This window comes from Myotis daubentonii, chromosome 11, assembly GCF_963259705.1.
Source record: "Myotis daubentonii chromosome 11, mMyoDau2.1, whole genome shotgun sequence".
NCBI lineage: Eukaryota > Metazoa > Chordata > Mammalia > Chiroptera > Vespertilionidae > Myotis > Myotis daubentonii.
Genome location: NC_081850.1, coordinates 57,515,827 through 57,767,464, shown reverse-complemented (window position 1 = coordinate 57,767,464; position 251,638 = coordinate 57,515,827). Strand labels below are relative to the sequence as shown.

Genomic DNA, 251,638 nt, shown 5'->3' with positions numbered 1-251,638 from the left:
AGAAGGAGAGGAGAAAACAGGCCCATGAAAGGATTGCTCCTCACCACAGCCCGGCACCCACCCCTATCCTCCGTTATCCACAGAAAACGCACAGCTGACGTTCTGTCTCCGAGCAGAAAACCCTCCACTCCTGGATGGTCAGTGCAAACTCATTTGCATTCTTCTCTGACAATCTCAGAGAAAGGGACTACCTTTCTCTGAACTCACTTACAAGGGGGCTTGCTTCTCTTGTGGCCCTCACCACACAACCTTGGAAGATACTTAAAAGAGGAACCACAATTGTGATGTCATACCAAAGTGTCTTTTAAGGAAGGTGGGGTATGTTAGCGGAGGTCTCTAGGGGAGTAGATGGCCCTGCCCATTAGCCCAGCACGTTGATTTGTCTGGGGTCACAAAGATTTAGCAGTGTGTTGGGCATACTGCCTCACCTTGTAGAGTAAAAACAGTTCTGACTTTAAGGGCAATCTGTGGGGAAGGAAATGAGGGCATGGTTGAGGAGAGAGAGAAGCAGAGCCCGCCGCCGTGAGTGGGACACCCCATCTGGCACCTGGTGGACTTTTAAGAATAGGGATGACTATGCTCAATTTCAAATTGTTCTGTGGCCACCATGTAATTCCTCCCTCTCTCTGCAAACCGCTAGCTATGTCTGCTGTTAAATCAATTAAACAGGGAGGCTACTCTAACGCCCCGGTGGCCTACATAAGCAAACCCAAAACCTAAGCCTGTAAGTGCTTCATGGCTACGAAATCAAAACCTAAGGACAACCAATCACACACAGCCAGCAAGGTCTTCTTAAGCTATTGCCAACCAATAATTTCTTCACTTTACTTCCACCTTTTCACTATAAAAGTTTTCTGCCCAGCTCCCTTGGACGGAATGATTTTGACCATTTGGAATTGCTCAAATAAGTTCTTAAAAGTTTAATATGCCTCAGTTTATCTTTTTCTAAAAAATATTTTTTTATTTATTTCAGAGAGGGAGGAAGAGGAAGAAAGAGAGACACATCAATGATGAGAGAGAATCATTGATCGGCTTCCTCCTGCATGCCCCACACAGGGGATCGAGCCTGCAACTTGGGCATGTGCCCTACCCGGGAATCAAACCAAGACCTCCTGGTTCATAAGTTGACACTCAGCTACACCTGCAGGCTGGGCCGTAGTTTATCTTTTAACACGACAAAAAGTCTTTGTGTAAGTGAAACTGTTTGCTTTTGGTCTTTTGTGGAAATCTAATGAAGGAGTCGTTTCCCATCTAGGTCACCATGGCATGGACAGGACTGGTGCACTGAGGCTGGGGCGTGATCCATGTGCTGGACTGAACTGATTCAGCGTGGCCTTGATAAGAAAAACCCCTGGAGATTTCGCCCAAATGGGGGAAGGCATTGGGCTCTCTGGAGGCTATAGAATGGAAGTTCAAGCCAATCTTATCTGGATCTAAAAAGGCAAGGAGACCCTAGCTGGTTTGGCTCAGTGGAGAGAGCATCGGCCTCTGGACTGAAGGGTCCCAGGTTCAATTCTGGTCAAGGGCACATGCCTGGGTTGCAGGCTCTGTCCCCAGTAGGGGGCATGCAGGAGGCAGCCAATCAATGATTCACTCTCATCATTGATGTTTCTATCTCTCTCTCCCTCTCCCTTCCTCTCTGAAATCAGTACAAATATATTTTTTAAAAATTAATAAACAGGCAAGGAGAACTGAGCTGAGATTGGCATTATTTATATCTATTTGTGATCTTGCCTTCTCTTCCCTATTAGATTCAAAAGAGACCTTCACTTTTGCAGAACAACAATAAATGGCTAACCTCATGGGTTCAGGATGGATGAGAGAGAAGGAGTGAAGGAAAAGATCCCAGAGACCGTGCCTTGAGAGTTTGGGGGAGAGGGGAGGGCACTGGAAAAGGGCTGGTGAAATTACCTGCCCACGTGTGGGCAAGAGCTCTAGCAAGAAGTAACTGTTTCTATTTTCTGATCAAAACATTCCAGAATAGAATTATTTTTATTAAGTGACTGAATTCTTTCTTCCTATTTTTGGGATCAAAGATCTGTGTTCTCACTTGACAAATGACCCAAAGGAGAATGGCCAAAATGAGCAGGAGAAGAGGGCAGGCCTTGTCCAGGAAACATTTTAAAAAAGGACAAATGCAGCCCCTTCCCTGCTCCAGAGAAGCCAGGGCACCCGCTGCCTGACCTGATCAGTCTGCGTGCAGCCGCCTCCGCTGGGCGCCATGATGGGATGAGGACCTCCCTGGGCTCCCTGCCACCGGGATAACTGTTCCAGCCGCTCACTTACACCTCCATCTGGCACCCAGCAGGGCCTCGCAGCCCGGGAGTCAGCTGTGGCACAGAGGGCGGGTGTGCAGTGGTGCAGGCCAGCCAGCCGTCTCCCAAGGTCGGTTGGCACAGGGGTGCTAATGAAGCCAGCCTGTCTGCCTTCCCCACAGGTGGCCCTTCCTGCCACTCAGTCTGTTCTGACTCTGGCAGCATGTGCATGGCCTTATCTCTTTGTTTAACTCTCCTCTTTCATCCCCTTTTAGGCTTTCCACAAATAATATTGCCAATTTCTCCAGGCTCCTCAAACCTGCTTTTTCCTCTCTTCAGCTCTTTCAGTGAGTGAGTCATACTCTACTTGGATTCACATAAGGGGGGGGGGGGATCGTTCCTCATCTACAGTCCCTGACTGCCCTCTAAGGGGGAGGGTACCTCTTCTTGGGTGTGAGCATGCAACTTCTGAGATGGACTCGGGGCCCAGATTAATTTATCTGCATAGAAAATGGGGGAAGCTTTGGTGGCTGGGAGTGAGATGGAGCATGCAGAGTAAAGAACCTAGCTGATGAGGTTGGGTGCTGTGGGAGCACAACTTTTGGAACCACTCCTCTTTGGTGGCAGAATTTGGAGAATATGGAGAGGAGAAAGGGATGATGGTGCTGATAGCAATACTATTCATATAATACTTAATTTTTGCCAGGCATTTTGCTTTCTTGTTCATTCAATACAATCCCCCAACACTGTTATAGGTCAAGTTTTAGGAAAGTTTGCTGAGAAAACTGAGGCTCGAAAAGGTTAGCGAACTTGCCCAGAGTAACACAAGTAGGAAGCTCAGTGCTGGAACTTGGAGGGCAAGTTCTATCTGACTTCAAAATCCACATTCTTTTGTTTGTTCGTTTATATTGTTGTTAATCCTCACTCGAGGATATTTTTCCATTGATTTTTAGAGAGAGTGGAAGGGAAGGGGAGAGACACATCGATTGGTTGCCTCCTGCATGTACCCTGACTGGGGCCAGGGATTAAGCCTGCAACCGAGATACGTGATCTTGACCAGAATCAAACCCATGAGACTTCAGTCTGGAGGCCAACGCTCTATCCACTGAGCCAAATTGTCTAGGGCAAAGTCCACATTCTTAATAAGTGAATTATCTTGACTCGCCAAGAAGTTTTATGGCTAGACCTTCAGAAGGGCAGACAGTTGAGTTTGTAGGTGACTGGATTCATTCACCTTGGAGGCTGAGTGACACCATTCTTCATTTTGTTGGAGTGTAGGTGGCAACGAGGTGGTCACTAAACAATCGACTGGTCCACCATGTGCAGATTTGCTGGCTTGCTACCTGCCCCTCAGTGTCCGGGTGGGTTTTTTCCCAGCCTTCCAGGACAGTGATCTGGTCAGCCTGGCGCCTTCATTCCCGAAGTGCTGAGATGAGATGAAGCAAACCCAAAGAATCATAGGGGAGGAAGAGGCGAGGGGTTGGAACCACCTAGTTTCTCTTAGACATGCCAGTATTTTAAGTGCTCCCCTCAATCACTAATCCATTTCCACAACACTTCCCTTAAAAAACATTTCATAGTCTAATCTAAGTTCTTCCATTATTGTTTAAAATAATTTCCTTTATTCTACGATAATCAGGAATGCCAAAAACATGCAGTTTTTTGGGGGAAGGGGCCATAAAATATTACAACTAGAAGAGATCCTGTGCTTCACTGTATACACGATGAGTTCAAAGTCCCAGGATGACCTTAGAGTCTGTACGTCAGTCCTTGCCCTGGTGCTTACAATAGTGTGACCTTGAGGCAGAGATGGGATCAATTCCATCCTCTCCAAAACAACACCTACCCTGCTGACTTCGTGGGGAGTAAGTGAAACATTCTACGTGAAGTGCCCAGAAAAGGCTGTAAGGAAGAGGTGCTCAACACATGGCCATGACCTCCCTTGAGCAATGCCATCCAGTGATTCAGGGTAGAGCCAGGGCCAGAACTTTGTTTTCTGATTTTCAAGTGTGTGTGTGTGTGTGTGTGTGTGTGTGTGTGAGCAATGTGCGTGGCCTTATCTCTTTGTTTACCTCTTTGCCACAGGAGCAGTGTAATAATGTCTGCTTCTGTGAAGTGACATGGTTTATAATAGTTTGTAATTATCACTTTCATAGCGCTTAGAGCAGTGATTTTCAACCTTTTTCATCTCAGGGCACAGATCAACTAATTACTAAAATTCTGTGGCACACCAAAAAATATATTATTTTTTGCCGATCTGACAAAAAAAAAAAGAGTATAATTTTGATTCATTCACACCAGACGGCTATTGTTGTGTCAGCTGTTGTCATATTTTATTTGACAATCTCCGGGAAAAGAGGTCAGTGCCCCTGACTAATTAGTCAGGCATTGCATGGTTTACAAATCCTTGCGGCACAGCAGTTGCAAGTCGCTGATTTAGGGGATACCCTCAGTCAGTGCAGCAACATGGGGAGTTAGACAGGAGTGGCATTGCTAGACCGACTTCACACATCAGGGAAGGGAGGCTGAGAGTGATTTCCTGCAGTTCCACAGCCAACCAGCGGCAGGGCTGGACCCCCGCCCAGACCTGGTGCCTCCCCACCTATGGCTCTTTCCACAGCACACAACGCCTTCCAACCTACAGGCCAAACCGTTCACCCAAGAGATAAGGAAAAGTGAGAAATATGCTGGGATCCTTAATGACATAAACAACCAACAATTCTGATTAGATAGTGAGGGGGAAATTGAACTTTGAGATGATTGAGCAAGAGGCCGGGAGAAAACACTGACGAGGCAGTACAGCCCCACGCTGAAGGAATGTGGGGACTGGGCGGTCACTGCGGACCAGAGTAACTCCCTCCTGTCGGAAAAGTACTGGCCACTCAGTAATTCTGAAATTCTGCAGCCCATTCTTCCCAGTTGCCTCTGCCTCACCAGCATCCTCACGGCACAGAGTTGCTTCCTCAGACAAGGAAAGCCTCAAGTTGTTGGCCACATTTCAAGCTTCAATTGTACTCTTTTGTCTCTAATATTGGTACCGCTAAGGCCTAGAATTTGGATACTCTTAAATTCACTGGCTGGAGGCTTGGATATAGGCAGGCACTCTAGTCTCCCTAGAACACACAGAGTTTACATTTCCTAGGGAGGAGGAGCTTCTAAGAAAGTCACCCCGAGGAAATGAAAGGCTCCCCAAAGGCTTCTGCTCCAGGCTTCATTCTGGTGCTTTAAAGACCATCTGTACCCTCAGATTCTGGCATTTTAACACATTTCGTACCGCTCAGGAGTTTTCTCATGTTTCATGCGCCATCTGTTAAGGACCACTCACGAGTGTTCTCGTGTTTCACGCCCATGGAAAAAGGAGCGAATCTGATACTTATGTAAATTTTGTTTGGTCCCTCTTCATAGAGGAAAATGTTTTACGCAGTACCATACGTTAAAAAAGTACTAGGAACTTTCATTGTTTAATTGTTTTTGTAAATAAAAATGTTATAATTATTGAAAAACAACACCTAAAGTGCATTATGATGATTTAAATAATGTGCAGTTGGCCCAAAAACGTGTGGTCCCTGGCATATGTCTTAGAGATTTCTATGCTGTACGCAATGTGTTAAAAAGCCTACCACATCACTCTCCCAAACTGACATTTACTACTCTAACTCTGTGACTGTACCCAACAACACTGGATTGTAAACTTCAGGTGACTTGTATGGGATGTACATTCTATCTCAATAAAACTGTGGCATTAATAAACGGGACACAAAGGAATTGAAAGCCTGGTCTCAACGAGATATGTGTGCACTCGTGTTTAAAGTAGCTTTATTCGCAACAGCCAAAAGGTGGAAGCAACCCGTGTCCCTTGGCCTATGGAATATTACTCAGCCCTGAAGAGGGAGGAAACTCTGACACATGCGACAACATGGATGACCTTTGGAGACATTACGCTAAGTGAAACAAGCCAGTCAGGGAATGACTAACACTGTGTGACTCTCCTTGTATGCGGTACCTGGGAGAGTGAAATTAACAGAGGCAGAGAGTAGACTGGTGGTTTCCAGGGTAGAGATGGGGGGGATGGGGGGAGGGGAGGGGGAGGCAGGAATGATGAGTTGTTTAATGGATCTAGAGTTTCAGTTTTGCAAGAGAAAAGGAGTTCTGGAGATTGGTTGAGCAACAATGTGAATGTAATGAACACTACTGACTGGAGACTTAAAACGGTTAAGATGGTAAAATTTTACGTTATGTGTATTTTAGCACATTTTTTTAAAGGCAAGGGGGCATGGTGGTTTGAATGCACCATCTCGGGGCAGCTGCAGCCTGGATTCCTATGAAATTTCAAAAGATGATGAAACCGAGGACAGAACAGGTTGGAGGATTTCCCAGTATTTCACAGCCTCCAAGTCCCGTGAGCTCTCAATTTTGAATATTTTATGGAGTTAAGAGACTTAAAACACACACCTGCCAACCGTCTGTGTTGCTTAGGAGCTACTGTTTTCCTAAGGCCTGGTAAGCTGTAGCCTCGCTGTCTTGAACTTTGAGTTTCAGTTACACATCAAACCCTGGAAGCAGGCAAATGCTGATGCCACAGGAGCAGCGGCAGGTGGCACCAGTCGGGGGCGGGCGCACCATGCCCTCTGACGTGCTTGGCCAGTCTGCTGTTCACGTGAAACGATGCCCAGCAGGAGCGGGGCCACCTGGGTCTGCCTACGCAAGTCATTCTTCCCTGATTAATGAAGGTTTAGCGTCCAAGGTTATACAGTGCTGGGAGGAGAGGGAAATTGCTAATCTATGCAGTCTTTGGTGACCCAAATGTAAGCAGCTCTGAGGTAGACCACTGAGTCAGAGCGAGTCAGACTCGCTGTGTGCCCGTCTTGGGACTCTAGGCAAGTTACTCGCCTTCTCTGAACCAGAGTTTCCTTATCCAGAAAACAGGCAATTTCAGAGAGGGGCTCAAATTGAAGATATCTATAAAAAGAACTCAATGCATCATAGGACCTAAGAAAATTAGCTATTATTATTGTTGTCATGATCATAACAAGAATAATTAGTATTAGTAGCATAAGTGAAATTGTTTTTACCATGCAGCTCTCAGAGGGCAGAATGCTTTAGTCACAATTCCAACCACCCAGTCCTGACCCCAACATCTGTTACTCACCCCACGCTCCGTTCTTCCACCGCCGTCCACCTCTACTTCCTCCGTTCTTCTTTGACAAAATAAAACCTGATGAAACCTCCCCGGATTGGGTCATCTTGACCTGATCAATCAAGCACGAGGTGCTTGAATGAGCACCCGGTGGAGATGGGAAACCAGAAAGTATGCCTTTGGGCAGCAAGTGGATTCAGGAGTGCTGATGGGAGCTTTACCTGGCCTCGCCCTCCACTATCCTTAGAACAGGCCGTGGCCAAGACTTCCCCAGACAATTTCCTTTAATAATCACAGTCGATGTTTAACACTACCCACTTTTAGAACCTATCTGACCCTAAACTCTATTTAGACGACCTAGTTCTCCGATACTTTTTCCTTCATTTCATTGACATTTCACTTGTTCACTCATAAATTCTAATGTCACACTCAATACCATTGAGCACTTTGACTCCACCTCCCCCCACTTTATGAATTATCCCAAAGAAATATATTCCTGAGAATTTATACTTTCCCAGGATCAGGGTCATTTCGTTGTTTTTAGATTTCCCCATAAGATTTATTTGCTTCATTCATCATTTCAGGAAGCACATACTATTTTTATTTACCTTCTCTTGATTTGGGTTTTGCTTTAATGCTCAAGAGGAAAGCTGTGGGATGGACCCATACCCGGACAGCCATATCAAGGGGAGATGATGGCCTAGATCAGTCACTTCGAGTTTTATTCTAGTCTTTACCAGCTTTAAGACAAAACTGTAAAATCTGGGAAAGAATGAAAATAAAGACAGTGTGTTCGGCATTAAAAACTCTAGGGAGCCCAGCGTGGTTTTGGGGCACAAGGAAGGGGTGCCCAAAAGGAATGCATCCAGCAGGCGCTTTACAAACCTACAGCATGCTCTGGTAAAGTTGTGATTCCACTTTACAGAGGGGAAAAGTAAGGCTCAGAGAAATAAAGACCACCTTGACCAAGGTCGTGTATTTTTTAAGTGATGGAGCTAAGCTAACATTCCTCCCAACTTCCCTTCGTGAATTCTAGAGCTCAGCCATGCATTAGCTGTTTGACGTAGAGGAAATCCCCTAATCCTCTGTGCCTTGGTGTCTTCACCAGTCAATCGAAGAGTCTGGTGTAAGAACTACACGGTCTGCAGAGAGCCCTTGTAGCTTTAACATCCTATGCATACAATGAGTATGTGAGCATGATTACGAGGACTGGCTGTTTATGAGCCAATCAGAGGTATTCAATAAGAACCTCCCCACCAGGCCAAGGCGGGAAGGGGAGGGCAAAAGGAAAAAAAACCACACACACACACCACACAACTTGGATGAGAAATCTATAAAAGCTGAGTGTTCCCAAAGATTCGTCCTATTTGGCAGCTGCTGCCTCACCCACGGCTTCTGATCTCTAAGAGGACGCTCTGCTCACACATTGTAAGTAAAAGAACTTCTTTTGTCTACTTGGACGGCACCAGGGATTAAGGGGTTAATGAAAGCTTGTGGAGGGGAAAGTTTGTTTGCTTTTGTTTTCAGGAAAAACAGGATGGTGGCTGAAAACACCATGATCTGCTGAAACGTTTGTTTTTCCTCACACCTTTCCTGGCAGCAAACTGCTCAAGATCGCTGCTGTTACCAGTGTTACCTGTTTGAGGGCTCTTCTGAGTCTTGGCCTGGGAAAGACAACTTGAATGCACCCATTGGGTTAGGTTCTACTCAGTTTTTGAGATGCCGGCTCATTTCTACTCTTTCCACAACCACTGCTTATTTTGATGATTTATTTACGTATCTGTCACCTTCTGTCACTTCCTTCATTCTCTTCCCACACGGACCAGTGTTAGCACTGCAGTTTCTATGTCACAGAGATGGACTCTGATGTGTGTTGCCCTTGGCTTTCATCCACTGCTCAGATGAGAAAGTGGAACGGGCTTGGAGACCTCACAGAGCAGCGTTGTCATCTGATTATAAAGTCTCAAACCTTCCACTGGTTTGATGCTGTCTACAATCTTTCCTACTGGCACCAACACCTCGAAGGCACTACAGCTTAAGATATTTGGAACCAATGTTTTTAGGTGTATTTGTTCCACTCTCTGAAAAAAAACAAGCAAAAAAACCCAAAACAAAACAGGCATGTTGTGAAGATATGTTGCCTTTTAAAATAAACGACTCTAAATGGTGGCCTGGGGCGCCATTAGCCAGTGGGGACCCTGCTGCCATCATTGTGTTGGCCAAGGTGTCTCTGGGGAAGACCCAGGCCCAAGCTGGACCTGAGGTGCCAGCCCGGGGAATGGGGCGTAGCTGCTAGGAGTTCCTTGCCAGTTTAGAGGAAAGAGCAACCCTCTCTCTGGGCTGCTGCACGTGTGTTCACAGGCACCAGGGTTCAGGCTGGCAGAGCACCCCACTGTCCTGCCACGGTGGCACTGGGATGGGGGATGAGGCTGTGAGCATCTTGCATCCGTACATAAAAGTGCTGCTCCCAGTGCCTGGCCAGCACAGGCTTCCAAAGAGTAAGCCCCTGGAGTCTGTCTTCCTGCAAATCCAACTGCCTTGCACATGAAGAAGCAAATGGACTCTCCACTGCCTTATATTTCTCCAGAAGTTGAATATTCATATTTCATAAATTATTATCTTTCCATAGAACCTCTCCTAGGGCGGCAGAAAGAGTCGCACTGTAGGGTTCCTTCTGTTATTTTGCTGAGAAGGATTGGAAACTGGGATTCCAAGTCGTACACCAATAGGATGTGATTGATAAGCCTAAACATCACAACTTAGAAGGAGCATCAGACATAGTCTTCCTGGGCCTCTGTCTCCTCGTTTCTCAAGTTGGCAGGGCTGATACAGGGTGCTCCGAGGTCACTTGCAGCTCTGCTTTTCCGTGGTTACCTTCTGTTCATATATGTACAAACTCACAACCTTCTCCCAGATTTAGACATATATCACCTGTTAATTTATTACATATAATAAATTAAGTAATGTGTAACCCTGTTTAGTAAGAAATCCAACATGAAAACATTTAAACAGGGAGATATGAGTCATTCCACCCCATCTCATTCCCTAGGGGTAGCCTCAGGGTGGTTCTTCCCTGTTTATATACACATACAGACAGTATGTGTGTATACCATGTTTTTAATTTTAAAAGAATGATATTATGTATTGCATGCTTCTCTGAAACTGGATTTTTTTCACTTAATAATATAATGTGAACAACTTCCAATCGCACTCTTAAAAATGTTGACTTGAGCCCTGACCGGTTTGGCTCAGTGGATAGAGCGTCAGCCTGAGGACTCAAGGGTCCCAGGTTCGATTCTGGTCAAGGGCATGTACCTTGGTTGCGGGCACATACCCAGTAGGGAGTGTGCAGGAGGCAGCTGATCGGTGTTTCTCTCTCATTGATGTTTCTAACTCTCTATCCCTCTCCCTTCCTCTCTGTAAAAAAATCAATAAAATCTATTTTTTAAAAAATGTTGACTTGAGACCTCAGTGAGCAGAGGCCAGGGGCAGAGAGATCACTCTCTGTCATTCCCACTCCCGCTGGCCTCCTGTCCCCGGTGGTGGACGTTGGCCTGTGACCCTGATTTATGATTAACAGACGGGTAACATTTGCGCTGATGTGGTATAGACCTTTAAACCTTCAGTAGAAGTTTAACTTCCCATAAACAGATTTGGGTTGCTTCGACCTTTCCTCTCTTGGTTTTTCTGGTTGAGTCAGCACACTCGGCCTGAAGAAAATAGCTTGGTGACAAATAGAAACATGGAAGTCCCTTAGGTAGTTCTATTTTAAACAGTCAAAAAAGAAATAATAATAATAGCTTACATTTTCATAATGCTTTATAAAGTATCTTCATGTTTATCACGCAATTCGACAAATTTATTTTGAGCAAACACAACGAGTAGAATGCTTGTGGGTCACAGGTGATCCATTTGGCAATGAGACAACCAGAGCAGATATTACTGCCATTTAATCCATAATAAACTAGACTCAGAAATTACCGTTTTGCCCATGGTCCCAACCAGGGGAGGCAGAGCTTGTCCTTGAACCAGGTCTATTTGCTCTACTAGCAGCAAACGTGTGTGTATGTGTCAGATGCTTATGAATTGGTAATGTCAGTGGTGTGGGGATAATGATCTACAGTCCAAGGATTTGGGGTACCTTGAGGGTATCATTACCAAGTATTCTGAGGGTGTCCTCAAGGGCATTAGAGCCATCTAAGGCTGATTCCTTTCACCAAGCTCACTCTTTCCTTGAAATAAAGGAGTACTGTCCCTTATCCCAACTTTGTGTCTTATTAGCTATTTGTCTTTGGACAAATCAAACACTCTTATATTCTTTCGTTATCTATTATATGGGAAGGAGGGAATTCCAGCTGCCTTCTGGGATTATTGTGAGGCATAAATTATATAGTGCATGCAAAGCAAGTATCAGAGTGCTTGGCAGTCAATGATAATTTGCTACTATTATTGCACTATTTGTGTATGAGTGTATGAGGGGGAGAGGAGGCCATGGGATTGGATAGGAAATGGCTCAAGATAATCTTCACTATGGTTTGTCCTTTTTTGATAGCTCATCCTATGCAAAATCACTTCTTATAACGTATAAGATAAAAAGAGCCCTGTGAGGTTGCATTTTTTAAGACTAGTCAAAGTGGCAGCTGAACAGGTGAAGTGATCCCCTTCAGAGGCCCACTGCCAATCTCCCTTCACTAAAGCAGTGACACTGAGAATTATTGGGACAGGGATTACCCCATGACTTCAGCACCCTTGGACCCTGGGAATTTCCAGCCCAGAGGCACTTAGGAAGAACTCTACCCATTGGCCTCAAGTGGTCTCATAGGTGTTTGAATACAGGAAAAAAGGAAGCTTGCACTCCACCTTGTAGATCCCAACGCTGAAGAAATGTTAGCTTCAAGTCCAAGTGGTGGTCTCTCCTCTCAAGAGTATTGACTGGAGAATAGTCTGGTGGGCTATAGACTAACAGAACAAAGTAGAGAATGGCCACACAGGCCAAAAGCCTCACTGTCCTGGCCTCAAGCCATCTAGGGTCCCTGATGGCACCAGAAATCCATGAAGTAGAGAATCAATTACTGCAGTGCCATCTACCTGTCAGATGCAATGTGTCACTAACGAGCTGGTTCAGTCTCAGGAACAGTCATCCCAAAGGTGCCCTGGAAGGCATTCTATTTAGCATCACCATGAACATGTACCCTCCCACCTTCCTCCATTATGGCTAACCGCAACTACTTAGGCTAAGGGGGACAACACCCTCCCTCCCATTCCTCATTTGTTTGTGCACTTGTAGAAACGGGCCAGAAATGGCAGAGGGCCTGTAGGGCTAGACCGCACACCCAGCTGCCTTAGTCATGAGTCCATCCGATCCACCCTCAGTTTTGTTCAGGACTCTCCTGCACTCTTTTCCAGACCTGTCACCATGGCCCACAAATTCCCAGCCCTCACCGCAGACCAGAAGAAGGAGCTCTCAGAAATCGCCCAGCGCATCGTTGCTAATGGGAAGGGGATCCTGGCTGCCGATGAGTCTGTAGGTGAGTGCGAGAAGCATCATACAACAAGCATACTCTTGTTTCTACACTTCGCAAAGGCAACTTGATATCCATGTTTTCTTTCCTCTCAGACGAGTAAAGGCTTATGCACACAGGAGTGGGAGCAGAAGGCTTAGGAAGCAGAGACCTTTGGGGTCCTGTCATTCCAGTTGGCAGATTTCTGAAAACCTAAGACAGAGACTCAGCCTTCCATTTTGAGGCCCCTTGCCAGAGGACATTGGAATTCAGGCTATAGCAAGACCAGGAATTCAGTAACCAGAATGAGGTCAGATACACAGCCCGCTGCTGCTAATAAGAAGTCAGCCAGGGAAGGGCAGAGAGGCAAGGAAGTGTCCACATCTAGCACAGGGAAGCACTTGTGTCTAAGTAAGCCTGAAAAGGTAAAAAGGAGAGCTGTGGCAGGCCCGCACGCCACCAGGAAACGATAGAAGCCAGAGAAGTCAACAGTCAGATTGAGGGCTGAACCAGAGAGGCTGGGGAGAGGCTGGAGGGCCTTAGCTACCACCTGGACCCACTGGTGGCTTCCCTGACTCAGACGTGCCCAGCCCGTCCTCTTCCTGCCCAGCAGCCAAAGGAGACAAAAAAGAGGCAGGAGTTCTGATCGTGGGGAGGAAAGCCCGGCTGGCTCCTTACACTGCCTTTGCCCGCCCACCCATAGGCACCATGGGAAACCGCCTGCAGAGGATCAACGTGGAGAACACAGAAGAGAACCGACGGCAGTTCCGTGAAATCCTCTTCACCGTGGACAACTCTGTTAGCCAGAGCATCGGGGGTGTGATCCTGTTCCATGAGACCCTCTACCAGAAGGACAGCCAGGGCAAGCTGTTCAGAAACATCCTTAAGGAAAAGGGCATCGTGGTGGGGATCAAGGTGAGTCCTGGCACTCCCCTCGCCTCTGAGTGCCCAGCCCAGGGGCTGTGGCAGGGCCAGCACTCGGAACATGTCTCATCATCTGCTTTCCATCGCACCTTCCCCTGAGAACCGATCCTCTTCTAGACTTTTCCTCCCATGCCCTCTGCTTTCAACCATGTTCTACAAGGTACTAAATCTCTTAGTGTCTCAATTTCCTCATTTCTAACATGGGAATAGTACCTACCTCATAAGATTCTTATAAGGAGGAAATGTGTTTTAAAAACAGTCCCAGTCACAAAATTATTATTCAGAGCATGATAGCTGTGATTATGAAAGCACTCACTATTCTATCTTTAACTAGGTCTTCCAATACTGCACAAGAGTCAAGTATTCAATAACTGCTTAGACCTCCAGGGACTCAGTTAATCCTCCTGACAACCTCTGGAGGCTGACTCAGTTATTCTCCTTATTTTAGAGGTGAGGCGAGAAAGTGGAATTACAAGGGTGACATAACTTGCCCGCAGCAAGGCAAAATTGGAGGCCGTTTGAGCCCAGACTGTCCACCTCTCGGGCTCATGAACTTAGCCTTTGCTCTGCGGAGAGTAGAGGCTGCATCCTATTCTCTTCATCTCCTGTAATAACACAGTACCTGCGATGTGCAGGTGCTCCACCATGCCTCTTGAATAAATGAATGAATAATTTAAGGGATGCTGCTCTTATACAGAACCTCTATACTAGTATTCCTAGTGCTATCAGATTACTTCTTCCTTCCCAAGCTCCAGGCCTGTGCTTTCCATCCTCTCAGGGTTGACCTTGACCCTCTTACATTGTTCCTTCCAGGTAACGTCCCTTCTGCTATGGACTGTTGTGTCTTTCTGTTGTGTCCCTCCAGATGGCTAATCCATTTTCCTAACTGAACTCCTTGATTTGTGAAAGATGGGAGCTACTTAGTCAGCACCAGGGGCTCTGCTGGTGTTTTATTTACTGGGATACCTGACACCTGCTAATTACTTGTTAATTATTTAATTCACAGTTGGACCAAGGAACTGCTCCACTTGCAGGAACAAACAAGGAAACCACCATTCAAGGTAAGGATACTGCCCACTGATGTGAATCATGCCAATATATGCTAGAAATGAGTAAGTGAAAATAAATTACCAATATCACATGGGGGATTAAAGCCACATGCACCTGATTTTCAATCCGAGCTCCTCTAGTTGAGAACTGTGTGACCTCTGGTTAGTCACTTAAGTGTTCTGTGGCCATTCTAGGGGATAACAATATCTGTGTTGCAGAATAGTTTCGAAGATTAAATTAAACAATATATATAAAGGACTTACCACAGTGTGTTGCACAGAGAAGATACTCTGTCCCTGGGAATATTATTTTTAGAAAAAAAATCCAGCACCAGTAGAGAGTAATGGTCCCAGGCTTTGGGATTGGACATACCTGGGTTTGAATCCTGGTTCCATCACTTATGACTTAGATCATTTTGCTAGGTACTTCACTGCCCAAGTAGACAAGTATAAACCACAACACTGGGTTAGCTACACAGAATTTGAATCCCAGTTCCATCACTCTCACTATGCAAACTTAGTCAAGTTACTCAACCTCTCGGAGCCTGGTTATCCACATCTGTAAAATGAGTATAATATTAACTATTAGGGTTGTTATGATGACTAAATGAGAAATGGTGTGCAAAATGCATAGAATCATTCCTGGAACATAGCAAGTATACCAATCAAATATTCATTCCCTCTATTCTTATGTGCGTCAAAACATTTATTAAATCCAGGTCTCTTGGCTCAGTGTTGGGACCCATGTTTACTTGTCTGGTTGTTTTTGGCTCTCAAGCTCTGCTGACTTGAAGCTAAGCCAAGGGAGCACTCCTTCCCTTTATCGGCCCCAGGGATCAGGGACAGGGCCACAAAGAAGCCATTCTCTCTTTTGTGACTTACAGGGCTCGATGGCCTTTCTCAGCGCTGTGCTCAGTATAAGAAAGACGGTGTTGACTTTGGGAAGTGGCGTGCTGTGCTGAGGATTGACAACCAGTGTCCATCCGCCCTTGCTATCCAGGAAAATGCCAACGCCCTGGCTCGCTACGCCAGCATCTGCCAGCAGGTGCTCAGGCTTCCCCTTGGGCTAAAAAACAGTAGGCGAGTGCTATCTTTAGAGCCTATCTTTCTAATTTTACTATATCCACACATGAACCCCCTTCTCCCCCCGCCAGTGTATCCTGGCGGCATTTTCACTGCTTCTGCTGTAGCCGCGTGCGGTAGGGAAAGATGTGGCTGCACAAGCCAGCTAGGAGCCCAAACGGCAGATGCCCTCAACTGCTGCTCTTCTTCAAAGTGGTCAGGCTTTTGAGGCCAGGGCACTTGCTTGCCTGTGTTCCACCATGTCCAAGACAAGATCCTCTGAGGTCCCCAGGTCAAGGGTGATAGCTCTGATCCAGTCCACTTAATTTCATGGAGGATGGAGACTTCATGCTAAAGTTTCCAACATGTGTTGACGTGTCTCTGGGATCCAATTTAGTCTGATTTTATTGTATGGGTGCTGAGTTGTGGGCACCTGGAGATTCCCAATCAGAATTGTAAACACTTCTTGAATTCCTTACTTAACCCACACAAGAGGCATCTTTCCTAGTGATTTAAGCTTGACTGCTCTAAAAGGGTGACAGCTAGTTTCTGAAGTAGCTGGAGTAGTTTCTAGAATAAGACCTAGAAATTAGGAGTTTGCTTTTATATTTCCCCATTCCCAGAAAAATTTTTCTTCCTTTCTTTTCTCCTTCCTTCCTTCCTTTTTTTATTTTTATTTTTTTTAAAAATCCTCACTCAAGGATATTTTTCCATTGATTTTTAGAGAGAGTGGAAGAGAGAGGGAAAAATAGAGAGAAATATCAATGTGCAAGATACATGCCCTTGACCTTGACCTTGACCAGAATTGAACCTGAGACCCTTAGGTCCGCAGGCCAACGCTCTATCCACTGAGCCAAACTGACTATGCCCCTTTCTTTCTTTTTAATCTCACTGTTCTTTTTTGGCTAAGCCATGCTCACTAGATATCTCATTAAATTTCTTTGCATTGCCTTTGAGTCACTTACATGATATTTCTCCAAAAGGGCTTCATTTTATTCCAACCTCAACTGTTGAATAATCTCTTAAGGAAAGGATCCCCGTGAGCAGAGCTTCACTCTTTCTCTCCTTTTTCCTTTTTAGAACGGGCTGGTACCTATTGTTGAACCAGAGGTAATTCCTGATGGAGACCATGACATGGAACACTGCCAATATGTTACTGAGAAGGTAAGTTCAAATCCTAGTTGAAAAACCTTGCTTTTAAGTAACAGCTATTACTTAACATATATCAGCTGCTATATGAGAAATATTCTCAGTCGGCATCATTATGCAGCATTGAGAAGGTAAGGAGGTATTAGCAAACCTACCACTTTTGGGTACATGGTGTGCTCCTTATGAAAAAAGCACAGGACTTGCAGTACCGAGACGAGGCCTTGAGAATCCATGTATCTACTTGTGGGGCCTCAGTTCCATTAGGTGTAAATTAAGAAATTTTAAAATAAAATGAGGCTTACATAAAACACATGCAATTAGAAAGTAATTTGTCTACTTGTGACTTTCTAAATTAGTCACAGTATATCTGCAAGAGAGTGAGAGACATAATGTACCCTGACCTCAGTTTTTTCCTTGACAAAATTAGCTGGACTAAAATGAGATCTGAAAGCACTTCTGTGTCTGAAGTGTATGTGTTTATGATCACTTAGCATCTAAGGGGAAGGAGAATGGAGGCCAATTTAGATGTTCCCAACTAACTAAATCCAGGCAGCCTCCACTGACCAAAGGGAGTGATGGGAAGGAAGGAGTGAGGGGAAGCAGCCATGCCAGCAGACATGCAGTAGGCAGCTAGAGTAGGGATGGCAGGTACAGGCCAGCTGGCCTGTGCTCAGTGGCTGTGTTTGCAATACCTTGCCCTGATGAGGCCTGGGGGCTGGTTGGGAAGCTTTGGCCAAGCCACATACGAGAATTCCTTCATCCTGCATCCGTGCAGCATAAAAGTGCCAAGGGCAGGTGACTCTAAGGCTGGCTCTGGGTTTCATCTGTTTGGATCTCTTATCCTTCAGGTCCTGGCTGCTGTGTACAAGGCCCTGAACGACCATCATGTGTACCTAGAGGGCACCCTGCTGAAGCCCAACATGGTGACCGCTGGACATGCCTGCACCAAGAAGTATACTCCAGAGCAAGTGGCCATGGCCACTGTCACCGCTCTCCACCGTACCGTTCCTGCTGCTGTGCCTGGTAAGGCTTTCCTTCATCTCTAACTCCAGGTCTTGGCCCTTGGCCTTTGAAGTTCCACAAGCATTTTGTTTGTCCAGGGTCTTCTACCCATGAAACAGACCCCTGCCATCTCACAGGCAGCAGCTCTTCCCCTCACACTCTGTGATATCACATATCCTGAGTCTGCCCACATGCACATGATCCATTGCTTTCCTCAACATTTCACCTCCCTCCTTACTTATGAAAGCCCTTGTATCCCTAGCCCAACTAGCCTCAACAAGGGAAAATTAATATCCCCGACCCAGCCCCATGCAAATCAAGCAGAGAAAAGATTGAAACATTACATTCCGTTTAGGCCCATTGCTTGCTTTCTCAAGCTGGGTCCACAAGCTGGGACTAATTGAGTGGAGTGGTTTCTCCCCTTCTAGGCATCTGCTTTTTGTCTGGTGGCATGAGTGAAGAGGATGCTACCCTCAACCTCAACGCTATCAACCTTTGCCCTCTCCCCAAGCCCTGGAAACTAAGTTTCTCTTATGGACGGGCCCTGCAGGCCAGTGCACTGGCTGCTTGGGGTGGCAAGGCTGCCAACAAGAAGGCGACACAGGAGGCTTTTATGAAGCGGGCTGTGGTAAGATGCTACTACCTCTTATGTACTTGATCAAGTGGACACTTGGGGCCTGGTTCTGTCATATGGGAAAACTTTGCTTTCTCAGCCCATGAAGGTATCTCCAGATAATGTCCACTGGGGATTTGAAAATGTGGCATTGGAGCTCAATAGGAAGGTGAGGGCTAGAGAGAGTTTTGAGTTATCCACACTGTGTGCATAGCTGATGACAGATGGAAGGACAATTTCCACAGAGACACTTCAGAGGAAAGATAAGAGGGATAAGGACTGAACCAGGACACCTTTCGTTTTGGGAAGATGAAGAAGAGAAGCCACTTTAACAAGCAGCAATAATATGATAGGATGAACCAAGGATTCTGAGAACAAAGAGAAAAAAATTTCAAGGGGTCAGTAACAACACACTTCAGAGAGATTCAGAATAAAGGCTCAGAGAAGGCAGAGATGGGCATAGGTGATTATCAGTGACCCTCAATAAAATAGTTTCAATAGAGAGAGAAGAAAAAAAGTGAACATTCTAGAAGTTTGTCAGGAGAAAACCTAAAAAGGTTACCAGGAGAAATGAGGACAAAAATGATTTTATTCAACTAGTAACCATTCCTGTTGAACACCTATTATGAGCCAAGGACTAGGGTGAATAAAGCAGATCAGCCACTGCCTTTAGGGAGCTTAGAGCTTAGCCAAGTAGGAGAGAGCTTGGCATACTTAGGTGTAAAGAACACTATCAAGAGTGTGAAAAGACACCTCATAGAACGAATGAACATATTTGTAAGTCTGTTAGGTGATAAGATTTTATTATCCATCTCAGTAACAAAAATGGAAACAACCCAGTTAAAAAAATGGGCAAAGGACTCAAATAGACTCTTCTCCTTTGATGAAGTACAAATGGCAATAAATACATGAGAAGATTCTCAGCATCTCTAATCACCAGGGAAATGCAAATCAAACCCACAAAGTGATATCATTTCTACCCATTAGAAAAAGAAAGCCAGAGGACAGAGTGAAGATGAGGAGAGTGGAGGTCATGGAGAGGACAAGGGCTTAGAGGAAATAGGATGACATGAAACTAAATGTTAATGCAGTTGTCAGAGTTGGTCTTAGAAAGAAGGGGAGAGACATCAAAGAAGAGAGAATGGGTTGAAATCGGATCTGTTGAGATAAAGAGAGGTAATGGTTGATTGCTTACTGCAGTGGAGGGCATCTGTTGAGAGTGAGACAGGAACAGATATAGTAGGGCCTTGACTTAACGAGTGTCCCGACTAAGGAGTTTTTTGAGATACCAGCTGTCTCTCAGCCTATTTTTTGCATTGACTTGACAGAGTAATTTGAGTTAACGAGCTCGGTCTCGGAACGAATTAAACTGGTAAGTCAAGGCCCCACTGTATTTCAATCTTAACAGTGGAGGAGCTTGGAATAGCTGTTGAAATCATCAGCTGGGAAATTGACCAGATGTGATGGCCAAGCTTATTAGGCAAAGTGCAGCTGAAACGAGAGTGAGTCTGTGGTACATTAACTTAGATCCTAAAATTTCCTGACAGCTCTCTTAAGCATGCAGGAAGATTCAGGTCAACCGAAATGGGAATAGCAGGAGAAAAGAGTAAAAGTTTAATAAGGAGACGGAAGAGTGCTGAATTTGAGGGATGGCCTTATGTAGCTTGCTGATCACAGAGAAGGCTGGGCAAGAAATGAAGAGTTCACCAGAGGTTTGGCCATGAAGCACTAAAGGAAGGGAAGTCCCCAGGGAAATTGGGGCATAAGAGGGGTGTGAGATTGTAGAGGTAGTGCTTTACCTTATGATGATGGAGAGCTGGGTATGGCGGTGCTGGCGTGTGGCTGTTGAGTTGAGATGTAGCTGATATGATGGAGGGACTATGAAAGTAAGGGCCAGGGGCCAATCCACACCAAAGAAGGAAAGCCGAGTTTATCGTCTGAGACGTGGTTCTCAAACGAGTGCGTACATCTGAATCACCTGGTGGGCTTGTTAAAACCCAGATTGCTGGGCCCCGGCCACTGAGTTTCTGATCCCGAGGGTCTGGGGTCAAGCTACAGGATTTCCAGTTATTACACTTGCTTAGGTTCATGAAACACATGTTGAAAATCACTGTAGATGAAGAAATAAGTCCTGGAGAGAGTAAACAATAGCAACAGTGACTTGAAGAGTGGCATTTGAATATTATTATAGTTTTATAATCCCGAACTCAACTTTAATTGGAATTTACACAGGGGATCAAATGATACTGTGATAACAACTATATAAAATTACATGTTCTTGTGGTCAAATATAAGTAAAAAATGGGAAATTTTAAAAAATGATTTTATTTTCATTTATGAGTTTTTATTATAACAAATAGTACTTTGTCTGATGCTTGGCCATATATCTAGTCAATTTCTTAGCAGACAACTTTCACAGGTATTCCAAGCTTCCCCATTGTTAAGCCTGAAATCCCCACTCCAATACTAGTGAGAAGTTTCTCAAGTTTAATTTCTAGTACTGCTGTTGCACTATTGTTGGTACTAAAAAGAGACTTTCCCACCCTGACCGGTTTGGCCTGCAGACTCAAGGGTCCCAGGTTCGATTCTGGTCAAGGGCATGTACCTTGGTTGCGGGCACATCCCTAGTGGGGGGTGTGCAGGAGGCGGCTGGTCGATGTTTCTCTCTCATCGATGTTTCTGACTCTCTATCCCTCTCCCTTCCTCTCTGTAAAAAATCAATAAAATATATAAAAAAAGAGACTTTCCCAGTAACTGACACAAACCTCAGTCTTGCCAAAGAAATACTCAGAAAACTGGGATAAAGGAGATAACATGTTACAAAAGAAGGGAATGATATCAGCCGCAATACTCCATATTCTGCCAAATCAATGTAAGGGGGGAAATGTCGAAATGAAGGTGTCGCTGGTTTCAAATGAGAGGCTGAAGCACATGGTTGTGTTTGTTCTAACTCGGCCTCCTCTGTCACCCTTGTTTTTTAGGCTAACTGCCAGGCAGCCAAAGGCAAGTATACTTCCATGGGCTCTTCTGGTGCTGCGTCCACCCAGTCGCTCTTCACAGCCAACTATACCTACTAGAAGCAGAAAGGTCGGCTGGCTCCAGCTCTTTGAGGTGTCTTGGGAAGAGGGCTGAAAGGGAACCACCACCTTGTGACTGACCCTGGAATTCAGACCAAATTAGATTGAAGTACTGGAAACACAATACATGTTAAATTCTTAGACACAAGGGGAAAAAATCAGTTATTGAAACTTAAGTCCAAATATCAAGGATTTGATGAAATTTCACACTGCGGTTTCCTTGCCACACTTCCTGCTGCCCATGACCCAGAGTCTCCACCTAAGAAAAGAATAGACTTTAAAACGAAATCTGCTCTCCATCCAAATAATGACGACTGAGTGAAACGTCTCAGAAGCTGAGGGCAGAGAAGTGCATCTTATGAAATGATCTTAGGCGTGGTAGGTGATGAAAGAGACAGCTGTGACAAAAAGGAAATAAAATAAGCTATAAACCTTCAGTTGGTGTTGGGTTTTACTTTTTGCTCTTGTTTTCGAAGGACTCAGTATATTTCATTACCTTTGACTCTACTAGACGTGATTGATGTATGGTTTAGGGTCCTCAACTTTGGCTACTCATTGGAATTACCTGAGCCCAATTAAATCAAACACTTGATGTAGGATCCTCTAAATACCAGGGTTTCTTAAAGCTCCTTTGATGATTCCATGTGGAGCCAAGTTTGAGAATGACCACTCTAGATTTCAAGTTTGAGGCTCCCCCAAAATGAAAGCCATTTAGTATAATTTGAAGCTAAAATGTGAACTGATTTTGAGAAACACGTGGAGGCTATTGAGAGAATCAATGTGACTTTGCTGCTTTGAGCATTCCTCTTCAAGTGGCCCAGGTTTGATGAGACAGGACTACATGTTCCTCTGCACAGCCAAGCACACAGCCTACTTTTGCAGTAAATAATATTCACATAATTATACTTGATTGGCTTCCCATTTTCAGAAAACCATAGTTACAAAAGAGAATTTAAATGTTGAAACTTTGGATGACATAATGATTTAACTGACAGAAGGGAAATTCAAAGGGGAGGAGAAATAGAAGAAAGCAAAGGGAGCACTAATCCACTTAGTGGGGAGTCAGGAATTCTGCTTAAAATTGATGGATTAAAAAATAGTGTTTTAAGTCTACTAAAGTAATAAAGGAAATAGATATAAATCATTACAAGAGTACTACCTATAATTAAAATATAGGAGAAGGAAGTAAACTAAATTCTTTGCCTTGAAGAGTACTAAGGTAAATTTATTGCTTAGAGTTGATAAATTAAGAAATAGAGGCATAAGCACATTATTTAGAGGAATAAACTGGAATTAATCCAAAGGGCCTTCTTCCGATGAGAAAGACCTGGTAGTGGGTGTAAGGAAGGAATTATTTATAAATTTAATATATATGTTATATACTTATAAATTATATACATAAGAAATTACTTATTATGTGTCTCTAGGACATTTGGCTATTTCCACGTACCTGCATTACTTTCTAAAGACAAGGAACTATATCCATATGAGCAATTCAAATCTACCTTAGAGGTCACTTAGCCCAAGTCTTTCATTTTACAGAAGATAAAAACCAAGGCTAGAACAGTGAAATTACTGGATGATGGTCACACATTCTGGGGGAGTAGAGCTGAGAGATTAACATTCAGGTCTCTTTCTACTAAAAGGTACACATAACCAGGGAGCAGGTAAAGGTGGGCAACAGGCAGTGTTCAATACCTCTGCCACCAGAGTTGGTCTTCTACATTTCTTATTGCATCCATTCAATCCATCAGCCACTACTTGAGCTCTTACCATGTGCTGAGCTGTCCTAAAAGCTTTTGTCACAACACCTGGTGTGACAAAGCTTTTCTGCCAGAAAACTTTCATCTAGAGCTTACTCAGCAGCACTGGCCCTCTGTGGTAGAGAAACCTCTTAGACACTCATTTATGGGTTGAACATGAATTTATAATCAAGGCTGAGTTATTTATATCTTTTGGTTAAGGCTGAATTACATTTCACTGAGGGTGAGGATTTATATAATGCATTTTCCCTGGCTACTATCTGACATATTTTCCCTACTAAAGAACAGCAAATGTCTTTGAAACCTCAAGCCAAGAAATTTCCTCCACTCAGGGTAATATGAAGACAAGAGTTATGAAGCTACAGGCTTCAATTTCTATTAACTGTGTGGTCACTGAGTGGATATATTAATGGCTTCCTAGATTTCGGTATTCTGTCAGATTCATTCTAGAAGTTGTTGAACACCCACTAAAAATAAAACCTGGTACTAGGCACTGAAAGTAATTAAAAAAACTTTCAGCTTTAGGGTAGCCAAGGCATTTGTAAATAGACAAACTTAGGTAGCTAAGCAAGTAACACAAATGCTATTGATTGGAGGTTGAGGAGTGGGGAAGACAGTCTATCAGTATAGCTGGGCACAGAAAGGGAAGTAAGGACATCTAGGTTGGAGATCACAAGATGTTAACAAGGAAAGGAACTCAGAAAAGCAACTGCCATTGTGTAAGAAAGTTCTTTGATAATTCAATGGGAGAAGATAATACCTTGAAGGCATAAGTATCAAAAGACAAGCCAAAACAATTACTAAATACTGGAAGGAATAAAAAGAAGAGTTTGTTTTTTGCTCTGAAGAGGGAGGGTGAGAGAAGGGAAGAAAGGGGTAAGGAAAAGGAGAGGAGCCCAGCTGGTGTGGCTCAGTGGTTGAGCATCAACCCATGTACCAAGAGGTCACTGGTTCAATTCCTGGTCAAGGCACATGCCTAGGTTGTGGGCTCAATCCCCAGTAGGGGCGTGCAGGATGCAGCTGATAGATGTTTCTCTCTCATTAATGTTTTTTTCTCTCTCTCCCTCTCCCTTCTTCTCTCTTGAAAATCAATAAAAACATATTTTTTTAAAAAAGGAAAGAGGGAGGAGAAAGGAAAAATGAGAAAGGAGGAGGAAGAGAGAAGGCATGGAGATACTAGGGCAATATGGAATTGTGGGGAGATGACTAAAGGACTTTTACGGAGAGATATTAAGTAATCTAAAGACGTGTCTTCTTGATAGGAAAAGCCTAGTTTCACATATGAGTCTACATCATGCTTTACAAAAACAAGATGAGACGATTCATAATGTGAATTTAACAGAAGCAGAAGCTGATTGTAACGATGAGAATATCAGCCTCTGGGGTCCAGTATGCTAAGGAAGTTGCTCAAGGTCACAAAACCAGTAGGTGAGACCAGTGTGATTTGCCAAGTCCTCAAGACTTTCAGATAAAGAATTGTGGACCTGCCCTTAGAACAGTATCTGCCACACTTTTAGGGTACCAGGTGAATTATCCATGCTCAATAGAGCCTGAGGACTCATGCAATGCTACCAATTCCCTACCTAAACCCATTTTCTAGAGGGTGAATTAAGAGACAGGAATAACAGCAAAGCTCAACACAGCCAGACACAGGTCTCTTTCCATTACTCAAATAAACATATTTTTCGGGCGTAACACAATCTGTCCCAAGCCTTCTATAATAGCCTAACAGTACTGGGCATCAATATACATAAACATATAAAATCGGTCAAGTATTCATTCAGCACTTACTGTACGCTTTGCCCTGTAAAGATACTACAGGGTCCTTCTATGCTTATCATTGAGATGAGGAAAACAAGGACACAATTAGGAAACAAAATGGCACACAATAATGTGCTAAACCGCAGAGGCATAGGCCAGTGCTGAGGTCAAAAGGGAAGGAATGCTTTACAAAGATGAGTTGCAGGTAGCTTTTTGTATGATCTTGGGAAATACACTTCCTCTCTCTGAGCCCTGTCCCTCATCTGTAAAACAGGGCTGTTGTGAGGTTAGCAATATTCTATGTACAGTGCCAGATACGTAAGTTGTGAATAAATATCCATTTTCCCCTGTCAGTTGGCTCTTGAAGAATGATAAAGGCACTTGAGAATGGAGATGAATTAGCTGTGTCCTGACAAGAGTACAGATTATACATGTTGAGGATATTGTGGGGAATTTGACTAGAATGGTGAGACCAAGCGGAGTGGCACAGTAGGAGAAAGGGAGCTTGGGCAGAGATATTATGGAAAATCTTGCCTCGATGAAATGAGAAATAGGGAAATGTGAATAATTTTTGCACAGGGAATAACATGATAAAAGAGTATTGCTGAAAATTATTTTTTAGAATATAGAAGATTGGAAGGAAACTGGAAGCCAGCTAAGTGTGTATAATAGCATAGGGCTTAGCCCCTTGTTGGTAAAAGTTGGTGAGTGGACATGACATCATCAGAGGAAAACAACTAATTTCTCCTTGTGCAACATAGCCATTTGCCATCCTAATAATGTCTCTCTTTTATTTCAACGTGGGAGGCAAGTACTGTTGCAAATGAAAATTCAAAATAATTCTAGATCTAGTTCTTAAAAAGATGCTTACATACATACACAGACTCAGTTCTTGGAGCACAGTGGTACAATGAAACGGAGCATATTTTAAACATAGCACCAATTCTCCCAGCAGGCAGAACAACCAGTGCTAGGCTGCAACCTGAGAGCTCAGGTGTCAGAGAAATCTACCCTGCCCTCCTAAGATAGCCAAGGGCAAGTCATCTCTCTGCAGCCACTTGAAACTTTTCCTTGGCCTGCCCTGGTTTTACTTTGGGGGAATTTACAGGCCAAAGAAATCAGAATGCACTTCTTGTTTGCAGGAATGCAGTGACTGCCCTGATGTGGAAGTTTATCACAACCATTGGACAGACATGAGAAAAGTTCTTGAGAACACCACTTCTGAACAGGAGATAGCAAAGGCAGAGATACGCACTCTGTCTTATTTGTGCGAGATGTGTTAGAACTGTTTTGGAAAGTTAGGTGATTTTCTCCCAGTCTGTACTCTACGGAATACATTTATTTGGCTTACTAGTTACTCCTTCGTCTCCTAGAGGATAAAGGACTGTTTGATGCAACTAAAACTTATTGCATTAATATAGCACCTAGAGGGTATTTTAAAAATACATGTTAATTGAACTTATAGTATTTGGACATTAAATATTTGCCCTATTTGTCCATGCATCATGGTAATAGAGATGATTTTAATTAAAAAGAAGCCATTCTACCCGCCGCCATCAACCACCCAAGGCCACCACTTTTGAAGGAGACAGAGAAGGTGAAAGGTATCAAATACTGATTAGGAACAAAGTGACTGTAATAGATGGACTACAGAAAAAGTTGAAATTTATGGTGCATGTATCATGCTCAACTGGGTATGCCTAGATTTGCTAACATCCTCCTAGGAAGACAGATGAAAGTGAAATGCCTCACTCATCAAAATTACAGAGAAATGGAATATTTACAGTGATTTCCATTTTTTTCTTTCACCACCAAGGACTCCTTTTTCCTGGTTGTTTTATGTTACCTACTGTGATGGTTAATTTTTTCAACTTGACTGGGCTAAGGAATGCTGGTAAACATTTTTTCCGGGTGTGCCTGTGATGGTGCTTCTGAAAGAAATTTGCATTTGAATCTGTAAACTGAATAAAGATTGCCTTTACCAATGTTGGTGGGCATCATCTAATTCATTGAGGGCCTGAAACCAACAAAAAGGTGGAGGAAGAACAAATTTGCTCTGCCTAAACTAGAGCATTTCCTCCAGTCTTTATAAAAAGCTCCTGGTTTTAGGGTCTCTGAACTCAGTCTGAATTATACCTTTGGCTTTCATGGTTCTCTAGCTTACAGATGGCAGGCACATTGTGGGAGTTCTTAGCCTCCATATTCACAGGAGCCAATTTCTATTCTATCTGTCATCTATCTACCTATCTATCATCTATCTAATCTATCTACCTACTCACCCACCCACCCATCATCTGCTTACCTATATATCCTTTTGGTTTATTGGCTGATTCTCTAAAGAACCTGAATAAATCTACTAGTATTTTGCTTCATCTATTTTAACTCTAAATTTTCTTTCAAAATTGTCCCATGTGTTATTTCAACAAGGAATTTGAGCAATTGCATTAAAAGTTCATAGTCCTTTATTTCAACTGGGCCCTATACAAAAACCCACAAGCCATCACCCCCAAGTCTTCCATTCTCCCCACTGTACTTCAAACCTTTATTATCAATGAGGCTCTCGACTCTACCCCTAACAGTGCCTACCCCTCTTCTTTCCCTGACTCTCAAAAGATGAATATGACTATTTTTTGAAAACAGGTCATGTCATGCACACTCTATTTCTAAATCTGTTCTCTTTTTCTATCAAATTGGAGGAAGAAAAATCTCCAAATAAAATTCTTCCATTAGTGCTAGAATTAATTTTAGATTATAACAATCAATGTCCACATGCTTTCCTTTATCTTCAACCTCCCTCAAGTGGCTCTCTGTTCAGAATGGAAAAATACTCAAATTTTTCTTTAATCTTGACCCACATGCCTCTTTCTCAATCTACCTTTTACTCCTTACTATAGACCCCTGGTCGGCAAACTGCGACTCGCGAGCCACATGTGGCTCTTTGGCCCCTTGAGTGTGGCCCTTCCACAAAATACCAACTTCTGTGCATGGGCCACGAAGTTTCAATCGCACTGTACGTGCGCGCCGCACATGGAATTTTGTGGAAGAGCCACACTCAAGGGGCCAAAGAGCCGCATGTGGCTCGCGAGCCGCAGTTTGCTGACCACTGCTATAGACCAATAAAATTAGGTGGGTGAGAAGAATAATTGAAAAAAGGTTGCCAATTTTTTTAAACCTACAGAGACATACATTCAACAGACCATCACCTAAAATTACTAATATTTTGCAAAAGAACTTTTTAAATTAAAAAAGCAGGGGGCATAATTTCAGAATTAAGTAAGGTCTTTAATCAATTTAACTTGTTTACAAAGACACTATATTATCCTTTTTACCATCTGAATGTAGAAGTCATGAATTGATAGTATTTGGGAACTGATTTAGACTCTCCAGACATTACTTAACCCCCTTAAAACTGGTTCTTTCCAAATTTGAAAGCTGCTCTTATAGAACTCATTGACATTCTAATTACCTAAAGGATACTCTTCATCCCCTCACTGATATCTCCTCAGTATCCTTCTAGGCCATTATCCTATAGCAACTATCACTACATATTGGGTTTTCCATACTTCTGGAAACTTCCTCAGTTTCTTTCACATCTTGCCCACCCAATAAACAAGAGTGGGTCTTGGGATTCCATTTTTTGATTCATTCATTCATTTTATTTTATTTACTTTATCCTCTTGTTAAATCTTAATTCATTTCTGTGTCTAAACACTTGGGAATCCTAAGTAAATTTATAGCCCAGATATCTTCCCTGTGTATCATGTCCACAACTCCAATGACCTCTGGATATCTCTACTATCTCACAGGTATAGAAATTTCCTTTAAATCTTGATTCTAATTTTTAAACAGTAATATATTTGACAGGTTAGGTGTTACACTATAGTAACAAAGAACTCTTACACAAAGCAAAAAACAAAACAAAACAGGTTTAATGATTAGAACAGATGAATTAATAGGTTTATAGTAACCTTTAACTAAGGGAAGCCCTAGAACCAGAAATAAGAATTTTAAAACTGCATGCAAAGTCTAGTTACTATAAAAACCAAAGCAATACCAAAATATCTCAGCTTCCTAACATAGACTCCAGGTCTCTTTATTTTCAATTCTTGGCAATCAAAATATGTACACTTTCACATGCTACTGGTAGTGAAGGAATACGATTATTTGTATAGGATTACAAATATCTTTCACAGATGGGAGGACACAAAAAGAATAGTGTCTTCCTCCACCTTTTTGGGCCCATTTTTTTGGGAAAAAAAGGCACTGCCAAAGATTCCTTGGTAACACCTTTGCTAGGTTTGTCACATAATCTTAACATGTAAAATTAATGGTCCACTCATTTCACATTTCTGAGAACCATGAGGCATTGGAACTGCTTTCTTGTGACTCACATGCCAAATAACTGGCTTAAACAACGACAAAAAATTGTTTCAAAACAAAATTGTTTTCAAAAAACAAATCAGTTTCAAAAAATCTGGGCTGTTTCCTTGAAAACTTCATCATATGCTCAATTACTGGACTTTGGCATGCATAGCCAAACATATCATAGAACCGAAAGAACTACCATCTAAGATGGTGGCAGAGGTCTCTGAAGAATTATTCTAGTTTTCTAACATGAGTGGTTCTAGCTCCCTTGTATCAATGCAACTTTGTCATTCTCCCTTCATTATTATAATCAAATGCTCTGAGCCCAGGTTTAACCTGAAAGATTTGTTTAAAAAAGATGCATAAATTACTGAGTCATCAAAACAAAGAGTAATGAAAAATGCCTGTGGGCAGCTGGTTGTCCACTATTCACAGAATCTCTAGAAACCATTTGCCTAAGGCCAAAGATACTTTCCTTTCTTACTAAATCTGACTCATATTGAGCAATGTTGAAACTGCACTTGGGTAAGCTAGTCTCAAGTCCAACTAAGCTTAAATATTTCTCTATATTTACTGCATCCATGTAGTGTGCAATTTTTGATGCTGAATAAGAGATATGCGGCAATTGAAGGCTTCGCCACAAGCATCACATTCATGGGTTTCTTGGGTTTTCATTTCTGCATGGATCTTCTGATGGTTGACAAGGCTGCGCTGTTGACTAAAACTTTTGTCGCACTTCTCACACTTATAAGGTTTCTCTCCTGTGTGTATTCTCTGATGCTGAATAAGGCCTGAGTTCCGGCTAAAGGCTTTTCCACATTCATCACATTTATGGGGTTTATTACCTGTGTGAACACCCTGATGTCGAATAAGATTACAAAGTTGACTAAAGCTTTTGCCACACTGTCTACATCGATAGGGTCTCTCACCAGTGTGGATTCTCTGATGTTCAATAAGAAATGAGCTCCGACTGAAGCTTTTCCCACACACAGTACATAAGTAGGGCTTTTCACCAGTGTGGATTCTTTGATGTTGTACAAGATGAGCACTGACACTAAAAGTTTTCCCACATTCATCACATTTATAAGATTTTTCCTTAGGGAAGACTTCCTGCTGTAAAACAAGACTGCAATTTGGATCAAAACTTTCCTTTGTTTCATTGTATGAATATGTCTTCTCTCTAGTGTGAATTCTCTGATGCTGAATGAGACCTGAGCTTCTACTAAAGGCTTTTCCACATTCCTTACACTTATGGGGTTTATCTCCTGTGTGGATTCTCTGATGACGAGTAAGGTTGCAAAGTTGACTGAAGCTTTTCCCGCACTCTTTGCACTGATAAGGTCTTTCACCTGTATGGATCCTCTGATGTTCAATAAGAAATGAGCTCCGACTGAAGCTTTTTCCACATTCAATACAAAGAAAAGGCTTCTCACCAGTGTGGATTTTTTGGTGTTGTATAAGGTATGTACTTAATCTAAAGGCTTTCCCACATTCACCACATTTATGGGGTCTTTCTCCAGTGTGAATTCTCTGATGTTCAACCAGTAATGAATTTCGGCTAAAGCTTTTTTTACATTTGGTACAGTGATAAGGTTTTTCACCAGTGTGAGTTCTTTGATGCTCAATAAGGTGTGACTTCCAACTAAAGGCTTTACCACAGTCACTACACTTATGGGGTTTCTCACCTGTGTGAATCCTCTGATGTTTAACAAGGCTCCTTCTCTGGCTGAAGCTCTGTTTACACTGATTACACTGATAGGGTCTCTCTCCAGTGTGGATTCTCTGATGTCTAATAAGGGTTGAGCTCACACTAAAGGTTTTTCCACAGTAGTTACACTCATAGGGCCTTTCTCCGGTGTGAATTCTCTGATGTTCAATAACAAATGAACTGCGACTAAAACTTTTCCCACATTCATTGCATTGAAACGGTTTCTCACCAGTATGGACCCGTTGATGTTGAATGAAATGGGCCTTGCGGACAAAACCCTTTCCACATTCTTCACATTTATGGCATTTCTCTTCTGAGTTAGGTCTCTTACGAATAATGTTAGTGTTTCCTCTGAACATTCTTTGTTCCTGGGTCAAAGATTCCCTTGGTATTTCCCATAAGAAGATTCCTCTCTGTTTATCTAACCTACCAACAAGTTCAAAGGTTTCTCTACACATGGGATCCTGGTCAGTTTCACTTTTGATTCTTGTAACTATTATACCCTTTGATTCCATTTCTTCCTCAATTTCCTCAATTTCTTGTTTCACAGTTGGTTCCTCATCCTTATCTCTGTTTAAAACATCTAGAATAATAAATAGAAAACAGAAACATCAGCCAAGTTCTTTTCTATTAAGGAGAAACTGTCAGAAAAATTAGATAATTCAGATAAATCAAATTAAGATAAATTAATCTACTATATCAAATGTAGTTTACTACCTCACAATATTGTTTGAGGATTACATTAGTTCATATACACAAGCTTTTAGAACAGTACCCATTACTTGGTAAAGAGTATAAACTACATAATTACTATTATTGAGTATTAGTTATCTGATGCAATGAAATGTTTTTCTTGGAGAAGAGGTATGAAAAGAGTGTTTATGAGGCAAAGAATGAGTCTGTAGGAACAAGAAGAGTTAAGAGAAAGGGCTGGTAAATCAATAGTAAATTATGCAAAGTAAGGTGAATAAACAAAGAATTAAAACAAGTAGTGGTGGGATGAACTGGTCTACCAAGGAAGAAAACATAAAATGGGAAAAAATAGTAGGTTCAGGAATATTTAGAATGAGACAGCATTATTATAAAGTGAGTAGACCAAATAACTGACAGAAAGGAACAATAAAATGATACTGAAAAAGATAAAAGACAAAAACAAGGGAAAGCAAAAATTCATTCATTAATAAGAATTTATTTATTACAATAAAGAGTATTCCAGGCATTGTGTAATGAGCCAGGATTCAGAGATAAGACATGAAGCCTCCTACTAAATGGAATGGACAATAAATATAAATGGAGAAAGAAAATAATATGATAAAGAAAATATTAAATAAAAAGCAGTTCCTGAATCAAGACAGAAAATGGCTTTTAACAAAAATAATGATAGATTGAAGTAACATTAAGTCCATAATATAGAAAGACAGAATAAAATAAATATAAAGGGACATGGTCAGAACTAATAGAAGAAACAAAGAAAAAGAGTAGTCTGTGATAGCTTATGACTTCACCAACAACAAATCACACCACATTCTTCAAGTACATATGATTCTCATTCTAAAGATATTAAGACCCAAGTTGGAACCCTTTAGTTCCAAATGATAAGCTGCATGACAACTGAGAGATAAAAATCTCACATGTGTTAGAGCAGTGGTTGGCAAACTGCGGCTCACGAGCCACATGTGGCTCTTTGGCCTCTTGAGTGTGGCTCTTCCACAAAATACCGACTTCTGCGCATGGGCCATGAAGTTTCAATCACACTGTACATGTGCATCCGCATGTGGTATTTTGTGGAAGAGCCACATTCAAGGGGCCAAAGAGCCGCATGTGGCTCATGAGCCGCAGTTTGCTGACCACTGTGTTAGAGGAAAGATAACATAATGGTCTATGATATAACCGAGTATCATACTGATTTCTTTCCTTGATTTCTAACTCTTGGTGCCTGTTGGATAACTTTACTAGAAGTTTCAATCACTACTAAGTATAAATTTGGCTTAAACAATTTCCTTTTTAGAGTTCCCCTTTTCTCTCAACTTTTTAGTCTTCTAACTGTGAATTCATCTTTGAATTTTTTCACTTAATCCAAATCAGTCATTAAGTTATTTTATTCTAAAAAAAACCCACATAACACTTTATTCCCTATACAATTTACTAGAAACTTTACTTTTACTTAGGCTACTTACAGTGTTCTCTCTCAAATTCAATGGACTGTTTTTCCTTCACACAATTAAAAAGGATAGGAGAACTCCTTCAACTTTCTGGCCCCTATCTATAAAATTATCTGCAACTGTACATTAATATATACCCCATTCCTATCCAAGGCTAATCCATCTACCCTCTCTTGATTCCACTTGCCTCTGGGAACTTGTTTAATTAGTAGCATTTTTTCCTCTTTCTTCAATTTGTATTCTCCTTGACACCTTCCTACCAACATACAAATATGACCATTTACCTTGAATCTGAAATCCTTCTCTGATGAAAGCCAATCTTTGGGGGGAAAAATCTTAGGTGTAGCTCTTCATTTCCTAACTATGTTTTCCATGCCCAACCTATTCCCATTCAATCTATTCTACAACCTACTGTTAGATCTGGTTTCTGCTTCCAGCATCTAGAGAAACTTATTCAGTCATCAATAACTTTTGAGTAAAAATACAATGGATGTTTTTCAGTCCTTATTTCCTATAGCAGCATTTGACACTGGTGACCACTCCCATTTCTTGACACTATCTGTTTTAGGTTTCTGTATCATTATGTTCTTTTAGTTGTCTCCCTACTTCTTCTTAGACCTTTTATAATACAAGTCCTTCATGGATTTCTCTTCCTTTGTCAACTGTTTAAGGTTATTGTTACCCATGTTTCCACCATCTCACTCTATACTCACTACATTTACTTCACTGAATCCAGAGAAATCGTCACAAAATGGAATTCTATTCATGTCACCATCTGTAGATTCACCAGCACTCTACTTCTAAGATCAAATCAAAGCTCTTTGCACTATGATACTCACCACTTCTACACTGTAATTCACCCTGCTCCTACTCTACTATAATTTAAGTGGACAAACTGCTTGTGTTATGATCTTTCATGCCATTTCACTGCATATCTTGTTTACTAAATGTCCCCCAACATTATTTACCTGGAAAACTCTTGATTACTATTTTTATTTATTTATTTATGTTAAAATATGTTTTTATTGATTTTTAGAGAGAGGAAGGGAGAGGGACAGATAGAAACATCGATGAGTAAGAGAAACATGATCAACTGGCTGCCTCCTGCACACCGCCTACTGGGGATCCAGCCACATGTGCCCTGACTGGGAATGGAACCCACAACCTCTTGGTTCCTGGGTCAGGGCTCAACCGCTGAGCCACACCAGCTGGGCTACTCTTGATTACTCTTTAAGATTCAATTCAAAGCAATAGTTCTTCAACAAAGCCTTCACTCTTTCTACTAGACATATTTTGGTGTTCTGTTTTTTATCACTAGCCCTTGTCCATAACTCCATTAAAGCTGTTATTACACTGAACTTTTAACAATTTATTTTTGTCTGTTTCACTAGATTATAAATTTCTCGTAAGAAGGAAAAGTCTCTTCATGTTTACCCAATAGATATTATTCCAGAGGATGTTTTAAAAGGAATAAGAAAAAATTATTATTTATTTGCAAATGATATGAATATCTACCTAAAATAATTAATTAGGATATAATAGCGATAACAAGACTAACATATAAAATAGATACTGTTTTTTACTACCAAGAAAAACCATTTTATAGAAATGTAGAAAATTAAAATATGCTCTTCATGGTAATAACAAAAATCACAAATAAACTAGAAATAAATCTAATAAGAAAATGTAAGATCCATAAAAATCATCCAGAAAATTTTTCTGAGGGACATAAAAGACAGTTAAACAGAGAGATTGAGAGATTCAATATTATAAGGATCTTCATTCTTCCCAAACCAATCTCTGAACCTAACTGCATTCCAATCAAAATCCTATAAAACAACAACAAAAAAACCCCAACGAATCTAGATTCCAACCAGAAGAATGCAGAAAATTAGTTATCCTGAAAAGGAATGTAAAAGAAGGAATTATCTGAACAGACATAAAATGTAAAATATTGTTCAAGTAAATAAAATAGAGGCACTGGCATAAAAATATATAGGTCAAGCAGATAGAGAAATTAGTGAGTCTAGGCTTCTACATGGAGCAGCCTAGAAATGACTACCCAAATGATCTGCATTTGGTAGCTACAATCACCTTCTGGGTTATCTGCCATACTTGCAATATATGTTCCCATCTTGTGAGCAGCTAATTCTAGAGTAAGATAGCTCACTCAAAGTGCATCTTTCCCAGGAATTTGGAATTGAAATTGAAATAGCCTAAATGTGACTAGAATTGTAACCTATCAACAGAAACTAAAAACTAAAGGAACAAAAGCATGTGAACATAGGAGGAAAGACTATTCTGCCAAGGAGAAAGAAACAGGACACAAAGACAGTTAATTCTCAACTTCTGACAGTGATCCAATTTCTGGTTTTAGTTCTTTTCTGATGTCCAGTTGCAATCCTGCTCATATATGCCACTAGAGCAGTGGTTCTCAACCTGTGGGTCGCGACCCCTTTGGGGGTTGAAAGACCCTTTCACAGGGGTCGCCTAAGACCATCGGAAAACACATATATAATTACATATTGTTTTTGTGATTAATCACTATGCTTTAATTATGTTCAATTTGTAACAATGAAATTGGGCGTCACCACAACATGAGGAACTGTATTAAAGGTCTCGGCATTAGGAAGGTTGAGAACCACTGCACTAGAGGCTTGATGCACGGGTTTGTACACCAGTAGGGTCCCTCAGTCTGGCCTGCAGGGATCGGGCTGAAACCAGCTCTCCAACATCCCCTGAAGGGTCCTGGATTGTGAGAGGGCACAGGCGAGGCCAAGAGACCCCACTGGTGCACAATTGGGGCCAGGGATGGACTGTGGGAGGGCTCCAGGGCGTGTCCGGCCCATCTCACCCAGTCCATATTAGCTGGACCCCAGGAGTAAGCTAACCTACTGTCAGAGCATCTGCCCCCTGGTGGTCAGTGAGCGTCATAGCGACTGGTCAAACAGTCGGAGGAACAATTAGCATATTAGGCTAGCCGTCTATGTCCCTATGATAACTTCTCTTATTGGCTTAAGCTAGTTTAAGTAGTTGATTTCTATAATCTTTAACCAGTTTTATAATATAGTAGCTGAGGTGAGAGAGGAAAAGCAAGGAAATGGCAAAGTGGAAGTGGCTGAACTTTAGGACAGAACAGGAGTTGATACTCTTTCTGTAAAAGGCCAGATGTAAACATTTTTGGCTTTAAGAGTCATGTGGTGTTTGTTGCAACTACTCAACTCTCCTACTATAGCACAAAAGATAATACATAAAAGATTGGGCAGTCCATGTTCCAATAAAACTGTGTACAAAAACAGGTAGTGGGCCACATTTGTCTTGTGGACAACAGTTGCCAACCCTACTATCCAATGGAGTATAAAGACAACAATTTTCTGGTAAAAGAATGGGAGGATGGAGAAGAACTTGTATTCTTAGAACTAGCATAGTGCTTGATAAATATTTACTAAATGAATGAGCAGTGGAACAAATAAGTACAAAGAGATTATAATCAAAGAAGGAAACAATGAGTTTACAGTCTTTTAAGTACAGCAATTCCCAGTTCTGTCAAAGGCTAATATGGTCAAGTAGACTGGAGAAAAATCATTAAAACTGAAGAAGTCGATTTCATAGAAAGGACTGAAAGACCAAGAACTGAGAAATCAAGCTGTCAGCTGTATTATCAATGTAGCTATTAAAGTTTTTAAAGAAATATCAGCAAGGAAAGAAAGGTATAAATAATAAACCAAAATTACAAATCTATTCGTGTTGCGTTAAGTAAAGCAACAAGATGAAGTGCAGGAAAGCACTACATTGGAACAATCGACTAATAGTGCTATCTCATCAAGGGAGCTCTCAAGGGGATGGAGATAGAGTCTACAGAGGAGAATAAAGAGACTGTGGCATAAATGATGAAAAGCTCTATTTCACCAAAGAAGAGCGCCCGAGAGTAGGATACCACAAATGGGCTCACTGCCATGCCTTTATCCATATGGTACTCACATTTTGCAGCACTAGGGACAGGAAAGGCTGGTCATTTGCCTGGTTCTATCAACCAGGATACCATGTATGTGGATAAAGCTGGCAGTAACTCAGAGACACCACGGAATGTTGAAAAAAACAAACAAACAAACAAATCAGCCCTAGGCAGTTTGGCTCAGTGGATAGAATGTCGGCCTGGTGACTGACGGGTCCCAGGTTCAATTCCGATCAAGGGCACATGCCCGGGTTGCGGGCTGATGCCCCAGTGGCGGGAATGCAGGAGGCAGCTAATTAATGATTCTTTCTCATCATTGATGTTTCTATCTCTCTCTCTCCCTCTCCCTTCTTCTCTGAAATCAATAAGCATGTATTTTTTAAAAAATCAGCAGCTGATATTGCTGTAGATTGAACTGGTGGTCAGAAATAGATGAAGCTAGAAAGCCAGGCAGAAACTATATTAAGGAGATCCTAGTATATATGATAAGAAATCAAGATTTTTATCCTTTAAGCTATCAGGAATCACCAGAAGTTGTAAGCAATTAATTAACAAAAAATCATTTTGGTGGCAAAAAGAGAACATATTAAAACAAAGGGAGACTAGAATAAGAGGGCAAATGTAATAATCTAGCCATGTTATGACTTTTAAGTATACTCACTCAGACACATGAATATTTAAGAAGTATATAATATATGCCTGGTTCTGTCCTAAGTGCTGGAGAAATTAAATGAAAAAAATAGTTACTGGCCTCATGGACATCAATCTAGTTAAAAAAATAACATAAAGAATAATTATAGTAAGGTGTGATAAATTAAACAATGTATGTGTATACAAGGTAGCAGAGGAAGGAGTGCTCAGTTCTGAAGAAGAGGCCCTTGAGATCTTAATGGATTATTTGAGATTTGTCAGGTGTCTTGTGTGGTCTTCAAAAACAGATGACTAGGAATTCAGAGCTCAACAAAGAAGATGACAAGGATAGTAATGATAGCAACCAAGATTTATTTATATTGTACTCACTACATGCTAGTCAGTGTCCTAAGTGCTTCATATATATTAACTCAGGTAATGCTCACAATAACCCTAAGAAGTAAGTGGTGTTATCATTCCCATTTTATAAAATAAGAAACTGAGGCACAGATAAGTTAATTACTTCACCCATGGTTACAAGACTAGTAAGTGGTGGAACTAGGATTTTTATTTAGACAGTTAGGCTCCATATCATCTCTCTTAGGTGGAGAGAAAGATGTGAGACTTACCATCACATGGTGGTAGCCGATGAAATGAATGTAGATAAGGTCCACCAAGGAAAGTATATATACTGAGAGGAAGTCTGAGAGTGCAAGGCAAGTGAACGAAGCAATAATGAATTTCAAATATCCATAGAGAAGTAGAATAAAATAAGGTCCAAAGAGAGTCTTTTGCATTTGACAACTGGGCTACAGACCAATGTTAAACAACTAAAAGGGAGTGGTAGACGCAAAAAAAAAAAAAAAAAAGGGCTTAAAGAAAAAAAGTGCAAAACGTATTAACTACACACAGAAAAACTTGGCTGTGAAGAGAACAAGTAGCAGGTTACAGGGAGCAGCAAGAGGCAGACTGTGGCTCAAAAGATAGTTTTTTTTTCTTTTCCTTCTTCTTTCCCCAATTGAAAGACCCAGGAACATACCTATTATCAGAATAAAGACATCCGAGGAGAAGGAATAGAGACAGAAACTAAAGAGGGGAAAAAGCAAAGGATGCTGATGTCTAAGTACTGGAGAAGGAGGAAGATAAGGGCAGCCCTAAGTGTGCAGATGAGGTGCTAAAAAGTTGAGTTCATGTTTAGTGGCCTCTGTCTTCTTGGTGAAACAGAAGGTGAGGTCCGCTACTGAGTGATGGACTGAATGAAAACGCTCGTTTTTGGAATAGTCACCAAAGAAACAGGGAATGAGCTAATCAAGAGTAAAAACTTGTTGAGATGTAAAAAGCCAGTGGAGACTAGAAGAAAAACCATGCATATATACAAAGCATCAATCCTTTTCATTAAAGAATAGCTACATTGATAATACAGCTGAGTTTAATAACTCAGATAGGAGAGAAAAGGCAGATTTAATAATGAATATAGGATTTTAAGCTTATAGAATGGGTAGAGAATAATGACAAGGTGGATGAAAGTGAGCATGCTGGTGATAACTTCATATACAGATTCTTGGAATAAATGAGGAGGTGAAGGCAAGAAGAGAAAAAAAACAGAGAGGTCAAGGAACAGGAGACATCATTAAGAATGAATAGCTTTATTAGGAAACGAGTAGGAGAGGAAGAAAGGTAAGGAAGAAGTTATAGTAAGCTCCAATTGAGATTATGTTTGTTTTGATAATCCATATTGAGTTACAGTCAATAAATACCTGAGTACTTGGTCAAAGACTAAGATATTTAAGTTTTTGCCTCTTATGATAAAATGAAGGGTCTGATCCTTGATGTGAGTTGCCGAATAAAAAGGGAAAGCAGGGTCCCTGAAGACAATGTGGTCAAGGTGCACTGAGGCTTAAGGAATGACTGTATCATCAACGGTGTGGGTCAGCACAGAGGACTCTGAAACATGTGACCAAGTCTATGTGTGAGGATCCAAAAACAGTTGACACCTGGCAGTGAAAAGGAATTGAGTGGGTAGAGCAAGACTGCTCAGGCCTCGGAGGGGAGATACTGTGCTTGAAGTTGGAAAACGAATGCTTTGGGAAGAGCATGGAAAAGCTGGGAGAAGAGTAATTTCTCCCTTCCAGCCTTGAGACAGAGGATGGGGAAGGAAGAGGATGTGGGAGAATAAGCAGTCCCTCCCAGAGATGTGGTGTCCTTGGGGCAGTGCCAGGTTTCAGTGAAGGCCAGCAGGGGTACGGAACATTGTGTGAAGAGGAACAGCGGCTCCAGAAGGCAGAGTGACAAGGGGTGGGAGGAAAGCGGTGGGAGGATGAGCCAGGAGGGAAAGTACAGAGCAATATGGGGATGAGATTGTGAAGATAGGAAGCCAGAAAGGCTCGTATTGTGGCCACTGCAAGGATGAGAGGGGTTTAGAGTCAGGTAAACAGTGAATGGCGGGAAGGTTAGTGTTCTGAGTCTGATGTCTGACAGCCTCTTAGGTATTTCAATCAGCGAGGAACAGCGGATTCTTACCCAGCGAGACCAGGTTCCCATAATTCTCCATCATGACATCTTTGTACAAGCTTCTCTGAGCCGGATCCAGATAATCCCACTCCTCCTGGGTAAAAAACACAGCCACATCCTCAAATGTCAGCAACCCCTGAAACAGTATGATTTCTGTGGTCAGTCCTTGTTGTCTCAAGGACAGTTCCACCACCGACAGTGGCACGTGTGGGGGCCGGGTAGGCTAGAAGGAACGTGGGGACTGAGAGTTCCAAACGGGGCCCCGTTCTGGGGACCGACTCCAACTCGGAACCCTCACACACTAGCCAGGGCACCCCACGACAGACGGTAACTGAGCGGGGCCCTTGTCCTTGGGAGGCGGGGGCCTACGGGTAAGGCTTTTTGTGGTTGAATAACTATACCCTAACACTGTAATTTTAGCGAGCTTCCCCAAGGAGCCCCTCATCACCCCGCTCCTACTCTCCATCCGCACTGGCCTGGGACCCTGTTCAGGTCCATTCTACTCAGTTCGCTAAGCGTCTGTCCTGGAGCCAAGCATAGCGACAGGCGTGGAAGGCGCAGAGGAGGGTCCAGAGCGATGCCTCACCTGGAACACTGGCCAAGGGAGCCCTGGAAGGGAGCACGTGCCCATTTATCAGGTCGCTCCCGATGAAACGGAGCCTGCGGGCAGCTTCATCGCGAACCGCACCCCCGAGCAGCAGGGAATGAGACTTCCCCGCACTGGGCGGGCCCTGAAGGCCGGGGCGGGGGACCAGGGGGCGGGGGAGCGCGGCCTAGCTGGAGTGGCGCCGAGACAACGCGGAAACCCGGAGGGGCGACTTACCTTTGGGTCCAGCGGGGAGCTCGGGGCGGCCATCTCCTGGCCAGAAATTCGGGCAGGAACCTGGAGCGCGCACGGAAAGGAGTCTCCGAGGAGGCCTATCCGACCACAGGAGATTAGGCCCGACCAGGGAGAGGCCTCCAGGCTGGATCTGGCCAGGTCCCGGCTCGGTCCCGAGCGGTCACGACCCCAGCAGCATTTCAGAAGCGCTCCTTGGCCGCCCCCAGACCCCGAACTCCCTCCCCTGCCGGGTTGCACAGCCTTCAAGGCCTCGCTAGAGCCTCCTCCCCGTTGTCAGTTTCTCCTCCTCTCAGCCCAGGAGCGCTCCGACCGCCCGCCCCCGGACCAGAAGGCGTCACCCGGAACCTTCCCGGGACTCCGCCGAACTACAACTCCCGTCATGCTCCGAGAGAGAGTGTCGCGGTCCAGCCTCTTCAGGACTACACTTCCCAGCAGGCCGCAGGAGACTCTTACTAGGAACGGAGACCATCTGTCACTAAGCTTACACCCGATTGGCTAGTCTTGGAGCGTCACTGCCGGCCGGGGGCGGAGCTCCGTCGCGTAGCTCTCTGCGGAGATGGCAGCGGTCTCAGTGCCCGGTGTTTGGAGAAAAGGCCTCACGTGGATCATCGCAGGCGTCCCACGTCGAGAATTTTGGTCTCGATTCAGGTAAAGCGAAAGTTTAGGTGGTGGGTCAGAGTCATGGAAAGTAAGGGAAGACACGGAGGAAGATGAAGGGACGAATGCCAAAGGGAATGCCGTGCTGTTGAGATGGGACCCTGCTCCTGCGCCTGGCTAGTGTGTGAGGGTTCCGAGTTGGGCTTCAGCGCCGGTCTCCGCGAGCCGGGGGAGGGGGGGGGGGGGGGCATCCACGTGTGGTGTTTGTCAGCTTCACTCACACCCTGAGCCAGAGATTCACGTACTAGGTTTTGATCATTGCAGAGAACAGAAAAAGCCAGTGGTGGCTGAGGCGGTAGAGGAGGTGAAGACAGAACCCGTCCTGGCGTGCCCGCCCTTACGCAGCCGAACGTACGTACCTCCTGAAGATCTCCAGAGCCGTTTGCAATCGAGAGTCCAAGACGTTTTTGGCTCATCTGCTCCTAGCAATTGGCAGGACATCTCCCTGGAAGACGGGCGCCTGAAGTTCAATTTCTTGGCACGTTTAGCTGATGACTTGGGCCACGCAGTGCCTAACTCCAGGCTCCATGAGATGTGCAGGGTCCGGGATGTTCTCGAGTTCTATAAGGTGCCTGTTCAGGATGGATCTAAATTTGATGACCTTGTGGCCAGCAATCTGCCTCCCAATATAAAAATCACGTGGGGCTACTGAGCGATTTAGAAGAGGAACTGAAATTATTGTAATCATCTCCCCGCCCCCCTCCCCCCAACAAGGAGGCCACCTATCAGACCTTTTGATACTTTGAAATACTATCAGAACTGTTCTCCAAAACCACTTGCTCTGTGGAAAAACGATTTTTTTTTCCTTCTCATAACATCATCAATTGACAATTAACAAGATGTCAAGATGTTCTTTTTTTTTTTTTCATATTTGCTGAAACTTTAAAAAATAGAATCAGGTCATGAATAATTTATGAAAACTTTCTTCTCCAGACACTAACTTGGGTTTAAAATATAAGGCTATGGCGTGTTCAGAAGTGGCTGTATTCTTCATAGGCAAGAAAATGTTTTCGTATTGTCACTGCTCTTAAATCTAGGGTAGTATTATATGAGTATATATACACAGTTGAGGAAAGAGATTAGACATGTATGATGGAAATATGAAAGTCTGTGGAGGATGTTATGGAAAGATGTTTCACTGTTTGGTTTCCTGCACAACTGCAAATAGTACAGAATGATTCTGTTCATTCTGAAGTAACCTCTATTGAAATTAAAGTAGATTTCTTGAATTGTGTTGTGTTTTTAAAGGTGAAATTTGTTTTTCTGCCTTGTCATTTCCTTGTGTAAGTATTATAAATGAAAAAAAAAAAAGAATATGTGCCAATTATAAAGTGCTGGGACTTTTTCTGTAACAAATATACCAGATTCTATAAATGGGTGTTCTCTTTAAAAGAGATAGTGTTTATTTCAAACTCTTTTTTTTTTCCTATAACTTTTCAAAAGTGCCCTTGAGTACCTATGAATATCCAGTAGGGCAGTGAGTATTTGTACACTTAGGGTACTTAATTTGTAGAAACTTCTCAAATGGTTCTGAATGACAAAATGGTTAAACGAGGATGTGATTAATCAGGAATTATTTTTTGTTCAGACTTTAGATATGGCTAGAGAATAACATATCTAAGTGGGATATGTTCCAAGACCCCCAGAGGATGCCTGAAACCATGGACAATGCCATAACATACTTTTTCCCCCTATACTGATATACATAGCCCTTTATTATTTATTCTTTTATTCCCCTTTTCCTATTGTGGCAGATTATATTTCCCAAAGACAGCTGAACAAATAGACGTGCATATACAAATGTATTTCATCCCATAAGCTTTTTTTAAACATTTTTTTTAATTTTTTAATCCACCCAAGGATATTTTTCCATTGATTTTTATAGAGAGTGGAAGGCAGAGGGAGAGATTGAGAGAAACACTAATGTGAGAGAGACATATCCATTCATTGTCTTCCACATACACACCCCCTCCCCCCTACCCCATCAGGACTGGGAGCCTGAAAACGAGATAGATGCCCTTCACTGGAATCAAACCAGGATCCTTCACTTCAAAGGCCAATGCTCTATCCACTGAGCCAAACTGGCTAGGGTCCACATGCTTTTTTGAAAACAATGTAACTAATATTTCTCCCAATATGAGGAAGGGTCTATGGGTGTGTGTGTCTGCTTGTGACCATCATCCGCATTCACGTGGCACCACCAGCCTGTCCACTTGACCACCTCCAGCTATTGACCTGGCCAGAGCCCTGCCTTACCTGACCACTTCCAGGATTCCCTGGGCCCAGCCCACCCCAGCTGTCACCTCATCACTTCTGGCAGTGGACCTGCCCCGCCCCCTCGACGACATCACCACTTCCAGCTGGTCCCTGACCCCCTCCGGGCCTTCACCTGGGCCCAGCTCACCCTTTCGGTCAGGGCGATCCACCTGGCCCCTCCCCCTGGATGACTCACCACTTCCAGCCAGCTGGTCATCGGCCCCAACCCCTTGCTGACCTGACCACTTCCGGGTGATCCCAAGGCCCTGGTTCACCCAGCCGTGGGCAAACTACGGCCTACGGGCCGGATCCGGCCTGTTTGAAATGAATAAAACTAAAAAAAAAAAAAGACCGTACCCTTTTATGTAATGATGTTTACTTTGAATTTATATTAGTTCACACAAACACGCCATCCATGCTTTTGTTCCGGCCCTCCGGTCCAGTTTAAGAACCCATTGTGGCCCTCGAGTCAAAAAGTTTGCCCACTCCTGTGACCTAACCACGTCAGGCTGGTCCCACAGGCACTCCCCTACCTTCCCAGACACCGTGCCCCCTGGGTCACCTGACCAGTGAGACACTGGCGGCGCTACCTGGCTCCTTACGCAGAGGGGTGGGGCTTCCCCATTGCTGGAAGTTGGGTTAAAGGCCTAACACCCACAGCCCACGAACACCTGCTGCTCACAGGATGCCCTCCACCCCGTGGGGAGGGTGGCAAGCCGGGGCCGCCTGCCCTCCTCTGAGGCAGCCATGGGGGTCCATGGGCCTCGGCCACCCCATCCTCCCGACCAGAGGGGCATCTCACACTGGAGTGGCCTGCGACCCGGACAGCCCTGCGTTGGAATCAGGGACAGAGCTGTGTTAGGGCCCTGAACACCCTGTCCATTCTGGGAGCCAGCTTTCTGCCTCATTCACGGGGACGCCCTTCCTTGAGGACGGGGACCTCCTTGGTGCCACCCAGAGTCTGGGACCACAGGACAGTTGGTATTTTGTGTCCTCTTGTGACTCTCCTCCGCACTTACCTGGCCCCACCAGCCTGTCCACCTGACCACCTCCGGCTGTTGAGCGGGCTCCAAGCCCTGGCTCACCTGACCACTTCCAGGTGTCCTCCTGGGCCCAGCCCACCCAGGGGGTCAGGTCACCACTTCCGGCTGTCCACCTGGCCCCTCCTCCTTGACGACGTCACCACGTCCAGCTGGTCCCTGCGCCCCACCTCCTTGCTGACCTGACCACCTCCATGCCTTCACCTGGGCACAGCTCACCCCTGCAGTCATATCAGCACTTCCGGTGTCCACCTGGCCCCTCCCCCTCGATGTCCGCAGGTCCCGCTGGTTCCTGTGCCCCACACACTTTCTGACCTGCCCACTCCCGAGGCTTCACCTGGGCCCAGGGCCCAGCCCACCCCTGTGGTCACCTCATCACTTCTGGCTGTGGACGACATCACCACTTCCAGCTGGTCCCTGGGCCCCACCTCCTTGCTGACCTGACCACCTCCGGGCCTTCACCTGGGCCCCGCCCTCCCCTGCGGTCACCACTTCCGGCGATCCACCTGGCCCCTCCCTCTGGATGACGCCACCACTTCCAGCCAGCTGGTCATCGGGCCCCAACGCCTTGCTGACCTGACCACTTCCGGGTGATCCCAAGGCCCTGGTTCACCTAACCACGTCAGGCTGGTCCCACAGGCACTCCCCTACCTTTCCAGACACCGCGCCCCCTGGGTCACCTGACCAGTGAGACACTGGCGGGGCTACCTGGCTCCTCACGCAGAGGGGTGGGGCTTCCCCATCACTGGAAGTTGGGTTAAAGGCCTAACACCCACAGCCCACGAACACCTGCTGCTCACAGGATGCCCTTCAGCCCGTGGGGAGGGCGGCCAGCCCTCCTTTAAGGCAGCCATGGGAGTCCATGGACCACGGGCCTCCCCATCCTCCCGACCAGAGGGGCATCTCACACTGGAGGGGCCTGCGACCCAGACAATCCTGTCTGTGGGCTATGTTCTCTCTATTTGAACTTTGATGGGGACTTGTAACTGCTACAAGCAATATAATGTGCCCGAGATTTATGCAATATGACCTCCAAATCTGTGATAAAAAGGGATATAGTCTCCACTTGGTTTTTTCTCAGGAGGTTTGCCCTTGGAACACAGATCAAGCTGTGAGGAAGCCCAAACTAGTCCAAGCCATAAGTCCACTTTGAGACCCCAATATAGGAGAAATGACGCCCCCAGGTGTGAGCCAGCATCAACTCCCAGACATGAAAAAATAAGCCTTCTGCTGATTTTATCCCCCTGCCTTTGATCTTCCAGTTCAGATACCAGACAGCATGGTACAGGGACAAGCAGATCCCACTGAGTCCAGTCCTAATTCCTGACCCACAGAATATATGAGCAAAATAAATTACTGTTGCACATCTCTACGTTTGTGGTGGTTTGTTACACAGCCAAAATACTCAGATCACCTGTCTCCTTTTGGGTTAATCAAATATTTGTATGTGTTTGTGTGTTTATTCTAGAAATTAAAATATGTATCTGAGGAATCTACACTTTTCAGGTCTGGCCAGAGATAGAGACACTCTGATATGAGAGTGCAACATTGAACTGGCAACCTTTTGGTGCAGTGGATGTCGCCAACCAGCTAAGAACCCCCCCCCCCCCAACCCCCCCCCCCCCAGGGCTATATACATATATTTTAAAAAACTTTAAATTTTATTTTTAAATTACACTTTGCAGTTAATATTTTGTACTAGTTTCAGGTGTACTGCATAGTGGTTATCATATACTTTAATCACATATTTTACAAAGTGTCTCCACCCACCCCACCCCAGTATTGCCAGGGAGTCTAAAACCCACACTGCTCTGAAGATGGGTATTTGGGATTCATCTTTTTAAAAGCCACCAAAAAGGCAGCTGCCTAAGAGGCCACAGGCTTAGAGGAGAAGATCCAGAAGGAACTGAAGCGAAGGAGACTAGAGCTGGGAGTTGAGAGGTGGAGCCAAGGACTGAAAACCAGAGCTGTGTGATCAAATAGGAAACTTCTACACAGCCTCTGCCCAGACCCGCCACCTACTGGGGCCTTAAAGCGAAAGTGCTGCTTGCCGTTTCTGTGGAGACAATTTGACCTTTGAACAGAAGGCTGGTGTGTTTTGAACAATATAAATTAGCGTGTTTTGAGTGAATAATACAAGTTAGAGGGCAACAGGCAAGTGTCCCGTGTGTGCAGTCGGGCTCAACACGCATTCTGCTCCAGACTGCTTCCTGCAGGGGAATTCAGGGTGAGTGTTTGGGGAAGCAGGGCTGTCAGGGTAGGGCAGAAATGGTCCCTGGGAAGGCGGCTTTCATTGTGCTGTGTGTGTTTCTCTCCTCTCAGCAGGTAGCACAGTTCCCAGAGGGCCCATGGATTCACATCCTCAGGGGGGGTTATTGATCAGAAATACTTGGCTGCAAAATTCAGGGTCCAGTTCATGTGAATCTATGGAGAGATTGTTTCTTGACTCAAGACATTGTTTTTAAGATTTTTTTGCTTGGAAGGAGGGGGTGGGGGACGTCCTCCTGATGAAGAAAGAAAGGCATTAGGCTCCTAAAGGAAATGAAATTGGTGTTTCTTGATTAGGCATGTTAACTCCTACGGGTGACCTTTGGCTCTCTCTTATTTTTTGTGTCCTGCCCCCCCCGCAGTCCACCCGTCTGTTGGTGTTTGGCCAGTTTTTAACTGCCCTTCCTCTGAGTTCTCCTGGCGGGCATAGACTTGCTCCATTTCCCCCTGGGAATGTGGGGGTCTGGAACCAGCTCAACAATGTGGCCTTAAGCTCTCAGCCCCTATCAGGTTGCATCCCTATTGCTGAGGGCTCCCTCTCCAACAACAAGGCTAATCCCGCGGGAGGCGGCTCAGTTGTGGTTTCTTGGCCTCTGTGTTGTTGCTTCCTATCCTTGGTTTCATTCAAACTTTGCAGTGTGCAGGGTTCTGCTTTCTGCTGCAAAGAAGTGGGGAAGTCTGGCAATTTTATATTGGACTTTGAGGAGTCTCCCAACTTCAGTAGTAGTGTATCAAAATTCAACTAGGTTTCTATTCTTCTTCATCCTCTCTGAGAAGTTTCACTCAATTTTTTTTTTTTTTTGCTCTCTTACCTATCATTAAAAAAAAATTTAATTCCTCAAACATTTACTGAGCAATTAATATGTGCCAGGCAGTATTTTGGAAATCAAGGAATAGAGTGCTGAACAAGGTATAATTCCTGCCCTTGAGGAATAATTTATCATCTAGAGTAGTGCTATCCAATAGACTATTCTATAATGATGAAAATAGTCTATATCTACATTGTCCAAGGCAGTAGCCACTAGTTAACTGTGCCTAATGAGCAGTTAAAATACGGTGTGGGTGAGTCATTACATTTTAAATTTTATTTTTAATGAACTGAAATTTGATTAGCTGCATGTGGCTAAAATGGAGAGATGTAGCTAATAAGGAAATAATAAACCCTGTTTAGATTCAGACAACCTGATACTTACAAGCATAGCTAAAGGTGCCAGCTCTCAGGGTCCTTGTCTCACACCCCAAAGGGCAGTTCTGAAACAAAAGGAGACCTATGATTTCCACACAGCTGGGACCTAGCCTGTGGTGAGAAGCTGCTCTGGCCTGCAGCAAAATGGTCCTAGAGCCTGCAGCTCTGCCCTGAAGGGCTGGGGGAGTGAGATGCAAAGTGCTGTGCTGTCCTGGAACAGGGGTTTCTCAAGGTAAAAATAATCTCATTTCTGTCTCTGTCCCTCTCTCCTCAGCTCCCACACTCGACCCCAAGACAGGCTTTCTGTGATTACCTGGGTATAGCTTCTGAATGTTGGGAAGTTAGCCACATACAAAGAGTCCAGGACCAGGACTAGGATGAGGCAAGAGGCTCCTGGGATCCAAACTTTCAGAATTTGAGGGGCTTGGCAATGCCAATACATTTTGCTACCTAGGTGCCCTTTTGCCTCACCTTTGTCCTGACCCTGATAGAGTGACCAGTGATCTCTGAGTTTCAATTCTAAATTGGTGGGAGGAGAACACCCCTGGCAAGTCTTGAATCACGGATCTGGACCTGATCCAATCACAATGACCCCAGGGTTGAGGTCATGTGGTATAAACGTAGGTACTGAGAGTTATTTTCTGGGCTTTTGTGGAGCAATTCTCAGATAAAGAGGAATCAGGTCTTGGGGAAGAAATCTCAACATCTTATATTATTACTAAAGCACTATTTAAGTAGAGTACTTTTATTACATTTCTGGTGTTATTATTTTCGTGCACATTATGAATCTCATAGCTCCCAAGCATGTACATGGTATGATACATGAGTATCAATAGGATCCTTAAAGTTTTAGCATGTAGTCCACTTGGGAGGATCAGAACAGAGGCGGGATGCCTGCTGGAGAGTGGGTACGGAAACAATTCAAATTAATTCAACTTGAAAATAGAATCTGTTAGAGTCAATACTTTGTATAGAAGTTTTGAGAAAGAAAAGAACAAGAAGACCTGGGAATGGATTTGTAAAATAGGGGAAATCACTGGTCCCTTCTTTACGATCTCCTTTGGGGGAGACAAAGGAAACAGTAGATATAGAGGCTTGCAGGAAGGATCAGATCAGAAAATACCCACAGAGCATCAAAATGCTACATGGGACATGGGATTTTTAAAATGATTGTCCCATCTCACTAACATGAATAAAAGACCCATGAAGTCTGAAGTGATGCCACCGTCTTCTGTTAAGAACCTTCCGGGTATTGAGGAAAAACATTTACAATTATTCAATTAACTCAAATGGTCCAAGACTTTAGGTTTACACAACATGACAAGTATGCTGGTTATTGATAGGAGATCAGGTTGGGAGGGAGTGAGGGCTTTGAAGAAAATCACTTTAAAAAAAGTGCATGCCCTAACCGGTTTGGCTCAGTGGATAGAGCGTCGGCCTGTGGACTCAAGGGTCCCAGGTTCGATTCCGGTCAAGGGCATGTACCTTGGCTGCGGGCACATCCCCAGTGGGGGGCATGCAGGAGGCAGCTGATCGATGTTTCTTGCTCATCGATGTTTCTAACTCTCTATCCCTCTCCCTTCCTCTCTGTAAAAAAATCAATAAAATATATTTTAAAAGAAAAAGTGCAGAAAGGCACTTTCCTCTTGACCATCGCCTTCCTCCAATGACTCTCTTTCCACAGTGAAGGACTGGACACCAAGAGCCCCTTTTCGGTCTCTGCCAGTTTATTTCCTCAAGGCTTTTCTATTCACAAATCTAGCCCTGAAAGTCTTGAATTCATATTCCCCCATAAAAAATTAAGGATCCCTTGGAGAATCAAACTTTTGAGGGGACACGTACTGCTACAATGTGTGAGAAGATATTATTGGGAAAACCCCCACACTGCAGACCTGTTTCAGAGTCTCATAGAATAATTTTTTTTTCAGAGCCATATTTTGGGAAGACCTCACTCTTTTCTTCTCCCTGAGGAAGTGGTAACTGTTTCTACGAGAATACTTAGAACAACGCTGACCAGGTTGGGTTGCCTTTTTTCCTTTGGTTTTCACGACTTCAGTGCCAAACTCACAGCCCACAAAATACTCTACTTTTCATGCTCCAGGTTTTCTTTTATCAATGCCTCTGATTCTAGTTCATATTTTCCCAGGTCCCTATTTTATTTTTATTTTACTCTGTATTTGTTTGTCTGTAAATAGGTTTAAATCCTTTGAAAAATGTGGATTTGAAAAAAGGAAGGAAGGAGAGGAAGAGAGAAAGAAAGAAAAAAGAAAGAAAGAAAGAAAGGAGGAAAGAAAGAAAGAAAGAAAGGAGGAAAGAAGAAAAGGAAGGTAGGAAGGTAAGAAAGGAACACCCCAAATTTTCCTCATAATTGAGCAGAGTAAGAAATGGCTGATCAAATATACATTATAGTTTCTTTACTACAAACATAGAGACAAGATAATAAAGTTTTATTTTCCCTTAAAAGGAACCAATAATAGGAACTGTGATAGAGCGGGAGGTCAGATTTACAAGGGCAGGGAGAGCTTAGAGACAGAAAGTAAACACACCACAGTATATTTTGTGTTTATGTGCCTGTAGCCCAGGTAGTCAGGAGTAAGAAAATCAGCACTGGTCGTCCTCTAAGCCCTTCCTCATGCACCTTTGGGTTCCAGTAAACACCCTGTGAAATTGGTCCCACGGATATTACCTCCACTGAGGAATTAAAGCTCAAATGTCTTAAAACCACACAACTAAGATTTAACACACTGTTATATAATGGATAAGACAGGAGACAGTGGTGCCAGACCCAGCTTGAATTTCCAGTTCTACTATTAATTATTTATGAGACTTTGACGTGTCACTTAACCTGCTTCCTCCTATTTAAATGAGAATAATGGGCACTCTCTGCAGTTTCCTCACCCTCCTCGAAATGTTCAGCAGACCTTGTACCGCCTCCAGAAATCTAACTTGGCTGGACCTCACACAAGCCTGGTCTGGACTTTTCCCTTGGAATTTTCTCCAATGCAAAGCCTCCTCTTCCACTGCAGGGCAGTCTCCAATGTCCCAGCTGACAGCCACCCCAGCCAGTGCGCTTTCTGATGAGCCCGTGCACATCCGAGCGACAGGCCTGCCTCCGTTGCAGCTGGTGACCCTCGCGGCATCTCTGAAGGATGAGAAGGGACACCTGTACCGGTCCAAAGCCTTCTACAGGGCTGACGAGGCTGGTGAGCTGGACCTGAAGCAGGCTCCTGCAGTTGGAGGCGACTATGTGGGGGTCCATCCCATGGGCCTCTTCTGGTCGATGAAGCCTGACAGGCCTTTTGGGAGGCTGCTTAAGAGGGATGTGAACAGCCCCTTTTTGGTCACTCTGGACTTATACGACTCAGTTTGCTCCCAAGATTCAGCCACGGCTCAGCCCCGGGCCAGCCAGGTGGTGCAGCGCTGGTTCAGCAGCCCCGGGACGCAGCGGGTGCCCATCCGAGAAGGCCGCGTGCGGGGAGCCCTTTTTCTCCCTCCAGGTGAGACTGGTCTTGGTGGTGGAGGAAACAGTGTTGATGGACATAAAGACAAAATCAAAGGGCATCAAAGTATTGGAGGACTAGTATGTCCCATGATCTATTAAAACGAACTTGCCCTTGTGTGTTTGTGTGTGAAGGTGGAATTCATTTTGCTCCGCCTGTGCTCTCTGCTTGACCCTCTTCTCCCTCTTTCTAATCTCATTCTCTCCTCTCTTTGCTGTTCTCAGGGGAAGGCCCTTTCCCAGGAATCTTGGATTTGTTTGGGGGCATAGGGGGTCTAATTGAATTCCGAGCCAGCCTGCTGGCTGCCCATGGCTTTGCAGTCCTGGCATTAGCATACTTTGCCTATGAAGACCTGCCCAAGCTACTGAAGGAGGTGGACCTGGAATATTTTGAGGAAGCTGCCAACTTGCTACTAGCTCATCCCAAGGTATTTAAAAATTTTTTCATTTTACCTTGTTACCTTATAGCAAAAGACAAATTAAAAAAATCTCCGATGTCTGTTCTGATCATGTTAGCAGTCTGTTTAAACCTGGTCATAGTACAACAGTTTACAGTTAAAATGGGAATGCTATTATCTACCTTGTAGGATTGATGCTCATATCTGCCTTAGGGAACTGTGGGATTGATTGGAGATCAGCTTAGTGCTTACTAAGTACCCAGTGAAGAAAAAGACAAGAAAAAAAGGGTGGATATATTATGATTATTTTCAATGGGCAGAAGCCAAGACTTCTTGCCTTTTAAGTGCTTGCTTTGCCCTAACCAGTTTGGCTCAGTGGATAGAGCGTTTGCCTGCGGACTGAAAGGTCTCAGGTTCCATTCCAGTCAAGGGCATGTACCTTGGTTGTGGGCACATCCCCTGTAGGAGGTGTGCAGGAGGCAGCTGATCACTGTTTCTCTCTATCCCTCTCTCTTCCTCTCCGTAAAAATATCATAAAATATATATTTTTTAAAAAGTGCTTGATTTTTATTTACAATGGGCTCTTCAATGTTTTATCAGGTGATTGTCATGACAGAAGGGTGTTGGGAATACAATTGTGAGCAAAATAACTTACCAGGTGGCTATGTCTTTGCTGTAGTCTACCCAGAATGCTGGTCCTTTCCTCCCTTGTCTCTCAGACCCTTTCCTCCCCTCTGCCTCCTCAGCCTACAATAGAAGGAAGAACCCACTCCTCTGACCTACTGCTTTTCCTCTTGGACTGGTGCTGAAATTCACCTGTCGGTAGAATTCAAGTCTTTTCTCATTAGGATTAGCCTTTGGGTTTATGGATGTCAAAACCTCTGTAGCTGTAAAATGCTACTTAAATAGGAACGACACTGACATATTATTTGAAAGAACCCAGGAAACCTCTTTTCCTAGCTGGAGAGAAGAATTTGATTCTTCAGAAAGCTCACCTGCCTCTGCTTTTAGGATGTAGATTGTTGCTGGTGCATTAGATCCTTCGGGCTTTTACAGAACTCTGCCTTTGATAAAGAGTGTTTATTTCTATTGTTTCCCTTGAGCCTTAATAACAATCCTGCAAGGTACGTAATACTATCATCCCCGAAAGACAATAGGCTTAGAGAGGGGAGGTGGGTAGTGTTCACAGTTGCAAAAGCTGGTGACCCAGAGTGCCAGGACTCCCTCCTCACTTGTTCTAATGTCCGTCATACTAGCTAGTGGCCTGTGGCCCGGCTTCTCAGTGGATGGCCTGCCATGGGTTCCCTTCATTTTGTGTTTCAGATCCGAGGGCCAGGCATCGGAGTGCTTTCCGTGAGCAAAGGTGCAGAGATCGGGCTGGCCATGGCCTGCTTCCTGAAGCAGGTGGTCGCCACAGTCTGCATCAATGGGCCTACTGCCCTCTATGACTTTCCGTTCAGGTACAGGGGTCTGGTTATGTCACCCATTCCCTCGTTTCTGGAGCGTATGCAGGTGCACGTCTCAGGGGCTGTGAGCCTCCTCCACTACAGGGGGGACCCCAGGGAGAAGCTGAATCAGCGGAGTGTGTTTCCTATTGAAAATGCCCAGGGTCAGATCCTCTTCATTATAGGAGAGGATGACCAATCGGTCAATAGCAAAGAATATGCTAAGCAGGCCCTGGAGCAGCTGAAGAGCCATGGGAGAAGCAATGGAAGGATGCTGCTGTACCCAGGGGCAGGCCACCTTCTAGAGCCGCCCTATGCACCCCTGTGCTACGCATCCCGTATTTACCCCGTTTCTGCTCCCCTTAATAACCCCATTGCCGGTTCCTATAATTACTCCTTTTCTCAACCCCTGCTCTGGGGAGGAGACCCCGCTGCGCATGCTGCAGCCCAGGAGCATGCCTGGGGAGAGATCCAGAAATTCTTCAGGCAACACCTCACTCAAACCAGAAGCCAACTCTGAGCAAGCGCTGAGGCTGAGATGGAGGAGGATAAGGCAGGGATGTGGTGAGGAGAGGGGCCCTTCTGATTTCTCTATATTCACAATCATCTTGAATGAACTGCAAGAAAACAGGACGAAATCAAAGGACTAGGGCAGGGGTGGGCAAACTTTTTGACTCGAGGGCCACAATGGGTTCTTAAACTGGACCGGAGGGCTGGAACAAAAGCATGGATGGAGTGTTTGTGTGAACTAATATAAATTCAAAGTAAACATCATTACATAAAAGGGTACGGTCTTTTTATTTTTTTATTTTTATTCATTTCAATCAGGCCGGATCCGGCCCGCGGGCCATAGTTTGCCCACGGCTGGACTAGGGCATAGGTGCCTCTGAAGCATTTATGACAAATTTGTATGTACTTTGAATTTTTGTAAATTAAATATTAGTGTATATGCACCAGGAAATGTTGCTATTTCAATGCAAACTGAATCTTTTGTACCCCTGTTAGGGATGTCTTCAGTCCGGGTATTGCCACCACCTGAACTCTCCTATCAAAGTTAGCATCTCTAAAAATGGTCAATTTGATGTTATGTGCTTCATGATGAGATGTAAGTTAGAATGCCCAGAACTACCTCTAACAACACTGTTGAATTTGAACTTAAACAAGCCTTTAGATCAAGTGTCTTATTAATGTGGTGGCTAGAGAACAAATTAAATGGCACTTACAAAAAGACAGTCAAACAAATCCAGATTGTGGGTCATTCCATGACGTGGTCTCATTATTTTTTTAAAATATATTTTATTGATTTTTTACAGAGAGGAAGGGAGGGGGATAGAGAGTTAGAAACATCGATGAGAGAGAAACATCGATCAGCTGCCTTCTGCACACACCCAACTGGGGATGTGCCCACAACCAAGGTACATGCCTTTGACTGGAATTGAACTTGGGACCTTTCAGATCGCAGGCCGACCCTCTATTCACTGAGCCAAACCGGTTAGGGCGACGTGGTCTCTTTACAAGTTGATTACCAACTGACCTGGTTTCTTCACAACTTCGTTGCATGAAAAATTTGCAATGGAGGGATCAGACTGTCATCTGAACTCTTCATATAGAATTTGATGTTAACAATTATTTTCCCTCAGTGCTCTGGTCTTTTTATTTTGGCAAGTGTAATGCTTGCTATAGATTTCCAGTTGATACTTTACTTTTTCTTTTTTTTTAGAATAGGATGCTTCTTTTTATTCCCAAAATATATTTCTTATTACAATTTCAATCAGGAATGGGATTGAATTTAATCAAGTGCCTTTGTTGTTTATTTATATGCTATCTCCTTTTCCTCTTAGTTTGACTCACCAAATACTTGTCTATTCTAATGATCTTTTCTAAGAATAGCTTTTGGTTTGGTTATCAGTCAAATCTGGTTCATCAATTTCTATTTCTTTAAAATAAATGCATCCCCAATGAGAAGTCTGATTATTACGCCTTTGTGGGTTTTTTCCTTCTTTCTTTGAAAGCTTTTTACAATTTTCTGTTTGTTCTTAGTGTTCTTTGAGTCCATCAAAATGTGGCCAGGAGTGAGTCTATTATTTCTGTTTTATTTTGCTTGATAGTCTATGGGCCAAAAATTATCCCATGTTCATGCCTAAAACAATCACAGGCATGGGAAATGAGACCACCATAACATCTTAGACAATCAAGATTTACTACCCATGGGTATGGAGAGAGCCAAGCATCCATTGAAGAACATGTCCATTTGGTGGACAGTGAACAAAAATGAGATCCATTACTAACAAGGGCTATTGAATTGCCCAACAGCATGGTTTGCCCCACCTGCTTTTCCTTAATAATCTTCATAACAAATGAAAGCTGTGGGGAGTGTTCTTCTGGTGAAACCACATTTCAAGTGTTTTCTGTAACCTATGGACAAAGATTACTCCTGAACTGTCTTGTCCAGACATTTTGATTCTCCAAGCTATTCCCTCCTTCCATGTATCCTTTGCCTGCCTGCAGAAGTCCCTTTGGTTTAAATTCATATGTGGAAGACTTGTTATTTTCCTATTTAAGTACATATGTGAGTCCCAGTGATTTTTACCCTATCAGATTCCCTTTCTATGGTGGTTAGACAAAAGACAACAGTTTATGTGCCTCTTAATACACAAGTAATTCTAGACCTGTCAGCCCTAAACAGTCTCTGGATTTTCTTTATCTCTGAGGCTTGCCACTCTATTGTTTCATTGTCATGTTTTAAGCATGACTGGGTATTTTTCTCTCATTCTTCGTATGTGCTCTTCACAGACTTCTGTTGCTTCAGGTAGAAAGTGTTATTGGTTTTGAAATCTGTGCTGCATATATTTCTTGGTAGCCTAACCTTCCTCCTTTCTAGTAGTATCTAATTGGGTTCCTGTGCTTGGAGAATTCTAGACTTAACTCCAGCCCACACAGGTGAGTGTTAATTGGTGTGGACCAATCATATTGGTCTTTTCTCTTCATCCAGTGATTAGTGTAGGCTTGGACATGTGACATCATTCTGGCCAATGAGATGTCAGAGACATCTGAAGATAATGGAGATTGAGAGAGACATTTGGGAATTTGGGGTGAAGTTTTCCTTGTCTTAGAAAACAAAGATATGGGAGGTTTTCCCTTTGGATGTTGTTCTGTCTTAAGACTGAGGATATATTGGGGCCATGAGAGCAGCCAGACCAAGGACAAAACCAATACACAAGCTCTGAGCCAAATGAGTTGCAGGGAATGGAACTAGGGCTCTAATTATGTTGTTTTCATAGCTGTTTAACCTTTGGATTTTTTGTTATTGGATTCAATAAATTTCCTTATTTGTTTAAGCTACGGACTGTGGGCTTGTCTCTTATTTGTACTGAAGACTATCAGGATCGTGGACACTCTCCCTTGACCTGGACTGAGGCAGTATAGTAGGATAAATTGCACAGCTGAAATTTTAAAAAGAAAATTGAGTGAGAGGAATTAAAAATCAGTAACCATTTTGAATTTATTTATTAGACTTTTAAAATTTTGTAAGCTCACATAATATATATAACCTGAGGATTATGTATTGTAGTGAGAGGTGACTGTGTTACATTTTCTTTGTGATGATGGGATAGTGAGAAGTGAAATCTATGGTGAGTAGAGTCACCTTCTGAGTGGAGATGAGCTGACAATAAGCCACCTATTTTACAGAAATGCAGACACAAAAATGCTTATTGAGTGTTTACTGCATACTAAAAACTCTGCTAAGGCTTTTCACGAGTTACCTGATTTAATTCTCACATTAACTTTATGGTGTACCTTCCCCATTCAATGCTCTCACTTCAACAGTGAGCACCTGGTGAGGCTGGGCGTTCAACCTGCACTGTAATCCAGCCAGTCACAAGATAAGATTCTGGGTTTGATTTTTAGCAATCTCAGCCCTGTGGCTAGAGGAGATAAGGATATTCTTCAGAGCACACATAGAGGCTTTCAGATCATTTATGGGCACATAAGCTTGGAATTAAAATGCCCGAGTTCATCCTTTTCTTCTTCACTTTGTCCAGTGACATTAAGATCAACTAGGTGATCTTACATTCGTTAGTTTACTAACCAGTCAGTACCCAAATCTGTATTAGTTGGGGTTCTCCAAAGAAACAACAGCAACAGAATGTATACAGAGAAATACATTTACTACAAGGAATTGGCTCATGAAACTGTAGAAGCTGAAGAGCTGCAATTGGCAAGCTGGAACTGAGGAAAGCTGATAGAAGTCTCGTCTGAAGGCCTAAGAACCACGAGCGCCACTATGTAACACCCTTTCCATTCTGGGAGCCGTGTCCTGTCCCCTCCAGAGTCACTTACTGATGGCCAGGCCCTGAGGGCAAGCTTTCTGCCTCATTCACGGGGACGCCCTTCCTTGAGGACAGGGACCTCCTCGGTGCCATCCAGAGTCTGGGACCACAGGACAGTTGGTATTTCGTGTCCTCTTATGACTCTCCTCCGCACTCACCTGGCCCCACCAGCCTGTCCACCTGACCACCTCCAGCTGTTGAGCGGGCCCCAAGTCCTGGCCCACCTGACCACTTCTTGGTGTCCACCTGAGCCCAGCCCACCCAGGGGGTCAGGTCACCACTTCCGGCTGTCCACCTGGCCCCTCCCTCTCGATGACGTCGCCAGGCCCGCTGGTCCCCGGGACCTGCCCCTTTGCTGACCTGACCACTTCCGGGCCTTCACCTGTGCCCAGGCCAAGCCCACCCCCGCAGTCACGTCATCACTTCTGGTGGTTGACCTGGACCCTTCCCCTCAATGACGTCCCCACTCCAGCTGGTCCCTGGGCCCCACCCCCTTGCTGACCTGACCACCTCTGTGTGTTCACCTGGGCCCAGCCCACCCAGGGGTCACATCAGCACTTCCGTCTGTCCACCTGGCCCCTCCCTTTGGGTGATGTAACCACTTCCAGCTGGTCATCCGGACCCAACAAATCCTGGCTGACCTGACCACTTCCGGGTGATCCCGAGGCCCTGGTTCACCTCCTAACCACTTCAGGCTGGTCCCACAGGCACTCCCCCTACCTTTCCAGACACCGCGCCCCCTGGGTCACCTGACCATTGAGCCATACTGGCTGGGCTACCTGGCTCCTCACGCAGAGTGGTGGGGCTTCCTCATCACTGGAAGTTGGGTTACAGGCCTAACACCCACAGCCCACGAACACCTTCTGCTCACAGGATGCCCTCCACCCCGTGGGGAGGGCGGCCAGCCCTCCTTTAAGGCAGCCATGGGGGTCCATGAGCCTTGGGCCTCCCCATCCTCCCGACCAGAGGGGCATCTCACACTGGAGTGGCCTGCAACCCAGACAGCCTTGTCTGTGGGCTATGTTCTCTCTATTTGAACTTTGATGGGGACTTGTAACTGCTATAAGCAATACAATGTGCCAGAGATTTGTGCAATATGACCTCCAAATCTAATCTAATAAAAGAGAAACATGCAAATTGACTGCACCTCTGCTACACCCCAAGCCATGCCCACCAGCCAATCAGAGTGACCATATGCAAATTAACCCAACCAAGATGGCGGCCGGCAGCCACGGAGCTGGAGCAAGCAGGAGGCTTGGTTGCCCCAGCAATGGAGGAAGCCAAGCTTCCCGCCTGCCCTGGCCGGCTGTGGCCTCTGCTCAAGGCAACAAAGTTTCAATTATAGAAGACAAATAAATCCAAGATACCTGCTTCTAGCCAGCCTCCACTGGGAGCTTGGGTGGTTGGGGGCCTTGGGCAGCCTGCAAACAGCCATCAGTCCCTCACCCAGACTGTCCAAGCACCCCAGCAGGACCCCCCACCCTGAAGGGGGTGTGGACAGCCTGAAAACGGCCCTCAGCCCCTCACCCAGGCTGGCCAGGCACCCCAGTGGGGACCCCCACCCTGAAGGGGCTGTGGCCAACCTGCAAACAGCCATCAGCCCCTCACCCAGGCTGGCCAGGCACCCCAGCGGGGACCCCCACCCTGAATGGGCTGTGGCCAGCCTGAAAAAAGCCATCAGCCCCTCACCCAAGCTGGCCACACCCTCATGGTGTGAGGGTCCCCGCTGGGGGGCTTGGCCAGCCTGCAAACAGCCATCAGCCCCTCACCCAGGCTGGCCAGGCACCACAGTGGGACCCCCACCCTGATCCCAGACACCCTTCAGGGCAAACCAGCTGGCCCCCACACATGCATCAGGCCTCTATCCTATATAATAAAAGGGTAATATGCAAATTAACCCTAACAGCAGAAAGCCTGGGAATGACTGGTCACTATGACACACACTGACCACCAGGGGCAGATGCTCAATGCAGGAGCTGCCCCCTGGTGGTCAGTGCGCTCCTACATGGGGAGCTCTGCTCAGCCACAAACCAGGCTGATGGCTGCCAGTACAGCGGTGGTGGTGGGAGCCTCTCCCGCCTCTTCAGCAGCACTAAGGATGTCCGACTGCAGCTTAGGTCTGCTCCCCGCTGGCAAGTGGACATCCCCCGGGGGCTCCCGAGCTGCCAGAGGGATGTCTGTCTGCCAGCTTAGGCCCAATCCCCCAAGAAGCGGGCCTAAGCCAGCAGGTAGTCATCCCCCAAGGGGTCCCAGACTGCGAGAGGGCACAGGCAGGGCTGAGGGACACCCCCTGCCGCAGTGCACAAATTTTTGTGCACCGGACCTCTAGTCTATTATAAAAAAGGATATAGTCTCCACTTGGTTTTTTCTCAGGAGGTTTGCCCTTGGAACACAGATCAATCTGTGAGGAAGCCCAAACTAGTCCATGCCATAAGTCCACTTTGAGACCCCAATATAGGAGAAATGATGCCCCCAGGTGTGAGCCAGCATCAACTCCCAGACATGAAAAAATAAGCCTTCTGCTGATTTTATCCCCCTGCCTTTGATCTTCCAGTTCAGATACCAGACATCATGGTATAGGGACAAGCAGATCCCACTGAGTCCAGTCCTAATTCCTGACCCACAGAATATATGAGCAAAATAAATTACTGTTGCACATCTCTATGTTTGTGGTGGTTTGTTACACAGCCAAAATACTCAGATCACCTGTCTCCTTTTGGGTTAATCAAACATTTGTGTGTTTGTGTGTTTATTCTAGAAATTAAAATATGTATCTGAGGAATCTACACTTTTTCAGGTCTGGCCAGAGATAGAGAGAGACAGAGACGTAGGAATTTGGCTCATGTGATTACAGGTCTGGACATCTGCAGGGCAGTCCAGCAGGCTGGAGACCCAGGAAAGAGTTGTAGTTTGAAGGCAGGGTGGAGGTTCAATTCTTTCTTCCTCAAAAGACCTCAGAGTCTTTTCTGCATGGTTCCCACCTACTTATTGACAATTGCTAATGTCCCCTTTGTACATGGTTGGCACTTTACTGCCCGTCGCTCCCAGAATTGCCCTCACTCCTCATTTGCTACATCCCTAAGGGTTCATGGAGGGCCAGGTTTCCTGAGATCTTCTGTCCTGGGCAGAAGAGTGGAAAAGGCCTGGCTCAGTGCCAGTTTAACCTGCCCCTCGCTATATCACCTCGGTACCAAAGCATCATGACTTGCCTACCCTTTTCTGTGCTTCTCTTAAAGTTTTAGAAGAACAGCACTATGTCTGCTGCACGCCTCTAGACCCCCCATCCCTCTCTCTCCTCCCATCCTTGGCTATGGTCCTGGGACTTAGTCACTAGCTGGGAGCCTTGCTATCCTGCCCCGGTTCCCCTCATCCAGTGTGGGAGCGCTGTGCCAAGTACCCTGCTTTTCCAGACATTCCAGTCTTCCCATGACTTCCAAAGTTCAGCCCTTTTTCCTCAAGGCTTGTTTTTCACCTTTAATACATTTGATCACATCACTCCCATTTTATCCACTAGAGAGCTGAAAAAGGAAAGTGAAGTAATTTGCCCGAGGTGAGACTCCTTGATAGATGGTCGAGGATCAGAGGGTTTCAATCTTGGACTCTCTGATTCCAGAGACCAGTGGTCTCTCAACTACACCTCACTGGCTGCAAAATAAGCCAAAATTAAAAGACAAGGTCCTCTCCCTCAAGAAATTCAGAACCTGGAAACACAGACTATAATCTGTAGGTTGGGTCATTTGTACATTATGACAATGGATATGGAGTGAGTTCACAATGGGGCAGATTTCAGAGGTCCTAGGAGAGGCAGTTCTGCACCAGGAGGGCTTCTGTTGTTACTTGGAAGAGTGGTTTGCAAATGGATATGGAATAGCATCCGTTCAAAGTACAGATATCAGAACCTTACCTCAGACCTATTAAGTCAGAATGCCTGGGTGCAAGGTTCAGGAATCTTTGGCATACTCGTCTAGAGAGTCTTTTCTTTAAAAAAAAAAATTGTTTTTTAAAGCTTTTATTGATTTTTTTTTTTTAAGAGTGAGAGAGAAAAAGGAAGGGAGAGACGGAGAGAGAAACTCCCATGGGAGAGTGCAAGATTGATATTGCACTGGATGTCACCAACCAGCTAAGACACCCCACCAGGGCTATATATATTTTTTAAAAGGCTTTAAATTTTATTTTTTAATTAAATTTTGCAGTTAATATTTTGTACTAGTTTCAGGTGTACTGCATAGTGGTTATCATATACTTTAATCACATATTTTACAAAGTATCTCTCCCAACCCCCCAACCCCCACTGCAATATTGCCAGGGAGTCTAAAACCCACACTGCTCTGAAGATGGGTATTTGGGATTCATCTTTTTAAAAGCCACCAAAAAGGCAGCTGCCTAAGAGGCCACAGGCTTAGAGGAGAAGATCCAGAAGGAACTGAAGCGAAGGAGACTAGAGCTGGGAGTTGAGAGGCGGAGCCAAGGACTGAAAACCAGAGCTGTGTGATCAAATAGGAAACTTCTACACAGCCTCTGCCCAGACCCGCCACCTACTGGGGCCTTAAAGAGAAAGTGCTGCTTGCCATTTCTGTGGAGACAATTTGGCCTTTGAACAGAAGGCTGGCGTGTTTTGAACAATATAAATTAGCGTGTTTTGAATGAATGGTACAAGTTAGAGGGCAACAGGCAAGTGTCCCGTGCGTGCAGTCGGCTCAACATGCATTTTGCTCCAGACTGCTTCCTGCAGGGGAATTCAGGGTGAGTGTTTGGCCATGCTGGGACTCGCTGAAGACTGAAGAAGCCCAGCCTTGACGGCCCCCACCACCCTTGCCGAGCCCAGGGCTGCACTGAAGGTTGTGGGTTACCTTCCTGATCGACACGGGGGCTACCTTCTCTGTCCTGCCCTCCTTGTCAGGGCCCCTTTTTTCCTTCCACAATCTCAGTCATGGGTATTGACGGCAAATCCACCTGCCCGCTGACCACCGGACCTCTTCCCTGCCTCCTTGATAATAGCCCTATAACCCACTCGTTCTTAGTCATGTTTTCATGCCCCGTGCCCCTTTTAGGACCGGATATTCTCACCAAATTAGCGGCCACTCTGCAGCCCACTGGGAGCCCTTCAGCCTCCCTGCTCATTCCACTCCTGGCCCCCTCCCTTCACAGGGATGCCAATCCTCCACTGCCATGCGCCCTCTTATGGGGCCCTGTTGTCCCAGACCACAGTCGCCTACCTCAGTCTCGCTGTGAACGCCTTATCGCCTTATCTCCTCCACGACTGTCCCCTCCTCTGAACAAGAAATGTTCTCCTTCTTCAGGCTCACTGGGTACTCTTGCCTACGGGTTCACAACTGTAGTCTTCTTGAAAACCTTCTCTATGACATGACATGGCGAAGGGACCCCCTCACTGAGCCCATAGATCCCAAGGCCAACATCCTCACCCCTTTAGTGCTCTGAAAATTGCTCTGACCTCGGCGCCTTCCTGTCCCATCCCCCTCAACCCTTCCCAAAGGAAACTTCCTTAAATGCACAGGTTTATTCAACAGTCCAGCTTTTATCAGAAACTGAGATCATTATCTCTAGGAAAAATGCGGCAGTTTTAAAATCCAAGTGGCTAGAGGCCTGGGAACAGGCTGCTCGACCTGCTCCCTCTCTCCGCCTGCCTTTTCTCCAGCCTCATATCTAGGTCCCTGGCTTCCACTGCTCCTTCCCTTTCTCTTTTCCCTTGGATAACAGCACATTCTAACGTTCCCTCCCACTTTCACTGCAATACCTACCTCTCGCAGGCTCACCAAATGCCTCCCACCATCCCCAAAGAAGATTCGGCGACACCATCCAGGACCGGATGACACATCATTCCTCACAGGCTCTTACCTGGCAAGGGACCCCCCAATTTTTACTCCGGAAGAAGCTCAGGTTTTTAATATTTTCAGGTGAAATGGACATGGAATGATGAGGGAGTCATCAATTCTGCTATCTGGGATGGGAAATCCTCTAGTGTCACTCTCTATCTACGAACCCTGGACCTACTCCTATGCCCACCCTCATCAACACAACTTTCCATCTACTCTCTAACATCAATCCTTCCTCCTCTATATTCTGCTGGATTTGTCTGTCAATGGCTCAAACCCTCATCATAGCCACTCAATTCCAACCTATTGGACCATCTAACTGAACTCTCTCTCTAGAAATTCTAGCTCCTGGCTGAATCCGGGCTACACCAAGGAGCCCCACCTTCTTAAGCCCTTTTTGAACTCCTATATGGGAGACCCTTCTTGCTCAACCACCGTCTCCTTACTGATCCTCCTCCCCTGGGTACTTATCTTCCATATCTTACCTAAGCAATTGCTCCGAGAACATGAGAACAGGTTTCTGCCCAAGCCAGAGCCGACCGACCAGGACTCCCGAGGACCAGCCTTCACCCTGGTGACTCGGTCCTCCTTAAGAACCTACATCCACAAGCCTTGGAGCCTAGGTAGACGGGACCTCACACTGTAATCCTCACAGCCCCCACCGTGGCCAAGCTGCTTGGCAATCCCAGCTTGGCAACCCATTGTGGCACCACCTCTCCAGACTCAAGAGGACACTGGGTCAGCATGACTTCTATAAATGTGAGGTGTTGGGCCCCACTAAGGTCCACCTTGGTCGCCCTCCCCCTCCTCCTTCTCCTCCCAGCCCTGAGCAACCTACACCCACCCCCACCCCACCCGCTCATGTGTGGAGGTTCAAGGTCCGTGATGCCTCCCGCAACTCCAGAGCCCACCCTGCCCCCACGGATATGTTACCAGACCAGTAATCCAGTAACTGGGGGATGAGTCACTTGGAAGTGCACCCAAAACCACACCGCAGCCAGTCTCACCAAGGCCAGCCCGGGTACCTTCAACTGCATGAACTCCTCTGACCTCGGGCCTTGCTTTGTGGTCACAATAGTCCCCAAACGAACCTTATATGGAGAATCGGAGCTCACCTGGCTGCTCCCTCCATCCCACCCTGGACCTGCCGGGCCGCCTTCCTCCCTGTCATGTTAGGGGTGAGTATCGCTGCCTCAGTAGGCCTCACGGCGGGGAGGGGGGCCCTCGGGAACAGCCTGGTCACTGCTTAGGACTTTAATGACAAGCTCCAGTTAGCCCTGGAGACTACTACTGCCTCTTTTAGCCTCCCTACAGTGGCAAGCGACATCAACAGCCCAAGTAGCCCTACAGAACCAGCACGCCTCAGACCTTCTGACTGCAGAAAAAGGAGGAACCTGTGTATTCCTTCAGGAAGAATGCTGCTACTACATCAACGAGTCCAGAGTAGTAGAGCAAAACGTATAGACCCTGACTAAGCTGAGTGAAGAACTACATGCAAGACACTTCCAGGACAACTCTCCTTTTGGCTGGTTCCAAAGCCCCTTAGCTACCTGGGTCCTACCCATGATAGGGCCCCTGATTCTCATCTGTGTCTTTTTTCTCTTAGGCCCCCTGCCTCCTCAAGTTCATCCACTCTTGGATCATGGAGATGTCATGAGTGACTGTGAATCAGCTCCTGCTCCATCCCTACACTCGGCTGCCCTCTGATCTGCCTCTGCCTGACCATGGCCTTTAAACCCCCCCCCCCCCCCCTTCGTTGCCCCTGATCAGCTGGAAGCAGTCAGAACGAGTAGGCATCCCCTGTCACCAAAAGGCCAGGATGTTAGGTCGGAGAGAGCCCAGGATCGGATACATGCAGACGTGTGATGAGATAATGGACCCTCCCTGGAATTTCTAACAGATCGGCGTGCCAGACACAGATACCGGCCCCTTCCTGGAATCCACATGACCCCCACACAGATACTGACTCCTTCCTGAATACCCTGCTGACCCCCTGTGGCGGGGACTTCCTCAGTTCATGCCCCTGCCCCTCACCCAACCACAGTATAAAACAAAGTGCCCCCCTTCCTGTGGGCGCGAATCCACGGGCCCTGTCTTTGGGGTTTGTGGGTCGCTGGGGGACTCAGATTAAAACTTTTTCCTTTTCTCCTCTTTAACCGTTTGGTTCTCTTTGTTCTCTATGCCGCTTCCTGAGCCACCTAACCTAACATCTATCATTTAAAAAAATTGAATTCCTCAAACATTTACTGAGCCATTAATATGTGCCAGGCACTATTTTGGGAATCAAGGAATAGAGTGTTGAACAAGGTATAATTCCTGCCCTTGAGGAATAATTTATCATCTAGAGTAGTGCTATCCAATAGACTATTCTATAATGATGAAAATGGTCTATATCTACATTGTCCAAGGCAGTAGCCACTAGTTAACTGTGCCTACTGAGCAGTTAAAATGCAATGTGAGCGAGGCATTACATTTTAAATTTTATTTTTTATTTTTTGGATTTCTTTTCTTTTTTAAAAAATTGTTTTATTGCTTAAAGTATTACAAAGAGTATTACATAGGTCTCCTTTTTTCCTCCCCTTTGACTTTCCCCCGGCCTCCCCTACCCCTCAGTGTCTTATGTCCATTGGTTATGCTTATATGCATGCATACAAGTCCTTCAGTTGATCTATTACCCTCCCCTCCCACCCCCCCAACCCTCCTCAGCCTTACCGCTGTAGTTTGACAGTCTGTTCAATGCTGGTCTTCCTCTGTATCTATTTTTGTTCATCAGTGTATAATGGTATTTATTATCCATAAATGAGTGAGATCATGTGGTATTTTTCTTTCATTGACTGGCTTATTTCCCTTAGCATAATGCTCTTTAGTTCCATCCATGCTATTGCAAATGGTAAGAATTCCTTCTTTTTTACAGCAGCATAGTATTCCATTGTGTAAATGTACCACAGTTTTCTAATCCATTTATCTGCTGATGGGCACTTAGGCTGTTTCCAGATCTTTGCTATGGTAAATTGTGCTGCTATGAACATAGGGATGCATATATCCTTTCTGATTGGTGTTTCTGGTTTCTTGGGATATATTCCTAGAAGTGGGATCATGGGGTCAAATGGGAGTTCCATTTGTAGTTTTTTGAGGAAACTCCATACTGTTCTCCACAGTGGCTGCACCAGTCTGCATTCCCACCAGCAGTGCACGAGTGTTCCCTTTTCTCCACATCCTCTCCAGCACTTGTCATTTGTTGATTTGTTGATGATAGCCATTCTGACAGGAGTGAGATGATACCGCATTGTTGTTTTGATTTGCATCTCTCGAATGATTAGTGACTTTGAGCATGTTTTCATATGTCTCTTGGCTTTCTGAATGTCCTCTTTTGAAAAGTGTCTATTTAGGTCCTTTGCCCATTTTTTTTTATTGAATTGTTTATCTTTCTTTTGTTAAATTGCATGAGTTCCCTGTAAATGTTGGAGATTAAACCCTCATCGGTGATAACATTGGTGAATATGTTCTCCCATGCAGTGGGCTTTCTTGTTGTTTTGTTGATGGTTTCTTTTGCTGTGCAGAAGCTTTTTATTTTTGTGTAGTCCCATTTGTTTATTTTCTTTTTAGTTTCCAATGCCCTAGGAGCTGTATTGGTGAAGAAATTGCTTCGGCATATGTCTGAGATTTTGTTGCCTTTGGATTCCTCTAGTATTTTTATGGTTTCCCATCTTACATTTAAGTCCTTTATCCATTTTGAGTTTATTTTTGTGTATGGTGTAAGTTGGTGGTCTAATTTCATTTTTTTTGCATGTATCTGTCCAATTTTCCCAACACAATTTATTGAAGAGACTGTCTTGACTCCATTGTATATTCTTGCCTACTTTGTCAAATATTAATTGAGCATATTGGTTCGGGTCGATTTCTGGATTCTCTATTCTATTCCATTGATCTATATGTCTGTTTTTGTGCCCGTACCAGGCAGTTTTGAGAAGAGTGGCTTTGTAATACAGCGTGATATCAGGTATTGAGATCCCACCTCCTTTGTTCTTCTTTCTCAAGATCGCTGCAGCTATTTGAGGTCTTTTTTTATTCCAGATGAATTTTTGGTGAGTTTGTTCTAGGTCTGTGAAATATGCTGCTGGTATTTTAATGGGAAGTGCATTGAATTTATAGATTGCTTTGGGTAGTATGGACATTTTAATTATGTTGATTCTACCAATCCATGAACATGGTATGTTCTTCCATCTGTTTATGTCTTCCTCTATCTCTTTTTTCAACGTCCTGTAGTTTTCTGAGTAGAGGTCTTTTACCTCTTTAGTTAGGTTTATTCCTAGGTATCTTAATTTTTCTGGTGTGATGGTAAATGGGATTGCTTTTTTAGTCTCTCTTTCTGTAAGTTCACTATTGGTGTATAGAAATGCCATAGATTTCTTGGCATTGATTTTGTATCCTGCTAAATTGCCAAATTCATTTATTAAGTCTAATAGTTTTTTGATGGAGTCTTTAGGGTTTTTTATGTACAATTACATGTCATTTGCGAATCAGGACAGTTTTACTTCTTCTTTTCCAATTTGGATGCCTTTTATTTCTTCTTCTTGTCTAATCGCAATGGCTAATACTTCCAGTACTATGTCCAGTATTGAACAGGAGTAGTGAGAGTGGGCATCCTGTCTTGTTCCTGTTCTTAAGGGAAATGGTTTTAGTTTTGCCCATTGAGTATGATGTTGGCTGTGGGCCTGTCATATATGGCTTTTATTATGTTGAGGTATGATCCTTCTATTCCCACCTTGCTGAGAGTTTTTATCAAAAATGGGTGTTGGATTTTGTCAAATGCCTTTTCTGCATCATTGATATGACTATGTGGTTTTTCTCTCTCAATTTGTTTATGTGATGTATCATGTTTATTGATTTATGAATATTGTACCATCCCTGGGATAAATCCTACTTGGTCATGGTGTATGATCTTTCTGATGTACTGCTGGATCCGATTTGCTAAGATATTGTTGAGGATTTTGGCATCTATGTTCATGAGGGATATTGGCCTGTAATTCTCTTTCATTGTGTTGTCTTTATTTGGTTTTGGTATGAGGATGATGCTGGCTTCATAAAATGAGCTTGGAAGTGTTCCTTCCTCTTGATTTTTTTGGAATAGTCTGAGGAGGATAGGTTTTAGTTCTTCTTTGAATGTTTGGTAAAACGCCCCTGTGAAGCCGTCTGGCCCCGGGCTTTTGTTTGCTGGAAGCTTTTTGATGACTGCTTCAATTTCTTCCATAGTTATTGGCCTATTGAGATTTGTAGATTCTTCCCGATTGAGTTTTGGAAGGTTGTATTTTTCTAAGAATATGTCCATTTCCTCCAGGTTGTCTAGTTTGTTGGAGTAGAGTTTTTCATAGTATTTTTAAAAAATGTATTTTATTGATTTTTTACAGAGAGGAAGGGAGAGAGACAGAGAGTCAGAAACATTGATGAGAGAGAAACATCGATCAGCTGGCTCCTGCACATCTCCTACTGGGGATGTGCCCACAGCCCAGGCACATGCCCTTGACCGGAATCGAACCTGGGACCCTTCAGTCCGCAGGCCGACGCTCTATCCACTGAGCAAAAATGGTTTTGGCCGTAGTATTTTTTAACAATCATTTGTATTTCTGTGGGGTCTGTTGTTATTTCGCCTCTATCATTTCTGATTTTGTTTATTTGGGTCCTCTCTCTTTGCTTCTTGGTGAGCCTGGCTAGAGGTTTATCAATCTTGTTTATCCTTTCAAAGAACCAGCTCTTGGTTTCATTGATCTTATGTATTGTTTTTTTGGTCTCTATGTCATTTATTTCTGCTCTGATTTTTATTATCTCCTTCCTTCTGCTCACTCTGGGCTTTTCTTGTTGTTCTCATTCTAATTCTTTGAGTTGTAGTGTTATATGATTTACTACCATTTTTTCTTGCTTTTTGAGGTAGGCCTGTAGAGCTATAAAGTTCCCTCTCAGGACTGCTTTCATTGTGTCCCATATGTTTTGGATTGTTGTGTTTTCATTGTCATTAGTTTCCAGGATGTTTTTAATTGATTTGATCTCTTTGGTAACCCACTCAATATTTAATAACATGCTATTCAGCTTCCAAGTGTTTGAGTGTTTTGGATTGTTTTTACTGTAGTTTATTTCCAATAGTATGCCATTGTGGTCTGAGAAGATGCTTGGTATGATTTCAATCTTCTTGAATTTGGGGAGACTTTGTTTGTGACCCAATATGTCGTCTATTTTTGAAAATGTCCCATGTGCACTTGAGAAGAACATATATTCTGCGGCTTTGGGGTGATATGTTCTGAAGATGTCAATTAAGTCCATCTGATCTAGTGAGTCATTTAGGATTGCTGTTTCTTTGCCGATTTTTTGTCTAGAGGATTTATCCAGTGATGTCAGTGGTGTATTAAAGTCCCCTACTATGATTGTATTGTTGTAGATCTCTCCCTTGATATCTTCCAGGAGTTTTTTTTTTTTATGTATTTGGGTGCTCCTACATTGGGTGCATACATGTTTATGAGGGTTATATCCTCTTGTTATATCGATCCCTTTAGTACTATGAAGTGGCTTTCCTTATCTCTTGTTATGGCCTTCACTTTGAGGTCTATTTTTTCCGATATAAGTATTACCACCCCAGCTTTTTTTTCATTTCCATTTGCCTGAAAGATATTTTTCCATTCTTTTACTTTAAGTCTATGTGAGTCCCTTCTTCTGAGGTGGGTCTCTTGTAGACAGCAAATGTATGGGTCATGTTTTTTTTATCCATTCAGCCACTTGACATCTTTTGATTTAGTCCATTTACATTTAAAGTTATTATTGAAAAGTACTTGTTTGTAGCCATTTTTATTTTTTGTGCCTGTGTTCTTTCTTACCTTTTTATTTCTTCTTTTTACACCAGTCTCTTTAGCATTTCTTGCATTGCTGGTTTGATAGTGATAAACTCCCTTAGCCTTTTTTTTGTCTGTGAAGCGCCTTATTTCCCCTTCAATTTTGACTGATAGCCTTGCTGGATAGAGTATTCTTGGATTCAGTCCCTTGCTTTGCATCACTTTTTAAATTTCCTTCCATTCTTTTATGTCCTGATGTGTTTCTGTTGAGAAATCATTTGATAATCTAATGGGAGATCCCTTGTACGTAATTTTCCATCTCTCTCTTACAACCTTTAAGATTCTCTCTTTGTCCTGAACATTTGCCATTGTAATTATGATGTGTCTTGGTGTGGGTATTTTCGGGTTCATCTTGTTTGGGACTCTCTGTGCTTGTGTGACTTTTTTCTTCCCCACATCAGGGAATTTTTCAGACAATATTTCTTTGAATAGGTTTTCTAAGCCTTGTTCCTCTTCCTGTTGTTCTGGCACCCCTATTATTCGTATGTTGCTTTGTTTCATGTTGTCCCATAGCTCCCTTAGACTCCTCCTGTCTTTTAATTTTTTTCTCCAATTGCAGTTCAGTTTGGGTGTGTTTTGCTTCCCTGTCTTCTAATTCGCTAATTCGGTCCTTTGCTTCTCTTACTCTACTTTTGAAACTTTCCATGGTGTTTTTTATTGCAGCTATATCACTCTTGATTTCTTCTTGATTATTACATAAGTTGTTGTTTTTTTCATCCATTTCTTCTTGATTCTTGCATAAGTTGTTGATTTTTTCCTCCATCCAGTTTATGCACTCTAGTACCCTTTTTTTTTTTTTTTTTTTTTTTTTAAATATATTTTATTGATTTTTTACAGAGAGGAAGGGAGAGAGATAGAGAGCTAGAAACATCGATGAGAGAGAAACATCGATCAGCTGCCTCCTGCACATCTCCTACTGGGGATGTGCCCGCAACTCAGGTACATGCCCTTGACCGGAATCGAACCTGGGACCTTTCAGTCCGCAGGCCGACGCTCTATCCACTGAGCCAAACCGGTTTCGGCCACTCTAGTACCCTTATTCTGAATTTTTTTCTGACATATTGCATGCCTCTGTTTCACTTAGCCACTTTTCTGGCGATTCATACTTTTCTTTCCTTTGGGATTTTTTTTGTCTACCCATTTTTGGTCTCACCAACTGATCTAGATGTTGAGTCGTGCAGGGGCTGCTCCTTGGGTGGCAGTGGTTCCTCGGGCTGCAGTTGCCCCTCAAGTGGTTGCAATAGCGGCTGCTCCTCAGTTGGCAGTGGCTTCTCTGGTGGGTGCTGTTCGCAGAAGTGGTGTCTCCTCTGGCTGGTAGGTGAGGCTGCTTGCCCAGCTGCTGTTCCTTGGACAGGGGTGGGCTGATCACGAGGCTGCTGCTCTTCAGGTGGGGGTGGGCTGAGCGCGGCTGCTGCTCCTTGGACAGGAGCGGGCTGTTCACGTGGCTTCTGCTCGTCAGATGGGCACAGACTGCTCACGTGGCTGCTGCTCCTTGGATCAGGGCTGGCTGCATGCTGCTGCTGTTCCTCAGATGGGGCGGGCTGCTCGTGAGGCTACCGCTATTTGGACAGGGGCAGGTTGCTTACAGGGTTACTGCTCCTCGTACGGATGTGGGCTGCTCGCGCAGCTGCTGCTCCTCAGATGGGAGATGGGCTGCACGTGTGGCTGCTGCTTCTCAAATGAGGGTGGGACGCTCACCCAGCTGCTGCTCGTCGGACAGGTGCAGACTGCGTGTGGCTGCTGCTCCTTGGACCAGTGTGGGCTGCGCAGGGCTGCTGCTCCTCAGATGTGGTCGGTCTATCTGTTTGTGTGGCTGCTACTCCTCGGACATGGGCGACCTGCTCAGGCAGCTGCAGTTCCTTGGGCCAGTGTGAGCTGCACGTGCAGCTGCTGCTCCTCATACGGAGGCTGTCTGCTTGCGTGGCTGCTGCTCCTCAGACAGGAGGTGGGCTGCTTGTGTGGCTGCTTTTCTTTGGGTGGGAGCGAGCTGTACGTGTGTCTGCTGCTCCTCAGATGGGGGCAGGCTGCTCACACAGCTGCTGCTCCTTGGATTGGGCAGGCTGTTCATGCGGCTGCTGCTGCTTGGACGAGGACAAGATGCTTGCGCAGCTGTTGCTCCTCGGATGGGGGCGGGCTGCACAGGGCTGCCACTCCTCAGATGTAGGCAGACTGCTCATGTGGCTGCTGCTCCTCTGATGGGTTGGGCTGCTTGCGTGGTTGCTGCTCCTCGGACGGGGGAGCGGGCTGCTCACACAGCTGGTGCTCCTTTGACAGGGGCAGGCCACATGAGGCTGCTGCTCTTAGGCCTGGGGCAGGCTGCTCGCGGGGCTAATGGTTCTTGGACAGGAGCATGCTGCTCATGTGTCTGCTGCTCACGTGGTTGCAGTGCCCTGGACTAAAGCGTTGGGCTGGTCAGAGGGGAGTGTGCTTCAGAACTCACAGGATCTTGCGCCCGGGGTGGCTGGAGACTCGGTGACCGTGGGACCACAGCCGAGGTAGCAGGTCCTTGGCAGGGGTGGTTGTAAAGTCCCAGGTGTTACCTGAGGGCACCCTGGGTGGAGGTGAGGCTGGTCTCTCAGTTACATCAGATCTCCCTTTCAAAAGGCAAGGCCTCTGAGGAAGAGCTGGCCTCCTGGTCCTGTTTGCAATGGTAGCAGAGGCTGCCTAGCTAGGCGAGCCTGTTTATCCTGACCCCGAACATCCTGCGGGGTCTAACTGTGCCTCATTCACACACACACACCCCACACACAACCACACACTCCTCTTTTGCTTCCTTGCTGCCGCCTTCTTCCTGCCTCTGTAGCTGGGTCTAGGGTGGCCCGTTTGAAATGAATAAAACTAAAAAAAAAAAAAAAAAGACCGTACCCTTTTATGTAATGATGTTTACTTTGAATTTATATTAGTTCACACAAACACTCCATCCATGCTTTTCTTCCGTCCCTCCGGTCCAGTTAAGAACCCATTGTGGCCCTCGAGTCAACAAGTTTGCCCACCACTGGTCTAGGGTGTAATTGACCCGTTCGTTAATGAAATTTCCTCTCCAGGTGTCTGGTTATGTGGCTTGCTCTCTAGCACTTTAGCCAGACAGGATAAAATTCACCTTAACAAGGTATGACCCAAAAGGAACAAGGCATGAATTACTCACGACTCCGATAACCCCAATATAAGTGACCACCGGCACCGCGTGGTCTGGTCAGGGCTTCAGGCTGCTCCCTTTGGGCTCAGTCCTCCGTAATTATGGAACCCAGATCTCAAATCCCTATGCCAACAGTCCTGCGGATTTCCTTTTCCCCGTCAGAAGCTGTGCCTGTCCCAAGGGACACGGCTGTGTGCTGCTGCCAGGTTTCCCTCTGACCCTCTGGGCTCAGAGATATGGCAAATTTTCCTGCCCAGATCCCTGGTTTTTACCTTTCCAGGGGAACTCTGCCCTTCCCGGCTGCAAACTTTTAAATTTTATTTTTAATGAACTGAAATTTGATTAGCTGCATGTGGCTAAAATGGAGAGATGTAGCTGATAAAGAAATAATAAGTCCTGTTTAGATTCAGATAACCTATTTTTTACTAGTGTAGCTAAATGTGCCAGCTCTCCGCTTTTGGGGTCTTTGTCTCACACCCCAAAGGGCAGTTCTGAAACAAAAGGAGACCTATGACTTCCACATAGCTGGGACATAGCCTGTGGTGAGAAGCTGCTCTGGCCTGCAGCAAAATGGTCCTAGAGCCTACAGCTCTGCCCTGAAGGGCTGGGGGAGTGAGGTGCAAAGTGCTGTGCTGTCCTGGAACAGGGGTTTCTCAAGGTAAAAACAATCTCATTTCTGTCTCTGTCCCTCTCTCCTCAGCTCCCACACTCCACCCTAAGACAGGCTTTCTGTGATTATCTGGGTATAGCTTCTGAATGTTGGGAAGTTAGCCACATACAAAGAGTCCAGGACCAGGACTAGGATGAGGCAAGAGGCTCCTGGGATCCAAACTTTCAGAATTTGAGGGGCTTGGCAATGCCAATACATTTTGCTACCTAGGTGCCCTTTTGCCTCACCTTTGTCCTGACCCTGATAGAGTGACCAGTGATCTCTGAGTTTCAATTCTAAATTGGTGGGAGGAGAACACCCCTGGCAAGTCTTGAATCACGGATCTGGACCTGATCCAATCACAATGACCCCAGGGTTGAGGTCATGTGGTATAAACATAGGTACTGAGAGTTATTTTCTGGGCTTTTGTGGAGCAATTCTCAGATAAAGAGGAATCAGGTCTTGGGGAAGAAATCTCAACATCTTATATTATTACTAAAGCACTATTTAAGTAGAGTACTTTTATTACATTTCTGGTGTTATAATTTTCGTGCACATTATGAATCTCATAGCTCCCAAGCATGTACATAGTATGATACATGAGTATCAATAGGATCCTTAAAGTTTTAGCATGTAGTCCACTTGGGAGGATCAGAACAGAGGCAGGATGCCTGCTGGAGAGCGGGTACGGAAACAATTCAAATTAATTCAACTTGAAAATAGAATCTGTTAGAGTCAATACTTTGTATAGAAGTTTTGAGAAAGAAAAGAACAAGAAGACCTGGGAATGGATTTGTAAAATAGGGGAAATCACTGGTCCCTTCTTTATGATCTCTTTTGGGGGAGACAAAGGAAACAGTAGATATAGAGGCTTGCAGGAAGGATCAGATCAGAAAATACCCACAGAGCATCAAAATGCTACATGGGACATGGGATTTTTAAAATGATTGTCCCATCTCACTAACATGAATGAAAGACCCATGAAGTCTGAAGTGATGCCACTGTCTTCTGTTAAGAACCTTCCGGGTATTGAGGAAAAACATTTACAATTATTCAATTAACTCAAATGGTCCAAGACTTTAGGTTTACACAACATGACCGGTATGCTGGTTATTGACAGGAGACCAGGCTGGGAGGGAATGAGGGCTTTGAAGAAATCACTTTAAAAAAAGTGCAGAAAGGCACTTTCCTCTTGACCATCGCCTTCCTCCAATGACTCTCTTTCCACAGTGAAGGACTGGACATCAAGAGCCCCTTTTCGGTCTCTGTCAGTTTATTTCCTCAAGGCTTTTCTACTCACAAATCTAGCCTTGAAAGTCTTGAATTCATATTCCCCCATAAAAAATTAAGGATCCCTTGGAGAATCAATCTTTTTGAGGGGACACGTACTGCTACAATGTGTGAGAAGATATTATTGGGAAAACCCCCACACTGCAGACCTGTTTCAGAGTCTCATAGAATAATTTTTTTTTCAGAGCCATATTTTGGGAAGACCTCACTCTTTTCTTTCCCCTGAGGAAGTGCTAACTGTTTCTACCAGAATGATTAGAACAACGCTGACCAGGTTGGGTTGCCTTTTTTCCTTTGGTTTTCACGACTTCAGTGCCAAACTCACAGCCCACAAAATACTCTACTTTTCATGCTCCAGGTTTTCTTCTATCAATGCCTCTGATTCTAGTTCATATTTTCCCAGGTCCCTATTTTATTTTTATTTTACTCTGTATTTGTTTCTTTGTACACAGGTTCAAATCCTTTGAGAAATGAGGATTTGAAAAGAGGAAGGAAGGAGAGAAAGGGAGACAGGAAGAAAGAAAGAAAGAAAGAAAGAAAGAAAGAAAGAAAGAAAGAAAGAAAGAAAGAAAGAAAGAAAGAAAGGAAGGAAGAAAGAGAGAGAGAAAGAAAGAAAGAAAGAAAGAAAGAAAGAAAGAAAGAAAGAAAGAAAGAAAGAGGAAAGAAGAAATGGAAGGTAGGAAGATTAGAAAGGAACACCCCAAATTTTCCTCATAATTGAGCAGAGTAAGAAATGGCTGATCAAATATACATTATAGTTTCTTTACTACAAACATAGAGACAAGATCATAAAGTTTTGTTTTCCCTTAAAAAGAACCAATAATAGGAACTGTGATAGAGCAGGAGGTCAGATTTACAAGGGCAGGGAGAGCTTAGAGACAGAAAGTAAACACACCACAGTATAGTTTGTGTTTATGTGCCTGTAGCCCAGGTAGTCAGGAGTAAGAAAATCAGCACTGGTCGTCCTCTAAGCCCTTCCTCATGCACCTTTGGGTTCCAGTAAACACCCTGTGAAATTGGTCCCACGGATATTACCTCCACTGAGGAATTAAAGCTCAAATTTCTTAAAACCACACAACTAAGATTTAACACACTGTTATATAATGGATAAGACAGGAGACAGTGGTGCCGGACCCAGCTTGAATTTCCAGTTCTACTATTAATTATTTGTGAGACTTTGACGTGTCACTTAACCTGCTTCCTCCTATTTAAATGAGAATAATGGGCACTCTCTGCAGTTTCCTCACCCTCCTCGAAATGTTCAGCAGACCTTGTGCCGTCTCCAGAAGTCTAACTTGGCTGGACCTCACACAAGCCTGGTCTGGACCTTTCCCTTGGAATTTTCTCCAATGCAAAGCCTCCTCTTCCACTGCAGGGCAGTCTCCAATGTCCCAGCTGACAGCCACCCCAGCCAGTGCGCTTTCTGATGAGCCCGTGCACATCCGAGCCACAGGCCTGCCTCCGTTGCAGCTGGTGACCCTCGCGGCATCTCTGAAGGACGAGAAGGGACACCCGTACCGGTCCAAAGCCTTCTACAGGGCTGACGAGGCTGGTGAGCTGGACCTGAAGGAGGCTCCTGCAGTTGGAGGCGACTATGTGGGGGTCCATCCCATGGGCCTCTTCTGGTCGATGAAGCCTGACAGGCCTTTTGGGAGGCTGCTTAAGAGGGATGTGAACAGCCCCTTTTTGGTCACTCTGGACTTATACGACTCAGTTTGCTCCCACGATTCAGCCACGGCTCAGCCCCGGGCCAGCCAGGTGGTGCAGCGCTGGTTCAGCAGCCCCGGGACGCAGCGGGTGCCCATCCGAGAAGGCCGCGTGCGGGGAGCCCTTTTCCTCCCTCCAGGTGAGACTGGTCTTGGTGGTGGAGAAAACAGTGTTGATGGAAATAAAGACCAAATCAAAGGGCATCAAAGTATTGGAGGACTACTATGTCCCACGATCTATTAAAACGAACTTGCCCTTGTGTGTTTGTGTGTGAAGGTGGAATTCATTTTGCTCTGCCTGTGCTCTCTGCTTGACCCTCTTCTCCCTCTTTCTAATCTCATTCTCTCCTCTCTTTGCTGTTCTCAGGGGAAGGCCCTTTCCCAGGAATCGTGGATTTGTTTGGGGGCATAGGGGGTCTAATTGAATTCCGAGCCAGCCTGCTGGCTGCCCATGGCTTTGCAGTCCTGGCATTAGCATACTTTGCCTATGAAGACCTGCCCAAGCACATGCAGGAGTTGGACCTGGAATATTTTGAGGAAGCTGCCAACTTGCTACTAGCTCATCCCAAGGTATTTAAAATTTTTTTCATTTTACCTTGTAACCTTATAGCAAAAGACAAAAAAAAAAAAAAATCTCTGATGTCTGTTCTGATCATGTTAGCAGTCTGTTTAAACCTGGTCATAGTACAACAGTTTACAGTTAAAATGGGAATGCTATTATCTACCTTGTAGGATTGATGCTCATATCTGCCTTAGGGGACTCTGGGATTGATTGGAGATCAGCTTAGTGCTTACTGGCAGGAAGAAGACAAAAAAAAAAAAAAGGGTGGATATATTATGATTATTTTCAATGGGCACAAAGCCAAGACTTATTGCACTTAAAGTGTTTCCTTTTTATTTACGATGGTGCTTCAATGTTTTATCAGGTGATTCTGATGACAAAAGGGTGTTGGGAATACAATTGTGAGCAAAATCATTTAGCAGAGGCTATGTCTTTGCTGTTGTCTATCCAGAATGCTGGTCCTTTCCTCCCTTGTCTCTCAGACCCTTTCCTCGCCTCTGCCCCCTCAACCTATAAGAGAAGGAAGGACCCACTCCTCTGACCTACTGCTTTTCCTGTTGGACTGGGTCCTGAAATTCACCTGTTGGTAGAATTCAAGTCTTTTCTCATTAGGATTAGCCTTTGGGTTTGTGGATATCAAAACCTCTGTAGCTGTAAAATGCTACTTAAATAGGAACGACACTGACATATTATTTGAAAGAACCCAGGAAACCTCTTTTCCTAGCTGGAGAGAAGAATTTGATTCTTCAGAAAGCTCACCTGCCTCTGCTTTTAGGATGTAGATTGTTGCTGGTGCATTAGATCCTTCGGGCTTTTACAGAACTCTGCCTTTGATAAAGAGTGTTTATTTCTATTGTTTCCCTTGAGCCTTAATAACAATCCTGCAAGGTAGGTAATACTATCATCCCCGAAAGACAATAGGCTTAGAGAGGGGAGGTGGGTAGTGTTCACAGTTGCAAAAGCTGGTGACCCCGAGTGCCAGGACTCCCTCCTCACTTGTTCTAATGCCCGTCATACTAGCTAGTGGCCTGTGGCCCGGCTTCTCAGTGGATGGCCTGCCATGGGTTCCCTTCATTTTGTGTTTCAGATCCGAGGGCCAGGCATCGGAGTGCTTTCCGTGAGCAAAGGTGCAGAGATCGGGCTGGCCATGGCCTGCTTCCTGAAGCAGGTGGTTGCCACAGTCTGCATCAATGGGCCTACTGCCCTCTATGACTTTCCGTTCAGGTACAGGGGTCTGGTTATGTCACCCATTCCCTCGTTTCTGGAGCGTATGCAGGTGCACGTCTCAGGGGCTGTGAGCCTCCTCCACTACAGGGGGGACCCCAGGGAGAAGCTGAATCAGCGGAGTGTGTTTCCTATTGAAAATGCCCAGGGTCAGATCCTCTTCATTATAGGAGAGGATGACCAATCGGTCAATAGCAAAGAATATGCTAAGCAGGCCCTGGAGCAGCTGAAGAGCCATGGGAGAAGCAATGGAAGGATGCTGCTGTACCCAGGGGCAGGCCACCTTCTAGAGCCGCCCTATGCACCCCTGTGCTATGCATCCCGTATTTACTCCGTTTCTGCCCCCCTTAATAACCCTATTTCCCTTTCCTATAATTACTCCTTTTCTCAACCCCTGCTCTGGGGAGGGGACCCCGCTGCGCATGCTGCAGCGCAGGAGCACGCCTGGGGAGAGATCCAGAAATTCTTCAGGCAACACCTCACTCAAACCAGAAGTGAGCTCTGAGAAAGCGCTGAGGCTGAGATGGAGGAGGATAAGGCAGGGATGTGGTGAGGAGAGGGGCCCTTCTGATTTCTCTATATTCACAATCATCTTGAATGAACTGCAAGGAAACTGGATGAAATCAAAGGACCAGGGCATAGGTGCCTCTGAAGTATGTATGACAAATTTGTATGTACTTCGAATTTTTGTAAATTGAATATTAGTTTATATGTACCAGGAAATGTTGCTATTTCAATGCAAACTGAATCTTTTGTACCCCTGTTAGGGATGTCTTGCGTCCAGGTATTGCCACCACCTCAACTTTCCTATCAAAATTGGCATCTCTAAAAATGATCAATTTGATGTTATGTGTTTCATGATGAGATGTAAGGTAGAGTGCCCAGAACTACCTCTAACAACACTGCTGAATTTGAACTTAATCAAGCCTGTAGATCAAATGTCTAATTACTGTGGTGGCTAGAGAACAAATTAAATGGCACTTACAAAAACAGTCAAACAAATCCAGATTGTGGGTCATTCCATGACGTGGTCTCTTTACACGTTGATTACCAACTGACCTGGTTTCTTCACAACTTCGTTGCATGAAAAATTTGCAATGGAGGGATCAGACTGTCATCTGAACTCTTCATATAGAATTTGATGTTAACAATTATTTTCCCTCAGTGCTCTGGTCTTTTTATTTTGGCAAGTGTAATGCTTGCTATAGATTTCCAGTTGATACTTTATTTATTTATTTATTTATTTATTTTTTAGAATAGGATGCTTCTTTTTATTCCCAAAATATATTTCTTATTACAATTTCAATCAGGAATGGGATTGAATTTAATCAAGTGACTTTGCTATTTCTTTACATGCTATCTCCTTTTCCTCTTAGTTTGACTCACCAAATACTTGTCTATTCTAATGATCTTTTCTAAGAATAGCTTTTGGTTTGGTTATCAGTCAAATCTGGTTCATCAATTTCTGTTTCTTTAAAATAAATGCATCCCCAATGAGAAGTCTGATTATTACGCCTTTGTGGGTTTTTTCCTTCTTTCTTTGAAAGCTTTTTACAATTTTCTGTTTGTTCTTAGTGTTCTTTGAGTCCATCAAAATGTGGCCAGGAGTGGGCCTATTATTTCTGTTTTATTTTGCTTGATAGTCTATGGGCCAAAAATTATCCCATGTTCATGCCTAAAACAATCACAGGCACGGGAAATGAGACCGCCATAACATCTTAGACAATCAAGATTTACTACCCATGGGTATGGAGAGAGCCAAGCATCCATTGAAGAACATGTCCATTTGGTGGACAGTGAACAAAAATGAGATCCATTACTAACAAGGGCTATTGAATTGCCCAACAGCATGGTTTGCCCCACCTGCTTTTCCTTAATAATCTTCATAACAAATGAAAGCTGTGGGGAGTGTTCTTCTGGTGAAACCACATTTCAAGTGTTTTCTGTAACCTATGGACAAAGATTACTCCTGAACTGTCTTGTCCAGACATTTTGATTCTCCAAGCTATTCCCTCCTTCCATGTATCCTTTGCCTGCCTGCAGAAGTCCCTTTGGTTTAAATTCATATGTGGAAGACTTGTTATTTTCCTATTTAAGTACATATGTGAGTCCCAGTGATTTTTACCCTATCAGATTCCCTTTCTATGGTGGTTAGACAAAAGACAACAGTTTATGTGCCTCTTAATACACAAGTAATTCTAGACCTGTCAGCCCTAAACAGTCTCTGGATTTTCTTTATCTCTGAGGCTTGCCACTCTATTGTTTCATTGTCATGTTTTAAGCATGACTGGGTATTTTTCTCTCATTCTTCGTATGTGCTCTTCACAGACTTCTGTTGCTTCTGGTAGAAAGTTTTACTGGTTTTGAAATCTGTGCTGCATATATTCTTGGTAGCCTTACCTTCCTCCTTTCTAGTAGTATCTAATTGGGTCCCTGTGCTTGGAGAATTCTAGACTTAACTCCAGCCCACACAGGTGAGTGTTAATTGGTGTGGATCAATCATATTGGTCTTTTCTCTTCATCCAGTGATTAGTGTAGGCTTGGACATGTGACATCATCTGGCCAATGAGATGTCAGAGACATCTGAAGATAATGGAGATTGAAAGAGACATTTGGGAATTTGGGGTGAAGTTTTCCTTGTCTTAGAAAACAAAGATATGGGAGATTTTCCCTTTGGATGTTGTTTTGTCTTAAGACTGACAATATATTGGGGCCATGAGAGCAGCCAGACCGAGGACAAAACCAATACACAAGGTCTGAGCCAAATGAGTTGCAGGGAGTGGAACTAGGGCTCTAATTATGTTGTTTTCATAGCTGTTTAACCTTTGGATTTTTTGTTATTGGATTCAATAAATTTCCTTATTTGTTTAAGCTACGGACTGTGGTCTTGTCTCTTATTTGTACTGAAGACTATCAGGATCGTGGACACTCTCCCTTGACCTGGACTGAGGCAGTATAGTAGGATAAATTGCACAGCCGAAATTTTAAAAAGAAAATTGAGTGAGAGGAATTAAAAATCAGTAACCATTTTGAATTTATTTATTAGACTTTTAAAATTTTGTAAGCTCACATAATATGCATAACCTGAGGATTATGTATTGTAGTGAGAGGTGACTGTGTTACATTTTCTTTGTGATGATGGGATAGTGAGAAGTGAAATCTATGGTGAGAGAGTCACCTTCTGAGTGGAGATGAGCTGACAATAAGCCACCTATTTTACAGAAACGCAGACACAAAAATGCTTATTGAGTGTTTACTGTATACTAAAATCTCTGCTAAGGCTTTTCACGAGTTAGTTACCTGATTTAATTCTCACATTAACTTTATGGTGTACCTTCCCCATTCAATGCTCTCACTTCAACAGTGAGCACCTGGTGAGGCTGGGCGTTCAACCTGCACTGTAATTCAGCCAGTCACAAGATAAGATTCTGGGTTTGATTTTTAGCAATCTCAGCCCTGTGGCTAGAGGAGATAAGGATATTCTTCAGAGCACACATAGAGGCTTTCAGATCATTTATGGGCACATAAGCTTGGAATTAAAATCCCCGAGTTCATCCTTTTCTTCTTCACTTTGTCCAGTGACATTAAGATCAACTAGGTGATCTTACATTCGTTAGTTTACCAACCAGTCAGTACCCAAATGTGTATTAGTTGGGGTTCTCCAAAGAAACAACAGCAACAGAATGTATACAGAGAAATACATTTACTACAAGGAATTGGCTCATGAAACTGTAGAATCTGAGGTATCGGAAGAGCTGCAATTGGCAAGCTGGAACCGAGGAAAGCTGATGTAAGTCTAGCCTGAAGGCCTAAAAACCAGGAGAGCCACTATGAAAATTCCAGTCTGAAAGCTGGCAGGCTCAAGGTCCAAGTGCGCATGCTTCATCTGAGCGTGAAGGCAGGAAAAGACCAATGTCCTAGCTCTAACAGCCAGGCAGGGGGCATTCCTTCTTACTGGAAGGAAGGTCAGCGTTTTCATCCTACTCAGCTTTCACCTCATTGGATGGGCTTTACTCCGTCTACTGATTCAAGACGTTAATCTCATCCAAAACACCCTCACAGACATACCCAGAATAATGTTTGACCAAATGTCTGGGCACCTGGTAGTTCAGTTAGGCTGATATAAAATGAACCATCACAGCATAGGGAGACACTAAAATATTTCCTTTTTAGTGCTGTGTTAATTAAGCTGTGGAGAGCTTACTTTACCTAAACTCACATAAGTAGAGATAAGTTAACAATAGGATTGAACTTACAGTCTTTCCCCAAGACTCACGTAACTATTATTTCACCGAGCTGACAGCAGTATCTACCCAGGTTGCCGTAGCTTTTCTGTTATGGCTTCCAATATAATTGAGGCTGAATGTGGTAAGTGTCCTTATAATTTCTCAGTTTGATTGGCTCCCCCTGTAATAGTAAAAGACAGACTTTGGCAGTTAAAAAAAAAAAGTATTATGTAAAGTCTCTTACATAATAGTGAAAGACAGACTTTCTCCTAGTCCAATGACACGGGACGGGGCCTTTGCAAATACTTTGATATTACCACACGCACAGAAAGATAAAGCAGGCCAAACAGAGGTGTGTTTTGACCTCAGTGAGAAAGGTCCAGTGAGTGTTCAGCGTTGTCCGGAATGAGAAAAACTGGGACAGAGAAGAAGACAACCCATCAGTTGAAGAAAACCAGAGAAAAGTCATGTTGGCCATGGGACCAGGACTGTGCAGTCAGCTTTTCCCAGGGCTTATTGAAATATCCATATACACTATTTTATTTTATTTTTTTTGGCTGGGATTTCATGCTCACCGAACAACATTTTAACTAACAAAATGGCTTTGTAGACATCTCACTTACAAGATGGGGTACCAGAGAGAGAATGTCAAATTCTGGACACCAGAGAGAGATGATTCTACCATCAATTAATAAATGGCTTTTTAGTTTAGGTTATGATGTGTTAGAGATAATATTCTTAAATGTACCTACATGCATTTCTCTCGGCATTCCCTTGCTCCTTCCCCCACCCCGTGCTATTTACTTGCTTTGGGGAGGTTTAAAACTATCACAACAATCATGTGAAGAGAAGAAAAGTGTTAATGTCTGCCAAAGGGATTGATTTTACCATGAAGAGACTGGACTAACCGGAGGAGAGGCAAATACACTTAATAGGCAAATTAAGTTTACTTTTCCCCCTCTACTCAGTGGGATAGAGAGGCTCGTTAGGAGGTTTAGATTAGTGTTAGAAAAGATTTATGCAGAGAAACGGGTTATCCTGCTACATTCAATCGGTAAGAGTCCTTCACAAAACACTGGTCATCTCTGAGGAGCTCAGAGCCTGGTTTCAGCCCAGCAGGCTGAGGTTCAGACCTGGCATGTGGTGACTTTTGTCCTGAGAATCCTGCCTGAGTGATCAGGTAGAATCAGAGACCACACCTTCCTTGCCTTGACACCCTGCCCCAGAAGTTGTGGTAAAGTTACTGTGAAAAGCTATGGAAATATGCATATGGGGGTGGGGGGTGGTGGTAATTGTAACTCCCAAGCAGGGGAGTTAAATTTAGAAAAGTTTCTCTAGAAAGCAAGTGTTACTGAAAGCTGTCATCTCACCACATCCAATCCAGCTTCAAATCCTGTTGAGTCTACCTCCCCGCTGTTTTTCGTATCCTTCCAACCCACTCTCCATTATTACTACCACTACCCTCGTTCAAGTCGTAATCATGGATTGCCCAATACAGCGACCTCTTAATTGATCATCTCCTTTCCATTCTTGATTCTGTTCAATTCAGTCTACACACAGAAGCAGCTCAAAAGGATTTCTGAGAAAGACAAACCTGATTATGTCGTTCTCTTGCTTACTGAGGGCTTTCTGTCTTTTAAGGGTGTCCTGTAACTTTAGAGTAAGTTCTAAAATCCACAACAAGGCCTCCAAAGCCACCAACATGCTCACCAGCATCATCAAACACCTCTCACTGTCCTCCAGTCACTCCGGCTTCCCTTGACTTCTTCACGTGCGTAAAGCTCTTTCCTGCCCCAGGACCTTTCCACATGCTGTTTCCTTGGACTCATATGCATTTCTCTGCTTCTGTCTAGTCACTTCCTACTCATTCTAACATATATGTCAGTTTTTTAAAGAAGCCTTTTCTATTAACTATCTTGCCTTATCTAAATCAGGTCGCCCTTCAAAACACTAATTATGCATCAATTGGCTTGTGGTTGTTTTCCTTTGTTTTTCTATACTTGATTCTAAGTTCCATGAGGGTAAGAAGTAGGTCAATTTATTTTGCTGCACATTCCCAGTTCTTAGCATAATCCCTGACACACCATAGAAGCTCATTAAATACTTATCAAAGGAATAAATGTATCAATCGATCCCGGGACATCTGGATCAAGAACAAAGACACAACTAAGAGGTTTGGTGTTCATTACAAAATTCCCACAGTAGTACAAGGGATGATAGAAAATGACAGGCTAGTTCTAGTACACATTTTGAATTCAGCAGGGCAGAAATAGTGTAATAGCTTTAATGTAAATACTCCTTAAAACAAACTAGGGCAATCTAGTATTTAATGTATCTGCTTCCAAGATATTTAACACACTTGAGAGGTTCTGGTGGTTGCACATAATATGGAAATCAAGTCAACTTTTTGAAACAAAAATGCTACCCCTGGCTCTTCTGCTCTTTAAATCATCCCAGCGATACCCACTCCTTCTCTTTCTGAGTATGGGATTATGCCTGCTTGCATTCTCCAGTTCAGTAGAGCAACATACAGCCCTTCTGTCGATCACAGCCTAACAGGGAGATCTTTAGGCCTTACTGAAAGAGACACCCACATGTTCCTAACTGCTGAGTGCAGTCTCCTCACCCTTACTATTCCTGTATCTAAATAAACTTATCTTTCAGATGCCTTTAGGAGCCATTCAAATTCTCTTTATGTCCAAGTGAGTCAGGTCTCCTTTAGCCAAATTAGGAGGAAGTCTGTAATCCATAGATGTGACACATTTTAACTGTTTACCCTGTCAAACCCTGTTCTGGGTGCTGAACCAAAGAAATCGTTATCCTCAGGGGCTAATCGTCTCATGAGGTTGCTTATATCAACACTCTTTGTTAGCCTTTCTTTAGTTTCTTCCTACTTCCCTCTCACAGTGAGTCAGACTTCTCAGGCTCCTCTGGGCTTTCCTTAAAAAGTGGAAGAAAAGATCATTGCAGAATTCATTCTTTCTGAGGCTAAGTGACCGCTTGTCCTATGTAGACAGAGGGCTTTGTTTTGGGATAAGGCGCACGTGAGGGGTCCCTAGCCCTAGGAAATGAATCTCCATTGGCAGGCTTGAAAGATGATGTGAGGTCCGTGAAGCAACTTGGGGCTAAATAGGGGCAACACCAAGGTTGCCATGGCATAATGGTAGGAATCAGACTGGCTCAGGGGTCCCAGCGATGTGAACCCAGACATGCCCCTTAGTTCCAAGTACCTTAGTATGGTGTCCTGTGGAACATGACTCCGTCATGTACCAATATACCCGAAGCTAAAGGCCAGGAAATAGGGGTTTGTGGCTAGAGAGCTCGGGACGTTTCTATTAGGTCCTTCCAGATTGAAACCAGAGAGAAGAATACAAGGATAATGCTCAAATCATCAACTTAAGTTCTTGAAAATACCATCTGGTAGGTAGATAGTTAAATGGCCTCTCATTGAGGCAAGAAATGGATAATGTAAAATCAGTATAGCCTGACAGCATTTTCCAGAATGTCTTTCCATGAGCATGAAATAGAGTTGAATTTTCACTGTTGTTATAAAAGAAAAATCCTAAAATATGTTTAGAAAACGAATCAGTCTGAAATTCGGCAACATTACATATAGATAGTTTATATAAGAGCCCAAAGCTTGCAAGTTCCTTCTCATAAACAGAATCCATCCTTCTCATGACATGCTTTTTTTTTTTTTTTTTTTTTTTACTACAACATCCCCAGAACCATCTAAGTAGGTATTTCACCTGTACCACCCCCTGAACCATCTAAGCAGGTAACTTTTTTTGTTGTTGTTTTTTGTTTTTGAGAAAAAAAGCCTTTGTATACATTGAAGGCATCGTGATGTAGTGGGAAGAGTGGAATTTGGAGCCAGGCAGACCTGGATTCTAACACTGGTGCTGCATGTGCAGCCTCTTTTAGGATTTAGCTCAGCAGGCTTGGAACTGCAAAGTATAAATGTATACTGAGGACACTTCATTGTGATGATTCCAATACCTCTGCCCAGTGGATGAAGCTGAAAATAAAGGACATGAGCCAGAATACATTTTGTGATAACTTTTTTTTCCCTTCTCTTTAGAAAAAAAAATATGTACAAAAAAAGGTAAGAAGAGCCAACATGGAAGTGTCAAGAAAACATTCGGATAGGTACAGACAAGGGAGCTCCTCTCTTAAAGGAGTGTCACATCGGTTATCACCATGCTAGAAAAATGAGATGCAGTTAAAATTCTAGAACAATTAAAAGCCACAAAATCAAGCTGTTGCTCTGGGCTCTGGGTTGTAGATGCTCTGATAATAACCTTTCTGTAAAATAATACTGTGCAAACTGTAAAATATTCATTTTCATATAAAGTCCATACAATATGATATACAAAACTATTGAGTTGACAGGGGAGGCTGGTGCTGGCTGCTTTTGAAAGAAAGCTAGGGTCACATGCCTACCCAAGGGCATAATTCCAGAATCATCTTGAGTTTCGTAGATGGGAGAGACCATTGTCTAAGAAAGAATCATATAATCTCAATACCCCTCAAATTCAGGATTTTTCTGCCAATTGTTTGTGTAACGAGGTGACTTCATTAATATATTACTTTAACTTAGAATGCAATGACATATGAAGAGATCAGAACACCAAGCTCTTTTTGAAAGTAATATTTCTTTCTGTACAATTTGATTTTGACATTTGCCATTATCCAACACTGTCCACCCTGCAACTCAAAAGTTAACTTTCATTAATATTCAAAAATTCTGGAGGAGGCAGCAACTGTGATGATAACCGGTTAAAGTGAATTGTTAATATTAATTTTATTTCTGTGTCTATAAAACTGAGAAAAGATCTGTGTACAAATATCACAAAACAACATCAATCATTGAATAAATGTGGTTCTTCAATGCACACTTGAACAAGAAGAAAATTTTGTTGGTTTGAAATTCTGGCATAAATATATTAAAGCTGACCAAAAAAAAAAAAAAAAAAAAAATCAGGGCAAGCTACATCACTTCCTCATACAAAAATGTACAAAACATTAGCCTCTAACTAGATAAACATAATACTTGTCTTCACAGTTTGACATTGAGTAACTGTGTGTCTTGAAGTATTGAATTAGAGGGTGATTAAAAAAAACACAAACCAGCTTGTGACACATCAGCCGTCTCAGGTAACTTCGGTCATGGAGGCAGAGTGATTCTGCAAACACAAGCAGATAAAATCTTAGCGATGGGTTGATTGACACCTACATGCACACACTCATCTTTCCCCCCTCAATCTCTCTTGCTTTCTTATCTCCTTGAGTTTGCACAGGCTGTTCCCTCTCTTTGATATGCTTTTCTGAGACCTCTGAGATTATTGCCTCTCCTGGTAAATCTTCCCTCATTTTTCAACCCAAATCAGGTGATTTTTTCATCCAAACTTGTTCTCTCTATATAATTCTGCTTTATGTTATACTTACTATATATAGGATCTCAAATAACCATAGCTATCTCCCACATCTTTTAAAAGGAAACTAGAGGCCCGATGCACGAAATTCATGCAAGAGTAGGCCTTCCTTCCCCCGGCTGCCGGCACCAGCTTCCCTCTGGCACCCGGGACCCGGGCTTCCCTCGCAGCCCAAGCTTTGTGCAGAAGGCTGTCCGGAAGGACGTCAGTCTAATTTGCATATTACACTTTTATTATTATAGATGTTTTTAGTATTGGACAGTTCTAATTTTTGAAAAATTTCCATATTATTTATTCTTTGAGTCATGAGTTATATAGCAGTGAGTTTAATATTTTCAAATGCATAGGTGTTTTTTTTAGATATTTTTGAAATTTTTTTCTAGAGAATATAGTCTGTATGATATAGATTCTTTAAAATTCCTTGAGATTTACTTTATAGTCCTCTATGTGGTTTGTTTTCATGTTTCATGTGTTTTGAGAAGGATTATACGTAATGCACATTAGATCACCCTTTTTAAACATTGATGTCTTTACTATATTTTGTTTGCTTATTAATTACAGAGAGAAATGTGCTAAAATCTCCTACTATGATTGCAGCTTTTTCTAGTCAAGTTTTGTTTCTATGTTTGTTTATATAACCCCAATATCTTGTTTATATAATTTATATATGCAGTTGACCCTTGAACAACATGGGTTTGAACTGTGTGGGTCCACTTATAAGCAGATTTTTTCCAATAAATACTGTAAATGTATTTTCCTTTAGGATTTTCTTTCTTTTTAAAATATGTATTTTAATTGATTTCAGAGAGGAAGAGAGAGGGAGAGAAATAGAAATATCAATGATGAGAATCATTGTTTGGCTGCCTCCTGCATGCCCCCTATTGGGAATCAAGCCCACAACCCAGGCATGTGCCCTGACCGGGAATTGAACTTAGATCTCCTGGTTCATAGGTCGATTGTCAATCACTAAGCCACATTGGCTGGGCAACTTTATGATTTTTAAAATAATATTTTCTCTTCTCCAGCTTACTTTATTGTAAGAATACAGTATATAATACATATAACATAAAATATGTGTTAATTGACTGTTTATGTTCTTGGCTTCTGGTCAATAGTAGACTATTAGCAAAGTTTGGGGGGAGTCAAAATTTATACATGGATTTTCAACTCTGTGTGTGTGTGGGGGGGGGTCAGGTCCCCAACCCCTATGTTGTTCAAGAGTTAATTGCATAACCCCCACATTTTGCTGCCCAAAGCTTCCTCTTTTGTTTGAACTTAATCTCTCCCATCTCATCCTCAGCTCCCAAGTCCATAGAATTGGCAAATAACTTAAGAAACTGTGGCTATAGCTGTAATTAATTATTACAGGTTTCCTGATTCCTGTTTGAGAGCTCAAATAAGAATTTTAGAAATTGCCTATTTTGTATTTTTCAAGGTACTCTTCTTATCTGTCATATTTGTAAAAACTAAGGTTGGATGCATTTTTACCATAATGTGAAAAATAACTGTGTTATAGTATGCTTCCCTTTTGAAAATTGATTTTTGGCTAATACTTCGGTCATTTATAATATTCCATTTAAGAGTAAAAGCTTAAGATAAAGTCATCCAACACTCTCAGATAACTAAATGGGTGACTTTGGGCAGATTTCTTTCTCTCCGAGTTCGTTCTCTCCAAGTCCTCTTTGCTACTTAGAATATGAAATCTTTGATATCACTGGCATGAAGGGGGCCATTAGAATTCCTCTGGGGATTTTTCTTAAATGTAATCTTTTCCCCCTCCAAATTGCTGAATTAGAATCTCCTGGCGTAAGGTCCCAGGCATTTGGATCTCCCATGGATTAGATTCTTGAGTGTGTTAAAGAAAAAACAAGTCTTCTTCCCCTCTCCCCCATCTGGAGACACAAGGAAACGAAATTGTTCAACACTGAGCTTGATTGCTCTGGGGAATGTGGGCATGCAGATGCAGAGAGTGGCTTGAAGCCAGTGTCTTTAGGATCACAATAACTCTATAGGACCACCGAATAATGCTTTGGAAACGTGGCCATTTTTGTTTTCTTTGCCTTCTGCAATTATCTACTTTCTGGTTTCTCTTCAGTACTTGGGAAAGATTTTAGAAAAATGCACCCTGTCTCCATCAACCCAACCAAGGGGAGTCACTGAAGGCAGACATTCAAATGTGAGTTGATATTTGAAAGAGGAAAGCAACACAGTAGCTCTGGGGACTCCATGTGGCAAAGGGGAAAGAAGGTGTCAGGAGGAAGGAAAGAAGGACGACTGGGTACCCTCCCCATCCAGACAATCTACTCTTCTCCTTGAGGTATTTTGAACAGTCGGATGGATTTCATGGGTGTGAATGGTGCTCTGAAGAGAGGTTCAGATCTCCTGTCCGATCCCCCAGATCCGCCTCCTGGGTAGATGGCTCCAATTCAGCAATGGCAAAGGACTAGCTTCTAACCGAAAACATGGGTGTTGGAATTGCACAGGGGAGCTCTTGCCCACAGGGGAAAAGGGAGGAAATATTTATATGGGAAGAGCTATAGCTCAGTTCAAACACACTAACCCCTAGGACATGTTTCCATTTTCAAATGAGAGTTGCAGATTTCAAAATGAAATGTCCCTGGAATGAAATCAGGGCCTTGAGAAATAGATAGGCTTGTGTCTTCATTTTGACTGGGTTACGTAAACACTTTGTGCTTTACTCACTTCATCTATAAAATAGAATAATGATGCCAATTGCAGGATTCTTGTGAGATTGAATGTGATGGTTTGAAATAAACCAGCTTTCTTGACCAACAAATACAGGGAACATTCTCTTCACTCGCCCTGTGGAAATATGTGACATTAATAGCAGTGGGTGGTTACTTGAACCTCCCACGTTGGTATGAAAGACATCACTTGAGAGGTCAGAACTTCCATCCAGCTTCCTGTAGCTTCACTTGGACTAGCCTGCGCAAGTCCTGTTCGCTGTTGCTCATACATTTCTAATTCCCATCGAGGTTCTATGGCCTGATTTTAGGTTCTTTGTTTTGACTCAAGCGTCTAGCTCAGGCGCTGGTTCTGGCTTGCATCTGTCTACTCGCCAAACATTATTTCACACCCAGTGAATGCCAGGAAATATGAAGAGTCAGGAAGATATAGCTCAGATCCTCAAACATCTCTAAGTCCTTGTAGGAGGCAGACGTGAGGGGATATTCTTGGCTTTAATTGTGAGGGGCGGTCCAGAGGGACTCTGAGGGTCCTCTGGCCCAAGACTGGTATTCAGGGAAGGCCTCAAGTTGTACCTAGATGAGGTGATCTACCTGGATACAAATATATGTGAAAGAAGTTCCACTATTGCCTATTGTGAGCAATAAACCAACATATTAATTAAAAGATTTTTAAAAATCTATCTTGTGAATAGCAGTTTTTGAAACCCTGTTTGGCACTTCATTTTTCAATGTAAGTGGAATCTCCCAAAATATGGCCTGGTTGTCTCTTGGCCTGGTCAACTATTCATGGTCTTGAAGAGAAGAGAGAAGGAAGGTGGAGAAGGCTTCAGACAGAGGGTAACGCTTGAGCAATGTCGGGAGGGAAGATGGGTCGGAACGAGGTGTTCTTAGACCGGGATGTTCCAGGTGAAGTAAACATTTACAAGGACACAGAGATTGACGTGTTTGTGGAACTCAGCAAATATTTCTGTTTGCTTTTCAAACCGACCTTTGTCTTTAGTTGCTTCACCTCAAAAAAAAGAGGGAGCCACTCTGACGTCACCAGGTATAGAAACTTAATGAGATAGGGGAAAAAACTAGGGAGGGTCTATTTCACCATTTCATTACAAGGTCTCATTAATTAAGCTAATTTGACATTCCACCTGCACCAACAGGCTATCTACACTAATAAAAGAGAAAAATGGTAATTGGCGTACGACGATACCCTTTTCATTGGCTAATCAGGGCTATATGCAAATTAACTGCCAACTATGATTGGCAGTTAACTGCCAACAAGATGGCGGTTAATTTGCATATGTAGGCACAATGCAGGGAGGCGAAAGGGAAAGCAGGAAGAAGCCCCCTGCCACTGACAGTGATCAGAAACCCAGGGGGGAGCTAAGAGCTGGGGGGCAGGGCAAAGGCGGCCCTGGGGCCGCCTTTGCCCTGCCCCCCAGCCATGATCGGAGAATCAGGCGCCTTTGCCACCCTGGCCAGTGATAGCAGGAAGTAGGGGTGGAGCCAGCGATGGGAGCTGGGCACGGTCGAAGCTGGCAGTCCCGGGAGCTAGGGGTCCCTTGCCTGGGCCTAAAGCGGAGCCCACGATGGTGGGGCCGCTGCAGCTGCGGGTCCCCGCTGACCAGGCCGGACTCCTTAGCCAGAGGCGTTAGGCCTGGGCAGGGGCGGAGCCTGCAACCGCGGGGAGCTGGGGGTCCCCTGCCCAGGCCTGACACCTCTGGCGGAGGCGTCAGGCCTGGGCAAGGGGCCGATCCTGCGATTGGAGGGTGATGGGGGTCAACGCCTGAGGGCTCCCAGTATGTGAGAGGGGGCAGGCTGGGCTGAGGGACACTCCCCCCCACACACACCCAGTGCACGAATTTCGTGCACCGGGCCCCTAGTCTATAAATAAACCAGTAAGATATTTTCAGTACATTCTTTCTAATTAGACAGTCAAAAATTTCATCTTAATACAGGTTAAGAGAAAATAAACAAATAAAATACTTGGCACTGGATTTAAGGGAGAGCCCTAAATATTTTTTCCCAGAATGGAAATGGCTTTATTGGATTTTTCTTCTGGTTTATTGATAACATTTAAGAGTATAGTTATCTTAGAGATATGGCTGATAGTTAATAATCTTTATTTATTCATTTATTTTTAAATGTATTTCTTTATTGATTTCAGATAGGAAGGAAGAGGGAGAGAGAGAAACATCAATGATGAGAGAGAATCATTGATCGCTGCTTCCTGCACACCTTCTACTGGGGATCAAGCCCACAACGTGGGCATGTGCCCTTGGCCAGAATAGAACCTGGGACCCTTCAGTCCACAGGCCGACGCTCTATCCACTGAGCAAAACTGGCTAGGGCGTTAATAATTTTTAAATAAAATAGTGAAAAATATTTTTATACTGTACTGATATGAAGCACACACTAATTCCAGGGGGGAGGTGACTTACTTTCCTTTGCAGGATCTATACAAATGGATTAGAAAGAAAATGCCAAATGGAAACAAGATTTCAAGATAGATTGTAATAGAAACAATCTATGTGGGCAGAAATCACTCCCCTCTCTACTTAAAGAGCTACCCATTTAGCTCTCTGACATGCTGGGTATGTGGTTTTGGGCAAGTGATTTAACACCTTGATATTCAGTATTCCTATATTTAACCCGGAAATGGGGATGATACTATTGATTCAATAGGTTTTTGTTCACATCAGAGGATATTTGTAAAGCCCCTCGCAACTGTCCAAGGTAAAAGTGAGTGAGTGAGGAATGCCATCTTCTCCACGCTTTCCCTGTCTTCCCAGACAGAATGTATCTCTCTTCATTTATATTCACACAGCAAATCTTGGACCTGTGACTCATCATGCCAGCTTATGATGACTCACTGACATCTGCCTTCCCTAATCATCTGAGAGTTCTTTGAGGGCAAGGATGGTGTGGCTAATTATTTTCTGTATCCCTGGTGTACATAAGTGATCAGCAAGTATTGTTGCATCGGATTTTTGATGGTTGTTATCAGAACAGATCCAAAAGGACACTTGCATCTATTCTGTCAATAACCTTGTAAATGTGCTTCTAGTTTACATCTGTCAGTACATATAACAAAACCGTTTTCTTTCCAAATAATGTCCTAGTTACTGAATCAAACGGACCTCCCACGTAAGTGGTCCAGATTTCTTAACTGTGCTATCACCCTGGAGGCCAAGGTGTCCTGAAGCAGCCGAGGTTCACGTGCGGCTAAGAACTTCCTGGGACTCATGATTGCCAAGCCCCAGGATAAAGGCAAGACTGCCTGGGGGGAGCTGTGAACGTCCCAAGGGCCTTTACACCAGACTTTTACTGCTGCAGGGCGGATGCAGTGGTGCCTGCTCTCAATAGAATAGTTGAACGGAACAGGCCTGAGCCTGTGGGCTTGGTTGCTATAGCCACTTTACTATACCTGTGCACTTAAGGTTTCCAGAGGGCTCTCTATCCTTGGGAAAGCCATTAGGGGCACTCCACGGGGATCCTCGGGTTTGGGTTTGGAAGGAGATCCTTGTGTTCCTTTAAAGTTATGGACCACACACATTCCCTGCAGGATGAGGGGTAAAAAGATCGGGTCAGACTACAGCCGTCAGGGCCTGGCCATCTCTGAGAGTGGCAGGCTGTTCCCTTGGAATGTCATTGCCATAGTGACTTCTTCCTTTGAGCCAGCGGGCAGGGACCATGGAAAGACCTGGGGCGCAGCCCAGGGTACCTGCTAAGCACATTCTAAGTCAGTGATGGCGAACCTTTTGAGCTCGGCGTGTCAGTATTTTGAAAAACCCTAACTTAAGTCTGGTGCTGTGTCACATATAGACATTTTTTGATATTTGCAACCATAGTAAAACAAAGATTTATATTTTTGATATTTATTTTATATATTTAAATGCCATTTAACAAAGAAAAATCAACCAAAAAAATGAGTGCGTGTGTCACCTCTGACACGCATGTCATAGGTTCGCCATCACTGTTCTAAGTGCTGAGGAAGCACCCGTTGAATCACCAGATGGCCAATGATGATCCATCCACCCACTGAGCCTGACCTGTGAAATGAGAGTAATATAATACCTACCTCATAAATTCATAAGGATGAAAAGACATGATGATTATAACACACCTGACATTTATTGAGGGCAACTATGTGTTGGGCATTGTCCTGAGACTTTTACTTACTTCATTTAATCTTTTCAACAATCTTACAACTTAGGGAAGGAGGCACAGAGAAGCTAGGTAATTTGCCCAACGTCATAAAGAGATTTAAACTCCATAGCTCACACCACTATTATATTTTGCCTCTTAACAAGTGCCAAACATACAGCAAATACTCATTCACTGTTAGCTAGTCTTTAACTTCTACCTAAAATGGTCATCCTTAAATCATGTGACCACTATAGGCTGGAGATTAAATAACTCATTAGTGACACTTTTATTGCTTCCATTAAGAAACTTTCCCTCTAAATAACTACCTACTCTTCTTTATTTCCTACTGAGGCCCCTTCATACCTCAGTCTGTTTTCACCATCTGGTCTGCTTCTCTTGCCCATGTAGTTTGTCTGTTTCTTTCCACGCTCTTTCTTTCATTGTTCTGCATCTTTGTTTCTATATCCAGTGCCTCTGAGTCTTTCCTGTCATTCTTCCAACCCTGCAGAACATTTTCATAAATATTCCCTCCCTCCCTCCATCTCTGCTTAAACTCCCTCCATTCAGGAAATGGGAGAGGTGGAAGGTGTTGAAGTTGAAGAGACTCTGGAGTTGAAAAGACTCAGGCTAGCACAGCTTATTGATTGTGTAGCCATTGGGCAAGTTACTTATCTTTGAGCCTCAGTTTCCTCCTCTATGAAATGAGGATAAGAACACTGTGGGGGCTCTCCTAGGGGCACATGAAGTGTAGGGTATATAGTAATTGCTCAACTAATAATCTCCCCCTCCACCCATCCTTTTCATCTTCATAGGAAACACAAAACAATAATGAACATATGCCATAAGTGTGCTCCTCTTCTTGGACTCTCCTCTCCTGTTCTGTCTGCTCTCCAAGTCTCTGCTTTGGAATGCTTCCAGTCTTTTCTATAACATCCTCCCCTTCCCATATTCCAGCTTACTGAGTGGGCATGTGAGGTTGTGTGCATGTGCACATGTAGTTACAGTGTGGTCTGTCACCTGCCGAGCAACTCAGCAGCAGGGCTGGGTCTTACAAAAAGATCATGTGTGGAGAACAAGTTTTGACATTTGCTGTCAATTGGGAAGCCAATAACGGGCCACGCAGTAGGAAGCAGGGCTATGAGTCACTGAGAGAAAACAAGTTTAATGTTAAAGCAGAATCTGTATATGGGGCCTTAGCAAACACAAAGCATTTTATAGGTTCGATCCTGGAAAAACCCCATCACATTTTTTTTTGGATAGTCAACACTGCTCTTTCTCTCTAGCTGGGGCGGGCTGGCTCCAGGGCAGAGGGACAGCAGCTTTGGCTGACTTTACTTTTGAGCCCTCTCATGGATGCAGTCTTGATGTCTCTTTGAAAACTCTACCCTCTCTGAAGTCACCTCTAGTCTCTCCCTCTTTAAAAAAAGCAGCCTTAGGAAAATATCCCCTATGAGACATCAACGCCTCAGAACATCCTCAGCACCACGCTTCCTGCGGCTTCACCCAGCGATTTTGCGTGTAAGTACACCTTTCACTGTAGAAGAAAAGCCTGGATCCATTAAAAATAATTTTGAATTGGAATGGAGTTTCCCCATCAGTGTTCTGAATAAGTGTGAGCATTTTCTGTGTGTACCTTCGCCAACAAAAACACTGGGAAACTGTTAGTGGTTGGGAGAGGCATGTGTGTACTTTATATATGTTGGGAGGACAAGGAGGAGTTAGGTCATAGGACTGTGAAATCCTTCTGTGTGGGCTGCCAGTCTTACTGACTGCAGAAAGGGAGGGACATCCAGACTGCGCTGGCTTCAGTCTCAGAGGGGAAGTGGGCTGAACATTGTGAGGGATTCACTTCATGAGCAACATGTGGCTCTCCAGGCCTGGTGAGTGACCGTAAATCCTCTTGGGCCTATTTTAAATCCTTGAGAGGATTATTAAAAACCTGCACCTCTATGGTATACCCATGCAACAGAATACTATACAGCAAGAAAAAGGAATGAATTGTTGATACTAGTACATGCTACAACACGAACGCCTCTAATAATAATTATGCTGGGTGAAAGATGCCAGAGAAAAAATACATACTATATGGTTCAATTTCTATGAAATCCTAGGGAAGGCAAACTAATATAGGGTAAGGAAAAGAAGATCAGTGGTAGCTTGGGAATGAGGGGAAGGAGAGGGTGGGAGACAAGGATGAATCTAGATGTCAAAATTGATCAAATTGTACACTTGTTGTGCCATATGGTATAGGCCTATCAGACCTCAATAAAATTGGAAAAAACACACACCCCAAAACAATAAAAATTAACCCCGTCTCTTCCAATCCAACTTGGATTAAGGGATTTCCTAATTGAAGACGTAGGCAAGTCCCCATGTATTTGAGACACTAAAATATCATCAGAAATATAAAGATATGGAGAAAACTGTGTGACCCACAGCTCTTCTCTAGGAAGAGAATAATAGTTGTTGAGAAGCCACTTGTAGCAGAAACAAGATGTCCGAGGGCATGCTCAGATAATAACAGGCTTTCTGAGAAGTCTGTGGTTAGCTGAGAGTGTTCGTATTTCTGAGTGAGATATGCAAGTCGGCAGGAGCTCAGTGTCCTGGGATGCAGGGGAAGAGGCTGCCTGCTTCCACCAGCGGTCTTTGTTCTCTGTGCTTCCCCCAAGCAACACTTAGCTGCTCCCAACACATCCTGAACAAACATTTTAGAACAATGGCTTGAAGGTATGCAAATCACTATCTGCCCAGCCCCAGTCCCAGCCCCAATCCCAGCCCCAATCCCAATCCCAATCCCAGTGTTGAAGAAAATGGAGCAACCATTCTTCCTGGGCAGTCTTCTCCCCCATCCCCAGGGGGAACATGCAATCACATTTCTGAAGGAAAGGGTGCATCAGAAATCATTCTTGCAGCAATAGGGTGCATAATACTTGGAGAATAATTGCAACTCTCAAGGTTCAGGCCAGAGAAACATGGGTGTAGACTGGGACGTCTGGGAACCTGACTCCCCATGGTCTTGGGCAGCCTCTCAGAGGGGACAAAAGGGAGAAAGAGGGAAGCTGACTGACCAGAAACAGGGCTACCGCAGTGCCCAGAATGAAGCCCGCGATCACATCGGAGCAGTGGTTCCTGTATTCAGAGACCCGGTTGAGGCCCGTCAGGAAGGCCATGCACAGGGTCCCGAGGCACAGCACGGGCTTGGCCAGTCGGCTGCTCTTCGTCTTGATTGTGCTTGTGATGTACATCTGGAACAGGACAGAGATGGGGAGTGACCCGGGGGCTCCTCATACAGTGCGCGCACATGCACGCACCAACGCACGCAAACGGGCTGTGCCAAAGCAACCACATCAACCCGGTGAACAGCTCCCCTCAGCTACGCAGTAGAGTTTGGGTAGAAAGAACAATGAAGCAAGAACAATGGACAGATGTCCATTAATGTGGTGTTTTGTATTCTAGGGGACGTGTGAACAAAAATTATGCTTGACAGGAAGAATGAGCATGTAATAATGATCAGATTCAGAAGACACAGGTGTATTTAAAAAAATATTTTTATTAATTTCAGAGAGGAAGGGAGAAGGAGCTAGAAACATCAATGATGAGAGAGAATCCTCAATTGGCTGCATCTTGCAGGCCTCCTACTGGGGATCGAGCCTGAAACCCAGGCATGTGTCCTGACCAGGAATCGAACTGTGACCGCCTGGTTCATAGGTCGATGCTCAACCACTGAGCCACACCGACAGGCTCAGAAGCTGCAGTTTTCACGTAACAAATTTAAGCACCATTTTGGGTATTAAGAAACCCATGTGAGATTCTCAGATACCAAATAATCCTTCTATGAGAATGAAGTTTATGGAGAAGATCAGGTAGGTGAATGACTCTACATTTTACTTTTTGCGTCCCCCATACTGCTAGCTGATTCTTTACACTTCTAAGCAATGAATACGAAAACATTTATTGATTAGTTGATTGACTAAATTAGAACTTCCCAGTCAGTGTGTCACATGAATAGATTTCAGTTGTGCTGGACATTGATTTCCACATTCCTTGGGACAACTATGATCAGCTCTATCCATTCATTGACTGTAGTAAATTTTAAAGTATTAATTTACAAAACTGTGTCAGGACATACAAAAGACTGGGAAGACCTAAACTAAGTAAAGAATGATTACATTTATGACACTTGAAATTTATGAAGCCTAAGTGTATGTAGACTGTTCTTTAATTTTATTTTTCAATTACAGTTGACATTCAATATCATTTTATATTAGTTTCAAGTGTAATATGTAGGCTATTCTCATTTCACTGTGAGGAGCTGGGCCATGTTTCATAGGCTCAGTTATCAAATGGGTTCCCAGTGGCCTAGTTAGGAAGATGTGTCTCTTTCAAATAAACACTTTGTTAGATCTTCTTTGGTAATAGTTACAAGACACCAGTAGAGGGCACTATTGATCCATCATTTCTTGAACAAAAGTGAGAAATGCATTTGCAACCCTGAAAAATAGTATGCTGATACTTAATTTATAGTCTGTGGTGTGTTTGTGTGGCCTGAGCACATGCAAGTTCCAATAGGTGCATTTTACAATATTAGAATGGAAACTTAATTTCCTAGGATGATTTTCAACATGGTGTGAACATAGGGTGATGGGATTCTTTTCATTACATGTAGCAGATACCCTGAAAAACTGTGGTGAGATCAGAGCTACATAAATACAGCATGTTATTACCATTCTGAGGCTATGTAAGCAATGCTATGTAACACTTATACCAGGTATATTTAAGTTTAGTTTTTCTATATTTTTAAATATAACCTTTATAAATCTTTCCTATTAAATTATAAACTATTAAGAGTATGAGGCCTACAGTTAATTAGCATTCTTCACAGTATGAACTAGTACTTAGGAAATATCTGTTGAGTAATTTCTGAAAGGACTTCACACATAATAGGGGCTCAGAAATGTTTGCACAATTGGAATCTTGTATCAGGGTTTATAGAGAGGCATGACTTGAATTGCCTTATATCTGAATCCTTGAAAATGTGCTATAGCTGCATCTATTCTGAGTGAGCTGGCTCTACTTACTTTTTCTCCCCCAAAATAAATTTATATCTTACTTGATGAGGGCAGTTTATTAATTTTTATAATGGTATTGAAAAATTAATTTCACATAGCAATGAGTTGAGCCTGATAAAAATATAGAAAATGGTGCAAAAGTACATTGCTTCACCCTGGCTGGTGTGGCTCAGTTGTTTCAGTGTCAACCCATACACTGAAAGGATTCCTGGTCAGGACACATGCCTGGGTTGAGCGCTCTCACATCGATGTTTTTTTTTTTTCTCTCTCTCTCTCAAAATCAATAAAAATATTTTAAAAGTACATTGCTTCATATAACTTAGGTTCTAGATAACTTAAGGCAAGTCAATATTTTGAATATGAAAAAATATGGTGAATGCCTGCGGAGAGGACTTTCTTTGCTTAAAAGAAAAGAAACCTGGCATAGTTGTTTGTTTGTTTGTTTAAATAAAGCGAAGAAGCCTCACTGAGCTATAATGGATCTGCTTTGTAAATCGAGGCTTCTGTGTGATTTATGTTTGTGTTTTCTTACTGTGGGGGGAGGGGCAGCTGAAATAACTTTCATCACGCATTCATTAAAGAAAAATCTTAAAGGAATAATGAAGAAGACAGTTTGGATAATTGGTGGTTGGTAAATTGGTGCTATGGATGTGATCCTGTAAATGGGACTCCAAGGAAACTCTGTTTTAGAGAGAATATTTAGCGGTTATTTTAAAGTCTACTAAAGAGACAGACTGGTCGTGAGCCGCTCTTTTCCTCCCGGAATGTATGTAATTCAGAGTAATTGCAGGAACTCTCTTCCCTCAGAGGCGGACTCTCAGGGTGGGGATGGGGACGTGCTCCCCGGGGGGGGGGGGGGGGGGTGGGGGCATGCTCAGATGCTCTGGGCAGAATGGGCAGTTTGAAAGGGGTGTTTTCTCTGTCTTCTCCTTCCCTCACCTTTCATTGAGAATCACTAGACCAGCCATCTCCTGAGTACAAAATGCGTAGAAGGAAGGGAAAGGGATGTTTTCCACCAATAGTTGCACTTCCATGCTAACTGCCTATGATATTCAGCCTTTGATCTGATCCCTAACTGTCAGTTCTATGCAAATGAAGGGAACCAAAGTTTTTCCACCCTGAAGCTGCCTTTTTGGGATATTGATTTTAAGCTGTTTATTAAGAAACAGGACCTCCCCACTTTTCCTGCCCATGGGATTCAGAGAAACCTGTTTCAGGAGGGAGATCTTCGGATGCTGCTATAGCCTAATTTGAATTAAGTGTGGTAAACAGGAGGGCTTGGGGCTGGAGCCTAGCAGCCAGCTGGCCCTGTGTCCCGCCATTTCTGAGTTGCCCAGCAAGGATTTTCCTGCCAGTGTGTCTGCTTTCTCAAAACCTGTGACTCGCCCATCCTCACTTCTGAAATCTAATTTCCTGTTCCCCACCTTTCTCTTTTGTCCAAAATGTCTTATATACCCAAGGCGGCTTCATTGTTTTTGGAATTTTCATGCCTATGAGAACTCCCCATGCACATATATTGAACTTTGGTTTTGCCCTTGTTGATCTATCTCTGTTAATTTGATAATTGGCACAGCCAGAATCACTTAGAAGGTGGGAGGGAAAGTATTATTTATTTCTTCTAGCCCCCACAGAAGCAGAGGCCAGAGGAAGGTGAAATGAGATCATTTCCCACACGGAAGAAATTAAAGATTAGGAAAAAAAAGTGAGACCATCATTTCTCCTTGTATTTTAAGATGAGTTGCACTTTAGGCTTTCTCTGTGATAACAGCAAAAAATGTAGAGAACATTATACCTCAGTGGGGGCACCAAAGCCTGAGTGCTCTGGAGAGCAGGGAGAAGGGAAGTGTTGGGGGTTGTGGGATCAGCCATCAGTGTGGCAACACGATGAAGTGTCAGGAGGAGCGGAGGGAAGCTGTCTTTCCCCGGGTGTATGCACTGCAGGGACAGCCATTCCTTTATGGCCCACACCTGCCAATCTGTAGGCAGGTGTGAGGAGTCTGTGCTGTCCTGGAACCAACCAAAACTTTGGCAAAGAGTGCTGTTGTGGGCTGTGAGAGAATCCTAGACACAAAGCCAGAAGCCTGGGTACCAGCTCTAACTCTGTTCTTAGCTATTCTCAGGACCTCAGTTTCTGCATCAGTAAAATGGGGAGATTTGACTAATTGATTATCAACCTTCTTTCCAGAACTAATATCCTCTGGCAGGGTGGGGGCAACAGCATGATATCACCTAAGGGAAGCACTTTGTAACAAGACTTTGATGAAAGAATGGGGGCGAGGACGGCAGAAAGACACACATCCCAGCCATCGCTCCACTTGGGAGAGACGGCCAGACTCGCAGACTCACCGTGGCATATAAGGCGGAGTAAACGCTCAGGGCAGCGTGTTTGGAAGGAAAGGATCTCCGAGCCTTTTCGATCACTTCCAGGTCCCCGGTACAAATGTTCCCATTGTTTATGAACTGGTGGTGGGCTCGGCAGTCCGTACTGGTGTAGTTCGGCTTGCACACCGTCAAGAAGTATGGCGTTAGGTGCCCAGTGACTACTTGTCCGGCGTTTACAAAAATGTCAGTAGCAAAAAGCCCAAACGCAAATACCCCTAGAAGAAGATTGAAAAGAATTAGAAATGGTGCTGCACACTGTTGACTGGTTTTATCCCTAAGAGGAAACACTGAGTCCAGGATAACCTATTGAAAACAGTTTCTCCCTGGTGCTGTTTGGAAATGCAACTTCTCCTAGCAGGCGTTATCTATCAGAGTGAATGAGGCTGGGGAGTTGTCCTTAAAAGAGAGAGAAAAGATCATTCCGGAAACCTGGATTGAATTGGGTGTTTCTTTTGATGTTGGGAAGAGAAAATGAGAAGAAGTAAAGAGGATTAAAGACAGACGCTGTTGACTGTATTAGTTTGCCTATTGCTGCTGTAACAAATTACCATAAACTGAGTGGCTCAGAACAACACAAATGTATCCTCCCGCAGTTCTGAAGGTCAGAAATATAGAATAGGTTTCACTGGGCTAATAACAAAGTGTAGGCAGGGTTTATTCCTTCTGGAAACTCCAGTAGAATTCATTCCTTGCCTTTTCAAGCTTCCACAAGAGGCCTTCATTCCTATCTTGTGACCCCCACCCCCCTTTTCAGCAATCATATCATTATGACCTCGGCTTCCACTCTCCTTCTCTGACTCTCCCTTGCTTCTCTCTTATAAGGACCCTTTGATTGTATTGGGTCCACCTGGATAATCCAGGACATGATCCTCATCTGAAGACCCTTAATTTAATCACACCTGTAAGTTCCCTCTTGTCATGTAAGGTGCCATGTCCACAGTTTTCAGGGTTTAGATGCGGACATTTTGCGAGAGGAGGGCGTCATTCTTCCTATCACACACACTGCTGTTTGGCTGAGAATCCTGTGGTTGGGCTTTATTTCCTGGATTCTCTCTGTTCTCTGGTAAATTCCACAGGATTCACCCTACTAAGTGTGGAAATGATGGGCAGATTTCCTCACAGGAAGCCCCACTGTGAATTCTTCCGAAGCCTAGAGAGTACATGTAGAGATTATCTGTTAAGTATATCAAGAGAGGCTATTCAGAGCCCAGGTGTATACAAGTTGCTTAAAGGGATAAAGCCGACTTTCAAATGCAGCTCAATTATGGGAGAAGTTGGCACGTGTGAGAGGCAGCGTTACCCTGGTGAATGTCAAGGGTCTGCTATCGTTTCAATTAAAGTTCTACCCAATTTTGACTCCCATATTCAATGTCCTGAATCTGCAAATTGTGCTGATATCAGCACTCGAAAGTTAATCCATTATAGCAGAATGGAGACAGGTGTGGCTGAAAGCTTCATCCGGTTTCACTGTGATCTGTATTGATTGCTACAATTTTCTTTTCTGTGGCTTTGCCAGGATTCACATTCTCACAATGAGAACTGGCTCTTTCAACGGCAGCAGCCAGCTCACCCTCGCAGGGTCTGACCTCCCAGAGCAGGCGCTCATTGATCATTCGTGGCAATTTTCACCCCTACATTCTGCAAGTCTGAATGGTTAGAATTTTTTTTTTTCATCTTCAAGCAGGATTCTCCAAGAGCAGGTCTGGGGCTCTTTCGAGGGGGCAGTAAGCCCGTCTAGACATTCTTTTCCAGGAAACGAGGGTAATTTATGATTCAAAAGAGGAAAGTGACAGCGTTTTCCTCTGGCATTGTATTTGTCAGAAGTGCTTCCAACGAGGGCGGGTTCGTTCTTTCTGCGACAGAGGATTCCGCAGCTCCCTGGCTCGTGTGGGCAGTGCCAGCTCTGTGGCCACGGTGACGGTGACAGCCGGTTCTCTCGGCTGTCGCGCGATAACATTGCTGAAAGTTGCTTTCCCCTCTCCTCGGCCTCCCCTGGACTATGTCTGCCTCTCCTGATGGCTTAAGAAGCATCCGCTGCCCAAACATTTCATTCTGGTGCATTTGATGTAGCCTCAGAAGGGCACTGCAGCAGGCTGGGCAACACCCACCTGGCACAGGCCACGCCAACAAAGGGCGGTGGGACCTGCAGCGCTGGTGATTCACAGATAACGGCAGATCCCACGGCGGGCGCTTTTGTAAGAAAGGCCCGCCGTGCCTGGCGCTCCACTCTGAGCTCCGTGTGTGTATTTCACAAGCCTCAGAAGCTAAAAATAGCTGTGTTTGTCCTCCGAGCCGGCTGGAACACCACTGACGGTCTCCTATATTGCAAGGTGTTATTTGAAGGCATGTTAAACATGGTTAGGTACCCTAAAACTGGTGTCTAAAAGCCTTTACGTGAGATCCTATTTTTGAAAATTTAACAGATGCTTTTTTCATCTCTGTCACTCTTCCTCCTTGTGTGTTCTATTTACTGCAGGGCTCGGCTCCCAGTGGTGCTCCCTGCCCCAGGAGCTGGTTATGTTTCGGAATGGATTTACAGCAGACACAACACAGTCTAAAGCTGTGGGCCCAGCCTTATTGTTGTTGCTTCGTTTCTTTGGAATTCTGAAGAGGCTTGGCTGCGATGACCAAGAGCCATGGTCTGGAGGACCAGACCACTGGGTTTCAAGATCAACTCTAGGCTAGGGGAGGGTTTGGCTGAGGATGTCACCCACCCAAGGAGGAGAGAGAGCCCTCCCCATCTGGCTGCAAGAGTCAAGGGCCACTCCCATGCTCCCTGCCTCATGCTGGTTGTCAAATTCCAGGGGAAGGATAGCAATCTCCAGAACAATTTGGGAAATCCTGTGCCTCTCAAGGTGTAGCCCAGAAGCTCTGCACACCCCATCAGAGAAGTTTCACATGCAGCATGGGATCAGAGCAACAGGGCGCCTGATTAGCATGATGGGAAGATAGGAAAATGCTTTCTCCTTAACACGCCTTATTCACACGAGAAGTTTCCTAATGGAGATTGCTTATCTGTAGTTACCATGTCCATCTCATTTTCTTGCAAGGACATACTGAGCTGGAGAGATGTTTGATTAGGACTGCCATGGATACTAGAAAATAGTAATAATAAAGATAAAATAATGGAAGTTAATACACTGTGCTTAGTATGTACTAGGTATTGTTCTAAATACTTCAAAGTATTACTGCTCTTAATCCCCACCACAATTCTATGAGGTAGACACTATTATTATTTCCACATTTCACCAATGAAGAAATTGAGGGATAGAGAGGTCAAATAACATGACCAAGTTCACACAGCTAATAAGTAGCAGAGCTGAGATTAGAAACTAAATAGTGTGGCTATAAATCCATACATTTAATCATTACCCTCTACGCTTATACTTTAATGTTCTTTAAAAAATATGGGTAGACATTAGGCCATGAAAAAAGTGCTTTAGCTCTGTATGCTTGGTAACACACACACACACACACACACACACACACACACACACACACACTGAGAAAATGGGAGGATTTAGAGCATGCCCCTGATGAATGTATTGCCTTTAACAACAGAACAAAAATTCCTCGAATTTTTAGCCAGCAATTTTCCACCAAGAATATGACAGAATATCTATATGTAATCACTGAATGAGGCACTTTTCTCATCCCTTAGGCAAGGAATCAGCTTTTTTAAAATAGTGTAATATAAACACCATTGGTGTAAATTGATCTATAGATATCAAATATTATCTTATGCTTCTAAAAGAAGTTTCTGACAGAATTAAATGTATCAGTTCCTTGGATAGTTAATTTCATAAGTTCAAGATTCTTTGGTCTCGGTCTCCTCTAGACTTCACAAAAACACCCAAGACTGACAGCAGTCTACTTGTCTTGATGACATGGTTTTAATTCTAAGTATAGGTTTTATTTAAATTAATTAATCTGAACCTCAGTTACTTTATATCACAGGTTTATTATGCAAATCATAGAAATAGTTATAAAAACATTTTGTAAATTGTGAGCTATATATAGATGTTATTATTTTTATATCTGAGGAAAGTAGATGCCCTCAGTATTTTAAATAAGTTGATCATAAAAATAGTTTTGAAACAGAGGGAAGAGACAAGAATCCTATAATTCTAACAACTTCAAACAGCACATTTAGTATCTTACTCATGATATTAAAAAAATATCCTCTATTTGTCATATTATAACTATTCATCATCATGAGTGAAGATGAAGGATAACTACTTAATAAAGATGGTGAGTAATCCACTAGAAACACCCCCAAATATTTTTACTAATGAAATAACAAATATACGTCTACTTCCCTGGAGCATAAAATTAAATAATGTTTTTGTGACTTTAAAAAAAGTCTCCACAAGAATATCTTCTTTACTTCCCACCTCTGAGGACAGCAACTCAGTGCTTTCTCTCTCAAATGTCATTCAAAAGTGAGATTTGTTCTCCCTACTGAGCAGAGTAACCCCAAACAGCCTCATCACACTTCCTGGGCCTTGAGCAGAGGCTAATCCTGGCTATGCCTTTTAGATCAACTAAGGCTCTCAGCTTCAGCGTACCTCCCCTCCTTGCACCCTTGACCTCCACCCACAGGGCCAATCCTGATATGTAGTAGGAAGTACCAAACATCTTTTTAAATAAATATATTTTTATTGATTTCAGAGAGGGAGAGAGAGATAGAAACGTCAGTGATGAGAATCAGTGATTGGCCCTGCAGGCCCCACACTGGTGATTGAGCCCACAATCTGAGCATGTGCCCCACCGGGAACTGAACTGTGACCTCCTGATTCACAGGCTGATGCTCAACCACTGAGCCAGGCCAGGCAGAAGTAACCAACAGCTTAGTCTCAAAGTCTGGTGGCTTGCCTACTCATGGAGTCTGGATGATGAGGTTCCATTTACTTCCCCTAAGATCCATCTTGGCTTTTCCACCTGATTGATGTATCTTTTCTTCAACTCCGGTTCCTGCTGCTGAGTCTAGAAATATCTCCACCTGGGTTGCTCCTGACATTTTTCTTTTAAACTCTTGTCTCAGAACTAAAGTTGGGTGCCTGGGCACTGAAAATTACTTTTAGAGCACCCACCAGGCTCAGCTTCCTCAATCAGCACATGGAGCTAGCCTAGTTCACTAGGCACTTGGTTGGCTGGGATGGTCCCTGTCCTCCTATGACGTCACTGCCACCTTTAGACAATTCTCATTGTAAAACAGGTTCTCCCACCCCATTTAAAACTGCATATCTGCCTCCACAAACTCCTTATTTCCCTTTTCTACATTATTATTTTTCCCCATAGCACTTTTCCAACAAACGCTATAATTTACTTATTTGTTTAATGTCTGGTTTCTCCCACGAGAATATAAATTCAATGAGGAACAAATCTCTTTCTATTTGGCTCACTAATATGTCTTTAATACCCTAATCAGTGCCTAACGTATAATACATGCCCAACAAATTATTCACTCAAGGTTGAATGAATATGATCAGTTTCCAAGTTTCTATAATTGAAGTATAGAAAGTAAATGCAAGTAGAAATGGATTGATTGAATCAAATAAAGTCTCTTTTCAGATAAAGTACATTTTAATGACTTTCAAAACTGAGAAGGATTTTCTAGTGCTTAAAAAGGCTAACATTAGACTTGTCTCAGGGTATCAATTCTTATAACCATAAAATACTATGACCTTTGAAACTGCATTTAAAATATTCATGCTTCATTTAGATCACACTTAATTTATGGCAATTAATTAGTGTTACATGAATTAACTATTTACCATGGGACTTTCTATTCTGCCCAGTGCTACCAATTCCTTAGACCTGACCTAAATGGCAGAAGACTTGCTTGGAATTTAATTAAGTTTTTATTAGAAGTAATAATAAAGCACTTATGTGATTCCAAATGAAAAGCCAACAATAAATAGCTTCTGGGTAACAGGCTATTTTAGGTGCTAACAGTCTAATCTTAGCATATTTGGATCCATTTTTTTTTCTTTAACTAAAAAAAAAAAAAGGTAGTTATTCAGGAAGAGAAAGTTAGTTTATTTTCTTCTATATGAAACAACCCAAAAACCCTCAGCGAATTCTAATGCTTTTCAATATTAAATTAAAAAGTTACTATTGAATAATTGATATTTACATGAAGATATTTATTCAAGTATATCTGTGTATGAAAAGGATATAACTCAACTTATCTTCATGAATTTTGGGGAAACTGTGACTTCTTTATTTTGTTTTGCTGCTGAAAAAGCAAAATATAGGTGCTTATCTTTTGAGAATTTAAATCTTGTATTGTTCTTCAATGTCATGCAATACCAAAGGAAATGGTATAAGGGAAGGGAAGGAGAGTGAAGAAATGAGAAAAGGGAGCACGCTGGTCAAATTTGTTAGTTCAGTCAATGCCTTTTCTTCCTTCACACATCATGTACATGAAATCTAAGAAATTATACAAGGTTTAGGAATGGGTAGAGGAGTTTAGTTATGAGCGTCTATACATAATGCCTGGGAGGTGGGACATCTTATAATGATAATCTTGGGAAAAAATGTATTGTTGGATTTGTGAATCCAAGGAATTCAATCCTCCCTGGCAAGGTCAACACAATAACATTTATCTACAGGAGGAGATGGCTTAATTAGAATGTTTTCCCCTTGACTTTGCTATTCTTGTCATTTTCTCATTTAACATTGAACTTGGATCTGTGGAAAGGGGTGAGGGGCTATCTGTTGAAGTCTATGCCACACAGACTAGCGAAGACCAGGAGCTGGAGACCTGCGGTGCCACTTTCAGCAGTGCTTTGTACATTGGAGATGATGTTAAAGAAGGGGCCATCTTTCTGAATAGCCTTTATTTTGCCACCCCTCTTTTTTTTTAAAATAATGATGAGCTAATTTTCTTATTTTAAAATTATACATATTCATGATAAAAAATTGGAAAATACAGAACAACAGAAAGCAAAATAATAAAAATTATTCACCCATTATCCTACAAGACAAAAGAGACAACAGTTAACTTTGAGCACATTTCCCTTTAATTTTTTTCTGAGATGCACATACACAAATACATATGCACATACCACATACATACATTTATATAACGTGGTATCCTTTTTATTTTGAAATAATTATAGATTCATAGTGTCTTGACTTTTTTTCACATAACATTGTACCCTGAATATTTCTCCTTTCATGAATAATTCTTACAAATACCATTTCCTGAGGTTGCAACTTATCGTGGTAGCATTATTTTTAAAAATCGTATTATTATATATTTCTAATTTATATTATGATAAAGTAATTTTAGTCCATAAAAAGTTATCTATATCTCTGATAATTTCCCTTGGACAGATACTTTAAAGTAGAATGTTGGGTTTAAAATTACAGTTATTTTTAAGACCATTGAAATATATTGTCAAATCACTATGCAGCAAGGTGTATCAACTTAGCCTTCCCAGAAATCTATTAGAATCCCAAGTTTCTTCTCATCCTTGGTAGCAAAAACATTATTTTGTTAAAATAAGTACCTCTCCGCTTCAAGGATCAAAGATGTGACTTGGCGCTATGACCAGGCTCAGTGTCTGCACTGGGTAAAAGCCTCAAAGCACCTGGCTCCAGTGGGTTTGTCTTTACTAAGTTTAGTAGGTTTTACCCATAAGCATGACTCAGTTCAGCAGGCTCTTGTACTCACCTATGAATCTTACGATCCTTCGGAGTAAGGGGTTCAGGTAACAGCATTCTCCGGTTAGAATTGTTTTCTCCTGGGCAATCAGAGATTCTCGGGTTGACTTGATGAAATACATGGATATCTCACCAATAAAAATCTGCAGAAAGAATGTGTACGAAATGTCAAATTGGAGAGCTGTCTGATAGAAAAGACCACTGGATTCACAAACACAAAGAGCTTCTGAGGCTCCAGAATCCTTTTAAAAGATATCATGTTGGGGAGGTGGAGAGTTAAAGAATAGTTTGCATTTGAACTTGTTGAGAGTATTAGAGAAAGCAATAATTAATCTCAGATCACTTTCAGACTATAACATTAAATCCTAAGGCCATAAAACATCAGTTAAAATAAAGAACTGTAATAGAATTTATGACAAGGTTTATTCATGCTGGGATTGAATTTTTTTTAACTCCATATGTGAGTTGCAATACTGAGAAATAAGTGGGAAAGCCAGTGTTCCCAACAAGGCACTATATGCACACAGCACAATAAGTTATTACTTCGTGATATGCAATCCTACCTTTATTGACATGATAAAGCCTATTTGAATGTTTGCCTGAGCTATATTTCTCCTCCTCTAAACTGGTTGACTGTCCCTTCTTTATGATTGGTTTCTCTTTCTTGTTATCTTGAATTAATACATGTGTATGATAATTTAAATCATAATGCCTTTGCATAGATTGTAAGCTCCCTAACGACAGAAACGACATCTTATATTTCTTCCTTATGCTTATAGCTCCCAGCACAGTGTACTCCCATTTAAAACAAGGAACTAGCATGAGACAAGTTGTCACCAACTCTGACACTGCCATAATTGAAGACTGAGAACCACCAATGAAGAATAGAAAGTTAATAGTTATCATTGTCTATTAAAAACTAGGTGTCAGGCCCTGGCCAGTTTGGCTCTGTGGATAGAGTGTCGGTCTGCGGACTGAAGGGTCCCAGGTTTGATTCTGGTCAAGGGCATCTACCATGGTTGCAGGCACATCCCCGGTAGGGGGTGTGTAGGAGGCAGCTGATCAATGTTTCTCTCTCATCGATGTTTCTCACTCTCTATCCCTCTCCCTTCCTCTCTGAAATCAATAAAGATATATATATATATATATATATATATATATATATATATATATATATATATATATATATATATATGTTAGAGGCCCGGTGCACGAAATTCCTGCACTGGGGGGCCAGGGTCCCTAGCCTGGCCTGTGCCCTCTCGCAGTCGGGACCCCTCAGGGGATAGGCACCTGCTGGGTTAGGCTCGATCCTCCTGGGGATCTGTGAACCAGAAGCCAGGCTCACTGTTCCTTAGCGCCACCATGGAGGTGGTAGAGGCTCCTGCCACAGCCACTGCGCTCGCCAGCCGTGAGCCTGGCTTCTGGCTAAGCTGCACTCCAGCTGTGGGAGCACACTGACCACCAGGGGGCCACTCCTGTGTTGAATGTCTACCCCCTGATGGTCAGTGCGTGTCATAGTGGCCAGTCGTTCCACTGGCCGTTCCGCAGTTTGCAGTTTAGTCGATTTGCATATTAGGGTTTTATTATGTAGGCCTGGCCGGTGATCAGGGCCAATCTGTGGGGCAACTGGCAGGGCAATCAGGAGACCCCGCTGGCACCTGCCTTGGCTGGCCTGGCACCACCCACTTGCCTGCCCCACCCCCGCTGCCACCATCGGTTGCCTCCCTCTGCAGGGCAACCAGCGCGGTGATTGGGGGGTCCCTGCTGGCACCTGCCTTGGCTGGCCTGGGGCCTGTGGGCTGTGGGCAGCTCCTGCATTGAGCGCCTGCCCCCTGGTCAGTGCATGACATAGCAACTGATTGTTCCACTATTCGTTTCGCTGTTCAGTCAATTTGCATTTATTATATAGGATATATATAAAGATATATATATGTATATATGTGTGTGTGTGTGTGTGTGTATATATATATATATATATATATATATATATATATATACACACACACACACACACATACATACACAAAACTAGGTGTCAGGCACATTATCATAGCATTTTTCATGTTCATAAGATCCCCAGTGCAGGTATTATTACTCTTGCTGTACTAGTGAAGAACGAAAGTTCAGCAAGAATAAGTAACTGACTATCTAGAGCACACACTGGCACGTGAGGTACCCAGGACAGCTGAGTGCCGAAGTCCACACTTCCCACCACCTCATATGCCACTTTTATTTTCCTAATCCTTTATTTCACCATTGCCTCAGGGCAGTGATTGGCAAACTCATTAGTCAACAGAGCCAAATATCAACAGTACTTCTTCAAAACAGGCTCGCCCAGGCCGAAAACCGACTTCTGCGCATGGGCCACAAAGTTTCAATCGCACTGTATGCGCGCCGGCACGTGGTATTTTGTGGAAGAGCCACACTCAAGGGGCCAAAGAGCCGCATGTGGCTCACGAGCCGCAGTTTGCCAACCACAGCCCCAGGGGAATGTGATCGGATAGATGCTCTTCTTCGCTTTGTATATCCTGTGGTCTCAGATAAACTCTACCAATGTTTAAGAATTCCCACGCCTTACATTCCCCCGTCATTAATGTCTGTTTAGATGAATACAAATAACAATATCGTGAATGGCACATGGGTGATGGAATTTAAACTATAGAATTTTAAAATTGGAATCATTTATAGATGTTTGCCCTTTCCTTTTACAAGTGAGGAAATTGAAAGTCTCGGGGACTTGGCCACACACAGGCAGACTGTGTCTGAAGCAGCTCTAGGGTGTGGCCTCTAAATAGGCACTGTCACCTGGTTGTGCAGCTAAGACCCCTGAGGTATATGGGGGTTACATAATTTGTCCATGGTCATCATAGCTAGTAAGTCACAAACCCTAACTTTGAAGCCAGGAGAGCCTGGCTCCAGGCTCCAGCGTTCTTCCTCTTAACCACTACACTCTTACTCACTAGTGACTCAGTAAAAATATCTGTTGAATTTGTGTTTAACAATGAGAACATAGAAAACAAAACAAGTTAAATGCAATATGCCTTAATCACTGAAAAACTCATATGACACTAAAGTACAAGGAAGACTAGTAATAGCAGAAATAGAACTGTAGGCAGTCAGAACGGGTGGGAAGTCAATTGGAATAGACAGAAATCAGGGTCAGACAGGCAAACGATGGGCCAGCATGGATCACCTTGGCTGGTGCTGAAATATTCTGGGCCTAACACCCCTGGGAATTAACAAGGAGATACTGAGCTCTGTCATGTAAAAATACCTGAATGGCTTCAAGAACCCAGTCCTCCCTCTTTGCCCCCAAGACCGACTGCTGCCAAAATAAGATGCCATGGGGCTTTGTTTGTCCCGACTGTTCATGATGGAACTGCATTGCTCTTCTTTATCTTAGTGAACAGATGGGGGTAAATTCATGGATGCTCGGATACAGGGGGTAGTATTTCCTTGAGGGAGTTTTATTCCACAGACTAGCTCAGGCATTCTTGTTGTACACGAATCTCTTACCTCGTGTTTCGCCTTTCTAGGTCTTATCGCAAATAATTACATATTATTATTGTTATTCTCTGTTACGGGATGTCATGCCTCTCTTATTCTCTATTGCATCCCAGGGGCCTAACCCAGTGGAAGGTACATGGTAATTAATCAATGTTGAATGAATTAAGCATGTCAGAGTAATGAAGGTCTTTTGGAATATAGGTTTAATGAGGAAGATTATAAAAAAAAGAAAAGTGATTTCTATTATTTATCTTTCCAGACTCACTGGAAATGTCACTGCTCTTTTCAAAGCCTTGTCAGGCCCCCTCGGGAAAAGGGAGACCCTGTCTTGTCATTGCTCCCACAATACATCATATAGATCTCTATCCTGACATCTAGCCAATTAGCTACAATTACTGTTTGTATGTCCCTCTTCATTGGACTATGATGTCCTTATGGGAAGAACTTTTGCCTTCCCTGTATGGTACCTAAAACAGGACCAGTATATAGTAGACTTAATATTTGTTGAACAAATAAAACATTGAATTTTTAGAGGATCTTCTTATGGATAGAACCCTCTGACCTTAATTTCTCTGAAGATGAACACTGCAGGAAATTCCTAATATGGACTAGACAACATGCAATTAGTGGTGTATTGCTTAAGAATAGATAGAAACCAAGGACTAAGGAACACATAGTAAATGATCTTTTTCAAACTAGATTTACTTATAGATTCATTTTTCATTCACCAGTTTTGGAGAGGGAATCGTCCTAACATTGGAGACACATCTGTGGGGGTTAGGGGAGTGACACAAACAAACTAAGAGAAAAAAAGCATTGCTTGCCACAGCCATTTCAGAAGATGAAAACATTCTTACTGTATAGGAAAGAGCTCTGAAAATTCTAGAAGTTCTACATTCATTGAAGCTTTCTACTGCTCGTGCAAGAGGGCAAAAAAGCAAGAAAATAGCTCTGGCTGGTGTGTTCAGTGGTTAGAGCGTTGGCCTGAGCACTGAAGGGTCATGGGTTCAATTTCCAGTCAATGGCATGTATCTAGCTTGTGGTTCGCTCCCCACGCCTGGTCAGGGTGTGTGTGGGAGGCAACCAGTTGATGTGGCTGTCTCCCATGGATGTTTCTCTCTATTTTTCCCTCCCTCCCTCCCCCCCTTCCCCGCTCCCTCCCTTCATCTCTCTGAAAGCAATGGAAAAAGTATCCTCAAGTGAGGATTAAAAAAAAAGGCAAGAAGATATGTGAGAAAATCTATACACAACCTATTCTTGTTAAAAAGTACATGTACAGCCCTGGCCAGTTTGGCTCAGTGGATAGAGCATCAGCCTGCGGACTGAAGGGTCCAGGATTCTATTCCAGTCAAGGGCATATGCCTGGGTTGCGGGCTCGATCCCCGGTGGAGGGTGTGAAGGAGGCAGCCAATCAATAATTCTCTCACCATTGATGTTTCTATCTCTCTCTCCCTCTCTGAAATCAATCAATCAATCAATATATATATTTAAAGTACATAAAAAAAACTGAAACAAAATCACTTCAAGGTATAGTAGACCAAATAGAACTTAGGCAAAAGGGTATGGGGTTCAAATAAATCCACAAGTGAAATGTCTCAAGACTCTCATGTCAAAGTGATTAGCAGCACACACACAAAAATATTATCAGTAGCCAACAATATTCAAACCACAATTGAGGTATGAAGCATAAAAAAAAAATCAGAGCAAGGATATCTATACTAATCTATATATTTAGTTATTGACCAAATGCCTAGAATATATTAAGTGATAATGAATGTTTACAAAAGGAAGGAAGGAAGGAAGGAAGGAAGGAAGGAAGGAAGGAAGGAAGGAAGGAAGGAAGGAAGGAAGGGAGGGAGGGAGGGAGGGAGGAAGGGGGGTCATCTTACACTTGTTAGGAAGCTCTTCCTGGTGTGTAGTTAAGGCTGATAGGAAACAATCTAGCTCTTGGGCCCAGTGAGAGAGCTTCACGGATGTTCATTTTCCTGACCACACATAGGGTGCTATTTCTCCATCCACTGGATCCCATAGTCTCATCTAGGGCCCGATTCTGCTTGGAGAAAGGGAGAGGGAGGATTCTTCCTGATCAGGGGAAGGGGTCTCCTTTCCTGCCAGGCCTCCAGCCCACGTTGGATGCCATTTAGCACATTGTGTCAGATTTATGACTCTGATTTTGGCAATGGCTGGGTTCATCCATCTGTATCGTTGCCACACACACTCTGCCTCTATCTACCGCTCTGTTCAGAGAGCAGCTGGGGCATGTGGGATGCACCATGTGTTCCATTCTGGCTGCCCTATTATGGCCTTTCTCATTGTTAGCTGACAAACATCGTATCACTCATGGCAAATGAGAACACCCTCTGGTGAGAAATCATCAAGGCCAAACTCTAGATCTGGCAATGAATGAACTGCAAATGGATTCCATTAGTGCATTTCTCACCCCCCAGCTATACCTGCAATAATCCCAAGGGACAAAAGACATTTAGATAACAGTAAATATACTTTAAAGTAATGAGGTAACAATTCTATCTTGATAAAGTTGTCTTTAAAATATGGAAACCCAAATGGCAAATAAATAAATCACCCTAGAATGTAGTATATCAGTTTGGTGTGCTATCTTTTAGACTTCATGTCTTCACAATGTTTTATAGGAGATCTGGTGAGTGATTAATAAGTGATATAAATGCAAAATATTTAGGGAACAGTTTTTAGATTTCAAATTATAAACAGTCTACAGAAAAAAATACACACTGTAAGATGTATTATAATTCTATATTGTAACAGGGATTCACTCCATGTTGTATGTAGTTGTCATTAAAAAGGGCATCTAGAATTACTGGAATATATGTTTTAGGTGCACACACATGCTAGGTGTAGCTCTGATAATTGGCAAGGTCAAAGTCAGTGCTGTTTTTTGACTGTGGGCTGTGAAGTTGGAATTACGGCTCTCTTCCTTCTTGATGTGTGACTTTGGGGAAGTAATTGAATCTTTTTAAGCCTCACTTTTCCCCCTTTGTTCATGATATTGAACATGAGGGTAATAACTGTTGTAGAAAATTGTTGAGAGTATTAAAAAATATATGTCAAAACATCTATAAGTGCTCAAAGCATGATTGTTGCCTCTGCTTCCTGGTCTATCTAGGTAAGTATGCCTGTTGGAATTGATTTTTAAAAAATCATTGGCCTTGGTCCTGGAGCCAGGAGCCATGGTGTGACTCCAGCTCTGCACTGCTCCAACCAGGTGTTTGACCTTGAACCTCTCTGGGCCTCAGTTTCTGATCTGTCAATCTGTCAGGCTCTTATCTGTTGGACTAGAAGACCATGAAGGTTCCTTTGCAGCTCCAACATCTTTGCTTTATGATAGGAGCTGACAAGAGAGTCTGATTAAGAGAAACTGAAATCACATTGCGGGCTTCAATCTCAGGCCCGTTGGTTAAGCTCTCCAGGCCCAGCGTGGAACTTATATATCCAGTTACTGACCTAATGCCTAGAATATGTTAGTGATAATGTTTCTCTTCCCTTGAAGCAAAGTAGACACAGCCTACTCCTGAGTCCTCACACTCCTGATGTCCTGATCCACTGGGTTCCTGAAGGACAGCAGAGGCTGGCAGCCCCCTCTCTGAGTTTTGCTCTGAGGAAAAGGAGAGGGTTCTTTCCACATGGCCCAATATTAATGTCTAAGTGGCTTCAGAGCTTTCAGTCCCGGGGATTTTTAAAAAAATATATATTTTATTGATTTTTTTACAGAGAGGAAGGAAGAGGGATAGAGAGCTAGAAACATTGATGAGAGAGAAACATCGATCAGCCACCCCCGCACACCCCCTACTGGGGGTGTGCCCGCAACCAAGGTACATGCCCTTGACCGGAATCGAACCTGGGACCCTTCAGTCCGCAGGCCGTTGCTCTATCCACTGAGCCAAACCGGTTATGGCTCAGGGATTTTTATTATAAATGTTTTTGTTAATCCTCACCTGAGTTTATTTTCCCATTGATTTTAAGAGAGAGTGGAAGGGAGGGGGAGAGACAGAAAGAGAAACATTGTTTTGAGAGAGACACATCGGTTGGTTGCCTCACCCACACGCCCCGACCAGGGCCAGGGTGCAACCGAGGTACGTGCCCTTGATCGGAATTGAACCCAGGACCCTTTAGTGCCTGGGCTGATGCTCTATCCTCAGAGCCAAACCGGCTAGGGCAGTCCCAGGGATTTTTAGAAGCTTCCAATGTGCTTTCTGAGAAGCTTCCATAGGCATGAGCATTTCCAAGACGAACAGACATGGTTTTTACTGTAGGTTTTATTTAAAAGTGACACAGGAGATTTTTTTTTAATGGGTAGCTTTTTACAAAAATATATATTTTATTGATTTTTTTTACAGAGAGGAAGGGAGAGGGACAGAGAGTTAGAAACATCGATGAGAGAGAAACATCCATCAGCTGCCTCCTGCACACCCCCTACTGGGGATGTGCCCCCAACCAAGGTATATATGCCCTTGACTGGAATTGAATCTGGGACCCTTCAGTCCTCAGGCCTTTGCTCTATCCGCTGAGCCAAACCGGTTAGGGCATAGGAGATTTTTATACATGTAGACTATGCTCCAGTCCTGCCTGCCAATGTCTTCATACTCTGCTTAAATCTTTCCTGATGGGTGTCACTGGCCAACCAGGTCTGCAGAGAGGGGCTGGTCCTCTCACTGCTCAGTTTTGGTTGTTTTAAGAGCTCTTCACTTCTGCTTCATCACACCTAAGTGTAAATAAAGGAAGTCAGCTCGAGGCACTTCTTATGTTTTTCAAAGCTCAAGGCTTGCGCTGGAATCAAGGTCATTGGGATGATGGATGGCATTTTGAAAATCGTTCAGCAACTGAGATAATAAGTGTTTCATCGATTGCAGCCTCCCTGCTGGTCTTAATCCAGGGGCTGCATCTACCCATTCAGAAGGCTGTCTTAAATTCACACTGGTTATAAAATGTAGCTCCAAGGTGATACCCTACATTTCTAAAGCACAGTCGTCTCTTATGCCTTTTTTTTCTGGACGGTGGATACAAGAGAAATGGGAATTTAAAATGAGTTAGTTAAAATACTGCTCTCAATAAAAAGTAAAATGCGTGATGATCACCAAGGAAATTGATCCTCATGTCTTTTCAGCAAACAATAGTCTTTTGAAGACATGAATGATCAAAGCTCCTTAAAACGGTCACTAGTCACTGACCATTAGAAGAGCTATCTCGAAGGTGGTAAGCAAATCTCCCTGTGGAACAATGTCAGGGCAGAAAACAATCTGTAAAGGAATTGAGAGCACTCACGGACTGAACACGGGGGAAATGAATTTGTTTCTTTACTTTGTTTTTTAAATTAAATCTTTATTGTTGAAAGTATTATACATGTCCTCTTTTTACCCCCATAAACCCCTTCTAGCCGGCCCTATCCACCACCCCAGGCCTTCACCACCCTATTGTCTGTGTCTATGGGTTAAAAATTCACGTAAATCTTTCCCAGAAAAAATTGTAAATTGTACGTTAGCAACAAAGAAAATATGCTCATGGGAAAAAAACAACAACAACAAAACAAAAACAAACAAACAAAAAACCACACAAAAAAGTCCTGTGGTAACGTACAAAAGGAAAAAAGATGTGACTTATGAGGCCTTAAAAGGGCTTTCAACAGATGAGATGCTCAGAGCCTGGAAGGGGCGGACGAGGAGGCAGGACAAGGTCCTACAATGGCCCCTTGCTTCAGCAGCTGTGAGCAGCAGCCCGCACACAGGCTTGCATTTACTGAGCCCACTCTGTGATCCACAGTGTGCTTGGGGCTTTTATATTCACTGTGAGAGCTTACAGCACCGACACCCCCTAAGTGAAGGTTCACAACTTCCTCCACATTGAGCCTTTCTATCAAACTGTCCTTGTCCCTTCCTTCCCTGGGAAATTCTAGCCGAGCTTGTGCGTGCGTGCACACTGCATGCAAATGGCGGGCTGTCCCAGTTCTCTCCGGCTGGGTGTCAAATGCTCTGCAGCTTCAATGCTAAATACTCCCCTGTTAGTTTGTTGTGAGGCCAGGAAAAAGGTTTAATAGCCATTTTCTCATGCCCTGTGGCACTGGAGCAGAGATCAAATAAGGGTAAATCAGATTCTCTGCCCAGTTAAATCCTCTTATCTGAACGGCTCTCTGCTTTGGACTATGAGTGGCTGAGTTTATTGAGGAGGCCCGAGGCAGTAGTCAGTCAGGGTTTCCAAGCTGGTCGGAGTGCGCCCTGTAGATTTCTGGGAAGCGTGGGCCACCACTTTTAGCTAAAGGGTTCTAGACACAATAAATCCTCCAAGCTCTAACTGTTTCTGAAGGTCTGGGTCAGCAGGGCCTGTCCCTGTGCAGTTTCTCCCACGTGATCTTGCCTCAACACGACGCTGATCTTTTCTGACAAAGCACAAAGGAGAAATAGGAAATGACAGGTCAAACACGTTGTTTTCCTCTTGTCTTTCTTGTGCGTCCCTGCAGTTTAAATGGGGCTGTGGATGTGCGTCCACAGAGACACAGCGCAGTGTAGGGTGCTAGGTGTTCCTATGGGGAATGTGCTTGAGAATGCAGAGAAAACCAAGGGCTGGTCTAGTTCGAGCTACTTTTTTGAACATTGCCATTAGTTAGTGCCACACGAATGCGTTACCCCAGAGGACCCCTGCCTGCTTTTGACTCCAGGGAAAATAGGATATGCGTTTAAGGAGGAATAAAAAAAAATAAAGAGAACATAACCAAAAAGCTACAGTTCTATGAAACACCTGACCAGGTACAGGATTGTAAAATTAAACTCCAGAAAGAAAGTTGAGACCTGGGGATCGAGAATCTGACATTTGGAGCCTATCGATCAGAATGCTCTTTTTCTAGCTCTCATGAAATATCAGAACTGGAGAGCTCTTGGAGACCATTTAGCCCAACCCCTCCTCTTATTTACAGACGAGACAGTGAGCCCATGGAGGGAACATGACTTACCAGAGGTCACACAGTCACTGGAGGCAAAGCCATGCTGGGGATCCCTGCCTCACCTGTCAGATCAAACCTGAGTTGGACCACTCTGCAAGGTGAAGAATGAAGGGTGCACACTCAGAAGCAGGGCCTGCGCTGAGTTAGGCTCTTGGGATCTGTGTCCCCGTGGCCTAATAAAGGCTGCTTTTGGATGAGCCATCCCTACCCCTAGGATGGGGCAGAAGAAATGAACACAGCTCCTTGCTCCCAGGCAATGTCTCTGAGTGTCTGGAGAGTTCTGCTTTTTGACCTGATGCTGCTTACTTACTTTCAGACCTTGGGGAAGATCAAGCACCATCAGCTGGGTTCAAAGGCCACATGGCTCTCTGCCATGAACGCATCAGCTATAATCAGCCCTGGTTCCTAGCAAGGCCCCTCATCCAGGAAGAAAATAAAAGTGGAGCCAATATCCGCCCAGTCATACAGAGAACTAGCTGGGACCTAGTTCTATTTTTCTATATTTGTTTTTTGACCATGTATGGCTATACTTTTTAGAATTGCCATTTTCAAGTCTTATTAAAGAGTGGACTGGAGTATACCATTTGCTTTAAAATATATTTTTTGATTTGAAAATAATATGCATTCATGCTGAAGTGGAAAGAAATATATAAAAATACTAAAGAGAATTTAAAAAATGAGCGGTACCATTAATACTCAGAGATAATCATTGTAAATTTTAGTTTATTTCTTACTAGTGTTTTTATATATAAGTACACATTTGGGATTATGCTTGCAACACGCACAAGGTATCTTCTTAGGGTCTATTACATATTAAGACCCATAGACAACCACATCCTACACGTGGCCTTGGTCCCCTTGGGAGGAATCATAGCTTGCCCACGGGGCAGCATCACATGCTCCTCTTCAGCACGTGTCCTTGCCGTGGTCCAGCAGAGCATTACAGCTCAGGTGTAAGGGGACCACAGGTATATAAGAGGATGCAGGACCCACCAGGCTGAAAAGCCTCATGTCCTGTAGGAGCTGATACAGGCATAGCTTTCATGGACATGCCCCAAAATGGACATGCCAAGTTTCTGGTGTCTCTGCCCTCAAACGTCAAAGCATGGTACCTCCTTGGCTAATTATAGTTCACTGAGTCCAGAGGGATCCACCAATCAGGGCTTATTTTTGCCTAGTAACACAGAGCATTTTAGACATGTTTAAACATTTATTCTATTCTCTTTCTCTTTCTAGGGAAACAAAGCCAGAAAATTAAGAGAAGTTTAGATTATCTTGGAGAAGGGAAAAAGGTTTCCCTTCTATAGTCAATTTTTAGCCTTTAAAAAATCTTAACAATAAACCACAAGCAGGTTTCACTGCTGTGAAAGGTGTTTCAAAAACATGGCTGACCCATACTGTATTTACACAATCCTATAATATTGTGTATTTAGCTAGTTCCAAGTTTTTTTTTTTAACTATTAAACTACTGCTGAGATGAAAATCCCTTTAGACAAATCTTTGTATTTCTTTAAAACTCTGATTACTTCCATAACATAAATTCAGAAAATGGAATTAATGATTGCTTCTGAAGTTTATAAAACTCTTAGTACATCTCTGACAAGGAAGAAAATATCACTTTACACTCTGACTAGAATTGAATAAAAGCATCCGCCCTGTCCACAACATGGGCTATGTCTCTTTAAAACATTTGTCAATTTCCTATGGGAAAAGTGCTGTATTTTTAAATATTACGTTTCTTTAATAATCGGTGAGTTTAGAATTGTTTATATGCACACAGCCAACTCATGGTTTTGCTACTTGTCTATTCTTGTCCTCTCCCATTTTTACTTCGGGAAGTTCATCTTTTTAAGTATGAAGGATATTTACATTTGAGTCTCACATGCTGCAAACTTTTTTGCAGGTTTTATATACTTTTTCTTCTGATAGAAATGTTTGTTTTTAGGTAGGCGAATCTTCCAGTCCTTTTCTATATGCTTGCATCGACAACCCTAAGTGAGATTGTTGTGACTATTGAGGGTGCTTTGTGGTTGGGTTTCCAGACAGGTTCTTTCTCCCCTGCTTCTAACCACTTAGTACATACATGCCAGACACCGAGCTGAGTCATGTTTATGTATCATCTGATTTAAGCCTTGAGACAACTCTATGAAATAGTTGTCACATTACCCCCATTTTTTATGGGGGCGGGGGCAGGCAAAGAGTGACTTGCCCAAAGTCACACAGCCAGCATTTGAATCTAGGTGTCGGATTGCAAAACTGGTTGTATTAATCATTCTGACACATCATGTTTAATCAGTGCTGACCCTCATCCCTACAGCAGTCTTATCAAAATGATTAAAATAATAAAGCATTATGATTCCTTATGTCTACATTACCTTTCAAAAGTTTATTCCTTTTCTCACCTTAAAGCAAGCAAAAATATGCATAGAAAACAATACTGGAGCTGAATGCCTGAGCAATCAGTATATTCCTCAGCGCACCAGCAAGTATTTATGTTACTGTCCAAAAAAGAAGGGAGAAGGAGAGGGCAGCTTGGGGAGGAGGCAGAGTTAGGAAGGCATTTATTGGAAGAAAAGTGGGGAAATGATCACTGAGATTACATCCCAGACAATCTGACTTTGTAGCATGTTGTGGCACAGAAATGTTTCTTTTAAAACCCTCGCCAAGTCATTTTTAAAATTAAAATGTCTAAGTGTTAAATCACTTTACCAGATAATCCAGATAGGTGAGCTTTATGCTTTGAAACAGTCTCCCTAAAGGATTGTCTGGCCTTTGTTTTGGCCTCATGAGAGAAAGGAATGAAATAAATGAAGGTAAAGTTACAACTTAATTGAATGTGATGTAACATTCTGGTTCTGTGAACAGAACCAGAGCATCAAGAATGAATCAGAGCAAATATCAGGTCAAGCGATTGCTCTCATCTCTGGAAGCTCAATCAAAACAGCAGGAGACACAGGCCTCGGGGATTCTACTCCACTCTGATCCAGAGGCTTTAGATCAACCGCAGCATTTGCATTCAAGACCTCTTCTTAATACACACCACTCACCGTATATTTTTTAAAGAGCATAGTAGCTGTCCTTCACACATTAGCCGACCATGCCTGATGAGTTATGACACACACACACACACACACACACACATATTTAAATCCAGATACCAGAAAGCAAAAGCCACTTATAAAAGACAAGACCTATTTCAATGAGCTTTTATGCAGAGTCCCACTGACTCTGTCTTGGCTGAAACAGGACACCCCTGATAAGGCTGCTGCTGAATTCCCAGGAAGGGAGGAAAGAGGAGAGAAGGCAGACAGAAATGTGGTTTAGCATCTGACGACAAAGCAGGCAGTCTATTTCTGTACTTACAATAGCAGTCGGGGTGGCAGCCAGCACACAATAGAGCACCAGAGGGGTGATGAAGCTTTCCTCCTCCGTCCCCGGGTAAGGCTTCATTAAGTCTCCATCCTGGCAGAAGAACCCTTGGATGTGCACCTGAAAAGTGTCAGTGCATTCGAAGTAGTAGGCAAGCAGCACTGTCCCGGCCATGATGACAAGCTGAAAATACAGCATGGCCACACAGAGGCATTAGCAGGGCTTCGCAGCAGCGCTCGCCCCTCAGAGCACAGTCCCTCCATCACCCCGCAGCTCTCCTGGTATTGGTATTGGCGCGTGTGTGCGTGCCTGGCTCGGCATGCTCCGGGCTCTGCGAGTGTGTGCTCGCCTGTCTGCCTTGTAACATCTGTTATCTAAACCTTCCAGCAAATAACGCACAGCTCCCATCTGAGAGGCACAGCACAGCGAGGCGTGCAGGGGACCCAGCCTCTGCGGCCACCCTCTCAGAGGGTATGTGGGAGCCAAGGCAATATTTCCATTCAGGACAGAGGTGAAAAGTCAAAGGGCAGTGGCAGAAGAATTGGCAAGATGTAGATGTGAGATCTGTTCATGAGAAGTTCCATAAACTGTGAGAGGTAGACTTACCTTATTATAAAATCTTAGAGGCAGAGAAATCATGAATGAATGACAAAGGAAGGAAGGGAGGAAGGAAGGAAGGGAGGAAGGGAGGAAGGGAGGGAGGGAGGGAGGGAGGGAGGGAGGGAGGGAGGGAGGGAGGAAGGCTACTACTTTCATTGGAAAATGGGAAAGATAAAAATGAAGTAAACAAAAGCAAAAACATACATATACACATACACATACATATGGTGTAAATTGTAAATGGTCTCAATAGAAAAGAGAATAGAAACTTTTCGGACATAGAATTGTCTTAACATCAAATATATTGAAATCAACAATAATGGTCATATGTCTAAATTTGAAATTTTGAATAGCTGCCTGACCAATTTAATCCTGAAAGCAGCATCCAGAGAGCATTGAACGAATGAGTGAATGAACCAATTAATTGCAGGGCATGACGTAAAGAACAGGAAAGCTTGGAGACTCAGGGTGGTAGAGGTAGGTGGGAACTTGGGCAGCCTATGGGACAGAACAGACCCATTGGCATGAGTACCCTTGTCTTTGCTCCCCCATGAGTAGCCATGAACCCCTCCCTGTCATTTTCAAGCAATCTCAAACTGCCCAGAGAGTCCCCAGTGATGTCAGTTAGAGATGCACAGATGCAAAAATAGAACAATTCAGTTCTCGATTTCTTTTCCATGGAATATTCTCTCGTGCCATATATTAAAAAAAAAAAGCTTATGCATTTACTGCAGGGACAGAAACACCACATTGATTCCACTTCCAGGCGCAGAGAGGCCTGTCTGCCTTGCCGCACTGATGACACTGCACAATTAGCTATCAGCATCCTCCCTTCTTCCTCCCTGTCTGGGCCATGGTTCATCACTGTCTAGGTTTACACCACTGGTGCCAGCTGGCACACTTGCCATCTCTGTTGCCTTCTCCAGCCCCCTTTAGGGGGGATGCATGGAGGGAAGCCATAATGTTGGTGTCACATGAGCAGATGGTGAAGCTGTGCTGGACCCAAGAGCTGGTGGAAAGGTTGACAATGTCAGTGAGAAAGGAGCAGCTATGGCTGTGGGGTGGGGATGGGGGGGATAATGAGGTGTAAGGAGCTTATGTACCAGGGATTGCCCTCAGCTGTCTCTTTCTAAGAACAACAATCCAATATACCCTATATATGAAAATGCATTAATTCCTGATCATTCCACAAGGATTCAGAAGACAGAATCCACCACTACTTGAAATCCAGCCTCTCAGGGTTGAGAGCACTGTGTTTCTACCCAGGATCTCTGCAGATCAGAGAAAAGTGAATGTCACAAACAGTCATAGCTGGGAAGGGCACAAAGCTGAGAGAAGAGGCTGAGATGATACGAGTGTTTTCCATCAGTCTGTAAAGTCTGGAGCAATTGCAGAGCACTCATTTATATGACCTGATAGAAGCTGAGAGAGCAGGGGAGAGGCAATGGTGGTATAGACTCATCTGAGTGATGTGAATGTGTGTGTGTGTGTGTGTGTGTAGTGTAGTGTATAGTGTATAAGAGAGTGAGGACAACAACATAAGACCATGACTTACCCAAAATCAACCAACCAATCAGAAACTCCATAAAATTGAAGGTGTTGTCCACTATGTCCATTTGTAGAGGCCTGCTGCCCTGTGGGAGTAGGATATGCTAACAAGGACTTGGGCTGCTCAGCTTTTAAAGATGATATTGAGGGTTAGAGAAAGGATACACAAACTGTGTTCAGTTTCTTCTCAGTTAAGTACCAAAGGAAGGTGGCCCTGGAAATCATTCTTGAGGGTAGCTGAATGTTCTCTTGGTCATGATGTGCCACGTTTAGCCATTATACTCTTATGACATAAGGAAGAATTAAGAAGGAAAATACCCCCATAATTTGGAGATGAAGGCCTAACCTTTGGTCTCTGTTCTGCCACTGACTGGCTTTATAATCCTAGACATATAACTTTGGCTTTTCTGAGCCACAGTGGGGGGAAATACCCTAATGAGCATAACATAACATGGAAAGTGGAATTAAATAAGAAGACTTGGAGAAAGTCTTTGCGTAGCATATGATACATAAAGCATTATGTAATAGTACATATGTTATACAAGTACCTATAATCAATGAAAAAATTAACAAAAAAAGGCAGACCAATATAAGAGATGAATAGCCAAAAACAGTTCTGATGGAATAAATGCATACATTATTTGGATTTCCTTTAATTTATGAACATAGCTAGGCCCATAGCCCAATTCTCCTTTAGGCCAAAGACTGGTGAATTTTTGCCTAGACGAGTTTGAACCAAGTTAATCTTTAGTCTTCATTGTATTCTAATGCAGCGGTCGCCAACTGGTGGTCTGCAGACCACTGGTGGTCTGTGAGATCTGAAAGTTTGGCGACTGCTGTTTGGGGCAGAATTCTGAGCTGGCTCCCAAAATTTTTGCCCCAGGTGTACATGTTTGGTATAATCCTTCTGTCTGGGTGTCAGTAAGACCTATAAATATAATAGGATGTCACTCCCTTGATTATGTTACATTATATGACAAAGACTTAGGAATTGTGATGATGTAATTAAGGTTCCTAGTCAGTTAACTTTGAGTTCATGAAAAGGGAGATTATCATGGGTGGGCTTGACCTAATCCGCTGAAACCTTTAAGTGAAGTCAAAAGAGTCGAAGCATCAGAGACACTGAAGAAACAAACCACCAAACTGGAAAAGACCACATGGCCAGGAATGGCAGGCTGACTCCGGAGCTGAGGGTCTCGGTGCAATAGCTGCAAAGAACTGATTTCTGCACAACCAGTGAGCCTGGAAGAAGACCCTGAGCCTCAGGTGAGACACAGTCCCAGCTGACATTTTAACCTCCACCTAATAAGACACCGAGCAGAGAACCCAGCTAACTCACACCCAGACTCCTGACCCACAGAAACTGCAAGATATAAGGCTGTGTGGTTTTAAATGCCTATGTTTGTGGCAATCTGTTACATAGCACAGAACACTAATGTCAGCAGAGAGGCTCTTGGCGATCTCTATGAGCAGGTCAGTCTCAAAGGGACTGCTCTAATGGGGCAGCAGAATCGCAGCTCTTATGCTTTCCCTGAATCTCCTTCATTATGCAGTGATCCCGGAGGCGGCATTTCAACACCAGGATCCTCTTTTATTATTTTCCTCTGTGGTTCCCAAACTTGAAACATGTTTCCTTAGCATTTGTAAGTCCTGTTTACTTTAGAATAGTTAACTTGATTTCTAATTTTTTTTTATTGCTTAAAGTATTACAAAGGGTATTACATATGTATCCATTTTATCCCCCCGCCCTAGACAGTCCCCTAGCCTCCCCTATCCCCCAGTGTCTTATGTCCATTGGTTTATGCTTATATGCATGCATACAAGTCCTTTAGTTGATCTCTTACCCCCCTACCTCCTGCCCCCCAACCCTCCCCGGCCTTCCCGCTGCAGTTTGACAATCTGTTTGAGGCAGCTCTGCCTCTGTATCTATTATTGTTCAAAAGTTTGATTTCTAATTTTAATGAAGTAATTATTTTAAAATTAAATGTAAGAGAAGGTATTCTTTTTTTTTTTTTTTTTTTTTTTAGGTATTCTGACTGGTATGAAATGAACAGAGTAACCAAACCCCAAATCAAAGAAATCAGGTATTTTGTTATTCCTTATAGGTTTAGCATGGGTAAATGTACATTTCACTTCTACTCAAGCTTTTTAAAAGACAGAAAATATCTCACTGGTCCTGGTAGTTGACATCATCTGAGATGTTCGTCCAGACTCTGACGTCCTCTGAGAATTACACATGAACCCACAGTCATGCTTGTACTGCAAGACTGATTCCCTGGCTGGCAGCCCACTTGAACTATGGCATGAGCTTCTCTCTCAAGAATCTGAAGTGAGATTCACAGACCTTTATTTAAAAAAATATATATATTTTCAGAGAGGAAGGGGGAGAGAGATAGAAACATCAATGATGAGAGAGAATCTGATCGGCTGCCTCCTGCATGCCCCACACTGGGGATTGAAGATTGAGTCTGCAACCTGGGCATGTGCCCTGATCAGGAACTGAATTGTCACCTCCTGGTTCACAGGTCAATTCTCAACCACTGAATGATGGCGGCTGGACGATTCACAGACATTTGTGTGTCTTTGTTGACCACTTGAACTCAGGACTTACAAATGCAAGAACTATGAGCTGCCTAGTATGGCCATCTATACCTGGAACAGCTGTGAAAGCTAATGCACAGATACACAGAGAAAAAAATAAAGTGGACATGCAAAGCCAGGAGACCAGAAAGCCTGGGGAGAAAGAACAATCTTGGTTCTGTGGTTTTTCAGATTCTCATTTTAGTTTATGTGGAAGCCAGTCTATGCTTCTGGGATTCATAGGATTCACTTTTGTCCTTCTTTAAAAAATTCCTTTTTGGCTTCACATAATGCAATTGATTTTTGTTCTATGAATCTAAAGAGCCATATCCAAAACAACCTATGCTGTTCCTATAGGATATAGTCCTTTAGGGCTCTGGAACAACCTCTGCTCCAAATCCACACATACTCTTAGGTTCGACTTCTTTATAGGAATGAATCTAACTGGGCAAGCTAAGAATAACATGTGGGTGAGCTGAATGCCGGTCATTAGACACTGACGCCAAAGGCATCACTTCCCTCTTGCAGAGGAAGGGGAGAAAAGTGAAGATGTGAGATCAGGGCCTTTGCTATGTCGCCCACTCCAGTCAAAAACACTAAAGAAAATCTTTGGAGCTTTAAAGCTGATGTTCTCCATCCACCTCCCCAGGCAGTGAAGGCTGAGGGTCACTGCAGGCGCTGAAGTCCTTGTTGAAGTCCCCGCTCCAGAGCCTCTCACAGCGGACAGGAGGGCGCGGCCTTTTCCTCATTTCCAGGTCCTTCTGACTGTGGCTGTGAGGTGGGCTGATTAACAGGCTGTGTGGATGCCTTTGAAGGCACATTTTGTGACTCAGCTGTCACCTGAGAAAACATCCCTGGACCAGGATCGGTAACCAGGACCAAATGGCTGCTTCTCAGGGGCCACTGACCTTCAGGGATGTGGCCATAGATTTCTCTGAGGAGGAGAGGGAATGCCTGGACCCAGCTCAGCAGAAATTGCACATGGATGTGATGTTGGAGAACTATAGCAACCTGGTCTCTGTGGCTATGTCACCTGAAGATACCCAGGCCTTTTTGCCAAAGCCCAGAATACAAGACTTATTCTCTGAAATAATACTGAGTACATATAATGGAAACACAAGTTATCAATAGAATGCACACTGGAAAAACTTTAAGCAAAAGTGATATCTTAATAATCATCTGAGAACTGAGTTTGCAGAGAACCATTATGAAAGTGGAAAAGTCTTTGACCAAATGTCCGATCACAATACGCATCAGGCTACTCCTATTGTGGAGAAGACATACAAAGGAAGTAAATGTGTCAAGTCTTGTCTGCAATCTTCAAATTACACTGAACAAGAGAATATTCATACTGGGGAGGAGACTTACAAATGGAATGCGTGTGGCAGAGTTTTCAGTCAAATATTCAATCCAAATAAACTGCAAAAAATCTATATTGGAGAAAGCCTTATAAATGAAAAGATTCTGGTAAAACATCTAATTGGCTCTCAGGTTGTACTCTAAATAAAATAATTCATCCTGGAGAGAGGCCTTACAAGTGTAAAGAATGTGGCAAAGCCTTTAGCATCCTCAGACCTTACTATGCATCAGAGAGTTCATAGTGGAGAGAAGCCTTATCAAGGTAGAGAATGTGGGGAAACCTCAGTCAGTCCTCAAGGCTTAATTGACATCAGAGAGTTCATACTGGACATACACCTTTTAAATGTAGAGATTGTGGTAAAGCATTCCTCCACCGTCCAAGTATTATTCGACATCAAAAAGTTCATACTGGAGACAAGCCTTACAAATGTAGAGAATGTGATAAAGCATTTAACCACTCCTCATCCCTAACTTATCATCAAAGAGTTCATACTGGAGAGAGGCCTTATAAATGGAGAGAATGTGGCAAAGCCTTTAGCCGGTCCTCACACCTAACTATGCATCAGCAAGTTCATACTGGAGAGAAGCCTCATGAATGTAGAGAATGTAGCAAAGTCTTTAGCAGGCCTCAACCCTTACTGCACATCAGAAAATCCATACTGGAGAGAAGCCTTATAAATGTAGAGAATGTGGCAAAACCTTTACTGTCTCAGCATCCCTTACTTATCATCAGGGAGTTCCTACTGGAAAGAAGCTCCATAAATAAAGGTGATGTGGCAAAGCCTTCCAGCATTCCTCAGGCTTTACTGACCATCAGATAACACATACTGGAGAGTAGCCACATGCATGTAGAGAATGTGACAAATCCTTTGGCAGCTTCCCAAACCTTACTCCATACCAGAGTGTTCATATTGGAGAGAAGCCTTATAAATGTAGAGGATATGGCAAAGACTTTAGCAAATCCTCAACCCTTACTGTACAGCAGAGAGTTCATACTTGAGATAAGTCTTACAGAAATGAGAAGTGTCCTTAGTCCTTTAACAGTAGTGAGAACTTTGGGAATATCACAGAATTCTAACTGGGAAGAATCCTTATGCATATGAAAAATGTAGAAAAGCCTTTAAAAGGCATTCTTGTATTACTGTGAAGAGAAACCTTACAAATGTAGAGAATGTTGTAGAGCCTGTTTGCACAGCTGAAAATTTACTTAATATCAGATTTTTATAGTGGAGGAAAGCCTTGCACTGTACAAAATGTAAAACAGTGCCTGGCTGGCATGGATCTGTGGTTTAGCTTCGACCTATGAACCAGGAGGTGCAATTCCTGGTAAGGGCACCCAGGTTAGGGACTTGATCCCCAGTGTGTGGCATGCAGGAGGCAGCCGACCAATGATTCTCTCTCACCATTGATGGTTCTATCACTCTTTCCCTCTCCCTTCCTCTCTGAAATCAATAAAAATGTATTTGTTTAAAAAAAAGAAAGAAAGAAAAGAAAATCTTTGGAAATACAAAACACCCGGGATAGTTAGCCCTACTCTAGGGAATGACAGGTATGATGTGTGTGACAGACTTATTATGTAAATAAGTAGGTGGCGGGTGGGGGGGCGCTTTGAGTGGGCATAGGGAGGAAAATCTCATTAATCTATAAGGCTGAGGCCTTCTCAATTTTTAAAAAGCCAGTTGAAGAAACTACACTTAAACTATAATTTCCAAAGGAAATGTAATTTTCTTGCCATCTTTAAAATTTCCTTCATTAATAATCAAAAGAGGTTTCCAGTAAAAGAGATATGGCTTTAATCAGCAGACATAGCCGCCGGGTGAGCAAACCTTGATAGCACAAGTGAATGCACAAGCTTAGTGTTTGAATCATCATGGCAGTTTTTGTTTTCTAACTGAGCACTGCACTGGCTTGGGGGAGGGTGGTTTGTCTTTCTGTGTAAAGAGTGGCTTTCTATTTGGTCCTAAGACATTGTTTTGAGTCTTGTGCCTCCTCTGAAGAAAAAAAGAGAACTTCATTGTTACTTCCTTTGGCCTGTCCGTGTTATAATAATATCCACATTAAAAATCCTAATGTATGATGTTGCAAATAAAAGTAATTTACGACATTCTAGTCCACTTAATCTTAGAGAAACAGGAGAGGATAGGATTTCAGCCCAACAAAAGAAATTTGCCTAGTCATTATGGCTCACCTGAATGGGATTGAGCTCAGTGAGGCTCCATGATATGTCTGATCCTGTACTTTCCTTATTTGGGGGTGGGGGCATGTAATGGGTTTTTCATCCCTAGGAATACTGTGGTATAGGACACTAGGTACAGATGCTGCAAAGAAGAACCCAGAGTGGATGCACACTGGCTTAGCCGAACACTGGAGTTCCTGAAATGGCTCTGGAAGTCCCCCTTGAGCACCTCTGCAGTGCGGTGAGATGTCTCCTCCGGTGCTTCTACAGCTCCCTGGCAAAACCTGCAGGACCCCAGCCCTCACAGTTTGCATCGCCATCTCTGATTTTCCTGTATCTCCCTCCACCAAACTGAGGCCTGAAAGGAAAGTGCCCTTCATATCTGTAACTCCAGTTTAGCACAGGTACATAATAGATTTTCAAAACGTATCAGTTGAATGAGTGGATGAGATTCTAGAATTCATTTTACTCACAGTAATTCTGGCATCTGTCCAACAAACATATAACCTGAAACTGTTTAAGACATCTTATTAGCATGTTGGCTAAAACTAAAGTTTTGAATATAAATCAACATGTTCTGAACAGTGATGTCTGGTATGCCAGATCTTAATAGGTGCTTTGAAAAGAAAGAATTTTAATTATTTTGCTCTAAAAAATGAGGGATATTTTCATGGACCTACTGTTTCATGGTTTTAAATGGAATATATATAATATATAATATATATATATAATATATAATATCAACACTAATAAAAGAGAAAAATGGTAATTGGCGTACGAGCTACCGTTTTCATTGGCTAATCAGGGCTATATGCAAATTAACTGCCAACTAAGATTGGCAGTTAACTGCCAACAAGATGGCGGTTAATTTGCATATGTAGGCACAATGCAGGGAGGCGAAAGGGAAAGCAGGAAGAAGCCCCCTGCCACTGACAGTGATCAGAAACCCAGGGGGGAGCTAAGAGCTGAGGGGCAGGGCAAAGGCGCCTTTGCCCTGCCCCCCAGCCATGATCGGAGAATCAGGTGCCTTTTCCCCCCTGGCCAGTGATAGCAGGAAGTAGGGGTGGAGCCAGCGATGGGAGCTGGGCACGGTCGAAGCTGGCAGTCCGGGGAGCTAGCAGTCCCTTGCCTGGGCCTAAAGCGAAGCCCACGATCGCGGAGCCGCTGCAGCTGCGGGTCCCCGCTGCCTGGCCGGACGCCTCAGCCAGAGGCTTCCTGCAGGGGCAGGGGCGGAGCCCGCACGATTGCAGCACCCCCCCGCTGCCACTGCAGGTCCCCGCTGCCCAGGCCAGATGCCTAGGCCAGAGGCATCAGGCCTGGGCAAGGGGCCGATCCTGCGATTGGAGAGTGATGGAGGTTAACGCCTGAGGGCTCCCAGTATGTGAGAGGGGGCAGGCTGGGCTGAGGGACACTCCCCCCCACACACACCCAGTGCACGAATTTCGTGCACCGGGCCCCTAGTCTATACTAATAAAAGAGAAAAATGGTAATTGGCGTACGACGATACCCTTTTCATTGGCTAATCAGGGCTATATGCAAATTAACTGCCAACTATGATTGGCAGTTAACTGCCAACTAAGATTGGCAGTTAACTGCCAACAAGATGGCGGTTAATTTGCATATGTAGGCACAATGCAGGGAGGCGAAAGGGAAAGCAGGAAGAAGCCCCCTGCCACTGACAGTGATCGGAAACCCAGGGGGGAGCTAAGAGCTGGGGGGCAGGGCAAAGGCGGCCCTGGGGCCGCCTTTGCCCTGCCCCCCAGCCATGATCGGAGAATCAGGCGCCTTTTCCGCCCTGGCCAGTGATAGCAGGAAGTAGGGGTGGAGCCAGCGATGGGAGCTGGGCACAGTCGAAGCTGGCAGTCCCAGGAGCTAGGGGTCCCTTGCCTGGGCCTAAAGCGGAGCCCACGATCGCGGGGCCGCTGCAGCTGTGGGTCCCCGCTGCCCGAGCTGGACGCCTCAGCCAGAGGCGTCAGGCCTGGGCAAGGGGCCGATCCTGCGATTGGAGGGTGATGGGGGTCAATGCCTGAGGGCTCCCAGTATGTGAGAGGGGGCAGGCTGGGCTGAGGGACACTCTCCCCCCACACACACACACACACACACCCAGTGCACGAATTTCGTGCACCGGGCCCCTAGTATATATATAAAATCAGTTGCTATTAAGTATTAAAATCACACTGTTATCTCTTAAATGAAAATTATGAAGACTTCCTATTTGTTATTTACAACATGAATCCTCTTCTCATCATGAGTCTTTAAATTACAGATCTATTTGGGGGAAAAACAAGCACTATAAATGATTTTATGACTCCAAATGAGAATAAAACATATAAAAAACACTGAATATTCTGCATGCTGTGTAGAACAAATGTTAATGATTCAAACAAAAACCCCAGCAACACTAAAAAAACAAGGTAGAGCTTCCTGTTTCCTTTAAAATAATTTCAACGGAAGTACTTAAGATACCATTTTCATTTCCCTACCAGAAAGCAACATGATTCTTCTTTCTCCAAATGCCTTGCTAAGTTTCTTGGGAATTAGGCAAATGAGAAGAAAAGGAAAGACATTTTTCCAAATCAACCAGTTTGTTCTTCTTTCTAATTAAAACAGGTAAATCTCAATGTTGCACAAGATTTAGATGTTCTCATTTTCCTTTAAAAATTACCAGGTAGGGACTTTCCATATGTTCCTTAAAATTACTGGTTAAGTTGCCTCTGTAATAATAGTGCCTCTCCCAAACACACTGTGCTGCATAAATGAACACAGACCCGATGCTCACTCACACTCCTGGAGATGGTGTGATCACAGGTGCTCAGGCCTGCACCTGCTTCGCTCCGGCTGCATCTAAGCAAAGTCAGTTATCCTACTGAAAGCAATTTCGTGAGCATCTAGGTTCATTTCGCTTGTCAGGCTTCGCTCTGTGGGAGTAACATTTTGCATCGATGGAAATGTTCTTTGTCTGTACTCTCAATATGGTAGCTACTAGCCATGTGTGGCTACCAAGCCCTTGAAACGTGGCTACTGAAACTGAAGAACAGACTTTTAAATCTTATTTTATCTTAATTTATTTAAAATTATATAGCCACACATGTCTAGTGGCTTCCTATGAGACAGGACATGATGACTTCATTAGCAGGGTTGTACCATGAACCAAACATAAATTTGAACCTTTTAAAAAATTATAAAACACTCTAATCAGAATTAAATCACTAGAGATTAATTATTATTAACATGTAGTATCTATTTATTTTTCTAGACTTTTTCCTCCCCATATGAACACACACAATCATAGGTAGATTTTAAGATGTATAAACTAGAATTACACTGCACATGTTGCTCCATAGCTTGCATATTTTGATTATCTTCCTATGTTAGTAAATAGAGAGCTTTACAGTTACATGAGTTAATATATCCCCCCCCTTTTTTTTGCTAAGCCAGTCTCATTTTTGTTATTTCCCGTCAAGGAAACTGACACAGATGTGTTCAGGGACCAGCTTCACCTTTAGGGGTAGCATGCTGGGTGTACCAAGGGCTCCTTCTCAGGATGAGAGATGACAAGTAGGTGCAAACCCAAAAGCGGAGAGCTGTGCATGCAGGCAGAAGTCGTTAACATTATTTATACTCAAGAGGAAACAACTGAAGGGTTTTGGGCAGGGAAGTGACACCTTCACACCTGTCACTGGACAGGGCGACCTTTACAGTAACCCACGTTGGCGTGCAGCAGAGTCCCTTGTCAGAGAAATCAGAGTTGGTAGAAAGGTCTGTTTACAGGTCAGTTACCAGGGACTCGGCATATCACTGATCCCGCTGGGCCATGGCATTTCCAGAGCAAGCTCACAAAATCCCGCTTAGTTCTCTCACAACAGAGAGGAAGTAAAATACCGTGTAAGGTTAGTTTTCGACTACTATTATGACGATATAAAGAAATTCATTAATTGAACTTTTATTGATAAACTATGCCAGGCATTAGAGAAACAGCAGTGCACAAAGTGAAGTCTCTGTCACACGGGAAGGCCGTAAAAAAGGGTACATTTGGGATGGGGAAAATAAGATGTTTAATTTTGAACATATACATTTTGAGATGCCTCGTAGACATCCAAGTGAAATGTCCAGGAGGCAGTCAGATAAGCAGGTAGAGATATATTTTGGGAGTCATCAGAGTATATGATCACTTAGAAGTGAGCAGACAGAGAAAAAAGAGGAGTCAAAGAAATGAGATGATTGAGCAAAGGAGACAGAGTTGAAGAGAAAGTAATAGTGAGCCATGAACTAGATTCTTCAAAGAATGAGGGAGGGAGTGGTCCAGAACTTTGTATAACTGCACCAAGGAGGCAGAGTGAGTGGTACCAATTGATGGCATGAGTTTCCACGCCTGGTGGTTTTTAAGGTGAATAGGACAATTGTCTAGAAGTGATAAGAAGCAAGGACACCCACCTTGTCTCCCAGGCCAATAGCACAAGGGTGTGAGGAAATAAAACATAGGCACTCGGGAGAGCTCTAGGAAGCTATGTAATTGCTAAAGCCAAGCTCATAGTAAGAAGAGGAAGGAACTGTTCAGACAAGGTTACAAAGACAAGGGACTCTAGTGATGACAGGCTTGTGAGTTGTGGAGTGCACAGGTAGGTGGGAGATGGAGTCAATTAGAGATGGTGTTGTGTGGGCACAAGAGGCCACAGGGTGAGAGATTGCCTGGAGTCCTTGGTTTCTAATTGTGGTGAATATAGACAGGGATGAAGGACATAACAGAATTAGCCCCAGTATTCTCTGAGGCAGATCAGTGGGGATACATTGAGAAGGAAGGAAGAGACAGAGAGCCCTTCTGTGTTGTGAATTGAAAAACAATAAACCTTTGAGTGCTAATGCAGGAATGTGATCACTTAACAAATGATTTCATCGTAAAATGTGTTTTCTAAGTTGTGGCAGTGTAGCACGAGGCATCTCTAGGCAGCATGGATTCAACCCTATCACAAGTGTGTGTTGAATATCTATACTGTACTGTGCCTGGGAGAGGATGAAAAGAAAGGAAGGCAGTCATCTCTAGGAAACGTGTGTCCTCCATTGCAGCGGTGCCTCTTGCCTAGCAGGTGACAAGAAGAGACTTGGCAGTTTCAAACCTTTTGTTGTTCGTTGAGATTCCAGGAGGCGCAGCTCCTCCTTTGTCTCCGGGGCATGCCACTTGTCCACTTTTCCTAGTGCTCCTATGTGTGTATGTTGGATAGCTGTAGCTTAGAAATGCCTGCACCATTTTATAACAGGCACCCAATAAACGATCAGATGACATGCATACAGGACTGACATCTTCATTGTTCAAAATGTGGAGGACCTAAACCCATCTGCCACACCCAACTAGGCTTCCTGTTGCCTGTGTTTTCTTTAAAGAAATGAGAAAAAATAGTAGTTTTAAGTCAACATAACTAGAATGATCAAAACATGCCAAACATGCCATGCTCCTTCATCCATAATTATGAAAGACAGCAGTAATTCTTGGGGTTCTTTCCTGATGAAGCCAGTTGGGTCTTCCAATCTCTTTCCACATGGTACTCCAGCCATTACAATTGATTAGAACTAGGCCACCTCTGATGACATAAGGAGCACCACCTGTTCAGACACATAAAATGGGTCCTGAAATGGAATATCACAAGGTTTTTAGTAGATGTTGGAAGCATTTCTGTGCTCCTTCAAAGTACTTCATGTTCCTGCAACAAGAAAACTAGTTCCAAAGTATCCTCTCCAGAGGAGAGGGCACAAGAGGCAACCTAGCATGGGGGGGTGGCCAGTTGTTTGCTCATCAATGATGGTTTATTTTAATGTTGGAGGAAGCCAGTAGCTTCAGTTAAGATGGCTATCTCCTGCCCCAGGGATGGCCCCAATTCTGGCATCTGATATTGTTGCTGTATCATGGAGTTTGGCATGAAAAGTGATGCAAACATGGTTATTCTACTAAATTTAGAGCATTGAATGGAGCCAAGATGTTCTCCCCTCTAATCTTAGGCTAAGGTGTCCGCCAACGTATTTCGTTAAGAAGATGTTATTATACACCCCGCCCCCCCCTCGCCCCACTAACAATCCTAAGACTGTGTCTCAATTTGAGTCTCTGCTTGGGAGAGGCTTTCTTTTTTTTCTTTTATTTTAAAAATATATTTTATTGATTTTTTACAGAGAGGAAGGGAGAAGGATAGAGAGTTAGAAACATCAATGAGAGAGAAACATCAATCAGCTGCCTCCTGCACACCCTCTCCTGGGGATGTGCCCGCAACCAAGGTACATGCCCTTGACCGGAATCAAACCTGAGATTCTTCAGTCTGCAGGCCGACACTCTATCCGCTGAGCCAAACCGGTTAGGGTGGGAGAGGCTTTCTTTACCTTGTCTTTGAGAGGAATGTCCAGCCATGAACATAAACTCAGAGCTTGGAGTCATCTGAACAGTTCCATTTAGAGAAGCAGATACTGAAAAGATACAGCATTTTTGTTCTTATGTTCTCTCTAAATTGAACTGAGATAAGAACAGGAATTAAGCTGCTTAGAAATCTGAATTAGGGGGACAATTATTCTAATACCCAATGATAGGGGAAAGGCTCCCAGAGTGCATAATCTCCCGATTCTTATGAAAAATTGTCACTCTCTGGCTATCTATGCTTGACTGGAGGTTCTGCAAAGTCATCTAAGCCTCCTTTTCTTGCTGTTATTCTCTCAGATTGATATTTGTTCCTTTTCAAATGATTGTTCCATTTTAAAACATTCTGAACAAGGCACAATGCATAATCTGTATCATTTAGCACTCCAAATACTCTGCCATTATGCCAGGGTTCTTACGGCTGAGCATGCCTTGTCAATGGAAATTTATTCAATGAAATGTGAAATTACTTTAGAAGATACATTTAGAGCATTCGCTCTAGCCAGGCATGTTGAGCTGAAACGGTTCAGGGATTTAGTTACATATTAGGAAGTTAATAATTGTTTATCATTGGGTACCTTGTCATTCTTGACTGCTGCCTCTGCCTTTTGATCTGTCACATGGCCTCAGAGGGTAGAAAGTCCAGTGTGTGAAAGTTCATTTCAATGGTGTCTTTACATTTTCATGACATTTTTGATGTCAGAACTAGAGTGTGTAGTCAAGGTACTGGTCTGAGCTTTGCCAACTGTCCCCTTCCAACCTGCATCATCACCATCATAGAGTCTCCAAAAGTAGGTTCTGATAACTATTAGTATTGCTGTATGAGTTAAGCCAGGTTTAGCCAAACCCATTCCCAGGCAATGGCTCCTTTGTTTCCTATGAAGGAGGACAGCAACTCTATTCCCTTGGAATCAGAAAAAAAATATGTTTAGCTGGATATATTCAAGAGGAGGTTATATTCACTCAGCAAGTTCAAGGACTCAGAGGTGTTGGAGAGAGAATCTATAATAATAAAAGTGTAATATGCGAATTAGACCAGCCATCCTTCTGGACGACCTTTCGGATGAAGCTGGGCTGAGAGGGAAGCCCGGGTCCCGGGTGCCAGCTGGCAGCCAGAGGGAAGCTCAGGTCTCAGGTGCCAGGGGGAAGCCAGGGCCGGCAGTTGGGGGAAGGAAGGCCTATTCTTGCATGAATTTTGTGCATCGGGCCTCTAGTAATAATAATAATCATGCAACTTTAATTCCTAAAAAGATTCCAATGAGTACCCTAAGTCTGAAAGATATATCCTTCCACCTGGGAGCCTATAAAAAATCAGTGTCCTGGACCAAGAGGTCCCCAGGGATGGTGCATACAGCAGAGCCATTATGTTCCCGAAGCCTGGTGTTTGGTGGGTGCTCCATGAGGGCTTGTTCAGTAAATGAATAAAAGCCAGACTAGGATTCAAGATCCAGATGCTAGCCAGATGGGTGCCAATACCCACAGACCACTGCTCCTACAGCCGAAGTTCTCTCAAGCGCCTCAGGATAACTATTAATAACAAGGAATGCTCTGTAAATTGCCATGTAGTAAATCTAAACCCCATTAGAAACCAAAAACACTTTTCCTCCTAAATATCTCTTTAGAGTCCCTTCCAGTCTTTATGATGGTTGTAAAAATCCTCTTCTCTGACATTACAGGTGAGGAACAGGTTGATGTAAGCACCCAGTGACATTATCTAGAAGGCCGAGGCAGGAGGAGTGAGAGGAAGCTGGAGATGCTTTTGTGTTGCTTATTTTCTGTGTGTTCCTCTCTTTTTGCAAAATCTCTGGAGGCCAGATTTCTGAATCTAGTTGTGTAAAGGGTTTGGCTCCAGGTGACATGTTACTGGGGTCTCCCTCCTTCTGGGGAGGTGCTGCCCATGGTTCAGGGAACAGCATTGATGTTGGGAGAATCCTTGTCACTGCAGCAAAAACCTCATTGGATGTGACTACAAGCAGAGGTATAAAAAGCATCTGTGTGTTCCCATTTGCTCTTGCACCTCTGCTTTCACCAGGAGAACATGCCTGGTTAGCTTGCTAGAGGGAGTCATTAGATATATGGAGGAGAGTCAAGTCACCCCAGGTGACAGCCAATTAACCCACAGAGATGTGTGAGCCCCAGACAATAGCTGGTCAACTCTCAGACTTATGAGTGAGCCAAGCCAAGATCAGAACTGCCCAGTAAGGTCAAAAAGCAATCTACAGACCCATAAGCTAAATAAACGATCACTGTTGCACACCACTGAGTTTTAGAGTGGTTTGTTGTACATCATTATTTTGGCCAAAGGCACCAGATGCAGCCACTTTCCATTACTGTTAAGGGGTATAATTCAGTGATAAAGGCACCTGACTCTAGCTGGGATCTTAGGTTCAAATCCTGCCTTTGTCCCTCACTGACCTTGGGAGAGTCACTTAAATTCTCTATATCTCAGTTTCTTCATCTATAAAATGAAGACAATACTATCTACCAACTGGTGGGTAATGTGAAGATTAAATAAACTAATTACATATGAAAACCTTAGAATAGTCTCTAAGTAGCACTATACATGTGGTATTATCACCTGCTATTTGTTGATTTGCAACTTTCTTTGCTCTTAGAAGAGGAAGCACTGATCACTCTGAGCCAGGAAAGGTTCAGTAAGCATGAGTCAGGTCATCTCAGACTGATCTTATTTCATTCTTTAATGGAGTAATTAGGTTGGCATAGCAGGGAAATTAGTTATTTGTGGTATATTTAGATTACATCCAGGAACCTGGCAAAATGTGACCTTGAGAACCTGGTGGACCAGATAGAAAAGTGGACCGGATAATAGGTATATTGAATATTGGAGGAACTCAAAGTGAGTTTATTAATGAATCAGTAGTAATATTAATGTAGAATTCTAGATGTGGTCATTTCTCAGTCTTATGCCAGTGAGTTACAAGTCAGCCTTATCAAATCTGTGAATGATGTGGTCTTTGAAGGATAGCCTATATACTAAAAGACAAAATCAGAATCCGGAAATTTCTCAACAGGCTGGAATGAATGACTAAATTTAACTTAAAAAATCTCATAAAGATAAACAAAAACCCTAACACTTGGGTCTAAAATATATTGCTCAAATACTGGGTGATGGTAATGAGAGGAACATTAAATGTAATTTAATTGAACAGCAATACTTAAAGAAACAAGACAGGGGAAAGCCCGTTCACTCTCAGTTGTTAACTAATTTGTCTTCCTTGGAAATACTGCTCTCTCTTATTTTTCTTCTTTCTGAGTTGTGGACCACCCTGTCTTCACTGCCTCTGAGCACATCTTAAACATTTCAAACAAACAAAAAAGTGTAAAGCACAAAATAAAACCCTCCCTTGATTTTATTACTGCCTTTAACCCAATGTGTTTACTTTCCTACACTGTACAATTACTCAGATAACTTCATTTTCTGGGTGAAAAAGGTGAAGGGATTGAACAAAATAAAAACAACCCAAACACCAAACATAAACAGACAAACAAAAACAATAAATCCCTCATAGACACAGACAATAGTATGGTGATTACCCGAAGGAGAGGGGGGATGGGGACAAGTAGAAGTGGATAAAGTGGAGTTAAATGGTGATAGAAGGAGACTTGACTTTGAATGGTGAACACAATACAATATACAATTACTAGAGACCCGGTGCACGAATTTATGCACAGGAGAGAGCTATCAGGGCCTGCTGGCTGTGGGGAGGGACAGCAGGAGATTGGCGGCAGGCCCTGATCTAGTTGTGTAGATGTGCTGAGGTAGCGGCAAGCAAAGACCACAGACAGAGCACCCCAAAATGGCCTGAACACCAGCTACACTTTGAGGTGGAAATATAGCTCTACTTCACTGCCTGTGCTTGGGCCGCCTCACTCTCCCCAGGGCAGAGTTGCTAACAGACAGGTCATCTCTCCTACCTCAGCCACACATTTTCTCGGGGCTCCGCCCCCAAGCATGAGAGGTAGCTGACTTCGGCCAATGGTGGCACACTTCCATAGGAGTGCTAGCCAATCAGTGGTTGGGAGCCCAGAAAGGCACCAGCGGAGCTAGAAGTGGCTGACGCACCAGTGGTGGCAGAGGTAAGATGGTGGTGGTGCTTACTTGATATCTTTGCAGTTAGGCTGCTGCCTTGCCCCTCCTGCCCCCTCCAAGCTGCTACACTGTCTCAATCATTAGCACTGGGGTCGCTATCCTCCTACAGACTTCCTGGACCCAGATTCTCCGGTGCCCAGGGCCTTAGCCGGAGAGGTTTGGGGGAGGGACCATGAGAGGTTGGCTGACGAGGAAGGTTGGCTGAGGGAGCTCACTGACCACTGGGGGAAGCTCCTGCATTGAGCATCTGCCCCCTGGTGTTCAGTGCGCACCATAGCGACAGGTCAACTGGTCATTCCAGTTGTTCAGTTGTAATGGTCACTTAGGCTTTCATATATATAATTATACGATAGCACACTTGAAACCTAAATAATTTTATTCCCCAATGTCACCCCAATAAATTCAATGAAAATTAAAAAATATATATTATAATTTGTTCCCTCAAAAAATAAAACCATCTTGCATTATCTTAGGAACACTATAATAGCAAAGAGCAACTTTTAAGACTCAGTGGCAGAACAAGGCTAGCAATATGAATGTGGCTATTGGTGCTTGGCTTAAGGTCATTGCTTGTTTTGTTATTGGTTATTGGCTACTAGGACAGCAAAATTAACTGCAAATGAAAGGAGTGGGTGTGGGCTGCATAGAAAGCACTGGGAGCTTTGATTTTGCATCTGCCTGAAGAGACATGGCAGAGCTGAATGGAATGATGAGTCTCACAAAGATCCAACTGGCCTTGTGCTGATTAAAACATCTCAGTCCAAATTCACTAATTTTCCAATCTCGTGAGGAATCCGCATCTGACATGACACTGCTTGCTTAAGAATATGTGGGCCGAGCCAGGAGATCTAACAATTTCTAGGCATTTATGAAGAAGCCCTGAGATTGCATGTTCTTGGGAACATTCAAATCACACTATACAGGAATGGAATTTGTTTCCTCTTTCCTTTATTGAGTTAAAAAATAACCCTTTTTAAAAAATATATATTTTTACTGATTTCAGAGAGGAAGAGAGAGGGAGATAGAAACATCAATGATGAGAGAGAACCACTGATTGGCTGCCTTCTGCATGCCCCCTACTGTGGATCCAGCCCACAACCCAGGCATGTGCCCTTGACCAGATACGAACCCGGGACCCTTCAGTCTGCAGGCCGATGCTCTATCCACTGAGCCAAACCACCAGCTAGGGCCAAAAATAACACTTTTTAAAGTGTATTGTAACCAATGAAAAGAGAGAGAGAGAGAGAGAGAGAGAGAGAGAGAGAGAGAGAAGACTAAAAATTAGCATACCATTTGAAAATGGGAATTTTATATTCTACTGGCATTCTGACGTTTTGTCCCTTTGGTCAAATGTAAATGTATTTGTCTTTTTTCTTATAGTTGACAGTATTCTTCCTGGGAAAGAAAAGAATGTCAGAAGAAGAACATTCTTTCTTTTCAACTTCTGAAGAATTAAGAAGAATTAGATTTGTTATAGCAAAAGCTGTTATAGCAGGCAAAGATGCAATAGGTTGCTTTGGTAGGTGACATGTTTCTATCACTAGGGAAACCAAGAAATTACTTGATGGAGGTGACATTAGAGAAATTCAAGTAAATCAAGAGCATTAGGTTTTAAAATCTCATTATGACGTAAGTTCTAAAATACCAAAGAAACAAAGACAAATACGAAGGTATTTTGTTGAGGGGCATCTCCCATTAAATGTAAATATAATGTAACAGAAATTATATCATCAAAATCAAATGTTAGTTCTGGTTCTCATTTTGTCATGTGCAAATCTCTATCGATACCTCTAAAATTGTTTTTGTAATAAAGCCAGCCAAGCATGAAATAACGTCTGTGTTAGTAAAGGCTAACAGGAAATTACACTAATGAGAGGCTAATAAAGCCGACTAAGATGACCCTAGAAGCACAAGTCCCTTTCAGACAGGCTGGTGAATATCGTGCCTGTTGTAACACAGAGGGTTATGTTCTCATTTTCTGAAGGAAGTTCTGGGGAATTTATCAGCAGGGGGCATTGGTGTTCTAGCAGCAGGAGAAGAGTAAGTGCTCTTGGTAATTCTATAAGCACTATAAAACGATCAACAAATCAAAGCGGATAGGAAACTATTTTTCTTAGAAAAATCTGCATAGAAACATCATCTGTTTTAAATGAAACTGAAGGAAATAAAAGTACAGCATGTACATATTCGGTTTTTCCCCCCAAAATAAATGAAAGATGTTGGTGGCCTTAAAAATTGTTTTTGAGCAGAAAAAAAATATCACAGCAGCTGTGGATTCAGCATTTCCAAGTCCTACGAATCGAGGAGACAGCTGAATCTGCATGGTGGTGAACAGCATCAGTGATCAGCTCCCACTTAGTTGTAATGAGAGTGAAATTCAACCGTTCTCTGTGTGGGAAACTTCTCTAATATAACAAATACTGGTCTGATCTCTCCCCTTCCACTGGTACAGACAGGCAAAGGCACACGATCATGAAAGGAATTGGGAGGGAAAAGGGAGAATATGTAGATTTGGAATGCACAGTGTATGACATGAAGAACTGCATTTCTTCACTCTAGAACACATACAGCCCTGTAATTTGTCATGGATAAAAATTATTAAATACCAATAAAAAATAAGTGCAAGTTTTCCCATATCTACCATCATATAAATGCCAGATGGCTGATATAATTACTTATGAATGATTACACTTTATAGAAAATTTTAATATCCTACCTTTCTCACCCTCTATCCTCAAACATACTTTTAGTGTTACACCTTAGAAGTTAGAATTCTAGGATTTAAAATTTGATATCTTAAGGAGCAACACAAAGGAAGAATACATCAAACCCACATAGACACACCTCTAGATTTCTCATATTTAATTCTACTTGAAGCATGGTATGGCTGTCTAATTCCAACCCCCCCTAAGGCTCATCCAGGCTTTTGCCTTAGTTCATTCCGCACATATTGATGAAGCCCTGTTGGGTTAGTGGCAGACTTGAGCTAGGAGTACATACTCCTCTATAACATTTGCCTTCACCCCTGAGGGTCATACTCTGAACTCCTAGAACATGAGTTTCCAGTTGAGTTATATTTTCCTCAACTTCATAAACCCTTAGAGTATTTCTCCCTGATACTGCCTACAAGCACAGGAAGAAAACAGCACCACTCTACAAGCAAATAAACAGTGAGCAAAGTTCACTTGGATATTTCTGTAAAATACAGGTTCTGTTATTGTGGTGACATGAATAAATCTTAACCTTCTCATAGGCAAGAAATTTCTGAGTAATAAACTCAAAAAATGTTGACTTCTGTAGTGACATTTTCAAATCAGTTCAACAAATTTGGAAGAAAAGAGTCATCAGAATGGTTTTGCAATTGCAAATAATTTTTAGACCAAAAGCATATTCAAATAAGAATTTTTTTTTTTTTTAAAAATGTGGGATCTCACACAGGTCTTTTTCAAAAGCACCTGGAAAAAATAAATTATTGCAGTAGGAGAAATTTTGCTAAATCCCTGTTTCATGTGGCTTAATCTGTTTGGGGGCAGAAAAAAAATACTTAAAAAAACTCAATTTATAGCTAGCAGACTTGCAGCCCAACCAGTGCGGCTCAGTGGTTGAGTGTCAACCTGTGAATCAGGAGACTCACCGTTTGATTCCTGGTCAGGGCACATGCATAGGTTGTGGGCCCCATCCCAAGTAGGGGGCAGGTAGGAGGCAGCTGATCAATGATTCTCTCTCACCATTGATGTTTCTATTTCTCTTTCCCTCTCCCTTCCTGTCTGAAATCAATAAAAATATATTTTTTAAAAATGGCTTCCAGGCAAATCACTGCCCTCTTCTGATACTGTAGACAGTCAGTCAGAGGGCCAGGGAGTCTCCCCCACTGACCAAGATGGCTCTGGGGGAGGTTAACACTGAGCCACTGAGCATTGCCAAAGGTTAGAAAGATGCATGGATAGGGCCCCAATACATTGAAACCTAAAAAGATGAATGGACACGACCGGAGCATGCCAAAAGCCAGCAAGATAACTGGATAGGGAAAAAAATCCCTCCCCTCTAAGAACTGAAGGCTTGAGCAGGAAGGGGAGATGGTCTTTGAGATGAGGGTCCACCCTCCCAGGTTGCATGGCACCTGAATAAATCTCTTTCCTTTTGAACCAACACCTGCCTTATCAGTTTGTCTTTCATTGCAGCAAGCAGCCAAAACTACAATTTTGGGTTACACTTCCAGCAAGTATTATCAAGGCAACATTTTTTGTTCCTTATTTCTCCTCCCATTCTAGTGGCCTTGATAGTGAAAGGGTAGATAGGGTTGTGAGGAGAGATGTAATGAAAGCTTACATGAAGAAAAAGCTCTGGCCTTCGAACTGTACAGTTCATTTCCCTGCTCTGCTGCTAACCAGCTATGAGAACTTGGGCTAGTCATTCAAGCTTACCTCATCCCAGTAAAACGGGGAAAAATCATTCCTAATACAACAGCGGGGGGGAGGGGGGGAATATCAATTTGTGAAGATAACAGCCTTCTGCTAAGGAAAATTCTGGCCATTGATCGCTAGGCTTCTTCTCTATCCTTCCTTTTAATTAAATAGATCCAGAATTAAATGCTAAAAGGCAGGGTGTGTTACAGAATTTACACTGAAAATTTAGAATAGAGAGTGACTAAAGAAAAAAGCTCCTTAAAAACATGCCTAAAAATAGAGTGGTGTTTTTGTTTTGTTTTCTTTTTAATTACCAGCCTTTGTGTTTAGTGATGTTCATCTTTAAGGGAGCCAGTAAATAGCACCCTTTTCACCCACCAAGTATTTTGAATCAATTAAGAGAGAAGGTGTGAGAGAGATCAAGCTAGTCTCCCTTGGTATTTCTAAGGGCTGGTTTGGAGGATGGGGTTGAGATGGATCTTCTAATACTGAACCACAGAATTAGGTGGACTTACCTACTTAAGCACAGACAGTGCTAGAAAACCACAGTCCTTCCCCACAAAGAAGGCACAGATCAGAACATGTTTCCCGTGGTATCTGGCTCCCAATGGGTAGGAAGGAGGAAGAAGCTGAGCCGTGCATGTCTAGTGCTGCTTCCAAACTTTGCCTGTGATGAAACTTACTCTACCCCAGAGCAGGGGCAGCTGAAGGGGTGGAGAAGCCAGGATTTACATATACCCTCATCCATATCTCTTCACATGAAAGGAGAAAGCAGGAGTGGGAAATGTGCTTCTGAGAGCATAAATCATGTCAGCATTCCTGTTCAGCAGAATGAATTGGATTTTGCAATAATGAAATTTATCCTAAGTAACAGAACTCTGCATCCATATCCTTAATGTTTAAACAGACCGCACATTTCATCACTCTGATGAATACATTCTGGTTTTATTCTGGAACGGCCTGAAATGAGACGTGATATGTCTGGATTCCCCCCCACCCCCTCTTCTCCACTTTATTAAACCTTTTACTGCATTTAATTTCCAGAGAGGACTGGATGGTTTCCAGGGGAGGGAGGGGAGAAGGATGTACGCCGCTGTCATGATCTCTGACAGTGAGACACAGGGCACTGATTTTGACAGCAGTACTCAAAATCACAGTAATTAGGGAAAATACCCACATCTTTATAAGCAGAGTGTTAACTGATTCTAAGAAACTTAATGAGAACTTACAAGAGGAAGTATACTTTTGCTACTGAGAATTAAACATTAATTAAAGTCAGAAGGCAATGGTTACATTGCCTCTCCACATCAGTCACTTGGCAAGGCACAGAGATGGGAGAGGCCTTAGAATCTGCTGACCTTGTTGCTGCGGCCCTCCGAACGGGTCCTCTAAATTTATGGTCGGTTTTAAGGCTGAATTTTACTTCCCGTTAAAGAGCTTGTTAAGATCTTGTTGCAGGGATGGAGGCTTTCAAATAGCCAGTACTTTAGACTTAGGCATCTTATTTTGTAAAAAAGCCTTTTTAATCGCCCTTTTAATTACAAAGATAAAAAGGGTGATTAAAAATCTACTGCTAATAATTTATAACAAAATCAAATTATTAGCAGTAGATTTCTTTGAATGATTGGACAATGGATGTTTTCTTTTTTTTTCTTTTCTACATTTTATGCTCCCTGCTTTTATACATGGAAAAAATAAATTTTCATTTCTAAAGGTCTACTGATTCTCCAGGAAGAGTTCATCAGTGACCCCACATTAGCTTTAAGGCACTTAAGAAACTAGCTTTTGTTTCTGTTTCTATGATCTTGGAGATGTGGAGAATTTGATGAGCTGGAAAATAAACAGATATTATTTGAACCTTACATTGAATTTTTTTTTTTTTTTTACTAAACGACTACAGACACTCTTTATTTTTATTTCAATATAAAATTGAGAATTAATTAAGAATTAATGTTTCACTTTATATGTGGAATCTAAAAAACAAAATAAAACAAACAAAATAGAGACAGAGAATAGACCGATGGTGGACAGAGGGGATGGGGTAGTGGACTGGGTATGAAAAAGGTGAAGGGATTAAGAAGTACAAATTGATAGTTACAGAATAGTCACAGAGATGTAAATTATAGCATAGGGAATACAGTCAATAATATCGTAATAACTATGAGGCCAGGTGGGTACTTGAAATATCGGGGGGGGGGGGAGTGGGAAGATAGGGGGGATAGGCCCATTCTAAAAGTACATGATTGTCTAACCACTATGCTGTACACCTGAAACTAATACAGAATAATACTGAATATAAACTGTAATTGAAAAAAAAGGATTAATATATCATTGTGGCTTTGATTCAATAGCAAACCTCTGATCCAATAATAAATAAGGCAAACTTATGGAAGCAGACCTAATCATTTTTTCATTCTGAGCTAAGAACTGGTTGATTTTGACAGGGCAGGTCAGGGGAATGGCCAATTTGGTCAGAAAAATCTCCTTGGGGGCTGCAGCTCAAAATACTTTATATTGACTCCTGGGTAAATAATATAGTGACTTGGGGAGAGGGACCTTTCGACATTTGATTCCTTCAGCTCACATAGTTTGTATTTCACCCCTGCAAATTTCTATTCACTTCCTATTGTTCCTCCCAGTCAACTCATTCTCCTCCAAATTTAGCAGCAACCCTGTCCAATCACCTCTACAATGAATTGACTATTTTACTCTTTTAAAATTATGGTTTCCCCAGTTTCTGTGTAGCATTTATGGTGAAATCAATGGGCTCTGCTTTTAAACAATCTCATATTTCCCAATCTATCATATCTCCAATAGTCCCACTGGAATTTATTGTCAATTTCAACCTCTGTCCAGTTTCTTTTTTGTGTGTTTAAATTTATTGATTAAATGTGCCTTATTTATCCTTTCTATCTTTTTATATTCTATTTTCTCCATTTAATTCCCTGATATCTGTTTTATATACTTACTAGGGGCCTGGTGCAAGAAATTTGTGCATGGGTAGGATCCCTAGGCCTGGCCGGGGCCTTCCTTCCTGCTGGCCAGGGCCTTCATTTGTTCTGTGCTACCCCCTGGTGGTCAGCGCACATCATAGTGAGCTATTGAATTCCCAGTCTCATAGGTCGAACTCCTGAGGGAACACTTTGCATATTAGGCTTTTATATATATAGATGCTTTCTTTGACAGCCTCTTTATACCTTTTTTTATACTGCACTTTTAAGTGTGATATATTCTCACCAAACTTCTGAGGCAAATACTATATCCACTTTCAGGTCCAAATAAAGGATGTGGACTCCTTGCTTTCAGAGTCCAGCCTTTGTACTCCTGCACCCCACCCTGATGTGACTTGCACGGGTTGGTCTTTGTACCAGAGTTACAATCAGCTGGGTTTATGCTAGTCCTGAAAGAGGGTCCTACAGTGGGTATGACCATAAGGGAATTTGCAATATGGTTTTTACTCACCATTTGTATTGGTTTTTGCCTACCCTCCTCTACAAGCCAGGAGCTTCCAGATCAGGAGCTTCCAGATTGTGTGTGTGTGTGTGTGTGTGTGTGTGTGTACGCGAGCGAATAGGCACACTCTTTCTCACAGAAAAGTGCCCCAAATATACTAGGTACTCCCCTTAAGTTTATTGAATTGACCTGAGTTGAAACAACAGCAGCAACAAATTTGAAAAGCTAGACCCCTCACACCTTCTAAGTAACTTCGGGTTTCTGATTTTCATCGGGTCAAATGAAGAATGCACAGGTTTGTTTGTGTTTTTTAACCTCAAGATGAAATGACACGTAGCCTGAGCTGCTGATCCCCAATTCGTCCTGAACCTCTTTTCAGGAAAAAGGCTACGGGAGAGCCACAGCTCCGACTGCGGCATAATACAGAGACACTGATTTACCTGCATGCCCGAGTTCGTGCTGGTCCCCGGGGATGCCCTGAAGACCAAGGCACACATTTAATGAGCTCACAGTGTAGGAAGGGAGATGGTCCTATGCAAAACTAGTATAATGCAGAGGGGCAGGCACAATTCTAGGTGCATTTAGAAGACACAGTAGAAGCCCAGGGAAGGGATGTCTTGTCAAGAAAGGCTTCACAGAGCAAACAAAACCTCCACCCCACCATAAATCTTTTGGGGAAAATCATTAGTTTTGAATTTGGGTCTTTTTAGATTCTGAGAACAAAAGTTGCCAGGATGCCAGTTGTTGAAGCAAAGGTAATACCTATGCTTTTATAAAAATTTTCATACAAATGTAACAGATAAAAATTTTGTCTATAAAATAGGATATTTTAAAAAATTCCCTTTTAAAAAAAAAGTCAATTTATATCTGAGTTTGAGTTGCCATCACATGGGGCCACAGAAATTTATTCTATAATAATTAATGGGATTCCCCAGGATCTTAAGAGTGCATCAGAGGGCCCCAGGGTGCTGGTCTGTACTGCGCTGGGCAGCCCCGAAGCCCTCAGATTCCTGCTCACTCAGGTTCTTCTAGTTCCAGTGGCTCCGCTAATTCTGTGCCACAGTTTGGTCACAGGTATCTTTGCTGGGACTCCAAGCCTCTGGGCCCAAGGTCCAGCCTCTTTGATGTCCCAAGTGGTGGTCACCTTTGAGGTCTTGCCAACACACAGAAGTTTTGCCACTCAGCTGGACATATGCCCCAGTAATTGAAAGACCCACCCATTTTGTTCCTCTTGTCTAGTCTTGGGGAATATCCTTCTCCTCCGAATATAAGCTTTGCTAAAAAACAAGAAAAGTCAGTGAATTTAAGTAGTTTCAGCTGTTTTCATGGCATGGCTCCCTGGCATTTGAGAAGTACACTGAGCCCCTGGCTACTGGCTTGATGTTGAAATGGAATGGAATGGGGTGTGTGTGTGTGTGTGTGTGTGTGTGTGTGTGTGCGCGCGCGCGCGCGCGTAGGGGAGCAGGGATAAACACACATACAAATTAATATCGCACTATATTGTTCTGCCACATAAGCTACATGTTTCCCAGGAAACTCACTTTTAGAAGAACTACTGTGACACCTGCCCAGGGGACATGCAGTGGAATCCTCAGGTCAGGGTGTAAACTTGGGGACTCAGAGAGAAGGTGTGGGGGGAATGTGGTGAGTGGGAGAGATCAACCAAAGAATCTGCATGCATAACCCATGGATGCACCACATTAGGGTGGTGAAGGCTAAGGGGGGGGGGTGGGGGGTGGAAGTGGGCTAGAAGAGGTCAGTGGGGGAAAAAGGAGACATATGTAATACTTTCAACAATAAAGATTTAAAATTAATTAAATGTAAAATAAATAAAATGAAAAAAAAAAGGGACTGAGATTGAAAAAGATGAAAAGAAGTCATGGGCTCTTTGGTCTTGTAGAAAGAACACTGAATTGGGAGTCAGGAGGCATGGGGTTTGGTCTTCATTCTCTCACTAAAGTTACTGTGTGAGTGGACAAGAGACTTTACATAATGTCTCTGGGCCTCAGTTTCCCCAATGCTAAATAAGTGATATGGATGGGTTGATCCTAAGGGCCCTCCAAGCCCTAATACATGTATCTGGTTGGTATAACAGGAGTGGATCTATCATTTTTACAAAAGCATCTTAATAGTCACCAACTTATTGTCCTAATTTTGACACTTTTAAGCACTATTATTTGGCTGGACAAGTACAGGAACAGTGGGGAAGTAATGTGAAGTGGGGGTGCATGAAGCCTCCAGAGGTAAATGTAGTACATAGGTAAGCATGGGCGGAAAGGTGTGTCTGAGGCATGTCACTCTCACCGGCTGCTGGGGGCCTCCTATTGTTGCTCCTTTCTGGCCATCTTCACTGCGTGCGCCTTGGTCAGCTGCACATTTTGCACCTGAGATGTGAAGTTCTGGGAATCTGGGAGTTTATGGGTGAATTCTTGTAAGGTAGCGGTCTGTCTGGCTCTCGCTTTGGGCGAGCTGTGTGGGACCAGAATGAGCCAATCAGCCCTGCGCAGTGAGGTGAGGAAGGGCCCTTGTTAAGTCTGTCTGCGCTGTCTTCTATTTTTGGGATCCTGCCATGTGAGCAGTGACAGTATTTCTCTCCACAAATGGCCCATCAGAAATATTAAAGATGCCATGTGCTTTAAAGGAACTGACTTAATGATTCTTTCCACTTAAGGAGGAATTGCTGGTAAAATCCATTCCTCAAATGACCCCAAATGACAGATTGCTGAGCAGGCTCAAATTCAGGCCCCACATGCGAACAGCCTTTCACACCCACAGATCCTCTCCGGAGTGTTGATAAGCGCCAACCCTGGGCCATTGGTGGGCACTGGGAAGGAGCCCACAGGGCATTTTCTCCACCAAGTGAAACTGCCACAGGGGTGTCCTCTTCATAAGGAAGGAATAGGACACTCCCTCCAGGCTCAATGACAGAGGCCTGGACATCAGTACCTTTGGGTTCAGTGAGAAGGAAAAAGAAGTTCAGTCATCTAAGTGGAAGCTTGAATTAAGTTTCCCGCCATAACTGAAATGAATGCTCAATAGTGGGTCGTATCTTTTGGGGTACGGCCCTGGAATCCTCGTTATTTTCCTAGCAGAACATTTTGAACCATTGGTAGTGTGTAACCATTAACCACAGCAAAGAATCCACCACCTGATTGGGAGAGAAAACTCTTTGCAGAACCTTTCCATCGCATTCAGCCTCTCCCATTGTCAATTGTCAGAGGCTAAAGCTCAGTGGCATCTTTGTATTATTCCTCACAACAGCTCATCTAGGGCGGCGAGAGGCTTTGTGAGTCCATCTTTATAAGATGGGGGAGATTAGCCCCAGATATCAAGCCACAGGTCCCAGCACAGCAATAGGAACAGGAGAGGGGTTTGAACAGGGGTTTCATATTGTTCCATAATTTACTGAAAATTTTTATAAAACTATAATCTGAAGACTGACTTGTTTTCTACAATGATTAAGTACTGGTTTGGTTACATACATTGGCATATTATGTGTATATGGTTCACATCTATATTTATATATAATTTTCTTTAAATTGACAGAATTAAACTAACCGGGCTTTTCATTTATACTAGAATTGTCATGCCATCATTTCCCAGAGGAGCTCAAGCTACCTCAAAATAGATCATAATTTTCCCAACCCATGTATTAAATGCAGCTCCTAACACTCTTAGGTGGCTGGTCAGGCAGAAAATAGTCGGTGGCTTTCTTTTGCTGCCCCCTAGTTGGGATGGGCAATCCCCTTAGAACTTATCATTATAGGTCCTTGTTGCTGCAGGTAAATTAGCAAAAGGATTTAATAATTGGGTGGGGGCGGGGGAGTTGTCTTTCAGAATATGATGGGTAGTCTTCACTAAAGTTCTGGAAGTTCTGTCTTCTGGATGTCATGGCCAGCACTAGTCTATGCCAACTAGAATGTTGCCATGCAAATTCAGGAGACATTTGTCCCCCAAAGTTGGTATCCTCTATAGCTGTTGACTTCTAGTCATTTTAGGACCTGTCATCCTGAGGCTAGCTCAGACCTTTCAGAGGCGGAAACATGGTGTTTCCTTCAGGACTGTGGTTTAAAGCCTTGTGTGTAGTGAAATGTTTGCACGATTTCCTCCAGAGCTCCAGTATTAGAAGCATACTGCCATGGAGGTGCCCAGGAGATGGGGCGGAGGGAGGAATCACACAGGCTTCCTCCTGGCCCCATCCCTCACCTTCTTTGAGACTGTCAGAAGCCTCATTCTCTGCAGAACCCAACTGGAGGGCTCCTGCTCTAAGTTATCTGCAGAAAAAGCCAAATCCTATACAGCTGTCGGCATTCTCAGAACATATAATAGAGAAATGGCTATTTATGTTTATGCCATCCTACTATATAACATGGATCATGGCAAAGGGCCGAGTTTAACTCACAATCTGTGAAAGGTTTACGTGGGTTTGGGATGACAGCTAAAAGGAATATAGAGACTGAGTTGGTTAGGGGGTTGTCTGATGCATTTTGGTGCAGCTAAAAGCCACATTCTCACCAGAGCTGAAATAAATCCACGTGACACCCTGTCAGGTAAAGAGCATGCACAGATTTTATGGCCAGGTTGGCTTGTCAAGATAGCCTGGGAATGAGCAAACATTCTTCCTCTTTGTTCTATTCCAAACAGCAGAGTTGGAACTTTAGCAAAACCCATGCTCCTGTGCATTTGTGTGCTATCTTTCTCCAAGTCCCTTAGGGCATACCTATCTGGGGCAGGGCTGGAATGCTTTATAACTGTCACATACTGCTGGCTGACCCTCTTTCTCAAGTGCTACTTCGATTCCCCCGTTACCGCAGGGCTGCCCTAGCTGCTGCTAATTTCTCTGGGGACGCGGTGTCACTGCCTGAAGAAGTCCTGCTCTGCACTTCTGCTGAAGAACTTGCTCCGCCATTGCTACAGATGCTCTTGTTATTACATTTTGATGCTGATTTTCCAGGCACTCTGTGTACCACTGGAAGGGCTAAGGATGCTATTACACTCAACCTTTATCTTTCCTATTTTCTTTCTTTCGCTCTTCTATTCACTTGGTCCTGAAGGATAGGGGAAAGGCAAATAATGTTGAGCCTATGTCTTGGTAAATAATAGATTCTTTGTAAATATATATTTGTTGGTTGATCTCCTTGGAATTAACTTTTTTTTTTTTTTTTTTTTTTTGGTTAATCCTCATCCGAAGTATTTTTCCATTGATTTTTAGAGAGAGTGGAAGGCGGGGGAGAGACAGAGAGAGAAACATCGATGTGAGAGACACACATCGATTGGTTGTCTACCGCACGGGGATCAAGCCTGCACCCAAGGTACATGTCCTTGGCTGGAATCAAAGCTGGGACCCTTCAGTCCACCGGCCAAGATTCTGTCCACTGAGCCAAACCAGCTAGGGTGGGAGTTCACTTTTGATGACAAAAAGCACAGCTTTGGCATGGAAGACATGCCAGTTTGAATCCATGGTCTGTTTTTGTAAGTGGTATAACTCTGGGCAAGCTACTTCTCCTCTCTGAGTTTTCATCTCCTGATCTTTCAAGCAGGATAGTAATACCTGTGTCAGGGTGGTTGTAGGAAGACACGATACAGCGAATGCAACTTGCTGGGTATACAGTCGCTGCTCAACAAGGTTACGTCACTTTCCCTTGCACTTGAAGAATGAAGAGCAATCCCACTTGCAGTGTGGACAGTTGGGCACTGCAGTCCCCATAATGAAGACAGGTTCTGACTGAATGATAGGGACTGGCTGGGAGGCTCTCCAAAGAGCAGTGGGCTGTCCCCTAACTTGGCCCTGTCCTAGGCTGAAACCTGTTCTGTTTCACCACATTGGTCTACTGGGTGATTGTCAAGTGGTTTCCAGAAATGCCAGGTTAAAAAACACACAAACCCACACCAGTCTATGGTAAAAAATCTGTGATAGAATAAGCGGGGGGATTAAGTAATGAAAACTACCAACTGTAGGAGACAGGTTAAAAGATTTGGTGTAAAGACACATTACTTGGCCCTCCCTAGCAACACTGACCTGAAGACAATTCTGGTTGCCACACCTGGAGGGGAGCCGCTGCTGGCATTTAGTGGGTGGAGGCCAGGGGTGCTCCTAAACATCTTACAATCCACAGCACAGCCCCCACCCCAAAAGTCATCCAGTCCAAAATGTCCCTGTGCTGAGGTTAGGAAACTCAGACCTAGAAGACAGGCCTACTGGTGTCAGTGGAGCACTCAAACTAGGTCTGGAGCCACATTATTTCTGCCAAAACACTACGGGAAATGGCAAGTATATGAGATGGCTTCACCAAAGGGAGAACTGGGGGGACCCCCTGCCCCTGTTCTGAGGCCAGGGGAGTTCTACTTGGGATCGGTGGGTTTCAGAGTGAACCAGGGAGAGAAGCGTCAGCTGAGAAAATGCCGAGATTGTAGAGCAACTGGGGGGTGCAAACCTGAGTCCCCAGCGAGGGCTCATGACAGTGCTGCAGTAGGAGGATGAACGTCACCCCGGGGGGGGGGGGGGAGGGGGGAGGAGAAGAGGTGTGGTGGGGTGGGGCAGGTGTGGGAGGCGCAGGACACAGACACAGCTCTGGAGCACTCCCCGCATCTGAGTATTGTGAGGTGAAATGCGGTCAAAATGTTGAGAACTTGGAGTCGGAAGGAGTAGAACATCTTAATTTCATCAACCAGCTACTGACCTCCTCTACGTGGTATGTTGTTTTATACTCTTTAAACACAATTGTATATATTACTATGTCATATTAATTATGTTATGTGTGTGTGTGCATGTGCTGAGGGTGCACATTATAGAAACTTCTAACAGCTGGCTTTAGAAATGTAACCATTAAGACTACAGCAACATTGCCTAATTCAGCCTAACAGGCATTCCCAGGTGTAAGAGAGAAAAAGGGTGGGACGGTCCTAGCAGTCATAACCCGGCCCTTATGGTAATGATAATCATCAAGAGGTTGCAAAATGCATCCAGATTTCTGCACTAAATGCTTCTTTTCTCATGAAGCTTTTGTCACCAAATGGCTGGAGTGAATTAAAGGTCATGCACCCCGCACCCCAGACCCTGGGCAGAGCTGCTGAGAATAACTCAACTGGGGAACCCCACCCCCGCCCCCCAGACCATCCAGCTGCTGGGTGTCAGGGAGCCCCACTCATCTTCAGTGAGAGGCAAGGGCAAGGACTAGGTGTGAATGGCAGAGCTTCCTGGCCAAAACGAGATGACATGGTTTCTCTTTTCCATGGGGGAGAAGTTGGACAGAGGGGAGTGTTCACTACACGACTGGCTTAGTAACGGCTTCATCAACCTCTCTAAAGTATTCATAGATGAGTGTGGGCTTGCACTGTGCGTGGATCTGGTGGCAGCTTTAATTATCACCACTCATCTCCCTCCCCTGTGCTCCCTCTAATTGCCTTTGTGATTCTGCTTAGCAACTTATGTTAAGACATTTGAGCAGTTCTTTTTCCATCGGTGAAATCTTTAAAATAGTCTTTCTGTTTTCCATGCTTTAATAGATTTAGTTTGCTACCTGCTGAGGTTGCTGTAGTCTTAATTGTTACATTTTTAAAGACAGCTGTTAGAAGTTTCTATAAGTGCACACATAACACCATAACAACTCAATTAAAAATTAAATAAACTATTTTACTTTCCCATGCAGTATACTAAGATGTTTAATATAATAACAACCTCATCCACCCACCCACGCTGTTGGTTCTGTTTCTTTAGAGAACCCTGACTAATACACATGTTCAGTTTGGATTCTAAGGTGACCCTTTATGTCCAAAGGACTATACTCTTTTCAGCATATAAACCCATTAAGAACAAAACTCCCAGAAGAACTGAAGTCAGAGAGGGACAGAGCTATTGTATCAGCAAGCCATGCCCAGGGTCAAGGAGGTGGGCATAACCAGAACAATTCAAATTTGTTTTCCCGAATGGATACAACCAAGTAATAAATGCACTTCCAGAATACTCTCTAGCCAAGGCCACCAGGGACACACCTGCAGTTGAGCAAGCTGGGCTTGTTACTCACTGCAGGGAGGAGAAGGCACGCCGAGGGTAACTGTGGGAGTCTCAGGAAGAGGATGTTAGAAAGGACGACAGGACTGGGGATTTGACAGCGATTTGAAGAAGATCCAAGGAAGCAGGCTTCGCTCTGGGTCGGGTAATTTCGGAAAGAAGGAATAATTTCATGATTATCTGAATAAATCTTATCTAAGGGCAGGCAGACCAGAGGGAGACTAAAGCTGTAACTAGTAAAGAAGCAATAGTCACTCCTATTAGCTGAGAGAGGGGATGTTCGGCATTTTCTTGTTTGGATAATGTGTGTGTGTTGTTGGCTCAGATGCGAACTCAGAGTGGTCTTGTTTTTGTCTTCATCCATCATCGTCACAGAATGCCTTGTCCGATGTTGATGTCCTATGCAACTGTCTGTGTTCAACAGGACGCCACGGCCTAGCCGGCAGTACCAGGCCAGCTCCTGGGTGTCAGGGCTGCTCTTCTCTTTCCATCTTAATGAAGTTCATTCCTGACTGGCCGGGTGTCCCCTGTGAAATCTCCACTCCTATCTTTTTGATTACTATTTTCAGCAGCAATTTTAACTCTGAAATTAACCTGGGGCTCATAATACTATAATTACAATTAAAGCATGAGTATAAAATTAAAATTAGTTAAGATTAAAAAATGGAGGGGTGCTTAATTACCATTGTAAAGATAAATAAATAAAAAAGAAAATTGCATTCTTCTTCTAAATTTTTGGTTTTAAATGCCTCTCTATTTTTACCAACAAAGTTGCCAACAGACATGTGTACATTTTATCCTATTCATAGGATACCCTGTCAAATTTTGGGGGGAAATTGATCAGAGGCTATGAATCCTCTAACACTCAAGGCAAATCAAGTATCCCCTGAAGACGGCTCTGGGGAGTGGGGTGGGTGGGATGCACCAACTCATTTTCCCTGTCTGTTCCTAACCATTGGGTTTCCCCACACAAACCCCACAGGGCCCAGGGAACTCCTGCGCCCCCTGAATTAAGGATCCACCGGCCTCTGAACTGCTTGCTTCATTATCTACACATGTCTACCTTTTTTCCAAATGACCCCCTCAGTGCTCTGAAGACATAGCACGGTTACTTGAATTTCTTGTGAGGTGCATACGATCTATACCTCACGACCCCAAAGCCAGTGGTGCAGTGCGTATGCCTAGGGCAGCATGCCACTGTGTGTTTGATTGCAGCACTGACCACTGTTGGTGGGGTTAGCAAAGCATGGCTCATGATCACAACTTAAAGCAATTTTTAGGACATAGAAAATATACTTAAACCAATATACTTGGTTTCATAATTCTAATAATCATTTTACATCTGAAGGAAGCTTAAGTGGTTATGAAAATAATCCACATATTTCCAAGAAGTACTGCTCATTCCTCACATGCAGGGCTCCATTATTCCTGGGCTGGGACCAGGGTTAATCGTCACTGCACAATCAAACTGTCTGCAGGAATCAGAGTTAATCTTGAAGACAGAGCAAATGATTAAATCTGCAAGGCTGTGATCCAGAAGATAGCCGATGTGCTATTTTTAAACTTCTCACTGCTAAAATAACCCACACTTGCAGAAATTCCTTCAAGGGACTACCTCAGTAGCTGAAAAAATGGGCAAATCTGGAATAACCAGATTCCTTTATATTCATGTGACATTGAAATCAAATACTCTGGCTAGCAAGGAAACTGCACTGTCAACTGCTCACAATATGCTGCCAATTTTACCCTGTGCATTGCCATGGTTTGGACTAAACATGAGTCCTTCATTGTGAGAATTGGTCGATCCTATCTTTCTGATCAATTGACAATGGAAAGGAGGTTGTGAGGAAGGAAGAAGCATTGATTACTGGGCTGTGGAGGCACTGGCTGACTAAACATGCCCAAGAAATCTGAGAAATGACCTTAAATATAAAGATAAATAAGAAACGAATGTTTCATCCTCTCCAGAATGATCTGAAAGGTTGGTCCTGTCTGTAACACACCTATGCTGCAATACCCATACAGAACACATCTCTACTAGCCAGGAAGAACTTACAGCAGAAAAAAGGCTGCCTCTTTGAATACCATGGACCTCACCCCTTTGTTTATTTGTTTAGTTTCAGGGAAAGCTCTGTGAGGAAACTCAGAGTAGATTGCTGTACATGGATGGAACACAGAACACTCCAGCTCTTAAACTTTAATATGGGCAGAATTACCCGGAGGGCATGTACCAACACAATGATGGGGCCCACCCCCAGACTTTCTGATTCATTCTATCTGGAGTGGGAGTTGCGAATTTGCATCTCTGACAAGTTCCAACATCATGTTGATGCTACAGGTTGGAGATTACCCTTTGAGAATCATAGGTCTGGTTCTTCCACGTGTTTAGTTTCTGAGCTCTCTCTTTCACTGCCCAGGGCTCTCACAGGCACACTCAGTAAATGATTGCTAGAGAGTGCGTGAGGAAACCAAGGACCAGGGGGCCAAAATGGCATACCCACGTCAGACATTTCTCTTTTTGAGTCTGGCCCAAAGGGAACCACTAAAGAAGGTGGTAGTGGCCAGAGAGATCTCTCATTGCAGATGGGAAAAGGACCAAATTGCAGTTTACAACTAATTAGAATTTGTGTGGGTCTTTTAGAAAATCACTCTAAGGATTCACTAGACATTTTCTATCTCCTTTTTCTCACCGCTGTGGAAAAGGTAGTTAATGAAATTACCTTTACAAATGTATTAATTTATTCTGCCCCAAGGATATTATATTCAGTGATTTGGCAAAACTAATCTGAACTAATAATAGACACACATTTACTGAGACTAAGCATATTTTCCAATAGAGAGATAGCTGGCCACTTGGAACAAATGAAGGTTGAAGTATAAAGATTACAGCATAGCTGCAGTATCCAGAAGAGGTGAGGGTGTTTACAAAGAGAGCAGCACAAACCAACTAAACTGCAAAGCTTGGCATGCTGACAAAGAAAGCTATCACAAGGGAGTGGAAAGCCCACCACCACAACCAAAAAATTCTCAACCACCAACGGATACTCGGGGTCAAGAGACATCTCCGTGTGTGTGTCTCTTAAAGATGCCCAAGCAAGAACCACAGTTTCTCAGAGCCCTGGATTTTCTCCAGTGTAGTCAGTGACTGCCCATTCACTTCCATCCTGACAATGAAATACATATCCAGTGAGTGCTGTTCCTTTAATAATCCTAAATCTATTCACAGACCAGAGTTGAAATCTTATAAGCCTATAGGGACCAATATAAGTTGAGTGAACTTAGAAGAACATAAGATAATAGTAATAATGGGACTTGGTTAACCAAGGACTCTAGCTTCTATTTAAAGGAGACACTGTTTCCAAGCTTTAGGAGATGGTTGCATTACGGGATATGATCCAGGTATTAGCACATCTTTCAATTTTTCAAGAGGTCTCAGAGCTTGGTAAGTGTCCTGACTGTTAAAATGGTGTGTGAGCACTAACTGGTTTGGCTCAGTGGGTAGAGCATCAGCCTGTGGACTGAAGGGTCCCAGGTTCAATTCAGGTCAAGGGGATGTACCTTGGTTGCGGGCACATCCCCAGTAGGGGTAGTGCAAGAGGCAGCTGATTGGTGTTTCTTTCTTATTGATGTTTCTCTCTATCCCTCTCCATTCCTCTCTGTAAAAAAATCAATAAAATATATTTTTAAAAAATAAATAAGATGGTGTGTGACCCGAACAAATGATGCTTGTGGTTAGGACGGGGCCACTAGCCTTTCATAGGACCTCTCCTTAGACTCTAGTCCTCACTGTTTTCCTAACTATCTCATTATTTAATTCTTCTCCTTCTAATTCCTGAAGGACAAGCCAGGCAGATCATAGTTCCATCAAGAATTCTTTGATCAGTTCACATGCTAAAATACAGTCCATTGGCGATAAAATTGCCATTGGTGGTGAATAGGAGTGGCCCAATGGCACATAGCCTGGAGCTGACTTAAGGGGTAGAAGCTTGGGTTATATTCCCCATGCTTACCCCCACTTTCTCCTCACCCCATCATTCCATCTCAGCCCCCTGCTACAATGTTCTGAAAGTGCACATGGGCTCCAAGAAAGGGAATACTTTGCCCAATAGTTTAGACTTTAGAGTATGAAAACCTTCAAACCATGACTGGAGAAAAACCACAGCATCAAAACACACATACACACACTAAATCAAAGCAATCCTATATAATAAGAGGTAATATGCAAATTGACCCTCACACCCTCATGTCACAAGATGGCCACCCCCACGTTGTCACAAGATGGCTGGCAGGGGAGGGCAGTTGGGGGCGACCAGGCCTGCAGGGGAGGGCAGTTGGGGGCAACCAGGCCTGCAGGGGAAGGCAGTTGTGGGGGATCAGGCCTGCAGGGGAGGGCAGTTGGGGGCGATCAGGCCAGCAGGGGAGCAGTTAGGTGTCAATCAGGCTGGCAGGGGAGTGGTTAGGGGGTGATTAGGCTGGCAGGCAGAAGAGGTTAGGAGCAATCAGGCAGGCAGGCAGGCGAGCGGTTAGGAGTCAGCAGTCCCAGATAGTGAGTCAGACATCCCCCAAGGGGTCCCAGATTGGAGAGAGTGCAGGCTGGGCTGAGGGACACCTCCTCCCCCCAGTGCATGAATTTCATGCACCGGGCCTCTATTAGAGGGTATAAAGACAACTCTGTTTGATTCTCCCAGTCCAGGTACAATGAAATAGAGGGCAACCTTTGTAATAATCCTACAGGTTAGTGTGTTCTGAGGCTTCTAGTTCATTCTCTATCTCATTCTTCTTCAATTCTTGAAAGTGGAAGAAAAGGGGACTGGATATTTAGATTTTCCTTGAGGGTTTATTTATTCATCCACTGAACCAATATTTATTACCTTACATTTGCTATACATAGAGTTATAGTACACTGAGTGAGACAATAAAAACACAAACAAGAAAATTAAGATAACTGCAGATTGTAAAAAGCATAATCTGGCAAATAATCAAGCGAATGCAAATAATCACAGCAGAAAAGCCTCTTACCACACATGTATTTGTTGCATGTCTACTCTCCCTAACTGTGATAAGCAATGTTCCTTTTGGAGGGATTCCAGTAGGAAGGGGCTATGATCACTCTACGACCTGAGGAGGCAATGGAGAGGTTGTTCTGGTGTCCACTCTGCGTGCTCAGCTGAGCATCGGCCAAGCCGGGGAACATCCTCAAGGGATCCAGGTGGGGATGTCAGAGCCAAAGGTGATTATAGGCAGTGCTAGCATGGGATGTGAGTGAGCCCTCCTTCTCTTTGACATTTATATCATGATATGACTTTTCATCCCTATCCTGAAATACCTGATTTCCCTTATTCATAGTGTGATACAAAGTCCTCAAAGAGACAGGGGTTGGGGGCAAGTGAGCCCTACAAATCCCCAGTGGACTTGAGCTGGGTGCTAGTAACCCCTACACGCCACTTAGAGTCTAAATCAGCAAAAAAAAACACACACACAAAAAACAAAGTGGTTTTTTTTAAATATTAAGAGATGGAGGATCTTTTATACTACTCTAACCCTGCTGAGCTTAGAAAGACAAATGAGAAATTCAGAGAAATTTGCATCACATGGGGGAACACGCAAATTTTCAATAGATATTAATCTCTACAGACCACTTAATCATGTCAGTCACAAGAAAAACAAAAGACATAATTCTCTTTCTCAAATTCCTTCCCCTGTTCTGATACATGAAAAATATAATTGTCTCATTTGTAAGTGGGAAAAGAAATCATTTTTTAAAATGTTTTTATTGATTAGTAGAGAGGAAGGGAGATAAAGAGAGTGAGGGAGAGAGGAAGAAGGAGAGAAAGAAACACTGCTGTGAAGGAGAACATTGATTGGTTGGTTGCCCTCCATACATGCCTTGACCAGGGATCAAACCCGAAACCAGGTATGTGCCCTAACTGGGAATCAAACCCATAACCTTTTGGTGCATGTGACGATACTCCAACCAACTAAGCCATCCGGCCAGGGCAGAAATCATTTGTTTTTAAGGAAAACAAAAAAACAAACATTTGAAAAGGACATATTCTGAATGCCATGGAAATTTTTGCTCATTTTGGGAGTAAAAATAAAGGCAGAATTCTTTATTTTGTCAGGGGAGGGCAGTTGGGGGTGGCCAGGCCTGCAGGGGAGGGCAGGCACATTACATCTAAGTAGACACATTACATCTTTCAGAAATAAATGTGTTTTTGCACATGTTTTAAGGCTATATTTTTCCTACTGATCCCTACTTGATCCACATAACAGATATAGGTGTCATTGCTTTATTTCATAGGACAATCATACTTGAAGCTAGAAGAAACCTCTGTATTCAATCTGTACCTTTTACAGATCAGCAAAATGAAGATTAGAAGGTTTAAGGTGAATTCTGCAAGGTCACATGGCTACAGGTCACACAAGACAAAAGTTGGAAACCTACATTCCCTACCTCCTGGCCTAGTACTGTTTCCAAAGGACCATGAAGTATCTTCCCCCCAGCCTAGCATCTCTACTGGGATCCCATATAGCTTGATTTAAAAAAAAAAAAGCAGAAAAAGTACTTTTATTGCTCCATCTATAACATAGCCTGGGCATGGGAGACATCCCAAAAGTGATGGAGTTAGAAGAAAAACTGCCCTGAGGCTGCTTTCAGGGATGGCACTGCCCTCAAGTCATTCTGTCCTGACAAAGTAGAAACTGTGGAAAACATGTATCTGCAGGAGGTGAGTAAAAATCAATGGTTTCAGGCCTTAGGATCACTTGACATTTCTTATAGCTCTTGGCAAATTCCATTCAATTCCGTGCAATGAGTTTATTGAACATTAGCAGCAGAGGCAGCCAGTGTCCTACCCATAGTCCCTTGGCATTCACTGTTTTCTTACAAAGCACCTCTCTGCTTGAGAGCTTCTTGAGGTGCAGGAGTATGCGATGCATGCAGGACTGGCCAGTGTTCAGAATCGACACCCGTTGGAGTAAACCTCAAACAACCATGCAGCTACCGTGTGATAAATACTCCAGCTTCCTCACCCCACAGTTGGGATAACTCTGAGGCATAATCTGGGTAGCCTTCCAACATCTCCAGCATGCATTGAGCCCCAGACCTCCACCTGGGAACCCGCTCTTTCATGCCCCCTGTATTTGCTTCATTCCTCTTCATTTCCCTGCTCTCCACAGGGACTTTCTGGGATTATCATCCGGATAAACTACCTGAATGCAAATCTCTGTTTCAGGCTCTGTTTCTGGAGGAATCCAACCCAAGATAAGCATCTACTCTATAAAAATAACTTCTTTTTAATAGGTATCAAGAGATATAAAGATGAAAGAAACAGATATGAAGATGAAAAACATATTGTCTTTTTCTACCATGCATAATGCTGCAAGGCACACAGGAGTACATATATCTGTACACCAAGACATGGAAACAACCGAAGTGCCCTTCGATAGATGACTAGATAAAGAAGATGTGGAACATATATACAATGGAGTACTACTCAGCCTTAGAAAAGATGAAATACTGCCATTTGTGACAACATGGATGGGTCTTGAGAATATCATACTAAGCAAAATAAGTCAGAAAAACGTAAAAAACCATATGATTCACTCATATGTGGGATATAAAACTGAAAACAACAAATGAACAAACAAGACAAAATAAACAAACAAAAAAATCAGACACAGACAGTAGTATTGTGGTGACCTGGGAGAAAGGGGTGTGGGGGGCAGTAAAAAAGAGTAAAGGGGGTCAAACGTATGGTGACAGTAAACTTGACTTTGAGTAGTGAATACACAATGTACTAATACTATACAGATGATGCATTACAGAATTGTACACTTGAAACCTATATAATTTTATTAACAATGTCACCACAATAAATTTAATAAAATTTAAAAATAAAGAAATATGTTCACTCATGAAGGAGTCTCACAATGAAAAGTGGAATTTGCCATTAAGAACTCAGCATGAGCCCTAATCGGTTGGCTCAGTGGATAGAGCATTAGCCTATGGACTGAAGGGTCCCGGGTTTGATTCTGGTCCAGGGCATGTACCTTGGTTGCTGGCTCGATCCCCAGTAGGGGGCGTGCAGGAGGAAGCTGATCAATGTTTCTCTCTCATCAGTGTTTCTAACTAACTCCCTTCTTCTCTGTAAAATTCAATAAAATATATTTTTTTAAAAAGGACTCAGCATGGAATTCTCTACAGCAGGAAGGCAATGTGGTAAGATTATACACATCCAGTAAACAATGAAGGTCCTGATTTCACCTGGAAATATGTGTCAGAATTTGTCACTGCTTATACAGTGCAAGCTTAAATGTTCAGTCCAAATGGAAAAATTTCACCAACCCAAGGCTGTTTTTCAGTGGCCAGATCAACACAGAATCCCCAAAACTGGCTGGACAAATTTAGTTGGCTATTTTGCATCTTGGGTTTGAAGTGTGTCAAAACTATGCCTTTTCATTCAACTCTGTCAAAACAGTCTAATTTCTGTGGAAAGCAAACAAATTAAACAGTGAAATTGTGTGTGTCTTTAGGTTGACAAGTCAGCAATTTGAGTTTTCACTTGAGCCAGAGGCCGTGCCAAAGTCACCCAAACATTTGCAGGTCGCAGACTTTGCCTGCCTGGAACCCTATAAATAACTCTCCTTCCGCCCACGACAGGTTACCGAATAAAAATGACAAAACAGAGCAAGTTGAATACACATAAATGTAAAGAAACCTCAAGGGCACCCTTGAGCTGATCAAACGCCTGCTTTTCGATGGTGTGTGGTTCTAGCTGGTTTGTCCTGTGAGCTAATGATTAGAGAGCATCTACCTGCTGTGTGCTGGGACCTTAAAAACTATTTAACCTCAGAACAACCTAGTAAAGCAGGTATTATTATTATCCTTTTATAAATGAGAGAATGGAAACTTGGAGATGCTCAGTAGCTTGCTGAAGGGCATACAACTATTTTGTCAGATACTCAAATCTAAAGTTCCCCCAAATATTACACTGTCTTCCTTCAGGGCTGAAAAGAAAGCACACCAATATTTCAGCTTCAAAGGGCTTTGTCTCAGGAAATGCCAAAGATGAATTTGAACAATTATCAGTTGAGGGAAACTTATATTTTAGTAACATAGAGTTGAAATTTTTACTTGGTGAAATAACATATAGTTCCAAATTAAATGAGTCTTTGAAATGCCTTCCTTTTTTTTTTGGCTAAGTATTCTTTTGTCTACTATCAAAAGAAAATGAATTCACAAGTTATCTAAATTCCATGTAATATACCCAAAATTAAGTGTTTGTACTTTTGTATAAAGAATTCTGTATTTCATACTGGATGTCAATAACTTACATCAGCCTTAAAAAAGTTATTTAGTTATTTAATTTTTTCTGATGAAAACAGTAATCAAATTCATGCAATATATATATTTACATATATATATAAAATCCCAACACCCAGAGATGAGTACTGATTTTTTGTGCATATCTTTTCTTTCTAGGCATATGGTTGCATAGGCACATGCACATATTTCCAAAAAGGCATCACATTTTATGTCTGTACTGAGGAATTTGAATGAAAAAGTTATCTGGCTTGGAGGCTACAATATCTACTGCCATGATCCTAACATGTCTGAGAAGTTAGTGAGTCTGATGGTCCACCCCAAAAAACATTTTCCATGAATTAACCCACACGGAGAAAGCAGAAGGAAACAATTGAGGGTAGGAGAGTTAAAGTGTGTGCTTTTGGGTATTGGTCCTTCCACATGGATTCATGTCTAAGGTCTATGACCAGGAGGGCTGTAGACAAAAACGTCAGCCACAGCAGCATCCACTGTAGCTCAGGTGACAGAGTGAGAGGAGGAGTTCCGGCGCAGGGCTTCTTCCCAGCCTCTGTGCAGGGAAAGCATCAGGGGCTCAGAGGTTAGCCTTCCCCGTCTGCACAATGCTAGTGATGATGAGAGTGAGGTGCCTTTCTGTTGCTTCTGTGCGTGAGGGAGTGAATGTGCATGGCTGGAGATAATGAGAATCTTCTAATTCTCTGAGTAACAAGAGCCGGCTTCATGAGCGCACATGACAATCCTGGGCTTCACTGGGGAAGACCGCAGGGCTGCTGGATCGTCTGTGAGCAGGTGTCAGCAACAGACAATGCGATTTTGGTTCTTACTGACGTCATGCCAGCTATATGCACAGTCTGGTGAAGCCTAGAGAAACGCAGGTCATATTCTGCTCTGAACCCATTCCCTCTCCCCTAACATTCTAATTTGAATATTTTTTCATGGAATTAAGTATTTTTCTATAGTATAATTTTTATGGATGCATAATGTTCCACTTTTTTAATGAAGAAAAGAATTTTTAAGCCCCCTGTATTTTAATATTAGGGCTTTTTCATCATTAATGATTTTATGAGAAGTAGCCTTATAGCAAAATATGCCATATCCATGATTATTTCTGTAGAGTAGAATTAAAGTGTACTTTTGGGGTCAAAAGGGGGAATGCAAAAGCTTGAAGATTTTGGTACCCAGTTCCAAACTGCTTTCCCTACAGATTGCTAATTTATACTTCTTTTTTTATAAGTGAGCATTCCTATAAATTATATTTTTATATGCTGTGAGATAGATCAGAATGCTTTTGTTTGGTTTTTTTTTGGAACAAATAATCATAACTTTGCATTGACTCAGAAATTAGGTTTCATATAATCTTGGAATGAAGATTCAAAAAAATAAATAAAGAGCTTGGCCAGCCGCACATACCAATGACAACTTAGACTAGTTCATATTATATTTAAAGGATAAATTTTATGCAAGAAAAATGCATCAAAATCCTTTCACCTGCAGACTGTGCAAAATAATATACTGCAGAGAGTTATGTATTTCATTACAATGTAGACAGGAGCAAAGGTGCCTTTCTTCTGACCTCAACCCTGCCTATGCAAAATCCTCCCCTGACATTTTATGGTTATGACCATTGGCATTTTTAGAAAACAAGAAGAGGGTGTGGTGGAAGGATTACAAAAAGAAGGAACTGGAAGGTCCCCAGGCCCAATGCTCAGTCCTTCCCTCGGAGTCCAAGCACTTGATTTCCTGCAGAGCTGTACCTCCACCTCTCCTGATCCTTTGTCCCCTGGGGCCAAATGCATTTTCTTAGTCCTAACTTCTCTTCCCCTCGTGATAATTTGTTTTAACTGGAACCTTGATCTCAAAACATCCCACTTGGAGAGACTCAGTGCTGAGGAACAGAGGAGCCCTCACTCAGCCGACGAGTATCCGAGGATAAGGGTAAAGGGTAATGACCACCATATTTCATTTTAAATATCAGCACTGGTGTTTTGATATGATGGAAAATAGATACCTAAATATTGGTATTGTTCTTTTGCTCCATATGACAAACACTGGTCAAAATGATGATTAATAAAAAATGGGAAAGTACTTTACAATTTGCATTTGTCATTGCAATTTAGAAGACCCACAATTTTTTCATTGCCTTGTTTGAAATCTTATCCAACAGCACCTCAGTATATATTCTAAAAACATTGGTCCCCAAAACCTAGCAGTATTGCCAATGTCCCTCTCTAATGTCAGGATTTTGGTATTTGTGTGTGTATGTGTGTGTTTGGTTTGTTTCATTTTTTGTTTTTATCTGTGTTCCAATAGGTAAGAGCAGTTATTTTAAATTATTTTTGTTAATATTTATTAGGTACTTATTACTTGGCAAGTACTTTCAGGTCCATTACATCATTTATTTCTTTTTTAAAAAATATATTTTATTGATTTTTTTACAGAGAGGAAGGGAGAGGGGTAGAGAGTTAGAAACATCAATGAGAGAAAAACATCGATCAGCTGCCTCCTGCACACCCTCTTCTGGGGATGTGCCTGCAACCAAGGTACATGCCCTTGACTGGAATCAAACCTGAGATTCTTCAGTCTGCAGGCCAATGCTCTATCCACTGAGCCAAACCGGTTAGGGCACCTCATTTATTTCTTAAAAGTGCCCATGAGGAAGTTTTTATTTCCATTTCACAGGTGAAGCAACTGAGGTCCAAAGAAGTTACTGTGTAGCAGCAACAAACGGCCAACTGAATGAACCTAGGACTTTTGACATCAAGTCATTTTCTCACTCTACTCAATTATACATGAGGATTAGGTTTTTAGAATTCTCCTAGGCAAAAACCAACTGAGTTTTAAAAAATTAAAGGAGAAAAAGTTCTCAATGTGACTTAAACATAAACATCTAAGACAGTAACAATCTAAGTCTCAGGACTAAAACATTCAGAGTTGCTAAATCTAAGCACCTGTAAGTAAAGATCAGAAAGCCAGACTAAGACTCATTGTTTTTTATAACCCGAGGCACACAAAAAATGAGAAACATTGAGATGGCACATTTCCAAAAATGATGATGTGAAATTCTTTAACTTCTGGTCCCTGAAAAAAATGCTCAGAATCATCAGGTTCTTGCAGAACTTCATGAGATTATTTATCTCCAGGCTTGGATTTATAATATTCACCTAGTAGGTTCGAGCTGAGAAAAATGAGTTGTCAAAAACAGGCAATAAAAATCGCAGGTACAAGCAACCGTCAAAATGATAAAACTGTCACATCCGTACACATTAAGCAACAATTGCATTCATTAAACCCAAAGTCCTGGTACTTAATGTTGTCTTCCAAGGAAGCTAAGCTCCACTTAGAGTTTTGCTCTTAGCACAGGTATATTTGAAAGAGACTTGACTGAGTTATTCATGAGTTTACAGAGAATTCAGTGAAATTGTTGAGAAAAATCTGTTGGTATCTGGGAAAATTTGTCAAAGGAATATCTCAGTCCTAAGCATTTTTGGAAGAATATATCTGGAACTGATTATGGAGGCATAAAAGACCTTATACAGCTCATATTTTTTTTTTTTAGGGGAAAACTGATACTCTAATCACCAAAATGAGTGTGTTTTTCCCCAGGGAAACCCTCCTTTCTGTAGGTCCTCAAGTATGAGAGGGGTTGCTGAAATGACAGAGAGAAAAGGAGAAAGGAGGAACACAGCGAGAGAGGGAGAGAAGAAAAAAAAATACACCTTGAAAGAAAGGCAGAGAGGAAGGTAGGGGAGGTGGAAGGAGGGAAAGAAAGAGACAAAGAAGTACCATGGGTGAAAAAGTACCATAGAGAGAATATCTGATTATTTAGATCACTATTTTTTTAGCTATTTTGTTGTAAGTCCCTTTTCCTCACCAAAAGTTAATATTATTGAGCTTAAGGAACATAAATGAGAAAGTAAATGTCCTCAAAATAAGAGCAGTAAGTGAATAACCTGATGTTACAGTAGACCTAGATGGGAGTAGAGAAAGGGTTACATATCAATCTCAGTAACAGGATTTGGGCTTTAATGTCCATGGTGATAGGACATGAGGACTCGAGTTGGAAAGAGACTCCCGTGTAAAAGTCAGAGTTCTGAAAGTTTGCTTTTTATTTCAGAGAAAATGTGTTCTATGTAAACCCACCTGCTGGCATAAGAAGACTACACGGAAAGTGAACTTGGACTAATTACATTTTCGGGATGTACAAGTTTGGGTTCTGGATAAAGAAGCCTAAGCTCAGCAGAAACATGCATGCAAAATTCCTTCAAAGAAAAATACTCTTAAAACCCAAGGCCCACAGGAATCCAACAAAGGAAGCAAGTTCTGCTAAAAATTAGCCCAAGACAAATTATAAAAATAAATGAGGTAATAATTCACCATGTGCTAGAGACAGCAGACACAACATTCAAGAGAATTAGGATACCAATAATTTCAGATAACAGAATAATCTGAAAGAACATAAAAGAAAAACTGTAACTACAAAAACAGGCAAATTTTTAACAACATAAACAGGTTAAACAAATCTAATCTAGCAGCCAGAGAACAGAAAAATAAGAAGTGAGAAATAAGGTAAAGATGTAAAGTCAGAAACAAGGTAAAGATGTCTGTCCTCTACCACTGCTTTTACCCAATATAGTACCAAAGCAATAAGACAAGAAAAACAAATTAAAACCATAATAATCAGAAAAAATGAAACAAATCTGTTACTACCTGCAAATGAAAATAAAATCTAAGAAAATTACAGACATACTCATAGAGTTTAACAAAATTTTTTCAAGGAAACTGATATAAGAATATCAACACTGATCCTATAATGCAGCAATAAACAACTGGAAAATATAATTATCCCCCAGTAATTCCACTGCTAGGTGTTAATCCAAGGGAAGCTCTTGCTCACATGCACATGAACACAGAAATAAGAATATTTTCTGCAAAAGAAAAAGTTGTAAGAGTAAAAACAAAACCAACTTGTAAAAGTGAAAAAAAATTAGGAAAACAAACAAAAAAGAACCAACCAAGCTGTCCCTCAATAGGTATATTCACACAATAGGATAAAATGCAACAATTAAAATGAATAATTGCCAATCTGGATAAATCTCAGAAACTTAATGTTGAATGAAAAGGCAAGTTGCAAAACAAAGAAGAGAAAAAGTTCAGTACAGTATAACTTATGTGAAATCTCCCTAAAATATTATTTATGGATATGTACACATGTAGAAAAAATATGAAAAGCACATGTGAATCATACAGAGGAATGAAGCCTCTAATTTCAAAAATCTAGTTACTTCTGGGTTCAGGACAGTAAGACTTTAACCTTAGCTGTCCTGTAATATTTTATTTTCCTTGAAATAATATTTGATGAACATATAGCAGGGTTTTAAGATGTGGTCTTGATGGTGGGTGCAAGGATGTCTATTGCATTGTTTTCTCTTTGGAATTCTTTCATGATTAAAAAATAACAGTGAAAAGATGTTCATTGATCAAACTGACATTTTACCCAAGTTATTTTTGACCAAGTTTCCTGATATTTCAGTTAAGTCAAAATACCTGGAATAATGTAGATAAACAAGAAGTGTTTGATGAATGTAACACATGAGAATTTTAAGAGCCACTTTGAGATTCACCTCCTTCTCTTTCAATTTCTACTTAATTCTATTCATTTTCTTTTTCTTTCTCTTCCTTGTTTCTGAGAGAACTCACTGGTAAATCTTAAATTTCCATGCAAAATAAGGATGACAATGCAGCAAGAAAAAGAATAAACTATCTTTCCTCTCCCAGATTTTTAGACTGATATTTATGTTTGTGTCAAGTTAAGGCACAGAAAAACTGATTTATGTCTCTTGCTGCCTGCTCTACCAGTAAAGCTCATCATTCACGCATTAGCAGGCTAAAAAATCTTCAGAAATATAGCTTCCAGGAATAAATTAAAGCTCTTACTTTGAGGTTTGGTTCCTGTTTGATTTTTAAGAAAATGTCCAATAAAATTGCTTTCGGGAGCATAAAGATGATGACAGATGACTTATACTCCAATTTCTGCAGCTCACTTTAATAATTCATTTTTCTTATAACAAAAGAAAGTTTTACCATCAAAAACTAATTCTATGGTGTTCTACCCTTTCCTGGATGAGCAGCAGGAGAAAGGACTCCTTTTCCTGCATTACAATTCCAACTGAACAACAGTGACTAGAACCCACAGTATACATGATGGATAGTTATGGCCTGAATGGAGTTACCCTTGGTCTTGTATAGCAAGTTAAAGGAAGAGTATTAAGAATATGTGTTTATGAAGAGAGATGAGTTCTTTGCTTACCCTTTCAGAGATTTAGCTTAGCTCTTGTCTATGTGCATCTCAGCTTATATTATACCTCTGTACCATCCTAACTTCCTATTTCCACCTGATTCTGCAATACAGATTCATAAATATCACTAGAAAATAAATCATCAAGTAATATTTGCTCATCTAAACTACAAAGGGGTGTCTATAAGGTGAAACTTAAGGATCAGTCAAACACATCTATTATTGATCCAAAATCAGAATGCTCAAAATTATCCACCTGACTATATAGATGAAGTTATTTCAAGAGTTAAAAGATAAAAACCACTTGTTGCATTGATTCAAGAGTGTGTTTAAACAGCACGTGTACTGAAAGTATATCTCTGCTAATATAAGCAGAGGTTTAATCCAAGTGTTTGTTTTCACCTGGCGAATTAAATGGGTCAACATCCATGTTCCTGTAACACTCAGCTAAAAAGATCCCACAACACAAGAACATGCTACAGCTGACTGACCCTTGGGATGTGGAAACTACCAGGCAGTTACCCTGAAAGGAAATTCTGACAGTTACTTTTCAGCTGTTTACATTTTCATATTTGAAACCTGATCTTCAGGATAAAAACATACCATTAGATACCTATTCTCTATTGAGAAGGGAGAAATACCACTGTCTCTGGCAAATCAACATCTTATGTTGAGATAACCTGGAGTAGCTTTTTTATGTGTGTGAATCATATGATTCCACATTTCTTAAAATTTTCATGTCTTTGTCTGCTCCATAGCAAACACATACAGAGGGAGATCCAATGGGAAGGAGTACAAGAAGTTTAACCAAAAAGGTGCTAGAGAAACTGTTTTCGGGTACAAACTTGGAGCAACTCAAGAGAATCATTCATGACCAAAGAAAATGGCACAGTACATGAGCTTTCAATACCCCACTGAAGAAAAACGCCCAGTAGAGATAGACAACTTGAAGACTTTTTTCTTTATTTGGACTCCAAGGCAAAGGACCATCAACTAATATCATCTGTAAACTGCCTGGTGTATTGAATTCCTGAAACATGATATTGATTTTTGAAGAATAGCTTCATTTAAATGTTGCACTCATAATTAATAATATATTGAACTTACCACTGAATATAAAAGAAATATAATAAACACAATTATTTTGTACCCCCATGGAGGTAAAGTTTATATGTTCTATGGCTTCCTATTAAAGAAACATTGCATAATTTATTAAATCTTTATCCTGTTTGTGCTATCAAAATGTAATTATCAATCATAAGATGAAATAATTTTACTCCAATTTCTCAGCATAAAAATTGCTACTGTGATTGCAATTTTTCCATAAAGGTAAAAAAAAAATACACATACCTCAACAAATATAAAACATGGGATGATGGAATAACTTCGCTGAGTGTTGTTTCCTACAGCCATTTCTTACACCATGAAGCAAGGCTGCACCGTCGACAACTGTCCAGGCTGAAACAGAAACACGTAGCATGGTGTAAGACCATATGTTTACCAGTCCCTTAGGTATTTACCTAAAAATATCAGTTGTCCTCTAGATAAGCAGGCTGTAGTCGAACAATGCAAATAGTGATCTACAATGCAGTCAAGTCAAATTAATAATCATTCCAGAGAAAGGAAAATGATATATACAAGCCATGAACAGTCTTAGAGACAAAACGACCAGACAGGGAGTCCCTGTGCACACAGCCGTAATCAGCAGAATTCTAATTGCCTGGCACTTCACAGGGCCTCGTGCCATGAAACGGTTTCTGCTACAAGATGTTTGGTATTGTCCATCCTGCATGGATCGCCTCTTTCTGTGCCCCATCCTCTGGGTTTGCAACTTAGGGACTTATGTGTTTCTGCCCTTGCGGACAATTGTGCCCACGCACTCATCTCGGATGTCCTTCCATGGCCACTCTTTGCCCTGGCTGCCTTGACTACACGGCTTTAACCACCTTGGATCAATACATCACTAATCCCTCTCACTGGGTTCCTTCAGCCGTGTGTGTGTGTGTGTGTGTGTGTGTGTGTGTGTGTGTGTGTGTCCCAAACACAAAACACTGACGCCATAATACATTCTCTTAACTGGTAAGAATGGAGTAGCTGGGCAGCAGCAGATAATTTTAGAACATTTCTGTCCTATTTTGACCTGAAACTATTCTATTAGGAGATGAGTCCATTGCAGTTCTTTTAAAAACCCCCAAAACAACCAAGCAGAGATTTGAGACTTTTATTAAACCTCCGAGGCCAGATAAAACAAATTTTCCACTACACCTTTCATTCTCTATGCAAAAGAATGCTTACTTAACACGCTTCAGGGGTCTGCTGTTTATTCTTTTCTGTTTGTCTTGTTTCTGTATCACCCTTCCCCGTGGTATGAAGAGTGACACAGGGGCTGCTATGGCCACTGGCATTTTCTTAAAGGTCATGAATGAATGCCAATTTTTTTTTAAACTTGTGTTTCCTTTAACTAAGTCCTTCCTTACCTCTTCCAGAATGAAACTTTAAAACACATATCCTTTTCCAAGACACCAACTTTGGACTTTTCGATTAACACTTTCTCTGATCAAATTCAACATTATGTCTGACATGCAGCCCGCACCAGTTTCAGGGCTAAGCTGGACAAGGCTGAATGTTTACTTATATCCACCCGCGAGACGCCAATAACAGCAACCCTCTTGCCCAAGCTGTGGCAACTACAATGTCTCCAGACACTGGCAGCTGTCCCTGTCAGGGTGGGGAGGAGAAACAGCAAGGGGGGCATATGGCCCTGGTTAATTTAGGGGGACAGAAAGTGAGCCCCTGGGACATGAGAAGTTTTTGGCTGAGGAACTTGCTTCATCTGGGATAAAGGCCACAGTTTTGCCAAAGGGGACAAACCTTTTCTTGCTTGGTACCTAACAGAGGAAAATCTGAAAATGATTGAGGTGCCTTACTGACATTTGGGGAAATGAAGGGCACTTCGAGCTCAGAGGTCATGATTGGGGTGATATTAAAGCACCTGTAAGTGGTGTTATTACCACTTCAAACCCATAAAGAAAAGCAGGGCTGTTTTATCCATTGGGTGCAATAAGGCACAATTCCTAGAGCCTGTGAGCTAGTTAAGAGCTCATGAACATATACGAAGTGAACAAAAAGGCACCCAAACCATGAAAGACCAAATGAATAAATATGTAAGTATATACCTAAAACTGTAAAATTCATACAACTACACTCATGACTAAATATTAGTGTTCATAACAATTTAATTCATTTGAAAATTATTTGTAGGTAAAATTTTCTTAATTCTAAAAATTCCTTTGCAAAAAAACGATAATGATTGTAAATTAAATTAATGACACAGGAACATAATTCCAAGAGAAAAGTCTTACATTGTCATTTTGCCACAAAATAAAAATTTATCATCAGATTACTCTCTCTTATGAAGTGGCACCTCAAAAAAGCAGCACAGAAAACAATCTTAAACAACCTTAAAATAGTCCTGGAGGGATTTTGCTTCCAGCCAGGAGGAAATGATTGTAACTGGATTTCACGCCTGACACAACTGAAAGATAGAGATAAAGGAGACAATGGTATTCAAGGCATTGGCCTGGCTGTGAGGCAATGAAGGGCAGTGATCCCTGAAAGGTGGGAACCAAAAGAAGTGAGTCCCCATGATTGCCCTAGTTTACTGCCTGGAGACAGTCTCCAGGCCACACACAGAAAGGGGGAACCCAGAAAAGTGGCTGGTGGTCTCCCAAGTTGAGTAGTTAGAGCTGGGAACATAGGGTGGCCAGAGCACCAGAGGGGAAGGCTGCACAGAGAGCTGGGTGGCTGTGCATTGGTCCCCTTGAGTCTTCTGCGCAGTGCTGAGGGGCATGGGAAGAAACTACGGAGGGCCAGAGAGAAACCATCCAAGGATTGAGGCGAATAGTCATCAGGGCTCACACAATTCTCAAACAGGGACCCCTAGTGGCGCTGAGAAGTATTCCTTGCAGAGTATTGATTTTTTTTTTCTTGAATATCTCTGATACAGAATGCTAATTATTTATTGAGATTCTGGGCCACCAAGCAGTGTACTTTTCCCTGGTGTCAGGGGACACCGGAAGCAAGAATGTGACAGCACAATCCATTCTCAGGTCTTTGACATGAGTTTTACAACCTTCAAAGTGGAGAAACTTTCTAAAAGCTCCCCAGAATTAGGTGGTATCGGATTGAAATGAGATAATGTCGAGAAAGGGGAAGAATAGAGCTTATTTTCTATGTGGTCCAAATCTTAATTGGAAGTAAGGTGGGGGTGGGAGTTTTCAGTAGAAAGGAGAAAACTGAAAGGCAAGAAAAAAATAAGTTGAGAGAGTTATATTTTATGAAAAATAAAATGTATTTAAAAATATAAGGGAGTGAACAAAAAATAAAATATAAAGAGAAAGAACTCATGGACATGAACAACAGTGTGGTGATTGCAGGGGGAGGGGAGAGTGGAGGCAGGTGGAAGTGGTATAAGGGGATAAATGATGATAGAAAAAAATAAAGAAAAACTTATATTACGAGTTAGCCACAATCCCCAAATCCAACTCCTCTTTGACACATGTTAAAGAGGCATTAACTTCCTTGGTATAACTGAGCTACCCCTCACTGTTCTGGATCATTTCTATTCAGCACATTATCTCCAACCAGGATCACAGTGTGCATTTAATTTCCCAATGCTGAAAAACCTTTTCTTTCCTTTTTTTTTTTTTTTTAAAAGCAGCAAAGACATTAAGGGATAGGAACAAATTAAATGGGATTGTAGACGAGTACAAACTAGATTTCATCAAGAGATGGTGTGGGATTTAAGAAGGCGCTGTTGAGGCTTTCAAGAGAAATACTTGACTGTTAAGTTTGAGAGATGCTTTTCAAAGCTTGTAAGGAATGACAGTGTGAAAACCCACATATGACATTAGGGTGGAATTGGCACTCCCTTTTTTCTCTAGTCTAGCCCCCTCCACATTCTCTCAGAACTAGATCCATGGTTTAGCCCTTGAAACAGCCCAGATTAAGGCAGAGAGATACAAAGGGCATAAAATCCACAATCCAGTCAAATTTTCACCAATGACACAGGACCCCTGAGCAGGGAGCAGAGACTGTTATAAAATGGGATACCAGGCCCCCACATTGTCGTCAGTGGCTTTTTAGACCTAAGGATCACTCCTGGTTCCCTCAGACCGCCCATTGTGCACTGGCCTGGTCCTTGTGACCAGTCATTAGCTCTGTCCCTACTGCTTACATATGATGAATCGCGCTGATTCAGGTGTCCAATTTACCCATGGCTGTCCTTCAGGCAGACTAGCATGCCTGGCTCACACTTCAGCCCTAAGCCTGAATGGACAGTCTTACTACTCGCCCCCCGACCCTACCCCCCGCCCCCGCCCCCCCAGCCACTGCCTCTTATCACCAGAGCAGTACTTGATGTCCAGGGCCCCTGCTCCTGGGCCTCTCAGAGCTGAGACAGAAGGTTGCCTGGCTAATGTGTAAGCTTGCAATCATTTTTTTACTCTCTCAAACCTCTCCAGGCCCATTTTACAACAGTCTCTGCTCCCTGCTCACCCCAACCTTTCTGTACGTCAGCCTCTCACTGAGTCTCTGCAATATGCCAAGCTCTTTCTCAGGCCTGGGCCCTCTCACATTCGCCTCTTAGAGCACTCTTCCTCCTCCATGTTTGCCCAGCACATGTCTGCCTCTCCTTCAGACTGACATTAAACACCATTTTTAATGGCAAAGTACCCTTAACTGCCTGACTGGCTCCGATCTCTCTACTATACACTTTCATCCTCCTCCTTCATGATATTGTATAATTGTTTAATATCTGATCCTTTCCTAGACTGTCCGTCTGCTTCACTCCATGTGACAGGAACGGTAACCTTAGCACCTTGCACATCATCGGTACACAAATGCTGACACTAACATTGTGCTTAATCTGCTCAGCTCCATCATTCAATATCACATGTTCCCTGGGTCCGTTCCTTAGCTCCTGACCCAGCCCTAAGCTAGGTCTGGGGTCCATCCTTTCTAGGTCTTGCATGAACCCAATAATACGGTCCTAATATAGGTCTTAGGTCAGTCCCTTCTGCTTACTCCATCCAGATAAGTCCCACTCTACATTGGACCCAGACAACACGGAAAAATAAAGTGCCTGGAAAGCCTAGAAATAAAAATGTAAACCTAAAACGTATTTCAAAATGTAAAATTGAAAGGGGAAATTATTCCACTGAATTCTACCTCTGGATCTCTTTGATTGTTAAAAAAAATCACTTTCGATTGCTGTTCTAAAAGATGTGTTCCTTAATTATATAGAAACTAGGGGCCAAGTGCACGAAATTCGTGCACTGGGTGTGTGTGGTGGGGGAGTGCCCCTCAGCCCAGCCTGCCCCCTCTCACATACTGGGAGCCCTCAGGCGTTGACCCCCATCACCCTCCAATCGCAGGATTGGCCCCTTGCCCAGGCCTGACGCCTCTGACAGAGCGTCAGGCCTGGGCAGGGGACCCTCATTTCCCCCCATCACTGGTTCTGCCCCCAGCCCAGGCCTGATGCCTCTGGCCCAGGCATCAGGCCTGGGCAGGGGACCCCCAGACCCCTCCGATTGCTGGCTCTGCCCCTTGCCCAGGCCTGATGCCTCGGCCAGAGTTGTAGACCCCCATCACCCTCTGATCGCCTGATTGGCCCCTTGCCCAGGCCTGACGCCTCCGCCAGAGGTGTCAGGCTTGGACAGGGGACCCCCATCTCCCCCCGATCACTGGCTCTGGCCCCCGCCCAGGCCTGAGACTTCTGGCCCAGGAATCATGCCTGGGCAGGGGACCCCCCATCTCCCTCTGATTGCTTGCTCCACCCCCGACCCAAGCCTGACGCCTCTGACCCAGGCTTTAGGCCTGGGCAAGGGGACCATCATATACCTCCAATCCCTGGCTCCGCCCCCCACCCAGGCCTGATGCCTCTGGCCCAGGCATCAGGCCTGGGCAGGGGACCCCCAGCCCCCCGCCCAGGCCTGATGCCTCGGCCAGAGGAGTTGACCCTCATCACCCTCCGATCACCAATCACCGGATTGGCCCCTTGACCAGGCCTGAGGCCTCCGGCAGAGGTGTCAGGCCTGGGCGGGGGATCCCCAGCTCCCCGCGGTTGCAGGCTCCGCCCCTGCCCAGGCCTAACGCCTCTGGCCTAGGCATCCGGCCCAGGAAGCGGGACCTGCAGTGGCAGCGGGAGGCGCCGCGATCGCGTGGGCTCCGCCCCTGCCCCTACAGGATGCCTCTGGCTGAGGCGTCTGGCCCGGGCAGCGGGGACCCGCAGCGGCAGTGGCCCCGCGATTGTGGGCTTCGCTTTAGGCCCAGGCAAGGGACCCCTAGCTCCTGGGACTGCCAGCTTCGACCGTGCCCAGCTCCCATCGCTGGCTCCACACCTACTTCCTGCTATCACTGGCCAGGGCGGAAAAGGCGCCCCAGCTCTTAGCTCCGATCACTGTCAGTGGCAGGGGGCTTCTTCCTGCTTTCCCTTTTACCTCCTTGCATTGTGCCTACATATGCAAATTAACCGCCATCTTGTTGGCAGTTAACTGCCAATCTTAGTTGGCAGTTAATTTGCATATAGCCCTGATTAGCCAATGAAAAGGGTAGCATTGTACGCCAATTACCATTTTTCTCTTTTATTAGGGTAGATAACAAAAGCTGAAGTAAAATGGGGGGTCGGGGCGGGGGGGGGGGGAGTCCAAATCTACCTAGAAGTAAGCCATCTCTGGTAGAGACAAGTCTTTCCAAAACAAGCTGTAGCACAAGGATGTGCTGAGCACAGAGCTCAGCAGACGCCCGGAAGCTGGGGAGAAAGCAGAGAACATACTACCATCTAATTGGCTGTTGGAAGGGGACCCTGGGTCATCTAGGGGCCACCACCAGGAGAACTGCTTAATAGGAAAACACATGCCCAGACACGCAGAGCATGGTCCTAACTTCTTTTTAAATTGTTAATATTGTTTACCCCTACTTTTCCACCAGGAAAAAAAAAACATAGCTGGAAAAAGTAGCAGGGCACAAAGAGCTTTTCTTGATGAAAGCGTAGTTAATGTGTCCTTCAATAAAATCAAAGGCTGGAAGGAAATGAGATTTTGATGCTCAGTTAAACTGGAATCTCGATGCCCTGAAGCAAGAACACTCAGGGACACACATGCATGCACCCACCCCTGAAGGACGCAGACATTGGGTAAATTCCAAGGAAAGTTGTGCTCAGCTTAAAGTCTGGGGATATAATAGGCAGAGAATATGTCCCAAATGCTCTCAATTGAAAAGCAGTGAATGTGATTTTGTTTTGTTTTGTTTTAATCATCACCCAAGGGCATTTATTTATTTATTTTAGAGAGAGTGGAAGGGAGAGTGGGGGAGGGAGAGAGTGGGGGGGGGGAGAAACATCGATATGAGAGAGAGGCATATTGATTGGTTGCCTCCTGCACTTGCCTGGACCAGGGCCGGGGATCGAACCTGCAACTCAAGTACGTGCCCTTAATGGGGCATCGAACTTGTGAACCTTTGGTGCATCACACCAGCCAGGGCAGTAAATGTGATTCTTAAATGTACTTCAGTGTTTGCATCCTCTAGCATCTGGCTCTGGTTATAACATTTCAAAAATGACTGCAGTATCAACAACAAACTTTATGATGATGTTGTCATCATGATCTATGTTGTAGGACTGACTAGAATTCAGCCGTGGGCAAACTACGGCCCGCGGGCCGGATCCGGCCCGTTTGAAATGAATAAAACTTAAAAAAAAAAGACCGTACCCTTTTATGTAATGATGTTTACTTTGAATTTATATTAGTTCACACAAACACTCCATCCATGCTTTTGTTCTGGCCCTCCGGTCCAGTTTAAGAACCCATTGTGGCCCTCGAGTCAAAAAGTTTGCCCACCCCTGGACTAGATTAAAGGTAAATAATTCTCTACCTGCGAGTGGGTGACTACTGGAGTTAGGAAGACTTATCAGGGACCACGATCATCTAGGTGAGAGGGAATCAGAACCAGGTAGGAGATGGCTTCAACCCAACTTTTGCATTTTTGAGATCAGCAGAGAGAAGAGATAGATAAGAGCCCCTGGTTGCGCCTGGGCCTCTCAGAAGCGGCCTAGAAAGGGAATTTATCTTCTGAAGGTGGGGGGTAGTGGGGGACCAGAGCGCCTTGTCAGACTTCCCAGGCACTGGTCCCTCTACATTTCCCTTTGACGTCTGTTGTGGTCCTCATTGTCAGGGCCACGGTGGTTTCTAATGATCCAAGGGATGGGATCAGTAATTAAGTGGAGAGAAAAAAAAGCAAAAGATCAATCCAGGGTGAGAAACTGCTGGAGAGGAGAGGAAATGCAGCGCTGGAGTAGAATCCTAAAGGAAACGTGCAGGGAGGTCCTTTAGGGGGGTGGTTCCAGGATATTACACAGCCCTTTATGGCCTCGCCTGCAGGGGTGTATGTCACAGGCTGCTCTGAGCAGTGGGGAGGCTGTGACACTGCTGTTCTGCCAAGGAAGACTGCATTTCCAATTTAAAGCTCAGCTGCCCAGGAACCAAGCTGTTTGTTTTTCAGAAGAGAAGACAGGGAAGGAAGGAGGGAGGGAAGGAGGAAGACAGAGAAGGAGAGAGAGACAGAGAGAGAAAACCATGAGTTGAGATACCAAATCTATGCTCACGTCAAATCTCTAGAACAGAGTAGTTTTGTGTGTGTGTGTGTGTGTGTGTGTGTGTGTGTGTCTCATTAGATCCTTGGTCCTTGGGCACTCTCAGGATTCACTGCCAGGAAGTCCTTGTGCACTCATGACAGGTTAATTAAATAGCTCTGTTGGGCCCTGTTGGGGTCTCACAAAAGACAGGAGAAAGAAGTGAGACAAATTCCGTTTCTCCACGAGAGATTTCAGAGGAGGACTCAGACAACACTGGCACCGCCTTACTTTGCCTACACTGCTGCGTGATCATGGGGTGACTGCATCTGTTATGTAATGGATTTTGAATGAATGTAAGTATATGAGTATATTGCCCACTCGCCTCTCTGATCAACATGTATTGAGGGCTTACTATTCCATGCCAGGCTTTATACAAAGGTATAGCTTTATAGTCATAGTTTTTATGTTTACCGTAACACATCTTGAGTAATTAGCATATGGTATTGGAGATATGCTGACCATTCTCTTTTACTATTGCAACCTGCTTCCTTCACCTGGCATTCCTGATCTCATCCTATATCTTTCTCTTCTATTTATACCTCTGTGGTCTAACATACTTTATAATTTATTATGTTTATTTTATTATCTTTCTCTAGCTGCGAGGTTGTATGTTTCACAACTCCTTGCTTAGTTTGTTCGCCAACTGAACCCCAAGTGTCTCTTGGAAAGATGATGACATTCAACAAATAATGACAAATCAGATAAAGACAATGTCTCGCTGTGTCCTGTAATGGGGTTAACCTATAGGGAGTCTCCTCCAAAGAAGCGATCTATGGATACCCAGGAGTGAAGAGGGTGGTGGGAACAGCATATGGAAAGTACCTGACATGAGACAAAGTGTGGCCACGTGGCTGAAGCATGAAGAGCACCGGCAATGGGACATGTAGAGACCAGAGCAGAGAGGGCCCAGATGATACAGGGCCAGGGAGGCCTTGTTAAAGAGTTTAGAATTAGTTATAAGACTACTAGTCAGCTATTGAAAGGTTTAAGGAAGAAAACTGCTATGCCCGGCTTTATTTTATGAAAGGATTGTTCAGGATACGGAGAGTAGTTTGGAACAGTGGGACAAGAATAAAAGGGTCCTTTCCGTCCCTTTCTGGAATTCAAGATTACAGAAGTGAGGACGTGGTGGGACATTCCGGGTTTCCCCAAGTCTTCAGGGAGGAGCTGTGATCAACTGTGCTGACACCACAGGAGCCGAAAATCTGTGTATCGCCTCTGGGAAGGGTATCAGGGATGACTGAACAGATTGCCGCCCAAAGGTGTGGGTGACACGGTGAGGGCCCCAGTCAAAAGAGGCAAACCAGAGCTCAGAAAGAAGGTACATCCAATGATGGTAATTCAACAACAAAGTCATACGGGAGAAAAGATGGCGTGTTTCTTTATTTTGAAGATAATGTGGGGGTCAGAGTCAATAGTAGAGGTGAGATGAAAAGTCTGCCATCACAGGACCAGTCGCAAAAGAGCGTGCAGATTTGTGGCCCAGGATTGCGTCCATGCAGGCAGCCTCGCACGATTCTCTGGTGTATTTGTAAAAAACACACAAACAGAAAGCGAAATAACCAACAATAAGAAAAAAAGCATTAAAAATTATCTCTCCTCCCACCGCCCCGGTAAAAAGGAATGAATATAATGAGGTGGCCAGTTGAAGAGAACTTCAATCATCCAGACAAGAGGAGAAGGTGGTTTGGGGTAAGGATAAGGCAACAGAGACAGACAGGCGAGTGAATTCAAGATAATTAGAAGAGCAAATAAGATTGAGTAAGGATTAGAGTGGGAGTGGTGGGAATGTCAAAATGCCTTTTCTTATTTGTTTAAATCCCTCGAACTAAAACATACATCTTTTTGTGTGCTGTCTCCAGTCGTGATGAACAGGTGATAAGAGCTTTCTGTTTGCTCTGTTCAATCAGCTGCAGCCTCCTCTTCAAGCTCCCCACCTGAATCCCAATTGTGTCCTTTCCGCATCAGCTTCCTCTGGCCCAGAATCAGGCGCAGCGTGAAACAGTCTATTCTTGAAAATCAACACATTGCCTTTTAAAACACCACGCTTAAAGGAAAGATCAACCGAAGGACTTGTATGCATGCATATAAGCATAACCAATGGACACAAGACACTGGGGGTAGGGGAGGCCGGGGAAAGGTCAAGGGTGTGGGGGAAGGAGACATATGTAATACTCTTTGTAATACTTTAAGCAATAAAACAAAATTTAAAAAAATAAAAATAAAAGAAGGAAAAAAATCAATACCCTGTTGTAAATGTATTCCCCTGATAAATTGGGGTCCCTAAATATATATGAATGCCTTTCCTTATTTCCTTTCTGCTTTTCCGATCTGCACATACCCTTCGAGGCACAGTTCAGTTTCTGCCTCTGCCAGGAAGCCTTGGGAGTTCAGTCAGTCAGTCAGTCATTCACAACAATCATGCTTTGATCTGCCAATAAGCCATGAGCCATTGGTGTGGCGTTTAATCTCAGGCAACATTAGGACATCAATGAAAAGATGAGGCAGGGCAATCTCTTAGCCTCTTTCCAGTCTATGACTTCCCTTTTGTGCTCTCCTTTTATCTTTCAGCCAAACTCCAAAGTTCATGGTTAACTTTCCATGAGTGAGTGGGCTCTGTTTCCTTCTGGATTGTGAACTGCAAGGCTGGGCTGACTTGCAAGTCTGTGTCTCTCACAGCAGCTAGCACTGCGCTAAATGACAAAAGCGGTGAATATTTACGCTAGTTCCAAGGAGAAGTGTGGAAGAGGTGATTAAAGTTTGCCTTAGCTCCAACACCCTTTCCTTTCACTTCACCACCTCTGCAATAATGTCCCTTCTCTCTGTACCAGGCCAGCTTATAACCTACAGAACGAAACCTAGCCAGGCTCACCAGCAGCCTACACAGCAGCCTGATGTCTCAGAATGCCACTGAATGGTAGGGTTCCTCCAGGGTCAGCCACAACCCTCATCACAGGAGTAAATGTAACTTTGATTCTCAATGAAAAGTCCTATGGACTTGAGCGCTGGAGTTAGAGCTGTCAGGTGTGGATCTGGACCCAGGTCACCACAGAAAGTAAATTATACTAGCTCCCTGTGCCTTGCTGTGTTTCTGTCTGTTCCTTTGTCTCGCTGTGGCTGCACTGGGGAATGGTTCTGAGGGCTAAACGACACAATGTGCGTGGTGTTTAGCACATGCCAGGTGTTCTGTAAACATTTGTTGAATGAAAGCTCTTTATATTCAGCACTTGCAGTTCAGTTTGCTGCTTTTCCCTTCCGTGTCCAGACACCATCAATTAGGGAAACACTACTGTATTATTCTGCTTAATAAGAGGGGACTGCTTTGAAAGCACAACAACAAAACTTATTAAACATCTCCTTATTCATCCAGATAGAAGGATTATTAATTATCGAACATTGGCAAGTTCCCAGGAGACCTCATTTGCTCACATCCATTTTCAGAAAAGCTTCAGATTTGGATGTGAGTTAATTTCACATTTTCCCCCTCACAGAGAAAGCACGAGGCCACCGAGCAGGTAGCAGTCTGCAGGCCACCTTTCAGCCAGCAGGGATTTACAAGGAGGGAATTCATGCTAGAGTCTGGAGGAGAAATGTGGATAATGAGATAAGGGGAGTGGTGGAGGAAACAGCAAGAAAAACTAAAAAGCACTTGTGGGTTCTGCCTGGAGCTCTTAATTAACCACGTTCTCCACAACGCAGAGCAAATCCATCTGGGCAACCCCAAAATAACAACAGCCCCTAGAGCTCAGGGATGGTCAATGGTGCAGAGTGATAGGTCACAGGCTCTGAAGAATTTAGAAGTCCCCCTCCCCCAAATAAGAATCAAAAGTAACGGTGAGGTTGAAGCTAGAATGCCCTACACTTAATAATAACTAATAAATCCAATTTCCTCAAGTTTGGCACACGGTGCTAAGACAGCTTTGCCACAACAGCTCAGAAAAGGGGGAAGAATGCTGCAGAAGCCTGTACATGTGCTGTTGGCACAAACTCCCAAGTTTTTCCCTAAGTAAATAAAGCCAGTCGCAAACTCATTTGCTTTGCCCTTGGGAAGTCAGGTACTTTTGTCACTGATGTGTGGATGAGCCCCAACTGTCTCTAAGGAAAGCATTTTATTTATGGCCTTTCGAGTAACACAATCTGAGTGTAATTCAACATGTTACATTGATTTTGGGTTGGGACCAAGGCAAGGCAGAAGCTATTCGTGCTTTTGGGGTCAGGCTGGGTTTAATCATGCAGACACATCTGGCTGGAAAGTGACAGCTGCAGCCAACAGAAAGATTGTTTCCTGGAGACCAAGTGCCCTAGGATAGAACACCCACTACGTCATTACCTCTTCATTCCAGATATTCTGCATAGTCTGTCCTCCTCATTCTACTGTTGTGGATACTGAGGCTCAGGTTAAGTGATTCGCCTCAGATGGTTACCAGACTGAAAGTGTTGAAGCTAGAACATAAACTAGGCCCACTGGGCTCCAAACTCCACTGAGTACCATTCCCTGCTAGCTCCCCGCCCTACATGATGCTTACCCAGGATAGCCACACTATTGATATCTGGGGATAAGAAATAGTGAAATATTTACCCTAAGTAAATACTTTGAATCAAATACCCAAAAATAATGGAGTCTCAGGATAGGAAGTCACCTAGTCCAAGGACCCATCCTATGCTTAGAATTTCAGAAAAGGACTTTTACATAGTTTGCAATCCTATCTAATAAAGAGGGAATATGCTAATTGACCCTCATGCCATCGCAAAGATGGCAGTGCCCACAGCCAATAAGGAGGGACTATGCTAATTGCTGTCACGTCCTCAAACATGGCGACTCCCACAACCACAAGATGGCGGTGCCCAGTCCTCTCAGCCCTGCTGTGCACCTGCCTCCAGAGTCCCCCAGTCCCCTCAGCCCCCCAGCCACCCAGGACCGGCTGGAGGCACAGGCAAGCCTCGGATGTTGGCTGCCCAGCCACCCAGGGCTGCCTGAGGCTCAGGTAACCAGGGCCAGCCAAGGCTTGCACTGCTGGCAGTGGCAGCAGCAGAGGTGTGATGGGGGCATCACCTTCCCCTGATGGCCTGGTCACCTCCCACCCCTGAGGGCTCCCGCACTGTGAAAGGGGGCAAGTCGGCCTGAGGGACTCCCCCTCCTGTGCATGAATTTTCATGCACCAGGCCTCTAGTTAGGTAAAAAAATTCCATAAACACAAGAAAATCTTGGGGTATGAGGAAATAGCTTTACAAGGCACTATTTTCCCCCCTTTTAATAAATAACATATTTTGAATGCCTACTGTGTGCTATGCTGTGCTAGGCACGCCAGCTTTGCCTTAAGAATCCCCGCAATAATCTTACAAGGCAGGCACTATTATTAACATCCCCATTTTACAGGGAAGGAAACTAAGGATTAGAATGGCTGCACAACTTGTCCTAGGTCACACAACCAGCAAGCCTTAGTACAAAGATACAAACCCAGTTTATTAATGTGTTCTTCAAGGTATGTGGAGACACAGTGAAATATAGAAACAAACCTAATGAGTTCCTACTATTTTCTGACAACAATAGACAGTTGTGCTTATTTGCAAGTTATTGGAAGGATATCCAATAACCCGATACATTCTTCAGCCTAAGGCACGTCCAACTTCTCTTCAGTTTCCTGGAGTCAGAGCATTTTGGAGTAACTGAGGCAACATGCTAACTACCATGTACAGAGCCTGCATTTGAACACCTTCAGGGAAGGAAAATACTCTCACAGTTTGTTCCACTTATGAGCAGCTCTGGTGATCAGGAAATCATTCTTATCTTCAGCTGACGAGGCCATTCAGTTAGGAACCTTCCACTTGTATCTCTTGTAGGTCAAGGGCAAAAACAATCCTGTCGATGAAGTGACATTATCAAAAGCAAAGAGGTTTAATGCTATTCACTGAAGCACAAGTGATCTTGAAGGAAATTGAGAGATTCTTTTTCAAGGACAGCTTTAATAGCTGAAGGGGAATAATGTTTTATATCCAGCCACCCAATCCGCTACAGACTTGTCACACTAAAGTGGCCACATTTTTTTTTTAAATATTTCAATGACATTTTGAATGCACATAAGAGGTTGGAGTGAACAAGAAAGCTAAAGACTTTTTTAGAAATCGCATTTGCATTTAATTTGAAATTCTTTCCAGTCCTATGACTTCTGCATAAATATTTATGGAATCCCAATGGCTAATTAGATTATAAGCCTTTTATCCAGGAATTTGTCCAATTTTATGCTGTCCGTGAAACCTGAGCTCTTTGCTGATCTCGGTTTGGTCCATATCAAAAAAGCATTTGTTTCAACAGCCTTAAAGGCTACATTTTAAATTCTCACATTTGTTATGCATATTACATCATGAAATGTATAATCCTTGTTTTTGGACAAAAGTCTAAAGACTCAAATCCCATGATAAAATGGCTTTCTTGGGTGAATGCTTTCATTTTGATCAAAGAGGAGTAAGGTACCAAATGCCCCCAAAGCCAAGAGAGGAAAACGCACAAATTGGTGCTTTATATCATCAACCAGGCAGCCTTCGACATTGATGTCTTCATGTGGTCCCCACAACCACTCTTGGAAGTGGAGATTACTGTTCTACTTAACTGTGAAAGAAACTTCAGTATCACACAGAATTAAACAAAAGGAGTTCTCCAGCTGGGTCTTCAGATGCAGCACCACTTCTTTAGTTACAGAGGAAGGACAGAGAGGAATAAACCATTCTCTCTGTTCTACCCACTTCTAGAAGTTCAAGGTTACCCCAGGTTCACACTTTAGGAACCCAATAGGCCTTTTCACTTAGTACCCTCACTCCATCTTTTTGTTTGTTTTATTTTGTTAATCCTCACCGAGGATATTTTTCCATTGATTTTTAGAGAGAGTGGAAGGGAAGGAGGGAGGGGAGAAACAGAGAAAGAAACATCAATGTGAAAGAGACACATCCATTGGTTGCCTCCTGCACATGCCCCGACTGGGGCCAAGGATTGAGCCTGCAACCGAGGTACATGCCCCTGACTGGAATTGAACCTGGGACCCTTAAGTCTGTGGGCCCACTCTTTGTCCACTGAGCCAAGCTGACTAGGGCCTCACTTCATCTTTTTATCCTATAAGGTAATGCTATTACCACCACCAAATTTTTCTAGGTACAAAAAGAGCTGCATTGTGTTCTGGTATCATCATGTCATAATAAGTGAAATAATTCCTTTCTGTGGAAGAATCTTAATTATAGTCTTAAGGGTCTGACTCTCAGGGTCTTGGTTCCTGGAAAGTGAGGTGCAAAGCGACACCCTCTTACAACACAAGCGCTGTTCATTTCAACTAACTCAGTCCCCACCAATGCCCTCTTCTATTCAAGTGTTTCACGTGATATTCCTTCCCGCTTGTTTCAGATGTGGCCGCTTTATCAACTTCACCTCCCTGGAGTCTTTGTTCTTTCATCCTATAGCTCTGACTCACCACCTCTTCCCACTTGTCTCTCTTTTAGCCTTTCTTTCTTGTTCCACAAACCATTATTTATAAAGTAATCTATGTGCTGAGTTTAAAAGGTCAGATAAAACTACAAGCTTATGACCCCAATAGCAGCCTCCCGTTTCATCTCTTCTCACCTCCATATCCTACTCTTTAGAGGCAATCCCTTTGAAATATTTTAATTCTTTTTTCTGGTATTTAGTAAGCAGACTCACGCATTAAAGGGAAAGTAAAGTGATCAGTTCTTTATGGAGGCAAAAAGTCATTTTCAGTTTGATCTAAACTCCAGAGAAGAAAGTCTAGACAAAACTTATATTACTATAGATTAAATGATCCCTCAACTCTTTCACACCAAGACAACTCAAAATACAATGAATCTGAGAATAATGCCTATATTTAAGTCTCTGTAATAAGAGAGCCCAAACATGTTATGACTTATTTTTAAAATTTATTTTTACAGAGAGAGGAAGGAAGAGGGAGAGAGAGAAACATCCATGTGAGAGCAATACATTGATCGGCTTCCTTCTGCACACCTCTCACCAGGGATTGAGTCCTCAATCTGGGCATGTGTCCAACCAAGTCATACCAACCAGGGCTCTAAGACTTACCTTAAGGTTATGAATTGCTGGGGGCTAATTCCAGCAGGTCATAAATGCAAGAAGTTTCATCAAAAGGTTGATGGAACCTTGAGGCTTCAGGAGGGCTGAAGATACATATTATTGCCTGCTGGAATAGCTGAAAGCATTTCCCCAAACCTGAAGATTTGCATATATCATTGCCTGCTGCCAGACAGCAGAGGGCATTTCCCTGAACCTGAAAATCTACATGTTATTACCTGCTGCTGCGGAAAGCAGTTTCCCCCAACATGACAATGCCTACTGTATGCTAAACCTTAACCTTTGATATGTATATCTTCTTTGCTTTAGGACAATTTGTGTTAATAAAAAGCGAGGGGTCGGAGATTCAGAGAGAGAACTTGGTTACTGAAGCTAAGCCCTCCTCTGGCTCCCCCATGTATTACAAATTTATATTTCATGCCTAGTCTCTATTAATTTACATGCAGCCCTTCTCCAGATTCCTGGAACCCTTCTAGATGATGAGAAAGACCCCAGCAATGAATTCTATAGGGGGAGAATTTAACTCAGATATCTAGACCGTCTGATTGATGATTTTTAATTTCTATGTATTTAGTAACATAAATTTGATTTTTCACAGTGAAATTTCATTTCCAGGTGTTTCTGAAAGATCAGTTATGAGAAATCAAATAAGACTATCTAATTCTACTGAAAATGGAGTCAGGCATCATTAAGATGATCAATTAGATATGTAAGATGGAAAAAAGGTCTTTATCTTATAGATTCCTGTCTAGACACACTTTTAACTCTTAAAATCAAGGATATGTAACAAAGATCTGAGCTAAATTTAATATACACACACCTATTACATGAAAGGTAATGGAGAGTTCATTAAATCCCACACTTCTATTCACTCTTCCAAGCACAGGAGCTCTTATTGCCAGCACATATCCCTTGAGCCTTACTACTTCAGTTAATCTGGTCAAACTCCCAATTCTGCACTCTCTACATCTCTTAGCCTGGGGACATTTTACCTGAAGCTGAGGATAATGGCTCACATCCTGCAATGCCGGCTGAAAGTGCCAGAGAATGAGAACTCTTGGACCCAGATCTTTTTATATTAACTTTGTCTGAAGGACTTCCTGGGGTGGATTGAATTTTTGCCACGATGTTATTTACAACTGGAGATTCTTTCCATCAGACTTCTATTGGGTTGTGTGGGAGTGGAGCTCCCAGATATTTTGATCGTCAGCTAGGTTTGATAACCACTGCTTTTTTCAAATCAGAGTTTGTTTTAATGTAAGTACATTGACTATGTCCCTCGGTAAGAGCAAGATGGATGATGTGGTTGCCAACATCATACCTTGGAACTAAAATCGAAACCTGTCAACACTCTTTCGTGTACTGTTTACTCGGTTATTCAACATTTACTCATCACCTACTAAATTCCTGACCTATGTGCTAGGCATATAAAGATGAATAATAATCATCCCAGTCCTGGGAGAGCTTTGGCTACAGGAGAGGCAGATAGACAAACGGATATGTCACAATGTAACCTGAAAAGTAATTTTAAAATACTTTATCACACACCGTGAGAGCACAAATTGCCATATGGGGAAAACTGGACATTGAACAACCTTTAGTTCATTCCTTTATTGCCATAATACTAAATAGAGCCAGGCCCTGTACTTTTATTCTCAAAATATATTGTGTTTATTGTAACAAAGCAACATATGCTCATCTCAAAACAAAACAAAACAGAAGCTCTTGGAAGCAGCCCCCAGCCAACGGCTGATGGTAATTGGAGTAAAATGCCCCAGCTCCCCGGCCCCTTGGAGAGAAAACTCTGAGGCATGAATGCCACACTGTTCCCCAGACTTTCCCCACATGATTGAGATAGAGGCAACCAGTGTAGCTGGCTTGAGAGTTCATCTTTTATTGGCTGCCTTCCTTCCCACTCTCACTTTCCTACCCTTCCCAAAGAAAGGATTTGTACTTGCTTTTTTGTCTCACATGTTTCTAGGATGAGGGCCAGTCCCTCCACTTGAATTCCGGTCCTGTCATCTCCCATCTCACTTTCTCCCCCACTGACTTCCTCTTCTTCCTAGGAGTCAATCTTGTCTCATTCCATGAAGAAACCCTCTTACTCCTTTCTATTTTCCTAACTCCCCTTCCCCTTTTCTTTTCATCTAACCTAAAGAGTGCTCTATATGATGTAATTTTCTCATCTTTACCAATTGCAATCTGGCTTCTTCCTCCGTCATCTCTTTATTGAAGCTCTTTTCACCTAATGTCAAGCGACCTTCTAAAGTCATTGGGTGGCTGGGCTGTGACCGCACTGTGTCAGAACTGAGGTGACACTATACTCAAAACTTGATCTCCTTTTTTCAAGGGGAAGCAAGCCACGGAGGGGTGAGCACTGGTCTCAGAAGCAGTGGAGCACTCTTCCAGAATTTGGGCATGAGTGAGTTTTACAGGACGTTAGACGAGGCAACATGGGGAGAGGGCAGGGTTGGCTGGGAGGTTGGGGATTTCCCTGATAAGGCTAGCGGGTCCTGTCTTCCAGGGTAAGGTTTGAATCCCAGCTCTACCATTACCAGTGAGACCTTGGGCAAGTTACTTAACCTCTGTGCCTCAGTTTACTTATATGTACTAGTTAGAGTAACTCTAATGGGGTATTTTCTTGGTGAAAGAGGAAACTTCTAGTGAGAGGGATGTTCAGATGGAATTGAATTGAGAAACACGGTAAAGGGTTGGGATAGAGAACAGAATTTCATACCAACAGGGAGAACCAAATTGGGGCTGGGTACAATATGCAGTGATGTGGCCAGTTCATGCTCTCTTTCCCCTATACTGTTAGGCATCAAAGGAACAGGAGCAGAGAAAATCAACAATGGGATTGATCTAGTTGGGGAATCACAGAGTGGGTACAGGAACTGAAATTTAGAGAATGTAAACATATAGGGTGCAGGTGACAGAAGTTCAAGAATCAGGTAAGGACATTTCCTACTGCAGCTTCTCAATTTTAATTACACATTTATTCAAGGCTTTCCTGTATCCAAGCTATGGCTAGAACATTACCTTTAAATCAACAATTTTTACTTAGTCTCATTTAAAAAAATACCCAGAATGAAGTCATGAGTTAGGTTCCTTTCTAATCTTCATTCAAGAAATAGATAGGTTTTAAAGTGTTTACCCATATACAACCTAGAATCCTCTTGCTCATCTTGTGCTAGGAAAAAGCCATCATTATTATTACAACATGAGCTTTGACCCGACTTCAATTCCATCAAACAGAGAGTACTCAGATTTGCCACCTACAGTGTGATTTTTGGCAAGGTATTTAATCTCTCTAATCCTCTATTCTATTCTGAAAACTGTCAATGATAATAGCTACCTCATAAATCATCATGAAAAATAAGGTAGTTTACACAGAAGGCTTACCCCAGTGATGGGCACAGAGTAGATGCTCAATAAATTATGATTATATTTGCTATATCAACCCCCATTTGTGAGTAAGATTTTACGATGCCAATGATTAAATGACATGAGACAGAAGAGCTAATATTTTCACAGACTGGAATGTTCCCTGTTGTCAGAGAGAGAGAGAGAGAGAGAGAGAGAGAGAGAGAGAGAATCATTATAATGTTCCCTGTTGTCAGAGGGTCCTAGGAGACCCATCTCTCCTCAAAACATCTCTAACAGAACCCCATGTCCTTTGCAGTTGGTAATTAATGCTTATTTTCTATTCAAAGAATTGTTACTCCACATGACACTTCTACACGGGGATATTGGAGTGTTATACTTTTTTTTCAGATAGAAACTTCCATATCTTAATCCTTTTCTCATGGGATTTCTTCCAGGTGCCATCGTTCTGACACCTCGAAGCAGAGAGTGTTACCTACTGGCAGGCCTTGGTGTCGCTCACCTGTGCAGCACGCTCTCCACCCGTTTTTCTCACATTCATGTCTTGTTATGCTGCTCATCCTAGCACTGAGTTGCTATACTTTCTGTTTGGCCTGGAAGAGTACATACACATCAAATTGTGGAAGTTCAATAGCCTTATTACACATTCCACCAGAACAATCCTCCCAACACAAGAGCCAAATTCTACGGTAGGTAATTGGCTGCTATCTTCTCACCCCCATTCTCCCTCACTGTTCCTAAAGGGTAGAACTATCTTGTTGGTATTTTCTCTGTTATTCATGTTATTATTATGTGTCATTAAACAACACTGTACCCTTCAGAAGGGGCCATTTATCCTTCTAGAACAGATGAGATGATAGGGGACATTTAAATGGGGGGGAAGTCCCTGGAGAAAGAGACTGTTCTCTCTCAATCGATGAGGCACCTTCTCCTGTCTTTCAACCACCTGCCAAAGCACATGAAATGCAAAGAACCTTTCACACCCCTAATGATGCCACCCTAACCAGTTCAATGCTGTTTCATTCTTGCTGGTGTTTCAAATACCTGTGTCTCTCATGTGCTGTGCTGAGCAGAGACTCTGGTATATAGAACCCCAACAATCACTTGTTGAATGAATAGAACTTAGACTCAGCTTCAGTCCATTCAGGGAATCAGTTGTGTGTGTTTTTCTCTACATATTAACCTTGCTTTCAGCCTTTGCCCTTTAGATGACACAAGGAGGGGGACAAGGACACCTTTCCAGATCACATCATCCCTCTCATTTGAAGATACCACAGGCTCATGAGTTTTGCCTCACTCCAGCGGCCAGTGCGTGGTAGATGTTTATTCCACTTGTTGGGGGAGCAGCTGAGGCAGGAGTAGAGAAGCGCTCCAGCGGACTCAGGTCTGGGTCTGGTTTCTGGGCCGCAGCCCTTGACACTGGCCTCACAATCACTTGCATCTTTTACTTCAAAATGGCCCTTCTCTTGACCAATTATAATCATATGTAACTTCGGTTTTATATTTCCTTGCTGCAAAAATGACTATAATGGTGTCATTCCTAATGTGAGGGCAACACATGGACTCTTCACTATCTTTGTGATCGCCTCCTGCACCTTATCTGACTACCCACTTACCGCACTGGCAACCCTAGAGCCCCCACTAGGCCAGGCCCTGGGCCAGGTCGGCCACATCTGTTGCCTCCTTTAGTCCTCCCAGAGCGCCGGCGACACAGGGATTGCCACCCTCATATGAGAGAGGATGGCCGAGGCTCAGCAGGGAGACTATCTCACCCAAAATGACAAGGCTAGGAAGTGGCAGAGCTGGGGTCTGAACCCATTATTTATTTATTTTTCCAATTACAGTTTACATTCAATATTATTTTATGTTAGTTTTAGGTATAAATCATAGTGGTTAGACAATCGCATCTTTACAAAGTGCTCTCCCCCTCTGATATCGCTGGTGCCCACCAGGCACCAGGCATAGTTATTACAGTATTATTGACTATATTTCCTATGCTGAACTTCACATCCCCGTGACTATTTTATAACTACCGTGTGTTTATTTTTATTTCAAAGTCATGTTTTCTCTGTAGATGGGGTTTGGTAGGATGAGAGCTCCCTCTTTTCATGAACAGCGGTCACTTCTGCGTCTATTTTATTGTTGGCACACAGCTGTCTGCTTTTCATGTTAAGGGGTTACGGGGTTCCAGCAACTCTGTTTGTATCATTAGAATTTATTATAACTATTTACTTGATATTTTCTAAATGCCATTTTTTTTCTGTTTCTGAAAGGTGAAGAAAAATAAGATTACTGATTGCACACAAAAATCCTACCAATTGCAGTATTAAGTGCTTTACCATGAGGCCTCTTGGGATGCATACATTATGAAGACAGAGAACTGTGTCTACCACCATATGGGATGTTAGTGGCTTTTGGCTGCTCCTCGATCCTTGGAGAGAAGCCAGTATCATTGTCTCCCAAGCTGTGAGACGGTGAGAACAAACCTCACCAAAGCTAACGTGGGGTAGGTGTTTGAAGGAGAAAAAGCCATCAGTTGGTACCCCCAAGAGATTGTCATCACAGAGAGCCTGACAGGGAGAGAGAATCTTGTTTGTGAGCCGTCAGAAATTGGGCTCCCAGTTATTTACCAACTAAAACCTCTTATTCCTACGACATTTTATTTGTTTATTCCTAAGACATTTTATTTTTATTTTTTAAACATATTTTTATTGATTTCAGAGAGGAAGGGAGAGGGAGAGAGAGAGAGAGAAAGAAACATCAATGGTGATAGAGAATCATTGATTGGCTGCCTTCTGCATGCCCCCTACTGGAGATCAAGTTTGCAACCCGGGCAAGTGCCCTGCCCAGGAATCCTGCTTCATAGGTCAGCAGTCAACCACTGAGCCATGCTGGCCAAGCTTCCTAAGACATTTTAAAATGGAAACAGACTTACAGATACAGAGAACAGACTGACAGCTGTCAGAGGGAAGGGGGTTTGAAAGCTGTGTGAAAAAGGTGAAGAGATTAAGCAAAAAGCCCCAAACAAACACACACAAAAACTCATAGACACAGACAACAATATGGTGATTACCAGAGGGAAATGGGAGTGGAGGGAGGTAGAAGAGGGTAAAGGAGGATAAATGGTGATGGAACTAGATTTAAATTTGGGTGGTGAACACGCAATATACAGATGATGTATTATAGAACTGTATACCTGAAACCTATGTAATTTTATTAACCAATATCACCCCAATAAATTCAATAACTAAATAAAACTACAAAAAATAAAAGTGATCATGAATTTTGGATTTAGAATGAGAAGGGGAATTTTCACTAACCAAGCATCTCAGTGTTCCACACAGTGCTAGATCCAGTACCTAATGTTATTTAATCTTTCAGACAACTCTAGTAGCTAAGCGCATACACTGTAGAATCAGACAATCTTGTGCTTCAACCCCAGCCCTGCCTCTCACTAGCTGTGTGACATCTGGAAGGTTACTTCACCCTCGGCGTCATGATTTCCTCACCTGTGAAACAGAGGTTACTATACCCGGCAGATCTGTGGTGAGGAATAAATAAAATAACGTTTGTAAAGCCTTTTGCCCAATACCAACAATGCAGTAAACATTCAAATCCATGTATTCTTTTAACAAATATATATTGAGCACCTATTTGTGCCAGGCATTGTTCTTGTCTTTGGAGATAGTGATTATAGGAAACACACAGAAATCCTGTCCTGTGGAGTTTAATATTCAGAAATATAATTATGATTATGAGCAACCCGGTGAGATCTGGGGTAGATATTACTAGTCTCAGTTTACATACCAGGAAACTGAGGCAGAGGAGTTCATTCCTCCAAGTGACCTTGGTGACAGGCCAGTTATCCTGGTATAGACAAGAGGCCGAGTTGTCTTAATTATCGCATATGCCTAGTGTAATGAGGCTTACCCATGAGGAATGGCAGTGATTATTCCCAAGCACAGCCTCATGTATTCCATCTGGGTGCTGTCAGTGCAGATAGCCTGATACAGAGGAAAAGCTCAGGACTTCTGTCAGAGGATCTGGATTTAAATCATGGCTGCTTGGTGTCATGTGTTCTCTGTGAGCAACCTGATCTCCAGAACCTGTCTGTTTGTCTACACAGTGGGGATAGCAATACACTCACAGGGCTGCTTGGGGGATCAAATGAGGCAGGATGTTCAGAAAACTTGTAAATCCCACTAGATTATGTAAAAGAATATTATAATATGACCACCAGAGAGGAAGGTTTCTCTCCAGAGGTAACATACTAAAAGTGGACCACTGCTTTGAGCAGTGATGGCGAACCTTTTGAGCGTGGCGTGTCAGCATTTTGAAAAACCCTAACTTAACTCTGGTGCCATGTCACATATAGAAATTTTTTGATACTTGCAACCATAGTAAAACAAAGACTTATATTTTTGATATTTATTTTACATATTTAAATGCCATTTAACAAAGAAAAATCAACCAAAAAAAATGAGTTTGCGTGTCACCTCTGACACGCGTGTCATAGGTTTGCCATCACTGGCTTAGAGCATATTCTTCTTCAGTCCACTCAGAGCTGCACAGACAGTAGGCAAGCCATGCCTTGCACAAGGACACCACACCGAGGAGGCAGACAATAGCTAAAATCCAACCTAGTCTCTGCTCACCAAGCTGTGCGCCCGCACATAGGACCACCTCCCCACAGGGTAACAGGCAACTTTTTCTACTTCGCCCAACGGGAAAGTATGGGCTAGTGGCGTCCCTGCTTAGACTCAGTGCTCTTCTTTCATCTTCGTCTATCTACTTCTGTCCAATTAATTCTTTTTTTTTTTTTCCCCACCAACTTCCATTCCTTCTGGCCTGTACTCTTCTCTCTTCCCCCCACCTCTCAGCTGGCGGTGCTGCCGACAGTTGTTCTAACCAACATGGCGCCCTCCCTGCCAGCTGCTTCTTCTCTTGACTGTACAGTGGGGCCTTGACTTACGAGTTTAATTTGTTCCCAGACCGAGCTCCTTAAGGAGCTCGTTAACTCAAATTACTCTATCAACTCAATGCAAAAAATGGCCGAGAGACAGCTGGTATCTCAAAAAACTCGTTAGTCGGGACACTCGTTCGTCAAGGTCCCACTGTATATACCTCCAAGGCCCAATACACAGAACATCCCTCTCTCCAGATCTGCCACCCAGTCTGCCAAAGAATGTCACCTCTTGGCCTGCCCTGAAGGCCTGAAAAAACAGGTGTTGTGAGCAGTCCATCTAGACTACAGGTCAGAGGAGCCCAATGCTGCCACTCAGAAAGTGAGTAACCACAGTCCACAGTGAAGTCCTAACCAGGTAATTGTGGTTTATAATAATAACAACCACACAACATATTTTCATACATAAACGTCCATAAAGCTCTGCAAAGCAAACATAACAGAATAAATGCGGTCCATAAAGGAAGACACATATACCTAGTGAACCAAAACTGAAGAGGAAGCAAGGGATTTCTGAGCAAAATGTTCAGTAGTAACGAGATACACAGATTGGAAGCTGGACTAGGGTGATGAAAACAGCTTACAGTAGGAGGAAAAGAGAAGATTGTCATGCAAACCATGTGTTGAATGGCATCAAATAAGGCAGCAAAGGAGAACCCAGGAGTCTATTCCTGTTCTCAAATTTTAACACATTCAGTGACATAGGTCTCTGGTTTGATGAGCATACATACCTTCATTTATCCTCTCAACTCTAAAGCTGACAGCATAAGCTGTCCCTATGAACCCACATGCTTCTTCAAGGCACTCTGGGCACTTTGCAACATGCAAGCAGGATCTCAGGTTTTAATGGGAAGTGGGTGGGTGATAAGTGGTAAAGGAGAAGCAGATGAGGTAATTACTCCTCCACTAATTCTGACTCACCTACCTCTAGGGGCTGTGAAGGGAAATGGAGGGAAGAGAAGAGGAGGAGGTGAGGTGGGGAAAAACTCTGAAGTAATTTACAGCCACTCAGAGGTGAAGGAGAATTAAAGCTGATGAAAAAACTAGCAGGGAAACTCCCCTATATCCCCATAACCTCAATCACAGCTCATGCTATATAGTACTTTTGCATTTTATCTGCAGCGTTTCCAGCTGCCTCCCCTTCCCAGGACAGCCCTGTAAAATCAACCATGGTTGTGCTAACACTCCATGGAAAGTGAGCGGAGAACAAGAAGTGGTGGCAAGTCTTTCATATCCATGAGCAGATGTTGTGTGTGAGAAAGAGCCCTCCCAGGGCCAGTCGAGGGGCTTCCTGCCTCGAGGAGAGCCGTCTCCTTGGCTCCCTCTGGCCCTTTCTGCCTCCATCTCCCAGACAGAGCTTCTGGGCCCAGCTCCTCCTCAGGTGGTCCCTTTATACCTTATGGTCCCAAATATGGACACACCTGGGCCAGGGAGTGGGCCTGCCTTAAGAATTAGAGTTGGTTTGGAACAGAAGTACTGCTTTAGTTTTCTGTTTGTTTTGTTTTTTGCCTTCCAGCAGTTGTGTTTTTTTTTAAATATGCTTTTTTTAAATTGATTTTTTAGAGAGAGAGAGGAAGGGAGAGGAATAGAGAGACATCAATGAGAGAGAAACATCATTGATTGGCTGCCTCCTGCACTCTCCCTACTGGGGATCGAGCCCACAACCCAGGCATGTGCCCTGACCAGGAATTGAACCAGTGACCTCTTGGTTCATGGGTCGAAGCTCAATCACTGAGCCACACCAGCCAGGCCCAGCACTTAGTTTTTAATGTGACAAAATTTTCTCCTTAAAAGAAATATTAATAGAAGGACTGGAGAGATGGGGCAATTTCAACTCTCTCTCTCTCTCTCTCTCTCTCTCTCTCTCTCTCACACACACTTATTCCAAAATAAGTTTGGTATAACACCATTACTATCAGGTTAAATTGTGTGTTTATCATCAGTGCACAAATTGCCCTCCTTGATAATAAGAAGTGGAATAAGGACCATTCTACGTATATTTACTCTTGAAATTATTTCTAATATTAATATATTTGTTACAGTAAATTTGTGACATGTAGACTGTTATTTACATATCACGAATGAGTAAAGGGAGGATCTGAGAAGTTTAATAACCTGTCCAGGGTTTCACATACAAATAATAAGTGGCTGAGCTCGCACTTAAAATCAGACTCAATCAAAACCCACCCTCTTTCAAGTACCTCTGGATGCTGTTCAGCTGGTCAGTTCCCTCCTGGCCTGTGACCCACATTCTCTGTATGATCCTGTTCTCCACTTAGAACATCTGAACACACATGTGCTGCCAACTCAGCTGAGCACAAATGACGGGGAGTGAAGTGGACAGGTGCCCAGAAGTGATTTTGTATTATTTATATTTTCAACTCCTTCTTTGTTAATTGCTTTATTCTCAGTAATTGGTTGGGAATCAGTGAGAATGAAATCAAGCTGAGAACGTTCTCAATAACTGTGTGCCAGTCTCATAAAAAAATGGAAAATAAAAAGGTCTTAGCAATATGTAATGTGTGATGTTACCATTTATAAAGTGCTAGGGCCTTTATACCTAATTTATTTTTTTATACCATCTCTCTAAGGTGGGTATATAATTAGTTCCATTTTATAGAAGAGGAAACTGAGGTCTAAGGACTCTGAGTAACCTGCCCAGGGTTATGCACTGTGTAAGTAGCACGGTTGGGTCCCACCAGCTCTGCCTGACCGACAGGTCCCATCTGCTCATGTCGTCTCTATGCTTGCCTCAAAGGGGAAGCTTCTCACCATGGAAACATGGACACAGTGGAATACTAACAGGAAAGCGATGGGTGGAGAATAGTTTCAGTGCTTTCCTTTTGCTCCTCCCCCCCCCCCCCCCAATCTTTATGAGGTATAGTTGACAATAAACCAACACATTTAAAATGTAAGTTTGATGATTTTTGACATATGTATATATCTGTTAAACATCACCACAATCAAGATAATGAATGTATCCATCACCCAAAATGCTCCCTCATTGTCTTCATAATCTACTCCTCCAGCCCTCCCATTCCCCAGGCAGCCACATGGTATATCAGTTTGCATTTCCTAGAATTTTATATAAATGGAAATACAATATGTACTCTTTTTTGTCTGCCTGTTTTGCATTCAGTGTACTTATTTGCAGATTTATCCACATTATATGTATTAATAGTTTGTTGCTTTTTTAAAAAAACCTCACCTGAGGATATTTTTTCCATTGCCTGTTCAGACAGAGAGAAAGGGAGGGAGGGAGAGAGAGAAACATGGATGTGAGAGACACACATCAACTAATTGCCTTCTGCACCCCAACTGGGGGTGGAGAGTGAACCTGAAACCCAGGTGCATGCCCTTGACTGGGACTCGAACCTGCAACCCTTTGGTGCACAGGCCAATGCTCTAACCACTGAGAACACTGGCCAGGGCAATAGTTTGCTGCTTTTTATTGGTAAGTAGTACTCCAGTGTATGAATATATCACAATTTGCTTATCCATTTACCGGTAGATATATTGGTTGTTTCAGTTTTAGACCATTACAAATAAAACTGCTACAAATATTTGTGTACAAGTCTTTGTATGAATATATGTTTTCATTTCTCTTGGATAAATACTAGGAATGGAATGGTTGGGTCATATGGTAGATGAATGTTTAACTTAAACAAACAAACTTCCAAACTGTTTTCTAAAGTGGCTGTGCCATTTTACATTCCCACCAGCAGTGAATAAGAGTTCCAGTTGCTCCACATCTTCACGAACATTTGGGACAGTCAGTGTTTTTGATTTTCAATAAGGATTTCTTTGGCTCCTACAGTGTACTGTTCACTGTGCAAGTGGGCATGGCGACATTAAACAATTAGAGGACAAAGGAAACCCCATGGAGCTCAAAGTCTATCTGGGGAGACAATGAAGTAGTTAGAACACCTTTAGTTCTGTTAGTTCTGTGTGTATATATGTCTATGATCTATTATTATGTATATGATAAGGGTAGACAGGATAGGATATCTAAATATGATAAAAAACAATGTAAAGGGGAACTAGGAAACAAGAGCATAGCATGATTAAGTATAGTTGGTCAGGTTTAGCTTCTGGGAACAGACACATTTTGTACCAATCTTGAGAGAACAATAGGATTTGTGTTGTTAGAAGAAAAAGGTGGTGTTTCAGAATCCGCTGCTGCCTGGGTTAACTTGGGTCAGTTGTTGAATCTCTCTGTTCCTCATAACAGGGGTTATACTTGAATGACCCACATCAAACTACAAGACAGAGCACTGTGGAGTCACCCCCTTCCAAAGTTCTCATCAGAGAAGTGTGTCAACCCTGCAGATTTCATGGACTTAGGCAAAGAAATGAATAATTACCTACATATTTTGAGAGAGAGCACCAATGACCTTGGGCGTATCAACAGAACAAATGCCACCCTTCTGTCACGTTAAACTTGCACTCTGCTGGGTGCCAAACATCCTATCCATTTGCTGCTGTTCAGGGAGTGCGGGTTTCCCACCCCCTCAGAGCAGCAACTGGAAACTCAGCTCGGCACTCGGTAAACTGTCTGCCACACATCGACTCCGATGGTACAAAGATTTGGCAAGAGCAGATAAGATCATTATTACATCTCAAAAGAAAATGATTTCTAGCTACCTTAAGAGAAAGCATTCACTCTTTTGAGAACAGAACTTCTCTGAATTTAAACAAAAATCTATGAGATTCTAGTGTGGTTCTTCTTCCAAGGAATTTCTCTGTCACTGGAATGTTCTGGGGGTTGTTCCATGCAAGCCTCAGACCTCATGGTTCTTTGATGCTGGAGGTCCCTGTTTTCCTTTAAGTGTATCTCCGGACACAGCACCAGGTCCTCCAAGAAACTTCCCAATATCCCAAAGTGCTAATTCTTTTCTAGATGCCCACACAAATCCCTGGACTACCCTTAGAAGGCATTCTGTCAACCTCAATCCGACAGTCCCTACATCATGTCCGCTGTGGTTTCATTTTCCCTCTATCCTGTCCCAATGCTCGCTGATCCTCTTGAAATGATACTCCAACTATCTACTTGCTCTCACTCCACTCATACCCCACCCCTCACCATGGACTCCCTACTGTCCCGTGAGCTTCCACCCATCACTGGGCACATTACATTTACTGTCATCCATATTTGCCCTTCCTGGTATAAACCAGGCTGTCTGATCTCAAAGTGTGAAGGCTTCACTGAAATGTTCTACTCAGTGTCTTAAAAGCCTTGGGACTAGCTTATAGGTAGAGCCATTCAACATTCCTAAGGTAGGGGGACTTTCAGATTGTTTGGTCTCGATTTCCTATAAGCGAACTCAATGTATCTATACATTTCCAAAGCCTCCATGGGAATGTATAGATACGTTGAGTTCACTTATAGGAAAACCACCCATAACAAAGTCTCTGAGGGGCTTTAGGAACACCAATTCCTTGGCATAAGCCCAGGGGAATCTATCAAAATGGAACTAAATTCAGGTCTAAGGGAAAGAATGATATTAAGAAGCCTTAAAAATATTGCATGGTGTGTGTGTGTGTGTGTGTGTGTGTGTGTGTGTGTTTAATATACTTTATTGATTTTTTACAGAGAGGAAGGGAGAGAGATAGAGAGTTAGAAACATCGATGAGAGAGAAACATCGATCAGCTGCCTCCTGCACATCTCCTACTGGGGATGTGCCTGCAACCCAGGTACATGCCCTTGACCGGAATCGAACCTGGGACCTTTCAGTCCACAGGCCGACGCTCTATCCATTGAGCCAAACGGGTTTCGGCAATGTGTTTGTTTTGATAAAGCCATCTACATACTCAGTGTCACTATTTGCAATTCTGGAGGCAGGTATAGAAGAATACTGACCTAGCTTCTACAGACAGACCTGAAAGTCAGCAGTCTCTGAAAGTAACCAGGTGCTAACTAGGTATCAGAAGAAAGATGGGTTAGTTATTGGGTACAGCAGTTCTCACCCTGTGGGTCGCGACCCCTTTGGCCGTTGAACGACCCTTTCACAGGGGTCGCCTAAGACCATCCTGTATATCAGATATTTACATTACGATTCATAACAGTAGCAACATTACAGCTATGAAGTAGCAACGAAAATAATTTTATGGTTGGGTCACAACATGAGAAACTGTATTTAAAGGGCCAGAAGGTTGAGAACCACTGGGTTAGGAGCTGGAAGTTAGACAACAAAAGGCAATGACTTCAACTCAGAGTTTACCCTGGGTCAGTTTTTTAACAGGCAGTTTTTTCATAGGGACATCAAATATCTCACAATAAATTTGATTACGTGGTCTATGGATTCTTATTAGCTACAGAAATTGTTATATAAGATTGAAAACTAAGGTGAACAGTAAAAATGACTCTACAAATAACTTCTAGAATACACTTCTTTGAAATTGTTTTTTTTTAAAAAAATTAAATATCATTCTAAAGCTTGTGGGGCAGCGGTGGTGGTGTTATGTCAACATTTAATATTTCTACTAGTCTGTTTAGGAAAAAAACATTAAGCTTGATGTAGTATCCATCTCTGTAAAAATGAGAACTATTCCGAGTTGTGAGATAAAAAGCTCTTAGAACGGTGCTGGGCGCAGAGCAAGTGCAATGAGCTGTTTGCTAGTAATGCCATGAAAACCAGCAGTTGTAGACAAAGTCAGTGTTTGTTCAGCAAAGGGAAGACGGCAAGGTTTACAATGCCTGGAAAGGGTATGTATCTCTATAACATATGACAGAGCTCCTGCAGTGAGATTAGCCTTTAGTGGCAGATCTGGGAAGACTGCCAGATAAGATTCCATGTTGAGGCTCAGATGCTACTTCTGAAACATCCCTCTATGCACATTCAAAGCAAATTGCAAAAGCTAACCTGGAAAACAAATGCATACAAAGTAAGTTTCAATGTCTGCTTTTATATAAAGGAAATAAATACTGAATGGTGGACTGTTTGGATGGGCTCCCGTTTTCCAGCTAGCACTGGGAAGTTGACGTCCATGTTCCTTGGGGTGACTCTGACTTCTGAGTTCTTCAAACCACAAGTTAGTGGAATCACTTGGCCATATGCCATGCTGCATTTGGGATCAGACCTCAAATAGCTTGCCTAGTGCACATCCCATATCCAAAGAAGAGGAAAGAGACTCGGCCAGAAGAGTGGCATGAAAAACTGCTACCTTCTGGAAGAACTCGTTCTTACCTGCCCCCATTCACCATTCTGGCAGCATACTAATAACCAGTAATCAAAACCTTGCTACCCCTGCAAATCTAACATGGTCAATTTTTCTTCACCTTCCTTGAGCATCACTCCACTTGCCGGGGTCTGAGAACTGACTGACTGTACACACGTGCTGAAATGAATGTAGAATGAGGCTGAGTTATGTTTATCCTACAGTGGTTTATAAAGAATTACAACAGCTCCTTGATCATAAATTACTATTGAGAATGTTGTTACTTGTGACTAAAATGCATGGTAATGCTCAGAAGACAGAGCTTTGGCAAGTGTAGCTTTCTTTTCTTTTTTGTTTTTATTAAAGGTGGCCCAGTGTGTTGAAAAGACAGACTTACAGACAGATCTGGCTCCAAATCTGGGCTCTGTTATGATGTAAACTTGAATACGTGACTTAAACCCTCTGAGTCTCAGTTTCCTTACCTGTGGAATGAACAAAACAAACCTTGCCTCTGATACAGTACATGGCATATAGGAGTTTAATAAATGCAAATATGTTCTATATGCAGAACCCATAGACACAGACAATAGTGGTGAAGGCCTAGGAGTGTGTATGTGGGGTGGAGATGGTCACTGGGGAAGAAAAGGGGACATCTGTAAATACTTTCAACAATAAAGATAAATAATTAAAAAAGCAAATCCATTCTTCATTAGGTAAAAAGAAGCTAACTGCTGCTTCTAAGATGCATTGCACTATTCCACTGGCTAAGGCTCAAGTAAATCCATTCTGGAAGGTCATCATCATTATGTGTCCTGAATGCTACAAAAGACTTTAAAAACAATCGGAGCATCAGAGAGATCAGTGATGATACGTAGCCTTCCACCTTCTGCCTAAGTGGCTATCTTTGGGCAGGTTCCACTGTGAGAAAATGCTTCTTTAAATTGAGCCCAAATTTCTTTCTCTGTAATAACACCTGCTGATGGATTCTGATTCTGTCCTCTAAGCCACCAAGAATAATTTCTGTATGTCCAATGCGATGTAATTGTGGTGATGAGACTGAAGAGCTACTAAGTCCTGGAAATGACAGATGAGGAAGGGCTTCGTGGGGTCATCCTCTCTCCCAAGGGTACAGAGATTCTGAAATGAAAGTGGGATCAGTGGCTGAACAAATGATCCTTAAGTCTTTCCATTCTGAGGACCCCACATGTACATCTATTAAAAGAATATGATAAGGAACCATTTCCCTTGTTTAGTGAAGAAATAGAACAGTCATAGGTGAAAAGAAGGGGATGGTACTTATTATATAAGGCACTCACCCATCCATTCATTCAATAGCACTTGCTGCTAACTAAATAACACCTATTGCTAACCAACTCTGGGGGAAAAAAAGCCATTGATAACACATTTAGAAAAACACCATATCAGTCAATGTGGCTCTAGCCCAGCCGTGGGCAAACTACGGCCCGCGGGTCGGATCTGGCCCGTTTGAAATGAATAAAACTAAAAAAAAAAAAAAAAAAAAAGACCGTACCCTTTTATGTAATGATGTTTACTTTGAATTTATATTAGTTCATACAAACACTCCATCCATGCTTTTGTTCCGGCCCTCCGGTCCAGTTTAAGAACCCATTGTGGCCCTCCAGTCAAAAAGTTTGCCCACCCCTGCTCTAGCCAACAGGCTATTGATGCTTCTTTGAGGAAGAATAAACTTAGATGACAAAAACAACAAAGACGTTGATTAATAAGATGCACTGGCCAGTGAAATTGAAAAAAGTAATAGAATATTCAAACGTTACCTCTCTTTTAAGTAAGTCACAAAGCCTAATGTCAGTAATTCTAACCATCAAGGCCAACAATGAGAATTCACAACAATTGATTCCATTGGCTGTTATAGGTAGGGTAAAAGAAAAAAGAAATTGTGAGAAAGTGAGTGCGATATCTCATTCCATATCTCTTTCTCCCTCTTTGTGGATGATTTTTATTATTATTATATGGGTAAAGATCTTTTTTCTCCAGGGAAGCCATAGTAAGAAGAGGCTGGAATACCACATTAGATGTGAAGATGTGGGACATGAATCAGCCACCAGAAAGAACCCAGAGATTTCTTTAGCCAGTAAGCAAAAATGCAATAAAGCACAGGCTAAACGTAGGGAGGAACATCTCCTAAATTCTGCTAGTTATGGCAGTAAACTGGGATAATTGGCCTCTACTGAGGCCGTTGAGATACCAACAGGAACCTGAGTTTGTACCTGAGTGTAGGACTAGCCCCCACATCTATAGAACAAATAGATGAGGCAGAAAAGAGTGGTTTAGGTGGGGAGGAATGTGGGAAAGGGTACGGGGAGGGAATTTTTCCAGAGAGTGGAACCACTTCATTTTTTGAGTAAATCAAAGGGCAAAAGATCATTTGAGGTTCCCTTTGAGGTCCTCTAGCAAGTGGGTCTCATTCAGCTCACCAACGATTCTGGTGGTCTACAGACGCGGTGGGATTGCATTTCTCCTGTGCTCAGCTCAAGTTCCTAGTATCCCATTGGCAGTTCCCAACCTGTTGCAATTTTTTCAAGGGAACAGCTCCTTAATTTCTCCTAAGGAGCTATTGGCTCTTCTTCTTGGTTGCCTATGAACATTCCCTGTCAGCTCTTCACTCTTACTTCCTCCACCCAGAGACATCTCTTGATAGTTCAATGGCCTCCATAGTGAAGTTTATGAAAAATTGGACCTTGCTCTGCAGCCCTCTGCTGCCCTCTGCTGGCCACATCTTTTGGCCAGTGTTTGCTGTTCAGCTCTGGGCAATAAAATAGGAAATCATTTTACTCTAAGCATTTCCCAGGAGACTGGGTGGGCTTCCACATTGCTAAAGCAACATACTACCACGGCTGTCTGTAGAACAAACAGATACCATAACAGAGGGGAAAGCACCAGTATGAAGAAGGTCCCACCCAAGACCACCTTCCAAAGAAGAGGTACCAGCTTCTCACTTACTAAACACGTTACGTGCTGTGTGCCAAGCATAGGTGATGGCTGGAAATCGCAGATGGAAAGGACACAGGGGAAGGACTCTCGGAAAGCTCCCCGTGCTGCCTGCCCAATCATTCTAGTGCAGGGGCGTGGTCACTCACTACAGGAGCCCCAAGCCAACTAGAGTTTCTGGAAACAAACTTCTCATGGGATGTCATCCAAAACAACACGTTATCTTTGTCTCTCTCTCTCTCTCTCTCTCTCTCTCTCTCTCTCTCGTATATTTATTTAATTTATTTCAGAGAGGGAGAGGGGGAGAGAGATAGAAACAACAATGATGAGAGAGAATCATTGATTGGCTGCCTCCTGCACCCCCCCTACTGGGGATCAAGCCTGCAACCAGGGCATGTGCCCTGACCGGGAATTAAACCCTGAACTCCTGGTTCATAGGTTGACCCTCAAAGACTGAGCCACACCAGCCAGGCTTTTTGAAGGTATAAAATCTCATACACTGGGTCTTCCTTTAAGGAATTTCACAATTGGAAGGAGGAAGACAGTCATGGAAAAGAATGACTGGAACATAAGTCATATGGTAAGACCTAAGCTGTGTGCGGAGGAAGATGCTATTAATTAGGACAGTGGGGATAAGAAGAAGCAGGTAAGGAGGTCTTTCTAAAACAAAGATTTCATCATGACATTTGCACATTTTAAAAGAAAATAATGTTATGGCTCCGCATTGTCTATAGGCTCAGATGGAAAGCCCTGAGCATGTCCAAGGTAGGCTTCATCACCTTTGCCTACCTTCCTGAAGGGCCTCTCTCGTCACTAACATCTGCTGCTCCTGCTAAAAGCGCACTTCCATCTCCAGGTGTGGCCGGAACCCAGAGAGAGCATTCCAGGGATCCCTTCTCATTTCATGGGACGAGTTCTAGATCTCCTGTGCTCCGCTCCTCCTCTCCTCACCTCCCATTCCATTTACTCGGCTCTCTCTTTTAGACCCTGCTTCCAAGAAAGTAAATTTGGTCTCTAAGATGTGGCCCCAGACACATTCTCTCTCTTTAGCTCCCTCATATCAGCCCCACTAGATTCAGAACCCCAGAACCCATGCAGGCAGCACCTTTGTCCCAGACGGCAGTGGCGTTTAACAATTTAACATCATTGCAAGTTATGCTTGCCTATAGCCTCATGCCCATTTATTTCCTAGGATGTTAGTAATTAATCAAAATTGTTACAGCTACACCTTGCCTTGGTTAATTTCTCTGGACCAAGCCTCTGCTTTCTACTCTGAACATTTGATCTTATCTTCTACCCCCATTGGCTGCCATCTGAGTGGTTCCATCATACTTTCCTCTGGACACCATTTCTGACACAGAATCTGTTTCTGTTGACCTCTTCTGACAAATCAGCTCTTGGGCAGGAAATCCTCAATATCCCAGGGCCCCACTGATTTAAGAAGAGGGACTCAGACGTAACTAAAGTGATGATGAGAACACGGGCAGGATTAGGTGAGGCTGACTGAGTGCTCACCATGTGCCGGGCTCCGTGCTGGGTACATTATCTTACTTAACTCTGACAGCTAATTTTTGAAGGAGGTGTTCCTAATTTCTCCACTTACAAAGAAGGAAACAGAGACTCTAGAGATTAAGTAATCTGCCCAAGTTTTTCAGACATCTGATTTCAGAGCCTGTACTCGTCACCACATCTTTTTCCTGGTTGCCTGCCTTGCAGAGAGTAAGGGCTCTATATTAGATTGCCTAGATCAGTGGTTCTCAACCTTCCCAATGCCGCGACCCTTTAATACAGTTCCTCATGTTGTGGTGACCCCCACCCATAAAATTATTTTCGTTGCTACTTCATAACTGTAATTTTGCTACTGTTATGAATCGCCATGTAAATATCTGAGATGCAGGATGTATTTTCATTGTTACAAATTGAACATAATTAAAGCATAGTGATTAATCACAAAAACAATATGTAATTATATATGTGTTTTCCAATGGTCTTAGGCGACCCCTGTGAAAGGGTCGTTCAACCCCCAAAGGGGTCGTGACCCACACGTTGAGAACCGCTGGTCTAGATGATACTGACATCTGGCCACAGGGCCACGTTGGGATTTGCGGTCATTCCTAGAAAATCTTCCAAGTTCTGTGCTTCTACAGAAGCTTCCAAATTGGAAAGATTTGAATGAAGCCCAAGAATCACTGTTAAGCAGTGAGAATGATCTGGAACTCAGCAATCAGTGATGGTCCTAAATACAGTGGCTTACTATATTGCCGCTATTAGAATCCCTCCTAACTAAAGCTGAGGGAATGCTGTCAGTATACAGAGAGGAAGTAATCCCTCTCATCAAAATGAGCTGCAGCTAAGTGTACATTCAAGTTACATGCTAAAAGCGTAATGCACACATCCATATGGTGTATAGTCTTCACCACCAGGTTTATGTAACGGTTGTTATAAGGGCTATTATGCAATGTGGTTTTTTATGTCTCTCGCGGCTATGATGTTTTTAGGCTTGATTCCTGGTCCTCTCTTTATTCCCGAAGGGAGGAAAAGACATCCTTCAATCTCAACTGGCAATTTGCACTTTTTAAAGTGAAATTCTGAAAGTACGATGAGACCATGTCTGTTTTGTTCATTATTGTAGCCCCAAGTGTTTGGCCCGGGGTAAGCACTCAATAAATAATCGCATAATTGAAATAAGTCCCTGTTCTCACAACGATCACAACCGCCCTCGGAGGCTAATTTTACACAGGTTGCCGAGCCTCTGTGTGAGTCAGCCTCGGAGCATGGATGTATGTAATGCTCAGGTTGCCTCTTTCTCCACGTGTTCCAGAAGCTCCCTTTGCAAAGAGGAAAGCGTCCCCCTGGGAGTGAGCGGGGCACTTGGTTTCACTGGGCCTCTGCTGTGAGCACGGAACAAGGTGTCCTGAATGCACGCCCTTCCTCTACTGCGGAGGCTGGACAGAACGGGATGAGGCAGCAGAATCAACCACAGGATGGCCCAGGGGTGTGATGCCGAAGTTACCTGGAGAGTCATTCCAGCAGCTGCCAGGATCAGACTATTCCAAGAAACAAAATTAGCTACAAGCAGTTACAAAATAAAAGAGCCCCCTCCTTCACGCCTTCAAAGTACTGAGTAAGTGAATTAATTAGCGGCCCTTAGCTCTCCCCTATAGAGAAGCAGCATTCGCCTCCTCTGCTTTCAGTAACCCGCCCGGACCACTCCGGTCTCATTAAATGGGGACCAGCACCAGTTAAGCACTTTGTACCAGAGAGACAGACACAGGCCATCGATAAGAGCATCTGTTCTGGAACCAGATTGAAATCAAATCCCTGTTCCATTGCCACTTGCAATCGACCTATCTTACCTCCGCCCCCGCTCTGTGTCCTAGGGGCTGCTCTGTGGGAATCACATCAGCTGCCTCCCTTACCTTCCTGCTGTGCGACGAAGGGCCCTAGCAGGAGATTTAGGGAGAGAGCGTGGTCTGGTATCCCCTCCTCTGCCTCCTTCTCTGCATGGTCACCTTACGCCAGCTACCTTCACCCCTCACACAAATATCTCAGTCGTTTGCAGGTGACCTTCTCTATGCAACCCTGTCTACTTCCTGGGTCTTCAGGTTTACAGGCTCCTTAAATCAGGCAGGTCCAAGTGTACTGTCTGTCCTTGCTGAGATTCTGGCTGACACACCGATTATTAGTACATGATTTGGGCAAGTTTCTTGATCTCCGTGAGTCTCAGGCTTCTGTTTATGTTGAGGAGGATGATAGGGCCTAGGTCACAGGGGTAATAGGTGGAGAGTTCAAAAGGCCTGTGACAGAGCAGGCAGGGTTATTCTCCTGTAAATTGGAAGGTCAGGAAAGGCCTCTCTGAAGGTTTCGTTGAAGGAGGAGCAGGAGTCAGGCAAACTGGGGATAGTGGGTGGAAAGAAAGGGCGAATATTCTAGGCAGAGGAAACAGCAATGGGGAGAGGCCCCAAGTTAGGAAAAAGCTTGACATATTGAAGGAACCATAGGCGAATTTTCAGGAGCATAGAAGACAGGGGAGGGTGGTTGTGTGGGAAGAGATCAATCAAATAACTTGTATGCATATATGTATAAGCCATGGACACAGACAATAGGGTGGTGAAGGCCTGGGGCGGGCTAGCAGGAGTCAATGGGTGGAAAATGAGGACATAAGTAATACTTTCAACACTAAAGATTTAAAAAATAATAAAATTGTTTGATGCAAAAAAAGAAGAAAAGAACACAATGGTCTGTATAGAGAGATGGGCCTAAAGGGGAAAGTGAGAGCCAGATCTTGCAGGCCTTTGCAGGCCTTGGTAAGTAAGGATTTTGGACTTTTCCTGTGTGCAACGGGAAGCCATTGCCGGACTCTGAACCCTAGGTCTGGATGCTGCTGTTGGCCTTGCTGATTTTTTCAATATTTCAATTTTCCGACTCCTGTCCACTTTTCAGGACACCTACCTCGCTCTTCACCTGATCTGCTGTGGGGCGACCCAGCTAGCTGCCCCGTTGTCTGTCAAGTCACCACCCACCCCTGCAGCTGCCTCTCCCTCCTTCTCTAGCTGTGTCCCTCCCACCTGCCCCTGACAGGTCTGCTCCCAGGTTCCAGGCCTCCCCTCCTCCTCAGCTCACCAGGCTTCCACGCCTGCTGTCACTTATCGCTGGGCAGACAGACCTCTCTCCACAATTCAGCCACGGAACCAAAAGAGCCATAGAGGCGTACGTTTCCACAGAAATACACAAATTATTTTGTTAATATTTTTAAAATATTTTTAAAGTCTCTTGTGGAAAAAAATTCATTTGTTTATCAACAGTGCAAGGGTTTGGTTGGTTTTTGTATTTGGTTTGTTTTGTGTGTGTGTGTGTGTGTGTGTTTTTGAGGGGGGTTATTTTGCATGTGAAACAGCTGCAGTGTCAGCATAAAAGTCTGATTTTTGACTCTTCTTTCTTAACACCACCACATTTCCCCTGAAGCAGACTGAATACTGACTTTATTTAAGAAGCTGCATAAAAATTTTCATTAGGAATGCAAATTGAGGCTCCATGGTATATGTGAATTCTGATTTGTAAAGATCTTGGGATGATACATTTTCTGGTTCATGCATCTGCAGAAAATTTAAAAACATCAATAACAGTCATCTATCTCTTACTCATGTCACTTTCTTGCTGCTCCTCTAAAGGACGAACATCACTTACAGAGCATGAGGCAAAAATGCACACAAACACTGACCTGGCTTCTTTCTATTTATTATGTTTGGGTTTGCTTTGGTTTAGCATAGTTTTCGTTTGGGTAAATCAGAACCAGGGTTCCCATTGGCGGCTACTGAACCGTGCTCCAAGGTAAGAAGCATTAAAATGCTCAAAATAAAATTCTTATCACTTTTTCTCCCATTTCTGATTGTTATTCTAGCACTCCTAAATTTGAGGGTCTACACCTTTAAAAGAATAAGACAGCCAAAGTTGAGGTTCCCAAGCATTTACAAATATCCCAACAGATAGTTAGGGATATCTTTCAGAAATTATCCCAAAGAAGAAGTAAGAAAAAAAACCCAAAAAACAAAAAAACACAACAAAAAACAGAGGAAAGGATCGACCCAACAAGCCCAAACTGTGTTCATTACAAATGGCCAATACTGAAGCAGACATCTGAATGGCGAGGCCAGTTTCTGCTTCATCCGGTGTGACTTGACAAGGACGCATTTCTGCTGGGTTTATTTATTTCAACATAAATGATAAGCAAACAAGCAAGTGCCACTCCCTAGCATTTGGCAGTGCAAGGATGAAGTTTTCACATACCTGCTCAAGCTGTTCATAGTCAGACAGCTGCCAGCACCCCTTCCTGTCTCAGTTTGGGGGACAGAAAGTGCACCCTCAGCATTCCTCACTCCCACGTTTCACCCAAAGTGTGAGGCACTATTTGGAAACTGCCAAGCTCAGCTCTGCACTGCTTGGGGTAACCAAGTAACAGTGCACGTGTTCTGCACGCAGGGGAGACAATGATTAAATGCAGGCAGAGGGAATTTCTGTTCTACAGCACTCAGAGTACTGAACAATACTGCTTGCATTTGAAGCTGATCATCTGGGATATTTTTAGATGGAAACAGTATTCAAACTCTAAAGAGCTATGGGAATATGAGCACAGTATTAATGGATAAGGACAGTATAAACAGCCAACTCGGCTAAATGTTATTCATGAAGGTGGGCTTTTATTTCCACCTGTACTCCCTTTTTAATTCTGTGTGGAGATTTATTGCCTATGGGTTTAAAATAAAGACATGTCCATGAACTTCATGATACCATATAGAAATGACTTCACTTCAAAAGTTGTCTTTACCATCCTGAATGGTTTTGTGGTATAAATGATTAAGTCAGTATTAACCTAATATACAGCTAGGGTGTTCAAATAGGGTTAGAAAACCACATGGTTTTTATGTATGATGATCAACTGGCATGTATGCCTGCTGGTAAGAGTGTATAGATGGGGTAGGGAAATGCCAAATGATCCTCTGAGCTCAAAATCCTCTGAGCTCAAATTTGTTTAAATAAAGCAAATTTGAGGGTTAGGGAGGGGGGCGCTAACATAGAAGCACTGGTATTTGAGAGAAAGAATTCTATCCTGTTCTTCTGCTACAAAGTCTTTCTAGTATTCAGTGCCCCTCTAAATTTCTCATTAATAGGATGGTTGGATTGGCTGTCACCTTAAATGACACGGTTCAATCAGATCAAGCATTGCATGGTTCTGTGATCAGGGAGGGAGACTCAGGAAATCCTAATGTACAGTGTTTATCAACTATGTGATTAAGGTTTTACTACCTGGTATCTGAAATTTTCACAGAGTAACTGACAATGCTTCAGTTTGTCCATCTTACCAAAATAAATAAAATCTATTTATAAAAGCCAGAGTAGCACCAACAGAATATTGGCAAACCGTAATGAATTGCATCGATCATTTAATGCTATTTAGTTACATAAATACAAATATAAAAGAAAAATGTTATTCCCAGAATATTTCACCACAGGAGCTCCAAAATATTTTTATTAAAGGGTCTGACTGCTACAGAGACAGGGTTTTATGAATGCATCAGTATTATAGGAATTCTATGGCATGTAAGCCAAGCAGTGAGTAGCATTACTGAACTAAGAAAATAGAATTGGGTAATGAAAATATGGAATCAGATGTTTTAATAATGCTAAGAAAAGGTAAGATTAACTCTTAGCAGAAATACTTTTTAAAAGGCTCCTAGTCTGGTTTTAAAGGAAGAAGTTTGAAAAAGAGAAGCTAATCTGCTCTGTCGTATACCAACATACAAGGGTTGTCTTTCTTAGGTTCATAGACTTATTCTTTAAATATATCCAATAAATAGTTTTTAAGCACCAGTTTTTAGGTATAGAATAGTAAAGAATGCAGTAAAAAACTTTGCCCCTACGGAGCTTACTGTCTTGTGCAAGGGTTTAAACTACCTGGCTCATTAACATCTAAAGAGTCTATAGATTTACTAGTATTCTTCCATTCATCCACTTACTCCATTTATTCAACAAGATGACCAAATATTGGGTAAAGTGGCCAATAAAATGTCGAGAGAAAGTTATGCCTGATAACCAATTGTTAGTTTTTCTCTTACTTTTTGTCCCCTCTTGAAGCACCTCAAGTCACCCTCAGGTCCCAACTTAGTGTCCAGAGCTGGTTCCGGAGTTTCAGTTGGACCAACAGGTGACATATGGCAACAAAGGTAAAAAATTAAGAAATGTAAACCAATTATGACACAAAGCAATAAGTGCTATCATAAAGAATACACAAATATCCTGTCCCAAGCGAAGGAAAACACAAGCAACAATGGGTAAAAGAATGCACATTTCCTAAGGATGACTTTACGTGCACATATTTTTTGTACACACAGGTATTGCATAGTGACTCAAAAGCCTGGGCTTCAGGGCCAGGCAGACCTGTGTTCAGATGTGACTCCACCACATTTAGCTGTGTGACTTTGGGTGCATTACTGTCATCACTAGCCACGGTTCCCTCAGCTGTCCAATGGGGGAAATAGTCCTAAGTGTGGGCTCTCACAGTGTCGTTGTAGACCTAATGGTGGCATCCTAACTGTGAGGATTTAATTATAAAGAACGTGGACAGCACCTTGCTATTCAAAGAGCTCAATAAATGTGAGCTATGATCACAACTACATACACACACACACACACACACACAGAAAACAACAGTAAATTATTTCTGACAAGCTGTTCTTAAGTTTATCTCATATCATATCAGAATACAATTTCTTAAAATTCTTAAATGCTAGCATATAAAAATGTATGTTCCAAAATACATTTCCGTAATAATTACAGTATTTTCAGTGGTTGTGATCACTGATAGTGTATTTCAAGGAGGTGAGCTGGGCAAAGTGTGAGGAGTTGGGATGGAAGATGTATACAGACATGAGCATTCAACTAATACCTAGAATCCTAGGTTTTTTCTCAAATAAAAAAAATAAATTCTTATTCCTTTTCCAGATCCAGCCTTTACCCCACTAGGTCTCATTAGCCTGCCTTTGCATGGAGATGAGAATGGTTTTGCATTGCAAAATAGTGGTTGTCACCACAAAGGTAAAATCTCATGTTCTCACTTTGAGTGCAACACGCTTCTTTACACTTCCACCTTACTGGGTCCTAGATTTAGTCAGAAATCTACATTAATATCGCACTTTTTGTAAACGTCCCATATTTCTAGATATGCCTAAGATGTGACTCTCAAAGGAAGTAATGAGATCCTCTGACCAAGTGTGATAAAAGGGAGAGGACTAATCAGCCACCACATTTTCCCCAAGCCCATAACTCTTTCTCATTTAACTGCAATATTCTGAGAAACGAATAATCACCAGTCACAGTGACTGGGTCTAGGAAACAGTTTATTACGGGTCATCAGTTTATTCGGTTCCATGGAGCTCAGGCTGTTCAGCTGCTTCACAGGGTGTGGGGGAGGGGCACTTTCTGCTGAGCCATATTTTTTTGTGTGTATTTGCATTTTATGCTGTGTTGTTGTTTTTTTAAATCAGAATAATTTTCTCTTGACTGTGTATAATATATGTCAGAAATCAGAAGCCAAGTCCTTCTTCCTAGTCAATGTTCAGGCCATAAAGGTATCTACTGAGCCCTGCATCAAAGGATCATACAGAAAAAAGAGCAAAGGGTGCTGGGTAGGAAGACTTTAGAGATGATCTCTAGTTCAACTTCCTCCATCATCATAATTTTCACCAGGTTTTGTTGTTGCCATTGATGATTTTTGTGTTTGTTAGTTTGAATGTTTTGCACTAGGCATAGCGTGTGAAGCACTTTACATGGCTTGTTTGGATACTCACACACACAAAAAAAAAATCCACAAGTCTACTGCTGCTAGCCCTATTTTATAGGAAACTGAAGCTTGGAGATATTAAGTTAGTTGCCCCGGGTCAGAGAACTAGGAAAGGATGCTTTCAGGATTTTAACCCGGAACTGAGCAACTCCAGAGCCTGCCCTTGTAACAAGCAGGCCAAGGACAGCCTTTAAAGCCTCATCCACAAAACAGAAGCCACCTTATTTTTATATTTTAAAACTCAGACCCAGAAATTCAAATTAATGGAGCAAGGCCACAAATGTATCCAGTGGCTTTGCTAGGATGGCATGGCATGCAAGACTCCCTCTTGAATCACATGCTCTGTCTGGGACCATCTATAAGTCACTTCAATGGCTCCCCCCTACTTTAGAAGGGACTCACTGCTTCATGAGGTCACATGTTTGCATCCCCCTACATTTCTGATGATTCCCCATAATTTTCCTTTCCTGAGTCTCTTTTTCTGCCTACCTCTCAAATCTTGATGACCCCTTGGGTTTCCCATCTTTGGCCTCTTTGCTTTTCACTCTTCTCATCAAGTCAATTCTATTCCCATGAGTGTAGTTATTATTAACAAATCCAAAGTTGTAACTTTGGCTTCAACTACATACAAAATCTCCTTCTGAATGTTGCATAAGTGCCTACACTGACGGTGTCTAATACCAAATACATCATTCCTTCTAATTCATTCTCCCCTCCTCCCCTGTCTCTTCCATTCATTGCACCTGATGCTCAGGTCCACAAGTCCTATTGATTTTTATCTCCTAAACTAGCTTCTAATGCCCTAGCAAGTTTGGCTCAGTGGATAGAATGTTGGCCTATGGACCAAAGGGTCCCGGGTTTGATTCCAGCCAAGGGCTTGACCCTTGGATGCAGGCTCCTCCCCACCCGGGCTCTGGTCAGGGGTCCTGCAGGAGGCAACCAATTGATGTGCTTTTCTCACATCGATATTTATCTCCGTCTTTCCCTCTCTCCTCTACTCTTTCTAAAAATCAATGAAAAAAATATCCTCGGGTGAGGATTAAAAATAAATAAAAATAAGCTAGCTTCTAATTTTGCCCCTTACAATCCATTGCATTTATTATAGTCTAAGACTTCATCATCCATCATAAAAAGATGTTGCAGTTGACTTCTACTTCATTTCCAATCTACTTCCACTCGAGCTCCAGAGTGAGATTTCTAAACCTACACTGACGACATTACTCCCCTGCTTAAAATCATTCACCGAGCCTCTATCACGGACTGGGAGGAACAAAACACCGTGTTCTATATCCTGGCCTGCAAGGATCTCTGTGGTCTGACATCTCGGGAACACTAGCCTCAGCGCCCTGCTCCTTCTTCATCTTTTATTTTAGAAGTCCTGAGCTACTTGTGGCTCCCCAAAGCTCTTCCATGCTTTATGCCTTTGCCTATGCAGGGCCTCTTACAGAAATACCTTTCCCATTTACCGCCTCCTCTCATCTTAGAGCATTCCTCATCAGCTTTTAAAACAGACCTCACATGTCATCTCTTCTGCCCACACACCCTCCTCTGGTAGCTTCTGCTCCTAATGTAGACAATGTTTTTTGTGTATCCTTGTTCCTTGGACACCCACTGCTGCATTTCCCATAATGTATAGTAGTTATTTCTGTAAGTGTCTGTCTAGTCCTACAGATAATGAATGCCTTCAGGTATAAAACACATACACACTTTCTATGTTATATCTACTCAGATGGTGCTCACCCTCATTCAGATCCCCCACATACCCTTAGATTTCACATGTGCTGGTTCAGAGGTTTTCACCAACATATTTAGGTTCAGTTTATCTACACACATCACTCACATGTTCCAGGTGCTTGTGTAGATGTTAATCAGTGCCCTTAAACATTACACATGGGTGTCACACATACTTAACACCGTGGTTCTCAAAGTGTGGTTCCTGGTCCAGCAGCATCAGCATCACCTGAATGCACATGCTTGGGCCTGACCTGAGACCTTCTCCTTCAGAAACTCTGGGGATGAGTTCCCAGCAATCTGTGTTTTTAGATGCCCTGGAGGTGATTCTGGCACATTCTCAAGTTTGAGTCCCCCTGACACAGATGCTACGCATCCTCACTCAGATGTTCTCCCTGCCTGTGCAGATCATATCCTTACTACTGCAGGTGATACACGTTTAATAAAATATTACACGTGTTAGCTGTATAAAACATATTCGCTTAGATAGTAAACAGCTCAAAGGTTACACACCGATATTCAGATCGTGCAAGTGCTTGTATGGAAGTCACACCTGAGACATCACAAACCCCCACCAGACAGTACACCTGCGTGCTGAGATGACACACAGATCAGGGTGTTGCTAAAAATGTTTGCTTAAATCTTACATGTGTTAACCTGTTCACTATGCTCTTCCACAGACGTCACCTATCTTTCTTCAGATAATACACATGCTCACTCAGATCCTACACAGGTTCGTACATGTTTCACAGCACACATAGGTGTTTCACAAGCCGATTCTGATGGTAAATGTGCTTATTCAGATCACGATGCTCAATCAGATGTCCATGGGATCATTCAGCTGTATGCTCACTCATTCAGATACTGCTGTCCATGCCCTGTATGCACTGCCAACCAATCCATCCTAGAGATAAACGGCATGCGTTCTTCTGGCCACGTCCCTTTTTTTAAATTAATATATTTCTATTGATTTTTGAGAGAGAGAGAGAGAGAGAGAGAGAGAGAGAGGAAGGGAGAGGGTGAGAGAGAGATAAACATCGATGAGAAAGAATCATCCATCAGCTGACTCCTGCACGTACCCCACTGGGGACTGAGCCTGCAACCCGACTAGGAATCAAACTGGTGACCTTCTGGTGTATGACACAACGCTAATTTCACTGAGCTACACAGGCCTGACTCCTTCTTGATTATGGTTTTTGGAAGGTTACTTGGTCTTCTATGGCACCTGGCCTCTGAGATGCTATTGGTGTGTCACTCCCTTCACAGAATGTGCTGAGTCACCAGCTGCCTCACTGCTTTTTCTGATCTTCAGGGTAGCCCAATCATGCCATTGTTTGTATAGAATTTATATCAGTTTGCCACACTCAAATACCCTTATCTACGTGGGCAAAGTCGTTCTAGCAACTGTAAGCCTTTCAGTGAATTTGAATGTACTTTTAACCACATGGTCTTTTATGTGTGGGCAATAGCAAGGCATTGAAGGTTTTGGAGCAGGAAAGTGACTTGAGTTGATTTATCTTTTAGGAAAATCACTCTGGCTACAAAGTGAAATATATCTGAAGGAAGGCAAGGCAGGAAGAACGAAACCCTGCTGGAATTGCATTCTTGCTGAAATTCAGATGGAAGATGATGGTCTGGGTTAAGTAGTAGCAGGAGAGATGAAGATGGGAACACAAATTACAGAAAGTTAAGAGCTAGAAATAACAGCATTTGGCGACCACTTGAACAAGGGGTCGGAGAGACAGAGAAGTATGTCCTATCACACTTTCAGAATAACTGCAAGTTTTAAGTCAAAAACTTGCTCTGATATCTGGCACTCCTACAGGGCCACCTTAGTTGAAGCATCCAGAAACACTGGCCATGAGCCGCAGATATCCAGTCAGTAATGCATTCTGGGGCTTTGCCTGCTACTTCTGGGATGATAAAGCAGCACAGTTGAGCTAATGAAAAGAGATGGTCACAATCTCCATTTCATTTAGCAGAGATGGTAGAAGCAGCTGCCACAGTGATGGACTTACATGTCAATTGAGTTGACGAATGGAAATTCTAAAGTTAAAGCGGAAGGACCCAGATCGAGTGAAAAATTGGTCAGTAGCTGCGATGTATTTGCTGGCTGCGTCAAAACAGACAGGAAACCAATTATATGACTTCTGAATGGACAGAAGTTTGGCATTCTGAATTTCAAAGCTCTACTATAGTTGCCACAACCAAAATATCCAGTTAAAAATGTCAGGGTTACATATTAAGTGGGCACTGAATTGAGTGACTAAATAAATGAATGGATTTCTCTGAAATATTAAATCTAGCTTTCAAGATTCCCTGGTGATTACATTACTGTTCACATTCTCTACATGGGCTTGGTGATGGCATATTAATAACTGAGAGTGTTGATTAATGGATCAGCATTAACATGAGAGGAAGTTTTGGTGGCATTCCCAGGTTTCTGTTCATAGCTCAACCCTGTTCAACATTTCTGTCTAGAGTTTGGATGAAAGCACAATTGTCATTTTTATCAAGAGACTCAAGGATGATATCTTCCCTCTGTCCTTCCTTCCCTGCCCTCTGTGATGATCAGGGCAGGTCTGATCCTGAAGAGGAAAATGCGAACTAGAGATCATCTAGTTGCTTTACATTTTGGGGGGAATTAAGTAGAGAAAGGAAGAGGAAGAGAGGAAGGAAAGGGCAGAAGGAAACAAAAGGGCCAGGGGGACAGGGAGCAGGAGAAAGGAAGAAAATAAAGCAAATAAATAATGAGAAGAGGGAGGGAAGAAGAAAAAAAATGGAAGAAAGGCAGGGGAGGGGAAAGAAGAAAGGAGATAGGGAGAAAAGCAAGAGAAGAGCCATAAAACACAAACAGGGTAGTAATTGTTGAAAGTAATAAAACCTAGAAAATAGTACTGGACAAGTCTTAACTGCCTTTAAATACTTGAAGGGAGTCAAGTAGAAGAGAAAATCACTTTATCTTGTATTGCAAGAGAGGGCTGAGATAAGATTAATGGAAGGAATTTAAGAAAATGGTTGTTGGTTTGATAAATGGAGAGTTTTCAAACAATCAGAACTATTGAAAAATATAATGTACTAGAGGCCTGATGCACGGATTTGTGCACTGATGGGGTCCCGAAGGCCTGAAGGGATCAGGCCGAAACCAACAGTCTGACAACCTCCGAGGGATGTAGTAGTGGTTGAAGCGGCAGGCGGCTGGGAGCCCAGGCCAAACGCAGTACCACTCCCACTCATCCTGGTCCTGATGTGCCTGCTGCCGCCAGATTAGTAGTGCTGTTGTGGAGGTGGGAGAGGCTTGCGCCACTGCAACTGCACTCATTAGCTATGAGCCTGCATCTGGTGCTCATCCGTCAGGTGAATGGCACTCCCGCTGTGGGAGCGCACTGACCATGAGGGACCAGCTCTTGTGTTGAGCACCTGCCCCTGATGGTCAGTGAGCATCATAGTGACCGGTCAAACGGTTGACCAGTCGTTTAGGGTTTTATATATGTAAATTGACATGTCATAGCTACCAGTAACTGAAAAAGTTCATAAGTTATCCACCCAAGCCCCAGGGTTGGTGAATGTACTTCTGCATGGTATGAGATGGTCCTGATGATTTCAGAATCTTACCATTGCCATTTGAATTAGACAAAGAAACTCTTTCTGTGCTTATGTGTTTATGATAAGTTGCCTAGCTAGCACAGTGGAGTGGAAGAAAGGGAGAGAAAAAGAGTTTAAAGGAGAGGATAAAAGGAGAGAAATTCGTTCATCCATTTATTCATTTTTTCCATCCAACAAATATATATTTATGGCTAAATGTAGATATAATGATGAGTCAAAATAGATAGTGTCCTCATGGAATTTAGTTTGTTAGTGAGGCAAACATTAATTAAATATCTCTTCTAATTAATGCATAAATGCTAACTGAGATAATGGCTCTAATATAAGTGTTTTTTGAAAAATATATAACAAGAGAGTTTGACTGGGAAAGGGGATGGAAAGTGTCTTAGTGAGCTTGAACTGCCACAACAAAATACCATAGATGAGGTGGCTTAATCGACAGACACTTGTTTCTCACAGCTCTGGAAGCTGAGAAGTCCATAATCAAAGTATCAGCCAATTCAAGTGTCTGGGGAGGACCCTTTTCCTGGTTGTAGGTGGCTGCCTGGTCACTGCATCTTCCCATGAAGGAGAGAGAGAACTCTGGCCTCTCCCTTTTCTTATAAAGACACTAATCCCATTATGGGGGCCCCACCCTCATCTAAATCTAATTACTTTTCAAAGGCCCAACCATCACATTGTAGCTCGGTGCTTCAATATATGAATTTTATGGGGAGGGAAACAATAGGGGGAGAGTCAAGGAAAATTTCCCTGAAGCAATGAGCCCTGGGCTGAGGTCTGGAGGATCAGTATGGGCATGAGAATTTATTCCAGAGAGAAGGTGCAACACGGGCAATGATTCAGCAGCACAAGGGAGCAGCAGCCCTGGCAGCCCTGAGAGGCCAGTGTGCGCGGATCACGCACATCCAGAGCAAGAGAGAGGCAGGTCCACTTCAAGAGATGGACAGGGCTGGACCCCACAGAGCCATTTTTTTTTGATTAAGGATTTGAACTATACTGACTCTTTCTCCAGCTCAACAAGTCTATATTGAGAATTTACTATCCATCTAGTACCAACGAGGCACTAAAGTACTCCAGGCCTAAGAAGCAAGATATGACTCCTGGTCTTCATGGAACTTAGAATTGCCTTATTTTGCATTAGGAAAGAAGACTCCCTCTGTGAAGCTCCGATTTTCCACTTTTTCTTTACTAACAAAGTCAGAAACCTTTTTTTCTTCCCTGTAACCCAGGTTTCACATTAGTATCAACTTCACAGAGAATTGTGTTGATTAAAGAAAACCCAGCACATAGAACACTTGGCTCTGGGCCTGCATAGAGCAGCGTTTAATAAATGAGGTCATCGTCACCATTGCTATCGTCATCTTTACCTCTGCATTCACTCTTACTACTCCCAGCCACAAGGCTGTAGTGACGTACCAGAGAGTTTCAGCCTTCTCTCACACTGGTAGGGGCTGCCACCTTGTACTTTGCTGGGCAGAGCATCCAAGACGCACTCAGATCCCGGAATTTAGGAAAGAGAATAGGCCCTAGGTCCCAACGGCATTGCCCAGACTGGGCTGCTCCCCAGAAACCTAAGATCACCTGAACGTTTCTAACAGATTTTCCCTGTTTAAACAGCCTCCAGGCATCCCCGCACAGGCAGCTGAGTCAAAGTCCCCTTGTGTCCAAAGCTCAGAAGAGGCTTCATCGCCGTGTCTGTAGAAAGATCTGTTAAAACCAGCTACTCAGGGCAAACACGACTCATCTCTGTTCCTCAGTTATTAGATCTACAGATTGGAGGACATTAAAACTGCATCCTCCTTACGGGCAAACCGTAAAGATTAATTAGGCGACATCAGCCAAGTGGAGTCCTCCTGAGGTTTACACAGAAATATATTCGCTCGTTATTATGGGGGCTTAGAAATATTCTCTCTCTATGTCATTTAAGATAATGAATCTGATCATTAATAAGTAAATAGATGAAGGATAGACCTTTATATTCACCATGGCATTCCTCACTCAAGGCTTCTCCTTTAAGATAGATAATGGAACGGGTACTGCATGGTGGGCAATTGCCCGTCTTAAGGGGCCACTTCTTTATAGCATGATACAGTTTCCAATACCATTTTGATTCAATCTTTTATTAAAGATCTACCTGCAGTAGACAATTGATTTTCATTAGTCCCTGGAGTAACTGCTTAAAGGAGGCATCATTGCATTTATTTGCAGAGGCTCCTGCTCCTTTATGAAATGTATCTGAAATGATACATAGGAAAAAGAAAAAAGCTTCATTGACTAAGGGCTATTCTTTTCAAGTCAATTTTGCAATCCTTTTTTTGTTAATGCCAGAAACCCAGTTCTGAATCAGGGATCCTTTGAGTCCTGTTCATTTCCCTGGCTCAACTTTTTGTTCCCAATACTCTCTTCTAGTTCTGAAAATAAATCAGCTAGGAGGTTTGGAAACAAGGATGTCTGGTGTGTGATAAGAGAAATTATACGGAGAACTAGTGGACATTCCATAAAGCAGGATTCATTTTCTTTAAATTGAACTTATTGGGGTAACATTCTATATAATAAAGAGCTAATATGTTAATTAGACTGGATGGCAGAAAGACCTTCTGGAACGACCTTCCTGAATGATCAGTGGACAGGGAACAGGGCTGCAGCTGAGGTCGGCAGGGCCTCGAGGCAGCCAGGGCTGTGAGGGCCAAGGCAGCCGGGGCTGTGAGGGCCAAGGCAGCCGGGGCTGTGAAGGCCTACCCTTGCACAAATTTCATGCATCAGGCCTCTAGTTAATTAATAAGATCATATTAAGTTTCAAGTATACAATTCTATAATACATCATCTGTATATTGCATTGTGTAGTTACCACCTGTAGTCTAGTCTCCCTTTGTCACCATATATTGGATCCCTTTTACCCTCTTCATCCTCTCCCCACTCCCCTTTCCCTCTGGTGAACTTCCTATGCTTGTCTGTGTCTATGAGTTTGTTTGTTTGTTTTGTTTGTTCACTTGTTGCTTTCTGTTTCGCATCCCACATATAAGTGAAATTATATGGTTCTTGTCATTTTCTGTCTGGCTTTTTTGGCTTAGCATGATACTCTCAATATCCATCCATGTTGTTACAAATGGCTGTAATTCCAGATTCATTCACTAGTCTGCTGTGGAACCAAGTTTATCCAGCTTTTCCACTAGATTCTGCAGGAGAAGCAGGCTGAACTCACTGGTTGTCTTTGGTCACTCCCAAGCCACTTCTAAGATGCCTCCCCCCTTCTCCCTCTGACAATCCCATTCTTCCTCTGACTAGTAATAATAGCAACCAGTCATGGTGATGACAAAAGCTGTCCCTCATTGGTATGTGCTGGGCAGTTTACTTATACTTGCTCGTTTAATCTTCTCAGACATACATAATGAACATAATTCTCATTTTACAAACAAGGAGGCTGAGAGTCAGAGAGATTAAGTAGCTTGATCAAAGTCACTCACACACATTTGTCTCACTGCAAAACCCACACTCTTTACTCACATGTGACAATGACCCCCAGAAATGAGGGATTAGAAAATCCTGGCCAAATAAATAAGCATTATATCGGTGCTGTCCTTCCAAACTTAAAATCCAGAAAAGACAAGGAGTTGCCAAGCTTCCACTGCAAAGTAGTAAATGACTATTTCATTTTCTTGAGTTTGACTTCGCAGTTAAACATAAATCCAATCCAATTTCTTGGTATGGCAACCATAGCTTTCTCCCAACAGCACTGGTTTCTCAACATGCAGGAACACTCGCACCTCAGGGGAACTTCGCATGCGATACCACGCTGAACAATTGTAATCCTCTCCTTGAAAAAAAGAAAAGCTTTCCAGCTCACCCCAACACCCCAACCCTCAACATAAAAAAGATGTGAGCTGATCTCAGAGACAACTTTGCAATATCTAAACATGCATCCATGAGAGCATTGCATTTGCTTATAATGCAGATATTTCTTAATCCCAACAAGAAGAGAGTGCTTGCTCCTGCACTAATTGCTAGGCCTCCCAAAGTCAATGCCAGCCAAGAGAAGATCCATACTTATGCTCCCATCTCTTTGTCAATTCAGCTCCTCACCAGTTTCAGTGGATTCCCCTGATAACGCATTTCGCAATCCACACAGTAAGGAGATTTCTGCTATTATCTAATCTCCATTCCACTTTCTGAAATTTAAATACATCCCTGCTCATCTTAAGCAGAAACAAAATCGAACCATGTCAATATGCAGCACAGGGGAAAAATTAAATCTAACTTACTGTAGCCTTTTCTGCTTTCTAATGAGAAGTGTAGGGATAGAGATGCCACAATGCGTATGACTCTCTACTTCTTCCAACCCAATTCAGAGACTAGAGAAGAGGAGAGAAGTTTGAAAGCCCTTCTGGTTTGAAACAGTGAATGAAACACATGCATTTAGTTCTGCTCCCTCTCAAACCCTATTAAATCTCACGTAAAATATTATTTTAATGTATGAACTCACAAAAGGAAAATGGGAGAGGAGATAATAAACCAAAAAGTTGGGGGTTAGAAAGTGGGTGGTTGGATGGTAACTGACTTAGTAGACTTAAAAAAGCAAAAATCCTAAATCAGCAGCAGGGAAAGGCAAGAAGCAATTTGCTTTGCATCGCAGAACTCCCAGGAGGCTCAGGAATAAATGGCACCCAATGCTTCTGGAAGGCGTAAAGAAGATGAGGCTAATGACAAGAAATGTGCTGAGAGGATGTTTAAGAAGCAGCTGTCTCCCCAAAGTATTTTCCCACTGTTCTTCTTCCATGTTGTGGAAGCTTGGAGCTTTATGTTCGAGAAAGGGAACAGAGGCCCTCTGAACTGGCGGACACCAGGCACAGTTGAGAGTTGGGCCCCATATTGAAAACAACGGAATTACACTGCCTTTGCTTACTGAATGTTCAGACCTCAGACCTTTCCCACATCCACTCAGTTCCCAGAGGTTGGCAGCCCGCCAGGGAACTGGCAGAATCTTCTCAGGATTGTAACCAAAAAGAAAATTCTAAAGATGCTGATATCAGCAATTCCCCCAAGAAAAGAGTCCATCCAATCACCTGACTGTGAAGACCAAAGTCAACAAGCCTCTTGGCAGGCTCAGAATTTCCAAATAGCTTCACATTAAAAATAAATAAATAAATAAATAAATAAGTAGACAAATAAATAAATAAATAATCAGCAGATAGAGCAGAGAAAATGGAGAGGAAATCAGTAGTGAAATAACTCAAGAAAATTTCCTACACAGATATCAGATTTTAAGTTCTGATCAGCATAATGGTTTGGTATAACAGGTGAAAATAAAACCACACCAAGGCATTTCACAATGAAATGTCAGAATTCTAGGGAGAAAGAAAAGATGCTCGAGACTCCCAAATGGAGAAAAGTATATGTTTTTACACAAAGATTCTGAATGGCGCTGGAAATGAGAAGACAATGGAGCAATGTCTTCCAAATGCTAAGGGAAAATGATTTTTAATTTAGAAGTCTTTCCAAGTGCTATTATTTAGTGTGAGGATAAAAGAGTCAATTTCAGACATGAAAATTCGAAAAAACAAAACAAAATGCTGTATCTCTCATGCACCCTTCTTGGAAAGTGAGGGGTGTCTTTCAGCAAAACAGAGTAAAGCAAGAAAGTGGAAAGCATGAATTCAGGGAACAGAGAATCCTACATAAGAACGCAGAGAACAGGATCCTCATATGCCAGTGAAGAGCGCTGTGCAGCCTGCCTAGAGAGTCACCAGCCAGACTGGGCTATGTCAGAGGACTCTAGGAGAGATTTCCCCAAGAACATCAGATGTAAAGCTTGCCTAATGAGAAACAAGAGGAAATGTACTCTAAAGCATGGAGAGTAGATGTCTTGGGGGGGGGGGAGTAGCAGGCATCCTGCCTGAGTCCCAAGGAGAGAGGAGACAAACAGGAATGGGAAAAGAGGCTTTCCCTCACAACGTCTGAGACTTGGAGAAGTGGAGACAGCACTCCTTTGGGCTTAGTGTGTCTAATCGTGGGAGCAGCCTCAGCACTAGCCCTGCTGGGATGCTGGCGCGGAGTCAGAGGGCGTGTTACAGCAGGCAACGCCTCCAGTAATGGGAGATAGCATAGGTACACCTGTGGTAGTTGTGGCACAAATAACACACCCTCATGTGTTATATCACAGGAAGAGAGGAAAACAGAGACGAAGTGAAGGGAAAATGGCAGATACAAGTGGGACTGAGAAGACTTGTTCTAGAACACTCTGGAATTGTCCCTGAGAAACTCCATAATATCCAAAGGGATTTTATGGTAGGAAGGTTAAGTTCCCAGTCTATGAAGCATGTTTTACACCACACACACACACACATACACACACACACACACTACCAACTCTGGGCTCTGATACCCAGGGCATAATAGACAACATTAATTTATAATTGCCCTAATTATATTTCATTGCTAAAGCCAATTGTTTGTTTCATCTAGAAAAAAATCACAGTTGATAACGGGTTTGCATTTCTTCAAGTATGTTTGAATTTCAGTTATCTGACATCTCACAGTAGGGAATTACTATTTGCATTTTTAGGTAAGGACATCTGGAATTCAGGCATGAGACTGAACACAATTATCCTTCACAGTAAAAGTAAACAGAGCCCGGCATGAATCCGCTAATTGTTCTTTCCTACTGAGCTACAGTTTTTAGTTAGAATATATCCATTAAAAAGTAAGTACCAATCTGTCCATTCTCCTCACAAGGGCCAAAGCTATCTTGTCAAGGCCTAAATCACATTATTTCACACTTAAAACCCTGCCATGTGGAATAAAATTCAAATTCCTTATCATGGCAAACAAGGTGTGGAGCTTGCACACCCATCACCAGGAGCGTTGGTTAAAACTCACATTGGCTGGCCACACTCCCAGGACTCTGATTCGTGGGTCTTAGATGGGGTCTGAGAATCTGCATTCCTCACAGATTCCTGGCAACGCTGACGCTGCTGGTCCAGGGTCAACACTTGAAGAGCTACTGCCCTACCCGCTCAGGTCTCTGTCAAATCTAGCATCATTTCCTAATACTACCCACCTTCTTGCCTATTATGCTTCCACCACATTGATCACCTTCTGATCCTCAACACCTCATGCTTCCTTCAGTTCAGGTTTTTGCACTTATTGTTTCCTCTGCCTAAATCTGTTCTCTCCTTGATCTTCATTTTCTCAGATGCGTCTTCTTAACCACCCCAGGGAAAGGAACTCTCCGCCGACCACTTTCATCTGTACTATCGTCCTATTTCATTCTCTTACCGCTGACACTTGTCTCTGTCTGAAGGTGTGCTGCAATTATTTGCTTGTCTGCCCTACAGAGAGTAAGTTCCATGTGGGCAGGCACTTCCTCTGGCTCTTAGGTTTATCTGTAGTGGTTGAAGGCAAATAAGAACTAAATTTTAGATGAACAAATAAATGTGTGGAGACCAGATCTAGTCACAAGAGGGCTTTCATCTCTAGCCAAATAGGCATCTAACAACTTTATATCAATTGGTCTCTTTCCATTACTCTCATCCAAGAACCTTTTGTTCCCTATGTCATCTGTAATTAGAAAATTTATTCCACATGTCATCTGTAATTAGAAAATTAGACCAGGAGGTAGAATTTATAACAAAGCTGGTGGAATGCAGTTCAGCTAAGCAGAAGTATAGTAATATTAGCCTTAGTCAAAGAAAATCAAGCTATTTTACAGAAAAGGATAATGGTGTTGTAAGCAAACTTAACACATTTTAAAAAGAAGCAGAATGGGATTTATTTTGATGTGAAGCTACATCTGTGATCCCAGGCCTATGACCCTTGGCAAATCACCAAACTGCAAATCCATAAAAGAAAATGCTGACTTTCAAGATTTTTTATGTTGTTAGAGCCATTAGAATGACTCAGTTTTCAAACTAAACAAAAACAGTTTTTAAAAAATCACTTCTTAATGAAATAAAATTAAATATTAAAAATTTAAATTAAAATGAAAAATCACTTCTCTGAGACACTGGATTATCTAACAATGGTCTGTTCTCCAGTTCGTACAAAAATCTTAACTTTTACAGCACTCATTGAGTGGTTTCTCACAACTGCTGGCCATGAAAACTTGTTTTCAGAAGAAGCTTAATGTTTGGTTCAAATTCTATGGCTCGCAGTAAGTGATCTCCCTTAATTTCTTTCAGTTGGGAAGGGAAATGAACCCCTGCACTTTAGAATCAGATCACTCCTGGGGATTTTAATGGCACTTCATAAACTTGTATCTGCAATCTTTGCCCTCATAGTCATTGTACCGAATACGTTCCCATTATGTGGACTTTTCTCTGGGTAATCGTGTGATAATTAGCCCACTACTGGGCCCCATTCGTATATAAAAATATTCACCCTTCTCTGGCTAAATCCTGCAGGATAACCACACATGTGATGTTTACCAGGTACTTAATGAATAAGTGACCAACACAGCAATCAAAGAGAACAGGAGAATAAAGTCATATTTACAGAAAGGAAACCTGTTTTTACGGTGACCTGTATTGCCCATGACCTCAGAAAAATATTTTATTTAAGAACATTCAGACTTTTGATGTTTATTTTAAGAGAGGAGCATTTATGGACCTGTTTCTTCAAATGGGCTATCTTGTGATGGAGCAAAATAGTCATTAATTAGCTGGGCTATCTTAGGCAAGCTTGCTTCATCTCTCAGAACCTCGCTTTTGCGGGGGGGGGGAAATTCAGGGAGTTAAGATAATTCATGAGATCTGAAAAGCCAATATTTGATCCATTTCTAGCAACCCCTTCTGGGAAAATGGAAAAATATTACAGCTTATTATGATTTCTGTAATAGCTAATCACCTAAGCTGAAATATAAGTGAGCATTCACAAACCATCAGGCTAATGTCTTTCATTTTATTGATCCACAAAGATATTGGATGCCTGCTTTACTTTTCCCGATGCATCAATATACCACCACGGACTTTACAACTGAACTAAGGGTTGAAGCCTTAGAGCCACAGCTTGTGTCTGTGGCAAAGTCCTTTAGGAAATCATACTTTGTTTTCATGTTCTTTCCTAGCTCGTTGCTTTGGGACACAAATGATACAGGTGACCCCAGGATCCTTTCCTTTCATATTGTGAGATTTTTATGGTGAATGTGTTTAGAATATCATCGCACAATAATAGGATATTAATATTCATGGTTTTGTCTTCTTTCTCCAAGAAACATTCATCTAGATTAGCCCTGTCTGCTTCAATACAGACACACACACAGGAGCCAGGGCCTGGAAATCTGTGTAAGGAACAACTTAACTCAGAAGGAATGAAACAGATCAATCTACTTTTATTCTGCGAACTGAAAACATTGTAAAAATGAAGCAAAACAAAAGTCAAGTGTGACAAGGGTTTTAGTTGGAGAATATAGTAGATTGCCATCATCAAAGCCCAGAGGAAAACACAAGGCTAATCTTATTAAGGTTATCTGGGTATTCGGCAACAACCAGCCCTAAGAAACCCACGGTTCAACAATCAATTTCTCCGCCAAGGGAACTTAGTTTATTCAGGCTAATGAACTGGGGGAAGACATGGGACTGGAAATAACATCTGAGCAATTTTTTTAAATGAAAATGTAAATAATTCAGGCTGCACACAAACCTATACGTTGGTTCATTTTTAATGAAACATGCAAATTTTCCTTTGCATGTGGCTCTGAGAAGTTGCCAATTGAAGAGAGCCTTTCCCCGGATTAGTGGCCCTTTGAATAACACCCTTCACCATGTAGTCATTGAGATGAAACACATGCTGTGCACAGCTGCCTCAATTTGTGCAAAAGATCTGCTGCAAAACACATCTCAGCTGAGAATCCTGTATTGGTGAGCTCCTATTGAAGTAGAAGTTCCTTTGAGAAATAACCCAGCAAAATTAGACTTTTAAAGTATCACCATGCTGTACAAACATGCTGTGATTTATTACTTGGTGCCTAGTTCACACGACTCAGACCCATTCCTCCAGAACTGCCTTTGGTATAGCCTCATAATGATAGTAGCTACTTTTTATTTTCCAAGCGCTAAACATTGTGGTAGGTATGTTACACATATTATCTCCTCAATCTTCAGAACAATCTGTCAAGGTATTTTAAAAACAAAAAACAAACAAACAAAAAAAAACCCCACAGATTTTTCCCATTTTGTTGCAATGTTTATCTCTTATTAAACCAATAAGTATTCCTAAACCTCACCAATGTGGATGCAGGATTTCTTAAGCTTTTAACTAACAGTACACATAAATGGTGACCTTATTTTCCTTAATAAAACATAGGAGAATAAAAAGCTTTCATATTGATGCAAGAACTTCTAAATTTCTCTGTAAACCTTCCCATGAGTTGCTACAATACTATTTGTCTCCTCAAATAGAAAGCATCAGGGAAATCATTTCAATGGCCTGTGAATCTTTTCATTTGGAAAATGTATCCTTTGCCCACGGCCAACCCCTTCCCCCTTCCACCCCCCGCATTCCGTGCCCACTCAACTTACTGTCAATGGTACTCTCCCAAAACATACTGAATGCAAATCTTCCTCTTCATCCCTTCTATTACTCTTTTTATCTCTCAGTCATTACTGTGGCAGAGTCTAAGTTATAAAACAAACCAGCTCCCTTTTCCTCTGGGCCCACAGACTATATTTCCCAGCCTCCTTTGTGCTTGGCTAAAGCCATCGAGTTGTATTCTGGCGAATGGAATGGGCCTGCAAATGTTGTCTGCTCCTTCAGGCTGGCCCACAGGACCCTCTCAAGAGCACCTATCTTCCTTTCTCTTTTGCAACCTATGAGCTAAATGGAGGAGACTCCAAAGATCGAGAGCATAGCTGACCCACCACATATAGGGAGGCTGGGGCTTGACTTAACTAACAATTTGGAGGAGAGCGATCTGTCTGCATGGGCCACCTAACCAGAAACACCTGCAAGGGACTGCAAAAACCAGACGCAAACCTTCATGGTGTTGACACTAAAAAATAATGGCTATTTGACAGAAGCCAGTTTATCTGAATAATACACTAGTAAAATAGCCTCGTTTCCCGACTTCTCCTTTTTTTAATCCATCATCTGTACTGAAATCATGTTTATCTTCCCAAATCAGCACTTTGTAACCATCACCCCCACTAAAAATGATTCATAGACGTACTGAACAGACATGTGCTGAGCATCTATTATGTTTCAGGCTAATTTCTTACAGAATCTTACAGTTGAAAACCCTTCCCCTGGCTTTCAGGGTTCTCCATCTGTGTTCGTAAGTTTTTCTCTCCTTACGCCTAATACCCTATGCCTCTGAATTTCTGACGATCTAAGTTATTTGCTATTCCCGACGTATGATCTAGATTCTTTTGGCCTCCATGCTTTGATTCCATTGCCTTCTCTATGTTTCTAAAAAAGGGTGTCCTTTAAGCTCCAGTGTAAACGCTACCATTATCAGAAAGTTGCTTTTCCCTGACTCACAGCTGAAAGTAATCTCTCCTCTGGGGTATTTCTCAATCTCTATTTCATTCCTTCTCTCTCTCTCCCTCGAACTGCCGCAGCGCTTTGCTTCTTTATATAAATTCCACAACTGCAGGGGGATGTGGAATTGTTCATCCTTGTATCCTTTGGAGCCAGCACCATGCCTGGCACGTAGTAGGTTTTTTTTTCAAACTCTAAGAGAAAGTTTATTTAGAAAGTCAGAGTTAGAAGAAGTGAGCTGTAGAGGAAATGGGCCCAGGAAACACGTTACAGAGGCAAAAGAAGGGCCCTTGGAGTTTGGGAGAAAGAAAGGTATGCTCCGGTAAGGGAGTGCATGCCAATATTTTTTGAATGAATATCACTTACTCATTGGCTTAACATAATGCCAGGAATTAAAAATATATAGTTACTTAATGAATGTGAAATTCAAATTTCCTTCAGGTTCTATCAGTCTAGAGCTTAATGCTTTACAATTGCTTTACTCTTTCTCTCCAAATACCTGTTCTTCCTCAGCACTCTCCATCTCAGTGAGGCTGTTCATCCTTCCAGTTGCTTAAACCAGAAGTCTAGGATGAGTTTTCTCTCTCCCTCAGCCCCTTAAGCTAATCCCTGCAGACGCAACTTCCTAAGCAGGCCTCAAATACAGCCCATCTTGTCTAGCCCTGTTCCCCTTAGCACAGGCTGTCACCAAACTGGCCCTCCTGCTTTTAGTCAAGCCCTTAACCTCCCCACAGCCCACTCAGCTACACAGCAGCCAGAGGTTCTTTCTAAAAATCAAAGGCAAATCTGATCTTGTCCTTTACCCACTTAACGTCCTGAAAAGGCTCTTGAATTCCACAATCACGTTGTAGGGAAAGTCAGCGTGACCTTCTCAGCCCTTCAGAACTTGCTTAGTTAACTGAAGAAATACATAGGAAGCACCTTTTCTAAGTGTTAGATCCTGTTCTCCGTGCTGGTGCACAACCAACAAAATCAGGGCATTCCCTGAGCTGGATTCTAGCTTGAGACACGCGGCAAATAAGACAAAGAATAAGTACACTAGGTAGCATGTTAGAAGTTTTTAAGTTTTACAGGGGGAAATAGAGCAAATAATGAAATCTGGAGGAACAATGAGAGTAGAAGCTTATTGAGAAGGTGTCATTTGAAAGAGTATTGAGAGAGCTAGAGGAAGTGGCCAGAGCCAAGTCCTGCGGCAGAAGCGTATCTAGCCTGTGCACAAAGGTTGATCTTATACCCCCCTTATAGCCACAAAGACCCACTTCTAGTTCGTGAATATGCCTTCCTTTCTCTTCTGGAAGTTAAACCATCTCTCTAGAATGCCCTCCACTTCTGTAACTCCTCCTTGTCCTTTAGGAGTGAGCAGGGCACTGCCGTTCTCTTTTTAAAATTGATTTCAGAGAGGGAAAGAAAGGGAGAGAGAGATAGAAGCATCAATGATGAGAGAGAATCCTTGATTGCCTGCCTCTTGCACACCCCACATGGGGGATCAAGCCTGCAACCCAGGCATGTGCCCTGACCAGGAATAGAACCGTGACTTCCTGGTTCATAGGTTGACGCTCAACCACTGAGCCATGCCAGCTGGCCATGCTGTTCTCTTATACTCTAGTGTGCATACGAGTCACCTGAGTGTAATCTGGCAGTCTGCATGTCTAATCAACTCCCAGGTGATCCTGATGCTGATAGTCCATGGGTCACAGGAGTGCCCTGTCTTGAAGGGCTGGTCTAGACCAGTGGTTGGCAAACTCATTAGTTAACAGAGCCAAATATCAATAGTACAACGATTCAAATTTCTTTTGAGAGCCAAATTTTTTAAACTTAAACTATATAGGTAGGTACATTGTTATTAACTCAATTAGGGTACTCCTAAGGCTTAGGAAGAGCCACACTCAAGAGGCCAAAGAGCCGCATGTGGCTCGCAAGCCGCAGTTTGCCGACCACGGGCTAGGTCAGTGGCTCTCAGTCCTGGCTCACATTGGAACCACCTGCAGAACTTTTAGCTACCTCTCATCTCCATAACGAGGCCACGTGAGGCTAATCAAATCGGAGGCCCTGAGAGCGGGGTTCAGGTAGACCAGTATGCTTTCAAATCTCCAGATGATTACAACGTGCAGGCCAGCTGAGAACCTGTGGAGGCTCTACAGTCCCTTCTAACTCAGAGAGCTTTCACTGCGATGACTAGGACTTCCCACACCGAGCACCACAACACTGCTCAGGCATTACATGGACGTGCCCGTTCTGGACACAGGTCTGCAGCACAGTGGCTCCGATCACGGGTTCTAGAAATGACAGGTGTGGGTGGGTTCACTCCCAATGCCGTGGCTTAACCTCAGACAAGTTGCTTTACCTCTCTCAGCCTCAGTTTCTTCATCTCTACAGTGAAAGTCGTAATGTCTAACATGTTGGTCTACCTAAGGATTTTAAAAGGTGGTTATGCACAGCATTTTGCAAGTAGCCAGTAATTTGGGCTGCTGTTGATGTGAAATTTTAGATTTTACAGTATTGCAGCTTCTTTACTAAACAAAGATGCTAGTTTGTTCTTTTGCTTTCCTCCTTAAGAGCATCCGCATGGAAAATAGCCACTAGGGAAGCCTGGATCAGCTTAAGCATCATCAGGGGAACTCTTTCCAGTCGTTAATTTCCTCCTCTGTCTTCAGCTCCCAAAGCTATCCTGGGAGAAAGCCACTGTTTTATTTTATGAAACATTTGTCCACAATAATAAACAGTAATTTTAAGTAGTCTTTTGGCTAACAGACCATTTCTTATCCCCGGTCACCCTTGTGCAAATTAAGCAAATTGATACACTCACTAGGAATAACACTCTTGTCTGTCATCATTTGCAAGCCATGGGTTATGGTTCTGATGGCCTTACATGAATCACGCACTCTCCCGGTGGAAGCTGCAACAGCCATGAGATCGTTAAGATGGTTCCACCTAATTAGTAAGTCACGGGCACTTTTGTCTCTTGGTGTTTGGGGAAGAGATCATGGAGCCAGTGAGGCCAGGTTTCCATTTCTTCCAAGCCATGAGCACCCTAAAAGTGAGACCATTTTCCCTGCTCTTAGTGGATGAATTCTCCCCCATTCAAAATGTTTAAGTATTAGGGTGGTCCTCAAAACCTACCTGCCCCCACCCCCACCAGGCCTGGCTAGCAAGTCCCAAGAAAGAAGATATGGGAAAGTTTACCATAAATTCAGGTCTGTAGAGCCCTCCAAAGATGGTTGAAAATTGTGCTCTAATAACTGTTTAAAACCACACCTGTCTGCTCTGTTCACTTCCCTCAGCTTCCAACAATATACCAACCTACACATCTACTCTACGCCCATGACTTTACTCATTTTGGAATGTTCTCTGTCTTCTCCCCCACATCTGAGATTTGAGAAGTATTTTCCCTAGACACCCTATATAATAATCCTATCTAATAAGGAGGTAATATGCAAATTAATCCTCACGCCCTCACAAGATGGCTGCCTATGAACAGGCCAGCAAAGGGGTTAGTGAGGGATGACCAAACGACTGAACAAGCAGGCTGCATGGGGCGACCAGGTCGACTGGGGGGCTGTGAGGGACGACCAGGCTGGCAGTGGGTAGCAGTTGGGGTGACCAGGCTGGCAGGGGGGCAGTAAGGGTTGACCAGGCCAGCAGAAAGGGGGAAGTTGGGAGCAACCTGGCTGGCAGCAGGGGGCAGTTAGGGGCAACCAGGCCGGCGGGGGTGGGGGGGAGTTAGGGTCAATCAGGCCAGCAGGCAGAGGCAGTGAGGGGTGATGAGGCTGGCAGGGGGGCAGTTAGGGGCGACCAGGCAGGCAGGCAGGTGAGCAATTCAGAGCCAGCAGTCCAGGATTGTTAGAGGGATGTCCGACTGCTGGTTTAGGCCTGATTCCCAGGATCAGGCCTAAACCAGCAGTCCATCATCCCCCAAAGGGTCCTGGATTGGAGAGGGTGCAGGCTTCCCCCACTCCTGTGCACAAATTTCGTGCACCGGACCTCTAGTACTATCATAAAGACTGGTTGGATTTAGTAATATTATTAGTACAGTTAATTCAGTTCATATACGCAAAGTGCTTACACTAATGATGTGTACATGGTATATGTTCAGTAACTGTTTGGCATTAATATAATTATTATTATTGTCAACTACAGTATACCTTAAAGCAGTGGTTCTCAACCTTCCTAATGCCGCAACCCTTTAATACAGTTCCTCATGTTGTGGTGACCCCCACCCATAAAATTAGTTCCTTTGCTACTTCATAACTAATTTTGCTACTGTTATGAATCGTCATGTAAATATCTGATATGCAGGATGTCTTTTCATTGTTACAAATTGAACATAATTGAAGCATAGTGATTAATCACAAAAACAGTATGTGTTTTTTATATGTGTTTTCCGATGGTCTTAGGTGACCCCTGTGAAAGGGTCATTTTGACCCCCAAAGGGGTCGTGACCCACAGGTTGAGAACCGCTGCCTTAAAGAGTCTTTTGTGGGCTGACCTGCATTTTAGACACCTTTGAATAATAACTGTGTACCTTCTGAGCATTGAGCATTATGCTAAGTTAAACCTCAGTATTAACCTCAGTTAAATCTCACATCAGCCCTATAATGAAGGTACTATTATTCCTCACACAATAAACTGAAGCTCAGGAAGGTGAAAGAACTTAGTCAAAGTCATACAGCTGGTAGGTGCCTGAACTAGGAATCAAACACATGGTATTCTGTCCTTAAGTCTTTTTTTCTCTTAGTCACGATGTTCAACTTCCTATCAGAATAATGCTTAGTGTTCCCCATCCATTTTTGCTGTTCTCAACTCAAAATGTTAAGGCTGCCAGAAACAAGGAGAGCTTGAAAACTGTAAGAGTGTGGAAGAGTGTAAGAAGACATGACAAATAGATGTATTGTGGCATTGTAAAGGGACCCAGGAACAGAAAACAGACACTTGGTGAAAACCAAAGAAAAATAAAGTATGAACTTTCATTACTAACAATGTATCAGTATTGGTTTATCAGTTTTGGCAAATGTACCATAGTAATGTTAACAATGTGGGAAGTTGGAAGGAGATATATATAATACTTTAATCAATAAAAAAATAAAGAATAAATAAAAATAAGTAAATAAAAATAAAAGAGGAAAAACTACATTATTGTTGTAATAGAGCCAGAGAAAACACTTTATAAAATTTAATAACTATTTAAAAAACACACCGCAATATGGGAAGTTGGGTGCTAGTTATATAAGAACTCTTGGTAATTCTTGCAACTTTATATAAAAATTAATGAATACTTATTCAAGGTCACACTTGGAACAGTATAATATTTCTAACTATAAAGTTTCAGTAAAAAGAGTACATTTTGAAGCTTGGAGCAATATAGCAGTTCGTGAGTTTTCTAACCCAAATTATCTATGTTTTAAAACATCTCATTAAGTAAATTCAATGAGATGGTTAAAAAGCAGGCTCACAGAATTCACGGTAATTCCTTCCTCTGGAATTCTAACCAAAGTAAAACATATTAGACACATTTGTTTTTAAAAATTGCTTTAATGAAAACAGAGAATGTGCTATGTAGAATATTAAGGTTAGAAATCCAAAACCAATTATTCTGAGAAAAGCTCTTTTCTATAAATGTGCCAAAGCAATGGTAAGGATTTAATGCAGCCTAATTCCAATGGTATGAAAAGAAGTGAATACTCAATTCAATGTCAGAGTGCTCATAATATGATATCTACAACACCCTACGAGGAGGCACTTTTCAAGTACGAAGTCCTAAATACATACATATCTTGGCTACTTAAAGAGTTCTGTACTGGGAAAAATTCAATGCCAGGGAATTCTTTGGTGGCCTGTGTAAAAAGTAGGGTGAGAGAGAAAGCCTGGTAATAATAATTCCTTCAAATACTTTTACAATTCAATGATTCGTTCCCTCCTGGTCAGTATGGTGGTTTAAAATGTGTCCACAAAGTCTTAGACACTCATCCTACCCAGGTCTGTGTCCTCCATGCTTGAAACTGTAGGCTTCGACCAATAGCATGCGGCGGAAGTTACACAATGCTTCCCAAGGCAGGTCTAAACAATCAACCTGCTCCTGCTTTGCTCACTGGGATACTTGCTTTTGAGGCCTTCGCCCCCTGTGCCTGCTCTGGTCCCACTGTTGTTATAGCTCCAGCGCTGTTTGACCATAACCATGTGAGGAACGCTGAGCCAGGATGACTGAAGTCAAATACTTCCTGAATTCTTGGTCCACAAAATCTGTGACAGGGGATAAAATTGTGTTGTCTTAATTCGCTCAATTTTGAGGCAATCTATTGTGCAGCAACAGCTAACTGAAATAGTCACTTTATTATTGTCTAAGTGGTAGGTTAATATAAAGTGTCAGCACAGAGTAATCATGATTCATTGGCTGTGTCAAAGCCAGTCATAGAATCATAAATGTATAAATTTATATTAGCAGTAAACAATGGTGTTTTGGTATAATATTGTAATTACCTATTTATTACCCACAGCCTCTGCCTTCATTTATAAGATATTTGTTGAGCACCTACTGTGTCAGGCACTGTGACAGGCATTGGGAGTTTTGTGGTCTAAAAGACAAATATCTACCTAGTTTCATGGAGCTAAGAATCTAGTAGGAGAAACAGAAATGAACAAGTAAATAAATCAAATGACTACCAATGATGATAAGTGCTACCAAGGAGACCAACAAGGTGCTTTGGAAAATCCTACTTCTGAGAACTTGTTAAGAAAGATCTCTCTGAGGAGATGGCATTTAAGACAATGCCAAAAGGTGAGGAAAAAGCAGAACTGTTCCCAGAAGAGGAACAACATGGGCAGCAAAGGCCCTGTGGTAGAAATGTGCAAGGACCAGAGTAAAGTCAGTGTGGTTTGAGCTTAGTGTGTGAGAGGAGTGTGGAAGAGACAGCTAGTCTTCCACCAAAGATGCCCCTTCAGGTTGTAGAGTTGTTTTGGAAAGATCGCTTTCCAATAAGCGATTTTATTTCTCATCCTAATGTAGTTGAAACTGATTTCCAGAGATCCTGACCAACCATCTATTCATCCATTACACAACCATTAACGAGCCTTCACTATGTAACAGTTATGATACTATATATTGAGGACCTTGCTTGCAAATAATCACGTGACTGAATGAGGGTGGAAATGTCACCATGAGACTTGGCCCATACAAATACTTCACTGTATTTACTTAAGTGCCAGCTGGACCTTAATACCAATAGTGTTCTTGAAAATTGCGTGTGAGATGTCCTATCACTATCAATGTGAGTCCCTGAGTAACTGCATAGAGCAAAGGCCCATCCTTGCTCCCTCTTTCTACCAATTGGGCTTATATGAGTAAGAAATAAACCTCGACGGGTATCAAGCCATGAGATTTCAGGGTTTAGCTGTTAGAGCAGCTAGTACTACCTTAACTCAAAAAGGGAGAGTGATATAAAAATTCAGTTGCAATTCATAATGAGGGGCTGAATCAAACAGTGGGGAATTTGATTTTTATTCTGAGAGCATTGAGAACCCATTATTGTATGCGGGGAAGTGAGATGATCTAATTTATACTTTAAGATCACTCTGGTCTCTGTAGAGATTGGATTGGGAGGCAAAAGAGTGAAAGTATTGTGCTGTGTTATTACCAAAGGGCGACATGAAGTAAAGAAATCGAAGTCCCATGTTCTGTCAACTGGGAACTCTCAGCTTGGTCCAAAAGAGTACAGTTCACGGAATCAAAACCTTTTTTTTTTCTTAATGAAAAAGAATAACGATCTGGTTCAAGAGAGTGATCTGGACATTACCTGGCAGCTTTTAGATTTTCTGGGATTCTTAATAAACACTTTAAATGTTTTAGAAAACATATACTCATATTATCTCACTCTGACTACATTAACTAAAATGTCGGGCTTCTCACCACTTGAATTATATGTAGAACAGTCGGCATACAGACAGTGTGATCTGCATCAAGCCAAGCCCTTGTTGCTGCCCCTAAAACCAAACTCAGAGCATGACCTAAGACTCTATAACAAATTAAGATACCATCATTCTGAAGACTAAATAAATCAGGTGGACACAATGATGAATAAATAATATAAAGTAAACCATACTTTCAAATGCAAATCCAGTGGAAACATAGGAGACAGTACACTTTCAATCCAAATTATCCAGAAGACCAGGAATTACCCAGTTGGCCAGTAGTTTGTGTAATGGGGGTGAGCAGAGCCAGAGGACAGACCCTGAACTTATCCAGGCAAAGAAGCATTATGTCCTATGATAATATACAGTCTATCATTTCTTTGCTTTATCTTATAATTGTTATCTACTGGATCTTTCTAAAGAAAGACTCTTTAGACAAACACAAAGTTAAGTTATCTTTCCTCTCTAAATAGTATTTCATGAGTTAGTATACTCTCAATGCACTATAATAATTTGTCATAAGGTAGTCTTAACATGTTCCCCAAAATGTAATTGGTTAAATCAATCTGAAATAATAGAGGCTAATGTATAATTTAGCATGACAAGAGTGTTTGTTGCTTTCTATTTTTAAGGATAGTCTATCAAAAGCCTTCTTATTCTGCAAGACTCAGGGTCACCAATATTTAATATACAAAAAACTACTAAACTTAATAAATGAATTCAGCAATGTAGCAGGATACAAAATAAATACCCAGAAATCTATGGCTTTTTAATACACCAATAATGAACTCACAGAAAGAGAAACAACAACAAAAAAAACCAATCCCATTTACCATTGCACCAAAAATTAAGATACCTAGGAATAAACTTAACTAAGGAAGTGAAAGACCTGTACTCAGAAAACTACAGGACATTGAAAAAAGAGATAGATAAAGACATAAACAAGTGGAAGAACATACCGTGTTCATGGATTGGTAGAATCAACATCATTAAAATGTGCATACTACCCAAAGTAATTTATAGATTCAATGCAATCCCTATTAAAATACCAATGGCATACTTCACAGACCGAGAACAAACTCTCCAAAAATTCATCTGGAATAAAAAAAGACCCTGAATAGCTGCAGCAATCCTGAGAAAGAAGAACAAAGCTGGAGGTATCACAATACCAGATATCAAGGTATATTACAAAGCCACTGTTCTCAAAACTGCCTAGTACTGGCACAAGAACCAATGGAATAGAACAGAGAACCCAAATGGAATAGAACAGAGAACCCCAAAATCAATCCAAGCCATTATGCTCAATTAATATTTGACAAAGGAGGCAAGAGCACACAAAGGAGTCAAGACAGTCCCTTTAATAAATGGTGGTGGGAAATTTGGACAGATACATGCAAAAAAAAAAAATGAAACTAGATCACCATCTTACACCATACACAAAAATATACTCAAAATGGCTAAAGGACTTAAATGTAAGATGGGAAACCATAAAAATCCTACAAGACTCCATAGGCAGCAAAATATCAGACATATATACTAGCAATATCTTTACTGATACAGCTCCTAGGGCAATGGAGACTAAGGAGAAAATAAACAAATGGGACCACATCAAAATAAAAAGCTTCTGCACAGCAAAAGAACCCATCAACAAAACAACAAGAAAGCCCACTGCATGGGAGAACATATTTGCCAATGCTCTCTCAGATAAGGGTTTAATCACCAAAATTTACAGGGAACTCATACAACAAAAGGAAGATAAAGAATCCAATAAAAAATTGGCAAAGGACCTAAATAGACAATTTTCAAAAGAGGACATACAGAAGGCCAAGAGACATATGAAAACATGCTCAAAGTCACTAATCATCTGAGAAATGCAAATTGAAATGACAATGAGGTACCATCTCACACCTGTCAGAATGGCTATCATCAACAAATCAACAAAGACAAGTGCTGGAGAGGATGTGGAGAAAAGGGAACCCTCGTGCACTGCTGGTGGAGCCAGCAGACTGGTGCAGCCACTGTGAAAAATAGTGTGGAGATTTCTCAAAAAAATTAAAAATGGAACTCCCATTTGACCCAGTGATCCCACTTCTGGGAATATATCCCAAGAAACCAGAAACACCAATCAGAAAGGACATATGCACCCCTATGTTCATAGCAGCATGTTTTATAATAGCTAAGATTTGGAAACAGCTAAGTGCCCATCTGCAGATGAGTGGATTACTACACGATGGAATACTATGCTGCTGTAAAAAAAGAAAGAACTCTTACTATTTGCAACAGCATGGATGGACCTGGAGAGCATTGTGCTAAGCAAAATAAGCCAGTTGGAGAAAGATAAATACCACATGATCTCACTCATATGTGGGATATAATGAACAACATAAACTGATGAGCAAAAATAGATCCAGAGACAAAGAAACACTGAACAGACTGTCCAACCTCAGAGAGAAGGCAGGAGGGGGAGGGAGGTAAGAGATCAACCAAAGGTCTTATATGCATGCATATTAGCATAACCAATGGACACAGACACTGGGGCAGGGTGGTGGGGGCTTGTCCTGGTGGGCGGGAGTGGTGGGGGGGGGGTGGTCAATTGGGGAAAAAGGCAACATATGTAATATTTTAAACAATAAAAATAAATAAAAATAAATATATAAACCAATGTGTGACCTCAGGAGTGCTAAACTGAAATAAACCCAGGCCCCATTTACACATTTATTTTTCTGAAAAGAATATATATATATATTTAAATTATCTTCTTTCAGAGAACATCTATCAGTTGGAAGGGACTTTTGTTTTGTATTGTGGTGGTTAATGTGGTGTTAATGTGTGGTGTTTATCATCTGCTTAAAATCCTCATGTTTTATGAAGATCCTATATAACACATACAAACATCAAACCTTGTCATAACTGTGAGTGCCCCAGAACTACTTACAAAAGGCAGAATTTGATTGATAGCAAGCAACTGTATGCATTAACAATTTTTTAGCTTTTACCCTTATTTAGCTTTGACCCATGCAATTACATGACCCAAAGGACAAAAATGCAGCTGTTTACAAATATTCAAAGTGAATCCTAAATGGCATGATAGTTCTTGTCTGTCCTGAAGATTCTAGACTCAGGCCAACCATATAATATTTTATGATTTTCCCACCTGAAGATTTTGTTCAGATTTGAGAGAAGCTGTTGAGGGTTACCATCCTAATGCAGTTGAAACTGATTTCCAGAGACTCCAACCAAACATCTATTCATCCATTACACAAACATTGATGAGCCTTCACTATGTACCAGTTATGATACCATATATTGAGGACCGAGATAAATATGACATCATCCTTACCCTTGATGACAGGACAATCTCTAATGTAATGCAAAACATGTTTTGAGAACATAGACAAGGGACAATTCACCCAGGTAGTCCAATGAGTTCATCTTCACATGCATTTTCAAGTTTTGCTTGTTCAGTAATTTTCCTCCAAGACCTCAATCTTGAGGAAAGCCTTCCCTTAATATTTCAAGGCATCTTTAGAAGGCATCTCACATAATCTTTCCATTCTCCCACCAGGCCTCTATGTCCAGTCTCCTTCATGCTCTGTCACTGACAGGCCAGGGCATCTCATGGTTGGAGTGATATTGAGTGGAGGAGGTTCCTCTCTCACAGTCAGTGTCACACTTTGTTTTCTAGTCAGCTAAGCAGCTTTCAGCTTCTGTCCATAATCTCCTTCTCCATAGAGCTCATACTCACTTGTGGCAGGGACCAGAATTATTGGGACCCATTGGAGAGAGAGACAGACTGACAGACTGACCACTAGACCAAGCCCTTTAAAGCTCTTTGCACTCTCCTGCATGAGTGCGTATACTTCTTACTATTCAAGGCAGGTGCCCGGCTACTCTCTGTGAGACTACCAGTTTTTGCACAATCTTGCCAACCCCAGATATTGTCAATTTGGCTTCTACTAATCTGATAGGTGAAAAATGGAACCTCATCAATTTCTCCCTGAGGAGTGAGGTTGAACATTATATTGGACGCACCTTATCTGCTTTCTTATCTCTCTTGACCTCACTTGCTTCTGGGGCTCTCAGTTTCTTACTTTGCCTTGGCTGTGGCAGCAACCAAGGGCCCTCACACATGCCTGTGAGAGTCCCTCCCAGAGGCAAGCAGTTCCCTGCTCAGGAATGCAGGATGCACTTTGGCTGTCAGTGTGGTCAGGCCTACCAGCTCTATGACTCCTCCGGCCGCTGACTGGTGAAAGGCCACACCACAGGCACAAGATCCGACTTCTGAGCTGAAAGTCACAGCGTGGGGGAGTTCAGCTCCATCAGACTTTCAACAATGAAGAAGCAGAAGATAATAGGGATCCAGAGAGATAAATCTCATCTCCTCCCTCCCTTCCACGGCCCGCTGCAAGGCACAATATCTGTACACGAGCTGTTGTGAAGACAGCCCATGCGGCAAGCAGACAGGCATGCCATTCAGCTCTCTTTGTGGCGTTTCGTGAACCAGTGGCCAGAGTACAACACCTCACCTTGGATGGCCCCCTCCCTTCCTCACCTCCTTTTCCCCTCAAAGCCGGCAGCAGCTTGTAGTGTGCGTGTGCATGCGTGCGTGCGTGCGTGCGTGCGTGTGTGTGTGTGTGTGTGTGTAGGTAACAGGATTCATTAACAACTTCTGAAGAATGTGATGCATGGATTGGATCTGTTTCAGCAAGATGACTCTGGAGACATAATGGAAACTGAGTAGGGCTTAGGGAGAGACAAAGACAAGGAGACATGATTTCAGAAGTTTATTCCACTGGGACAGGGGCTAGAGTGAGGGCGGTGGAAGTGGAAATAAAAAATCATATTCAAGAGAGTTTAGGGTGCCGAAACCGGTTTGGCTCAGTGGATAGAGCGTCAGCCTGCAGACTGAAAGGTCCCAGGTTCGATTCCGGTCAAGGGCATGTACCTGGGTTGCGGGCACATCCCCAGTAGGAGATGTGCAGGAGGCAGCTGATCGATATTTCTCTGTCATCGATGTTTCTAACTCTCTATCTCTCTCCCTTCTTCCTCTCTGTAAAAAGTCAATAAAATATATTTTTTTTAAAAAAGAGAGAGTTTGGGGAAATGAGTGATTTGCTCATACATGGGAAAAATGTAGAGGGAGAAAATATAAAGCATGGGATAACAATATTGTTTAAGTTTGAGCAGACTGAGAAAGACAAGTCAGAAGGTATGGGAATTTGAAGAAAATAGAATTTAAATAAGGAGAGACTAACTGCCCGACATTGCAGAAAGGCCCAATAGCCTAAGAATGTGGGAGGACAAGTCCGCCATCAGGCATGGCTTCAATAACAGCATTACAGGAGGGATGGAGTCCAGAGGAGACGATGGATTTCAAACACGGATAGGTTGGTAAAAGAAGATGATTAAAGACTGGTCTGAAGTACGAGAGGGAACCCAGGGGAAATCCGGGGTACAGGAGAACAGAGGGCACGGGAGCCCCGAGTGAGAGAGGCCAGGGTTGCAATTTTAATGCAGGGCAAGGGGAATGTGTTGATATTTCTCAAGCAAGAAAGTAGAAGTATCTGGGGGGAAAGATGGAAAGGAGATGCTTATTAGTAACTGTAAAGAGGCTCCAGAGAATTCGGGGAGTGGGAAAAGAAGGGATTGGGGGGAGAGTTCTTATTGCCAAGTAAAGGTGCCACCTTTAATGATCCCAAGTTTTGTGAAAATTTAGCCTCCATTTTTTAGCTAGCCCTGGGGGTCTACAGTCATCAGTGTGTTTGGATTTATGGT

The 251,638-nt window shown here is 42.9% G+C and overlaps 6 protein-coding genes and 1 pseudogene across 12 annotated transcripts; 5 read left to right on the top strand and 2 right to left on the bottom strand.

Moving 5' to 3' along the window:
* The first annotated feature begins 8,663 nt into the window (after positions 1-8,663).
* ALDOB (aldolase, fructose-bisphosphate B) lies at positions 8,664-22,206 on the top strand. The gene is made up of 9 exons (XM_059657519.1): positions 8,664-8,820; positions 12,799-12,920; positions 13,597-13,808; positions 14,824-14,878; positions 15,751-15,911; positions 17,009-17,092; positions 17,926-18,100; positions 18,508-18,707; positions 21,674-22,206. Exons 2-9 carry the CDS (start codon positions 12,809-12,811, stop codon positions 21,767-21,769), a joined length of 1,095 nt encoding a protein of 364 aa, XP_059513502.1. The 5' UTR covers positions 8,664-8,820; positions 12,799-12,808; the 3' UTR covers positions 21,770-22,206.
* A 7,001-nt stretch (positions 22,207-29,207) lies between these two features.
* On the bottom strand, positions 29,208-41,848 carry ZNF189 (zinc finger protein 189). Of its 3 annotated transcripts, none has more exons than XM_059657516.1 (3): positions 41,448-41,848; positions 40,634-40,760; positions 29,208-31,949 (listed from the first exon to the last, which is right to left on the bottom strand). In XM_059657516.1, the coding sequence occupies exons 1-3, from the start codon at positions 41,478-41,480 to the stop codon at positions 30,229-30,231; spliced, it is 1,881 nt and encodes a 626-aa protein (XP_059513499.1). In that variant the 5' UTR covers positions 41,481-41,848; the 3' UTR covers positions 29,208-30,228. The 3 variants fall into 3 exon arrangements, with proteins under 3 accessions (XP_059513499.1, XP_059513500.1, XP_059513501.1); XM_059657517.1 differs by having other exon boundaries at positions 40,634-40,718; XM_059657518.1 differs by having other exon boundaries at positions 40,634-40,715.
* Positions 41,849-41,959: 111 nt separating this feature from the next.
* On the top strand, positions 41,960-43,351 carry MRPL50 (mitochondrial ribosomal protein L50). The gene is made up of 2 exons (XM_059657520.1): positions 41,960-42,113; positions 42,387-43,351. The coding sequence occupies exons 1-2, from the start codon at positions 42,022-42,024 to the stop codon at positions 42,772-42,774; spliced, it is 480 nt and encodes a 159-aa protein (XP_059513503.1). The 5' UTR covers positions 41,960-42,021; the 3' UTR covers positions 42,775-43,351.
* A 4,073-nt stretch (positions 43,352-47,424) lies between these two features.
* On the top strand, positions 47,425-56,185 carry LOC132212209 (acyl-coenzyme A amino acid N-acyltransferase 2-like). Of its 4 annotated transcripts, none has more exons than XM_059657502.1 (6): positions 47,425-47,645; positions 50,801-51,199; positions 51,899-52,369; positions 52,597-52,799; positions 54,093-54,871; positions 55,095-56,185. In XM_059657502.1, the coding sequence occupies exons 3-5, from the start codon at positions 51,910-51,912 to the stop codon at positions 54,732-54,734; spliced, it is 1,305 nt and encodes a 434-aa protein (XP_059513485.1). In that variant the 5' UTR covers positions 47,425-47,645; positions 50,801-51,199; positions 51,899-51,909; the 3' UTR covers positions 54,735-54,871; positions 55,095-56,185. The 4 variants fall into 4 exon arrangements, with proteins under 4 accessions (XP_059513485.1, XP_059513486.1, XP_059513487.1 ...); XM_059657503.1 differs by having other exon boundaries at positions 47,426-47,645; positions 50,801-50,889; XM_059657504.1 differs by lacking the exon at positions 50,801-51,199 and having other exon boundaries at positions 47,426-47,645.
* Positions 56,186-63,101: 6,916 nt separating this feature from the next.
* LOC132212211 (acyl-coenzyme A amino acid N-acyltransferase 2-like) lies at positions 63,102-82,699 on the top strand. 2 transcript variants are annotated; one of them, XM_059657505.1, is made up of 5 exons: positions 63,102-63,288; positions 76,518-76,606; positions 77,708-78,178; positions 78,406-78,608; positions 79,688-82,699. In XM_059657505.1, the coding sequence occupies exons 3-5, from the start codon at positions 77,719-77,721 to the stop codon at positions 80,327-80,329; spliced, it is 1,305 nt and encodes a 434-aa protein (XP_059513488.1). In that variant the 5' UTR covers positions 63,102-63,288; positions 76,518-76,606; positions 77,708-77,718; the 3' UTR covers positions 80,330-82,699. The 2 variants fall into 2 exon arrangements, with proteins under 2 accessions (XP_059513488.1, XP_059513489.1); XM_059657506.1 differs by lacking the exon at positions 76,518-76,606.
* Positions 82,700-88,231: 5,532 nt separating this feature from the next.
* Positions 88,232-177,025, bottom strand: PLPPR1 (phospholipid phosphatase related 1). The gene is made up of 7 exons (XM_059658780.1): positions 176,916-177,025; positions 125,302-125,490; positions 111,472-111,604; positions 103,752-104,002; positions 99,405-99,581; positions 95,615-95,746; positions 88,232-89,236 (listed from the first exon to the last, which is right to left on the bottom strand). The coding sequence occupies exons 1-7, from the start codon at positions 176,976-176,978 to the stop codon at positions 89,204-89,206; spliced, it is 978 nt and encodes a 325-aa protein (XP_059514763.1). The 5' UTR covers positions 176,979-177,025; the 3' UTR covers positions 88,232-89,203.
* Positions 177,026-186,083: 9,058 nt separating this feature from the next.
* On the top strand, positions 186,084-186,791 carry LOC132211709 (large ribosomal subunit protein uL14-like; annotated as a pseudogene).
* The last annotated feature ends 64,847 nt before the right edge of the window (positions 186,792-251,638 follow it).

Bases quoted from the DNA above. Each gene is read 5' to 3' on its own strand.
- PLPPR1 (XM_059658780.1), bottom strand. From the start codon at position 176,978: ATGGCTGTAGGAAACAACACTCAGCGAAGTTATTCCATCATCCCATGT. The intron at 125,491-176,915 runs GTATGTGTATTT...CTGTATTTTCAG, and splicing joins CATGTTTTATATTTGTTGAG to CTTGTCATCATGGCCGGGAC. The intron at 89,237-95,614 runs GTATAGTAAAGT...TTGTGTTTGCAG, and splicing joins TGGAAACCTTAAGTGCACAG to AATCACTCTGCCTCCATGAC.
- MRPL50 (XM_059657520.1), top strand. From the start codon at position 42,022: ATGGCAGCGGTCTCAGTGCCCGGTGTTTGGAGAAAAGGCCTCACGTGG. The intron at 42,114-42,386 runs GTAAAGCGAAAG...TGATCATTGCAG, and splicing joins GAATTTTGGTCTCGATTCAG to AGAACAGAAAAAGCCAGTGG.
- LOC132212211 (XM_059657506.1), top strand. From the start codon at position 77,719: ATGTCCCAGCTGACAGCCACCCCAGCCAGTGCGCTTTCTGATGAGCCC. The intron at 78,179-78,405 runs GTGAGACTGGTC...TGCTGTTCTCAG, and splicing joins AGCCCTTTTCCTCCCTCCAG to GGGAAGGCCCTTTCCCAGGA. The intron at 78,609-79,687 runs GTATTTAAAATT...TTTGTGTTTCAG, and splicing joins TGCTACTAGCTCATCCCAAG to ATCCGAGGGCCAGGCATCGG.
- ZNF189 (XM_059657516.1), bottom strand. From the start codon at position 41,480: ATGGCCGCCCCGAGCTCCCCGCTGGACCCAAAG. The intron at 40,761-41,447 runs GTAAGTCGCCCC...ATACTGTTTCAG, and splicing joins GCTCCCCGCTGGACCCAAAG to GGGTTGCTGACATTTGAGGA. The intron at 31,950-40,633 runs GTAAGAATCCGC...TTATTATTCTAG, and splicing joins TGGGAACCTGGTCTCGCTGG to ATGTTTTAAACAGAGATAAG.
- LOC132212209 (XM_059657501.1), top strand. From the start codon at position 51,736: ATGAGAATAATGGGCACTCTCTGCAGTTTCCTCACCCTCCTCGAAATG. The intron at 52,370-52,596 runs GTGAGACTGGTC...TGCTGTTCTCAG, and splicing joins AGCCCTTTTTCTCCCTCCAG to GGGAAGGCCCTTTCCCAGGA. The intron at 52,800-54,092 runs GTATTTAAAAAT...TTTGTGTTTCAG, and splicing joins TGCTACTAGCTCATCCCAAG to ATCCGAGGGCCAGGCATCGG.
- ALDOB (XM_059657519.1), top strand. From the start codon at position 12,809: ATGGCCCACAAATTCCCAGCCCTCACCGCAGACCAGAAGAAGGAGCTC. The intron at 14,879-15,750 runs GTAAGGATACTG...TGTGACTTACAG, and splicing joins CAAGGAAACCACCATTCAAG to GGCTCGATGGCCTTTCTCAG. The intron at 18,101-18,507 runs GTAAGGCTTTCC...CTCCCCTTCTAG, and splicing joins CGTTCCTGCTGCTGTGCCTG to GCATCTGCTTTTTGTCTGGT.